The 288,358-nt window shown below is 45.1% G+C and overlaps 1 protein-coding gene across 3 annotated transcripts; it reads left to right on the plus strand.

Annotated features, from left to right (window-relative positions):
• Positions 1 to 107,442: 107,442 nt before the first annotated feature.
• On the plus strand, positions 107,443 to 242,744 carry PRICKLE1 (prickle planar cell polarity protein 1). Of its 3 annotated transcripts, none has more exons than XM_085653055.1 (8): positions 107,443 to 107,759; positions 230,816 to 230,994; positions 235,465 to 235,578; positions 236,103 to 236,240; positions 237,365 to 237,568; positions 238,033 to 238,219; positions 239,074 to 239,949; positions 240,796 to 242,744. In XM_085653055.1, the coding sequence occupies exons 2-8, from the start codon at positions 230,863 to 230,865 to the stop codon at positions 241,659 to 241,661; spliced, it is 2,517 nt and encodes an 838-aa protein (XP_085509181.1). In that variant the 5' UTR covers positions 107,443 to 107,759; positions 230,816 to 230,862; the 3' UTR covers positions 241,662 to 242,744. The 3 variants fall into 3 exon arrangements, with proteins under 3 accessions (XP_085509181.1, XP_085509183.1, XP_085509182.1); XM_085653057.1 differs by lacking the exon at positions 107,443 to 107,759 and adding an exon at positions 108,378 to 108,604; XM_085653056.1 differs by lacking the exon at positions 107,443 to 107,759 and adding an exon at positions 220,555 to 220,778.
• The last annotated feature ends 45,614 nt before the right edge of the window (positions 242,745 to 288,358 follow it).

Here is a 288,358-nt window from a genome sequence, read left to right on the forward strand (position 1 = left end):
TATCTGTAATGAAGATGTAGAGAAGAGGAAAAAAAAGAGGAGTGATGTAATTGCAAGCAAAAAGAATAAGGAAAATGAAGAACAGGTTGTAGGATGTCATTTTGAAAATAGCTCTGGTGTCAACTGCTACGCTAATGTAGTGCTGAATGTTGTATTTTATCTGGAAAGTTTGCAAGAGCAGATAATAGTAAATCAGGGAAAAAGATTCTGTTCAGAGCTCAGTCTCCTTTTTCAAAAGCTGAGTAAAGATAAAACTCAAATAGAAAGTGCTACTGACATTAGAAAACTTTTAGATGTATGTTCAGGACGAACACAGTTTTCTCAAAATGTACAGCAAGACGCACAGGAATTCTTGTTGTTTTTTCTTCAGGTAGTGGAAGAAGAAGGAGTTCCCATTGACATTTTTTTTGGTCTCTCTTATAAATGGGAACATAGTTGTGAAAATTGTTATAATATATGTGGCTCTATTGTTGATAATGAAAGGTTTATTTATTTGACATTGCCAGAGAGTAAAACAGTCACTTTTGCAAAATTAGTTAAAGATGCTAATCATAGCATGAAATGTGGTGAGTGTAATTCTGACATGTTTTCAACATTAATTTTAAGGGAATACGGACAGTATGTAATTTTAATGATGCAACGATGTAGAGCTGATGGTTCAAAATTGGATACTTTAATAAAGAAGTTTACAGGACAGCAATTATCAATTTCAGGAAAAACTTTTGTAACTGTTGCAATAATTTTCCATGATGGACCTACTGTTACTTCTGGACATTACACAGTTTATCTTAAATGTGAAAAAGGCTGGACACTGTGTAATGATTCCCAATTGATTTTCAAACAACGTTTGCCTTTTGATTTAGCAAATTCCTATCTAATCTTTCTGAAACCTAAATTTTAGAGAGACTTGGCAAGATCTGGACAAAATAATTTTACCATTTTACTGGATCACCATTGCAATTTTGTAGAAAAAATATTTTTTAAAATTATCATTTGGCCTAAAGGAAAGATAACCAATTGTAATGTGGACTTTTTAAATTTTTAATGCAATTTTGAAAAACCAATAATTTAGAGATAATCGGTAACTTCTGCACATTTTAAATTTTGGAATGCTATTGGACTGCCATTGGAAATTTTTACAAAAATGATTTAAAAAATTACTATTTGGCCATGTGGAAAAGTAACCAATTCTATTGTGGACTAAATAAATTATTCAAAAAATTTTTGTGAACCAAAATGTTACAGAGAATCGGTGAGATCTGGACAGATTAAACTTTAGAATTTTAATGGATTTCCCTTGGAAATTTATTCCAGGGAAAAAAAAAAAATACAATTTGGCCTAAAGGAAATAAAATCAGATGTATTTTGGAGTTATTTGAGATATAATATTGTGATTATACTCCTGAAACAAAAATATCAGACGGTATTTTAAAGAAAAAAGTATTGTTTTTAGATGATATTTTTTTAGAATAATATGCATTTCTGTAATGATAAGTTTAAGTGAGAAGAGATTCTGGGCTTTTTTAATACAATCTTTGAGATTGTTATTTTTTTTTGCCCGCTGTAAAATGATGAATGCAATTGCTTTCACAATTTATAGTGAAATGCAATATATTCTGAAAACAGCAAAAATAAGGCAAAAATATTTTTTGGTAAAAAATGTAAATATGTGTACTGTATTATAAAATGGTTTAAAAATATTAATACTTTTTTCTTTTTTTTCAGATCGATATAGAAAATTTTCATAAACTACAACCATTTAAAAAACTATTTTTTAAAAAAACAAATGAATAAATATTTTTTTCAGTGAGTATGGTAAGTCAATAGTAATAATTGTAGTCTCTCAAGGACCTTGTAATGTGAAAAATGATTTTTAGTGTTTTTTTTAAAAAATAAAAAAAAAGGTACGCGTACGGTAAAAAAAAAAAAAAAAGTTTTTTAAAAAAAATGTAAAAAAAAGATGAAAGATAAGGTTGGCTCTTAAAAGAACCGTTGTGTTCATGCAGGGACAGAGGAAAGGAACCATGGGAAAATCATTCAAAGCTACAAATGTGCTGATCTATTTTGTTATTCACTAGGGAAACACTGGTCTCCCTATAACAAATTAGAGCTTTACAAAATGTGCAATGAATATCAACCTTCCGAAATCGAGGGTTCATTTCCAGAGGGCCAGCAAAAGGAGATTCTCCCCCCACAGATGAAGGGCTCACCTGAGCTGCAGAAGAAGGAGTAAGCTCTGCAGGTGATGGTCCAGGCTGAGCTGCTGTGGATGTACTGGCTCGTCTTTCTGAAGAGTTACCTCCAAAAAGTTGAGCATGTGTCCTTTTGTGTACATCCTTGAGGTGCCTCATCATGGTGTGATTCCCAAAGGAATACTTCCTGTCAGGATTACCTCTAGAAAGTACACGCTTACACAGCTTGCAAGTAACTAAGGGTGCATTCACCTTTTGCTGGCCTTCTGGAAAAGTAAAATAATCCCAAACATAAGAAGGCTTTACTTTCCTCGCTCTCTGCCTCAAGACAGTGCTGCTGGTGCTAGCCTCACTCTCAGAAGAGCTCTGCTGTTCTGCCATCGTATCCCAAAGACAAACCAGCTCCTTCTCCCAAGGGATCACAAGCAGAAATGAGGGGAATGGGTGTGGTGTAGGAGAGTTCTAGAACTGAAAGTAGTTTCAACCAATCAAAAGTTGTGTTTCATGATCACATGACCTACCGTACGCTTACGGTACGCTTACGGTGCGCTTACGGCAAAAAGTACGCGTGCGCGTAAAAAAGACACGCGCTTGCGCGCATGCGCATAACAGTCATTTCCCGGCACTTCCGCGTAACGTGCGCGTGTTGCGTAAGCGCGCACGCGTCCCACGCGCAGTACGCGCGCTACGCAAAGTACGTAACTATACGCAAGCAGCGTAGATAGATTACGGACGTTGCGTGAACCGTACGCTTACCGTGAGCTTACGGTACGCGTACTATAAAAAAAAAAAAAAAATAATCTAGAAATAAATTTTACTTGTTTATTTTAAAAAATTTATATAAAATAAATATTTAATGATTTTAAAAAATTAAGCATAGTCTTTATAAAAGGTAAAAAATTAAATTAAAAATATGTTTGAAAAAAATGAAGAAAAAAAAAAAATAATTAGCATTTAAAAAACCTTGCAAATTCACTGAAAAAACCATGGGTTTCACACACGTTATAGTTAGGAATTAGCATTTAAAAAACCTTAGAAATTCACTGAAAAAACCATAGGTTTCACACACGTTATAGTTAGGAATTAGCATTTAAAAAACCTTAGAAATTCAGTGAAAAAACCATAGGTTTCACACACGTTATAGTTAGGAATTAGCATTTAAAAAACCTTAGAAATTCAGTGAAAAAACCATAGGTTTCACACATGTTATAGTTAGCTGGACATTTTACTCGTAAAAAACCAATGAAATTGCCCCGTTATAGTTAGTTCAGCTAACTATAACTCGCGCGCCCGCAATGCACTGCTGATGACGTCACATATTACATCACTCATGACATGGTCAGTGACATCACTCATGACATCACTGATGACATCTCAAATGACATCACTGATGACATCACTGATGACATCATCCTTGTGATAGAGAGACAGACCTCCTCTCACCTTAATATAATCTTTGATACACACATTCAAAAATAGAGACTAAAAATTTCAAAACAATGGACATACCAATACCAGTTACAACAACCTCATCAGTAATTCAAAGATCCACATACACATCCACTCATTCACCAACAGTCCTACACAGTCACTCATACATGTACTCACTCATCATATGTACTCATACACCTATACATCCTGTTACACAATGCCACTCATCCGTAGAGTTACTCACACACATAGTCACTCATGCTAATAAAGAATCAAACATCCATTTACTTGCATATACAGTAATACACACACCACCATACTTACTTCTACGGAAACTTACACATACTTAGTCTTTTAAACAATCACTTATAGAAACACATACTTATTCATACAGGAACTCTTTCAATCTCTCCCTCTCATATATACTCACATATATACACCAATACTCACATATACTAGTTTAAAACATATGTAGTTACTCCTGAAGACACTATTGAGACAGTCATTCACTCACTAACACACCCATACACACACTCATCCACCCATACAGTCCTGCACACATGCTGTCTTCAACACATACAAACAGTGAGTCACTCATTCATGCATCTATGCACTACGTAAAACCCCCCACCGTACCATGCAGACACTCAGACTGATACTCAAAAAAACAACTAATAACCTATATAGACACCCATGTAGCTACTCACCAACCCATGCAGCCACTTATACACAAAGTGAGAGATACACTTAATCAGTCAGTTACACAATCAATTTTTCAAAAACAAATCATCCATTTAGACACTTATATACCCATTTATTCTTCCATCGACCTTGAGATATACATATATAAAACATATTTAATTTTCAGAAAAACCCACATTCACTGGATGATGTCATCAGTGATGTCATTTGAGATGTCATCAGTGATGTCATGAGTGATGTCACTGACCATGTCATGAGTGATGTAATATGTGACGTCATCAGCAGTGCATTGCGGGCGCGCGAGTTATAGTTAGCTGAACTAACTATAACGGGGCAATTTCATTGGTTTTTTACGAGTAAAATGTCCAGCTAACTATAACATGTGTGAAACCTATGGTTTTTTCACTGAATATATATATATATATCACTAACTATATATCAGCAGCACAGCACGTATGGACAGGATAAGTGCAAATTAATTTATTTTGTGCAGTATGTCGCCATAACGTTTCGGCTCGTCCGAGCCTTGTTCACATGACAATGTGAATGTATCAGACCACGACTTTTAAAGTGACAGTGCTAATTTTACAAATTAAACCATGTGACTGAGTTTAAGATAGAAATAGAAGACATACTATAGTACCGAATTGAGGACATGTAAGGAGGCATTTTGACAAAATGAACAAACATACCTTCACAATAATATACATTTAGCATATAAATAAATAGGCTTGTAAAATATTACAGTCCAAAAGAATTGTGCAAATATGCAAATTGTGCAAAAATATACATTCTTGTGTATAATGCATTTGGTTGGCTTTCTTTTCTAACCATATCCACCCAGTTGTTAAATGCACAGAGCCTGCAATTCATTTTAATATATGATTTCCATTTCATGATGTTAGACACCACATTTAAAATCTATGCATCTCTGTATTGACTACAGTGCTAATAGGGATATTTGAGAAATAAATTGTATTCCCATTAAGTGCAAAATTAGCTGATGTGAGCTAGCCACATTGTAAACAACAGAGGTGCCCAATCCTTATTATTCTTGTAGTGCCTGCACATAAATACAATAAAGACTGGACTTGAAACACCTAGATATGCTAAAATTATTGGTTTGCACATTTTAGGAATCATAGGATACATCCAGCTATAGATTTAGCGCTTCAGACTGAGCCAGTCCCTGTCAAGAGCTGACTTTGATTTCCTTTCTAATGTTGTAAAACCAATGTTAAGATCCTGGTTTAAATCCCATTTGTGCAAAATATGCAAAAGAAGGAAACATTGATAGTTAGGTTGTACAAGAGATCGCCATTATGTATCCCTCGTTAAATAACATCTATAATCATTTGTCTTGATAAATATTGTCATTTAAATTGTCCTGCTAATCTTACTTAATAAAATACTCCATATACTCAGTATTAACCATTAGCTAAAAATAATTGTTGAATATTTTTTTTAAAAACCCTTGTGCCTAGTGAGAATTAAATACCTATAACATCACTTAATTATACAGAGGTACAGAGTATCTAACCCCTGTATATGGATGCCAAATACCAGTGATATGTGCTCATGTGCTAATAGTTGGTATGAACCTGGATATTAGATTTTTTATTTTTTTGTTTTTTATTTTTGTTGCTCATCATGTAAAAATAATTTTTTCCAGGTTCATAAAACTAACCTATAGCGTAAAGTGAAGACAAGTTGTTAAAAATCTGACGCAACAGGATAAATGGGGCAATGTGTACTAAATTTCATGGATTTTACACCTTAATCTTGTATTCATATATCTGTGTTTTCTTAACACGTAGCAAGACACGAGTTGATCCTAACTGGGGAAGATTCTGGCTAGGCAGATGTGCAGTCCAGAGGAAGATACATGATCTTCTCCAAGATTGTATATATCAAGAAAAAAGATTAAAATAATAAATACATATCAAAAAAAGTAAAACAACCCATAGGAGATCTACTTTCTAAGATAAAAAATTTCCAACCAAGATTCATGGATGTAAATCCTCCGTGTCATTGAGGCCTCCTGGACGCTTAGAGTCCAACTGCAAAATATACTTGGGTGCCGATCACGATCCGGCAAAAAATTTCCCCGTGCGACTCGTATCGGGTCTTTTTACCGTACGAATCGTACAAATGCCGTACGAACTGGCAATCACGATTCGCATGGTAAAAAGTCCATACGACCCGCACCGGGAATCATTCCCCACACGTCCTCGGGTCGGAAAATGTGTCCGACACGTCCTCGGACGATTTACCTTACAAACGTAAAAATCCAAGTCCGACCGAGGAATCACGATCCATCCCGTGCGTCCGAGCCTACAACCGTATGGAAAAAACACCGTCCGCACCGAACACCAATAGCAACCATGGAGACATGTGCCCGCATACGCGCCCAACACTCCCCCCAGCCCCCGTACGTCCGACACATACCCCCCGTATATGTATACCCCCACCCGTCTATGTACACCCCAGTACGTTCCAGTCGTACCCCCACCCCAGTACGTGTCGTACCACCGTCAATGTACCCCCCCCCACCCCAGTACGTGTCGTACCACCGTCAATGTAAACCCCCCCACCCCTGTACGTGTCGTACCACCGTCCATGTACACCCCAGTACGTTCCAGTCGTACCCCCACCCCAGTACGTGTCGTACCACCGTCAATGTACACCCCCCCACCCCTGTACGTGTCGTACCACCGTCCATGTACACCCCAGTACGTTCCAGTCGTACCCCCACCCCAGTACGTTCCTGGCGCACCCCCAACACAACCTCCTAAGTACGGAGCGCACCCCATGCCCCAACATCACAACCGCATGTACGAGTCGTGCAAAGCCACACACAAGGACCAAATCGTACAACCAAATGGCCCATGTACACACCGTACACACGCTCAAAACGCACGTACACAACAAGGACAAAACAAAACAACTCAACAATACACCATTCGAAAGGCACACAGCCACTAAACATGGCCAACAACCACTAAAATAACACAATCACTGACCTGCAACTGTCAAAAACAAACAGAGGCCCAATACACCACCACTCCTTATAACACACCCACCCAAAATTCAAACACTGCCACACCCACCCATGGACCAATAAAAAGGGCCCACACACACAAACCATGAGCCTTTGCAACAGACCCACTGCTGCCAGACACCACAGAACCAGACTACAAGCGACACCACATCTTACACTTGCACACCTTCACACGACCACCCTCACAAACACCCTCTCATCACATTCACACACACACACAACCATCCACACCCCCCCCCAACATCCACACACCCCCCACACCCACACCATCCCCACCCACACCCCTCACCATGCCCACTACCAAGAATCCAAAGTTCAGTCACCGAGAGTTGGAGGTCCTTGTTGATCAAATCCTCAGAGTCGAGCCACAGATCTTTGGAACATTGGTCAGAAGCACCAGCCAGGCAGCCAAAACAGCCATGTGGCAGACCATCGTCGATGCTGTGAATGCTGTTGCGGACACCAGGAGGACCAAGCAGGATTGCCAGAACAGGTGGTACGATCTGCGGAGGAGGGTCAGAGCCAAGAGACAGGAGGAACACGACCAGGCCAACGCCACCGGAGGAGGGCCCTCCCGCAGACCCGTACAGTACCATCCCTGGGAGGAGAGGGTGATGGCCATACTGCCGGTGGAGGCAGTTGAAGGAGTAGAAGGACTCCGAGACCCGGGTGAGTACACAAACAACGCACGTCACATGGGGGGAACTGCAACCACAAACAAAATTACTAACAGGCACGCAACCACCACAAGCCATCGCATTACTCAACCACACTCCATGAGCAGGCACATGCCACTGCTGCCACCATGCCCCATGCACACAGCTGGACAATGTCAAGTCACAGGCCACAGAAGACAACAACACATGACACGGTAACCCGGATGGCGGGAGGCTGGGCACCAAGAATCACATAGTGCGACTCCAAAGCAGACAACAATGCCCTCTGCCCATATGGCCTAGGTCACAGCCAGACAAACACTGTGTCCCAACACAGGAATGACTTGCCAGCAAATGGCGGATGCCTTGCATCAACACATGGGGGTGAAGGCACTGTTTTGCACATGCCAGCAGCTAATGAACAGCCAACAGTGTGAAAGAGTGGCAGCACACACCACCACAGCAGCAGCGCACAGACACACAGCAGACAAAATGGGTGCCTGGAGATCAGAAACAAACTCACATCAACAGGCCAAGGGCCACTCAAAGATCTGCTAACAGTGTGTGCCCAGGAAGCTGGGCCAAGGTGACAGAGGGTGACACACGGAGGGAGGGAGAGGGGGACACAGAGGGAGGGAGAGGGGGACTGAGAGGGAGGGAGACACAGGAAGATGGACAGAGGGAGGAGGCTGACACACAGAGGGAGGGAGAGGGGGACTGAGAGGGAGGGAGACACAGGAAGATGGACAGAGGGAGGAGGCTGACACACAGAGGGAGGGAGAGGGGGACACAGAGGGAGGGAGACACAGGAAGATGGACAGAGGGAGGAGGCTGACACACAGAGGGAGGGAGAGGGGGACACAGAGGGAGGGAGAGGGGGACAGAGAGGGAGGGAGAGGGGGACACAGAGGGAGGGAGAGGGGGACAGAGAGGGAGGGAGAGGGGGACAGAGAGGGAGGGAGAGGGGGACTGAGAGGGAGGGAGACGGACAGAGGGAGGAGGCTGACACACGGAGGGAGGGAGAGGGGGACAGAGAGGGAGGGAGAGGGGATCAGAGAAGGAGGGAGACACAGGGAGAACAAATCAGTCCTTTGGTGTGTGGGAATGTCTGCTCGTCAGCAGGTGGACTGCGTGCATGTAGACAAGGGTGCCCAGTGCCAGAACCCCCCCTCTTCATCATGGCAAAACGCAGGGCCATGTTACAACCTGTACACGAGCACAAGGACAGCCACCTGCATCATATAAGTGTGTGGATCCACTCCATGTGCACATGTACAGTGCTACAAGGAAGGCGCAAACGCATAGCTCGGCACACATGCACACTCCACTGCTGACTGCAGTCACACTTGACGCAGCAAGTAAGACTGTGCCACACATAGTTAAAGGGGACAAATTGGTGCCCAAGGGACACACACATGCACAAGTGCACTGTGAGTGGAATGCAAGACAGATCCTAATTCCAAGAGGAAATGTGCCAACTTTGTAACGGATGCAACATGGATGTTGCATGGATCAAAAGTAACATTGTCTCTCTCACACACAGGTCGACGTCGTGCTGCACCCCCCAACACTGGGGGGGAACACTCACAGGACCCGGATCTGCAGGAGACCGATCCCACCGGCAGCGACCACTCTCAGCACTCTGCGGACGACCCCGACCGACCTGGCCCCTCTGGTGTCCAACCACCTGCAGCACCTGCGTCAGGTACAACCGTGCCAACCACCACCCCCACTCCTGCCACATCCCAGGAGACACCCAGGATCCCTGCCCCAACACCACAATGCAGCCAGGCTCGCCAGGAGGGACACGGTGTCCCGGGCACCCAGGAGGAGGCAGGCGACAACGCCAATGCCACCCCTCAGGGGTCCCGGAGACCCCATGTGCCCACAAGTGCAGGCCAGACGCAAGTGGGCAGGGGTGGTGGGAGTGGAGAGCGGCGGAGGCGCGAGCCTGACCAGTTGGCTGGGGATCCGGTATTTTCACATGTCCGTAACATCCTGGACTCATACCGGCAGGACACCACGGGCATGGCCCAGGTTGTGTCCGTCCTCGAGGGGATCAAGGTCCAGCAGGCCCAGCAACATGCGGAGCTAATAGCCTGTCTACAGCTACACCAACGGAGGATGGAGGACAGACAGGCTGAGCAAGTGACGGCGTCCCAGGGGATTCACGCTGAACTCCGTCGGATGGCCGACACCATGGCCGACCCTCCCTGTGCCAGAAGGCGGAGAACATCACCACCCACAGGGAGGGATCATGAGGAGGAGGAGGAAACATCCGACGGAGCATCCCAGACGTCGTCACGGCCTGCTGCTGAGGTTCCCCGCAGGAAGCCGGGTCGTCCACGGAAAGGACCGTGAGGGTGGCTGCTACATCACCATCTCCCAGGACACCTGGCCTGGCAGCTGGCCCACTGGAGCAACAGCATCACAGCATCAAGAGACATTCTCTGCCACATGGCCCTGCTGGTCACTGGCTGACCAATGTTGACAAAGACTGTGGCATGGACTCTGAGGATTTCCAATGGCAAGGACACCAACTCCCCTACTGAACTTTGGATTCCCTAATCCCGGAAAGGCCCTCACTTGGCCCCCCCCCCCCAATAATAAATCACACTATTAAGAGTAGATGCCTGCTGGTAGCATTATTACCTAACATGTGTCTTGTACAGTCTAAACATGCCTGAGTCATCTGTTCACTTCAACCATCCACACCCTGGGGCCTGAGTCTGGCACAGGACACATGGGTCACAGTTTTCTAGGCAAGACAGACATGGAGCACCATACACACCCGTGATGGTCAGAACCAGCTGAGGGGGTGGCCGAACAACCGTGCTGACAGACACATTGAGTACAGCAACAGTCATGCGCAGAGGTCAGGGATCCTGGCCCGTGTCCTGGGGGGCACCCAGGTACGTGTAGACAGGTGGCAGAACCATGTCCTGCAAGCTTGAGTCCGGTGGATGCAGAGAATGGGGTCATGGATAACGTTGGATGCATGGGGATGGCACATGTCACAATACCCACAAAGTCATGGACATCATGCCCATTACACAGTCTCAGCACACACACACAGCTTGCATCTTGCCACTCGAAACATTGACACATAGCCACAATCAGGGAATACCATGCCAGACATGCAGGATGCACCGTGCCAACACACCAGCATTGACTGAGAAGAGGCACCTTGGAGGCATAGGGACACCTTTAATAGTCATGTGTTTGGGATTGCAGAGGCAACTTGAACACATCATGTGGAGTAACATGTGGCTCCAACACTGGCACCCCCCTTCTGCAGCACAAATGCGTGATAGCCATGGAACTGGCACACAAGTGTCGGATAATAGCTAAATACCCACAGCTGCTCACGGAGAGCCTGCCATACACCATACATCCGCTGATGTGGAAGTCCCACGCCATGTCAAGACAATGTTAACCGGATGTGTCCGAGGGCAGTGTCACACACATTGATGCCTTCATCACAATCCACCATCCCATCACTGATGACTGACAACCAGGCAGCCCATCTATTCAGGTGTACCCAGCTGCATGTCGTGTCCCATGGGGATGCCACATGTCTGCAGAGGACCCAAACCCCGACCGGGGCAGTGTGCACACATCGTGAACAACTGCCACACCCAATACACCCCAGATGCATCCCTTACCCCATGGAGACTTCCAAACGTGTCCGTGCCTGTAACGCTGAGTCAGCCCACGATGCCATGTCCATGAGGAATAGCAGTGCCACAACAATGCAACCAGCAAACGGCATGCGCAGGTACCTGGGGAAGAGAGACACACAAGAAGTCAGCCACAAGAAGCACAGCCACTTGCATGTGCATGTACTCGACACATGTATGTATGACAACATGCTATGTCACAATTATGCCTGGGGAAATACTACCATCACTGCCACCATCACTCCAGTGACACACCCACACACACCTCTGACCCACGTGCCATACATGCAGGTGGAGACACACATCACAACGCATGCCACACGGGGACCAATGCGTGCACACTCAGACCCTGGTACTCACCACTAAGCAAAGAAGTCGCGTATGAGCCGAGTCCGGATGTCCTCTTGCGGCTCCACATCCTCCACATCACTAGCCCCATTGCCAAGCCCTTCGTCCTCCACGGGTGGATGGTCCTCGTCATCTTGATCCAGGATGAGGGGCACAGCTCTTTCAACTGCCATGTTGTGCAGCATGCAGCAGACCATGAAGATCTTGCAGACCTTCGCCGGGGCATATGGGAGTGCGCCGCCGGTCTTGTGGAGGCACCGGAATCTGCTCTTCAGCATGCCAAACGTCCTCTCTATCACTCGCCTTGTCCGGCCATGGGCGGTGTTGTAGCGGAGCTGGGCCGGCGTGATGGGGTTGCGGAGAGGTGTCAGCAGCCAAGGCATGTTGGGATAGCCAGCGTCCCCTAAATGGAAAGCACATGGATATCGTTAGAACAGGCGAAGCGGTAGTGCTGCTCGGCCAAACAGAATACAGGACAGACAGACTGTACCCACCAACAACACATGCACGTTCGTTGCGCAGCTGCATCATCATATCAGGCATCCCGCTACGCCTCATGATGTAGGCATCGTGTGCTGATCCTGGAAAACGAGCACAGACATGTGAAATCACCATGTTGGACAGACACACCACAAGGGCATTGATGGAGTGGTAGTGCTTCCGATTGCGGTACGCCACCTCCCGTGCGTGTGGTGGTACCAAACCTACATGTGTCCCATCTATGGACCCAATGACATGGGGCATCCCTCCCAGGGCATAGAATCCACGCTTGACCTCAGTCATCTGTTCAGGGGTTGGGAACTTGATGAAGTCATCCAGGTGAATCAACATGGCCTCCAAGAAATCATGCAGCACACCGCTGAACATGCTCTGGGACATGCCACCAACATGAGCTATGGTATTTTGGAAGGTACCCGTGGCAAGGAAATGTAGGGCAGCCATTACCTTCAGCTGGGGTGTCAGTGCCGTAGGATACCTGTGCTGCGTTGCAGGTGTGGTGCCAGTCTCGCCGTCAGCTCCAGAATCAACGGTTGGGTGAAGCGGTAGAGCCGGATCCTGTCATTCTCCTGCATGGTGGCCAAGTCTGGAATTCTTCGGGCAACAGGAGGCGCTCTGCAGTAATTTGGAAGTGACAAGGAAGAGTGAGTGCACTACGAGAACAACTCATGTCTACTGAGCACATGTAAATCAGCCAATACACACATGCCACATAGGGAGTCAGGCATGTGCTACATGCCCAGGACACGTATGGATGCAAGGTGACACTCCTTCCAAGACCCAGCCACACACGGTGATTGAGAACCTCCCCATGCCACGCCATGGGAATAGCTGTGTCCCAGTGCAAGTGAACATCCCGACGCAAGACAGAAGTGACATACACCCACACATCAGCAGAAGTGTGATGCTGATTGCAGAGACTGGCAGCGGAACACTTGAGCCACAGGTCACATGACATTACACTAGGCCTGCCCACACACCTTGCCATGAAGGTGCACATGTCATGACTCACCACACATTCCTTGTGAGGATGCTGACATGGCCTTGTCACGCTACTCCGTGTCCCATGCATACATGTGCACCTCACATCTGACACCACATGTGGCATGGTGTGCGGAACAGTGTGCAATGATAATCTACACACAGACACATGTTGGTTGCTGCAACGGCTGCAGCTTTTGAGGGTGCTACAACATCAACCTGATGTAAATCCCGGACACATAAATGACATAGTCACATTGTGCACTGTGGGTAGTGACAAGTCAGGTTTCATGACCCCTGTACCGGCCATCATGGGACACTTCCGTGTGTTGGTGTCCGTGCCATGCCAGTGACGCTCACCCCAAGTGCGCAGTACGACATGCACACATGTCAAAGGAGTCAAGGGCATGCCTGGCACACATTGCACCCTCACACAGTACACCTGTACACATCTCATCATACATCTGGTGCCTTCTCCACTCAGGAGGCATGTTCCACATCACAGCCTGTCACACCTGTGCCCCACACATGTAGTAATGCACAGACGATGCCTAGATGTCCATTCCTGGACAAGTATGTCCATCCATGGACAAGTATGTCCGCCCTATTCCTACCTGTGTGTCGACTATCACCACAGTGATGTGTACAAACCGGCGTACTGCTGCTAAGAGGGCCTGTGTATGTTCCCCAATCACTGTGGGAGTGCTGCCGTATGTGTACCCATCGTGATGGCGAGTGTACAGGCATTTGTACGGTCCGTACCACAACGAGTACGCATACGCGTGCAGACCCATAGTGAGAGGGCCGTACACTCGCATGTACGCTCACTATCACTACGGGTACACAGACCTCCGATTTCTGGATATGTGCGCTTGGCACATACACGGTGGGGTTACGCACACTGCATTAGAGGTGAGGGTACGAGTCTACTGACACTGGTGTGGTGGGGGTACGCTCCGTACGTCCGCGGGTGGGGGTACGGGTCGTACTTACACTGTTGGGCTGGGGGTACGCTCCGTGCGTCCGCGGGTGGGGGTACGGGTCGTACTTACACTGTTGGGCTGGGGGTACGCTCCGTACGTCCGCGGGTGGGGGTACGGGTCGTACTTACACTGTTGGGCTGGGGGTACGCTCCGTGCGTCCGCGGGTGGGGGTACGGGTCGTACTTACACTGTTGGGCTGGGGGTACGCTCCGTGCGTCCGCGGGTGGGGGTACGGGTCGTACTTACACTGTTGGGCTGGGGGTACGCTCCGTACGTCCGCGGGTGGGGGTACGGGTCGTACTTACACTGTTGGGCTGGGGGTACGCTCCGTACGTCCGCGGGTGGGGGTACGGGTCGTACTTACACTGTTGGGCTGGGGGTACGCTCCGTACGTCCGCGGGTGGGGGTACGGGTCGTACTTACACTGTTGGGCTGGGGGTACGCTCCGTACGTCCGCGGGTGGGGGTACGGGTCGTACTTACACTGTTGGGCTGGGGGTACGCTCCGTACGTCCGCGGGTGGGGGTACGGGTCGTACTTACACTGTTGGGCTGGGGGTACGCTCCGTACGTCCGCGGGTGGGGGTACGGGTCGTACTTACACTGTTGGGCTGGGGGTACGCTCCGTGCGTCCGCGGGTGGGGGTACGGGTCGTTCTTACACTGTTGGCATGGGGGGTACGCTCCTTGCATACGCGGGTGGGGGTACGGGTCGTACTTGCACTGTTGGGGTGGGGGGTACGCTCCTTGCATACGGGGTGGGGGTAGGGTCCGTACATATCCGTCCCCACGCTATGTGATGTTTGTGCGGCCCGTACCCAGGCCTTTGCCACGTGGGTGCGATCCGTCCCGCCATTGTTGGGGTGACGTGTGTGGGCGTGGTCCGACTCGTACCCACGCTCTTCAGGCGTGGGTACGGGACGTACCTGTCTGGTTGTGTTGCCGGTTCGCGTGGTGACGGACTTCCGTTGTGGCGGTCGCTGGCTATTCAGGACACGCCCCCACCCCCTCGTGGTGACCAGGGCATGGGAGTCAGGTATGTCCAGGCCATGTGTAGTGTGTCACTCATGTGGTTGTTTTGTGGCCTGCCCTGGTCGTGCCACCCCCACCCCACCCCACTTTCCCCCCTCCCTTAGTTATTCTGACCTTCTGCGGCGTCTGCGTCGTAACCTGTAGAGGAGGTGTACTGCTATGAGGGCAGGGATGACTCGTAGGTTCGGGTCCATGTCTGTCCGTCGCGTACTGGTACTCCTTGCTCGCGTCGTCCTGTCGCGTACGGGTCCTCCTTGATCGCGTCGTCCTGTCGCGTACGGGTCCTCCTTGGTGGCGTCGTCCTGTGTGTCCGTCACGTACTGGTCCTCCTTGTTCGCGTCGCCGTCTGTCCGTCGCGTACTGGTGGTCCTTGTTCGCGTCGTCCTGATTTCCCGGCAGTTTTTGGGTGCCGCAAAATATTGACCGTGCGGGGTGACGTCGGTGCGAATCGTGATTCCTGGGTCGTGAATGGCTGGCTGCGTGCGTCCCGACGTCAGGTCGGCGCTTTCCCGGATCGCATTGGTAGGTGTTTTTTGTTCGGTCGGTCTTTTTTACGATTCGTACGGTAATGGTGTACCCGTGCGAATCGTAATTCCATGTTTGTATATTTTGACGACCGGGTACGCGTCGGACGGAGAATATGCTCCGTCCGACGGTTCGTACCCGGTTTTTGCCGGATCGTGATCGGCACCTTGGTTTCTAATTTACGCAAATTGGACTCACTGTCACCTCCTCGTCTACTTGTGGCTACAGCATCAATAACAAAATACTTGAGGCCCTGATTGTCACAGTTGTGGAACTCTTTAAAATGTCTTGCTACAGGATAAGTTTTGTCTTGATTAACTATTGCCCGGAGATGCTGTAATATGCGCTTATGGACTGCATGCTTTGTACTTCCCACATATTTCAACCCACATGGGCACTGAAGTACATAAATTGCAAATTCGGTCTTGCAAGAAAGTACTTTGTTGATCTGATGATCTTTCTCACTGAAGGCATCCTTGAAACTTTTCATATTGATGCCATGTGTACAAGACTTGCAAGTTGTACATTTGAAAAAGCCTTTGTTAGTTTGCAGCCACAAAGTTTTCTCAATGGTTTCCGGACTGGTGTTACCCAATCGATCTTTCATGGAAGGTGCCCTACTAAAAGTAATGGAGGCTTTCTGAGGTAGGGTAGGGCCTATGATTGGATCGCTTAAGATGATAGGCCAATTACGTTTAATGATTTTGTACAGCTCTGAATGTTTCTTACTGTATCCAGTAATTATTCTAAACGTATTGGGATGGGGATTGATCTGATCAGAAATTACTGAATTAGCAATACTGTTGCAGAGGACTACTGGCTTGTAGGTGTCTAGGAGTTCTTGTCTATTTACTCTCATTGATTTGGCCAGGGCTGTATTAACTACATGTTCGGAATACCCACTTTCCTGAAACCTGCACTTGCTGGCCTGTTGAGCTGATTTTAAATCATGTTCATTGCTTCAGATTTTCCTGAGGCGTAGCATTTCCCCGTACGGAATGCTTGCTATTAAATGTGCTGGATGAGCACTGCCTGCATGTAAAATCGTATTGCCAGCAGTACTTTTCCTGAATAATCTTGTTTCAATTTTGTTGTTACTAATATATACTTCTGTGTCCAGAAATGTAACTATAGACTGGCTCATAGTTGCAGTGAATTGTAGATTAAGCTCATTAGTACTGATTGCTAGACCAAATGCCTCCGCCTGTTCCTTAGTTCCCCTCCATACAACAAATAAATTGTCGATAAAACGAAACCAGACTATCACATTTTCATCAAAAGACTTTTTGTGTTGTACCTCGAGGACCAGTTCCTCCCAAGTGACCATATGAAAACAGGCATAGCTCGGAGAGAAACTGGCCCCCATTGCTACACCTTGCAATTGTCGATAGAGCAAATTGTTATACATAAAAATATTGTTATGTAGACAACATTTCAACATTTGGAGAAGCATGACATTGTGATCTCTAAATTGCTCCGACCTACGTAATAAAAAGTACTCTACTGCTGCTAACCCATCCGTGTGCTTGATGCTTGTATAAAGCGAAACAACATCCAGGGCCAGCATCCAATAGCCCTCCACCCAAGTGACCTGCTGAATTTTTGATAAAAAGTCCCCCATATCTTGTACATAAGAATCCAAGGCACTTACATGACTTTGGAGAAAATAGTCAATATAAACTGAAGATTTCTCCAGCAACCCTCCCCTGGCTGATATAATTGGTCTGCCGGGCGGTTTATCCGGATTTTTATGGACTTTGGGGATAAAATAAATCAGAGGGGTTGTAGGGTTATCAATCTTTAGATATTTGAATTCATCTTTCTGATATTATATATATATATATATATATATTTATTTATATGCAGGGTTTTGTTTTCGAACAGAGCTACAGCCTAAATGTCTGAACTGAATTATACAAAATTTAGATTTTTGTTCCAAAAGCATGTTTTTTGTGATTTGATCTAATCCGTTCATTAGTTTTAGACAAATTAAAGTTCAAAATGTATATATATCTGGACAGTTCAGTTCATGGGATTCCCGCAGGCACATAATTAAAAAAATAGAGCGATTTGATTGGCCATGGAGGCTTCTTTCCCTGGCTGCTGTTTAAAAGCCAAAGGCTCTCGCGAGGGCCATGGTAGCGCTCTCTGTGATTGGCAGGCTGCAACTTGAGCAAAAATGTTGGACCTGCAATATCAGGACTCGGTCCCCATGTCTTGAACATAAAATATATATATTACCTACTGGCGGTCGCCAGTAGGTAGTTATTGTTAGAACCTAGTTTGAATAGGAAAAGCATTTTTTGATTTGCTAATAACTTTGGCGTTGTTTGACGAATCTTTGTGAAATTCTCCCCAAAAAAGTCTATCCAGGTCAGCTCCTATCCTGAAAGTGTAGGGGTGATTTGTCAAGCGGGGGCTGAGAAAAAAGGGGAGTCCCAAAACGCGTTTTCCCCATGTTCATTTCCATAGGAAATTTTGCGACGAGCTACAGCCCGAACTGCTGAACGGAATTACCCCAAATTTGGCAGAAAGGTAGTGCGTGGTTCAGAAAGTGACCTTATGTTTAAATGGTGTAAATCCAGTTAGTAGTTTTTGAGAAATTCAAAAAATAAGATTCAAAAAATCAATTTCCCATAGGAAACTTTGTGCAAGGCTACAGCTGAAACTACTGAACGCAATTACCCCAAATTTGGCCCAAAGGTAGTGCGTGGGTCAGAAAGCGACCTTTTTTTTAAATGGTGTAAATCCGTTCAGTAGTTGCTGAGAATTTAGGGGGAAAAAGTTTTGATATCTGGGCGGAGCCTAAGTGCCGTGCATGAGCTTCATTCACTGTGATTGGCTGCCAACACTCCAAACCAGGAAGTGTTGGCAGCCATCTTGTGACTCGGTAGAAGCGAGTCTCCAGAAAACAGAGAAACAAAGATATAAAACAAGAGAAGGGGGCAGTGTAGAAACACCCTGACCCCCTAGGCGTGCTGAGGGGTCCCAAAAGGACCCCCAGGGCCAAGAAATGCATTTTTAATAAAAAAATAAAATCGGCGCAATTGGCGCTGGGGTCACGGGTTCCCGCGTTTTATTTTAATGAGGTTCCCGGGTGGGTAGGTCCCGGGGCATTTGTGAAAAAATAATAGCGGGGCTTGCTGGGGCTGCGGGGGCCTGCTGTGGTCCCCACAGCCCCGGGGCTTCAGTCATGTTGGGAGGGGTGTTGCGCGGCCTCCCTCTTGGAGCCCTGCATGTGCTTATAACTTTGGCGTCGTTTGACAAAGGTTTACGAAATTATCCAAAAAGTTTCTCTTTTTTGATCAGCTGCTATATTGAAAGTTTGGGGGGTTATTGGTCTAGGGGGGATTGAGAAAAAAGGGGGTCGCAAAACGTGTTTTCTCCATGCAATTTCCTTATGAAACTTTAGAGAAGACTACAGGTGAAACTGCTAAACGGAATTGCGCCAAATTTAGCAGGGAGAAAGGTGATGGTTCAGAAAGCATTCTTTTGTTTAAATGGTGTAAATCCGTTCAGTAGTTTTTGGGAAATATCAAATTTGACAGATATTGACATTTGAGAATTCTGACATCTGATTGGCTGAGGAGTTACGAGCATGAGCTTGAGGCTGTGAACTGTTGAAACTAGGAAGTGTTGGCAGTCATTTTGGGATTCAGTCCGTCAGCTCGCATCTGTCCGTGTAGAAGCCATCGGGTTCATAGTTTTACCTCTACGAGGCAACACTGGTATCTGTGTCTGTGTGAGATACCCCTTTCATGCTGCCTCTCCCTACATCAGCAGGTCACAGCTATGCCTTTACAAGCTAGTGCGTCAGCTCGGAGCTCTGTGAGTCAGTCTGCCGGCACGATCCGCTACAGTATAGAAACACCACTGAACTACCCTAAATCCCAAAACACTATTTCCAGCACGAACCTTCAAACAATACACAAACACACTGCACTACTCTAAATCCTAAAACACTACCCACAGCACAATCCACTACAGTACACAAATACCACTATACTACCCTAAACCATAAAACAGTACCAGTCCGTTGGCTCGCAGCTGTGCGTCTGTGAGCCATCGGGTCCGCAGCTGTACGTGTGCGAGCCAGTCCGTTAGGTCATAGGTGTGTCTCTGCTAGCAGGGCAGTTGGCCCGTTGCTGTCCCTTTGCGAGTTAGACCCGAGCTCTCCCTCTGCGAGCCAGCACGCTGCTGTGGGTTTGCGAGCGGGCGGCCTGTAGCACTCCTTGTGCGAGGCGAGCCCATGGGCCGCAGCTCTCCCTCTGCGAGCCTGCCCGACAGCCCGCAGGTCTCCCTGTTGTAGCCGGATCACAGCTGTCAGTCTGCGAACCGACATTGGGATTATAAGATGGCTCTAAAAAGAGCTCTTGTGTTTATTAATTGGAGCTACACATAAGTGCGGATGCACAGCTTCAGGTTATTCAGAAAAACTCGATTTCCCTGATCTGTGAAGTGTACTCTATCACTTCTGTAGATATGAACCATATCACAACGTATGTTGTTGTCGTAGATGGATCCCATTCTATGGTCTCTGAGGTATGCAGACACAGCTTTGTTCACATTGTTCCTAGATTTTTCAATCTGAGGACAAAATTGGTTTGACCATTTCCACTTCTGTCTTTGGCATATATTAGAATATACAAAGACAGTTTGGGGGAAAAGCAACATCAGTTGTCAAAAGGTGTCCTTTATAAGCATTTTCAAACCTACGCCAGTCAATGTGCCTAGGTCGTTTCCACCACAGTGCACAATCATGAGGTCAAGGTGTTGGAGATACAAACAGGTTTTAACCAAAGGCAACAATTGGTGCCACTTCAATCCTCTCTGTGCAAACCATTTAATGTCCACATTTTGTAAACCTAGGTCTAAGTCAATACGACTCTGTTCTGCATACCTCTTGCACCAGAAAACATAGCTACGTCCTACGATCCACACTAGCATTTTGAAGGTATGGCTAGGAGGTATGGATAGATGTCTGTAGCTCATGCAGTCCATTCGTAGAATAAGTAATATGTTTAAAGATGGGGAACTACTTTTTCCCCCATACAAAACAATAACTGATTGGGAGATGAAAAGCATCGTTTTTTAAAAATAGGGTGCACATTCGTTTTGTGGAACAGCATCTTTGTGATTGGTTAAGAAAAAGCAGTTTAAAGTGGAGTACATATCATAGGATAAAATTTGCTCAACTCAACCACACCTGCTACTTGCATTTGGAAGGCACTGTTCGAACTTAAAACAATCGTGAACTTTTAACCTGCACATGCCGGTAAATGTTCGAGAAAATGTTGCAAAAAAAATGTCGCTAGGTTTTAAAATAATTGATGACCTTTTAACCTGCACGTGTTGTAGAATGTTCTAGAAAGTGTATTGCACTTCTGACTTCTATATGTCCTTGAATATTAAAAAAATCTGTTTATATGGAAAATTCAAAAATAACAAATAGAGAGAAGTTTAGCAATCTAAAAGAATCAAGGAACTATTCTAATTTGTTCTTTACGTGTATTTATGTGTGGAGCAACAAAATTACAGACACAACAGCACCAGGAAGAGGAACAAGCATGGAGTGGGGGGACGGGGGGAGATGGGCACAATGGCACACATGCACAATTAAGTATGAATGAATGAATGAAATAAAATTTATAATGCGCAGAAACTTAGCCCAAAGGGCATCAAGGCGCCTAAATAATAGCAAGGATAGTCCTGCGATGCTAGTGATATGCTTTATTAAAGAACCAGGTCTTAAGGGCTCCCTTAAAAAGGGGCAAAGATGAAATAGCCTTGAGCTCAGAGGGGAGTGCGTTCCATAAACGCGGAGCACTCGATGCAAAGGCTCTTGCTCCCCATCTTGCCTTCTTGATAGCGGGGATAACAAGGAGATTGTGTTGAGCAGATCTAAGACATCTGCCAGGGACATATCTAGACAGCAGAGATCCCAATCCATCAGTCGGTCCTGCCATAAGTGCCTTGTGAACTAGACAAACAATTTTAAAAGAGATACGATGTTCAATGGGCAACCAATGAAGATTCTTCCTAGCCAGAGTGACAGAGGCTGAGATAGGAAGGTCAAGGACAAATCTTGCTGCTGCATTCTGTGTTGCTTGTAGACGCAGCAGCAATCCCTTGTTGATCTGAGTATATAATGCGTTGCAATAATCTAGGCGAGACCCGATCAGTGCAACAGCTGTTTGTTTTCTTGCTTGTGGAGATAAGTAGTGAACTATTCTACGGAGGATTTTTAAAACTCCCCAACAGGTAGATACAGTTCTATTTATCTGCAAGTTCATAGCCAGCTCAGTGTCAAAAAAGTACAGCACAATTACAGACAAACCATGGCCAAACTGAAACACACCAACAAGGAGCACAAATCACTATACCCGCCAACATCACACCACTGAACAAGCACAGAAGTGAAAACCACACTGCCTGAAAGGCAGAAGGGAGAACAAAACCTAACATGAAGAGACATCTCACACACCATGCAGCACACACACATAGGAAGCAGAGCACACCAACATCCAACACTATATTGTCCAAACACAAACATTCGCACAATCGAACACAGGACACAAATGCTCTCGCCTGTGGCGGATAAACGTCCAAAAGCATCAATACGAAACAGGCACATGAGAACGCATAAGTACAAACCCACAGTCCGGATGGGGTGGCAATTCACGTATGGCAGGCAGCCAGAGAGTCCATGATGCACACATTGGCATACAAATGAAGACACAACACATTTGAAGACAAGCGAAAATGTGGAAACTTTATAAAAAAAAGTGTGTGTCAGTACGGCCAAGAGAAGTGCCATGATATGCAGACAAATGCAGCAGCATGCCTGAATAAGGAACGTAGGAAAACATCCATGTTCATCTCGGGGTAGTCCATCACCAACACACGTCAATGTCAAGCAGTGTTGGTTGACCGCGCCTCGAACATGAGTCCGCGCCAATGCAGCCATGTCCACTGTCGTCTTGGGACATGTAACCAGATGCACAACGTGCAATGATGCGGCGGGACACGTGCAATGTGGCACATCGAGTTGTGGTTGCAGGTACCTTGTCACTCGTCTATGAACGCAAGTGCAGCTGCGTAAGCCACTATCTGTAATGAGTGATGGTTGGCCACAATATTTGACATGTCATCGACGTAATCCATCAGCTGACCGGGACAGATGTGCTGACTCCAACCACTGTAACCAATGTGCACCAAAACAGAATCGTGGAGTGGGTCAATTTGCTCACTGCATACTACGACACATGCAATCTCCCAGGCCCAGTTCCCAACATGCATGCCAAACATCCATGCATGCCATAAACGGGCATCACCATGACACTCCTGGTCGTGGGCCAACAGGGGCCACACACATCCGTCGTAATCCATGTCAGCTACCCACACGTTGGAGAGGCACACGTCCATGCACTACTCGGATAGGCACGTGTGACATTGCAAAACAGGTTGAATGTAGGTGACGTCTGCAATGCGGAAGCTCAGCCGGTAAGTGATCCGCAGCACTGCCAAAGGCAGGGCACCCAGGACATGCAGCAGACGTGCAAGGTATAGGTGGACGTGAATGGAGTCGACCATGTGTTCGGGATACCCTGCCATTGCGTCAGTGGCTCTGCTTGTAGCTGCACTGGCTTGCCGTGTGCCAGTCTTGTGGATGAAATGGCACAGCTTGGTGCAATGAGCCGGGTCTGTGTGCAATGGGTGCAGGGCAGGGGTGTGGTGGGAGTACGTGTGAAGGCCATTTCACGCACGCTAACTACGGCAAAGGACTTTTAAGTGTGGGATGTGTACTCGTTCTCAAATCGAGCAGTGCGTAGTGTGGGAGACAGATGCAAATATTATCGTATCTGTCAGGGGGGCTGGCCACTTTCAAGTTCCTTCTCAGAGCAGCAGATGTGCTAGCACAAGATAGCTCAGCCAAAGAACCTTTCATCCCTACAGTAACTTCTTCAGCTGCATTCATACAGGATATGTACAGATGCCGGTCGTGGGTGTTGTGGGATGTCTGCAACCCTGGTCATCATGGATGAGATGCCCAGCACGTGGCACATGGGCGGGTTCACTGTGTGTTACATTGCCAAACAGCTGCTCCTCCCTCCCATGATCCCCCACACTTTTGTGCGCTGCGCCCTTGTATCCCGTGCACTCCTACGGCACACCATTGTAATGCCTATTTGCGCATGTCCTGCGGCATTCCGACCACACCGTGACAATGCCCTTTGGAGGTGGTGCATGCCACTTTACAAAATCCACTGCTGCGACCCTTGTGGCAGCCACACCAGAACACAGAGACACACTTACCACACTTCCTGCACACAGACATGTCCGAGACATCCCGTTCCCCTTGCCGGATAGGCACACCCCTGCGCTGACCTATGTACGCCGGATCAGCACAAGCCGCTTGTGCATGCAGGAGGATGCATGATATCAACACTTGAACATTTACCGTTTGACCAAGAGACACAGTTTCTTGTCACTCTTGACATAGAGTCTTTGTATACTAACATTCCCCAGGACCTAGCCATTGAGTCCGTGGCAGCTCTTTTGGCTAGAGTTCCTGGGGAAAGACCTGATACATTTATTATAGAGTGCCTCCAAATTGTGCTACAACACAATTATTTTGAATTCAAACAGGACTTCTTCCATCAAATTAAAGGCACCAGCATGGGGGCATCATGTGCCCCCAGTGTAGCGAATATCTTTATGGGTGAATACGAGCGGAAACATATTTACAACGAACTTGCACCTTTCTATGAAAACATAACCCAATGGCGAAGATTCATAGATGATATCTTTTTCATTTGGTCAGGAACAGAATCAGATCTACTAGAATTTGTATCATGGCTCAATTTAAGTGACATTAATCTTAAATTTACTTGCAACTTCTCCTCTGAAAAAGGGGAATTCCTAGATATATGGATCATAGGCAGAAATGGGCATCTAGAAGTAAACCTATATCGGAAACCCACTGTCAAAAACACCATTTTGGAACACAGTAGTTTCCATCCACTATGTCAAAGAGACTCCATCCCCTTTGGGGTATTTTTGAGAATCCGGAGGAACTGCACTAACATCAAAGACTTCATGTCACACGCAGAACAACTTAAAAAACGCCTCCTTTTAAGAGGCTACCCAAAAAGACTCATACGTCAATCACTAAAAAGGGCAAAATACTATGACAGGGATACCCTTTTCAATAAAAATTCTAAGACTAATCAAGAAAAACTAGTCTGTGTTGTAGATCACTCTAACATAAATTATAAGATTAAGCAAGTCCTAGATAAGAACTGGAAGATCCTAAATATTAATGATGAAGAAATACCAACACAGAAACCGTTGGTGGCCTTTAGAAGGAACTCTAATCTTAAAGACAAACTAGTACATAGTAGAGACAAACCTTATGTACCCCTGAGACAAACTACCATAGATGGCTTACCTCCTCCAACAGGTAATCACAGTTGTGGCAACTGTCACGCTTGCGCATCAGCCATTACCACACAAACTTGGTCATATAGAGAAAAATCAGGAAACTTGAAATCAATGACAAACTCTAGAAGTTCCAATATCATTTACTTGATACTTTGCCCCTGTGGCCTCGGCTACATAGGCAAAACGTCCAGAGAATTTCGGACTAGGTTTTCTGAACACAAATCTGCCATAAGAACAGGCAAGTTACAAGCAGCTCTAGTAAGAGACTATCAAGAAAATCAACATGCAGAAACAGATTTACGATGGCTTATCCTAGAACGAGTTAACAACATACCAGGCAAAGACCAAACTAAAATACGTAAACAACGAGAAACCTTCTGGATTGTTCTCTTGGATACAGTCAACAATGGCCTGAATGAAGAGATAATATGGCTAGTGACAGCATAAATTATTGATAAGATGGACACATAGACTTCTATGACCACCATCCCATGAACTACTGTAATATCTCATATTTATCAAGTAATATTGACATTTTCAATATAGTCTAGATATTTGCGAATAAAAAAATAAATGTCAATATGCTGAGATCATTCAGACATGAGCATACTGTAGGATCATCACGTATACAACATAGATTGGTCTATCTGACAGAAAGCTAGTCTTCCTGCCATACTATATACTATTTGCTATAGGCGGTTATTCTTTTGATATCCATTGCCTTTTAAACATCAATAGTTGATCATTACACTCTTTGAGCCACTTACGAATCTAAGAGTAAGCTATAATATCTTCTTATTATCACTTGTTTTAATCTTAGATCGTCACATTAGTAAATAAATTATAGCTTGGCTCTTAACCTTAAAGTACTTTAAATGAACTTCGACACTTATGTACTTTCAATTACTGTACTATTATTTTAGTAGACAAGTTTATGTCTCATACATAACAGGGACTCCTCATCCATATTTCTAACATTTAGTATGTTGCTACGATCTTGCGTATTTATTGTAAACTCCTGTCTCTCTCTGTTCCGTTCAAAGATGGCGGCATCTAAAATCAACATAAAACTTTCCAGCATAGAATAGGGGTAATGTGAATAAATACGAGTGAATCAACTATTCGTAATTCTTTTTAATTAAATCCATTATTATTTAGCCTCTTCATTCATATTTTTAACATTTAATATGTTGTTACGCTTTTGCCTATCTATCGTAAACTCTTGTCTCGCTCTGTCCCGTTCAAAGATGGCGGCACCTAAAATCAACAAAAAATCCTTCCGGCATAGAATACGGGTAATGTGAACAAACATGAGTGATCCAACTATCCGTTAATCTTTTCAACTGAATTCATTATAATTTAGAAATAACATTTTCCTATTTAAATTTAAAAAAAATCGTTTTCCTATATGCGATAACTGTGTAACATTAATTCTGGCATTCTTATGCATATATTATCTCAGATATACTATTGCGTTGCTGATCCCTTTAGTCCATCAAATAGGGAAAACTTGGGAATATACCTGTATAAGTATGTTTTCACTAACACACAGATCTATCGCTGTTTCACATTTACCCCTCCAATATGGCGCTGACTTGAACGGAAGAGATTGCAACATAGTTGGAGACACCCTTCCTATATCGCGAGACTAGAATACGATACGTATTCTTAAATAGGTTCACAAACGCGTGAACTTCTACCAACATACAACACTGAAGTCTGACCAGGTTCGAATAGCAAACGGCAACTCAACAAATAACGGTAAGTGAACTCTGCCCTGTGCATTTAGATTTATCGTTAGAATGGGGTCGTTACATTTTTTCCTATAGATCATGACAAAAGAATAGCGTCACCAGGCATATGACCCTTGGCTAGAGTTTACCCTCATATGATAGAAAGCGCCCTTGTCAATCAGGGATAATACAGGAAAAATTCTACCCATATCATATCTAACTTAGGCGTAACACATCTAGCAATCCCAGTTGTATTGAAGTGCCATACACCATCAATAGGAAAGGTAGGGATGACATTGCCTGTTGTGAAAGAACCAATCCGTCAATAGTCTCGTTTTAAACAGGCGAGGGCACTTTTAATGTGATAAACACTAATTGGCATTATTTTCTTGCTGCAAATAAGACGTGCTGCTCTCTATTTTGAGTAGACAGCTATATACATATATATATTTATATATACACTACGTACACTTATTGACTGATAAAAGTCCTTCTTGCCATTTTGAAGAATCTATGAACTGAGGGATGCTAATGATAAGACACTATACTAGAAGATCAGATGTGTGCCCCACTCTAATTGTATTTCCAAACTTTGAATTGGAGGCAAGTAGACTCTCCATAATCTTTGTATAGGTTAGTCAGTTTTAAATCAATAGAATAACCTCATTCCAAAAAGGACATTTTTGAATGCTGGTCTCTTTGTTGAGTATCCAATGCCAACTGGGGACTAGGACATAACTTCTCTTCTATTCCAATGCATCCATATAAAAATAACGAATAATGAGCAAGGGACAACACTTATGGATGCCAGTTATCAAGTCACAGCAGATAATAGCACACAGTCCACAGAGGGTTGGAAACTATAGATGACAATAAATAAACAAAATGGTCGCACACTGCTCCACCCACTAGCGTGTTACCCCGAAGAACTGTGGTCCCTGTAGTCAGCGTCGGCGGGTACGCCTATGCTCAGTGGTGCGTGCAAGTCAGAGTAGCGTTAGCCATCCCTGGACACGTGTTTCGCGGTAGTTGCCGCTCGTCAGCAGGGAGTAGGAAGAGTGTAGGGTTGTATGTGTAGGCTGCTAAAATCAATATCAGGTCTGGTACCTCTCGTAGCAACGCAGGTGCGTAACCTACAGCCCGTCGGCTGTCGGGGCTCAGGGAGCCACTAAATAACTAAACAAAATGGTCGCACACTGCTCCACCCACTAGCGTGTTACCCCGAAGAACTGTGGTCCCTGTAGTCAGCGTCGGCGGGTACGCCTATGCTCAGTGGTGCGTGCAAGTCAGAGTAGCGTTAGCCATCCCTGGACACGTGTTTCGCGGTAGTTGCCGCTCGTCAGCAGGGAGTAGGAAGAGTGTAGGGTTGCATGTGTAGGCTGCTAAAATCAATATCAGGTCTGGTACCTCTCGTAGCAACGCAGGTGCGTAACCTACAGCCCGTCGGCTGTCGGGGCTCAGGGAGCCACTAAATAACTAAACAAAATGGTCGCACACTGCTCCACCCACTAGCGTGTTACCCCGAAGAACTGTGGTCCCTGTAGTCAGCGTCGGCAGGTACGCCTATGCTCAGTGGTGCGTGCAAGTCAGAGTAGCGTTAGCCATCCCTGGACACGTGTTTCGCGGTAGTTGCCGCTCGTCAGCAGGGAGTAGGAAGAGTGTAGGGTTGCATGTGTAGGCTGCTAAAATCAATATCAGGTCTGGTACCTCTCGTAGCAACGCAGGTGCGTAACCTACAGCCCGTCGGCTGTCGGGGCTCAGGGAGCCACTAAATAACTAAACAAAATGGTCGCACACTGCTCCACCCACTAGCGTGTTACCCCGAAGAACTGTGGTCCCTGTAGTCAGCGTCGGCGGGTACGCCTATGCTCAGGGGTGCGTGCAAGTCAGAGTAGCATTAGCCATCCCTGGACACGTGTTTCGCGGTAGTTGCCGCTCGTCAGCAGGGAGTAGGAAGAGTGTAGGCTGCATGTGTAGGCTGCTAAAATCAATATCAGGTCTGGTACCTCTCGTAGCAACGCAGGTGCGTAACCTACAGCCCGTCAGCTGTCGGGGCTCAGGGAGCCACTAAATAACTAAACAAAATGGTCGCACACTGCTCCACCCACTAGCGTGTTACCCTGAAGAACTGTGGTCCCTGTAGCCAGCGTCGGCGGGTACGCCTATGCTCAGTGGTGCGTGCAAGTCAGAGTAGCGTTAGTCATCCCTGGACACGTGTTTCGCGGTAGTTGCCGCTCGTCAGCAGGGAGTAGGAAGAGTGTAGGGTTGCATGTGTAGGCTGCTAAAATCAATATCAGGTCTGGTACCTCTCGTAGCAACGCAGGTGCGTAATCTACAGCCCGTCGGCTGTCGGGGCTCAGGGAGCCACTAAATAACTAAACAAAATGGTCGCACACTGCTCCACCCACTAGCGTGTTACCCCGAAGAACTGTGGTCCCTGTAGTCAGCGTCGGCGGGTACGCCTATGCTCAGTGGTGCGTGCAAGTCAGAGTAGCGTTAGCCATCCCTGGACACGTGTTTCGCGGTAGTTGCCGCTCGTCAGCAGGGAGTAGGAAGAGTGTAGGGTTGCATGTGTAAGCTGCTAAAATCAATAAACAAAATGGTCGCACGTGTCCAGGGATGGCTAACGCTACTCTGACTTGCACGCACCACTGAGCATAGGCGTACCCGCCGACGCTGACTACAGGGACCACAATTCTTCGGGGTAACAAGCTAGTGGGTGGAGCAGTGTGCGACCAACTTGGTGATACATATTTAGTGGCTCTTTGAGCCCCGGAGTCGACGGGCTCATGGTTACGCACCTGCGTTCGCTACGAGAGGTACAGACCTGATATGATTTTAGCAGCCTACACAAGCAACCCTGCACTCTTCCTACTCCCTGCTGACGAGCGGCAACTACCGCGAAACACGTGTCCAGGGATGGCTAACGCTACTCTGACTTGCACGCACCACTGAGCATAGGCGTACCCGCCGACGCAGACTACAGGGACCACAATTCTTCGGGGTAACACGCTAGTGGGTGGAGCAGTGTGCGACCAACTTGGTGATACATATTTAGTGGCTCTCTGAGCCCCGGAGTCGACGGGCTCATGGTTACGCACCTGCGTTCGCTACGAGAGGTACAGACCTGATATGATTTTAGCAGCCTACACAAGCAACCCTGCACTCTTCCTACTCCCTGCTGACGAGCGGCAACTACCGCGAAACACGTGTCCAGGGATGGCTAACGCTACTCTGACTTGCACGCACCACTGAGCATAGGCGTACCCGCCGACGCTGACTACAGGGACCACAATTCTTCGGGGTAACACGCTAGTGGGTGGAGCAGTGTGCGACTAACTTGGTGATACATATTTAGTGGCTCTCTGAGCCCCGGAGTCGACGGGCTCATGGTTACGCACCTGCGTTCGCTACGAGAGGTACAGACCTGATATGATTTTAGCAGCCTACACAAGCAACCCTGCACTCTTCCTACTCCCTGCTGACGAGCGGCAACTACCGCGAAACACGTGTCCAGGGATGGCTAACGCTACTCTGACTTGCACGCACCACTGAGCATAGGCGTACCCGCCGACGCTGACTACAGGGACCACAATTCTTCGGGGTAACACGCTAGTGGGTGGAGCAGTGTACGACCAACTTGGTGATATAGATGACAATAAACACTGAAAGTATAATAAGAAGACAGCTGGATCACTATACCTCTACAATCTACACTATCTGTAATTATGACAAAAATGGGGCCTTTTGGGTTAGACATTATATTGATAATAATGTATTTTACCCTTCTTCATCTGGTTCCTAATCTATTATAATGCCTTCAAATTTCACGAAACGTTAGTTTGACCTAGTAAGAACACCCATCTTTTCTGATATTGTCTCTCACATTGTAGAAGAGTGATAATCACCTATTTATTTGTATAAAAGGCATTCTAATAGATACTATCATATGATAAAAGCTAGGGTAATTTGCTTTTAAGATATTCTAAGTTTTGATCTATAGCTTAATACTTCTAAAGTGAGTAGACCTCTGTTTCCTCTCACAGAAAAGAAATACTGTGTCTTTCTTCCCACTACAGGTATAGCATTACCAAAGAAATAGACGAGCATTTCCTAGCTCTCTTGTGTCTCCATGGCCACATGAAATTATAACAAACAAAAGAAATCATTATTGTGACCTTTTATAGACACTAAGGGTAAGACAGAGCAATACTTTGCCAACTATATCAACCACAGAAAGACATAATAGAGAGAGCAAGCTTAATACAAATATCTTATTTCACTCTTATATTTATTTCCTAATAGATGACACCAATTGTGGACACTTTTACGGTATGATATCAGTTTGATTGGAAACTATAGGGCGATGAGAACATGAAGACCCTAGATGTTTCACCTACAATGTAGGTTATCTTGATAAAAGATCCTTTTACAACGGCCTTGTTGTAACACACAGGGTGATTTAGATGGTACGGGAAGGTCTTAAAAACAACATTGGGCATTGGAATTTTCTAGCCCTTGGTTGGCCAACACGAATGCCCCCCTTTTTTCTTCCCTCGCACCCTTTTTCTCTTTTTTCTCTTGAATAGGTTTTCGAAAAAATTCTTATAACCCTCACATGTCACATAAGGGTGTACTTTAAATTCTCCAAATTACCCCTTTGCACTTTGGGATCTCTTGTTCCTTTCTTTTGCCTTCTTTTATCTTTCTCTCCTTCCTTTGTCTGAGACGTGCATGTTACCAGCAATATTAAAGAAATGTATTAATAATGTTCTTGCCAAGTAATTACAGAGAACATCAATAATTCCCCATATCTTATATGTGTATATATTTATATTCACAGAAGAATCCCCCTTGTAGCACTGAAATAAAACACTGTTTGTTCATTGTTCCTGAAGAAGGTGATACCAAAATACAGTTCACCGAAACGTACGTAGACCAGCTACAACATAACTGGACGCTAAATCCGATAAGGATCGACCAAAACAAGAACAAAGGAGGAAATATATATTTTTGATTTCCTATTGGTCATACTTGATTCTGGGGAAAAAAACTAAACTATATCACAGTTGAACCACTTTATTATACACAAAACTGTTTGACAGTTAAGGTTTTCTTGTTTTTTCTTTTCTTTTCTCTCTCTTTATTGTGCGGTATGACTGTTAGAATGTAAGAACGTCTGTGAGGTGAGAATGGAGAATTCATGATGCTATTTGGGATCTTCTTGTATGTTTAAATAATTGTGACCTAATATCTATGAGTATTATGTTCACATCAATGAATGTATGTACATAATTGTTTTAGGATTTATTGTGAACAACAAGAGAAAATATAGAAATGAAACAATAATGTATTTTGATATCTTTGATAAATAAAAACTGAGAAAATATAGAAATGAAATAATAATGTATTTTGATAAATAAAAACAAAAAACTAAAAGTAAAATGGTCTTGTGTACAATGAGTCTTTTGCCTATGGGGAACTATTGATGTATTCACATTAAGATGTTTTGTTTAACATTTATTGATACTAAAAGAAATATAGGTCGGTTAAGAGGTTACTACTTCATACATGTTTCTTTTCCCCCCTCTTGGACCTACAAATAACCGGGGATAACCTTCCCTTCAATAGTCAATGGATGCGTGCGTAACTACATGCCCAGGCTCACTGCCAACGCTGAAGTGACATGGTAACGTCTGCTGAAGACAGCACACTGTGATGTTGCAGGGCCCGTGCCCATCGTGCTACCACAATGACCACACGGACACACTTGCCCAGATGCCGGTTCGGGGGGCGTTGGCGGTCCTAGGGTTGTTGCGATGAGTGTTGTGGCCCTCATGGGTATCCGTGTATCATGCTCATTGACTCTATGGCACCTGTGGGTGTTCCGGTGTGGCTCTTGGCTGTGTTCCCTTTCATGCTGCAGGTAGTCGTGCTGCTTAACACCACCAGAAAGCAGGTGTAAAATCCCTGGTGCTAACGCGGCTGATCGTCGGAATTTGTTTCGCATCGCAGTTTTTGCCTTTCGTTGTGAAAGTTGTGATGTGGCTTTTTCATGTACAGAAAAATAAAGGAACAGGGCAATGTATCCCGTCAAGATCCAGCACCTGACCCACTTTTCCCAATCAATATAATTACAATGAGATTTCTTCATTGATTTTGTGTGTACACTGTAAATGCTACCAAACAAAAACAGATTGAAAACAAGAGGGTCTTAGGGAATTTTAAAGACCACAATGGATTTATTCCCCAATCATAACTCCAACAAACAGTACGAAATCCATGGGTCTAAACAGATAACTAAGAAAATATGTGCTCAAAAAAGCTACAAACAGATGGGTGTATAATCTATCCAGACAGAATCACAAACTGCACACCTAAGAACGCTAAAGGGTATTTCCCTTGTTAGGACAAAATCCCTCACTCACCACAAAGGTGACATGCTTCATCATGGGGATTCTCCTCTCAAGGATAACCTAGTTCCTTGGAGGGCTACAACCCTCTCAACTAGAGAGAGGAGCTCAGGGATGTTTTGAATATCAAATAGGATATCCTAAATCCTCATGTGAAAAACAAAAGTATGAGTGAAGGCGCAGCGCCAAAAAATATATAAGTGCAACAGTGTTAAATAAAACTGGATAAGGGTTGTACAATAGAGCATTTATTCATATACACCCTTTGCCAGGATTAAAACCAGAGCACCAGCGGTATGGATTTAAAACCGCTCTGGTGACAGTGAAAAAAGTGGTCGACATGTTTCAGCCATACCGCCCAAGCGTGAGTCAGGGTTTCATCAGGACCTATACCAGTTGCTACTGCGAAAAAAGTGAGAACCAGTGCAACAAAAAAGGATACTGAGTATCATTCGTCAATGTATCCACTCACTCTTCAGTCTATCATTTGAATGGAAGAGGAGTATACCTACAATACAAAGAAAACTAATTAAATCAAGAAAATATTAATACATAAAAGGTGTGCCATGTGACTCACTAAATAAAAAATAGTTTTAAATATCTTACCCGCATATGCTGGGTATTCAATCCCACCTCAGCCTGGCAGCCGCTCAGGAAGGGGGCACCGCTCTACAAGGGAACGGTGTAAATTGTAATTAACACAACATGTCCTTCCTCTGCCTATGGGTGAAATCTCACTCCTATAGAAAATCATGGAGGCATGAATATACACTAAATTACAGAACTAAGAAAGCAACAGGGAACTTATCAATGTGGAAGAATCTAAATGAAAAGAATAATATGACCATACGTTATATTCAAAATCAAATCCAAGCACAATTACTGTAAAAGCCCATGATGAATAAAGGGCTGCCATCATGAAGAACATAGATCCCATCAGTGTTCAAGTCAAACTTCTTGTGTAGACAAATACGATGCATGAGATGTTTATATAACATCAGATCTTCAAATATAAACCCCAAGGTCAGGGTGCCAAAGACCACCAGAAGCATAATCGATCCTTACAACAGAACTTGCGCCTTGATGGTTAGAATAGAGAAAGCATGATGTCCATATACAGATCAAAACAGTACAGCTGAAATCCTTACTCAGTGAGGAGCACTAGTGTTGCTAAAGTCACACGAGTGTTAAAGTGATTAAATGCCTCAGTCAAAATGATACGAGGATAAACAGGCAAAACAGGCAAAGACCGGATCCCCTACCAGCTCACCTATCCGTCGGTACTCCGTGCAGTGTAGAGCCGGCGACCAGAGGATTTCAGCTGTACCGTTTTGATCTGTATATGGACATCATGCTTTCTCTATTCTAACCATCAAGGGGCAAGTTCTGTTGTAAGGATCGATGTACCAGCTGCGGGACTATGTAGGATCTCTCTGTACTATAACCTCTAGTTGGTTCCACGCTTTGCCTCATATGATTGGCCAGTTCTAGTCGTATTTTGTCGGTATACCCATTTTGTGTCTTGACCCTCTTTTATTGTCTACGTATTATGGCGATATTGGTCCTGTCTTTGTTATAGTTGTAATTTTTCGCTGTAGTATTATTATTTTTGAATTTGGTTCTTTCTTTTGTTCACCTTATTATCGGGCCTCTTCTTCTTTTTATTTTATTTTGTGTTCTGGCCCTTTTAATTCACTACGGCCTGATCCCCTTTCCTTGGCCATGTCGTGTTTTTGACACGCCCCTGATTTGGTCCTTGCGGGATTGGAGGGTTTAAATAGCTTGACCTCTGCAGGGCTTCCCCTGTTAGTGATCACTTCCCTTGAACATTTTTGCCAAGGCGCCGGTCGATCGTTTTCGACGCTGTTTCTATTTCTCAAGGTACGTTGTCTCTCATATCTTCATGCAACCCTTTCTATGTCCGCTACCTTTGGTTCTTATTCTTTTCTTTATATTAAAAAAAATCTTTTTGAATTTGGTCTTCCTTTGATAGTATTTTTCCCGTTACCGCGGTACTCGCTGTATATGCCTTTTTTAATCACTCAAGTGCTACGCTTTACTGAATATTTTGTTTTTTCCTTTTTCAGCACATGTAATCTTTACTGCTGATCCGATCTGAATTTATACCCGTAAGCTGACAATTTTGCTGTACGTTGTGTTTTGCCTTGATGTCAGGTGAGCCACTTACACACTTTTTGTTTACCTTTTGGATTTATTTGTTATATATGTTGCACTTTGTCGCGAATTCGCGAACTATGGTGCTGTGTTTTATTGGATACTTTGTAACGGCTCCCTCGCTCCTTGTTCTCTTTTGTTCGTTTTTTCTGCACTAGAGTTGAGCCCGCTGGAATGGTCTTTCTCCTAAAAGATTGAACCCTTTTTTTTTTTTTTTAAATTTTTTTTTAAATTTTTTTAAATAATATTTTAAAAACCTTTATTACAGTTTCAGAGACATACAAGTATGGGCCTACAACCAACAGGCAGAGGAGGTCAATAGTAGTAACATGTGCTCCCCGTATCGAAGGGGTAAACAAACCCAGGGAGAAAGAGGGGGGGGGGCAGGCAGAAGAGACCAAATGCACATGTCGCAGGAGCATAGAGGAATGCGCGGGCTAGGGAGACAGAGCAGCATCCATCTCTCGCATCTGGGGCGGGGCGCAAATACCTCCACGATAGGAGTTCCAAGGACCCCACACCTTAATCCACTTCCCAGGCTTGCCTCTCGCCACATACACCGTTTTCTCTCTGAACATACACCAGTCCATGTGTTCCTTCCACGCTGAGACCGTTGGTGGCCTCTGGGAGCCCCACAGTTGTGCAATGTCACGCTTCGCTACCATATAGCCCAGAGTCACCCACTGCGTCTGCATCACATTGTAATCAGTCGGCTCCCAGACATTCAGCAAACATCTCCTTGCCTCCGGCAACAAGGCAACATGCGTGACTTCTTCTAACACCGCATGCACTCTACACCAAAACCGAGTCACCTCCGGACACTCCCACAGGATATGGAGGAAAGTCCCCAGTAGTCCACAGCCACGCTTACACAGACCATCCACCGAATACCCCATACGCATCAAACCAGGCCCCGTGACGTACACTCTATGAAGTATCTTAAGCTGGACAAAACGCAAGCGGGCCGGGATAGCCACCTCTTTCGGGGAGGCCACCACCGACACCCAATCCTCGTCGTCAAGTTCCAAACCGTCGGCAATCCATGTCTCCCGCAATGAGGTCAGCAAACCCATTCGATCATTGATAAGCTTCTTATAAATCAGCTAAATGGTGCTATCCGGCACATAGCCGTCCAATACTCTATCTTCCAACGGGGAGGACTCCGGAATAGCCGCAACGTCCAGGAATACGGAACACAAGGCGTGATGAACCTGAGCGTACCGAAAGTATTCCCTATCGTTCAACTGATATTCGGTTTTCAGCATGTCGAACGTCTTAAATTTCCCTTTCGTCCAGAGATCCCCTACCTTGCTGATACCAATCATATCCCATTTCTCAAAGCCTTTCGTAGTCCACAGATAACCCAAACGCCGGGAAGCGTACAATGGCGTTGCCCGAGTCAAGCGATCCCTCCACCCCATCGCCGCATTGGCTGCATGCCACACCTGCACCGCGACCCGCGTCGGGCCTGTCAATCGCGCATCAAGGGACCCCGAGTATAGCGCTCGATTATAATCCCCGCTTGGCAATAACAATTTGTCCATCTCAAAAGCCGGGTTCAAAGCAGGCCCGTGATTGACAGCAGCCAACTGGGAGGCCCAATAATACCGTTTAATATCAGGGAGAGCGACCCCCCCCATCGTACCACGGTAGGGTTAGTTTGGCAAGAGCGATCCGCGGCCGCCCATCCCAAAACAATCGACGCTGAAGACACTCCACCTCCCGAAAATAGCGGGCCGGCACTACGTCCATAGTGTTCTGTAGGGCGTACAAAAAGCGCGGCAGCGACATCATTTTGAACAACGCCGCCCGGCCGAGCGGCGAGAGCGGCAGCCGCCGCCAACTCACCACATCCGCCCTTAGGCGCTGAAGGGGGGGGAGAAGATTCCGCTCATACCGGGCCACCGGGTCTAGGGTTATAAATATTCCCAAATACTTAAACCCCGACTGCACAACCTGGATAGGGCACCCCCGCGGAAGGGGGGGGCCTCCCCGGAGAGAACGTACACACAAGACTTAGCCCAGTTAATGACCAATCCGGAGTTGCGACCAAAGGAGCTCAACACATCCACCAATACAATGAGCGATTTGCGCGGAGATGCAAGATACAAGAGGATATCGTCCGCATATAGGGAGACACGATCCTCGTACTCCGGCGTCCATCTAAGGCCACGCATCGAAGGGTGCCACCGCAGCCACTCCGCAAGGGGCTCCAAACAAAGCGCAAAGAGAAGAGGCGACAACGGACATCCCTGTCGCGTGCCCCTACCCAAAACAAAAGGAGCCGACACCCGTCCGTTGACCACCACCTGTGCCAGTGGGTTATCATAAAGCAATTTCACCCAACCGATGAACCCCGGGCCGAACCCAAACTTCGCCAATGCTGCCCAAATGTACGGCCATTCCAAGGTGCCAAACGCCATGGTAGCGTCCAGGGACGCCAAAATGGCCGGCTCACGCATGAATGGCGCTCTGGCGAGGACGCCATGCAGTCGCCGCAGGTTCAAAGCGGTATTGCGATGGGGTATAAAACCGGATTGATCCTGATGAATCAGGTCGCCCACGACCCGGATCAGGCGATTGGCCAGTACCTTGGCAAGAATTTTGGGCTCCGCGTTCAACAAAGAGATAGGCCTGTAAGAAGTACACCGATCCCGCGGCTTCCCTTCCTTATGGATAACAACAATAGTAGCAAGACGTTGGTCTGGGGGGAGGGAGCCCGCCGCCCGTGCCTCAAGGAACATGTCCCGGAGATACGGCGCAATCTTATCTGGGCGCAACTTATATAATTCGATGGGAAGGCCATTAGGACCCATGGCCTTGCCAGAAGCAATAGAGCGAATGGCCAAAGCAATCTCATCCAGCGACGGGGCCGCGTCCATCAATAATTTATCCTCATCAGTTAGAGACGGCAAAGCAATGTCTTTAAGCAGCAGGCGGGAGTCTTCCTCCGATCGCTCAGAGACCGGAGAGTAAACCCCGTGAAAATACTCCGCAAAGCAATCAACAATATCACCGGGGTCCGTCACACACACACCATCCACCCTCTCAACTACCGGCACCACTCGACTCGCTCTCTCCTTCTTCTCCAACCAGGCAATCAACTTCCCCGCCTTATCACCCATATCATACAAACGCCCCTGTTGCTCCCTGCTCATACTCTTAGCAGATTCAGTAACCAGCGCCTTGTAGTCGGCCTGTTTAAGCCCCAGCACATGCAGTCTGTCATCCGTAACACCTTGCTCCAAATCGCTCTCTAACTCGGTGATCTCATTTTCTAGTCGAACCACCTCTTTCGCCTCGCATTTTTTGGTATGGGAGATGAGAGACAGGGCCTGGCCCCGGAGCACCGTCTTAAAGGCCTCCCAAAGGGAGACGGCAGAAGACACCGACCCCACGTTGTCGTTAAAATAGTGTTCAAGGGACCTAACCAGGTCTGCACGGATCGTGGGGTTTCGTAGGTACCAGGGGTTGATCGGCGCCACCCTCCCCACCGCCCCCAAGGCGATATCTAAGTGTAGCAAAAGAGGGGAGTGATCAGATATACCGCGGGCCAAATGTCGCACCTCCCCAATCATCCCAGCTTGGGCCGCAGGCACTAGCATATAGTCAAGCCTCGAAAGACTACCGTGGGCCCCGGAGTGGAAGGTATATTGTGCTTGTCCAGGGTGTTTCAACCGCCAACAATCTATCAGTCCCAGGGTATCCAGAAAGCCCCCCAGCCAGTTCTGGGCCCGAGGGAGGTCTCTAGGGGGGTGCCGATCTTCAACTCCGGAAACCACTGCGTTAAAATCCCCCCCCAAGACCAAAACCCCCCCGGAAGCCCAAGTAGCAGGCGCCCCAAATCAGCAAAGGTGGCCGTCTGCAGGCCCGGCGGCACGTAGACAGTAACCAGCGAAATCAGCTTACCCTCCCATCTCCCCACCAGCGCAGTGTAGCGCCCTCTGTCGTCGTGGAGCACCTCATCCACCTCCAACGGGAGAGAGGTCCTAACTAAAATGCCCACTCCCCTCGAGCCAGAGGTGAAACCAGAATGGGCCAGAAGGCGATATCCCTGCGTGTTCATGGCATGGAAAGAGTTCCCTATTAGGTGCGTCTCCTGCAGAAACACAATGTCCGGCGAAATACGTTTCAAGAACTGCAGGACCACCCCCCGCTTTATCCTGTCCCCCAGCCCATTCACATTCCATGAAAGAAGTCTCAACCCCTTACCCCCCATCCCCCCCAGCACAAAATATCCCCCTCCCGGAGAGCACAATCATAATAACACAACAGAAAACATTACCCCGCCTTGTGGTGCAAACAAACAAACCCCAACCCCACCCCATCACATCAGCCCCAACAAAACTCCCCCCTCCCTGCACCCCTGCGTGAGCCCAAACAGCCCCCCCAACGTGCAGTGTGCCTGTCGCCCCAACATGAAACTCACTACAAAGAAGACAAGAAAAACCCCAGAAGGAGGAAAGGGCCCCAGCAAGCCCCCCGCAACCTCCAAATACCAAAGGGCAAAGTGTTACAAACTGGAGTCCAGTGCAGCCACAGGTGCAAAACGTTACCAGTCCGGTCCATATCCAGGATCCCAGTTCTATTCCTACTCCGCCGAGCACTCTCCGCTCTCCGCCATCCGACCTTCCCGACCTCGACCCCTAGGTAGGGCATCCAGCCAATCTCCAACCGCCTCCGGCCAGTCGAAGAAATGCGAGCGACCCTCTAACTCAACCCGCAGCCTGGCCGGGAATAGCATCGCATATTTCAGCTCCATGTCCCTCAAGCGCCGTTTGATGGCCAAAAATCCCAGCCGTTGCTTTTGAACCGCTTGCGTGAAGTCTGGGTAAAAGCTAACATTAGAGTTCTCAAACTTTAATGGCCCAGCCACCCTCGATGCCTGAAGGATAGCATCTCTATCCCGAAAATTAAAAAGTCGGGCAATGATAGGCCGCGGGGGAGCACCCACCTTGGGCGCACCGCCCTGAATCCTGTGGGCCCGTTCCACAGCGAAGAACTTGCTCAGTCCCTTGGGTGCTAGATGAGTCACCACTAGATCCTCCACAAAAAGATCCGCAGCAGACTCCTCCGATCGTTCAGGCACCCCAATAATACGGACATTATTCCGCCTGGCCCTGCTTTCGGAATCCTCAAGGTGACGATCAGTCAGGTCACTGGGGATCCGCAACCTCCGTACCTCCGTCTGCAAAGCGGCCACATCCACAGTTAGGCTCGAGTCAATGAGTCGACCCGGTCATTTGTTTTGGACAGGTCCGCTCTGACCAAATTCACATCAATCAACACCGAGTCCAATTTATTAGCCAGGGTATCAAATTGCTGGTTCACAGTCGCCTTCATCTCCTCAATGGCCCCCATGACATCCAGCAGAGTCAATTCGGACGATGCGCCCGAGGCCTCCTTGGGCCGCTCAGGCGATTTATGTGATCCACTAGGGGATCCCTTTGACAGCGCATAGCGGTCCATGTTGTTGGCCTGGGTATAAGCTCCCCTCCGGGTAGACTTGGGTTTCAGCTTGTCGCCGTCCACTCTCGCCGCCATCATCAGCGACCACCAAGGTCAGCACCCTCCAGCACCTGGAGGAAGGCCAGGCGACCAATGCAGGAGATCCGGGCCACCAACTGAAATAGGCCCGTTTACAGTTCGAGAATCAGGCCATGCACTTCGTCCTCGGCGCTGCTTACCCGAAGTCCCAACATCAGTTTCCGCAGATCAACTCGAAACCGAAAGTGAAAGTACGGGGTACGGGGCAGGCCCAGACTGGCATGCCGCTGTTGTTCACTTCGCACCCAGGCACCTCACCAACTCGAGTTCGGGACCAAGGCCGGAGAAGGCCCCAAACTTCGGATCGCCTCCCAGTCCGGTTCCCGGAGTCCGATTTCGATTTGGAAAACGAGTGGCACCTTAGCGCAAGATCATACACAAAAGCCCGTCTAGAAAACCAGGATTATGACAGGATAAACGTGGGAGGTTGCGGCGGCCCCCGGGAGCCACAAGCCTACGCGGCCATCTTGGTTGCGCGCTAGGCTCCTCCCCCGATTGAACCCTTTTTAAGGTTCTCCTGCTGCTAATTAGCCCTGATGATTTGACCCCTCATGATATTTAGGTAATTCTTTTTTTTCTTCTTTTTTCTTTATGTAGCTGTAGGGCCCTTTTCTAGTAGCGTCTATTTGGACATTCGTCTTTGTTTAATGCTTTTTGCTGTTTATTTATTTTTTTCTTCTTTGATGTATATCCATTTAGATCTCTTATCTTTGATTTTGATTAGAGGGATTTCTTTGCTCTTCGTGGAATTTCATTTCGGAAGTAATTGCGCTGAACAGTCCCTCTTTATCGACGCAGGTAAAGCGCTTCTTTTAGATGTCATTGCTTATAGAGGGTGATATTGTTCTTTCGCAATCATTGACACGGTTTTTGTTTGTTGTTTAGTGGTTTTTGCATGTTTAATGTCCATCTTCTTCTTTTTTCACAGTCTTAACTTTGGCCTCTGGTGCTTACGAATAATAATTGAAAGTTTTATCTTTATTGGTTATGCTTGTGACACTCTGCATGGATAATATATATAACCTGTTCTTTATGTTATATATATATATGTACATGATTCAAACAAGGTTGCCCCCTGGTGAATTACACTCCTCGTCGGTCTCCTTCATCAAGAAAGCGATCTAATGGGTTCTTTGATACAGCCATTTCATGCCTGACGCGTTTCGGGCCTCCGCCCTCATCAGAGGCATCCTGTGGTATAGTTGACAAATGCACTAACGGACATGAGTCCCTCTTTTGTTTCAATAATCCTCAAATGAGTAATTACGGCCAACGCCATGAATTATGGGATCCGTAGTGCAACATATAACACCCAAATGGGCTGTCAACAATCACAGCGAACCAAATTTTCTTTGCTGAAGAATTCCATCAAGAATAACTTTCTTTCAACTGGAGTCCTGTCGTGCCGCATAGCGCCTGCCTCAATAGGCAGACAGCAGCCCCGCTGGAATATCGCGGTGGTGCAATTCGCGACCGGGCCGGCCGCTAATTTGATTCAAACAAGGTTGCCCCCTGGTGAATTGCACTCCTCGTCAGTCTCCTTCATCAAGAAAGCGATCTAATGGGTTCTTTGATACAGCCATTTCATGCCTGACGCGTTTCGGGCCTCCGCCCTCATCAGAGGCATCCTGTGGTATAGTTGACAAATGCACTAACGGACATGAGTCCCTCTTTTGTTTCAATAATCCTCAAATGAGTAATTACGGCCAACGCCATGAATTATGGGATCCGTAGTGCAACATATAACACCCAAATGGGCTGTCAACAATCACAGCGAACCAAATTTTCTTTCCTGAAGAATTCCATCAAGAATAACTTTCTTTCAACTGGAGTCCTGTCGTGCCGCATAGCGCCTGCCTTAATAGGCAGACAGCAGCCCCGCTGGAATATCGCGGTGGTGCAATTCGCGACCGGGCCGGCCGCTAATTTGATTCAAACAAGGTTGCCCCCTGGTGAATTGCACTCCTCGTCGGTCTCCTTCATCAAGAAAGCGATCTAATGGGTTCTTTGATACAGCCATTTCATGCCTGACGCATTTCGGGCCTCCGCCCTCATCAGAGGCATCCTGTGGTATAGTTGACAAATGCACTAACGGACATGAGTCCCTCTTTTGTTTCAATAATCCTCAAATGAGTAATTACGGCCAACGCCATGAATTATGGGATCCGTAGTGCAACATATAACACCCAAATGGGCTGTCAACAATCACAGCGAACCAAATTTTCTTTGCTGAAGAATTCCATCAAGAATAACTTTCTTTCAACTGGAGTCCTGTCGTGCCGCATAGCGCCTGCCTCAATAGGCAGACAGCAGCCCCGCTGGAATATCGCGGTGGTGCAATTCGCGACCGGGCCGGCCGCTAATTTGATTCAAACAAGGTTGCCCCCTGGTGAATTGCACATATACACATATTTTATCTTTTTTCATTTTTGACAGGTCCCGTTCCTATTTGTGCTGTCTGTTACGCCCTGAAGAAGGTGGTACTCCTTATTAGGAGTTGTTTCACCAAAAACGCGCGTCGGCGTTTTGAACAGGGCCCCACTCTTTCTTCTACCCGATTGAACCTTGAAACTGTGCCTCTCAGAAACCCTGGATACCATCTTTATATATATTTATATATCTATCTGAACAATTACAAGGACCCTTTCTGAGGTTTTGTTTTTGGATGGGGCCTATGAGTGTTGTCGGTCCGCACCATGATGAGCAGTGTGGTTGTGTGATGTTGTATGAATGTGTTTTGGATATGAATGAGTGTATGTTTGATTAAGCTCTTTTTCCTGATTGGGAACCTGTCACTCTCTCTTTTTTCCGTCTTCCATTATAATTGTATTTTGCGATTCATTTATTCTTTGCTGTACATAAACTGCATTTGTCTGAATTATTTTTTGATGCGAATTGTGTTTTTGAATTTATTATATGCATAAAATGTGATTTTTATATTTTGATCATATCGGACAGAATTTAATAACAATAATATATAAAAAAAATAAAAAAATAAAAAAACTCATGTGATATCCTTTTCCCTGATCTCTTCTTAATTCTCAAGACGTGTTTACATGTGTGTATATATATTTTGTGTTTGATCCAGCCAGAGTGTCTTTAGCCTATATGATATATGATACTTGTTTAAATATAAAGGGTAGAGTATAGTTTTTGTGCTTAAATTGACTTTCCCCTGACTCTCTACCCACATTAGTTCTCTAGGGGTCCCCTTTGTTTATTGGCCCTTGTGGCAGCAATGCCATAATGAGGATCTGAAGGGCATGGTAGATCCCAGAAACATTTCATGTTAAGCAGAGGGTGCCATCCTTTACGCATCCATCCACAGCATGTCCTCCATGAGCCTCTGCATGTGTGTCAGGTCACAGCATTTAAAAAAACTTTGAAAATCACTGAAAAAAACATAAGTTTCAGACAAGTTATAGTTAGAAATTAGCATTTAAAAAACCTTAGAAATTCACTGAAAAAACCTTAGGTTTCAGACATGTTATAGTTAGAGATTAGCATTTAAAAAACCTTCGAAATTCACTGAAAAAACCATAGGTTTCAGACATGTTATAGTTAGTTAGAAATTTCACTCATACAAAACCATAGAAATTCCCCTGTTATAGTTAGTTCAGCTAACTATAACTCGCACACCCGCAATGCACTGCTGATGAAATCACATACTGCATCATTCATGACATGGTCAGTGACATCACTGATGACATCACTGATGACATCTCAAATGGCATCACTGATGACATCACTGATGACATCATCCACGTGAAAATCTGATGCACCTCCTCACACTGTAATGTAACCTTTGATACATCCACTCTAAAATATAGAGTATCATTTTCAAAACCATCGACACACCAATACCAGTTACTACATACGCACTTACTGATTTCTAGGTCTAGACACATATCCACTCCTTCACCCATACAGTCCCTCATACATGCAGTCACTCATGAATACAACACTATCATATGCACTCATACATCTATACAGATACTCACACACTGCCACTCACCCATGGAGTTATTCACACACCTAGTCAGTCATGCAAAGAACCAAACACCCTCCCATTTACTCACCTATACAGTTATACACACATCATCTTACATATTTATACAGATATTAACACATACTTAGTCTCTAATGTAATCACTGATACAAGTACACACTCATCCATACAGCCACTCTCACAATCACTGACTCTCATGAATAGTTATTTATATACTTCAACTCTCACATACCCTGTATTTGACATATGTAGTTACTTGCTCATGTACCACTGAGACATCCATTCAGTTACCAACAGACTCATACACACACTCACCAACCCATACAGCTGTTTCCACATGCACTTTTCAACCCATACACCCAGTGAATCAACCACTCACACATCTATGCACCTCTCACCCACTCACACACACACTCACTCTCCCATACAAATACTCAGGCAACCAATCAATAACCCATAGAGACACTTATGTAGCTACTGAGCAACACATGCAGACTGATACAGACATTCACACAGTTTAGTCACTAACTCATGCATTCAGTAAGACACATGTAATCACTCATTTATACAGTTAGTCACAAACCTTCTAAATCCTTTATACAGACACTTATACACCCACTCATTCTTCAATACAGCTTGGCATATATATAAAACAAATTTAAACTTTACAGAAACACACAGTCACTGGATTCGCTGTGCATTTAATCCCCTCCTGAGGCGGAAGCCGGGAGGTTGCTGCTTTATTTGTTTGATTATAATTTCGTTTTGCACCTTTTAAAACCTCGCCGTATTTTTAGCTTTTAACTCCACTGCACTTGGCTTGAAAAACGAAGCTTAGCTGCACTGTTTAGTAATTGTGACTGATTTACTCTGTTTGATGTAAAAGTGGCAGAAATTATCCCCCTGCCCCCCGCTTGTTTAACTTAGCACTCACCCTGATACTCGGATCACCCTCAGCCGATTTGGATGCTGAGATAGCCGAGCCTCGGCCAGGTAGAATCGACTTTGGCGGCCATCTTGGTTTGGGGCAGCGTTTCCACGCTCTCTATTGGCCACTATAAAAGGACATCCCCTATCAAGCACTCCTATTCGCTGTGCATTTAATCCCCTCCTGAGGCGGAAGCCGGGAGGTTGCTGCTTTATTTGTTTGATTATAATTTCGTTTTGCACCTTTTAAAACCTCGCCGTATTTTTAGCTTTTAACTCCACTGCACTTGGCTTGAAAAACGAAGCTTAGCTGCACTGTTTAGTAATTGTGACTGATTTACTCTGTTTGATGTAAAAGTGGCAGAAATTATCCCCCTGCCCCCCGCTTGTTTAACTTAGCACTCACCCTGATACTCGGATCACCCTCAGCCGATTTGGATGCTGAGATAGCCGAGCCTCGGCCAGGTAGAATCGACTTTGGCGGCCATCTTGGTTTGGGGCAGCGTTTCCACGCTCTCTATTGGCCACTATAAAAACGGAAGGCAATGCCTCCGCGCAGCGGACGCGTTCAGCGGACGCGCCGAACCTGCGCCGGAGTCGTGCCTGAGTCCTGCCCGTCTGCGCCCGTCCGCGCTGAGGACGGGCTGGACGGCTGGACCACTGGCCATTACAAGGCAGGCGTCCCTGTCCTGAAATACTCTTTAAGGGAAATGCTGCGGCTTAAGCCCGCCCCTGCCCCTTGCTCACATCGCTACAGACCTGAGGATTATTTGACATGTCCTAGCTGTGCGTGCTTTCCGATTGATGCAGATGAGCCTCTGCTTTCTCTTGCCTCTGCTCCTCCGGAGTCTTGCTCTTTATCAACATCTAAAAATCCCAGCGAGTCCTGTCTTCTTCTCAATGCTCGCTCGCTCATTAAAAATAACATTGTATTCAAGGAACTGGTCTTAGATAAAACACCTTCTTGGGTTTTTATTACGGAGACCTGGGCCAAAGACTCCTCGGGTCCTGATCTGGTTGAAGCGGTCCCTGAGGGTTACTGCCTAACTCGATTTGACAGATTAGGCCGTGTTGGCGGTGGTCTGGCTATTTTATATCAGGACAAATTTCACTGCCACACTATACCCCTTTCTGACCCCAAGGACACATTCCAGGTCCTATATTTTTCCCTCTCCGATTCTGCTAATCCAGCATTTAATGGAATCTTGGTCTACCGCCCCCCTGGCCCAAGAGCAGGATTTGGGCTGAAATTGATGCAGGTTCTGGAACCCTATTTTGGCCGACAAAATCTGACCATTCTAGGTGATTTCAATTTCCATCTTGAGCTATTGGAGGCTCACGACACTATTTCCCTGGTAGAAATAATGTCAGCCTGCGGACTCACCCAGCTGGTGAACGGTCCCACCCACCGAGCGGGGCACACGCTCGATGGCATCTTCTCTAACGACCCTAGGCTGACAGCTGCCAGCCCCTTCCATCTCTCCTGGTCGGACCATCTGGCCGTTCCCTTTAATATGATGTATCCCTCACGGGGCTATATTAGAAGGGCCTCGAGCACCATGGAAGTGCGAAGGAACCTCAAAAAGATCAGGGAAGATTCCCTCCATCCATGGACAACCAGTCTGTCCATTCCTCAGGAGGCAGATACCTCCACTGCGGTCTCTATATTTGAAAATACCATTGCTGAGGCCTTAGAGGAACTTGCTCCTGCAAGGTCTTGCTATTCTGCTAGGAAAAGACCCTCAGCTCCCTGGTTCTCCGAACAGCTCCGGCTTCGGAGACAGGAAGTAAGAAGGCAGGAACGCTTATGGCACTCTAGTTGGGCCCCTAAGGATAGAGAAGCCCATAGGGTCCTGCTTAAAAATTACAAACTGGAAGTTATTAAGACCAAGCAGGAATACTTCACGGCACTCACCTCCTCATTGTCATCTCCTAGAGAACTCTTTAGGATTGTCGATTCCCTTACGACCCTTCAGACACCGGATCCTGTGGTTGCCTCTCAGGACCTGTGCAACAAGATAGCCGCCTTTTTCCAGTCAAAAATCGCCGACATCTATGCTGCTCTGGAGGTCCAAAAATCCCTGACCGCCGTTCCTTTGCTGCCTGCTCTCCCTGAGCCCAGTGTTGCTGAATCCTCTCAACATCAGGATTTGATTTCCTTTCCTCCCCTTTCCTGTCAGGATCTTGAAATCCTGCTTGATAAAACTAAATCTGGCTCTCCGTTGGATGTCTGCCCGCTAAAGATCCTCAAGCAGTGCAGAGAATCTCTCCTTCCTCCTCTGGTTGACATCATGAACAGAGCGATGAAGGAAGGCATTTTTCCCCAGCAGTGGAAGAATGCTGTTGTAAAACCTTTGCTTAAAAAGCCTTCTCTGGACCCCGGGGTGTTAAAGAACTTTCGCCCCATTTCACTGCTCCCGGCTCCCGCAAAGATGCTCGAAGCCCATCTAAATAAACATCTGGCTGCATTTGTGGAGAGCTCGGGCTGTTTGGATCTCTCCCAGCATGGTTTCAGGAGGGAACACAGCACTGAGTCTGCCCTCACCATAGTGCTGGATACCATCCGCACTAGAGTTGATGAGGGTCAGACCTCCCTCCTGATCCTTCTAGACCTCACAGCGGCCTTCGATACCCTGTCTCCTGTGGTGTTAACATCTCGCCTGAGGGAGATTGGGGTCCGCGGGCCTGCTCTGGGACTCCTTTCCTCTTTTCTCGACCATAGAGAACAAAGGATAATGTTGGGATCGTTTCTATCTCCATCCCTGTCTGTGCAATGTGGGGTCCCTCAAGGGTCAGCGCTCAGTCCTACCCTTTTTAATATCTATGTGACCCCCCTTGCCAGACTCATTAGATCTTTTGGGATGGAGGTAGTTTCCTACGCGGACGACACCCAGATCTTAGTCTCTCTCTCCCAGCCAGCTACATCAACTGCCGCCAATTTTAGATCTTGCATGGAGGCAGTTGGCCAGTGGATGATCCACAATTCACTAAAACTGAATGGGGAGAAGACGGAGGTGATGGTCTTTGGAGGAAAGGAACCGATCTGGTCGGCGGAGTGGTGGCCGAACTCGCTGGGCGTATGTCCCGAGCCCACCTTGTCAGCAAAAAACCTGGGAGTTATGATCGACCCCAACCTTAGTATGTGCCAACAGGTCAACAGGACTGTTTCGACCTGCTGGGGGATTATCCACATTCTGAGGAAAATCAGGCACTTTTTGTCACCCCAGGCAAGAAAGCAACTTGCTGTCGCTCTTTTGGGTTCGCGACTGGATTACTGCAATGCGCTGTATGCAGGGCTGAACAAGAGTCTTCTACAGCGCTTGCAGGTGGTCCAGAACGCGGCAGCGAGATTTGCTCTTGACCTACCAAAACGTGCCTCTGCCACCGAAGCCCGAAAACAACTGCACTGGCTCCCCGTTGAATACCGGATCCTTTTCAAATCCATGTGCCTGGTGTATAAAGCCTTAGCTAAACCCAGCCCTACAAGCATGGGATCCATTCTTTCTCGGCATAACCCCAGTAGAAATCTTCGCTCCAGTCACAAACTTCTCCTCTCTGTACCCCGTGTCAGAAAAGCAAGATGGGGAGGTAAGGCCTTTTCCTTCCTGGCACCTAAGTGGTGGAATGCCCTCCCTTTGGAAGTAAGATCCAGTCCCTCTCTGCAAACTTTTAGATCCGCGCTTAAGACTCACCTTTTTACACGTGCATTCCCGTAGTGGTGCTTTGTATATTCTGTTTATTGTTTATTGATTTTGATAGGCGCCTTGATACCTTCGGGTTTAGTCTGCGCGTTATAAGTTGCATAATAAATAAATAAATAATGTAATCAGTGATGTCATCAGTGATGTCATTTGAGATGTCATCATTGATGTCATCAGTGATGTCACTGACCATGTCATGAATGATGTAATATGTGACATCATCAGCAGTGCATTGCGGGTGCGCGAGTTATAGTTAGCTGAACTAACTATAACAGGGGAATTTCTATGGTTTTGTACGAGTGAAATATCCAACTAAATATAACGTCTGAAATCTATGTTTTTTTCTGTGAATTTCTAAGGTTTTTTAAATGCTAATTTCTAACTATAATGTGTCTGAAACCTTTTTTTTCAGTGAATTTCTAAGGTTTTTTAAATGCTAATTTCTAACTATAACGTGTCTGAAACATATGGTTTTTTCAGTGAATATATATATCATGTGAACAAGGCTTGGACGAGCCGAAACGTTATGGCGACATACTGCACGAAATAAATTAAATAATTTGCACTTATCATTTGGTCCGTGTCCGTAAGTGCTGTGCTGCTGCTGCTGTTGCTGCTGCTTGACTACGGAATTGGTGATATATATATATATATATATATATATATATATATATATATATATATATATATATATATATATATATATATATATATTCACTGAAAAAACCATAGGTTTCACACATGTTATAGTTAGTGGAAATTTTACTGATAAAAAACCAATGAAATTCCCCCGTTATAGTTAGTGCAGGCAACTATAACTCACGCGACCGCAATCCTCTGCTGATGCTAATACTGTATTTAGACACTTATTTGCCCATGTCTTCTTCCATACATTTTTAGCTATACATATATTACAAATATTTTTTTTTCATAAAGACACATATGTCATCAGCAGAAGATTGCGGTCGCGTGAGTTATAGTTGCCTGCACTAACTATAACGGGGGAATTTCATTGGTTTTTTATCAGTAAAATTTCCACTAACTATAACATGTGTGAAACCTATGGTTTTTTCAGTGAATTTGCAAGGTTTTTTAAATGCTAATTCCTAACTATAACGTGTGTGAAACCTATGGTTTTTTCAGTGAATTTGTACGGTTTTTTAAATGCTAAGTTACTTTACGCCATTCGTGGCGTGCGCGCCCACTTAACGCAGTTCGTTCCGTGCGCGCACGGTGCGCTTCACGCACCGTGCGCGCACAGTGAGCACGCGGTGCGCTTCGCGCACCGCGCGCCCACTTTATGCAGTTAGTGCCGTGCACGCACGGTGGGCACGCGGTGCGATGACAAAGCAAGAAAGCACGTCAACAAATCTGTTTCTGCTTTCCTCCGTGACTATGGTATGGGTGCCATTTACCACAACAACTTGCGTTATGACATGCAAGACATTTATAGAGGAGATGGTGTGCACTTCAATGATGAAGGGAACAGAGTCTTCCTCTTGAACCTTAGACTCTGCATCGGTACTTACTTGTAGGTACCACTAAAAAATCATTTCATAAACACAACGGCTCTTTTTAGAGCCCCCTAATATCTAAACACTTAAATCTGATTTTCATTTTTTTTTTTTTTTTTTTTCTACCGTACGCTTACCGTAAGCTTACCGTACGCGTACCCCGTGATTTTTTTTAAAATCAATAAATGTTTTTTTTGTACTTTTCTGTCCTTCTTTGACCCCCTTACAAATGTTAGGGGGTCTGTAACTCTCCTCATTGCCCCCTTTCCTTGTTTTCACTCTTTTTTTTCAGAGTGAAATACACAAAATGGCGGCCGCCGCTTCCTGGTTTCGGCCGATTCGAATGTTTACTAAGATCTAAGAGCCAATCAGAATCGCGCTCGCGCACGCCACCGTACGCTTACCGTAAGCGTACGGTAAGCGTACCGTAAGCGGGCTCAGATATATATATTGATTTAAAGGCTATTTTCTCAGAATCTACTGAACAGATTTACACCAAACCTACAAAAGGCACTTCCTTGACCTAGGGACTACCTCTGTGCCAAATTTTGAGTAATTCTGTTCAGCCGTTCGGGCTGTAGCTCGTTCTAAAGGTCCTATGGAAAAATGCATGGGAAAAACGCGTTTTGGGACCCCCCTTTTATCTCAGCCCCCGCTTGACGGATCCCCCCGAGACTTTCAGGGTAGGAGCGGAGCGTAGCGCCCCACCTATTTTGAGAAATTCGCGAGGATTCGTCGACCGGCGCCAAAGTTATTCAAAATAGAATGTTGAGGTTTTCCTATGGAAACATGGTCCTAACTATAACTACCTACTGGCGACCGCCAGTAGGTAATATATATATATATATATATATATATATTCACTGAAAAAACCATGGGTTTCACACACGTTATAGTTAGGAATTAGCATTTAAAAAACCTTTGAAATTCACTGAAAAAACCATGGGTTTCACACACGTTATAGTTAGGAATTAGCATTTAAAAAACCTTAGAAATTCAATGAAAAAACCAAAGGTTTCACACATGTTATAGTTAGCTGGACATTTCACTCGTAAAAAAACAATGAAATTCCCCCGTTATAGTTAGTTCAGCTAACTATAACTCGCGCGCCCGCAATGCACTACTGATGACGTCACATATTACATCACTCATGACATGGTCAGTGACATCACTCATGACATCACTGATGACATCTCAAATGACATCACTGATGACATCATCCAGTGAATGTGTGTTTTTCTGAAAATTAAATATGTTTTATATATGTATATCTCAAGGTCGATGGAAGAATAAATGAGTATATAAGTGTCTAAATTGATGATTTGTTTCTGAAAAATTGATTGTACAACTGACTGATTAAGTGTATCTTTTTGAATACATGGCTTAGTGAGTAATGTTTAAATGTGTAAATACCTGTATCAGTCTCTCACTTTGTATATAAGTGGCTGCATGGGTTGGTGAGTAGCTACATGAGTGTCTATATAGGTTAATAGTTGGTTTTTTGAGTATCAGTATGAGTGTCTGAGTGTCTTCATGGTGCGGTGGGGGGTATTACGTAGTGCATAGATGCATGAATGAGTGACTCACTGTTTGTATGTGTTGAAGACAGCATGTGTGCAGGACTGTATGGGTGGATGAGTGTGTGCATGGGTGTGTTAGTGAGTGAATGACTGTCTCAATAGTGTCTTCATAAGTAACTACATATGTTTTAAACTAGTATATGTGACTATTGGTGTTTATAAGTGAGTATATGTGAGAGTGAGAGATTGGAAGAGTTCCTGTATGAATAAGTATGTGTTTCTATAAGTGATTGTTAAAAAGACTAAGTATGTGTAAGTTTCTGTAAAAGTAAGTGTGCTGGTGTGTGTATAACTGTATATGCAAGTAAATGGATGTTTGATTCTTTATTAGCATGAGTGACTATGTGTGTGAGTAACTCTATGGATGAGTGGGATTGTGTTACAGGATGTTTAGGTGTATGAGTACATATGATGTGTGAGTACATGTATGAGTGACTGTATAGGATTGTTCGTGGATGAGTGGATGTGTATGTGGATCTTAGAATTACTGAATAGGTTGTTGTAACTGTTATTGGTATGTCCATTGTTTTGAAAATTTTAGTCTCTATTTTTGAATGTTTGTATCAAAGGTTATATTAGGGTGAGAGGAGGTCTACCACTCTGTCACAAGGATAATGTCATCAGTGATGTCATTTGAGATGTCATCAGTGATGTCATGAGTGATGTCACTGACCATGTCATGAGTGATGTAATATGTGACGTCATCAGTAGTGCATTGCGGGCGCGCGAGTTATAGTTAGCTGAACTAACTATAACGGGGGAATTTCATTGGTTTTTTACGAGTGAAATGTCCAGCTAACTATAACATGTGTGAAACCTTTGGTTTTTTCATTGAATTTCTAAGGTTTTTTAAATGCTAATTCCTAACTATAACGTGTGTGAAACCCATGGTTTTTTCAGTGAATTTCAAAGGTTTTTTAAATGCTAATTCCTAACTATAACGTGTGTGAAACCCATGGTTTTTTCAGTGAATTTGCAAGGTTTTTTAAATGCTATTTTTTTTTTTTCTTCTATTTTTTTTTACATATTTTTATTTTAATTTTCTATCCTTTTTTAAAGACTATGGTTAAATTTTTAAAATTCTACAATATGTTTTTTTAAATATATTTTATAAAATAAACAGGTAAAATTTATTAGCAATACATTTTTTCCTTTTTTTTTTATTTTTTTTTAGTACGCGTACCGTAAGCTTACGGTAAGCGTACGGTTTACGCAATGTCCGTAATTTATCTACGCTGTTTGCGTATAGTTACGCAATTTGCGTAGCCGCGCGTACTCCGCGTGGGGCGCGTACGCGTGTACGCTACACGCGCACGTTACGCGGAAGTGTCGGGGAGTGACTGTTATGCGCATGCGCGCAAGTGCGTGTCTTTTTTACACGCATGCGTACTTTTGCCGTAAGCGTACCGTAAGCGTACGGTAGGTCATGTGATCATGAAACACAACTTTTGATTGGTTGAAACTACTTTCAGTTCTAGAACTCTCCTACACCACACCCATTCCCCTCATTTCTGCTTGTGATCCCTTAGGAGAAGGAGCTGGGTTGTCTTTGTGATACGATGGCAGAACAGCAGAGCTCTTCTGAGAGTGAGGCTAGCAGCACTACCTTGAGGCAGAGAGCGAGGAAACAAAAGACCTCTTACGTATGGGAGTATTTTACTTTTCCAGAAGGCCAGCAAAAGGTAAATGCACCCTTAGTGACTTGCAAGCTGTGTAAGCGTGTACTTTCAAGAGGTAATCCTGACAGGAAGTATTCCTTTGGGAATCACACCATGATGAGACACCTTAAGGATGTACACAGAAGGACACATGCTCGACTTACTGAAGGTAACCCTTCAGTAAATCAACCAAGCACATCCACAGCAGCTCAGCCTGGACCATCATCTGCAGAGCCGAGTCCTTCTTCTGCAGGTCAGGTGAGCCCTTCATCTGTGGGGGGAGCATCTCCTTTTTCTGGTCCTCTGGAAATTAACCCTCGGTTTGTGAGGGTTGAAGTACGGTGCGCCAATTGTCACGATCTAATTACTTATAGGGAGACCAGTATTTCCCTAGTGAACATTAAAATAGATCAGCACACTTGTCGTACCGTCTAATATTCCCAATCTTTCTTTCCTCTGTCCCTGCATGAACACAACGGCTCTTTTAAGAGCCAACCTTACCTTTCATCTATTTTTTATATTTTTTTTTTTAAACTTTTTTTTTTTTTTTTTTACCGTACGCGTACGGTACGCGTAATTTTTTTTTTTTTTTTAAAAACACTAAAAATCAATTATCACATTACAAGGTCCTTGAGAGACTACAATTAAAAACTGCAAATGTGATTGTAGAGAAGTGGAAAAAAGGGACCATGACATTATTGACTTACCATACCCACTCAAAAAAAGATTTATTCATTTAATTTATTTTTAATTGCTTTTAAAATGGTTATAGTTTTCGAAAATTTTCTATCTCAATCTGAAAAAAAAGAAAAAAGTATTAATATTTAATAAAACATTTAATAATACAGTACACATATTTACATATTTTTCAAAAAATATTTTTGCCTTTTTTTTTCTGTTTTCAGAAAATATTGCATTTCACTATAAATTCGAAAGCAATTGCATTCATCATTTAACAGCAGGCAAAAAAAAATTAACAATCTCAAAGATTGTTTTTAAAAAAGCCCAGAATCTCTTTTTTCATAAACATAACTTTAAAGAAATGCATAATATTCTAAAAAAATATCATCTAATATCTATACTTATTTCTTTAAAATACCGTCTGATATTTTTGTTTCAGAAGTATAATCACAATAATATATGTCAAATAACTCCACAATACATCTGGTTCCATTTCCTTTAGGCCAAATAGTAATTTTAAAATTCTTTTTTTGTTTAATTTCCAATGGTAATCCAATAAAAAACAAAAGTTTAAATTGTACAGATGTCACCGTTTCTCTGTAACATTTTGGTTTCCGAAAGATTAATTAATAATTAAATAAGTCCACAATAGAATTGTTTACTTTTCCGCATGGCCAAATAGTAATTTTAAAAATCTTTTTTGAAAAAATTTCCAATGGCAATCCAATAACATTCCAAAATTTAAATTGTGCAGATGTTACCGATTTTTTCTAAATTTTTGGTTTTCCAAAGTTTCCTTAAAAAATGGAAAAATTCCACATTACAATTGGTTACCTTTCCATTAGGCCAAATGATAATTTGTTAAATCTTTTTATTTGTAAATTCCAAATGGTAATCCAATAAAATGGTAAAATTGTTTTCTCCAGATGTTGTCAAATCTCTCTAAAATTTAGGTTTCAGGAAGATTAGATAGGAATTTGCTAAATCAAAAGGCAAACATTGCTTAAAAATCAATTGGGAATCATTACACAGTGTCCAGCCTTTTTCACATTTAAGATAAACTGTGTAATGACCAGAAGTTACAGTAGGTCCATCATGGAAAATTATTGCAACTGTTACAAAAGTTTTTCCTGAAATTGATAATTGCTGTCCTGTAAACTTCTTTATTAAAGTATCCAATTTTGAACCATCAGCTCTACATCGTTGCATCATTAAAATTACATACTGTCTGTATTCCTTTAAAATTAATGTTGAAAACATGTCAGATTTACACTCACTGCATTGCATGCTATGATTAGCATCTTTAACTAATTTAGCAAAAGTGACTGTTTTACTCTTTGGCAATGTTAAATAAATAAACCTTTCAGAATCAACATTAGAGCCACATATATTATAACAGTTTTCACAACTATGTTCCCATTTATAAGAGAGACCAAATAAATTTTCAATGTTAACCCCTTCTTCTTCCAGTACCTGAAGAAAATAAATCAAGAATTCCTGTGCGTCTTGCTGTACATTTTGAGAAAACTGTGTTCGTCCTGAACATACATCTAAAACTTTTCTAATTTCAGTAGCACTTTCTATTTGAGTTTTATCATTACTCAGCTTTTCAAAAAGGAGACTCAGCACAGTACAGAATCTTTTTCCCTGATTTACTATTATCTGCTCTTGCAAACTTTCCAGATAAAATGCAACATTCAGCACTACATTAGCGTAGCAGTTGACACCAGAGCTATTTTCAAAATAACATCCTACAACCTGTTCTTCATTTTCCTTATTCTTTTTGCTTGCAATTACATCACTCCTCTTTTTTTTCCTCCTCTCTACATCTTCATTACAGATATTCTCATTTCTCCTTTTACGAGAAACTACACGTTTCTCCAACACAGGATACTGACCTAAATGAGGAGCATAGCTTCTTCTTAATCTATTATACTCCTTTACACAATTTGTATCAGCACTAACTTTTGAATCATCAAAGTCTATCATGAATAAACCTGATAAAGTTTTCACTCGTGACAAAGCAACATATGCCATACCTTCTTTGAACACAGTTGAACCAATGTTCACAAATGCACAATCTACAGTCAATCCTTGAGACTTGTGAATAGTTACAGCATATGCTAGAGAAAACGGAAACTGCTTCCTACGTACATATAAGTCTTTCACAAGCATGAAACGAACTGTACAACGACAAATATCTTTAACTTCTTCTATCTGATCAAATTTTATTTTTAAACATTCAATTCCATCTTTTTTCTGATAATTAATAAAACCCACAACTCTTCCCATAGCTCCATTAACTAAACCTTTTTCAACATCCAAATTTCTCCTTAAAAATACTCTACAGTTCATGCAAACATATAGATTTTTTTCTAATCCAGCTGTTTTGGAAATCTTCTTCTCTAGTGAATCCAATTTATTTTTCAGTGTGCCTGTTAATGTGACAGTAATTCTTCCATCCTCAATTTTGTCCACTGCTTCCAATTTCCTGATATCTTCCTTTTCCAATTTCAAAAGCTCCTCATTGAATATTGAGCATTCAAGTAGAGTTGGCATTAAGCAGATGACACTTTTGTTTTCTGCAATGTTCTTGTATATCTTCTCTGCAACTATTTCTTCCTTTGGAAATAAATTATGTAGCAGCCGAGTCTGTAATGCTTTTTTGCCAGCTTCTGTGAGTAGTCCAATCCTGATATCTTTCAGAATACTTCCATATTCTTCATCGTTTGCTTGCCTCATATTAGTTGTAAGTTCCTTGTACTCAAAGAAGGACCAAATATTTGTATTACCGATGCTTCCCAATGACTTCTTCGTGTCTTCATGTGTCACAGTATTAAACACTGGTTGTCCTTTAACTGGAGTAAGTTGCAAAAGATCTCCAAAAACTATGACGTGTTTTCCTCCAAATAACACGTCATAGTCTGACTTCAGAATTTGCTGCATTCTTAAATGCACAAAGGCAAGCATTAAGTTTGATACCATGCTCACCTCATCAATAATGAGAACTTGCATCTTCTTCAATACTCTTGAAACTTCCAAGCATGCTTCTCCAGTTAGCTTGTTGTATTGTATTTTGTTCTCATGCTCCACTGGTAACATTAGCAAACGATGTAAAGTGATTCCTTTTATGTTATATGCTGCTAACCCAGTTGGAGCAGTAACCACACAAGACAAAGTAGAATCCGTTTTTTGCTGTAGGTAGCTTCTGATGACTTTTATTAGGAAACTTTTTCCAGTTCCAGCTTGTCCGCTTACATACATCCTGATTGGATGAAATGATGTGCATGAGCAATCTTTTTTTTCATGTAGAAATCCGTGATCAATTTTGTTTCTGATCTCTTCATAAATTTGTTGCTGCTCTTCGTTCAGTTGTCTTTCCAAATTTTGTAAGTCTATAAATTCTCCTTGAGCTTGATTCATAGCCGTTTCCACTTCATTCATGGCTATTGATGCTTCATTTTCAACGATTGGTTGTCCTAGGGGATCTTGACTGAGTGTTCCTGAACTTTGGCTGTCCTGAGAACTGTCTCTAGCTATTTCTGCTGCAATTGTAGTTTCCTGTTCAATTTCTTCATTTAACATTTGCAGATAAGTTGTGAATGTACTGCATTGTATGCTGTCTTTGCAAGCATTAAAAGAATCTTCATAGCTTTGAAATTCTCCCAGTAGTTCATCCTCTGTACGCCATGGTTTAAACAGCTGTAAAAGAGCCAAGTAGTAAAATTCCTTTTTGTCAGTAGTGTCGCAACTCAGCTTCCGGTGATTTATCAAACTTCCTTTTGTTTGCTTCACCAAACATCCTTCCTCACCAATGACTTTATATTTTCCATTGTTGATGTCTTCTGCGGCTTTCCGTGAATAAATGTAGTTCTGCAGCACTTCATAGAGACACATGTTCTCCAGATGATGACTTCTCTTTGGGTAATATGTATCCAACATGTTTGATTTCAAAATATCTGTACTTTCTGGGTCATTCTCGGCCAAATATTCAATTTCTCCAACAGATTTCAGTACCCGATTTCTCATTGCTGCAAGGCCTAAACTTGCCCAAATTATTCTTCTTGATTTCGAGTAGAGACTTGCAGAAGATAACCTATCTGAACATTCGTAGGATCCAATTTCTCGATGCGATAACATCTTCAAACTGAAACTGTACAGCTTCTTACTGACAGTTTTCTCGTGAGAAATCTCTTCCCACATTTCCTTCAATTCTGTTTTTTCTGATTTCGTAATGTAAGACGTTACATATCGAGCAACAGCAATGGAATTGTCAGCTACATACTGTATATCCATGTTAGCGTTCCACATGGATAAAATCACTGGGTTGTAGTCATTTATATTTTTTGATTCTTCTTTTCTTTTAAGGTTGTAGGTATTCTTAGGTGATTTTCTTGTGATAGTATGTCTCACAGATGACATAAAACTGTTAACTCTTCCATTTGAAAGAACAGGTCTAGGAAATCCAAATCGACATTTAGGTGCCGATTACGATCCGGTAAAAAATTTCCCCGTGCGACTCGTATCCGGTCTTTTTACCGTACAAATCGTACAAGTGCCGTACGAACTGGCAATCACGATTCGCATGGTAAAAAGTCCATACGAACCGCATTGGGAATCATTCCCCACACGTCCTCGGGTCGGAAAATGTGTCCGACACGTCCTCGTACGATTTACCGTACAAATGTGAAAGGTGAAGTCCGACCGAGGAATCACGATCCATCCCGTGCGTCCGAGGTCACAACCGGATGGAAAAAACACCGTCCGCATCGAACTCCCATAGCAACCATGGAGACGTGCCCGCATACGCGCCGACCCCCCCCCAGCCCCCGTACGTACGTGCTGACCCCCCCCCAGCCCCCGTACGTACGCGCCAAACCCCCCTGTATGTACACCCGTTTTACGTGTCGAACCCCCGTGTACGTTCGAGTCGAACCCCCCGTGTACGTTCGAGTCGAACCCCCACCCGTGTACGTTCGAGTCGAACCCCCCGTGTACGTTCGAGTCAAACCCCCCCCATGTACGTTCGAGTCGAACCCCCCCGTGTACGTTCGAGTCGAACCCCCACCCGTGTACGTTCGAGTCGAACCCCCCGTGTACGTTCGAGTCGAACCCCCACCCGTGTACGTTCGAGTCGGACCCCCGTGTACGTTCGAGTCGAACCCCCCCGTGTACGTTCGAGTCGACCTTCGAACGTACACGGGGGTACGCACCGTACATACACGGGTGGGGGTACGACTCGAACGTACACGGGGGGGTACGCACCGTACATACACGGGTGGGGGTACGACTCGAACGTACACGGGGGTTCGACTCGAACGTACACGGGGGGTTCGACTCGAACGTACATGGGGGTTCGACTCGAACGTACACGGGGGGGTACGCACCGTACATACACGGGTGGGGGTACGACTCGAACGTACACGGGGGGGTACGCACCGTACATACACGGGTGGGGTACGACTCGAACGTACACGGGGGGTTCGACTCGAACGTACACGGGGGTTCGACTCGAACGTACACGGGGGGTTCGACTCGAACGTACAGGGGGGTATGACACATACACGGGTGTACATACAGGGGGGGTCGGCGCGTACGTACGGGGGCTGGGGGGGGTCGGCGCGTACGTACGGGGGCTGGGGGGGGTCGGCGCGTACCTACGGGGGCTGGGGGGGGTACGGTGCGTACCGGGCCACCTACTCTGGTCGATTCGCGCCGTACTTCACTTTTCCGGCACTTTTTGGGTGCCGTGAAAATATTGCCGTCCGGACTGCTGTCGGTTCGAATCGTAATTCCTGGGTCGTGAAACGCTGCCTGAAAGCGTCCCGACGTCACGTCGCAGCATTCCCGGATCACATTCGTATGTATATTTTCGTCGGTCGGTGTTTTTTACGATTCGTACGGAAATGGTGTTTCCGTGCGAATCGTAATTCCATGTTTGTAAAGTTTTACGACCGGGTACGAGTCGGACGGGGAAAACGCTCCGACCGACGGTTCGTACCCGGTTTTTACCGGATCGTAATCGGCACCTTAGTGTAGTATTTTTCTTTGCTCTTGTATTTCCGTCGACAGTATTTTCCACACCGATGACTTTGGAAACGTAAAACTTGCTCCTTTAACTTTTTCTCTTCTGTGCTTTTTGGTATAGCACATGTTGCATATTCTTCAATGTAAGATAACACTGCTTCATCAGTATCTGTTCCAAACTTTGGGGCATCCTTGATCCACAACAGCATATGAATATGAGGAGCACCTCTTGCCTGGTACTCTTTTCTCCAAAAGAAATCCACTACTTCTCCTAGAGGTTCGATTTTTTTTATTGCAGATGAAGGACATCATAGCCTCAAATCTATGATTGAAATATCTGCAAACATTAACCGGATCCAATGAGCACAGTTCTCCAGCTGTCTTGTATTCAAAGTTTTTAATGTTTGAATTTGCCTCTCGTAGAAAATCCAGTAAATCATCCCAAGCGTACTCGGCACAGCTTAGGGTAAGGAACCATGTTGGAGTTCCTAAATTCCGTAACATGCATTTTAATTCACCATGGCGTCGGTACCAATATTCATTTGTCCCACGCTGACAAGCCATCAGATTGATCAGTTGTGTTTCCAAATGATCATCTCGGTGCTGCACTTTCTCCATAAAATCCTTAGCAGACACATTTTGTAAATGTACTCCACTTTTTAAAATGTGATTTACTGCATAAGACAGTGCAGACAAGTCGCTTTCAAATAAAAGATGGAACAAATAAGGAATACTTTGTCGAAATCTGGGATCTTCAGCATATAGTCTTGTAGTCCGATACTCAGAAGCTGGAATCTGTTCCGGACGTTCATCGTATCCTTTTCCTTTAGGAAACAGCTGGGGAAAACATCGAGCTTCCAAGCTCTCCTCCCATACACTCACGGGAGTTCCTTTTGCTTTCTTCATCTGAAATAGATCAATATTGTCTCCCATAACTTCTTTTGAATGAAGAGGATGTATGCTAAAATGTTCATAAATTTCTTCTTCCTTTGACTTGTCCACTTTTTCAATTTGTCCAGTTGGTGTTTCTGTGTCTTCTTGTAAATCTTCTTCTTCTTCTTCTTCTTCTTCTTCTTCTTCTTCTATATAAATTGATTCATACCATTTGTTATTCCTTTTCAAATACAAATTTGCTCTTTGTACTTTCCGTACATCTACCAGCTCCTGCCAAATCTTCTTATTCTTTGTAGGTACACCATTAACCAGAATAATTAATGGTTCAGTTTCCAAAGTATCCGCATCAATAGTTTCCATATTTTTTTTCAAATCCAAGGGCAAATACACCACTCTACCTTTTAAACCTCTCAGTAAATCTGAAGGAGGTAATTTACCAGTTTTGGGCTCCATACGTACTATGGTCTGGAACGGATGAACACATTGAATGAGTATAGACTCATATGTATTTAATTCAGAAAGTTCAGCAGGAATAGCATCCAATTCTAAATTATTATGTACAGCTCTGGTCGGCATTCTATTTTCCTCTAACTTGTTGTAACAGTATTTACAAATACGCTGAACTTCACCCAATTCAAAACAATTTTCAAGAAATATATAGGTGGCAAAATCCTTCCACTTATAATTATCTTCATTTTCACTCTTTCTGTAGAGATCAACATACCTGGTTTGTTTTCTATAATGAGTTCTGCGGCAACAAATACAAGTAATATTTGGTCTTTCATTAGAGATTATTGCAAATTTTGTTATGTGATCATTAAATGTCTTACTTACAGAGGGTTCTACATTTTCTTCCACTTCTTCCTCATTTACTGTGTCCTTCTCTGCACTGTTTTGTTCAGGACCAAAGTAACAAAACTGAATTTCATCAACAACCTTCTCTACATCTGATACCGTTCCACGGAACAGAGCCCTATTCAATTCATCTAACTTTATTGCTGGACTTTTAGCAAAATACAACCGTCTCACAAACTTTCTCATTTCAGTATGATGAACAGCCAGCATCCTAAAATGATGGAAAACACTATTACACACTTTTCTAGATAGACAAGCCAGAGAATGACCCTGCAAACCAGTATTCTCTCTCACTCTGCATGGATCTAGACTTTGAAGCACCTTAATCTTCTGTTTCACACTTTTTTTGCTATATTCTCTTAGAAACTCACGAAATTTATCAATAGATTCCTGACGCACAGTGCAAATACTACTACAATTCCAAGTGTACACTGGGGCTTTAGGACATCTCCCCATAGCCTCATCCGCCATCACTTGTACCTCAACTCTTGGAACCATTATCTCCTTCTCCATTATGCAACCATTTTTCACTTCATAAGCACGACCTCTGGTGTCAACTGCATGCAGCAAACTATTACTTTGAAAATAACTCTCTTCATTAAAAAAAGGTTCACTACTTGAACTATGCATCCATTTTCCTAAAAACACTTTACAAAAGTTTGTTCTGTTCACTACTCTTTTCCTTTTGCTATGTGATTTCAGTACATTAACCATTTTGTCTAATGTACGCATCCTATTCAAAATTAAACTGAATAGTTTCCTTTTTAATTCTAATGCCTTTGCTGCAATGGCTTCAATTTCTTTTTTTCTCTTATAAAACTTTGCCTTTTGCTTATATTTCTTCACATCCTTTATCAAATTGGACATAACTCTCCTCTGAAACATTTTTCTACGTATCTCTTTAAACGCTGTTTTTCTGTTTAAGTTTATCTTTTTAGTTGCAGAAGGTATATTTGCATTAACTAAATTCTCAATTTTTTCCTGTCCTTTTCGATTGAAATCATTCTTTCCAGTACAGACATTTTGTACATTTTTCCTTTTTTTGAATATGTTCCTTAGAAAATCTTTTGTTTGCTTACCAGAAGATTTTTTCTTCTTCCCAACATGAGCATGTTCAACTAACTTAGGTCCTCCAGTTGTCTTCAAATATAGGTTTTTTTTGCTCTTTTTTTACTCTGGATTTTGTAGGCATCTTAAATTTTGTTCACTGCTCTTCAGCAATACCTGAAAAAAACTAAAAAAAAATTCCTTTATTTTATTTAAATATATTACTACATTTGTTTTCACATTAGTCACAAAACGAAATTTCTTTGCCAATTTGAAAGCACACTTACTGCTCTTTTTTTTGGCAAGTGATAAACACTTTTACAGACTGACACATTATGAATCCACTTTTCAGATTTTTTAAAAAGCACATGTCCAAACTGCTTTTTCAGACCATCACCATTTGTAACCTGGGTGACTGCCTACACTCCAGCAAGGGCAACCAGCCTTAGTGATGCTGAATGTATTTGCATTACTGACTGAAACCTCAAACCCCACTCGCTTGTGAATACTGTGCATGATTCCACATGGTAAGTAGCTGGCTGTGTGCTAAGAGTCTGCTTCTGCACCAAAAAATGGCTCCCCCTTTCCATCTAATGCAACTGTGAAATCACCAGAGCAATACGCAATAAATCTCTGCCTGTAATTCCTATTTGCACACAGAGTCATGTTTTCACATTAGTCACAAAACGAAATTTCTTTGCCAATTTGAAAGCACACTTACTGCTCTTTTTTTGGCAAGTGATAAACACTTTTACAGACTGACACATTATGAATCCACTTTTCAGATTTTTTAAAAAGCACATGTCCAAACTGCTTTTACAGACCAGCACCATTTGTAACCTGGGTGTCTGCCTACACTCCAGCAAGGGCAACCAGCCTTAGTGATGCTGAATGTATTTGCATTACTGACTGAAACCTCAAACCCCACTCGCTTGTGAATACTGTGCATGATTCCACATGGTAAGTAGCTGGCTGTGTGCTAAGAGTCAGCTTCTGCACCAAAAAAAGGCTCCCCCTTTCCTTCTAATGCAACTGTGAAATCACCAGAGCAATACGCAATAAATCTCTGCCTGTAATTCCTATTTGCACACAGAGTCATGTTTTCACATTAGTCACAAAACGAAATTTCTTTGCCAATTTGAAAGCACACTTACTGCTCTTTTTTTTGGCAAGTAATAAACACTTTTACAGACTGACACATTATGAATCCACTTTTCAGATTTTTTAAAAAGCACATGTCCAAACTGCTTTTTCAGACCAGCATCATTTGTAACCTGGGTGTCTGCCTACACTCCAGCAAGGGCAACCAGCCTTAGTGATGCTGAATGTATTTGCATTACTGACTGAAACCTCAAACCCCACTCGCTTGTGAATACTGTGCATGATTCCACATGGTAAGCAGCTACCTGTGTGCTAAAAGTCTGCTTCTGCACCAAAAAATGGCTCCCCCTTTCCATCTAATGCAACTGTGAAATCACCAGAGCAATACGCAATAAATCTCTGCCTGTAATTCCTATTTGCACACAGAGTCATGTTTTCACATTAGTCACAAAACGAAATTTATTTGCCAATTTGAAAGCACACTTACTGCTCTTTTTTTTGGCAAGTAATAAACACTTTTACAGACTGACACATTATGAATCCACTTTTCAGATTTTTTACAAAGCACATGTCCAAACTGCTTTTTCAGACCAGCATCATTTGTAACCTGGGTGTCTGCCTACACTCCAGCAAGGGCAACCAGCCTTAGTGATGCTGAATGTATTTGCATTACTGACTGAAACCTCAAACCCCACTCGCTTGTGAATACTGTGCATGATTCCACATGGTAAGCAGCTACCTGTGTGCTAAGAGTCTGCTTCTGCACCAAAAAATGGCTCCCCCTTTCCATCTAATGCAACTGTGAAATCACCAGAGCAATACGCAATAAATCTCTGCCTGTAATTCCTATTTGCACACAGAGTCATGTTTTCACATTAGTCACAAAACGAAATTTCTTTGCCAATTTGAAAGCACACTTACTGCTCTTTTTTGGCAAGTGATAAACACTTTTACAGACTGACACATTATGAATCCACTTTTCAGATTTTTTAAAAAGCACATGTCCAAACTGCTTTTTCAGACCAGCACCATTTGTAACCTGGGTGTCTGCCTACACTCCAGCAAGGGCAACCAGCCTTAGTGATGCTGAATGTATTTGCATTACTGACTGAAACCTCAAACCCCACTCGCTTGTGAATACTGTGCATGATTCCACATGGTAAGTAGCTGGCTGTGTGCTAAGAGTCTGCTTCTGCACCAAAAAATGGCTCCCCCTTTCCATCTAATGCAACTGTGAAATCACCAGAGCAATACGCAATAAATCTCTGCCTGTAATTCCTATTTGGACACAGAGTCATGTTTTCACATTAGTCACAAAACGAAATTTCTTTGCCAATTTGAAAGCACACTTACTGCTCTTTTTTTTGGCAAGTAATAAACACTTTTACAGACTGACACATTATGAATCCACTTTTCAGATTTTTTACAAAGCACATGTCCAAACTGCTTTTTCAGACCAGCATCATTTGTAACCTGGGTGTCTGCCTACACTCCAGCAAGGGCAACCAGCCTTAGTGATGCTGAATGTATTTGCATTACTGACTGAAACCTCAAACCCCACTCGCTTGTGAATACTGTGCATGATTCCACATGGTAAGCAGCTACCTGTGTGCTAAGAGTCAGCTTCTGCACCAAAAAAAAGCTCCCCCTTTCCTTCTAATGCAACTGTGAAATCACCAGAGCAATACGCAATAAATCTCTGCCTGTAATTCCTATTTGCACACAGAGTCATGTTTTCACATTAGTCACAAAACGAAATTTCTTTGCCAATTTGAAAGCACACTTACTGCTCTTTTTTTTGGCAAGTAATAAACACTTTTACAGACTGACACATTATGAATCCACTTTTCAGATTTTTTACAAAGCACATGTCCAAACTGCTTTTTCAGACCAGCATCATTTGTAACCTGGGTGTCTGCCTACACTCCAGCAAGGGCAACCAGCCTTAGTGATGCTGAATGTATTTGCATTACTGACTGCAACCTCAAACCCCACTCGCTTGTGAATACTGTGCATGATTCCACATGGTAAGCAGCTACCTGTGTGCTAAGAGTCAGCTTCTGCACCAAAAAAAGGCTCCCCCTTTCCATCTAATGCAACTGTGAAATCACTAGAGCAATACGCAATAAATCTCTGCCTGTAATTCCTATTTGCACACAGAGTCATGTTTTCACATTAGTCACAAAACGAAATTTCTTTGCCAATTTGAAAGCACACTTACTGCTCTTTTTTTTGGCAAGTAATAAACACTTTTACAGACTGACACATTATGAATCCACTTTTCAGATTTTTTACAAAGCACATGTCCAAACTGCTTTTTCAGACCAGCATCATTTGTAACCTGGGTGTCTGCCTACACTCCAGCAAGGGCAACCAGCCTTAGTGATGCTGAATGTATTTGCATTACTGACTGAAACCTCAAACCCCACTCGCTTGTGAATACTGTGCATGATTCCACATGGTAAGCAGCTACCTGTGTGCTAAGAGTCTGCTTCTGCACCAAAAAATGGCTCCCCCTTTCCATCTAATGCAACTGTGAAATCACCAGAGCAATACGCAATAAATCTCTGCCTGTAATTCCTATTTGCACACAGAGTCATGTTTTCACATTAGTCACAAAACGAAATTTCTTTGCCAATTTGAAAGCACACTTACTGCTCTTTTTTTTGGCAAGTGATAAACACTTTTACAGACTGACACATTATGAATCCACTTTTCAGATTTTTTAAAAAGCACATGTCCAAACTGCTTTTTCAGACCAGCATCATTTGTAACCTGGGTGTCTGCCTACACTCCAGCAAGGGCAACCAGCCTTAGTGATGCTGAATGTATTTGCATTACTGAGTCCAACCTCAAACCCTTAAACTATTCTTTTATTATACCAGTACACCTTAATTTATTGTGAAAACATAGTCCATATTATTTTACATGTTCCTCACATTTAAATTTCTCCCAAAACAGAAAATAATAAACACAACTTCAACAAAAAGAATTGCATTTCTATTATTCATTTCTTAATTTACCATACACATCCCCTCTCAAACTCTAAACTCACCTTTAAAATTAGTTAGTTGTGAAAGAAATGTGGCACTCAAACAGCAGATTATCAGAGCCAGGATCTCTGTTCTCTACACCTCTCTCCTCTCAGCAGAACCAGATAATGGCAAACTTTCCCTCTCTTTTTCCACACATATACATGTTAGTTTCAAATCTCAGTGCTTGCCCCTTTTTTTCAAATGTAATCACACATTTCTATTGGTTGAAAACCAACCCTTTTCCAAAAGTACCCTTCCCCCAACTTGACTTCTGCCTAGTACCCTTCCCCCAACTTGACTTCTGCCTGCTACCATAGCATCAGCTCATGGAACACTGCTGTGTGGAGTCAGGTCAGAAGTTCGCCAAACAATGTTTCAATTCCACAGAGCAAGAGTGCTTGACTTTTCAAACCTAACAGCAAATCCATAGTACTGTTCTTTGGTAACACATTTTTCTGTACCAATACAAAACATGCTTCTATTAATTTACACATACAGCCTAGTTTTTATTCTAGAATGGTATGAAACAGCCAATCAGTTCTTTTTTTTTAAAAAAAAATATGTATGCCTCCATTTCCAAACTGTCTTTCTTTTCATATTGCCATTCTACTGAAAGACACCTCCTGAGTGCATCCAGTTCTCCTTTGAAGATGTTCACAGTGTGGATTGTAGGGCACAGCTATGTCTTCTGGAGTGAAAAGTATGCAGAGAAAACAGATATGGTGAGAGACCTTGCTTTGCCAAATGTAGACATTAAATGGATTGGTCAGAGAGGGTTAAAGTGGCACCAATTGATGCCATTGGTGAAATCCTTCATGCACATCCAACACCCTGACCTCATAATAGTGCACTGTGGTGGCAATGACCTAGGCACTTTGACTGGGGTAGGTCTGGAAATGCTTATGAAGGAGACCTTTGCACAACTGTTTTCACTTTTCCCTAAAGCTGCCTTTGTGTTTTCTAACATATGCCAAAGGCAAAAATGGAACTGGTCCAATCATTTCTGTCCGCAGATTGACAAAGCAAGAAAGCACGTCAACAAATCTGTTTCTGCTTTCCTCCGTGACTATGGTATGGGTTCCATTTACCACAACAACTTGCGTTATGACATGCAAGACATTTATAGAGGAGATGGTGTACACTTCAATGATGAAGGGAACAGAGTCTTCCTCTTGAACCTTAGACTCTGCATCGGTACTTACTTGTAGGTACCACAAAAAAAATCACTTCATAAACACAACGGCTCTTTTTAGAGCCCCCTAATATCTAAACACTTAAATCTGATTTTCATTTCTTTTTTTCTTTTTTTTTTTACCGTACGCTTACCGTACGCGTACCCCGTGATTTTTTTTAAAATCAATAAATGTTTTCTTTGTACTTTTCTGTCCTTCTTTGACCCCCTTACAAATGTTAGGGGGTCTGTAACTCTCCTCCTTGCCCCCTTTTCTTGTTATCACTCTTTTTTTTCTGAGTGAAACACACGAAATGGCGGCCGCCGCTTCCTGGTTTCGACCGATTCGAATGTTTACTAAGATCTAAGAGCCAATCAGAATCGCGCTCGCGCACGCCACCGTACGCGTACGGTAAGCGTACCGTAAGCGCACCGTAAGCTGGCTCAGATATATATATATTGATTTAAAGGCTATTTTCTCAGAATCTACTGAACAGATTTACACCAAACCTACAAAAGGCACTTCCTTGACCTGAGGACTACCTCTCTGCCAAATTTCTAGTAATTCTGTTCAGACGTTCGGGCTGTAGCCCTGTCTAAAGGTCCTATGGAAAAATGCATTGGAAAAACGCGTTTTGGGACCCCCCTTTTATCTCAGCCCCCGCTTGACGAATCCCCCCGAGACTTTCAGGGAAGGAGCGGAGCGTAGCGACCCACCTATTTTGAAAAATTCGCGAGGATTCGTCGACCGGCGCCAAAGTTATTCAAAATAGAATGTTGCGGATTTCCTATGGAAACGTGGTCCTAACTATAACTACCTACTGGCGACCGCCAGTAGGTAATATTACCTACTGGCGGTCGCCAGTAGGTAGATATAGTTACGACCTATTTTCCATAGGAAATCCGCAACATTCTATTTGGAATAACTTTGGCGCCGATTGACGAATCTTCGCGAAATTTTAAAAACTTTTGGCCAGCTCCGATCCGCTCCTACCCTGAAAGTTTCACAGTGATTCGTCAAGCGGGGACCGAGAAAAAAGGGGGGTCCCAAAACGTATTTTCCCACTGCAATTTCCCATAGGACCTTTAGCCGCAGCTACAGCCCGAACTGCTGAACGGAATTACACCAAATTTGGCAAAGTTGGCATTAGTTCAGACTCGTGCCTTTTGCTTAAATGGTGGAAATCCGTTCAGTAGTTCCAGAGAAAATGACAGTTAAAAGTACATTTATATCTATGGCCTCGGAGGATCTGCGCACACTGAGCGCACCCTCCCGATCACGAGGGGAATTTTAATTGGCTGCCAACACTCTGAATCAGGAAGTGTTGGCAGCCATTTTGTGCCTCGGTAGAACCGAGGCATAAGAAACCCCCCAAAAAAGTTGTAAAACGCGAAAAGGGGGCAGGGTAGAAACACCCTGACCCCATAGGCCTGCTCAGGGGGTCTGCCAACCCCCGGGGCTTGAAAACATTTGGTGTGGGGGGCTCCCAGGCCCCCCAGCCCCAGGGACCGCTACCCCCTGAGGCTCTAACATAATATATGCAGGGGCTCATGGCCCCTCCGCAGCCCCGGGGTTTACCACCCCTCAGGGCTTCTTTAATATGTTTGGTGGGGCTCTCAGGCCACACCAGCCCCGGGGACCGCCACACCCAGGGGCTTGAAAACATTTGGTGTGGGGGGCTCTCAGGCCTCCCAGCCCCGGGGACCGCCACCCCTCGGGGCAACTTCGAAATGTGGGAGGGCTGCGTGGCCCCCCTCCTGGAGCCTTGTATAGGCCCTGGGGACCGCCACCCCCCAGGGCCGGCTCCTGCGGTGTCTCGGGGTGCCCACCCACGGGACACTGTAGTTTGCAATGACAGGGCGGGAGCCTCGTGGCTCCTGCCCTGTCATTGCAAACTGCTTTGCTTCATTGAAGCGAGAGCAGGGAAACCTGCTCTCGCTTCAATGAAGCAAAGCAGATTGCTTTTCCACATGGGGAGCAGCATGTTAGCTGCGCCCCATGTGGAAAAGCAGTGCCGGCTCACGCAGGATGCAGGGAGCTGGCTGGGACCGTGGGGGCATTGGGGACCCCAACGAAGAGGGCCAGCCCCGGGTTATGAAGTGCCCAGGGCTAGTAGAAGCCTGGGAGGGGGGCCACGTGGCCCCCCTTCTTGAAAAATTAATTAAAAAATGACAACAAAAAAAGAAACGGCCTCGGGGGATGGGGTCCCCGGGACCATAAGTGGCCACAGGAGGGGGGCAAGGCAGCCACCCTCCAAAATATTTTTTTTTTAAAAAAGGGCCATGCCCCAGGGGATGGGGTCCCCGGGGAAAATTATGGCCCCGCGGCCCCCTTCCCGATTTTTCTTTCTTTTTTTTAAAAACACATTGGGGGCAGGCCCTGGGGGATGGGGTCCCCAGGGCCAATAAATTAAAAAAAGAAGGGGGCTAAACAGCTCCCCTTCTAAAAAAACAAAAAACAGGATCGGGCCGGAGGCCACACCCCTCCTTGCACCACTCTGCAAACGCGCCCCCTGGCACGTTTGCAGAGGGGGAACTAATTCCCCTTGAATACTGGGGGTCCCTGGGGGCCAACTAGCATGCACCAGGGGGCTGCGTTGCAGGGAGGTGTAATGAGGCCACGCCCCTTTTTACACCTCTCTGCAACGCAGCTCTGTGGCGCTTACTGGAGGTACCTGGTGGGCGAGTTGGCCGCCAGGGGACCTCAGGATTCAAGGGGACTTAATCCCCCAACTTAAAACACTCCACTGGGCGTGTTTGCACAGTGGTGAAGGTAGGGGGCGGGGCCTGAGGTGATATGTGTGCAAACACCCCCTGTGGCGCGTTTTAAGTTGGGGAATTCATTCCTCTTCAAACCAGAGGTCTCCTAGGGGCCAACTAGCCCACCAGGTACCTCAACTAAGCGCAGGGCGTGTTTGCACACATCACCTCAGGTCCCGCCCCCTTCCTTCACCATTGTACAAATATTCCTCAAAAATCAGTTGAACTACGAATTCCGATTTACTCACCTGTTATCAGGAGAGACCCAGCGCTGCATCTTTTAGCCCAGCACTGACCCTGAAAAGTAATTCTAAGCGTACTTACCAGTAACTTGAATTTCCTTCCATAGGAATCCATTGTGTGGTTTTCAGCAGAAAAGTTTCTAAGGGTCGATTTTTGAAACGTACCAATATTCCTCTAAAATCACCCGAACTACGAATTCCGATTTACTCACCTGCTATCAGGAGAGAACCCAGTGCTGCATCTTTTAGCCCAGCATTGACCCTGAAAAGTAATTCTAAGCGTACTTACCAGTAACTTGTATTTCCTTCCATAGGAATCCATTGTGTGGTTTTCAGCAGAAAAGTTTCTAAGTGTTGATTTTTGAAACGTACAAATATTCCTCCAAAATCAGCCGAACTACGAATTCCGATTTACTCACCTGTTATCAGGAGAGAACCCAGTGCTGCATCATTTAGCCCAGCACTGACCCTGAAAAGTAATTCAAAGCGTACTTACCAATAACTTGTATTTCCTTCCATAAGAATCCATTGTGTGGTTTTCAGCAGAAAAGTTTCCAAGTGTCTATTTTCACAAACTAAAAATATTCCTAAAAAATCGTCTCTATGACTTAAACACATTCTTTCAACTGTTTACAGGAGATGCACCAGTGCTGGATCCAGGATCCTTGTCCCTCAAAGACCCTCAGCATCCAAGGGGACTACATCCCCCATTCAGCCACCCAGTAGTGCGCTAGGAAACACGTTTTCAGAGTGGTGAAGAAAGGGGCGTGGCCTCCAGAGACCTCTCAGCAATCCCACTGTGTGGGAATTACTGGAGGTAACAGAAGGGGTTCTTGGATGCCAAGGACCCTCAGTAGCCAAAGGGATGTCATCCCCCAACCAGTAGTGCGTCAGGAGGATCGTTTGCAGAGTGGTGAAGAAAGGGGGCCTGGCCTCCGAAGACCTCTCAGCAATCCCACTGTGTGGGACCTACTGGAGGTAATAAGAGGGCTTGTTGGCCCCCAAGGACCCCCAGAAAGCAAGGGGACCTCATCCCCCAATCAGTAGTGAGCCAGGAGGCGCGTTTGCAGAGTGGTGGTGGAAGGGAGCAGAGCCTCCGGCGACTTGCTAAGCAGCTTAAAAAAAATATTTAGATGTATATTAGGGAAGGGGACATAAGGCCCCCCTTCCCTAGGTCCCACGATCAGGCCTTTTTGGAATGGAAAGGAGGGTGCACGGCACCCCTCCTGGGCCAACATAGGCCCCTGGAAGTCCAACCCCTGGGGCATGGCCTCTATTCTGAGTGCCCTCGTCCCACCCAGGGCACCCAGTTACTTTTGCTGGGGATGGCGGGGGAGCCTCAAGGCCCCCGCAGTCCCTGTCAGCCACCTCTCTGTGCATTGCTTGTACAGAGACGGAGTTCCTAAACATGCAGCTCCCTCTCTTTGCAAGCAGTTCCGTTCCACTTCCAGCAAGCAAGAGCAAATTTAATGCTCTTGCTTGTAGGAAGCGGAGCGTTTGCTGTGGCTTGGCAGGAGCGGTAAAGCCCCTGTCAAGCCACAGCTAGCAGCTATGTCTCAGGGGTTGGTACCCCTGGACATAGCAGGAGCTAACCCTCAGGGTGGTGGTCCATTATTGGCCATTATTGGCTCTGGGGGGGGCATGTGGCCCCCTCCTTTCTTGGATTTTGCCCCGGGGAGTTGGTAATCCCTGGAACTGTGGGGGAGCTATGCACCCTCTGCATTCAATTTAATTAAAGTCCTGTGGAGGTGGCAGTCCCTGGGGCTGTGGGGAGATCTGCGTGCCCCCTGCATTTTTTCCAGAATAGACCTAGGGTGGTGGCGGTCCCAAGGTTGGGGGAGCCCAAGAGGACCCCTCATTTAAAAAGTAAATAAGCCCCAGGAAAGTGGTGGTCCCCGGGGCAGCCTCCCCCGCATTCATTTATAAACAAGTCCCGGGAGCTGGTGGTCCACTATGCATTAATAAGCCCTAGGAGGGGAGCCCATGTGCCCCCCTCTTTTTTCATTAAAATGCCCCTGGGGACCTGGCCCACCCGGAGGCAAAGTTAGTAACGAAGCAGAGAGCCTGTGCTTGCTTTTTAAAAAACATTTTAGTGGAATCCGCAGACCCAACGCACCTATTGCCAAAACTTTTACAAAAAAAATACTTCCTTGGCCCTGCAGGATCACCCCAAAACTTTAAAGATAGTAGCTGAATTGAGCGTTGAACTAGTTTTGTAAATTTCGCAAGGATTCGTCAGAAGACTGCAAAGTTATTGGCAAATCAAAAAACTCTTTTACTATGGAAACTACATCTTAAATATATCTACCTATTGGTGACCACCAGTAGGCCAGTATATAACCTACTGGCGGTATATATTCCTTTTTAGGTCTCGCCTGAGCCAGCGCTTTAGCGCTGCTCTGGCAAGAGCTATAGAAAGCGGGATTTGAAAGTGCAAACTAGTGCTTTTCAGGCCGCCAACTACAGTGCATGTGCGCCGGGCGCGCGCACCATTTGTCAGCCTGCTGATCACTTTCTCGGCCGCTTTGATGTTCTCAGTGAGCCGCGCGCCGCTTTGATGTTCTCAAAGCGGCCGCGAAAGTGATCACCATTTGCCACCTCCTCCCTTATCCCACTTCCTGCTTGTTTTTTTGGGCTTACACTCTCCGCGCCCTCTGGCTCCTTCGTGCTGCTTTACCCTTCCCTCTTAAAGTCATTTTACTAAGCGCCAACGCGAACTGAAGGTATCGGAGCGCTTTACATGAGCACCAGTTGAAGCACCAGTTAATTGTACAAGGATTTAGGCCGGGTAGATTATGTAATTTGCTCAGAATCACATTCTGTTTAACGAGCGCCGGGACTCGAACCTGGCTCCTCAGTTCCAAAAGCCAAAGGCAGCAGTTTTAGTGGTTACGCCACACCCTCACCCCTATGTTAGCCTTGTACATGAGAAGAACGCTTACCCCATTAAGCGTCTAAAACGTTCCACTTCGGCTGATTCAATCCCTATGCTCAGGTAAAAATGTGCATTTAATACAGATTCACCAACGTTTAGGAAGAAGTTGGAAATCCATCCCTCATAAATTGCAGCCCTTGATGTGCTTGCATAGATTAACAGAAATAACCGTCCGTGCGATTGAAAATCTACATTAATTGGGACCCACCCTGACCAAATGTGGTTTGTGCCTTTCATCCTTCAAGTGTCTATTGTGGCTTGTGGGTCTCGGGGAGCCTGCAATCTGATGAAGAAACAGATCGTCCGTTTTTGTGTTTTTATTCAGTGCTTAAAGCCAGTGGTTTCCAAGGGCTTGCAGTTTAGGCAAATAATGGAGATAAGGGGGAAAAACGCGTATTGCTCAGGAGCACACAATTCAGTCAAATGGGACTTATAACCTGTGCTCCTTGTGTCAGAGCGTGCGATGCAATAGATCTCGCATTTACGCGATTTGAGCTATTGCCATTGTAAATGACAATGCCTTTTATTTATGTTTTGGTTTTTAAAAAGAAATAAAAGGCATTGTTATTTACAATGCTAATAGCTTAAACTTTTGCAAATGCGAGACCTATTGCATTGCAAATGCTTGTTTACCTTCTGTCCTGTCTTGCACTGGTTTGATAGAGCATAATTTTGCTCCATCTAAATTGGCTACATATAGGGGGCAGATGATCCGTGATTCACCTCTTGGTTTACTAGTGGCACCATCGTCAGGGTGAAGTGATGGGTCATGAATGTTTCTAATTTTATTTTAGAAACTATCACTCCTAACAAATGACTCTCAATCAGGAGCAGCCAGTCCTTTGGCCTGAGGAGCCATGCCCCTCCACCGTTTGCCCCTCATGAAGAGTGTCTGTCAGGCTGAGCAAAGTTCAGCCTGACTGAAACTGTTTATTTTAAGGTCAGTCAGCCAGGAGCCAGACATGTGCTAAATGCGCAGGATCCTGGCTACCTGAGCTGAACTTTGATGGGCAGAGGAAGTCACAGCTCATGTGGGCGTGACCGTCTCAGCTCAGCAAAGGTCCCTGAGGCTCTACCCCCAGTGACGAGGGGTAGCGTCACTGATTGCCTCGCACCTGGGTGCTTCAGTTTTACGCCCTGAAGTGCCCAGGGTCGAGTGTCAATCAGTGACAGTTCATCACAGAGTGGGGTGGGGTCAGCAGTCTCACTGACCCCATCCCACTTTGTTATGACATTGGGACTGCTGCCTTCCCTCATTGGCTGACCTTAAGCCAATGAGGGAAGGCAGCAGTCCCAAGCCTCCTAGAACCTCTGAGGCAGAGCTGGCTGCAGGTATGCTTTCTTTTAAATTAATGTTTGGTGCGTGCGTGTGTGTATGTATGAATGTGTGGTAGAGAGTTTTGTGAATGGATGTGTTTGTGTGTGCGCGTGTGTGAATGCATGGCTGTGAGTGTTATGTGTATGTGTGTGTCCCGTCCGCCCCCCTCCCTCCAAAACTTACTGGACGCCACTGCTCTCAATGCAGTGATCTGAACCAATGTACTAAAGTGAAAGCCCCCACATTTACTACGAAATACACTTTTTTGAACTTTGAAACTTCCCTATTCTGTGTTTATGTTTGTAGCACGATTTACAAACCAATTATTTTCCTGGCTCAGGTTTTGGAGCCAAGCCTTTCCCCTGCCTCGGTTCTAGCTCCACTCTCCCTAATAATTTGGTGGTTCGTCCAACTCTTTGAGCATTGTATGTGAGCTAAGGAGGGGAATGCCCGAGAGAGGGAGGACCTGTACTTACTACCAGAAACTTCACCCAATGCATTATGGAGGTGACGTGAATGGGGTCTTTGCCAGTACATATGTTAAGCCTTGTTAAAATTATCCTCTGGGGCTTGGTGAGACCTCATTGAGGCTGACTTCTGTAATTTTGTGAAATATATGCGAGTTGTACATGACACGGTGGTGAGATCATTGTTGATGTGACTGTAAATGAAAAAAAAACAATAAAAATAACTTTTTTCAAACCAGCATGCAAAGTATTTTTGGCTAAAATGGCCAACCTGATTGAAGGTGTCGCACTTGACATAGTCAGCTAGATATCGTAATGTGAAAAATTAAAAGAAAAGGGTGAACACCAAATTTTGCCTTCTATATTCCCTCACACATTTAGGTTAATTTGCTTACCATGTGTTTTTAATACTACATTTTTGATTTATTGGAAGATTATTCTTTTTAAATCCCCCATAACTCACAATAGTACTTGAAATAGTTGGCTTGCTTGCTATTTAAACTGCATAATTTATTGTGATCCAGTGAAAAACACTATGAATGTAGGTCTGTATTAGTGAGGAGAGTGCCCTCATGCCTAAATAAAATTATTTAGCCTGCTCACAGTATTTACCATTTTATAGATCACGTGAAGAAAAATGGCAAATGGCTAATTTGGAAGTCTTAATGAAATTATTTTACACATGGTTTGGACACTGCATGAAAAAGTTTGAAACCCATTACATTAGACTGTAGAACGAGGTCCTTTTGCCCCTAAAGGATGGCTCTCTTAGGTCCATCAGATAGCTTTGTGGGGAAAGTACACACTGCCAATTCAATTAACATAAGATATCAGCACTATATGTATGCAGTCCTCGTTAGTAAAAAGTCCTCCCACTTGAGATCAGGGGTGTTCCCATCTTTTACCATCACCTTAATAACACCTCATGCTCCAGGAATCTCTCCAACACACACTAAAGGGCAGTACTTCTCCCTGAAACCACAGATAACTCATACATTGGGACATCTATCTATGTATGCTAAAATACTTGGCTATCTTCACCGCTCAGTTTCTAACACAATTGTGCCCAGAAATCTGCACAGAACACAATTTCCAGGGAGATATATGTGAGCAACATTCAGATTTGGCATTCATAGCACTGAAATCTGTGTGTTTCGCCTCTTTACTACACATTTTCCCTCAATAAATTTCAGCAGGCTCCATCAGTTAAAATATTACAGGGGGAAACAGTGGGGATTCTATAATGATTGCACAACTAGGAATTCTGGGTCTTATGTACAAAGATTCGTAATAAGAAATCGCAAATTGCATCAAATTGCTATTTGCGATTTCTTAGCAGAGATCTACTAAAATGGATTTAGTAGAAGTGGGTGCAATTTGCAGAATGCATTGGTATTTTGTGAACCAACCCATGTATTAATAGGTTGGTTGACTAAACCACAATGGACCACGACCTGCTCCAAAAAAATGTTTTTGTCAGCATTCACAAAGAAGGGTTTCTCGGGGTGCCCTTGCAAATGGTTACCACCAATTTACTTTGGGTGGTGCCATATTAATGTTTTGTAAGCAGATTTGAGGTGCAAAACATTTGTGTATGTTAAGGAATCGGTACATGAAAGGGACATCCTTTGTTCGCCCACACCAAATACTAATTCTGTACTTTCTCTGACACCCAAATTACTATTCAGTAACATGTTATGGAATCTCAATTGTGGTTTTATACATTTAAAAAAGCCAATTTGCAAGCGCAAAGAGTCAAATCGCTTTGTACATCCGGCAATCTGATCCCAGCATTAACTGGCGTTGATCATAATTCCCCTCCACGCTCAGAATCAGGGCCAGAGAGTTTCTCCCGCCAGGGATTTGAATACTTTTGCAGGAGAGCTAAGCTTTCTATATTCTCGTTTTGGAGCACCGAGCATTCAGAAGTTGAAAATAGTAAAAAAAATGTCTCTAGGCTGTGTTGAGTAATTCTGTCATCCTTAAAGCATAGCCATTTTCCATCGGCTGCCTTTCCCTGCCTTCCTGCCGGGTCTCACATGTCCAAGTTTAGCCTCGGTTCCCTCTGGAGATAGCCATCAGTCACCAGCGGTGGCCAATTCCTTCACACAGATTAGACTGCGAATGGCTGTGTCCGCTCCCCGAGCATTGGAGTTCATTCATCAAGGGGATTTTTTTCTAACACCAGTGACACAAGGCACCTGCTGAAATGTCTGCCACGTGAAGCTTTGGGCTATTCTTTTCACAGTTACACATATTTCAGACAAGAGCCGCCCGGCAAATAAATCAGCAGCTACTGAGCAAATACCTTGCAGGCGCAGCTGGAATCATGAATGGGATATTGTCAGAACACAGTTGGCCGAGTCATGTCTTTACGAATTCATTAGCACACATTACATGCAGCAAATGGAGTGTTCCTCCCACCCCTAGAAATTCTCCACCTCGTGGTTGCATCCTATGATGTTCAGTGATATGAACTACCCTTTGTCCATCTCTTCCCACTAGGACGAACAAAGACACAAATGGCTCAAGAAACCAGACACTCTTCTGCATTTTGAAAATATCAAATCGTATTAATGGTACTGCTGTGTCACTGACGTGGACACTATTTCATACTGATTCTGTGCATTCTTGGATTGTGGATTCTGTGCATTCTTGGATTGTGGGTAGTCGATTTGACAGTGAAATGAGTGGTGAGCAGGCGAAATATGTATAATTAAAAAAAAACGATTGCTTATAAACGCTCTCCTCCACTGGAATGCGAAACGCCATGCTCTAAAACTTAAAGTTTGGCAACATGGATAACACTCACTGGTTCTGAATACAAATCCTTGCCTTTCAGTTTGATTTATTTGACTGTTAAATTATCTCTCAGCAATTCCCAAATGAATTACGTGTGACAACTTTATCCGGTTTCTCCTATTTGTGTTGATCTGTGATGCGCTACACATTTCTGTTAGACCCGACAGCCATAGGGTGGTTTTCCTCCAAACTTTTAGCTTTCCTCCTCTATTTTTGCTGATCTCGATTTTGTTGGCCTTAGGACTCTGCGTACTTTATCACTGCTAACCAGTGCTAAAGTGCTTGTGCTCTCTCCTTTAAGCATGGTAAAATTTGCTTACATCCAATTGGCACATTTAATTTACTTGTAAGCCCTTAGTAAAGTGATACTACATGTGCCTGTAAATGAAATGCTACTAGTGGGCCTGCAGAACTAATTGTGCCACCAACTGAAGAGGCCCTTTAAACCTGTCTGTCTCAGGCCTTCCATTGCATACTGTGTGTGCAGTTTTGAAACTGCCATTTTGGCCTGGTAAAATAAACCTTTTGCCAGGCCTAAACATTCCTTTTTAATTCATATAAATCACCACTAGGGTAGGCCGTAAACACCCATAGGGCAAGGTGCAATGTATTTAAAAAGTGGGGCATGTACTTTTAAGTTTTACATGTCCTGGTAGTGAAAAACTCATAAATTAATTTGTCACTACTGCAAGGCCTACCTCTCCCATAGGATAACATTGGGTTAACTTGATACATTTGATAAGTGATAACTTTCAATTGGAAGCAGGTAGGAATGTTGGTGTCTAAAGAACTGAAATTAAAAAAGTCTCTTTATTGGTGAAGTCGGATTTGAGTCACAATTCTGAAAATGCCACTTTTCGATAGTTGGCATCTCCTTGTCCGAACCAGGACCATTTGGTGTCTGCTACCTGTACCCTGGGTCACACGACTAGGTGTAGCTGGACGTTGCTCTTTGTGTGTTGCTCCCAGATAGTGAGACAAAGGGCCAAAGGTGTTGGGAGGATGAGTCATCTCTGACTTGAAGGAGAGGAGATGCCGCCTACCACAGTTGTACATCACAAAGGCTTTGCCTGAGCACACTCACAAAGGGTTTTATACTAGTTTATTGTGATCCAAGACTATCTGGAACCAAGGCAGGGAAGCAGGAATTTCCAAGCAACTCTGCGGGTGGAAACCTACAGAACCTTCTCTTACTTCAGAGTACCAACCAGGTATAAATATTGATCCCTCACACCCAACTCTTCAGTAAACCTCTGGACCTGTAGAAGACGCAGAAGAACTGCTGTGCTGCTCTGCCACAAGGACATGTACTCTGTTCCCTTGCTGTAATGCTGCCTGAGTGAAGGACTAGACCTGCATCTTGGAGCCAGGACCACCAGAGTGGCTCCAGGGCTAGATGGTTGGCCTTCTGACCAGAACTTTAGGAATGGAAGGCTTCAACCATATTGAACACAGGACCTGGACTCAGTCTGCTGTGAGTCCTACCCTCCCACGTAGTGCCATCCCAGTCCTGGACCCTTGGAAGTGGGTCTGAAGGTGGTCTGCCAGCTCAACTGTAGTCTCTATAGAACCAATGCAGTGCGACACATTGCCTCACAAAACTCTACATCGGAAACGATGGGCGACGCATCTCTGATGCAGGACTTTGCATCACAGTCCACAGCCTCATTGGAATCGCCGCTGCCCGAAACATCATCAATGCAGGACTTCGCATCACAAGCCCCTTGTCAACGGCATCCCCAGTGATGACTCAGGACTTCGCATCACAAGCCCCTCATCAGCGGCATCCTTGACGATGACACAGGACCTGACACTATCGCCTCACAGCTTCCTGGAACCACCCCCATGTGACCCATCTCCACACCAGGATCTCGTATCACCTCTGCTGCATGACACAACCTCAACACGGACTCTTGCAAGGCTCCACAACCAGGATTTAAGGTGCTCTTGTTCAGTGGGCTAACTGGGTCCCTGTATGAGGCCAATGCACTGTCACAGATGGCCTGACCATGTAACTTTGTCCCACTCCGTGCAAATAGATAACCACAGTTGCAGCTTAATGCTTCTAGGCACTGTTTTTCTCAAATCTTTAACATTGCAAATTGCCAGTTCTACTGATTGGATTCTTGTCATTTTGGAGTCAAATAATTTATTAAATTTTACTCTATTTGTCTAGATTCATGTGGGAATTTTCTTGTGTTGTGTTTTCACTTTATTACTGTTTGAAGTGCTGCATACATACTTCACCTTGGTAAGGACTGTGGTTGCTGCTTGAGTAGGGTTTCACCCCCTTTCAACCAGTAACCCAATTTCCAACAATATCTTTCTATGCTAAACAATTATGTGACTCAAAGCAGCGCCCTTGGGAGCTACATGTGTGAAAAATGGGCTGTGCAACCTTAATAAATGCTATAATGGGCTGCAATGGCAGTTTCAGGACAGTGACTCTGCAGAAAGAGCAGGTGTAAGAAAATGCCTTTTTTGCATGATCACCCCCATTTTTAGGTCGAGGCTGGGCAGCGAATGCGCTGCTCTGGGAGGCATGCTGTATTCGAGAATGGACTTGAAGTTCCGCCCATTCTACACCCATATTTTTAATTGACTTGTGTCATTGTGCTTTGTAAATAGTGGCTTCTGATTTGTTAATACGCTTGTTAGTCCCTATTTAGTACCCCCTTGTCTTCATTTGTACCCTTCCATGAGGAATGGCCGTTTTACTTCTGTTGTTCCACGGTATGCCTTTTTTAGTCTATAAGCACTATTTTTTTAATGCATTTCTCCTATTGCAGGCATGACATGCTTTCCTGCAACATTCAGCGCACCATGCCCACTTTCACTTTCCAAGCAGCCCAGGACAATGTGTTAATTATCAAAACAGATAAATAAAAGGCATTGCAATTTACAATGCCGATAGCTTAAACTTGTGCATATGCAAGACCTATTGCATTGCAAATGCTTGTTTGGGCTGACGGTGGTGTTTTGACTCTGTGCACAGAGACTTTCCCAATCATGCCCCAGTGCATGTGCTCTGACCCCTCAAACATGTTGAAATTGGCTACACTCCTAACTGATATATTTACCTTACCTATAAGTCCATAGTATATGGCACAAAGTGTACCCAAGTCCTGTAAGTTAAATGTCACCAGTGGACTGCAGCACATATTGTGCCACAACTAAAGTGACAACGCAAAACATAAAAGCAGGCCTGCCACAGTAACCTGGCTGTGCAGATTTAAACAGCAAATTCAACCTATGTAAAAAGCCTCTTTAGACAGGCCTAAACCCTCCTTTTAAATATTAATAAAGGAAATTTACATAAGCCCTAGTGCCCGATAAGACAGGGTGCATGATATGTAAAAGTAGGACATGTAAAAGTTTAATGTAAAACATGTCCTCACAGTAACAAAGCCGCAAAAGCTATCTGCGTTGTAGCTGTTCTATTGGAAAGCATTGAGAGTCATATAAAAATAAATAATGTTATCTTCCCCTAGGAACCAGTTAATAGGTTCATTACTGGACTTTTAAAAATATTCATTACAAATCCAATTCATCGGTAAAGTCAGATTTGTACTAAATATGTTATAAAAGGTACTTTTTAAAAATCATCATTGGCCTGCCTAAAAACTCTAGAAGGCCATTCACATGTGCTCCCAGCTGTCACCCAGAAGCTGAATAGCTCCTTGATGTAATGTAATGTAAGTGCCAATTTGTATCGCGCGGCAATCGCTCCAAGGAGCATCTAGGCGCCCAGAAAGGACCACCAGATGTTAGGTAGTCCCTATGCTTACTTGACCGAGAACCCGAATTACACTAGGCTTCTGGCAGTTATATCTTGGAGATTAAAGATCCAGGTTTTTAGATGTTTACGGAAGTCTATTTCTTTATCCAGTAATCTCAACTGGGGGGGAAGAGTATTCCATGCTTTTGCTCCCAGTACCGCCAGGGATTTGCCCCCTCGAGTTTTGAGTCTGAAACTCGGGACGGTAAGCAGGTTGGCCGTTGAAGAACGCAGTGCTCTGGTTGGACAGTATCTGCTGAATTTTTTCCTCAGATAGGACGGGCCTAGGTTGTGAACAGCTCTAAAAGTAATTAACAGTACTTTAAACAAAACCCTTTTTGTAATGGGCAGCCAATGTAATGCCTTGAGGGCTTTGGTTGCAGATGATCTTTTCGGCCATTTTAGAACCAGCCTCGCTGCTGCATGTTGCACCATCTGAAGTTTGTGTGTGACAACTTTATTTGTACCAGCATAGAGGCTGTTGCAGTAATCGATGCGCGATGTTACAAGTGCAACCGTAACTGTTTTCCTTGCTTCAAGGGGCAAAAGATCAAAGAACGTTCTCAGTCCCTTTATTACCCCAAAGCACATGCCTGCCACTCTAGCTGCTTGTTGTCTAAAAGACAGGTCAGAGTCAAAATGCACCCCCAGATTACGGGCCGAGTTGGTTGTATGAGGTGGTATTTCAGCTTTTTCTGGCCACCATAATCGTGGGGTGAACTCATTTTTTGGGCCTATAGGCATGATCTCTGTTTTACCTGTGTTGCATTTCAGGTGATTTAGGCGCATCCATTCAAAGGTGGCCGTTAGGCAACCTTTGAGCTTATCCTCCCAGGCTTGGTTATCCTTATCCATTACCAGGATAAGTTGTGTGTCATCGGCATAGGCTATAGCGTCTATGCCAAATGACGATATCAGTTTTATCAGGGGTGCAGTATAAACATTAAACAGGGTCGGGCTCAGGCTCGAACCCTGCGGAACTCCCGTCAACAGCGCTTTTTCACTGGAGCAGAATTGATGAGGTGTGAACTTGCTCCTAGAGCTGAGACAAAGGCCTTGGGTGCGGGGAGGTAATCTGTTCCTCTAACAGTATGACCATTACTGCAGTGCCGAGTAACTTAATTATCTTCACATTGGCCTACCCTGTCACAGGCAGATGTAGCTAACACTTAGGGCTGCCCCACCTTTTTCCTTTTATTAGCCAACCAGGCACCAACCCTAGTGGCAGGAGAGCTGCCCCCAGAGAAGGTTTTGAGTGACCACAGAGAAGGGGTTGCTAAATTTCCTTGGCCACACCTCAAGGGTGGGCACAAGAGCTCTGCACAAGGTAAGAAAGGTACTGTCATCTGGGTTGTAGGTAGGTACAGGGAGACACTGCAGACTTGCTTGCGTAAGATGCCCAGAAACTGCTGCAAAAAAGGTAGAGTTCCCCCGTGAACATTTTCCCTATTGGGTAGGAAGGGGCTAGGAGCCACCATGCCCACAAGCTAGTGGCAGGCATAAATGTGCCAACACTAGGCTCCTCTTCGGAACACTACTGGACCTATAGAAGACAGAAGGACTGACCTTGCAGTTGAGACCTGTGAGGAGCACCCTAAGTACTGGACCTGCTCCCACGTGTACCCAGGACATAGAAGTGGACACAAAGAATCAGTTGACTGATCTACTTTAAGCTATATGTACACAAAAGATGCAGGAAGCCCACTTTTCTGAAAAAAGAGAGATGTCCACTCCAAGATTTGCAATAGCAGCGTATTCTTCTTTATTTACTGGTTAACATCACAAGTACAGCACAGTGCAGACAAACCACCCAACATGCTTCGGCGTTCCAGATGTCTTGGTCACAGGTGAAGGGTATTTTCCCTCAACTCCAATAAAAGCTAAGTCACTATAAGTAACATAAAAGAAGGGCTGAAGGACTGTGAAACTGATTGAGCTTTAATTGACATTGAAGGAAAACATCCTTTACCTGTGACCAAGGCATCTGAATGCCTAAGCACATCGGGGGGGTTGTCTGCACCGCGCTGTACTTGTGATGTTAACAAGTAAATAAAGACGACTACACTCTTATTACAAATCTAGGAGTGCATGTCTCTCTTTTGTACCACAGAGTAGTGGTTGGTATTCATACGGGCTCCTCACCCGGACATACACAGCTGCAGTTTGGGCTCCAGCACATGAGGACTATGATGTGAGGATTTGGACATATACAGTGTGTGTGTGTGTGTGTGTGTGTGTGTGTGTAATATTAATTAATTAATTAAATATTAGTGGAATATATGTAATTTACATTATATTAAAATTATGTAATAAAATATTTAACATTGTCTTCTTTAAATTCTATTTCGTTTTTTTTTTTTAAATCGAAAGCTTTGGCTACTTTTTGATAATAGTGTCAACAATAATTTTTTCTAATATTTTTGTACGTACCAATATAAGTATAGGATCACAATATTATGCTAAATGCTTTTTTCCGATATTTTTGACAACAATATTCCTTACAATGCTATTGTGTCAGTGATCCCTCACACAATGCAAGTATGCATAACAGACTCTCAAATGACTGGCAGGCAAAGTGAGCATTCAGACAATGCAACCAACAGCCATCCAGGAGTAGGAAGTGCCAGCCAAATCTTTCCATCTCACTGCCTTCTGGAGAAATCCCCTGCATTGGCAATAAAGCACACATTACCCACAAAAGTAAAACAAATAAGTATATAGGGGGTCATTATGATGGCGGTAGGGTCACGACAGACAGTATGCCAGTGGGGGTCGTACCGCTGACAGAACGTAGGTGTGACTGCTGCATTATGATGCATGTGGTTGGACCATCAGCTGTCAAGGGACAGACCACCTCCTCTGACAGGATCTAAGATCCCTTCGGGCTTTGGCCGTAATCATACCCCTTGAATGGTGCTGGTGCCTGCACAGGCACCGCCGTCGGGATTACAATGCCCCTTTCCCACAGCCTATTCATGGTGGTCTGACCCCGAAGATCAGGCTGTTAGAAATGGACATTGGGGGGCCCAAAACAGGGCCCTATTCCCATTGTAAAGTGGCCCTGGAGGCACATGTAGTGCCACCAATCATGTCCATACACTGTGTGCTAGACACCACATGGTCAACATAATATAAACAATGGTTCCAAAGGGAAACAGTTATTTTCAATAGAATAGATCAAACAGCACAAATCAAAAAGAATCAAGAAACACAGCATTGATAAATCAACCAAACAATCAATATTTCACAATGACTTACAATTCGAAAAACAACAATTTATTCTTTATATTTTCAATTAGATATCAACTCATTTGAATATGAACAAGAAATGAAAGGCTGTATATACAATATTTTTAGAAAAACGACGCAGTGACAAAGTGAATAATGTGACTAAGTGTGATAGTGAAAGTGTAAATATTTACAGTATATGTACGTGATTACCAATAAAATCAGAATATACACAAAATACAAAATTTACAAAAAACTTTTTGTTGTAAATAGTCCCAAATTTCGTTATGGATAAAGAATAAACCTTGTAAGACACATGTCCTATCTTTTCATGTTATACACAAGGAATTCCAATTGGTAGGGGACTGTAGAACCGTCAACGTTTCGACCCTATATCAACCAATCGTTGTAAATAGTCATATCGGGTCTTCTTCAGGACCCAAAGGGTGTATAACAGCCTAAAAATAAATATATATAAAAATGAATATCTAAGCTGTGTTAAAGATTTTGAGAAATGGAGAACAAGAGTTTCCCCATACACTCACCTAGATTGTAGGGGATGAGACTGATGTTCACTCTATTGTCGCAATTGCCACTCGATATCAATCAGAAGGGACTACCTGGTGACATACATGCACATGAATACGCATATAGTAAATGCAAGAAATAATTTAATCATTTATGGCATTGCACCCATAGAAAATTAGTTACCAGGGTCATGGAAGAACTTGACTAGAAGGCAGATACGTCTTGGTCTACTTAGTAAGTCCTTTATTCTGTTTTTTAACGCTTTAATTGGCGAGATCTGTTGTCGAATGCTATGAATGTAAACCCAATTAGGGATAATTAGAATACTATTCTATTGATATGACAAACAATTGGCAGCATTAAAGGTTAGTACTAACCCACTTGATGGCTCACCTGACTTCAAGGTAGAAACTTTACATGTACCGCTGCAGAAGTAGACACAGCCATCAGGACACGAATTCAACTAGAAATGCATAAGGCAAGTCAAATTTAATTCCGCAACTGAGGTCAAGTCTGTTAAAAGTACACTGACCTCGACATTAGGTCATAAAATCCAAATGGCAAACCGTGGTTTAATCCATTTAGCTAGCAAATCAACACCCATACTATCCAGGAGAAAAATGTACTGCCCAAATGATGTGTCATGGTTTCAAATCGATGTATTCACTGCCAAGGATCACCATACAATTCAATACACCCATGAAAAAATACTACGAACAAATTCCTCAATTAGCCGTCAATTTATCGATAGAAAGGCTCAAGGCCTACTCGAGACATTCAACCAACTGCACAATTGTAAAATAAACAATTAATGCGTCTCCTACCTGATGCTTTTGGGTTATTTCTCTTAATCCTGCTTAGTCCACTCAAAACAACCAGCCCGGGAAGCGTGCGTGCAGCAGCTATATTGTTGCTGTCAAAGGACATAGAAACAGGACTGACGTGGGCCGCGTCACCTGATCCCCCCGTACCTGCTAATTGTTCGTGCGCATAAAATATCAAAACACAGTGCAAAATGACTTGTGCTCTTTGTTTTAGCGCAAGGTATCCGAGCCATGCAAATATAAAATATTTTGACAGACGGTGCATTCGATGGCGTTTCAAAACCGGGTCTCTAATACACCTTTCGTTATTTTAAACAGTATACAATCGAATTGCACAAATAACCAACAATAAAATGGGGTATCTTGCTGGAGTCATATCTCAAGGGAATTTGACAGTTCTTCAGAATAGAAACATTAAACCACGGTGTTACAACTCATACAGTTCACAAAGGCAGTAGGAACAAAGCTTTAAACGAATCGTCTAAAGCAAATGCTAGAGTCATATCTCAAAGGAATTTGACAGTACTACATAATAGTGCATACACATTAAACCACAGTGTAATAACTCATATGGTTCACAAAAGGCAGTTTGAGCATTGTTTTACACCGTTCGTATAAAGCAAGGATATATGGAAAGCAGATTCTAACGGGGTGACTGCAAGAGGCTTTCATTGGGCATACAATGTGTGAGCAAACTTCTCTCAGACAGGCAAAGCTCCAAGAAAGCTCTACTTATCTAAAGCATAACAAACCTAGTTGTTTATTGGTCTCCTCATTTTCATTAAGCCCTGTCTTTACAGAGTCCAATGAATGGATCCATCTACACTCCTTATAGTTGAGAATGGAATGGATGTTACCCCCTCTCGGATGCAGCCGCACCCTCTCAATTACTGTCCATCTCATACTGTCAGGTACATGGTTGAAACTAAGAAAATGATCCACCAAAGGAGCCCCTTGTGTTTTGCATTTGATCCTGCTCATATGTTGTAAAATTCTACACTTTATTTTTTGTGTAGTTTGCCCTACATAGACTTTATTGCATGGGCAATAAATTGCATAAATAACGTTGTTACTGTTGCAATTAGTAAATGCTGTTCGTGTATAGCTCTTAGTACCAAAAACAAATACGGGGCCTTCTAACGTGGACACACAGGCTTTACAACTGCCACATTTTTTGTGGCCCAAGATCGGTGGTAGTGATAATTGTGAGCGTAAGTCTGGTTTCAGGGGACTCTGAAGGTAGGCATTAACCACCCCATCTTTTATGCTCTTGCCACGTTTAAAAGCAAACAGTGGTAATTCAGTAGTCCCGATTTCTGTAGCTACCAAATTCCAATATTTGACTATTGTTTTTTTGATTGCTTGGCTGTCTGGCTTAAAGGTGGTAACACATACCATTCTGTCATTCACTTTTTCACTTTTTTTGGTCTCTAATAAAGTCTCTCGTGGACAGCACCACGCTCTCTTTTTGGCCCGTTTCAGAAGAGTACTGGGATAGCCTCTGTTCCTTAATCTTTGTGTTAAAACTGTTGCTTCTGCAAAATAGTCTGTTCTCTGAGTACAGTTACGACGCAGTCTGAGAAACTGCCCATAGGGCAGATTATCACGGAGACTGCGGGGGTGACTGGAATTGTAACTGAGAAGAGCATTTCTCTCAATAGGTTTTCTATAAAGCCCAGTATAGAGCACCCCATCCATCGTTTTTACCATAAGGTCTAGAAAACTTATGGCTTCATTGTTCTCGCTCATTGTGAATTTTATATCGTTGGATCTTTCGTTTAGCCATTCAAAGAACGACCTCAAGGTCGTAGTTGTACCAGTCCAGATCATAAAGACATCGTCGATGTATCTTTTCCACATATCGATGCTGTCTTTATACGGGTTATTCTCATTATACAAAAAATTCCACTCAAAATTGTCCATGTAGAGATTTGCCAGGGACGGCGCATAGCTCGCACCCATAGCAACGCCCTTACACTGGAAAAAGTGTTGATTCTGGAACACAAAATAGTTCTTTGTCATAGCGATGTCCAACATAGCTATTAAGAATTCAGTGGGGACTCTATGAGGAGCAGGTCTTGTATTGAGTACCTCTTGTACCACAGCGAGTGCCTCTTGCTGGGGAATGCTCGTGTACAAGGAGGACACGTCTAAAGTTACTAACAGTTGTCTCTCCTTGTCAAAAGGATAATCCTCTATAAACTGGATCATTTGTGTTGAATCCCGAACATAAGATTTAGTAGCAGTCACAAATGGCTGTAAAAAATAATCAATATATTGATTAAGAGGTTCTAATAAAGAACCACAGCCCGATATTATTGGGCGTCCAGGTGGCTTATCAAGGTTCTTATGGACCTTTGGCAAGGTATAAATTGTGGGGATTCTAGGGTTAGTTTTCAAGAGGAATTTGGACTCTGGAGGACTCAAAAAACCGGATTCTAGGCCATGTGTCAATAGGTAGTCTATCAGAATCTTTATTTCAGATGTGGGGTCCTTTGTGATCGGTTGGTAACTGTCACGGTCATCAAGTTGTCTTCGAATCTCATTGGTATAATCAATACGATTTTGTATTACGATTGAACCCCCTTTATCAGCAGCTTTAATAATTATCTGCTCGTTGTTCTTAAGGGACTGAAGGGCCAGTTTTTCTCCTAATGAGATGTTGTAGGGAACAAATCTAGGTTTGTCCAATATGGACAACACCTCTTGTGCTACAATTTGCTCAAAGGCTACAATTTTTTGGCTCATAGTCTGTATAGAAGGTGTAAAAACAGAGTCAGGTTTAAAAGGTGTTGCTGCAATCGACCGAAGACAAGGTTCTCTTTGGGCAAAAAAGTATTTTAATCTGACCTTTCTGAAGAACTGCATAAGTTCAAGTTTTACCATAAAAGGATCCGTTCTTTGAGTGGGCACAAAAGATAGCCCCTTGGAAAGAATGTTATTTTCTTCTTGTGACAAAATATAGTCGGAAAGATTGATAATGGGGTCACTATCATTCAGAGCCACAGATTCCTTGTCAACATTGTCTCTGGTATCATCAACTCTGGGAGAGTCATTTGTGGATAGTAGCATTATATTGATATTTTCAGAGGGTAAAACATCAGGCGTTACATTTGGTGGGGTAGAGATTACCACCGGTATGTCTGCCGTCTTGTTGAAATTTCCCCATGGTTCCCCTGATCGAAGAATCTCACTTGTTGGTTGCCCCTTTGGGGTGGGGGATTCTGATTTACCCTGTGTGTGTAAGCCTGTTGGTTCCCTCCCCTGCCGCGATTCCATCCTCTCTGTCTGGGGTAACCCCTTCCTCTGTTGGAACTCCATGGTCCGTCCCCTAAAAAAGACTGTTGTTGAGGACCTAGGGATCTCTGTGCTGTACTCGTCGAGGCTTGTTCAATTTCTCCTTCAGAATTACTCCCAAAAGAGGAATTGGACAGAGTAGTGAACCTTCGTGGTCCCTGTCTGCTACGATTGGTATAGAAACCTTGACTATCCTGTTGATATTCTGATTTTATTGGTAATCACGTACATATACTGTAAATATTTACACTTTCACTATCACACTTAGTCACTTTATTCACTTTGTCACTGCGTCGTTTTTCTAAAAATATTGTATATACAGCCTTTCATTTCTTGTTCATATTCAAATGAGTTGATATCTAATTGAAAATATAAAGAATAAATTGTTGTTTTTCGAATTGTAAGTCATTGTGAAATATTGATTGTTTGGTTGATTTATTAATGCTGTGTTTCTTGATTCTTTTTGATTTGTGCTGTTTGATCTATTCTATTGAAAATAACTGTTTCCCTTTGGAACCATTGTTTATATTATGTTGATAAGGCCCAGGTTCCTTGGGTTATAGGGTTACCCCTGTTTATTTAACTTTTAGACACCACATGGTGACTGGCACACGGAGCCTGGATGTGCAGGAAGTGCACTTGAACACTGCGGCTTGTGCTGCGGACCTTTTCCTGGACCACACCATAAGCTGCAATGTTAAAGTGCACTTTGCGACCGCCAACCTGGTGGTCGCATTGTGATAGGGCCGTCGAACCGCCCGCATGCTTGTAAGCAGTCTCCTGACTGCCGCTACTGCGGTTGGCGGTCTGACTGTGGGCCAACATAATCAGGCCAATAGTTTTCATTCACTCACTTCTGATAAGTGACCAACTGGATTATAAGTCTGCACCCAAAAAGATGATAAGTCCATAATAGCATGTTGAATGGTGCATGTGTCATTAGGAGCAGTAAGAAGAAAGTATCTTTCCTGGTACTTTGGTGGTGTTTTACCAAAATGTAGAGTTAGCAATATCGTATTACCATAATATCACTGGAAAGAATATTGTTTCTTAGGGCCTAATTACGAGTTTAGTGGTCCATTGGACCACCAAACTCGCAGCAGAGGTGTGTGGCAGTCAGGGACCCCCGCACCAGCTGTCCAACCGCCGTAATACAAGTACAGCGGTTGAACTGCCAAAGGACCACTGTAACTGCCAGGGATCCGCAATCCCTGATGGCGCCACGGCGGTCTAGAGAGGCAATCGGCACTGCCAAGCATATTACGAGATTCCCCACTGCCAGCCTTTTCAAAGCAGTGAGCCCGCCATGAACATGCTGGCGTGAGGAAACAAAGGGGGCCCTACAGAACCCCCTGTGCATCGGGGCGCATGCTGGTGGGCGCATGTTGTGCCCCTCTGTGTGCATGCACCCCTGTTCCTGCACAGCATACACTGCTCAGTCCATGCCGTGCAGGAACGTGCATAGGCGGTCCCGCTGCAGTGCAGTTCTTAGGATCACATAGGAGCCTTTTAACTTCATCGCTGCGGGATCACCATGCCACTTGCCCACCAGACCACCAAATACCTTGTAATCTGACGGGCAGGCGGCGGTGAGCTTTGGTGATTCTGGAGCGGGCGGTGGCGTGGCGGCCTGCTCCCACACCACCAAATTCATAATCAGGCTCTTAATGTTGTATTTAATATTGATGTTAAAAATGTTGTTGTATATAATGCAGATGCATGTGCTATTGTTTTTTCAATATTATTGTAATATTGTACATTTTATATTTATTGTATATATTATTTTTTGTTTAAATGTTTTAGGAGCTCTATGGTGATTTTAAAAGGGTATGTGGTGGGTTATTATTTTAAATGTTTATAATTTTTGAAATACATTTGTACATTTTAAAACTGAAATTTGTAACGTCATTATTCAATTATTTGCTTATAGTATTTACATTTTTATGATTTGTTTAGTGTGTGAATCTAGAATGTTTTTGGGCTGATTGTTCTATGTGCAATGTAGGGTTTGTAGGAGAACGGGTGGGGAGTGTTCTATAAGCTTTTTAATGACTTAAATTGTTTTAGAAAGGTATTTTTATATAATGTTATTTTCAATATATTTAAATGTATTATTATTTTTAACTGTATTTTTATAATATTTTACATTTTTGGGTATTTATGTATATTTTTACAAAGTTTTTTTACATTTCAATTCGTTTTTATTTTTATTTTAAATTGTTGGAAATGCTTTTTTTCAATTATGTGGTTAAATTTTGTTTATGTAAATAATGTTTGGTTTTAATTTTGATGTTTTATTTTCTAATTTAAAATAAGTAATAAAGTATGTTTTAATGTAAAATATAATTTTACAGTTTCTAAATAAAGGGGCCCATTAGGAAGGCGGGCAGACTAGCAGTGCTGGGACCGGCCGCCAGTGGTACGGCAGTCCCGCACCTGCAATTAGGATGCCACTGACACCGTGGCTGTGGCATCCTCCATTCCCAGCAATATGGTGGGCGGTGCTCACAGCACCGCCCGCCACAATGCTGGGAATGCACTGTGTGCATTGTCATGCACAAGGTGACAGGCACCGCGAGGTACCTGCCACCATGTCCATGACAATGCAGGGGGGTACAATAGGTACCCCCCATGTGCACCCCCACCCCTCTTACCCTGGGGGCCCACAACGGGCCCCCGACAGCAAACCCCGCATGCCTTTCTGTGGTGACGATAGGTCTCCGCTTGCATCCAAATATGGATGGCGGTGTCATGCAGACACCGCCTCCATATTGAGCACCTTTTCCGCCCGGTCGACTAGTTGACCAGCGGAAAACCGGCGGACGGTCTTACCTTCCGCCGGGGTCCCCCCGCCATACTAATATGGCAGGGGAAAATGTGTGGTGGGCGGGGAAGGATGTAGGGCCGATCGCCACCACCATGCGGGCGGTGGCGATCCGCCCTACATCCTAATGGATCCCCAAGTGTTTACAAAATGGAAACACAACAGGATTTTGGGTGGAGTGCTGACACTTTTCAAACACTCACCCCCAGTCAAGAGATCTGGGCTAAATCCATTGTTCTTTTTCTCACCATGCCACTCTAGTTTTTACCCAGGCATCAGTCTTACCCCTGCTCCCCATTGGAACAGTGCAGCCCAAACTGTCAGGCCAGGTCTTCCCTGGATCAGAAGCAAGCATCCTGGGACTGATTTGGGGGTTTCAGCCCTCATCAGCCAGGCTAGCTTGAATCCAGTGGCACAGTGAGCGAGGGACCCACATCTGGGCATACCCTTGGCCACTTAGAGCAAGCAGAGCAAACACAACAGGATGATGGACGGAGGGCTGAAACTTTTCAAACACTCACCCCCAGTCACAGATCTGGGTTAAATCTACTGTTTTTGCTCACCAGGTCACCCCAGTCTAGCCACACCTAGGGCCTAGTGAGTCTACTCGAAAAGCCAGGTCTTCTCCTTCTTGTGGAATTCAAAAAGTGAGGTTGAGACTCTTATGTGTAGCGGCAGGTCGTTCCATGCTTTAGGAGCGATGTAGGAGGAGGTTCGACCATCAGATCCTTTTTTCCATATGCAAGAGATGTGTGCAAGTAGGAGTCCACATGAGTGGAGGTCTCTGGAAGATTTGTTATGGTGGATGCAATTGTTGAGGTTTGCTGGGCTGGTGTTATGTAGTGCCTTGAAAGTGTGGGTGAGAAGTTTGAATTCTGCTCATTTTTGATCACGGATCCAGTGGAGCTCCTTCAAGTGTGATGTGAGTGTGACAGGGGAGGTTGATGGTGATTCTGGCTGTCGAGTTTTGAATGACCTGCAGTCTTCCGATGAGTTTTTGTTGTTCCCAGCATAAATGGAGTTCCTGTAGTGCAGCTTGCTTGTGACTAGGGTGTTTATGGCGGTTTTCTGGGTGCTGACTTGGAGCCATTTGAAAATCTTCCTCAGCATCTTCAGGGTGTGGAAGCATGAGGCGGTGATGGGATTGACTTGGTCAGTCATGTCGGATTTGCTGTCGATTATCATTTCGAGGTTCTTGGTGGGTGCCAGTCCTAGCTCTGTTGGCTACCAGCTGGAGTCCTATGGCAATTTGCTCTTCCCGAAGATCATGATTTTGGTCTTGTCGATGTTCAGCTTTAGACAATTGGTTTTCATCCAGTGGGCAACGTTAATCATGCAGGCATTGAACGTGATCCAAGTACTGGGTGTCTTGTCTGTGAGGAAGAGAATGAGTTGCGTGTCATTGATACTGTGCGAGCCAATGGTGCTGGTTAGAGGGTTCATGTATGCATTGAAGAGGGTCGGGATCAGGGAGAATCCTTGCAGAACTCCGCAGGTGAGGTCTCAAGTGAGCGAGGTGTACGGTGCCAGGCTGACTGACTGGGTCATCCCAGTTAGGAAGGAGCAGATCCATTGCAGTTCGTATCCATGGATTTCAGTGTTGTGTACACGTTGGATGAGGATGGGATGAGAGACTGTGTCAAATGCTGCGGAGAGGTCTGGGAGGATGAGAGAGACTGTTTCTTCTCCATCCAGGGTCATGTGGATGTCATTTACGGAATCAATAAAGGCAGTTTCAGTGCTGTGGTTGGGTCTGAAACCAGACGGAGTGGTATTGAGGGGTTGGTGGTCACTGAGATATTCAGTGAGGTGTCTGTTGAGGATTTTCTCTAAGACTCCAGGAACACTGATTAAACCCTTGTTAAGACCTGCTGCACTGTGTGAATGCATCAAGTATAATTTGGTTACCTTGTGACCGTCAGAACCTCAGTATCGTAAATCTATAGTGCAAAAGGTTCTGTCAGGAGTAGGATAATTACTTTAAATATATCATAAACATGTGTACAAGAACGTAGGACACACCTAGATTGATGAAATCAAAAGGTATTGTATTTAACAACTTAATTAATTTTACATTTTACAGTTTGCTCTGGTAGACATGTAGTCAGGCTGTCACGAATAGCAAAAAAGTAATTAAATAAGGAACAACGCAACATAGATTAATCTGTGATAAGGTGATCTAGTGGTGACAAGGTGCTTTAGGTGAATAAGATATATACAGTGCTGTACAATTGTATTAATACTGTTCATTCAGTAGACATCAATCTACTGACATCAATCCCAATACACTTGAATCTCCAATCCATACACAGTTCTGCTTTTCACGTAGGGTGGAGAGAGTATGGAATCGATTGTATTGGCATGTCGACGTTTCAACCCAGGTGGTGCGTGATTCAAGAGGAGTCACAGCCGGTAATTATCCTACTCCCGACAGAACCTTTTGCACTATAGATGCACTGTGTGAATGCAGCAAGGCAGCACAGCAGACAACTCCTAAAGAAGTGAAATACTGTCCCTGGTGGGAGGAGAGGATGTGTGAAAACAAGAGCATGCACTACATTGTAACTAATGTTTCCCTTCATGGGATTCTTACTTCAAAAACAGGTCATGTATTCATTTAAGATTAAAGTATGAGGATGTTGGAACAGTCCTTGACACCAGAATTTTCCAGCAAATCTGTGCACCCTCCCTAACTCATGTACATCCCATATTATGCTCAAATTTAGCACCACCAGAACGATCCTTAAAAATGAATTCAGTTTTAAAGGATAGAGACTAATTAATCAAGGGAAAAGACAGTGCCCAGCAGAACTCTATTAACCCTAAACTGAGAGCACTTCTGATTATGCAAAATCTTAAAAATACATTTCGTATGGCCTCAAACTGCCTTCTTTGTGAAATAGACACTTATAAACCAATCCCCAGCCAGTCCCAACAAGAAACAGAACATCATCTAGACACATCTTCCTGTCAAGCATCTTTTTTTCACCAGGGAACAGCCCGTACATGTCTGTGGAGACCCCTGTTTAACTGTCCACTGAGGCTTGATGGACATCACCTGTTCCCCAATTAAAGCCATCCAAACTAATGTACACTGTTAACCATTTAAAAGTTAATATTGTTAGAAGTAAAGTATTAGTCGTTAGTAGAAGTTTATGTACTATTACACGATTCTTGAGATAGCTCTACGTTAGATAAAGTAGCATCTTATTCATATTGGAATACATGATCGTCAAAAACAAATAGATTTGTTATCAGGACTGATTTATAAAGGACATTCAAGTTTTGATAGACCCAATGGTAGAGACTCAAAACTCTCTTGTATCAAGTTACATAGTGGAAAGGTTTTCTCTTTTGGGCCATGTGACTTCAGACTTTTAGTGATCATTGACACATGCAGTTTTTAAATTATATGATAGATATGAGTTCATGACTACATCTTCATGCTGAGACTACTTTATGTTATAGAAATCTTTACAATCAAAACTTACAGAATTTGCCCAGACACCAAATGTGATTGGCATAATGAAGTTAAAATAATCTTAATTACACAGGTCAACATAGGCATCATCGACCAATAAAGACCAATACATGGTAGGCTATCTTGAATATAAATTAAGGAAATTACAAGTCTATACCTGACTGTCTTTCTAAAGGCAGGGTTTCTGTTATGTCACTTTTAATGTATTTTTGGGAGGATGAAATGGTGTTAATCTCAATGGGGAGGAAGTGGGATCTGGGTAGATTAGTCCAGTGGTCATGCACTCAAGAGGATTTTGTTTAGGAGAGTCGATAGAATAGTGCATTAATTAAAGATCAGCTCGATATAAGACAATAGGCATACTCCTTGTAATCATCTAATCTCATTAAGTGCAAAGAGAAAGATCTAAATGAGCCCACCCTATTACTAGTCTCAACATTCTAGCCTTTGAAAGTATTGCTTTAATTCAAACGCCGATAAAATATTTGCAGTATTTTCATAATAAGCTGATCTCTTCCCAAATAACCCAACATACAAACTCATCATCATGCCTACATGCTTGAAAGGCTTGTAAGTCTTCGAAGCCAGATAAATCTCCACCCAAATATCAGCATGCCTGTCTTCATCAGATTTTAATTAAACCAGTTTAATCCTATGCTGTCCAATCCGGATCAGCTGTAATCTAACAACGGAAGTCATGGCACCAATTTTTTTCTCTCTTTCTTAACCTATCCTCTTGCCATTTTAAGTTTGGGAATATTTACACTAACCAGACAATTGCTAAACTCCTGTTTGTCAACAGAACAATGCTACAGAAAGGAAGGTGGTGAAGATATCATCACTGGGAAAGTTTATCACTTAGGTACAAAATGGCCTACTTGAAGCTGTGGTTGAAGGTATTTAAGATTTCCACAACCATGGGTGCCCTCCCTTCAATAGGTGAAGAAAACAACACTGAAAAGATGTAGAATCTTACAATTTATGATACAAGTATTATGTTCTGCTACAGAAATGACTGTTACAAATTAAATATTTCTCAAACATTCTGGAAAGCTAGTTTACCACAGGCATAAGAGTTATCTGTGTCGTATTTTCAGTTTATGATTAAGGACAATAGAATAGGATGAGAAATTAGGTGAAGGCATCATAACCCCTCATATGTCAAAGCTATGGTGATGTCCAATGTACATGAAAATTGTATTTCCATAATAGTGTATTGGATTAGATGAAATGTGGATGTTCATAGTGACTTTCTCCTGATCCCCCAGTGTGAGAAGTTAGGTGCTCGAGATAATCCCTTCTCTGATTGGTTGGACTTCATCAATGCTTTTAAATAGCTCTTCAAAGACCTCTCCTTCTCCCTGTCTCATTCTTCTGTCTATTTTCCCTTTAGCAAAGTCCTTGACAAATTATTTTTCAACAAGGTCATTTTCATTTGTAGAGACACCCAGCTGCCTCATTCTCCAGTACTATTTTCCAACCACCTCTAGCTCTTGTTGTGCCCCTTCTCCTAGGCTCCATTCCCTGCATTTCCTAATCTGTCTTCTAATCTAAAACTCCCTTGAGGTCCACAACATGCTGCTGACCTTCCCCTGGCCCCAAGTTCCATAATTTCCTTTTTCTCTGTCCATTGTTCACAATTCAACGCTCGCCTCTTCCCCAAGTCTGGAGGTTTCCTGCACATCCAGTCCACCAAATCAAGTACATTTCTCCCAAGCACATTTACTTCCTCTCTCTCCTTTCTGCTCTAGACATCCTGCCCCTGAAACAAGAAGTCATTGCTCCTTCTTAACAAGCTGTACTTCGAAACTGGCTGTCCAGAAAACGATTGGCTTATTCCCAATCTCATTTTATGCTAGAGTATTAGAGCATCCTGTTTAATCACCATTATGACACTACTTTGAGATTGTCTAAGCAGATGGACATCACAAACATAAATAGGATATTATATCAAACTGTTCATGGCACATTGAAAAATAAACTTCTCCAGTCCCCTACAATGGAACACCAAATGGTTTTCAAGTTACGTTTTTAGGGAGTCCAACGATCTAAAATCTATAATACATACGATCACTTCGCAAGAACCATTGTCAGTGATGCACCACAGTTTATCCTAAATTGATTTGGATAACTTAGCATTACTGACAAAGATTTCTTAAGCAAAGCTGAGAAAGATGGCTGACCATGAAGGAGCTCCCTCTAGAGGCTGCTAGGACCAGGGATTGCCATTGGTGTAAATCCCCAGCAAAGCCCTTCCTTCGCACCCTGGGAATTACAATATACTAGGAGGATCTCTGCCGTTCTCCCAATATGACCGCCAGACCTGATCCACCCGCACCTACCTCACTCCAGAATGGCAGAAGAGCCTGGGCGCCCTCACGGCAGCTGCTGTCACACGCTTACAAGCGTGCGACATGCTGTGCTGGACCTGGAAATTAGGAGAGGGATGCGGCTGTGTCCTTCGAGGTGAGCTTAACTCTGCCCCTTCGCTATCTGTGCTACCCAGTGGCCTGCCTCGCACGACTTGCCTTCACTGCTGCTCTAATCAGAGCTGTGGCACTTTGATCCCAGGGACCTCCGACCTTAGGACTATTGCATTTAGGGGAACTCAACTGATCTCCCTGTGCATTGTGCATGGCATCCTTCCAGTGCGGACCTCTGCATCTCAGGAGTGCTCATGGAAACTGCCTGGTTGGCCCCACTGCCCACATCTCTCAGCCAGTCTCCTGCCATATCGCTCATTTGTCTTCCTGTATTCAGCTGATACTTGTGCTGCTTATGAACTGCTAATTGGCATGATCTGTCGTGAACTGGTAATTACCATGAGCTGACATGATACAAGTAAACTGCCCCCATTTTGGGGTTCATTCCCTCTATCTTGCTTTCCTTCCTCCTGGCAACTATCTTCTTCTCTTATAATCTTCCCCCTGTAGTACTCCCACAAAATAAAAATATGACTTTATCCCCAGTCCAGCCCAGAGCTCAAATCTTAGGTAAACCACAAGAGGTCTATGTACCTAAGACAGCCTTGGAGCCCCACTTTGTGGCTAAAATATGAATGGCGACTCCCCTTGTATAATCCTCTAGAGCCACTAAAGCACAAGCGCTTGAATCAGCTCTCAGGTATCTAATCCTTCCCCCGACCCTTCAGCTACCCCTACTCCTCGAACTCTTCCATCATTATTCTATAACTACCCCTCACCAACCCCACTATGCCCTCACACATCTACATAATTGAAAGATACGGTCCCAACTCACACACCACCATCTTGGAGCGATATGATCCCAACTCCTAATGCATATAATTACCACAAAATCTCACAAAACACGCCACAAAAAACTACAAGCACAAACTCCTCCAGGAACACCCTGAAATACTAATATTTGATGAAGCCAACTTCGCATCTCTCTAACCCTCTCCCCTCCCCACTCATCAAAAATCTCAGGCACATCATCTCCCCTACATGGTCCAAAATCCTTAACTCCTCCCTTTTCAGTGGCTCTATGCCAACCTCCCTTAAACTCTGACAAGTCACCCCCTTCATCAAAAAAAAAGAAATGCGGACCTGAATGACCTTAACAATTACAGTCCAATAACTAACCTCCCTCTCCTTGCCAAAACCATCAAAAATATGAATTCTCTCACAACTTAACAACCACATTGGAAAATTCAACCTGTATGACACCTTTCAATGTGGGTTCAGGAGAGACTGTAGTATGGAGACTGCAATCCTGAACATTAGGGGTGACTGATCTCTAGACAATGAACAGGCATGCATTCTAATCCACGTGGACCTCTCTGCAGCCTTTGATATGCTCAACCACAAAATTCTTCTAAACACCCTCACTCAGCATGCAGGCATCAATGGTACTGTTGTTCAGTGGTTCGCCTCATAACTGAACCAACAATCCCACGTAATCAAACTAAATAATTCTACCTCACCTTCAATTTAAGTCCCACAAGGAGTCCCCCAAGGATCAATCTTATTCCTTGCCCTGTTCAAACTTTATATTGAACCCCTTGCAACAATCTTGAATCAAGTCAAAATTTCCTACTTCCACCTCTATGCAAACGACACCCAACTCTACATTAAAATCTCTTCAACCAAAGACATCCATCACCTAAATCACACCCTCTACATGGTACAATCCTGGCTGACTCACAACCACCTAAAGCTTAACTCCGACAAAACTGATTTCGTCCTCATCCAACCTAAAGGAAAGTCTCTTCCCATCCACAACTGGCTTGACAACCTAACTGCACTAAACTGCAAACTTTCTATCTCTAAATCCATTAAGCCTCTTGGGATTACACTAGAAAAAAGCCTGAACATGAAACACCACATCCATGCCTCAACAAAAAGTGCCTTGTTCTCACTGAAACTCTTAAAAATATCAAACCCTTCATCTCCCTGGAAGATTTAAAGACTGTAGTGCAATCCCTAGTCCTCTCCGAACTAGACTACAGTAATGCAACAATCACGGGCTCCCCAAAAACCCACCTTATTCCTATAAAAGCCACACTCATTGTAGCAGCTAGACTCCTCTTGGGGAGAGACTCTTTGACGACATCACTTCCACTCTCCAAAAACTCAACTGGCTACCAATTGATGCGAGAAGTATATTCAAAACAGCCTGCTTGACCCATAAAGGTTTCTACACTGAAAAACCTATCTACCTTCGCAAATAAACTATCAAAAGCTGGCCAAAAGAGACCTTTGTGAAGCTTTAACACCTTACTCTTAATTCCACCCAAATTCAAGAAAGAAAAATCACTCACTCGTTTGTTCCCTGGGAATGCACCTAGAGTTTAGAATGCCCTGCCACAGGATCTTCCAACCACTTAATCTTTCCTACACTTCAAGAAAATCCTCAAACTACTTCTTCTCAACAAATACCTAACCCCTACCTCCTAAAACATCAACGTCCTTGAATACGCATCTTCCCCGACTCCCAGCGAGCTTGAACATAGCTACCTCTGGATAGAATTGTGTATTTAACCCTCTTGCCCCTGTATGAAACAACAATCACTACCTCTTAACTATTTCATACTTCCACTATACCACCTACTGTATAGTTGCATATTGTACACTGCATCATATTTTTACCCTGTATTCTCTCTTATAAAGCTACTGTGCAAACTCTGTAAAGCACTCTGATACCTTTGGGTGAAGTTCATGCTATATAAAACACTTCAGGAGGGGCTGCGTGTAATACGACTTTGCGATGGCAGCGCAATGGCCTCAAGTAAAGAAATTGGAGGGATTCACGGGAGTGGAGCCACAGGTGTGTGCTCGGACGGCGTAATAACCAATAGTCGATGAATGCGCCTTGCTGCTCAGGGGGTCTGCCATCGCAAAGTCGTATTACATGCAGCCCTAAAGTGCTCCCTGAAGTGCCCCTTGATCCTCGACCGGCCAGTACCGCATATCTGCAATGGCCAGAGCCCCTTCTGAGCCCAGACGTTCCCGCATCTGGTGTTGTCACACCCACAGTCTTGTGGCAGGCCCTTCGGACTCTCCCAATTATCTTAGGCACTTATATACAGGCATGCTAATATAATGTCCTGAAGATGATCCACGCATTGCTCACTTGGATCGAAACGTCGTCGACACCTTAAAACGCCTCATGCACTAAATGTGATGTCATTATTAACTGTGTAGAGACGTTACTTGCGATTTGTTTCTTAAAATTCATACTACTTGTCAAAGCAAACCGTAAGCGTTACCTGAGCCTCGCTTAAATGTTCTCCCTATTTTATGTTTGTATGTTTGTGTAGTAGGATGCAGGCTTGTGTCCCACTTTTCAATATTTGTGTTTAAGATTCAGTCATCTTGCAGCCCCATGTCATGTTTATATCCAAAAAACTTGCTGATAAATTGAATATTGAACCTCTGTCCAGCTGGATAAGTTAACCAATACAGCACTGATTGGGTCTGTATTCATTTGTTACTTCCTATCCCTACCTCCCTAGGTACCATTGTAGCACAAAATAATTGATTCCCTAGGTCCCTGGCTGACTTTACTTGGGTCCCCTTGTTGTTTGAAAAGATGAATCTTAAACATGACACTCATCGTGTTAACTCATAGGAGAGAGCTAGAGCAGTTCCGCCATTGATTACCCTGGTGGTACCATTTAAGTACATACAGTTCAACATTCTGCACCAAAATTGTTTGGCCATCAAACATATTGGCAGGATGTTTTATGGTTTGAAAAACGAATGTGCCAGGTGTGATGTGAATGAAGCCGACTGATATCATAGGGTCTTGGACTTCATGCAGATAAGGGAATACTGGAAAAATATAATATCAACGGTTGCCAAATTAACAGGGAAGGTCATTGCTTGCATACTTGAACCATGTCTCCTAATTAGGTTACCCAGGCCAAAGAAAAACAAAGCCATTAGCAATTTATTTAGCCTGCCTTTTGTTTTGGCATAGGATGAATGGCTAAGTCTTGGAAATAAACTGTAGTTTTGCAACTGTCAGTTTGGTTAAAAGATTTGGTAAAGTAGGTTTAAATTATCAAAATATTCAACCAATCGAAAAAGCAAGCCTGCATAATGTAACACACGGGACGTGATTCTTTAAGCTTTTGCCAGCAAGTCCAATATTTTACCACTGTGATCAGGGGCACAAGTGGGTCTCATAAGTTTTCTCAAAGTTTGCATTCAACTGGCCAAACAAGGGTACATGACCGCTGATATTCACTGTGTTTCACTTTAAATCTACACTTATAGGTTTTGTTATGCCACGGGGCTCACTTGCTTTTGAAGGACATATATGGGGTATGATAGACACAATCTTAGCAGGAACACATATTTGTCAATGTGGACCACTCAAATGTGACGATGAAAAGATCAGTTTAGTGTTACTCCACCTTTAAGACCTGTTAAACCAGATCTACAGGTAACTGTGTAGTGACCACTGCAATAGACAATGTTAATGTGGATTATATTGTTTATGTATTACATTTTGTTTACTAGTTGGCAACAAGATTAGCCAATCTTCAGATAAGTAGCAGAAGATAACTTCATCCAACAAAATGCTTGTGTGACTGTGCTGCTCTGTACCTGTGTAAAACAATCAAGATTCATTTTTTAAAAAATCTCCAGTCTTTTGTTTTCGTTAATGGTGTTGTGTGAAGGCTTTGCAGGGTTTGCTTCGTTAAACACAACACAGAACCCATATTTCATCCCATGGCCAGGGACAATTTCAAAGAAAAGGTATGGTTCGTTCAGGACAAGTGTAACAGTCTGTTAGAGAAGGATCTAGGAGACATCTATTGGGCACTCTTCTTCAAGCTGGGATTCCATTCATAAGCAGCAGTCGCAAGCAAGGGTATGGTGGCCCTCTCTCAGGCTATGAGACCTAATGATGGCGTTTGGGTTGTGTTACCAAGGTCCTTGTATTACTGGAATAAGACTGTCTGACCTGTCTACTGGTCAGTGAGCAACTACAAATGTTGTAGATGATGCACTCTTCAGATGTGGACTGTCCTGCCATACTGAACACATGGTTTGTGTTGGTGTCATATGACTCCTATTTATCCAGCATCACAACATCAATATCTCGTTTAGCTCAGGTGATGACCACAGCTACATATCAATAGGTTCACAGAACAAATGTGAATGTGAAAGCCCCACTACAGACCAATATAGGAAACAAAAGACAGTAAGACTTCTTGCGATTAATAAAAATGTGTTTATCAAAAAAGATTTGTTATTAAAACTTTGATGTTATACTCTAATATCTGTGGGCTGCTCCTCCCCCAACCATATGAAAGTTTATGCGGAGACCAGTGACTTGCACCCAAAAGTATACATCTTGGGTTAAGCACCACCAAAAGTCATGCGTTGACTAAATCACTGCTGCTCATCACAGTTTGATTTATTTCTTCAAGACTGACAATCTACTAGACATCAACTATTTGGCATTTCGCCCAACTTCAAGCCTGAAATTGTTTTTTATGTCTAGCTTTCTTGGTCCTTATATGCTTTCTCACTCTAACAGCATTGTTACTGTTGTCCTAACTGGACTCTCTTATGTATTTGATATGCTCAACTATTCCTACGTTGTCCCCTGATTTTAAGTCTCTAAAATTGGGGCTAGCATTCATTCATGGAATGACTCTTTCCTCTCAAACTTGAGTCAATAGTTTAACCATCCAAGATTCACGCTCCTCTGTAGTGTTGTGCAAGCCTCTTTACTATCTTCCCTCTTGTCTCTTCTTCGGCATCTGTCTCCATCCTCCAGCCTTCGCAATCCACCTCTTCCTTTTCCTCTTCCACTTCTGTGTGACCAGCAGCCGAACCCCCAGAGATATAAGGGCATCCTTGTCCAACTGCACGAAGGCAATTGATTTGCTCACTGATGGAGGGGAATCATCTCAAGTTCAGTGATGACAAGGCGGAATTTGCTGTTTTAAGCCACCAATCAGAGTTATGGAACCCTTCGTCCTGTAGCCAGAGTCTACCTTCCTTTCGCTCCTTTTCCTCTGAGAAAACAAACATAAGATAATGTCTGGATGAGAACCTAGCCTTTGCACCTCTGGGAGACAGACCCTGTTCACACTGGCGTCCTCCTCTTCCTCCTTCAAAGAATAATCCTACTCCACCTCTCTCTACCTATGTTGATGTAGAAAAATCCTTCATGTCCACACCTGGCCTTTCGGGGAAGTTTAAGACCTTGCTGTTCACATTACAGTGTTTAAACATATTCAAGTCATGTTATCATGTAAGCAATGTATTGCCCTGTATATATTTTCCTTCTGTTCGTTTAATGGCATCTTGTCCTTAGCGCCAAGAAAGCAACTGCACTATTTAAGTTTTCAAAATAAATTAAAACAATATGCTGGGACATAAGCACAAACCAGTTCACAAAAAGATGAGAACAAGTAAACTAATTTGAGCAAAATTAAAAATGTTACTATTGGTGTACGCATTATTTTTTATTTTCCATGTCAAAGTGGAATAAAAATGTTAATAACTTCTGAAAGCAGAATTGTCATAACTGCATTTGGTTAGGGCAACAATGCCACACAGAAAAACTGTAAACGTGTGTCCCTTAGAGGACTTTCACTTTCTGCATCAATGAGCGCCAAATGCCAGATAACATTCCTCCTGCTCATTTTCCTCAATACGCTGTTATCTGATTGCACAGAGCATGCACACTAGAATCACACAGGAATCCGCATAGCACGCAGTCTGTAAAAATCTAACCCAGACCCTGAGCTCCCCCTCCCTGGACCGCCTGCAGCACTGGAGCCAATCCCACTTTTCTGCGCCCATTCCAGGTTTTGCGAGCAGGATGGGAATGCCAGCCCTTCTCCCTAATGGGCCAATCAGCCCCGGAGAACGCGCAGATCATTTTACTGCCTTGAAACTAGTCTGAAGCGCAGCGGTGCGGGGGGGAGACTGAGGCCAGACCCGACCCTGTGTGCGTCGCTGCTGCAGGCGGCTTCTTAAATGTAGGTGGACGGGAGGACTGCCTCAGCCCCGCTCCTCGCGCCCAGCTCGAAGACGGGAAATGTCCACAGGCTCCGGCCAGCTGTGAGGGGGCCCGCGAGAGGAACGGAGCCCGCGGCTGCGCGCGGGACCTTTCACGCGCGCGCCTTTAATGTGCCCTCTGTGACCGGGGATTTTGTGCTGCGTCTTTCCTAGCGCTGTCGTTGTAAGGTAAGTGATGGGTTTGTGTAATTATGTGTGTGTATATATATATAGCTAAATATAAAGAAAAAATTGGTGATGGGGTAGGAAAGAGATCCGTCTTGGTCTGCGCTGGTGGAGGGGGTGTGGGGGGAGCAGCGGAATGCAGGGCTCCGTGTGAAGAAAGTCTCATGAGACTTAATTAGTTTAACGGGGGCCAGGAGGCGACGTGTAAATTAACCAGGGAGAGGAGGGGTCGGGTCTGACTTACAGCCCTGCAGGCTCAGCTTTGACAAACTCCCAAAAGGTCAGACAACATTGTAACAACTTTGCGTTGTATCAACAGCAGCTCAGAGTAGCGGAGCTGCTTCGTCTGAGCTGTAGGTGCCGCTTTAAATCTTCTTAAGGGGCTCCCTGAACCCACAGCCACATATCTTTCTATTTTCTGCACCCCATTTCACCAAGTGTTTTATTTATTTATTTATTTATTTTGAGGACCCACGGGTGGGTGAGGGGGATGGATGCACATTAAAGTGGGAGCGGCTCGGTTCCCGGCTGGATTCGGGATTTGCACATGCTATGCTGTTTAACGACCGCCCTCTGCTCCAAGCTGAGCAACAATATAATTGGGTTCGGAGAGATAACTATAACTTGTTGCAGCCGACTCCTAGAGCCGGCGCGAGGGCAGGCAGGGCTGTCCAAGCCCCGCACAGAAAAACTGTGCGGATGGCAATTTTCGTGTGTGCGTGCCTCGAGTGGAGTTGCGGTGCTAAATTTCGACACTTGCACGGAATCCCGCTGCAGCACCTGACCACAAATCGTGTGATTCTGGGAAAAGTTCTGTGCTTTCAAATATGCGTCGTGTAATCTAGGAGGTAAGATATGCGTCATGTAATCTGTAAAGCATGTCTGTCAATGCCATGAAACATACGCGAATATGCACACTTTACAGACTTGCCTCGTGCTGTATTTAGGTTTATTTCTGTGTAAATGTAATTTCCTTTAAAAGTGTGTCGAGGCTTGGTGGCAAGCCGGGGGCTGAGCGACGGGTGAGAGTTGCAGAATGTTTGCCCCATCAGCCTCCAGATGTGTGGGCTCAGCTGTTGCCTGTCACTTGGGTGACAACTGGTCCTTTCCTCGGTGAGCCTGTGCTTTCTTCATTATCCTCGTCTAGGTGTCAGTGTTTCTCTTTCCCCCCCTATTATCCCCAGTGTCCCAAGGACCCGTGGGAGAGGGCAGCCGTGTTTGGCCAGGCTCAGACCTCCACTCTCTGCAGACTTTACTTTTAGCTTCGAGGGCAGCAACTGCGCCCTGAAGGCCCCGCCAGGAGGGACTGCGCTGAAAGGGCCACGCGGTATTTGCAAAGCCTTTTCTGTCAAACAATGTTCTTGCCACCCCGTGTGCTAAGCAGGGAGCCGAGGGCTGAAACTTAAACAACCCACTCTTATTTTTCGGCGCCTCTGGTGGGAGGTACAAGGCCTGGCCCAAGACAGGAATCTGCTCTGAGCCCCAGCTGGGGACTGGTGAAGGAAAACAAGGTGTGCTGTGGGACCAGGGTAGTTCTTAAAGTCACAGATGGGGGAGCCTCAATGCGAGGGGGAGGGGGCTCGTTCTATGCCCTCCACCGGTAACAAGCGCGCAGAGGGCTCGGCCTCGAGGCGCTGGAGTCTGCCAGACATCGAGATCTGCCACGTTCTCACAGCAGAACATCATTCTGCGGGTCCAGACCAATATGTAAATACATAGCAATGGAGAAGATGTAGCCGTATGGTTACAGCTGCCGCCTTTGGAGCTGGGGAACCGGGGTCGAACCTCGGCGTGGACGCGACATCCTCTGAATCTGGGCAAATCACTAATTCTCCCCGCGTGTCCTTGTGTAAGGTTACTGGTGCTCACGTAAAGCGCTCCAATACCTTCACGCTAAATCTGCAAAAATATATATATATATATAGGTGCCAGCACGGGGAGCTGTTGAGGTTAGAATGGGGGCATACTAATGCAACTACACCCCCGCCCCTTTTAAGTAAGGGGTACTTCAGAGGCCTCAGACTAAGGGAAGGGATCTGCCACTGCCCCCTAGCTGGGGGCTGACCTAAGCTAACGGGGTGCTCGCCGGCACGAGGTTATCTGTAATTGTCAGAAACGCATTGGGGTGCGCTTGCAGGTGCACTGTTTACCCCTAGGATTTCCAGGGCAATCGAGCTTTTTCGCCAGATTAAAGCGAAGATGCGGAGGCCGGCTGGCCACGCCCCCATCAGCCCCGGGTACCAGGGGCACGAGACACGGTTGAATGTAGAATGTGTTGACAATTACACTTGTGTCAGTTATCAGGAAAGCCGCTTGCGCCCTGCTCGGTGCCTCGGTTCCAGCAGCGGCAGTCGCCCCGGGTAAATCAATTGCCTCGTAGACCATTTTTCCGCTCAAAGGAGAACGGCAATTCATTCCGCCGGTGACAGATCCAATCAGTTCTGCCAGCAAAAGCCAAGGCTGCGAGAGCAGTTTATCGTGTTTTATATTCAAGGGTCCTGGAGCCGCTGCCGCTCTGAACCACGGAGGGGGCTGGAATGAGCCCCGCGGGGTCACCCGCGTGAAATGCAGTGTCGTCTGGGAGGAAGGAGGGGCGTGCGGGGTTAATAGCTCAACTATTAAAACGGGAGTCAAAGGCGATGGGGGGGGGGGGTCATTTTTTATTCAAAAATAACCCTATGAAGAACTAACCGAAGGAGGCTGCAAACCTATTTGTAAAAGATGAGGGAGGAGGGGTGTATGTGACTTATGACTTAAAGACATGAAATAGCTTTGTCATTTTCTATTTGTATGCTTCCATCAACCCGTGAGAAAAGCGTCATTTTTTTGTTCTGTACACGTAAAATGGGGTTACTTTAGCATGTGATGTCAGTGACGCATCGGCAGATGTTCAAAAACAAGTAAGACAGCGATTGGGGCTGTTTTTACACTGGGCAAACAGCAATAAACCTGTCTTTTAATGAGTTTTTAAGTCAAAACTCAAGGCTTTGTAAAAGCAATAATAGCGTGGCGAGTGTCTGCATTCCACGGAGGCTGCTTATCAGGGCGTCTGGCCCTGGAGCCTGCGAGGCCCTTTTCTTGCAGAAGGACAGAGATTGTATTGATCCCTATTAATAAAGCTTGAGCCCTTTGAGTGGCTCTCGAAGCGTGTGCCTTTTAAAGCCCTGGCGAGCTCAAGTCTGTTTACTGCCGGGTTATCCAGGTTACTCGGCAGTAATGTGTAACCAAAAAAAGGCCCTTAGCAATAACTAACGTCATTCTGAGGCAATGGTTGGCGGGAGATTGGGAACAAGGCACAGCTTCTTTCTTTGCGTTTGGTTGCTTTTTCCGATCGTGAGTTTGTGTGGCTGTGTGCGTGTTTACACCCCTGTGGCGCAAAGCTGAGCATCACTGTCTTAAATCGAAGTGTTATGGACTTGTTCAGTCGAGTATGCGCGATTTGTCTCGGGGTGCGTTGGAGATTGAAATGTTTCGTTTCCCATTTTCCGTGCATTCCAGCCCTGAGCTCGGAGTCCCATGGGGGGCGGCCCGTGACCTCTAAGTATCACCAGACGCAGAGCAAATGCTGCAGAGCCAGGTCGGGGCACCAAACGGAAGGCCCAGCCTTCACGTAAGGCCGGAAATGCGTACGGCGCGCGCATTAGGACATTATTGCTCTCCTCTGAAATGCTGAGATAGGCCTTTCCTGCTCCTAATAGTAATAACAGCTACTGGTAACATAAACGCGCATGCGCTGGATCTTTCAGGGTGTTTTATGCCGTTATTGTGTCTTAGTAACCTAACTCCCAGATATAAGTTACATACATCATCCTTTTTGGCCCCAAACCACAGGGACCCTTTTACCTAAGGAATGCCATCGTTTAGCAAACGCCCGTTTATTCAGATGCGCTTGAAAACTTTGCGAATGTGTGGTGTGATGTGTAAAGTTTTTGTGATAGAATGCTGTTTTTTAACCCTCTTAGTGCTGCAAGTGAGGATTAGCAAAATATAAACATCTGTCCGTTTTACAGGTAGTAAATAATCACCAGGTGTCTGTCAAGGCCGTGTCATGAGTACATGCTGTGAGCATGGCTGTTTTCTGCTTAGTAAATGCTTCTGGTACTCTGAACTGGAGAATGTAGTGTGACATTACTTAACGCAGCAGCAGGATGGGGGCGTTGACTACACATGGTCTTGTTTTGGCACTATTTCCTGGAGTACAGCCTCCCCCCCCCCCCCCCTCCCCCACACCCCTTATGGAAGATGGTCGCATTCAGTTTCTGAAGCTCTGTCAAACCATGGCCTCTCATGAGAGATTGTCCCCATGTGCCTGCATACTCGTTATAAATCAAACCAGGTACCTTTAGGTTGACAACTGGTCAGTACAGTTACTTTTTGTTTCCCGCACACAAAGCGACTGCCACATCCTACCAACTTATCACCCCGCCACTTGGTTTCACTCAAAATAACTGACCATAGGTGAAAGCAATCTTTCAAACAGCTGAAGGTAGGAATTACTTTAGGCCCGTCTATTTACCATAGTGTTTCACATAGAAATTGTGCATTAGAATTCAAACTTAATCCAGTGTGTGTCTCTTATACCCCAGGTTCTTAGCATGTCCTTCAAGGACTATTAACTGTTACTCTCTTGTGATCTGTCTTATTTCACACTGAAGAATAATTTTCACTTATGGATGTAGACGATTGACGCACAAGCCATAAAAACCACTCCAGGAAAAATTAGAATTTCTGGAACTTTTATGATTCATTTGTTCCTTTTGATTTGACACATTTGGTTAGAGCTGCATGGCTCCCTGTGATTGCCGGTCATTCAGATGGGTGGCAAAGAAGCATCAGTTTTCTAATTAAAGCACAAAGGCACCCATGATACGTGCCAGAGTGGTGGCTGCTCCCGATAACTCTCCCTGTTAGCAAGGAAAAGTTGTCTGGTGTTACTAACCTCTGTAGTTAGGTGGTAACATGGCAGTCTCTGAAACGGGCTGATGTCAAGTCTGGCCAAAGTCAAATGGGTTAGAGAACCTGACATGCCTTTTTCTTAGCCTCAACCATAAATACGCTCAGTGCCAATGCAGTGCAGTGCATTGCCCCTCTTGGGGCAGGGACATTAAAGGAGTGTCTGGTCCGTTGCAGTTAGCTACCTAGAAACCTTATGCAAGGTGCAGTTCCTGCCAGTTTGAAACCTTTGAAGCACTTTGGGTACAGCAGTATTAAAACATGATGATGTCCCAATTCAAAAGTGTACCCCCCCCCTACCCCATCTCCCATTTTGTAGGTCTAATGTTTTTTTTTTTTTTTTAAACCTGAGAACAAATCCTGACATCATCAAGTTCTGGTCACGTGATAAACTGACAGAAATGCAAATGTCCATTAGATCCACCAACCTTTGGATTTGGTCGGTCCCGCTACCCTACCTTTCGTCCTGGGTGAGCCACGGACCAGCCTTGAAGCCAGAGGGTTAGGCACTGCAGGCAGCCCTACCTTTTGTCAGTTTCCTTGTAAGAGGAAGATGAACTTCTACACAGTGACCCGCTGGCCTGCAAAGCCTCACCCCTGAGACTGTACTCATTTCCCCCAATGGGAACCTCCAGAGCTTGGAGTTCTAGTGGTAAGTTTTCCTAGGAAGCTCGAGGAAAGTAGCAACATTGGAGATACATCGATAGCACGCGCTCGTGATCCGACAGCACGCGCTCATTATCCAATAGCACACACGTGTGGTGCAAAGCCATTGGGGCTGAGGATGTAAATGTCATTATCTCTGAGTGGTGTGAGATGTTCTGTCTTGCAGAAACCATTGGTGAGCCTCATCCTCCAGATGCAGATTTTCAGTCTGTGATCACAATTGAGAGTGAAACTAGCAGCCAATGCCTGTACCCTCTGTCCCCTGGAATAAAGAAGTGCTTGGCACACATGCACTCGCGTGCCGCTGTCCTCTTCCTGGACTGGTACCCACACAAGGTGGAATCGCACTGCATTGGTTGAAGAGGATATCTATCCCACTGTTCATGGGAAGGCTTGCAATGTGCTCAGACTACTCTCAGGACCAACAGCCCTTTTCTGGTATGCCAGCACATCTTGTGCCAATCGTGGTCCCATTCAGATGAGCGAGGGTTAAGCCCTGTGACTTGTCATTGCACCTGGAGAGGTCGAAATGTACCACTGTCTAATTCTACATACGGCATAACTGAAGTACCTGAAAGTCTGTCTTCCTGGATGCACTAAGCACGCAAATCAAGCATGTTTATAGTAGTCTGAGTATGTTCACTTTGTTGGTTTTCGCTGTTGAAATGCGAGCTGTGCTAGCCTCACTTTTTTGTTGTTGTGCGTCTTGCCACAGTTGTACTCCCCAAGTAAAAATCTGATATCTAGTTCTGTGAATGACCAACTATCTTGTGAAAGTTGTGTTTCTGAGAATTAGCGTAATAACATTATTTTAAATAGTTTTTCATATCTGGACTGTGACAGGACAGCTTTCAAACATACCTTTTTCTAAGAATATTATGTAGCACAGGCTTAGGGCCCACCCCTTTCAACCACTGGCTTTCAACAATTAGCCTCTTTCAGCTATTGGCTTGAGATTTTGTCAGCCAATTGCAGTACTCATCTCTTACTCAATGCTATTGGCTATGTGAGTATATCATTCCACCTCAGCTTGAATGCTTGCATTAAACAGCGTGAGGGACTACTTCCCTGTCAAGCCCTGCTGGCTCCTTCTCATCTTTCTTGATCCAATAAAATAATGCTCTATGCTTTGACACATTAAACCCAGACCTACTGGGTTTGCCAATGCTCGTCTCTCATCTTCATGCTTTTTCTGGCTAGTAGGAAGAGTATCCCTTCCTGTCTGGGCCTATACCAGTGCATTTGGGTTACCCTCTTATCTTATTCCAACTGGCTGTTTACCCCAATACCACACTGCCAGTTCTATGATGGAATAACTCGTGCAAATACCACGCATGTCTTTACAATGCAGCGGTTACAACGCAGTACTGTTAACACGCGTTACCTTTTCCACGCATGTTTTTACAATGAATATGCCTTTACCACACCTGCCTTTACAACTAATTTCGTTGTAAAGGCATGATTGGTAAAGGCATATGCATGTTAAAGGTTACGTGTGGTAATGGTACCAGCTTTGTAACCGCTGGCACCCGCCAAAGCTCCTCCCACACACCAAGCCCTACACACCACCCCCAGCCCTCAAAACCATCCCACTCCCAGCACTGAAACCGGCCTCCCAGGCATAAAACACTCTAGCCTCTCGCCCTGAGCCCTAAAACCCGGCCCCCAGCTATGACAACTTCTCACCAGGTTACATCTCTATCGCTTTGGCGTACCAACAACTTTTTTTTTCTTCAAATCTTCAACACCTCCCATCCCCCGGCCATTCGCTCAGAGTCTAGAGCACTGACTCCCTTTGCCATGCATACGCCTTTACAATGAAAATCGTTGTTAATACATGCGTGGTAACACCAAGCGTGGCAACGGTATGCTTGGTTGGGACCGCATGGTAAATGCTGTCCCCCCCCCCCCCCCCACTGCCATATATCACTTACACATACTGGCTAGGAGGTCAATAATTTATTATGTTATATCTATATCTAGTAGCTGTTTAGTTCCATGTAGAAGTGGCTCAGTACAATCACCCTAGCATGTCTTTTCATGGTATTTTCGTAATTATTCTGAAAAGCACTAACATTATTCTTTTATTGCACATCATATAACTGTGGATCGTTTTTGCTTTTTCCAAATCGTAACCGCATATTTTAATTTGGTGTTGACTTCCACATAATTAGGTCAGGATAGACCCTTTCAGCCAGAGCACTTTTCATAACTGTTCCTTGCACGATTCTTGGTAACCCAATTCGAGTATATGTAAAATTTAGCCCCATTTCTTTCTACTTATTAATACATGAATGGTCATCATCACTGGTACTATGATAATGTATTTGGTTGGATGTTATAGTGCTGTCACCTTTTTAATCTGATCTGTACAGTGTTCTGATGTATCATAGGGTGGGGAGTGGCAGGAATCTAGTTGTCCACAGGGCGCGACCTCCATGAGATATTCCTTACTTGCTGCTATCTAGTCAAAGGCTCAATAATAAGAATTCTCTGAAGAATAAATAGTTGGTTTCTACCCTCCTGTTCAGATTAAGAGCCTTCCCCCCACTTTGGGCCTTGAACCTATAGGGTTTGGCCTCTGTGCTTTGGTGATGGGGCGTCATGTGTCTGACTGGAGAGTCTTGTTTTGAGTGTAGTTAAAGGGATTGAGAGTGGAGCTGTGGGTACCCTGGCATTTCCTCAGTATGCTATAAGTGCCATACGGAGAACTTCAAAGCCAGTGAAGAGTAATAACTGTTTCTGTTATAAAGGGCACACACGCCATTCCATTTGTAGACCTTTTGACAATTGTATTGTACGTGGGAGCAATGATCGCCTCCTTCACTGGAGTGAATGGTTGCATATGTAGTTTTAAGCGCCAAACCAGGAGGGAAGTCCTTGTTTTTGTGCCCCTAACGCACTGGGTGTGGCCACTTTGTATTTCAGGAGTAATTTTTCAGTGATCTGTGAGCTCTTGAGAAGAAATAGTTGGAACCAACAATTTTCACAAGTTATATTACATTCTGGTGATGTCATGGCAAGCCTAACTCTTCCCCCTCCCCCCCCACCCAAAAAAACCTTATCTGATGACTTCCGTATTTGCAAAGACTACACGTTTTCTCAGAAAGCTTAGCTGAGCATGAAAAACGCAGAGCCGTTCCTCCAGGGGTCCCTGATATGCTGTTCTGTGCTCTTTGTGCTGGTTTTGGGAGTGCATTAAAATCACTTATCGCTGGCCCCTCTTGGGCTGTCCAATGATCTTCAAAATAGATTGACATATCTGTTTTTCCTTGTGCTATTTTCTTTTTGGGCAGGAGGGGTTTTTGAAGGCCTGCAGGCACATTTGTAATGTCAGGAGATGGCTGTCCAAGCCAAGAAACACACAGGATGAAGTACTCTGGAGTATCTGTAAGCGAGAAAGTGGTTGTCCCGTTCTTCTTCTTCTTGGCATGAATCCTCTAGTTAAGGGTTGGGGTGAAGGGAGATGTTCCAGCTGACATATAAATCCAAAACCGAGTTTTTTTCATAATGGAATTTGCCCTGTGAAATTTAATAGCGTTCTAGTACTACACAACAAATAAGGAGTAAAAGCGTCTTTGAGTGACAACCCGCAGGGTAAGACATGACCGTGAGTCCATTCCAAGATGGAACCTCGCGCGCAATGATGGTCGCGGGAGGCAAGCTCGAGACACGCACGAGAAACGGACCTTGAAACCAAACGGGCACCACAAGCCGGCACCGCGAGCCGGCGCAGTAAAGTGCTCGTGGTTATTAAGCTATGTTGTCCCGTCTTGGAGGCTCCCTCGAATTGGTGATTTGTGGCACTCCGTCATCCCATATGCTGTATTTGCATCCAGTTTTCTTCTTGGGGAGTAGGGAGGGGGGTGGGGAGGTGGCATTTTCCCGTTGAAGGCCTTCTCAAGATTTGTTGGAAAGGAGATAGTGCGTTTCAAATCGCAGACAGACCCTGGCGCACACCGCGTGCTTCCAGCCGCCATTTCCTTATCTGGGGCACGCATCCCACAGCTCACAATTACGGGCCTCTGACTCCAGCAGCAGTTCTCTTTGAACCGGGTCCAATCGCGCAAATTATTGGCCGCGCAAACCATGTGTTTGCCAAAAAGCATTTCCAAGGGCATTACAAGAATTCGCCTGTGTTCATTTTCATTTCAGTAAAGGCTACTTGGTTACCAGTGGTGTCTTTTTTTTCTTTTTATATCACTGGTGCCATGTTATTTTTTTGTTACAAGTTGGTCTCCGTTTATGAATGAGCCACAGATTCGAGTCCTAGCATTATCAGGCCAGGTTTGGAATCCTTCATGTGTATCGCTGTAAATAAAGAAGCTAATGTGCCCATGGAAGCGCGCCACGCTCTCATGCCAGCTTCTTAAAACGAGTAAAAACACAACATTGTTTTGAAGGACATCTATCTGCAGCGCATGTTGCCTGTCTGGAAGCTAAATAACGAATCCCATGCTGCTGAACTTTCCTTTTAAGCCACACTCTAGAATAAACTTGTTTTAAGAAGGGGCGTGCTAAACCATTTTCCTAGGTAAAACCTAAATCCAGAGAAAATTACAGCTACTGCAGTCAAAATACATTAATCTTCAAAGAAGGGCTGTGCGGGTGAGTGCGCTGCACGGGTCTCCTCCCTGTCGTATGGCGCTGCACCTGCATGGTGCGAGGGCTGACATCTGCCCTAAAGCTTGGTGAGTAGAAGCCTCCTGCCAGGTTTTGCGCGCGCGCTACAAAGAATATATTTGTTTTGCATCTGAAAAATGATGTACCAATGCAAATCCTTAAACCTCCAGACTGCTACAATTTGAGGGGCTTGCATGCATCTGCCATTGATCTATTTTTTGAAGTTATGTTTCTAGGCCTCTCAAAATGTCTATTGTCTCAATAGAGCGTTTTGTGTTTCTCTGCAGCCTCAGTGGATAAGTCTCGCCGATGATGAAGTGTGGTTTCAGGGAGATGTTGCTGTGTGTAGTTTTTTGGGGGTTTTGCATGGCTAGACGAGTATACTGCTCATAAGAGGTTGCTGTTAGTTGCTGCATGACTGTGAGAAATGCTGCTGGTTGTTGCATGGCTGTGTGTGGGGGATGCCTGAGGTAGATGCTTTGTGTTATGTCAGGGTCAGGCCCGCCTGAGAGGGATTAAGGCGACCTGGCCTCAGTGTGGTTCCACCAGCTGAGCCCACCATGCCAGCACCTGCTCTCATTCGTTACCCATTTGTTAAAAAGCACAAGGCTTTTGCGTCTGTAGCTGTGGAACCTTTACACCAGTCTGTCATGCTACATGTAAGCTGCTTCGATTGCAGTGATTGGGTGGGCTTGATTACAACCCAGAAAAGCATTCCGCCATCCTTCCGCTCCTTCAGGGTGCCCAGGGCTAGGGGTCTGTGCTCGCATCCACAGTGCTTTCTTCGTCTGACAGTGAGTACCTTGTTAAGCCGCACATTCAGTTATGATAAAAATAGGGAAAGACATACGTGGCAGAAACATTTTTTGTAATCATTATAATGTCACCCTCCGCCTCGTAAGCCCTACTGGGTTTGCTCTTTGATCTGACTTGGTGTCCATTGGGTGAACAGGCGTGGGGTACTGTAACCTTTCTGAGGTAAAGGCAGGGCCTTAAGTGGAGGCAAACAGTGTGGGGCGGGTCTCTACAAGGGGTGTGGCCTATATAAGTAAGGGTGTGGCTGAAACATGTAAACTAAATGTGTGATTCCTTACAGTGTACCACAGGGCTGGAATCTTGGTGCAAGATTAAGTAAAACGTGAAATATAAAAAGAAAATAGACCACTGGTATGGATTACATTACTGTTTTTATATTACTTGTTCAGAACTCAGTGTTATTTGCCAGTAAAGTTAAGGAAATTGAAAAGGGGTCAGATCGGGACCCGTTTCAATGTCCCTTTTAAATCACTACTGGGACTGAGACCCTGATGACCCGCCCCACTTAAAGCCCTAGGTAGAGGACAGTAGTACTGCAGTACCTTAGGGGCAAAGAACCACGCTACTACAACTGACCTTGGCAGAGGACTATGGTATTGCAACTGGCCTGGAAATGGGGGTGGGGGAGCTGCAATCGGTCTGGGGTAGAGGACTGGATTAATGCAACTGGAGTGGAGTAGAAGCCTGGAGTAGTTTGAGTGGCGTGGGTTAGAAGACTACGGTACTCTACCCAGCCTGGGTAGAGGAGTGGGGTGCTGCACCAAGCCTATGGTGGAATATGAGAGTGCTGAACGCAGGCTGAGGAAGAGAACTGTGGAACTCCAACAAGCCTCAGGTCTCTGCTGCCTTTTTGCTAGGTTCAAGCTTTAGAAACAAAATTGCCAGGGCTCCTTTGGGTTCCCAGTCCGGCCCTGCACCCCAGTTCTCAATTTGTAAAAGAACGAGGGCTGATGCCCAAAATTCTCTTGAGAAGCCTGTAGCAAATGCAATTAAATGTTGGTGAGCCCAATACTGAGGATGTGTAAGCTAGAAATGACTTCATGACTCGTTAATCCATACCAGGCACTCTCTGTCCACGCGTGCAGGTTCCTGCATTCTCTTTTGTGATTAGTTTTTCAAACCTAATTTTCCTCTGTTTTTCTCCTTTGTTTATTTTTCCCCTCGCTTGCTCCTGATAAATGTCTGATGCAGAAAAATAAGTCCCAGTCTCCAAAAATTAGTGTCAGTGGTCCCTCACCAGCTGAAATTAGGCACTGATGCAGCCTATGGGTAGAATGTAGTCTAGCAAACAGTTTGGGATGGAGTACTGGGGTACTGTAGCCAGTCTGGGTAGAGTACTTCGGTACTGTAATAACCCAAGATAAACGATGGGAGGACTGCAACCAGTTTGAAGGCAGAAGTCTGGCTACTGCAAGTAGGTTGGCGTAAAGGACTAGCGTACTGCACCCAACAAGGACTTCGAGGACTGGGTGGGGTTCTGCAGTCAAGCTCTCTTCATCAATATAAGCCACTGAAAATACCAGCCCTTCTGCTTCGTTGGAAGGATTCATAGCAGTAGCGGCTGCTACCAGACGGGGTGGCTGGTGGTGTTAGAGGAATGTATTTTAAAAAAAGGACTTAACTTTAATGGCCTGTCGCAGCCTCTTCTCAGTCTTCATCTTCCTGTCCCGACCTTCAGCACCCAGGCTCCCCTGAGCCAATCACAAGGCTGCAATGCAGCATTGTGATTGGTCTGAACCCTTCGGACTGGAACAAGGGAGAGCCTGTGCATGTTCCTCACCAGGCTGTGTAATGCAGCCTGGTATGAACATGCAAAGTGCGCATTAACTGTTTGGCCGGCCCAAGAGGGCCAGCCAAACAGTTCATGCGCACTTACGGAGTCCACACCACTCCTCCCCCACTCTGGCCAGCCCCGCCCTGCCACTGACTGCAGTAGGGAAAATAAAATGATAATATTGATATGGTATAATTTTATTTTTCCTTTTGATCAGTGGAGCGACACTCCTCCGCCTTAGCGGAGGAGTCGCCACTGATTCATAGGTTGGCATCTACTTGCATACATCACCATTTTATTTATTTTTGCATGTTTTACATAAATGCAGATCTTATAGGTCCTAAAAGGGACATTATTCACTATAGGTTGCTTACCAATCAGACAAGCGTTTGATCATCTTCTGCAAATGTGAATCACATTTCATGGAAAGAGATTCTGGCGAGGAAATGGCAACCACCTTCTTTTTGAACCTTTTCTGCTTAATGGCCATATTGCAAAGTTAATAATAGCCGCCACCCCTGTAGCCAGTAACAGGCTCCCTCCCTGAAGGTAATAACATTGGAGACCCATATCTGCAAACTTGGATATGACGAAATGTTCCAAGTCTGCGCGCCTGGAGGTGAACTGCTGCAAGCAGATGTTTATGTTTCATCATATACAAATCCTTAAGCTCCTTCTATAGAGCTAAACAGCTTGCCAGGCCACAGGCCAACAAAGTGTCCTCCAAGTCTGCCAGGGTTTCACATTCACCAGACATTCCAAACACATTGTACTGGAAACAAACTTGGGACTTGGAAATCTGAAGCTTTATCTCTGCTATGTACCGACCAGCCTCCCTGGCTCCCCGAGATGCAAATCCTCATGAAACGCGTCCGTGCGTTGATGTGCAGAATGCATGGGTGTCCAAATTAGGGCGCCATAGGTGCCACATAAGAGGGAGACCACCTTCAGAAAATGGCGTCCTGTGCAGAGCGCTCATTGTGTTACATCTGTCATCTTCTGTAGCCTGGCAACAGCAATGTCTATGTAGCCAGCAAAAATGTGGCAAAGTATGTGAGTAATGACGTACGGCTGGCTTATGCTGCTGGGTGTGGTGCTGTGGTGATTGGTCGGCTGAATTATTAGGTGCTCGCCGTTTGGGTCAGCAGTGACCTCACCCTGTCTGACCTCCCATCTTCCTCAAGGCTGCTAGTGCAGGATTCCGTATGCGGATCCCTTTGGAGAGTATGGCCTCGACATCTGCGTTACACTACACGCCTGGGCCGGAAGGTTCGTGGTTTTGAACTACACTGCGCCTTTGAAAGGCAGAAACAGCTGCAGCGCTACATGCCACTTTTATGATGCTTCTAATTACCATCTTGTGCAGGGGTGAATGTAATTCCAGAACCTCCTAATGTGACGAAAACATACCTCTGAAAAAGAAGTCCGTGAGATATAATTAACTTGCAAGTATAAATATGTCTGAAAAGAAACCTTGCACTGTTGAACCATAGCTAATTCCAATAAATCAACATAGTTCCCCATTGGTTCTGACACATGTTAGCAGGTTGTCTAAAGCTGGCCGACACTGATGTAAGAATACAAGAGTTGTGAGAGGGCCATTGCTTGTGACCCATCTTTTCGTGCACATTAATTATGTTAGGAAGACCTCTCTAGTGCTATACTACCGTTAGTACCATTTGTAGGACTTTTCAGTCCTCTGGAGGTCATTCGCTAGTCTCAAGGATTCTGCCTGGAGTCTGTTTTCTGATTGTTTGAGTTGGATCAATCAGTAGCGTGGATATGGCCAACAAACAGTTTTCGTGTATGTGTGGTCATGTGAGCCGAAATTCTTAGTGTTGGTGGTGAGTTAGGGTGACCAGATCCTGAGAACTAAAAACTGGGACATTTTGGAAAAATAGAAGAGGGACTAACACTTTTCATCCACGGAATGGCACAGAATGACCGCTCTCACAAATATAGGATCACAGAAGATGCATTAAGAAAATAGATCAAATGTAATTTCTACAAGTAACATCATACCTATTAATTAAATTGCTTACTTATAACAGCTGCCTCTCATTGTTTTCAGTTGACCCCCTCTAAAAACCGGGACATGAGTCAAAATTGCCGAAATCGCCGGGACAGCGCTTGAAAAAATAGAACTGTCCAGGCAAATCCGGGACGTCTGTTCACCCTATGGTGGGTGGAACCAGGGGTCCTTCTGCAACTGTGTCTGGGGTAATTGAGGGTATGGAGTATTTTCTAGGATCAACCTTATGCCTTCAAATCAGACCAGCAGTGGGGTACGCGTGGTTTAGTGTATTAAGTCTTGTTTTATGAAGGTTGGAGTGCTGTTACCAGCCCTGTAAGTTCCACTTCTATGGGGCCTCTAACATGTGTTGAATGTGCGAATTATTCTGACTAATGCGTTCTGTTTGCCACTGTGATAGTGTGTTTTTTTTATGGCTGGTAATGCTATGAACTCAGTAGTACCCTACAATGTGGACTGAATACACTGTGTTTAATGTGTGCTCGGTGTCTAATCTGTTCTATTGACTGTGTCTGTAACCATAATGAAGTGGTTGCCATAGCGCTGGTGTCAGCTGGATCACGCCCATGCTGGTGCCAAAGGCTTTTCAGGGTCCTCCTACTTTGCAGCAGCCCTGCTTGGCAGTCACCGCTTTTGAGCTCTAGACATATTTTGTCCTTTAAGCAAGGTAAACAATCTGTTGTGTTTTATTTATTTATTTTATATAATAATTCTGGGAATCCTAGTTGGATGTAGTTGAATATCTTGGGCATAACAAAGACAAGAGCCCCATTTAACCCATTCCGCTCCCTGCATTCCCTCAATGCTCCTCTTATCCATGAACATCCAGAGACCTCTACCGCCTTCTCAAGGATACCAACACCTACCTTGCTCAGCTTCCTCACCCCCCGTGAAACCTCGAGCGACTCCACTGCATCAGTCTTTACACCCTTGTTTCAGGGAAGAGGGTCCAGCGGGCTGTGCTCCCTCGGAACCTAAAAGCCCTGTCCCCAGCCATGCGTGTCTAGTCCCTAATGGGAAGCCCAGCCTTGCAACAGAATCACAGGCAAATGACAAGGTCTGGCGGTTTTGTCCTCTTTTTCCCAGTGTGTTGGGTGAATTTTCAGACCGTACGCATAATGTAGATTTTTTTTTTTTTTTTAATGCTTGAATTGCAGGATTGCACACTGAAGCCACGTCAGGGCACAGCAGTTTAATTCAGTAGCAGTCCTTCCATAGGCACTAGAGAGACGTATGTTGCACTAGACCGGAGACGGGTCAGCGATGAGCTGGTTATAGCTGCCCAAGTCCCTGGGGATGGAGTGGATCTGCTCACCTGCCTGAACTTCAGCTCTTAACCTGAGGGTGTGTGAGGCTTCCACTCTGCTGACCTCATCAATCTACCTACCAGACAGCGTTCTCCTTGTTATCTAATGGTGAATTTGTTAACATGTGCTATTCTCTTAGGGTAACTGTTTGCAGGCAATAGTAGGGCATGAGCATCGCTAGCCCTCAGGACCTGGGCACAGAGAGCAAACTTCTCTTTTCGCTTGAAACCAGTGGGCTGTTTTAAAGGCTGCTTTATCACAGTCTGTTTTCCTATGGCTGGTTTAATTGAACATTCATGACCGTTTTTTTTTTTTGTTTCTGCAGACATACTAAAGGGGATTACAGACGTCTAGTGTTCTTAATTCTAAGTTTTCCAAATAGTAGGCACTTTGGGTTCAGAGGTGACAGTAGAGGACTTTCCTCAGTTTATATTTTAGAAATGCTCCCCATTGTTAATCTGTTGCTGGAGGGTACTTCAAAGTTACAGAATTTGTTTATTGGGTATGTAATGCTTCTTTGGTGGAGGAAGCAGAAGGGATTGCTTAGAGCAGGTTCTTTCCTTATGAGAATAATCGGTTTATATGGGACACAGGAAGCATTAGTTCTCGGGTCTGATGGACATTCAGATCTCCTTCCTTGATAGGGGAGGTGTCCAGTTACATTATCCATTGCTGTTAGATTCTGGTCATCTGCAGACTCCTGCCATGCAGTCTGAAAGCTCATCCTGTCATTGGCACATGTACGCCCCGAACAGTGCGAGTGTTAACGCAGTCTGTAGTTGCTTTGCGGTGGTGTGATGAAGACATAAAATGTCTGCAGCTATTTGTGCGAGCATATTAAACCACCCATTGTACGGTAGGGACAAAATCGTGTGTTTGGGGGTCGGATGGGGTATTATCAGAGCCACTGGAATTATGCAATGTTGCAACATTTCCCTCCTCCTTATGGATTTACCACATTTGCCACATAATTAATCGTCTGCTGCATAATTTGCAGATTTTGACAAAAAAAAATGTTTCTAGCTCAAATGGATCAAAAGATACCGAAATGCTGTGCAGGGGAAGACCCTTCACAAAGGAGGACTGTTAACCTTTCAGCTACATATTACTGTATTTGGGAGTTAAACTAGTACTAATAAGGTGAAACCTTAGGCCAGACAATGTTGAGGTGTGAAAATGGCAAAATAATGAACTGATACTATCACAAAATGTGCTGCTTTATGCCGCTTAATTTAAATTTTTTTGCTGTATAATTCCGATGGGGCGAGGTATTATATGTAAGAGAAGGAACATCTAGGAGAGGGTGAGCTGGGGGCAGGTAGGCTGCCATAGCTCATTTTCTGATATTTTCTTGGATAGCATAGTCCCTCCTAGGTCACATGCTTAAGGAGGTGGCAAGAGATCATACTAGCTTTCGGAGAAAACTCATCCGCAGTGTATGGCTTGCATGTGGCTCACATACAACCGCACAAGTGCATAAACCTTGAGGCCTACGGCAGTGACAATGGAAAACTCTGACACTGTACATAGTGATATTTTGGCTCTATATGAGAGGCTATCATCTGCATATCCTGTCACTGAATGAATTATCTAACTGACCGGTTGCTAATTGGATGAGAGCAGACTGACTACTTCCTTTGAGAAACGTAGGGCTATCTTCAGGTTGTTTACAAATTCAAAAGAGTCTAATATTTTCAAATATTTATAGTCTGTATTTATTTCATTTATAAGCACCGTTTTATGAACGTTGTGGTTTCCAAAATACACCTGGATAGAAAATGGCCTGCCTTCATAAACCTAATCCTCACATCTCCTGTTGAAGCACATTATTGCTAGCTAGTATTCCTCTTTTTAAAACCAAGGCTGCTGTTGTATCTGTCATCAGTGCTTGGCATTTTCTTGGTGCTTCTCTTGTGAGGAACAGCTAGGTTTCCTTACATGCTGCTCTTAGGCATTCTCGTGTGAACAGGGAGCCCAAGTTTAGTAGTCCAACCTCTAAGGGTATTTTCTATGAATGGGGGGAAAAAATCCTTCCGTTGTTAATTGTAACTACTGTAATCCATTGGCTCATTTTAAGAGCAACTAAACTTCACTTTAGGAATGGGTGAGATCTGCACACAGAGCATCTGACTGCCTCCCTTCACCTCTGCACCCAAAGACATCATATGCGGTGTACCCCAAGGATCATCCCTCAGCCCCACCCTGTTTAACATCTACATGACCCCCATCACAGAAGTCGTCAGATCCCACAGACTCCATATAATCTCATAAGCCAATGACTCTTAACTCATCCTTTCACTCACCAAGGACCCCTTCAATGCCAAAACCAACTTCTGAAACGCCATGACTGATGTAGCTAAATGGATGAGGGATAGCTGCCTCAAACTCAACTCCGACAAAACAGAAATATTGAACACCCACGTCGACAGACCATGCATGCAACCTCAACAGAATCCTCGGCAGCCAAATAACTATGAAATGACAAGTCAACCCAGTTGCCTCCTCTTACTTCCACATCCTTTGCATGCTCTGCAGAATCTTCAGATGGATCCCAATCAACACCAGAAAGACTGTTATACAGTACCTCGTCAACAGCCACCTCGATTATGGCAATGCTCTCTACGCCGGAATCTCCACCCAGCTCCTCAAAAGACTCCAGACCATACAGTCCACTGTGGCTAAACTCATCCTGGACCTTCCTGTGCGGACCTGCATCACGGCCCACCTCAGAAACTTGCACTGGCTACCCATCCAGAAGAGATGTCCGTTTAAGATCCCCACGCATGAATGCAAGGCCCTTTACATCTAAGGATCTTACTAAATCAACCATAGACTGAACTTCCACCTGCCCGCAAGACAGCTGCGATTCACCTCTCACACTCGTGCGCACACACCTGCGTCGTTTGCAACTGCGGCAGGGGCCACTCCTTGTCCTATATTGCGGCCAAGACCTGGAATGCCCTGCCCCTCCACCTCCATACAGATCTTTCCCTGGCAGAATTCAGAAATAAGCTCAAGACCTGGCTTTCAACGGAGACGCAGCACCCTCCATGCTGATTGATTGTAACTCCAGGAGTAGTGTTTCTTTGATGCACGGAACCTCAATACAGTTTGATCTCCAATCTATGCACATTGACTGTCATGCAAGTGTCCAGTTTTTACCTTAGGCCTGGATTATCCTTTACACTTCTGCAGCAAAGCACAACACCAACTCCATGAATACGCTGCTACACACACATCACTTGCGCTACCCCACAGCAGTATTGCATCCACAGCACTGACTGCAACGCTTCAACCCTAATGAGCGGCAACCATGCACAACATGACTATGAAACTACAACTGTTCTACACCAACTCTCGATTATGTAACTGGTATTTGGAAAAGCAAGCTAGCAGTTACCATGCAACATGAATTATTTACAAGACTTTTCAGTTACTAAAGTGATTTTACAACAGGCAATACACTACAACCACTGCATCAAGGCTACAAAAGTACACCATATGCACCTCGAGTCCCAGAGTGATGTGATGCCTGGTGTCCAGTTGCCTTCGTAGGCCTGAAATACACAACAGACTAGAGTGTTGCCCACTAAAAAGCGATATGTTTTGCATTTGTCAAAAGCCTGTTTCAAGTAGCTCTTAATGCCAGCAGTAAGCCTGTTTCAAGCACTCATGGTGTGGGCAGATGTAGAAACTGAGGCGCGGGTGATGGTAATTTACCCAGGGTCAGACAGTGCTGTCAAGTGGGGGAGCAAGGACAAGAGTCTGGGCCTCTAGCATCCATAGTCTGTAATTTAGCCTGTACGCCCCTTCAGATCCAGGAAAAGAGAATGTGAAGAGAATTACACACCAAAAAAGGAAATCTCTGTGCAAGCACATGGCATCCTGAGAGCGTGACAAAGACTTAAGCTCTGACCACATGACATCACATTTATGCATTATTTACTGCGCAAATGTGCAAGATAATTCTGTCTGGTGCACCCTATGTTTGAAAACATTCTCAATTCGTGGTGAACTGCCAAGGCAGTGACCAAGAGCGCTTGCTAACAAGTGTTTACCAAATCCCATCTTTGCATAAAGGAAGCAGCTAGGTCCCACGGGCTAGCCTCCACACACAAGCGCCGCTGGTGTGACATTGAAAGCTGGCCAATGCAGCGGCTCGTCCATACTCTGAGGTAGGTTGCCTTGCCCTGCTACAGCGGGACATCTGCTGCGGCACTCTGGACTCCTCCCAGTCAGAGGCGATCCATCAAGCGCGGTCTTGGCTTTGCATTCTGAAGAGAAGTCTGCGGCAAAAAGCAGATTAAAACCAACTGATTTTCGCTTAACCTTTCACCGGGTAGAAAATTCTTGGTTTGCAGAAGTTAAATGTTGGTCTCCGGGGAATCGGGGTCCAGCCCCAGTCTGTCTGGATCCTGCCTCTCTCTCCTCCCCCCCCCCCCCCCCTTCCATGCGTGTCGCAGTAAGGATGCTGCTCACAGCAGGTTTAAGTGTCTGTTTATAAGATATTGGAAGGAAGCCGCCAAGAGATAGTGGGTGTGGGACGGGGTAACTGGAGTTCTCTGAGAGGGGGAAAAAAGCTTTACAGAATTATTTTAATCCCAGAAGAGCAGTTTGTGCTTTTATCCGTGCGTTTGGAACACTTGGTTTGGAGACTACTTGTATTCATTAAATTATTTCTCTGAGCTTACTGTATGACACCACTATCCTACTTGAGAGAACCATACGCTACAGTAGCTTACCTACTACCCCTGAAGAACAAACTCTGTGATGTAGAGCTGCAGCAGAGTATTGTACTACGCTTGCGGCGGGGGCGGTTGTATGACAGAACAACGCATGCTACTACCACGCATGGCTTTACAACACCGTCAGTACAGCACATGCATCATTACCATATTACAAAGAAAGTTTTTACAACACATATGCTTTTACAACGCATATGCCTTTACCATGAAAATGTAGTTGTAAAGACATGGTTACTAAAGACATATGCGTGGGAAAATCTACTACGCATGTATAAACACCTTATACGCTTAATAGATACCCCCCTAATACTAGTAAACACAATTCCCAATGCATATGCTGACATCTACACTGGCAGATACACCCACACACATATCCACTGGCTTCACATATCCACTGGCTTCACATACTAACTTGCGTTCCTATTTACACTAACAAACCGCAGACATCTATCTTCGCACATATATGCATGTACTAACACAACACCCATCAATCCATAAAATCACGTGCACAGCATGTTAACACACATACCTTTTACTTAATAGCAAACATATGTTGCTAATCACAATAGTTCTATCACCATACACCTTGTAAAATTAACACAAGCACTGACAGCTAAACACACACAACCACGCTTCAACCCACAAGGTAGCCCGGAGCACAGAGGAATGCGACAGCACTTCTAACATAGCAACAATTCAGATATGGCACCCTCTTAGTCGCACCGCAGTACTCCTTCCCTGCATTTACCACCCTATTAGTGGTCCCAAGATGGACTGTAGAAAAGCTCAGTAGGCGGCTTAAGAACTTGTACGCAGGTGTCACCCTTCTGTTACAGTGCGAGCCACGGTGCTCAAGGGGGCAGGATGGAAAGGGGTACAGGAAACCGCAATGTCTGACGTAATTAAAGCCGGGTGGCTTTCCGCAGTCGACGGCGCTGCAGAAGCTGGTTATACTCTATGTATAGATCTGTGTTGTGCTCGGCATCGGCTCAACTGACAAGTCCAGGCAATTGTATTGTACTGACCTTTAAAACTTTTACCATGCATATTCCTTAACCGTTCATGCCTTTTTAGAATGAAATTAGTTGAAAAGTCATGCGTAGTAAAGGCATATTTGTGGTAAAGGTTTTGTGGTAGTGGACATGCATGGTAAATGCATGTAAATTATAAAGGATTTGTGTTAAAGGTAATGCGTAGTTATGACCGCGTTGCAATGGCTGTTTCCCAGCCTGGGCAGTGGGGGCTCAAATCAGCCCCTGTAGTTGGGGCGGGAAGAGGCCTTGTGCAATGCTAACCCTGTTGTGGGCACCTGCAAACCCCAGAATAATCTGTCCTGCAAAATGTGATATTGGAACATTTAACTAGGCCCAAGCACGAATGAACAGCTTTATTTATGTAGCAGTTAAAGCCTTGTGTACACCAGTGCACTTCAGGCCACACTACAGGCAAGGTGCACAAAGGCTTCATAAACCAGGGCAAATGTAAAGGGCACAATTTAGAAACTGAAGAGGCAAATAAGGATAATAACAGACTCGAATCTACTGTGGGAAGAAATGATAAATGAGAAAGCATTAGTAAATATATCTTCAGACCACATTTCATAGCGAAATTACTTTATGAACTGTTCAGAGTAAGGAAGTTAAAGCACACAAGTTGAGTCCCAAAAGATACGTATTTCTTAAAGCTGGCATGGCTATGACCTTATCAGAATGTCAGTAGGGGTTTAAGTGGTTCCTGAAGAGTCTAAGGTGGGGAGGAGAAGGGCTGGCCTTTCATACTGCAGTCAGACCTCGCGGGCCAGAGGCGGTTTCACAACGCCCTCTCTGTGGTCAGTGCGGACATGGCTGTCCACTCCCAAGCGAAGCATACATGAGTCACGAAGACTAGCCGATCAGTTTACCACCACGATGAGCGCATACTGGTGTTGTGCTGAGAGGGGAGATGTTGGAAGCACTCTTGGATATCTCGCTCACCATGGCACACACTTCTACCCATATGACCTCGATTTAAATTTAAGGGTTTCATGACTAACTTTATTTCCTCCTTATTTCATTGAATGAAGGAAGTGTTCACAGTCAAACCATCTACCGCCCCCCTGACTGTCAAAAAGGTGGCAACATGGAAATTCAGAGACCGTGTTTGTTCTGTGTTTAGAAGCTCTCTTGACATGTTGCGGAAGCATTTGGATGCACCAGTGATGTCAGTGTTTGGTTACAGTTCCGTATCCCCCTTTTTCTCACAAGGTTTACACGTTGTCTGCCCTTCAATCAAAGTCGGCTAAGAGGCAGAACGCTTTTCCCTGCTGTCTGCTCACATCTTTTGCTTGCTTTAGTTTACCTACCAAAAAAAGGTGGGCTCATCTGGTTTAAGTCTTTTGAGATTGCCAGGTTCCAGATGATGCTTGTGGTGCCCCCTACATATGCAGGCTATCTCTTGCTGGATTACTCCAAAAGTACTCGATAAGCAATTTCGTGTCTACAGTCACTTCTTTTCAGTATTCCTCACAAATGCTGTGATTTCAATGTTTCCATTCCTTTGAATTGATCTAAATGATGATTCTGTGCAGGCATAAAGGCATATATCCCTGCGAGTGCCAAGAAGTTTCCATTAAACGTCCCCCCACCCCCCATTGCCTCAGTATAACTTGGTGGATGGATGTTGACAGAATGATTAAGTACACATTTAAACTCTGTAAGGGGTGAAATGTCACCCAAATGTGCTGCAGCACTAGGACACAGTGTACCCTTGAATGCAAGCCCTTCAAGGTTTCTGCCATGGCACCTGGCAGGCTCTTGCAGCACCTAGGCCTCATCCTATAGGATTTCACAATTTTCTACTGAGTTCAGTGTCATGGGCTTCAACTAGTTTCAACATCTGTAATCCAATATTTGATGGGCACGCTCCAGAAGAAGCAAGTGCTCTTTTGTCACTATCCAGAAAAACGTTAAATGTTCTGGTAAGGTTTTCTTATGTCCATCTCAGGGATTGGTAAATTACCGTAATAAGGGATCATGTCCCTGCATTGCTCTGTTAGAGTCTGAGTCCGCATTTGCTTCGCTGTGTTGCACACCAAAGTAATGTGCCATTTTGGAATAATGGTGTGGAAGGTATAGCCTGAGTACACCACACAGTGTGTTCCACTGGTTTCTTGGTGATAAAGCGTTAATTCCTTAATTTGATCTACTAGGCTTACTGCACCATAGTCCTGGTCTTCAGTGTTGCAAAGGTTTTTGTCATGCGCATAAAGTGGGTCAAACCTTTAGCTAAACATGCGCCTTGCCCCCAGCTATGGCACATCTGCCGATTTCAAGCATTTTTGGCACTGCTTTGGTGTACTTCATTGCCCCTTCACTTGAGAGGGTGGGGGTGCGAAAGGCTTAGGTACCAATAAGTAACCCTGGGCGGAGTTAGCAGATCTCCGTGAAGTGCATAAAAAAATTCCGCCGCACTACGCGGAGCTCCGCGAAAGGCGGAGTTTCTTTAGATTAATGCAGTTTGTGTTGATTGCCAGTGCCAGGTGCTTGTCCGCACTGTGCAATCATCTCAAACGGCATCATGCACAGTGCAAGCGGGTGCTGCTTCTTTTCAGACGCTCGAGCAGATTTTTACTTGAGCGGCAGCTTTCTCAACGCGAGCAGGCGGTTTCTCAACACGAGCGGTCGCGAGCATACGCGACCACTCGCAATCAGACATCTGACAGTCCGCGTTGAGAAATCTCGCCGGGAGGTTGATTTTCCACGCTCGCCAACTTGATGTTGATGATCACGAACAAGGAAAAATCTGTCCGGGAGGTCGATTTTTTCCTTGCTTACCCTCGCCAACTAGGCGTAACGCAAAAAACTCCACAAACTCCGCGGGCGCAGTGGAGTTCCCCGGCCAGACTTACCAATAAGCCAGTGGGAGTAAAACTATGTTGCACCCTTTGAATTATTGTTTTTAACTGCAAGTTCTGGCTGTGTACATGGCATTGGCAGCAGGTGGATATTGTGCACCCTGCAGGTCACTAGAAGTGAAAATACTGCACAGGAAGTGTAGAGGGCCTGCTGCCCTCCACTAGTTTTGGGTAACGCCTGTTGGACTCTGCTTAAGGACCCCAGGAGAAGATGATAGGTGACTGAGTTGTTAGGTATGGGTAGTTAATGACAGTAAACTAATGTATGAGGTGTGGAACTCGAGGCAAATGTACTTGTGGTCTTACCTACAAGATCAGCCCATGAATGGAAGCATGGATGATTCTGAATGTGAGAGTCTATGACCAGCAGCCGTGCCCTTGCCCCAGGCTAACAAAGTGCTTGTCCTGGCACTTTGAAGGACACTAGTTAGTGTCTTAATGTGGCTAGAGACACTTTTAAGGATCCCACCTTGCCTCTTCATCACAGTAGGCATACACAATACAACTCATGTTGTTGGAGTGTATGAAGGAGAATCCAAGATGTCTCACAGACCCTGTATACTGAGGAGGCCTAGGAGTGCAGGGTCAAAGCCCTGTCGGCAAGGCAAGGGCGAGAACCACTTCTTAACTTTGTGTGGAGGTTAGAAGCAATTTGCTATGCCTTGCTGCATGACTAATGTTGTAACCCTGGATAGATTCTACCTGCAAGTGTGGGTCCTTAGGGCTTTTTACCTACATCCACCTGTTCTGTAATGAACCAGTGTATGTTCCCTCTTGCCTTAATCTTGTGCTTCCTGTTGTCTGCAGTCAACCAAACGGTTCTGTTTTCAGCAGCTGATCAGCAAGTTTTAGTGAAGCCTAAAGTGGGGTTACTCAGGGGTTTCATATCCCAAGACCAGTCACCTGCGTTCCCGACTCTGCTGCTGGCCCGGTACTTGCTTAAGGGTCAGAGCTGTCCCTGTACACCGGAAGGCGCTGGGTTCTCGGGCACCCCGGTGCGGGTCCATCATTATCCACTGTTGCTCACAGTTGTGCCTCGGATGAGAAGTTGCTCTTGAGGCATTTTAAGGAGCAGGAAACGTGTAGTGGGTGGAACAACCACAACCCCAGAGGGTTTTCCTGGGCGTGGGAGGGATCCGGCTGCCTCCTGCCCCATGCTCACTCTTTTCTCTACAGTAGGGCCCTTCGCCCAGCATAGACGCCTATGCACGTGTGTGCTGCAGATCACTGCCCCTGGTCCATCTTACAGGAGTGTTCAGGGCCCCTTGCACCTGGAGAAGTCGGCGTCCCTTGGTGCTGACCGTGCTCTATCCAAGTCACTTTTTAAGCCTGTGTTTGTGTTTCACATCAAGAGCGCGATCCGCAGGGACACGTTGGCATGTGGCAGGGAACCTCACACTGTGAGCGTAATCGCCGGTGCATGATGGTTTCATGGCCAGCTGGCCTGTCACTCCAGCAGCCGAACCCAGCACCCCGATAGCGATCAAACAGTCAATCAGCAAAATTATGTGCAACGAGCTCTAGATTAGCAGAGCGATTTTCTGAATTTTATTTGAGGCACTTGGGGATAAAAGGCTATTTGTCAAATATCACACAGCTTGCCCGGGCTCCATCCCAACGCCTTAAGTGACAAAACCTCACCTCCTGCCGCATGGAAAGGAGTAAGCAAATTTTGTTTTCATGGCAGGGGTGAGAGCCGGGAGTGGCACGATTGGGTGTTTGCAATAAAATACAATGGGACTCCTCTGTCCATAGGTCGAATTTGAGGCATTTTAAACTTTCCATCTGTGCAGTTCATAAAGATTGTGGAATGGGAGTGTTTTTATCTGTTTATATTTTTTACTTCATTATTTCGTTAGCATCCTAAAGAAAAATACCGCATAGAGCTGGAATTTGGCGATTTAATGGCTGGAGTGCTTGCATGGATCCATGGCGCATACGTGCATGCAGCACTTTTGTAGAAATTACGTGTTTTTTTAAAGCACATTTATACGGGGTCTATTTATCTTCATTTAATATTAAATTGTGTTTTCTAATGGAAATAGTTAACACTGTCATTTGCAGTCATATTCGGCCATTTTATTCGTCCATAAGATTGCTTGAATATCTGAATATTGAAACTATGCATTCTAATCCTTGTGGTACCCAATGTGCTGCCCGCTTTACCCCTTGTCTAAGGCATAATGGAGGAGGAAGTGAAGCAGTATTCTGAACCATGTTTACTTTCCAATGTTTTCACTGCTCCTTTCCCTCCCTTTGGCACTACAACAGCTATTTGAGGAATGATTGAGGGGCTAATGACGGGAAAAGAAGTCAACCCTGTGATGTCATAGCCTGCGCAATGTCGCTTCCACTATCCTTTGCAATTTGGTTACTCGACGTCCATTAATCTGATGGTAGAAATTAAGTTAAACTTGTATGGGACCGGTGTCACATGGGTGGATGTGTGGCCTGGCTTCACCCTGTATCACTCATTTTAATGACTAAAGCGGGTTCAAGGGATTAGCTTTGCTAGGCTGGGGCTCATTCCTCTCTCTGCACCTTCTGAAGCTGCAAGCAGCGGTCTCTTAACTCCTTGATCATTTCATAAGTGAGCAAATAGTGTAGGCAATTCACCCTTCACACTCTAGCCGCAGGAGATGCAGCAGACCAAATATATACCAATTTGAGTGGAAATTAAAAACAAATGCTTTGTCCTTACATCTTCATCAATGTATCGAATTACTCGGTTTACCCAGATGTCGTCCTGGGACCTGATATTTTAGATATTAATTTTCAAGAGGCATTAATTTTGTGATATGGGCATCTTTTGTTCATTTTGTAAATGTAATCAGAAAGATCTGTAACTAATAGAAATATGCAAGTTTTCACCCCCTCTCCTATAGTCATCCAAAGCTAGCTCAGAGGGTTAGTGTGCCATCTACGGAGCTCTGTTTGTAACTGTGGGTCACAGGAGAGTATCCTAATTTGGAGATGAAGCTTTCTTTAGTGCACGTAGGAAGGCATACCCTGTGGACCTGCTGGCCTATTTCCTCGGGAGGAACAAGTAGTTGTGCACCAGGGTCCCACGACCCACAGGAGGACATATGTTCCAGCGATCCATGCTATGTTCTGTCGCGGAGTCCTGCACGACGTGGACTTTCCTCTTACGTTTCATACTTTACAGATTTATTAATAGACACCTACTCTGGCTTGATATTACTGCTCTGAGAAGTGTATGGCATGGCACTCTGGAAAAGAGTTCAAGGCTGATCACTGCAGCAAAAAGAGCGAGCTTCTGGCATTCATGTAAAATTACCAGCAACCATTGGAAGCCTACTGTAACCAATTTTTGTTCGAAAGTATATTATTTGGACTTAGATTTGTTGTAGGGTTTTATAAAAGGAAACACTTTTCGCCTGAGACCAACCTGGAAATAAGAGTTTGCAATTTATTCAAATTGCCATGTTGTTGAGCACAAAAATATTTTCTCATAATAAAGCATTATAGCCTTCTGCAGACCGCTGGACCGGTCCTTAAAGGCCCTTTAAAGCCTTTGCCGCAGGCAAGGGTCTGTAAAAAGGTCAGAGGACTGACCTGAAGCAGAAGATCTATGATGTATTAAAACATTCCACCCACTGGAGCCGAGTGTTCTATATTAAAAAGGGATTAACCATAAGACATGCGTTAGAATGTTGGAGCAGGTCTCTAATGTCCATTATTGGCCCTCCACCACTCCATTGTCTTCAATCAAGCTTCCAGTGTTCTGAAATAGAATCTGCCACGTCATCTTCTGAGATGATCTCCAGGGATGTCAGTATAAATATGTCATTCTATTTAATTAACAAATCATGGTTGCTTTGCAGATTCTACTGTGAATGGGAAGTAAAATTTGATTTCAACCTTTTCCAATTTCTCAGATGCCTACAGCAATTCGAATACTACAGTGTCCATGTACAGTGCTGGAGGTGGGCTGTACCACTGTATACCAGGGGCACTACACTGCTAAGGCGGAGAGGCGTCACCCCCTGCTCTCAGATCAGGAAAAATAAATGATAATATCATAGTTATTTTATTTGTCGGATCTACGGGCCTGGGTTGTGGCGGGGTGGGGCTGGTGCCGCAGGGAGAGGAGTGGTTCATGCAGTTAAGCGTGCGGTTTAGCCGTTCCTCTTGAGCTGGCCAAACAGTTATGCTCACTTTACATATTCCCACCAGGCTGTTATGCGCAGCCTGGTGGCGAACATTCACAGGCTCCCTGTCCCCATCTGAGTGCGGAACTATGGTGCTCGGACTAATTGACTTAGGGGAGTCTGTGTGCTTCCTGCTTCCAAGACTCAGGAAGCGAAGCTGAGGAGAGATGATGGATGTGAGAAGGTGAGTGTGTTTTTAAATGTATATTTTGTGCCCCCCCCACCACACATTTTGCCTGCCAGCCAGCACTGCTGTATACATACAGGACAACAAGCATAATCCCTAAAGTTATATGGGCAGAACAAGGGGCTGGAATAGTACAGTGCACCCCGACATTACTACAGGTAGGATACTGCACTGTATGTACAGTACAAGAAGTGAGATATCTTAAGGTGGACTTGCAGAGCAGGCAGAGGGACTCACTGCTGTATATGTACAGTACAAGAAGTAGGCAAACGTGCAGTACAACAAGGTAGGCACACGGCACAAGAGCTGGAATACCTAGATGTGCACATTGGCAACTCTGATGATATCCTACAAGAGTGGGCTACTCTTTGCATACCGAAAATACCAAGTATAGGATATACAAAGGTATACATATAGAATGAGCGGGATACTGCCGTGCACACACACAATACTGTGTGTCTTCACTGCCACAAATGTAGCGCCTAAAGGTAAACTTGCTGTAGAAGGGTTCCACTTCAATGCATGTAGCGTGCAAGAGGTGGGGGACGGCATGTTGCAGTCCTAGGAAGGCGGCTAGGATCCATCCATCCATCCATCCGTTCGTCCGTCCGTCCGTCCGTCCGTCCGTCCATCCGTGCGAGCGGGTGTGGAAGCAGGAGGGAGGCCAGTGGGAAGAGGTTTCACAGACCCCTTGGCTGTGGCATTCTTCTGCTGTGACATTCTGCATTCCCAGCAGACTGAGGTATCTCTCCCCACAGAGGACGACGGGGCACCCCCGTGGAGTCCACCTGCAGTGCCACCACGCGCCGGGTCCCGTCAGGGCCTGGAATCCGCCGAGGATCGGAGATTTTAAAACTGGCACAGCCCGCATTTGTTCCTACCCCCAGCAGGAAGCAGGAATGTCTACAGTGGTGGTCTGGGGACACAGGGAGCACATGCGTGCGTGTGTGCGTATAGTATGGCCGGGCGTGCCCACAGCCTATCCCCCACGTAGGATACACAATGGGAGTGTGGGTTTTGTACCCCTGTGACATGCCATGTGATGTGCTGGTCTATACAACTCCCAACAAACTTTGCATTTCTAATGAAGACCCATTATCACGGGTTAACCTTAAAACAGCGAAAGTGCCAGAGTTCACGTGGAATGTGATCATTTTCCTAACTGTGGACCTTTCTCCTAGTGGTAATTTTGTTGCATATACTGCCTTTAAGGTTCTTGTTTTAAAAAAGGGATGTGCGCTTAGCTTTCTAATTCAGGGGTAAAGGAGCTTAGGGAGCGGGGTGGCGCATTATACTGAGCACGTGAGCTGCAGTTCAACACGGCCTTTTCCACGTCGACGTCCCCCCCCCCCCCCCCCTCCTCGTATCTGCCTTTCTCTCACTGTTACACGATCCACGCCTTGTACTCCGCATGGGGTTGCAATTTTTTAAGAGGGCCTGGAATTTAATTAAGTAGTTAACCAGATGAAGGATAACTTGGGGCTCTCTCCATTAATAAACGTCAAGCCTGATGCGCAGCTAAACTCGGTGACTGCTCCGAGCAGGGCGTGCTGTCCCCTGGTCGGTGATCGATGGCCGGGGAGCAGCGGCGTCCGACGACGCGCTTGCTGCCCGCAACACAAAGCAGACGCTCTCCGCCCGAGAGGCAACCGCGGGGGCGGCGAACACGAGACCACTAGGTGGCGCAATACCCAAAGCAGACAGCCGCTGCGTTACTTTTTAATGCTTTGTGGTGTGTGTGTGCGTATATAGAGTTCGAGTTGCAAAAAGTCAGGTAAAGACGTACACGGACAGAATGTTGTTCATTCAGGTGTAGGAACAACCAATGCTGCTGTACTATCGAATAAAGCACGCTGAAACACCAACATGACCTACATTTTTTATAATCTTCATTTCCCACAGTGGTGGTCATTCGGTGAGAATGGTGTTTGACGTTTCATTACTATAGATTTGGTATATTCAGGGAAAATTGACTTTCGGATCATGCGCTAAAGTGCTTTGCTATCACCTGCGCGTTTCTTTAATTTCTGTTTGGCGAGATGATGTCAGCATAAACTGTTGAAACAGGAGGCTGTGTGGGCTGTATCCGACCGGCACATTTTTTGGTGCTTTGATAACGTGGCCCTCCTGGGTGGGCGGAGGTGTGCCGCAGATCTCGTGTTGAAGTTTATTGAAAAAAGAACAATTGATGGATAGAATGCAGAACAATGTCGTACATTCACCCCAGTACAGAGGTCTGGGCCTAAATCCATATTTTTTTTGCTCGCCATTCCAGTTTGGACCCAGCCATATGCAAATCAGTCTTGACCCTGTACCCAATTGGAACAGTCCAGCCCGAACTGCCAGACCAGATCCTCCCAGGACTGGAAACCAGCATCCTAGCACCGGTTTCGGTTGTTCACCCATCATCAGCCAGGGTAGCTTTACTCCAGTGGCATGGAGAGCACAGAACCCACATCTGGGAATACCTGCCCCACTCGGGGTGACAAATGCAAAAAGAACAATTTATGGACCGAATACAGAACAATGTCATACATTCACCCCAGTACAGAGATCTGGGCCTAAATCCATCTTTTTGTTTATTTTAATTTTTTGGTGCAGAAGTATTTGTACAAGGGAAGACATTGTTTAATAGGGAGGGACCATTTCGCTGTGAACGTGACTCGTATGTTTTGTTCTGCCTAATGCAAGGGTGGGGCTGCTGTACATCTGAGGAGGATCCAACCAGCTGAGGGGGCTGTGGTCCGTGAGCAAGCCACGGAAGACGCCCATCGTGGCCCCATAGTTGGTAATGCTACACGGAGGAGTTGAATGATATTGCGATGCTGAACATTGAAGGATGGTGTACCACTGTACATTCATATTGGTTATACATGACTAGTTTGTGTGTGCCCTTGGACTTCAGTTGAAGGGACATTCTGTGATTAAGATCCAAAAAGCCTGGACGGAAGTGAAGATTTATTTCCCTGCTATGGTTAGCTGGGGGTCCAGAACCTCCACCACCCCATGCTCTGCCCTTGGCTACACAGATGGCTATGATGACTTCAATGAATAGAATAAAAATACGCTTTATTCGATTTTTGATACAATAAAATCATAAAAGCACAGTAAAATAGTAAGGACTACACACATGTTGCTCCATGAATATAACATTGCTCTAAAAATGGACTTTACATTGCATTCCTGTATCTAATCACGGTTCTTAAAAAGGCAGAAATGGCCATAATAATTTGTTCTTTTTCTAGGAGTTGTAGCCATAGAAAGGCTGTTCTACACGGTCTTAAGCCCCAGCTTCTTAGAATTGAGATTAAAAACTTTTTTCTCGGTAAAACATAATATTTGCAAAACAATGTACAATGCATAGTTGATTGCGTTGAAATATCATCGCACTGACATAGAGACAAATTTCTCTACCAATCATTAGTTTGTTGGAAAGTAATCCGCTTAAAAAAGGAACCAACACGGAAACAAATTAAAAGTATACGACAGAAACAACTCTCAACCTGTACGAAATACGGTTGTATTCCTAGACAAGTTGTCATCAGATGGTTCTCCATGACTGTTTGTTTCTCTCTTTCTATGCACCATCGTTTATCCGCTAGGTGATTTAGGTAGCACGTTTTTATCGTTTTTCTAGGTATCGTTTCCATACAAGTTGGGGAGTCAAAGTATTCTGGATGGCCAATCTCATAAATTCTTTTTATATAGCTGATCCATGGAATACTAGCCGCCTTATCCAATTTCATGCAATCTAAAATTACATCCCTGTTAAAACCTGTTTCCAGGGACGCCCACACCTTATGCCACAGTAAAAGGGGATTCATTTTAATTATATCAATAATATAAGTAAGGCCAAGTTCCCTATGGCAGTTGTATGTGGCAGTAAAACTGGGGACCGCCAACACATAGCGGATAAAAGCGTTTTCACAGAGTTGGATATCTTGTGATTCTGCGATATCCCAGATACCTGCCCCGTATATCGCAGTTGAAATACATTTAGATTTATAGATATCCAATAACTCATGGACAGGTCTACAACCTAATTTCTTTGAGAAATTCCTAACTGCTCAAATTGCTCTTGAAAATATAAGTTTCCTTGCTCTAATAGCAGGTTTCCAGGAACCCTTCCTATCAAAATTAATACCAGGTAAGAAAATCTGTCGTGCTTTCGATCTATTTATTATCAATAAAAACATCACAAGTTTTACTGCTCTTACTTCCACAGCTCATGGTATAAGTCTTTGTAATATTGACTTAAGCCCCTTTCTTTCATGTATGTAACAACATTGGTCACTGTTCTTTGTAAACCTGTCCGCGTCCGCGCCATGATAACTGCGTCGTCCGCATGTAATAAACTAGGGACAGGGGAATTCTGAATGATTGGATAATCTGGTCTTTGATCAATCGGAGTTTGTCCTAAGCTATTGATGAATAACGAAAAAAGAAAAGGGGCAAGGATACACCCTTGTCTCACCCCTTTTTTGATGCAAAACTTAGTTGAACACATCCCCTGTCTCCCATATCGAACCCTAGCCCCTGCACCCCTATACAGTTCCTTGATAAACAATAACAGGGGTAGGTCTACGTCCATGTCTTTAACGATGCTCCACAACTTATCATGTTTGACGCAGTCAAACGCTGAACTTAAATCAACAAACGTTAAAAAAAAGTTTGCCCTCCTTTGCTAATGTGTATTTAGCAATTATTAGTGATAAGTTTAGTCCCTGCTCAATCGTACCAAGACCTGTGCAAAATCCATATTGATAAATCGATAGCACACCTTTTTCTTCAGCCCATGTCTGTAATTTATTTAAAATGACCCTCCCTGCAACTTTCATAAAAGCATCCAATAAAGAAATTGTGCGGTAGCAGCTTGGGTCATTTCTGTCTCCTTTTTAGGTCTCGCCTGACGCAGCGCATGCGCTGGTCTGGCGAGACTTATTGAGAGGGCTCCAAAAAGTGCTACCAGGCCAGCCTAGAGCTACAGTGCATCTGCGCGGGCGCACGTGCCGCGCTTGACTGCCATTACTTTCACTTTCGCGGCCGCACGGCCGCTGGGCATAGCCAATAGGTCTCGCTTTTGGGACCTTCTAAATGTTTAGTTATGCAACTGTTGCATGGCTAAACACTTATAAGGTCCCAAAGGCGAGACCTATTGGCTATGCCAATGCTTGTTTAAAAATGGGGATCACAACTGCATCCGTCCAAGTAGGGATGAACCTGTGACGGTTGCAACTATTTAAAACATTCGTTAAGAGCGGGCCCATAGCGCTATATTAGTTTTGTAGACATCCACCGGGACACCATCTGGCCCTGATGCACTCTCAGTAATATCCCTGGTGACCTCCTCAAGGGAGACATCAATATCTAAAGGAAATATACTGGCCTGGACTTTTTCTTCTCGCCCCATTTTGGGTGGAGCGATCTCATCCAAAACAGTGGTCTCATCATTATACAGACCCGCAAAAAATTCCACCCATTTCTGCTCGGTAATTACTATATCCATGATATCGGTCTCCCTATTCATAAAAAATGGAGCGTTAACAGCTTTCCTAAAACCGGTAGTATCTTTCTTTAGGCATGCCTGGTGCAGAGCCTGCCATGCTTCCTTTTTTAATTGTGTTTTCCATTTTTTTTAGGGCTAATCGATATAAGGTTCTTGCCTGTCTTACTTCTTCCTTACATCTAGTTTTACTATGAAGGGCATTTTTCAAATGAGAGTGGGCCTTACTACAATCTCTATCAAACCAACCCTGTGGTTTGTACTCTTCTTGTTGCTGTTCCTTCTTTAATAAATCCCGGGCCTGGTCAATTATCTTGCTAAAGGCATCAAAAATTTCTACGTCATCCCTCGTCTGTGAGGCAAATTTCAGTATCATCTAGTGACCTTTTGACTAATTGTTCAAGAAAGGCCACAGGATCCACTTTTGCCCACCTCAAAGTGTACCCGTTTGTGCTAGCTAGATTAATATAAGTGTAGTCAGTATCATTACTCGTGGTTTTCACTAAGCCTTTCATACTAATATCTATTCGGGTAATGATCACTCATTAGAATATCGAGGGTTTCGCAAGAGGAAACAATATGTGAGTATCTTTTTGACATTATAACAAAGTCAATTATAGAATCCCATCCTCTCCCATTAAAAGTGGGCTCAAAAGGTACAGACAGTCGACAGAGTTCGTTTGCCTATCCCAAATCAAATTGGAAAATTATCTCATTTAGCAGGTCCCCTATGACTGTGTGCGAGAAATGTGTCAATATTTCTTCCTTATAGTTGCCTAGGCCACAGATCCCCTGTTGACTATGTTGGCATAAGAAACAGTTAAAATCACCCACCCATATGATAAACCTGTCCTTGGGCGTTTTTTCATCTATTGTGTTTTGGGAATATTGTTATAAAAATGTATTAACAATACAAACCTTTCTCCCCCTATGCCCATAGTTAGTATCTGATAGTAGTCGGACGCGTCTACAAGTTTCACGTTAGTAAAACCTGCCACATTGGAGACATAAATACAAAGGCCCCCTTTATTCCGCCCCTCCTTACTAATACTAGCTGGTGTTTTAAAAGTTCGGAAGCCATTTATATGATGTTCTCCAGTTACCCAGGTTTCTTGGAGGCAGATTAAAGAAAATTCATCTATAAAAGTTAGCCACTGTGGGTCTTTAATTTTAGTAATTAGTCCCGCAATGTTCCACGTTAGTGTTTTACCCAATTTGATGGTATTTAATTTTGTCAGCCCTCCTCCTGAATCACTAAGGGTAATGTTTCTGCTTTTGCTATCCCCTTGCATGGTTAATGTTTTTATTTTGCTAGGTCCTTCTCCAGTATTGCCTTGTACTATGACATAGTTTTCACATCTTTCCCCTCCCTCTTTATTTCTAAATAGACACAACGTATGTTGTCTTCCTTCATCATACGGAGTGTCAATGACATAGCCCTGTACATACGGGGTCTCGCCCAATGCAGATGTCAGATTTTCCCTCCTGTGACCATCCTTTCCCCCTTGCTTTACTGTTGGTCAATCTAAATCTTCCATTGAGGTTAACAGGTCATAACGGTTTTGCAGTGGGATACACCATGGCTTTGTTAGAGCCGTTTGAAAATCCCTTGCGTAAGTACTAGCAGGGAGCTTTGAAAACAACGTTTTGGCGGTGGTAGAAGGCCCCTAAAGGCAGAACATTGCTTTCATTATGATTGTAGGATGCATTTCCTACTCTAGCAAGGATCACGCACACTAACATGGGTTCACTGAATGTCAAGACTATATAATCCCCATGTAAGGCTTTTTGTTCCTCTCCCAGCCACCTCACCCTTCTTGCCATTTTAAAATGTTTAAACAAAGCATCGCTAAGACCTGATTGTCTTCCTAGCCAGTGTAGGGACTTGTTACGAAGTTCCTCCCACGTTTCAGACTCTAATTTATGTATTATAGGTGCGTTGGCCAGGATTACTACATGGGGTGTAGCTACTGGTGGTAAATCAAGGCGATCACCCACTATGCTTTCTGGATTTAATCTCGACCTAATTGGGGACACTCGTATATTACTATTTGGTCTAATCTTCTCCATTTCTAGCATATCTGTACCATTTATGGCATATGAATCCTTTCTAGGGGGGGTCAGACTTTGTGGTGCTAATCTAGATGCAACATGGGGGATATCTCTATTAAGGGTAGCTCTGGCATTCATTTTAGTAGGCCCATTCGGTTGCCCTGTATGTGTGGTCCATGGTGTATCATTACCTTGCAACTGCACCCCCCCTGCGGTGATGTTATTCATTCCGCTTAAGAGCCCCTCCAGATTTGCTACTCTATCTGTCAAATTCCCCAGGGCTTCCACCATATGGCTGTACACTTCATCTATTCTCTTTGATATTTTTACCAATAGCCTGGTTTGACCCTCAATTTGGGTATTCAGGGAAGATTTAACCGTGCTAACAGAATTTTTACGGGCAAGTTGTTTTAATGGTATTTGTTTACCCGGGGTTTTCCTTTTCTTTGATATCAAATTTTTAGGCCGGCTGACAGGACTCTTCCTTGCCGGATTCACGAGTGCAATGGCCTCTATCTTATCTGGGTTCTTACTTCGCTTCAAGGGAGGTTGGGAATCATCTTGTGAATCGCTCACAACTATACAATCGGAAATCTCTTGGCTGCACCCCTTTTGCACTCCCTGTGCGATCTGGCTCTCACTCAAGTGTATAACAGATTTAATCAGTGCACCATTCTCTTCCGTTTGCATGCCCCGCCTCCCTTTTGTCAATGTTTCTTCTACCGTATTAATTTGCTCTTCAATAGCCCCCATTGCACCAGTCAAATATGTCAGCAAAGATGTTTGTCCAGCTGGTTTTGGATCTGGATTTACCCCAGTAACTATGTGGCCCAACTTTCTTTTAGTCATTTTCCTTGCTTTTGCACCCCCTCAATTGATGGTAAATAGTATATTGTTCTATAGGTGCTTACATGTATATATGTCCCTGTATATCCGTCTCGACTTAAAGGCTTGGAGGGGTGGCCCAGCCCGGCCTCTTGTCGGTCTCTGACCGGCTCAGACGGGCCCGCCCTTGGCCCGGGTATCGCACGGCGCACGCGTCCCGCGTAGTGGTAGCTGCGCTGAGCTTTATGCACCTCCGGGCGCGGGAGAATGGCGGCAGCGCCTCTTGGCGCGAGCGTCCGCAGCAGGGCAGTATGGGAGCGGTAGTCCCCTTAGCAGCAAGTGTCGGCGACAATGACATCACTGACTTAGCAAGCCCACTTGCCCTACACAGAGTCAGATGGCAGGTTTCTGCAGTTTTACTGACGAATAAGTCATGCTCTGGCAAACATTAAAGGCAGAGGTAAGGCCGCAGTACCACTGTCCACTTGTTAATAAGGAGAAAGGAAGCTGCAGTTTTCTGGCAAGTCCTCCACATCCTCACAGGCATTCAAATCAGTGGGATGGCTGGAGTACCATTATCAACATGCAGATGTTGACATTCCAATGTGTGGCCATGAAAGGCTGGTGTAGTTACACTTCACATGAGGCACCCCTTCCTACACACTCAATGTAGTTGTAAGGCCGCAGAGCCATTGACATCCGGATACCCCTACAGATGACGCCAGTGTATGTACGTGGCTGCTGTAGTTCTGCTCTTAATTCATGGATCCCTTCATAGACACGAAGTGCCATTGTTGGCCCGCTGTACCAGTCAACATGGACGATCTACGGGGCAATGATGGTGGTTGCCGCAGTTACACTTATACGCAATACCTACATCTTATTGCAGTCGTATCATGTAGTAAAGGATGCTCTCTTCTCTTATCCCACATATTTGTACGTAAAAGGGCTTTTTGGGGGGCTTAGATGAAGAGTATAAACCCAGAGACCACAGGGCATGACATTTGGACAAGCTATGCAGGTTCTGGGCAAAGGGTACAGAGTGTACCCTACAGTCATGTCTTGCACCCTCTCTGCTTCACTTCATGGCATTCTTTCCCCTAGTGGGCAGTCTTCAGCTGTGCACTCCAGGCTTCATGTAATAGGCATGGCCTTCATCAAACCAAATAAGAAATGTCTGGTGGACCAAGCTTTACATCAGTTCATATTTGTGTTGAAAAGGATCCAATCAGCAGTTTTTACTACGTGGGAGCAAAAATTCCTGTGGAAATCTGAATGGGTAACAAGGCTCATACAAGCACCGCAGTAGCATAAAATAAGTCGTCCTCGTTTCAAATTACAATACAAACTTGAAATGTATGACCTATATCAAACATTTGTGTTGATTTATGAAACAAACATTGGCATATCCAGTAGGTCTAGCCTTTCTGCTTTGCCAATGCCGACCTGTTGGCTTCGCCAATATTTTTTTAAATGCTGTTCAGCATAGGCGGAAAGAAACACTATTGTTTTCAGCACTGGCAAGAACCATAGAGTAATTACTAGTATCTCGAAATGATTCAATAAATCTTTCCTTCACTTTTTTGTATTTTTTTTCTCTTTATTCTGCAATGCTGAGTACATTATCAAAACAATATGAAGATGTACATACAGGTGTGTAATTATGCATGCACATGTATACATGATGCGAGAGAGTTTGTCACCACGCATGTGCTCACATGCTTGGTGAACTGGCCACCAGTTTTTTTTTTTATACAGTTTCAAGATGCCCATCTTGGAGTCGTACATTTAAAAAAAAAAAAAAAAAGTGTGCAAATGCACATTTTAGAAATGAGCAGCATGATAGTAAATTGCAGATACTCGGCACTCCACAAACGTTTTTTTTTTTTTTTTTTTTAAAGGGAGGAGCTGTGGTAGCAAAGGGTTGGAGACTCATGTAAACACTGAGAGGTGGCGTTGTGGGCAGGGTGCAACGATGTGGGGATTATTTAAAAATAATGGTGTCTGGTAGGGTTGGGGTACGCAACAGATGAGCTGAGTGTTGGAAGAGTAACAAGTCAAGTGTGGAGGTGTGGTGGTCTGAAGCGGAAAGTAGCACATTGATGAACGAGCAAAAAAAACACATGCACTCCCACGGAGTGCCAAAAGCAAAATAAAACCAGCATCTGCAATGCAAATAGGTCTCGCATTTGTGAGTTGCAGCTATTGACATTGTAAATGGCAATGTTTTTTACCTACACGTTTTATTTTTGGAGTGAATGTATGTAGTGTGCAAAATTCCTTGGAAAGGTCCTGCACTTCGCAATAAATATATTGAAAAAGACGCAAAGTGTGGATTGTGTCAACAATTGCTTGGCACGTACCTCATGGGTGAAGTGTCACCACACATGCACACTGTGGTGCTTTACTAATGTGCAACTCATTAATAAAAGTAGTGCTTACAGACTAACCAATGCAATCGGGATCGGAGCATGTGAATCCGAATCCCGGCTTCTCTTTCATTTTCTAGACTATGTGACTCACTCTCCTGCGTCTTGGTTATCCCCCAAACACTGGGAGGCAATGAAGTTTGCCAAGGGGGTGGGGGCAGGAGGGCTTCGGGGGTACATGAAAATGTATTCATTGCCTAGTTGTCAAAGGTCGTCCAGTGCTGTTAGTTAAAAGTGTGCAGATTTCATTAAGATATTAAGAGTACTTTACTCGCATCTATGAGAAAATCGACATTAACTAAACAAAGTGCCAGAATGCGTGTCAGTTTTCACAATGTTTTAGACAGTACTGGTTGCTTAGTTTCATTGCATTAATTTTTGTATTTACTCTTTTACACAGCATCCAAAGTAGGTTACCTAAATCCAAATCCCTGAGTTGTTAAATGACCCATAGAAGGGAGTGTTTTACAGTTGAGCAAATGTGTCCAAATGTAATTTTGGTAGTGCCATGGAATGATCAGCCAATGAGGTACTCGATGAGCAGGTATTTAACTACACGTTCAAAACGTACGGTATTGTGGCGGTTTGTTTATACACAACCACCTCTCTGAATGTGTTTATTAACACAGAGCTTAATCTACCAGACAGTGCTCACAGAGTGGCGACTAAAGCACAGAACAAAATGTATTCATTTATCCTGAGTGTGAAGGCACCCGGAAGGCTTCGGTGCATGCCCGGAGAGACTAGGGATCCCAGCGCTTCTATAGACTCTGCTGTGCTCCTCTGCACCAGCAGGGCACAGCTCAGAATCTGCCGCTTCTGCTAAGAATAGGTGAGGGGGATGAGGTTGGGGCATGCAGGAGTTGCCAGAAGATTTCCAGGTTATTGAAAGTGATGATTCTGACGTAAGGCAATGGAGACTGACTTTGTCTGTTTGTCTGCACCAGTCTATTTCTCTACCATCTACCGGACTCACTGTCATGTATCCATTCATCTCTCTTTGTTAGAGGTGCGCAAGCCAATATATTAATTAACAGGTAGAGCCAGCCGGAGACGAGCCAAGCGTGTACGAGCCAGTGGGCGAGCCGTGAAAATGATCAACTTGTTAATCATACAGTAAACGTGATGTAAATGTGCAATAATGTCTCTTCAGAATTCAAAAAAGTGCATTTCTTTAGCTCATCACCTCAGTACACAAGATTATAGCACTGAATTGAGAGGAAGTTAGTAAAAGTGCTCGTTTTAAGCATGAGTTAAAACACTGCCGCTCCTCCCGCTCGACAACAATGCCATTTGTGAACCAAGAGGCGTCAGTTGCCATGCATACCCCGAATGTTGTCTAGAGTCTTATTATATTTAGAGTAACATTAAAATCTAGTTCATTAAACACGAAGTTTTTGTACAGCACGCATCTTGAACTTGCATATTTCAAGGTGGCAATAATAAAGATGAAAACGGAAGTGCCGGCAGGCAAGAAAACATGAACGGGAGTGGGGGGGCGGGGGAGGGTGAGATGTCACAGACTAAGGGAGGGGGCGGTAGGGTGGGGAGACTGGGAAGAAAATAGTGTTAGGAGTAAAGGGGCCAATAGCCGTGGAAGGATACAAATGATGAATGAGGAGGGGCTAACAAGCCTCAATCCAATCGGAAGGCAGCATTTAGGACAAAAGCCAATGGGCAGAGAGTGGGCAGAGCTTCCACAAAGCTTCCACACTACAGTATATACTGCATGTCTCGCAAAGCGATGGCAGCGCATTCGCGCTGCAACGCTAGGCGAGACCTAAAAAATGGTAGTTTACTGAATGTATGCAGTGGGAAGATACTAGTTATCCACTGAAAAGGATGGTAAAGAGACTATGCAAGACCAACACAAGATGGAGGTAAGCCATTGAGTAAGTAGGGTAATAAGGCTGACAAGAAAGCAAGCCAATGAAGAGCAGTGGGCTGATCCAAGGCCAGCTGTAAGTATTGGAATTGTGCCATAAAGCTTCCTGTTAGCGAGAGCTAAGAACGAAGGCTGAGAGGGCAGTCCTTGTATGTGCTGCCTTCGAGTTACCAAGCCCAGTGGTTGTGGTGGTAATTTCCAGATTCTAAGAGTCACAAGTCGAATGCAAATCCTCCCCCCTTAGGACTTCCGGTAATGAAATTGTTAAAGAATTTTGGATGGCAGTTCATGTTGGCAGCAACTTTATCTTTGTTCAGGAATTGTCTTTTTGTTTGTGCAAAAAAATAACTGTCTATGTTTGGACTTTATTGGACGCTTCCGTGGAACAACAGGATGGTTATCCCTCTCACGAGCTATATTTACCCAGAGGCAATATTGTTAGTCACTTTAGTGATTTAATATAGCTGTGTTTGACCTCTAAGAAGGGCAGAGCACCCTACAACAAAGTGTAATAGGATAAGAATTTGTACAGCCATGCAAGTGAAAGATAAATGACATGAATACACCAGTGAAGCAAGTAAGAGCTCTGTACATTTGGGGGTTGGTATCTATATAATCCTATGGAATTTAAGATGTATACATTCTTACTTGGCAGTGATTAAACATACATAGAGAGAACAGCAGTACTTTACTGTATGCATCTGCTAAAATGAATGTTGCCTTGAAGCAACGTCATGGAAGGTGACCCTCTTGGGCTGCCAGGGCTAGCAGACAGGGGGCATGCACAGCTGTCTCTGCTATTGTGTCACACAGAGCCAGGGCAACACATGCCTCTTTCCCCCTGCTGTGTCCAGAGGAAGTGCTCCACACGGGCACTGCTTGGGAGTGCGTTGAAGCGCGTTTGAAGGGTGGTCTGTTGTATTTCTTGGAATTAAATATAACGTGTGAGGGAAATTTGATTTTTCCTTTGCAGCATAGAACAGAAGGCATGGCTTCTCTTTTGTCATTTGCCAGCAGGAAAAATGTGGCTCTGGAGCGAATCCCTACCTTAAACTAAAATCAAACATCAAAAAAGCTTCAGAGAGAAAGGAGAAGGGAGGCCTGGGAAGAGTTGGACATGTGGTGCCTGAGATGCACACACTGGAATGTCCCCCTGCAGCTCCCCTCCTGTTTCAAGTGATGACATTAGCAGGGCTCGAGCAGAGCCCCGCGTGCCTGCCTGCCACCGCCTTCCAGAGAGCCCGGAAGAGGCCCCTGGGGGAATGGAAATAGTGCAACAGGACTAAAGTGCTCTTCCCCTCAATGTGCCTTTCCGCCTGATGTATTGCATTCTAGACTTTAACGCGTTCTTGCTCTATGGGAAAAATGTGTTGAAACCATGTGCTTTGCTCCCTCTACCCCCCTCCCCCCCCCTAAAAAAAAAAAAAGTCTCACCCTCTTTCTCTTCTTTAGACGAAATACGAACAGTAGCATTGGAAGAAAAAGAACAATGCGTAATCATTGAATCCTTGGCTCGAAAAGTAGGGGGTTTTAAGGAACTTTCAAAACGTACCGACTCACTCTAAAGTCTGGACCAAAGTGCACATCTCCCGAGCTCCCGATTGTCCCTCAACTTGTCTTTTATTCTGGTTTAACACGGAGAGATTCCCTACAGTGACCTAGTCTGGGGAAGCGGCAGATAATGTCGTTCTGGGTCTCAGCACTGAATGCAAACAGCCCACGCCATCCATCCCCTTAACTGTGGCGGGTGTCATCTCGCTGTTGTGATAGGCATGCAAAGCATGTTGCTTTGATAAGCAGTACCTCGGCAGTCACTTCCCTTACACACTCTGTTAAGGTCTTCAAAAGGCTGGGGCTGCTTATCCCGTTCTGATCTTGTCTGGCAGCAAAGCACACGCCTGGGGGATAGACCCAGGACGTACAACATTGCAGGCATTGTGAAACTACCCCGAGGGGCCCGGAGCGCTGGTTTAGGATGTGACAGATCTCCCGTTGCAGACCAACAGACTCATTACGAGGAAGCGATACCACCAGGCGGGTTCTGGTGACCCTGCCGGGACTCCATACCCGTGATGTAATCAGAAACCGTCGCGCGCTTTCTGCCTCGTCACAATTTTCCCTTCAGAACCCTGCCGGGTCTTTGCCGGATGCAAGACCCTGGCACGGTTGTTACAGAGGACATTTGGGCCCAGGGTGCGCCTTTCCTAATTTAAAAGCTAAACCGAATCTTTTCTCTGACGGGGCCTCTCTCTAGCGCGGGTTGCTCACAGGGGAAACCAAGAATAATTCTCTAGATGGAAGTGAACTGGCACAGCAGTCCTTATGCCTTTGCTTACTTCTCCAGACACCCCCTTGAGTGGGTATAATAAATGTTTTCCTAAAAGTGCACAAAACCAGGCAACAATTGCAAAAGGGGAAACATTCTAGTAATGATGTATTGCTGCTCATTCAAGAGCTCCCTTTTAGTATGTTCTACATATCTAGAGAGGGGTCCTCCAGGCGACAATGGATAGAACATAAAATATGGCAGCCAGGCTCATGATTGCTCAATGCTACATTACAGTGGTCTTGTGCACACCTTTATCACTTGCATGCCCTCGTTTCCATCCCTGACTTGTGGCCAGAGTTGCCCCACGCCAGTGCCCTTTTTGGAAGGAGATGGTCTGGTACCTCTAATTGCTATTTACCAAAAACCTTTTCTCCATGATCATGGTATTTCCATCTAAAGTAACTGTTATCACCATGCGCTGATGGCACAGAATGCCTAAAGGCATGTTTTAATCTCGTCTTGCAAAGCTCTATAGCTTCTTGTCAACACAGAACTCTTGTATTTTTTTCTTTACCTCCCCTCCATCCTTCTGCCTCCTTTTTAGTTTTGTGTTTTTTTCCATGGCCGCTTTTTAGGTCTCGCCTGACCCAGCGCATGCGCTGGTCTGGCGAGACTTATTGAGAGGGCTCCAAAAAGTGCTACCAGGCCAGCCTAGAGCTACAGTGCATGTGCACGGGCGCGCGCGCCGCGCTTTACCGCAATTACTTTCACTTTCCCGGCCTCACGGCCGCTTTGCACAGCCAATAGGTCCCAAAGGCGAGACCTATTGGCTATGCCAATGCTTGTTTACTTTCAAGTTACTTCTACCAAACTCTTTTGTGGCATTTTTGCTGCCTCACAGAGTTTGGCAACACAATCCTCAACGTTTCCTTCTGCTCTGCACCCAGACCCATTCTCAAACTCCAGCAAGCAGCTCGAGGACTGCATAAGGGAGAAATCCGGGTTATGCAAGAGCACCTATCATTGACATCATTGGTATTCAGTGCCATCTGCTTTTGTGCTAACAGTGTACAGACTCCTAAAGCGGTATACATGAAGCACATAGGAAAGCATCATGTTCTATAGCGTGGGCATGTGCATGCCCTTTGGCATGGTACTCTAAATCCCACCCACCCCTATGAAAGATTATAAGCAGGGCATGCTTATTGGCCACAGCAAGGATTAAGCTGCACATCCTTTACCTCCAGGCTATCCCTCTATTTTGTACTCAAGGTGATGTCAATACCTGTGTGGCTAGTCCACCAATGGTGATCTCAAATATCTCATTGTTTATTTCTACTCAAAACTGAAGAGCACGTTCACTCAGGGGCTGCCTGCACTTGTGGAAGTAGGACCCATTCACGCCTACTTCAAAATCTGCCATATTTACCTGCCTACAGCTGTCTCCTCTGCTCCCGAAGACCTAGCCTTTCACTCGTGAATTCCTACCACTGTTGTTGTGGTCCTCCTCCTTAAGGGCAGTCTCACCAGGCATCAAGGTTAAGTTCTTTCTTTCTAGACTATTCCTGTACTCTGGACTCTCCTAAATATATTATTTTGAGCATACACACGCCTTGCGTTACTAGTAGATAAACTGCTACAACTATCCATTGGCTGCAGAAGGGTTCCCTTTATGTATCGTCTCACGTACCTCAAACAGAAGCTTTTAATACAGCCTCATGTATATCCAAGGAGCCAAGTCCATGTGCCACAGGTAGGCTATACTCCTACATTACTTCCATTGTTCTCCTTTTCAGTCAGCAGTCGATTCACCAGGGCAGTGCTATAGAGCCAAGGGGAATATAGCCATAACTCAAGTGATCACAAGGTTTCAATCCAAATTGATTGCTAAAATCAATGGCTTTGGGCGCACTTTATCTTTGTAGCAAATCCTATCAAGGAATCTGTGCAGGCAATCAAAGAACGTAGAAAAAGTAATTATCTTTTTAGGTTAGAGTAGTTTTCTTTTTTTGTGTGTGTGGCGGACTCTAATAAGCAGCTCCATTAAGTTAAATACACTGAAATCCTCAGCTACATCAAAGGAAGTGGTCCCTGAAACAAGCAAGGTGCTGTGCAAAAGGGGATGTTTACTGCACTTTCCACAAGCCGTGTTGGAATGTTCCTCTAAGGCTATTTAACATGTGGGTTTCTTTCTTTCTTTTTGGGTAAGTTTACCGCTTCAATAAAGTGGCTATAAATCCTGGGAAAACCTTGTGCATGCTTGTTGTAATTGCCATTTCTGTTACAAGTGGTTCTAGAATAGACGATTGTGTTCTTTTATTAGAGAGGAAAAGAACTGCAGGAATGGCACGCATATTGAGATGTCCTTTTATTGATTCTTGTTTGGTATCATGCAGGCTGAAGTGAACACACAACATTATTTACAACACAAGAGGGCCATTGTACCCCTGATTGGTTCCTGCTACAGAGAGACCATTGATTTGCTAGACTTGTCAGCATTTTATCTTCATTGCTACTGTTTAAGAAAGTTACCTGCTCCGAAATGTAGGTTCTCCCTCTGAGGCTGTGGTCATGGAAATGCACCGTCCAGTATATACTTGCAAAGGGAAAGACCTCCGAATGCTTAGTTCAAATTTTTTTTCTTTCTTCTCCAAAGCGAATTTCTTACTGGAGCCTGGGATGTCCTTTTAGACATATCCTGCTGGTTACTACATTGGTGTGGGAACCACACTTCCAGTCCAGGGGCTTTCACCTGAAATAGTTGAGTAAAGCGATAGAAGCATTTCGGAGGTAGACGGGGCATTAGTGGTTATGTGGGAGTCCTCCAGTTCCTCGCGTTTCGGTTAATGGATTCCACCTTGATAATAAAAAGCAGGTCCTTATCCAGGCTGAGGACGAGGTTCAGGCTAATGCTGGGTAAAAATGTGCTGTATTGCAGCCTGAACATACTACTATCCGGACCCACAGTTAGTGCCAAGAAGTTGTCCTCCATGGAACAAGGGGCTTGTTGTAGATGACGGATCTGCAGATCTACTCTGGGCGCTCACCCATAAAACTCACAACTCCCGTAACAGATCCTTAGCTGCTTAAAGATACAGGCAGATCTGCCAATCCATGTCACAATTCAGTGGGATAAAAGTACGTGGGCAATTGTAGGAGGGGGAAGCTTTGGATCCAGGTTTCTCATGGTAACCACATCGAAAAACATTGTTCTCCGTCTTTTCCCTCCTTAAGTTTAGGAATAAAACGGTACTCTCAATGTGCTGGTTTTACTTAAAATCCAGGAGCACCAAAGGCTTTTGAGCTAGGCCTGAATGCCCACCGCGTCCAGCGGTGCGGATAGCCATGTAGCAGATCTGTCTATGGCTTGTCCTTCTGTCTTGCTTAGGAATATAAACGGGGCCCTCCTTGAGATCTACCCTTAGTGGTAGAATCCGACATCGTATAATTAGTCTGTGGATGAATAAACAAATGGTAACACTTGGGTAGCATAACATCCTTGTCACCTGTGTGTGATTTAATGTGCCTATCTAGGAACACTTTACGTTGAGCAGTGGGTATTTAGGTGATGACTCCTGCAAAGTTGGCTTCGTGGGATCCTGACTTAGGTTGTCAGTACTGATTCTTAGGTTGATGTGAAAGAAAAAGCTCTTGGAAGTGATGATTTTATGAAGAGACAAATGGTATCCTCTGTGCGCTGGGCTGACTTCACAGGGAAACACCACTGTGCAAATACCAATGTGGAAACATCAGATTGTATTCTTTAGTATAGAACTGGGAGCCAGCCCAGTCATTATATTTACATTACTCTTTACACCTAGCACCACAGATGACCCTGTATGAAAATGGATCTCAGCAACATAGCAGAATGCCTAAAAAGTGTGGTGTCTGCTTTAGCAATGGCTATTTCATCAGTTGAAGCCCCATGTACACCTTACTTGGCTATTGGAAGAGCGTCCGGTAAGGCAGTAATAGCACCAGAGTGACATTCTCTGCCACTTTGTTCTCAGTGTGACTCCTTCCAACAGCTGAAAGGGAGTGAGCTGGAAAGTGAGGCTGCTGATTGGAGGAATAATGCGAGGGCTTCTTGGAATCCATACGGTTCCAGAAGTCGTGTCTCTGCTCCGCCTGCAATTTTGATTCATGCACGTCGTTTGGCTTCATGGAGTATGCAAAACAGTGTAATGATTGCACCGGAGGCATTTTAATCCCTCCTAGTTGCCACCCTGTCCGCTTTTGGCCCCGCCCACTGGGAATGGATCTTTTACTTGCAGCAGGAGACAGTGTCTCTTAATTAGCCGCTAAGCACATTTGTTTTGCTATTACCGCGTTTATCTTCAACAGTGGCTCTCAGAGGACACCTCAACCCACGAGCTGAAACGCTTGCACTTGCAATGTCTCGGAGAGAGAAGAACTGAAATGAACTGCTGGCAACCCAGCATAAAAGGGGCACAGAAGGCAAACCGTATCAGGTGCGGCGTGCCCTCGAACTGCACGTAAAGAAATGTGAGCGGATGGAACCGGCAGCTGGGGAAGAGTGTTATATAAAAAGGAGACGCGGCACAATGCTTTGTCGTGCATGGAGGCCTTTGAGCGCTAAGCAGGCTGCGTGCCAGCGCCAAGTCACCCTGCATGTGTTCACAGTAGCATTGGAAGTTAAAGCGCCTGGAAGCATGAGGCCTATGGGCTTTGGCATGTAGCAGGCCCATTCATGCATTCAGCATGGTTGGGTTGCTAGCCCTGTCCTCGTGAAAGGAAGGGACAGAGGCCTCCGCCAATCGGACAGGGCCCTGGCCTGTGTTAGACCTCTTGCCATTGTGTAAGGACTGGATAGTGTGGAGGGAACAGCAACATTCATCCATTAGCATTGATTTGTTTGTGAAGGTTGGCATAGGCAGAGCACTGTGAGATTCATCCTTCTGAGCAGTCCTGGCACTCTTGCAGCTAACAGCAACATGCATCCTTTGCATAAGTTCGGCTGGACAGAGACACGCGATGTGGGGGTGTTCATTCCTATAAATCACCCTGGAGTGGGAGGTACTCCAGATTCACTGGAGTACATCTTAATCCACTACCAGCTTGGTTGGGCTTCTGAGAGGAGTGTCTGAATGCCAGTGGTAACGCGCAGGAGTAACGTCACCCTGAACGTCTTCTTCCCACCCTTTACATGGGGTTTACCACTGCATAAGCGTACACGCTCACGGCTTGTGCAAGTTCTCAGTGGCTGCAGTGGTCAGGGGTGGCGAATGGTGTGCGAGAGCCTCCCTTGGCAGTGTGCACCTCAGCAGCGGGCAGGAGATGTTCCCTTGGATGGTGGCACGACGCCTGCCCCAGGGGAATGTCCTGTTCCGTTCTCGGATCTGCCTCCAATGCTGCGCTCCAGTAAAGGCCGAGAGCCGCCCGGCTTTATTAATAATTAATTAATCATCAGGGTGGCAATTGTCCCGGCGAGGGGGCTCTCGGGCACCGGCGCAACGCCTACAGATGTTGGCAGCTGCAACAGTAATCCTCTCTACATATTTTTATGTAGTGCGGGCTGGCGCAGTCGTGTTTTTGCAGCACTATCAATGGCACAGATTGCTTTGTTATATTTGTGTCTTACATAGAGCTTTTCTTATCATATTCTGCCTCATGGTGATTGGTGGGAGGCCTGGAGGGAGCCAGAGAGTGGAAAGGAGGTAGCAAGAAAGTAAATTATGAGTCAGGAAAGATTTCCACTATATTGTGGAAAGAGAGCAACACACCCGTCCTTTGCAGTATATTGTGGGAGGAGAGAGTGGCATAGGGTGAGAGGAAGATAAAGGGGTGGGCAGTTAAGCCTAAAGGAAGGACCAGATCTGTGTGTCTGTCTGTCTGTCTGTCTTTCTGTCTGTCTCTAAGCCCACAGCATTCTTATATTAAAATGCACATACCACTGAATTGACCACTAACGTTGGGTTAAAGTGCTTCGTCCTATTTTCGGGTGTTGGAAGCGCTATATAACAGGCATTAAAAATGCAATAGGTCTCGCCTTTCATTAACTTAAAGCCAATTGTTTTGCTATACAATACCATTAGCAAAGCAAATGGCTTTAACTTAATCAAAGGTGAGACCTATTGCATTTTCAATGCTTGTTTTCAGCTGCTTTCATACACAGTTTTCAAACACTTTTTGCTAGTAAAGGAAGGTTGGACATGGGACACAAGTTGTTAAGGTTTTCTGGTTCAGTTCCCCAGGAAGAAGTTATTAATAGTTAGTTGGCCGTGGCTGTTTCTATTAGTTCCATGGGCTGTTCGGCAAAGATTTTCTCCAGGTGAGTGGTATGTGATGTGAAATATTATGGGATTGTAATCTGATGAATTATTTACTGCAAAAAGACATTCAAATGAAGACGTTCCAGATATGTAGTAGTAGTAATACTTTATTCGATAAAAATGTCATCATAAAAGTATGCAAAACATTACAAATGAAATAAAATCAAGAACCCACCAACCTTAATATACATTCAACATCATATATGTGCAATGATCGTATTAATAAAATGAACATAGAACAGCTAACAACTACCATGGTGCTTCCTACCAAAAGCCGTCTAACCATTAGATAGAATAATCTCTATTTCAGGCTTTTCTGACAAGTGGCTCTTTAGCTAGTGTGTGCAGTCCAGCCTACTATATTTGAAGCTTTTGCTTAGCTGAATTAAAATATGTTTACCAATATTGAAAATTGTATATTAGGGAGTAAGATTTGTGTATTGTCAGAACTCATAAGCTCATTTTATTATTTCGCCACCAAGATACCCTTCAGGGTGAATGTGCTCTTTAAAAATATACTTGTAATGCCTTGTTCTGTTCAAATCTAATATTTGATAAATCATGGGGCAATAAGAAAACCATTCACTTGTTACATTCCAGCTATGGTTGTCATGTCGTGTCCATTAGGAGACATTTCAAATTGATAAAGCCTTTTTAGGTCGAGCTTGCTTGAGCATACGGTAGCGCATGCTCTCGCTTGCAAGATTGTTCTTTTCAGTAAAGGACTTTGATCCCGCCCGCTGCTTACCACAGGTTGACTCCAGTGTCACTATTCTTTGCTGTCTCCTAATTTGTTTGCGCAGCTGATACGTCACTTCAGTTCCTATCTGAGGAGCACGGACCAAGCTCCACTCATTAGAGCCTGTATGCTGCTATTTCTTCTACCCCCCTCCAATGCCCCTTGCCCTCTTTGCCAATGTGTGTATTTTTTGCTTTCACATGAACAAGAGATGAGGAAATTATAAATAATGTATTAATGACACAAAGGCCAAACAGATTTCATCACATTGGAGACTCTGTATGCAATATATGGCGCACATAGGTAAATACATCGAAAGCTACTTCAGTCATCCAAACACATACATGGCTCAATGTAATTTAACTACTTTATATAAGATTGTTAACCTCTCCTGGGAGTCTTCTTAAGTTCTGCCCAGTGTTTTCATGTGCTACAACCTCGAGTTCTTGCATTCCATTCCTGTTGTTTTCCATCGTGCGTAAATGCGTAATGAATAAGCTGAAAACGCCGTTTAAAATACGTGGTGCAGAATTTCCAGTACTACAGTCTGCAGCCCTGGCCATCACGCTACATACTTTTCCCTCTAATGCTAATATATGGAAAAATTCTTGGAGAGGTAACCAGGGGATTGGTGGGGGAAATAAAGGAAAGCAAATCAGAAAAACACTGGGCTATAAAGAGCAACATACATAGCCGAAATAGATGACATACTTAAACAGCAAGAACCTTCTTTCAAAGTGACAGCAAGCAAAGCATAACAGACAGATTCATGCAAGTCAGCTCCCTTATACCATACTGGAGATAAAGAAGGAGACAAGTGTGTATTTAAAAGACGGACACCCGAACGAGTGTACATAGCCAAGTGTAAATTCAGCAAAGCGTAATTAGTACCGGACTATTCTGTGTGGATTCTATGGGGAATCCAGTATCCATACGCCATTTGGGGGCCCTAAAAACAGGAATTTCTATTTATACTTACAGCGGTTGGAACTGCTATAAATCCGGCTCCAATAAAAAGTAGTTGAAGGCAGAAGCGCACCAGCAAAGTTTGGTGTATAAGAGATGTGAAGATTCTCTGTATAGAAGAGGTAAAAAAACAGCGGTACAACGATTTAATACTGCAGTTTCACAGGCACAAGCTGGGTCTATGTGATGGCATAAAAATGCATTTGTCCTACCATAATAAAGACCAATGTGCCAATCGATGATGGACCTCGATAATATTCGGCAAATAGGCTGTCTCAAAATTTCACTGGTTCACCAAGATACGGGCATATGTCTCAATAGAGATCCTGGTAGAAGGAGACATACTCCACATGAGGGGAAGGAAGAGACCTAGAGGGAGCTAAATGTTAGTACACAAGTGTGCACCTGGAAATAAATATAATAGCCCAAGAAATCCCACAAGCATTTTATGTCTGTTAGAGAAAGGCCCTATCCATAAAGGGCAACCAGCTATGGGGGAAAGCTGGAAAACCAAAATTGGTTACGGCCGAAGATTTAGAAAAAGGAGGCTCTCGCCAATCTAGATACTCTCAATCTACCTGGAGTTGCGAGGACCTGCACATGCACACCAGGGACCAATAGAGCTCGCAGAGTAAGGTCCTAGAAAGAGGACGCAAATACTCCCATTAGAAGGTCTGTATGAATAGCTGTCTCGGGGGAGGGAGGATGGTAGGGCAACAAGGCAGGCATTGGGGCATGACTCACCCTCTCAAGCAGAATTGTCTTTTAAAATAGTGGCTTACAAAACCACGTCCAAGACGCCAGTAGAACAACCATTACGGCCCGAGTCTAACCAAATTAGAGGGCTGCCCCTCTCCTAGTCTGAGGGTGATACCTAAAAGATAGGAGGGACTAAGCTCGCTGATTTCCGTGCTACCAGAACCCGCTCCCAAGCATTGATACAGTAAATGCTACTGCCCAAGTGCAACTAAGTACTAAAACCACCCTTCTCCTTACCTGTGCGTGATGTCTAAAAGACACAACTGAATCAACAGACGGGTCTGCGTGGTGGCATCCTCAAGGGGATAATTGAGCCAGATGTCCTGAAAATAAAGGAGACCGAACGTGTGTCTCTTCAATGGCGTAAGAGGGGGCAAGTCAGGAAGGGAATGCAAGTAAACTAGAAATGGATACAGAACAACACTATGGAGTATACAGGCGCCATCTTTTAATTGGTTACACGAGTACCAGTTACATTACTCAAGGACACATTAGTTTTATGTAGGCATTGGGAGATTAAGGGATTTACCCAGAGTCACAGTATGTTCAGCCGCTGCCACTCTGAGTGTATCTTTTGTCGCTAGCTCTGTCTTCTACATTCTTCTTTCCTCTCCTGCCCCAGTCCCTATTTTTTCAAAATTTCCACCCCCCCCCCCCCCCCCCCGACAAAAGGAAACAAAGTGCTATGAAGGAGCCAATGCTTTTATTTACCAGTCCTGTTATGCACCCCCACCTGCTCTACCGTTGACCACCTCTACCCAATCTCCCGTTCACCATCCCCACCCGATTGCCAAAGCCAATAGCTCTCCTATAGGCAAGACCTATTGGCTTTGTCAATGCTTGTTTACATTACTGCTGCCAACCCTGCCTGATGCACTGGAGTGATCGCTACTGAGATTTTCATTGGGGAGGCCTCTGATGTAATCTTGTCTGATATGGCCATTAGTACAACCCTAACCATAGTAGCTCGGAATGATTTTCTTTGAACATAAGTAGCTCTTATTACAGAAATGTTTGGAGGCCCCTGCTTTTATTATTTGCACAGTACAGAAGAGCTGTGGATAATGGCAACTCCTCTGTTTGGTTTTCCTTCCCGGCCATGAAGAATGATCGTAAATCCTCGGGGTAGTAGGAGCTCAAGTACTGATTGGGGGGCGTCAGAGAGACGAGTTTCTGTCTTATTACTACATCCTGTCTGGAGCTAGTCTTCTAGACTGGACCATGTCTGTCTAGAAGACTGTGCTGTGGGTCTACAGTTGTTTAGTTAGTAGTTATGAGGATTTCCAGCTCGAAACGGAAGCAGTGAGAACGTGCTCTTCTTCTTTTTTTTTTTTTTTTTTTTTTTTGTCCAAAATGTTCTGAATGTCCTCATAGCAGTTTCCGAAAATGTGTTCTTCTAGATGCCTGCACACCCCAAATTGAGATCAAAATAAGACCTGCTGATAATTCTGAAAGCAAGTGAAAGCGGTTTTGCATGCAACAAACAAATGTGTACTCTGTAACATAAATGTAACGCCTAGAGTGTTTTTTGTTTGTTCTTGTATTCGAAATCATGTTAATAAACCAAGTTGCACCGGACATGAAAAATAGAACATTGCTCAAAAGAGATGTTCGAAACGACAACTGTTTTTCCAGTTTCGCGATTCTCTGCTCCTCTTTCAGTTCTGTTCTATACCTCCGTGTGATTAGTTGCAAAACTTGCTGTAAGCATGAAATTGAGGGGTTTATAGGTATATATTAAGAAGAGAAGCAATCATAAATCATAAATAGCGTCTACAAACAACAGCTGATCAAAACAGCCTGTTTAAAATAATTGAATGCTGTTGAATTTGGTTAATATTTTTTTTTGTCTGACATGCTTCCTTCCCCGGTCATTCTTTTATGTAGCATATCGTATTTGTTCCCCGGATAATTATAGAGCCCGGTTTCACCATTAAGCAGATGGTTTCTATTAATTCTGAATGAAAGTAAATGATTGCAATTAACTGGATGCCTGGGCCAACGTGAAACCATTTATTCCTATCGCAGTGGAATTCATCTATTGCCTGTATGTAAAAATATGCATGAGGCATGTGTCCCTGTGTGGCACCACCAGGACACACCTGTGATTGGCGTGTAATCGCAGGCACTCCAGCCTTAGAGGTCTCTCTCACAACCTCCTGTATTGGTGATCCCTTTGTGATGCAATGTGTTAGCTTCTTCCTCCATACAGTTTAATTTCTCAATTTCTGTTTTTTAATATGTGAACTTAGATATGTCATGTAAAGGTTTACATGTTTGAGACTCCACCAATGGATCTTTTCTACATCTGTTTTTATAAAATCAGCACTTGGTATGTGTTGCTTCGAAGCTAAGTGCGACATTGGAGTACATTTGAAAAATGCTCGCACAAGCCTCTGAGATCCCAAAGAGAGTTCGTGATTGGTTTAAAGGAATCCCAAAATGGAAATCGTGGTGGGACGCCAGGACTCACTGTTTATCCTGGCAGACTTCTGCCAACAATCTGTCGTTTCTCTATAAAAGTGACGAGGCAAGCTTCAGGGCCTGCAATAGTCTGAGGCTCTTTCAATATTGTCTCATGTTCTCACACAAATATGACATGCCCCCCGTCCTCCCCCCCCAAGCATTTCTCTGATCCTTCAGGCTGTCTCAAGGGGACAAACTAGTACTGGTTTATCAAAAATGTTTACCTTTTGCTGACCGGATAAATGTTCAGACATATCATTTATAGCTATGTGTACTTTAAGGCGGCGTAGATCACGGTATGCATTAGTGTATTTTTCTTCTATTTCTGCATAGCTCGTAGATGTAAGCTACATCAATAAATTATTAATTAATGTTTTCAATTTGAAATGAAAGTTTTGAAATATATTTCAGTGGCTGGAAAAGAGTAGAAAAATAGTGCTTTGTTTATGCTGCATAAATATTTGTATATCTAGATCTCCTTGTGTTTTGGTTTGCTTCCAGCTTGCATGGTTGATTTGATGACTGAAGCTTGCCAATCCATATACCAGAAGTCTCTCATTAAATGGAGAAAAAAAAAGGAATTCTTTACTATACAAAGATCAATTTTTCCACCTTTTGTACACTCGTGGAGGAGATGTAGTTGGCAATTTCTGTTCTCATTGAAAAATGCAAACTGCTATTTGTGAAGCCAGGAAAGAGATGGAGCTACCTTTTTAGGTGATCCAGTGGAGGAGATGCACTCTGCTTTTTTGGCCACAGGTAGAAGATGCATTCTGTTCTATTCTATGCATATTTATAAAGGCAATGGCTACTCTTGGGCATCCCAATGCTGGCAACGCAACATAGAATACACCACTGCACTCAGAGGGGTTTGTCTGTCGAACAACCAATTTTTTTAGATGTTTCAGAAACCTCAGTTCATTGTCAATAGTCGCATTGCATATGCGATTATGTTCTTAGCTTGGCCACGTTGTAGCTTAAGGACCGTCCTCCACTTCTCTAATAGGTGGAACCGTAGCCAAATGGGCGTTGGTGGATTTAAGGGTTCTGCTTGTCGTGTAGGGTGAAATAAGTGGTCGTAGAATTGAAGGGCCTTTTGTTCGAAGTGTCCTATGTGCTGTGCATGGGGCTTTAAATGTAACCCTGTGCTCGACAGGTAGCAAATGAAGAGTGGCCCGGCCCTGCTGGGCAGAGCTGCATCTGAGATCCGCTGCACTCCGCGCGTATCCCCACATTGCTCAGCGTACGAATTGGCGGTCGCCCCTTTCAGGTGCAAGCAGCCCAACTTTGGAACAGTCTCCCGCTGGCACTCAGACTGACACAGGACCTCCTCACTTTTAGGAAGTCACTGAAAACCTGCTAATTCCATCAATAGCTTACTATTTAGCAAGTTTAGAGCCCACAATCCGTCACGCTCGGGTTGTTTAAGTGCCGGGACACTCAATTGAGTAGCCGTGTGCTCTACAAATTCCTAGTAACATAACATTAAGTAAAACTCGGGCTGTGGCGTTCTGCACCACTTGCAGGTTTTTTATATTCCAGCTTTTTGAGCTCCCAGATATAGCGAATTCCCATAGTCCAAGCAGGGAAGAATTAATGCCTAGACCACAAGCCTCCTAGGAAGGAGGAAGAAGCAGTTGTCATGTTCTGCGAAGCATTCTGAGAATGCCATAACCGCTGGCAGAGAGTTTGGTTACCTGGTCTTCCATACCTAATGATTTGTCCAGAAATACACACAAACTTTTAATAAATGTCTTGGGGGCAGGGCACATGCCCAGACAATCTGGCCATCCTAGATCCAGGTGGGGGTTTATGTTGCCTAGTAACACAAGCTCAGTTTTATTCTCATTCAGTTTGAGGCAGGATTTAGCCATCCAACTTGCTGATCTCTCCAGACAAGGTCCCAATGAGGGGGATTGAGGGTCAAGTCCAGGAGTGAGTGAGAAAGCCAGTTGGGTGTCATGGCATAAGATACAATGGAAATCCCATATGACAATACAGTATCTGCCAAAGGGCGCATGCATATATTAAAAAGCGTCTGACTCTGTGACGAACCCTGGGGTACTCCACACTTCAAAGGGAAAATATCCAATGATGGGGATTTATCAGAGACTTGAAAGGTCCTGTCCTACAAAGAAATGACCCATTTCATTGCAGGTGCTGTGGCGCCTGCACTGTTGGTTCTTTTGAGGATATCATGGTTCACTGCATCAAATGCTGTGCTAAGGTCAAGGAGTATGATGGCTGCTATACTTCCTAGGTCAAGCAGCATTTTTGCCTCCTCCACAAATAACAAGAAGGCAGTTCCTGTGCTGTATTTAGGGTGAAACCCCGTCTGGGTGGGGTTCAGGATATTGTTTGTTTCTAAAAAGTCCAAAAGGTGCGGATTTAGATGTTTCTGTAGTACTTTGTCCAGACCAGGGAGTAACAATATGGGTCTATAGTTTCCTGGACAAAGGGAGTCCAGGTTGTTTTTAACTTGCTTTTAAATGATTTTGACCATGGCATGTTTCCATGTGGGGGGAGGGAGCTATTGTCTCCTTCACGAGGGATATTAGCCATTTCTAGCATAAGCTGGAATGTTTTTTTGTAGTCCCACGGAAGAGAAGCACTCAGCTTTTTTGTGCCCCCACGGAGGAGATGCTTTCGGTTTATTTATTTATGTTTGGTCCCTCGTAGAATATGCATTCTGTTTTTGTAGTCCCACAGGCTAGATGCGTTCTACATTTAATGGTCCTATACAGACATCCTGCTGTTTATGGTCCCACTGAAGAAATGTGTAGAGCTTTTTGAGGTCCTATACGGGAGGTGCATTCTACTTAATGTGGTCCAAAGGAAGCATTGCATTTAGATTTTTGTGGTTCCACTGAGGAGATGCATTCTTATTTTTTGGTCTCTCATACAAAATTCATTCTGCATTTTGTAGTCCCACAGAAGAGATGCATTCAGCTTTTTGTGGTCCTATAGAGGAGATTCGTACCCTTGAAGTTATGTGTTAACAGCATTAGTAGTCATCGTCTCTTCCTCCGATTCTCCTTGTTAGCCTGCTCTAGACATTCCAAGTTGGAACTAAACGTTCTAGTGTTTGTTGCATTCTGTGCTTTTCCATAGACTGCAATCGATTTCTGTCTGTTTATGGAATGCTATGATTTACAAAATTCCACTCACTGCTTCCCAAGATAGATTCCACTGTCCTAGTTATAAATGTCCGAGGGTTTTTCTATTTCAGTCTGCTGGTGTTCACAGCCGTCCATTCCAGTGATTATAGCCAATTTATGTGACTTTGATACCATATTGAGTGTATGTAGAATATTTAAACTAAGTGGTTCTTTAATGTATGATCTAGCGCTCTACCGTGCAGTTGACAACGTTTTGCCTACGTGGGCCTTGGTAACATCTTGTGAGCATGAGGGTGCCACAGATCTGCTCTTTGACTTGAAGGGAGAAAATTATATTTGGACAGGACTGAATTAAGTGTTTTGGGGGATGTGAAGTGCCGTTGGTAGTTGGTAGTTGGTAATTGCCAGCTACAAGACCTATTGGAGTTGTGTTGATGTAAAATGGGATTGTGTGACTGGGTGGTATTTCTTACCGAGGGTATTGTTTTGAGCATTGTGACATGAACCTATAAGACATAACTATGCCCAGTTGGATGCTTTGCTTAAAGATGGCTATCCCTGGGTGCAGTCATGAAGTCTATTTAATACTGACTGTGTGGAAAACAAACGTTAACAGTAGGTACAATAATGCTTTTGCAGTTTCTTACCTCCTTGAACCAGAATATATCACTTAACTAGTAAAGAAGAACTTGATTCTTACTAGTTAGTTTATTCTGTCTAAAATACTACTTTAGGGGTGGGTCATGGAAACCTCGGGAGGTAGAATAACGTTTGCTTCAGCTGAGCCCAAGCCGCGATGCTGTGGGAACACACATTAGATTCCAAATGGATAACCACGTTCATCCCTTCACACCCTGACTTACCAAGGGTGCCGAGGGCAAGCCCTGGAGTCCTACTCCGGGTTGTGGAAGAAAGTTTTGAACTCGTATACTGACTAATGTAATTGATCTACCTGGTTTACAAACTATAGGCCTCTTAGTTTAAGGTAGGGTAGTTAAAATAAGAAATGCCACAAAAATCTGAAACTCCTAGCACCTCCGGGGCCGACCTAAGACCCCGACCTTTTTATTGCACGAAGGCGTAAGACTCAACTGTCCAGACAGCAGACACATGGGAGCTTGTGGGGACAGACTTGGTGTGCTCGGCTGACTGTGAAAATCCTCTAGGACAGAAGTACATTACAAAGGCGTGGTTTATGCTGCTTCTCTTCCTCCACATCAGGCCATGATTTACACAGTCTTTATGGCATGTGTATCTTTCAAGATGCTGTTCACACTAAACTTGCCTGTTCTGCGGTGTGTATGTCATGCGCGTGACCAGAATGTCTTGTGTTCCGAGTTCACACGGGGGCTGGAGTTACTAAAATGACATTAAATATAAGAGGCAATCGAATTGCTGATGACCAGTTAGTGATATGCGAAGGCAGATATTCATACAAAATGAAGGCTGTCCCTCAAAGGAAAAAAAATCTTAGACAGCCATGTGTATTCAAATGATCTCTGTGGTTTGTTTTTTGTTGACCGCTCTCCGGTTTCTTTCCTGGGTGCTATACAGCGACCTCCCCCGAAAGACAAAAAAAAACCTTGAAAATTATTTTTTTCCAAAAATCATTTTTCTGGTTACATTTTGTCCAAGTCTTCAAATGAGAAGGCATATTATGCAGAACCAAATAATGTGGGTTTCTGGCTCCAGCAATGCCCTCCTCCGAATAGAAGCCTGCATCTGGCAACGTCCCGGAATCCAATAAACCGCTAGCCCGGCCCGGCCTTCCTGCGGTCTGCTGCTGCAGCGCAGGGACTGCAGACTACTGTGGCTCTTTCATAGAGTCCGGACTGAAGGGCTGCTGTGAGGGCAGGTCTGAGAGCCTCCATCTCGGGCGCTGCCTCCAAGGCATAAGTGTGAGCTTCAGGGATGCACGCGGTCTCCTATATAGTCCTCGTCCTACGAGTACCGTGATCTGAGCGCCTCAAAGCACTTACCTAAACAAGAAAGAGCTGAAACCCTTGTTTAATTCTTCTAAACAGAGTATTGGGTTTTGTTTTCCAACTTCCAAAGTTGTAAGAGGCAGGCAACTGGTGTTTTTTTTTATTACTGATTAGCTTTTATTTCGTCATATTTTCTTCATAAAAATTATTTTTACTTCTCACACTTACATTTTTTTCTAAGGCAAACCAACCACATAGGAGATAATTTTCTTTAGATCACGTGCCATCAGTAATGCAGTAAGCAACACAACAATGTTAAATATTTGATTTAGATATTGTTACCAATGCTTGCATGTTGTGTCCATGTACAGCACCATGGCTCCAACCTCAAGAGAAATAAACGGGATGTTAGGAAGTTTACCCAAGACGAGAAGTAGAATACATAAATGCTATCCAGAAATATGTCTATGCGGTGGAATTAGAAAATGGGAAATGTCTTTTTAAAATTCTTGTTAATTCCTCTAAAATCTCAACACTGAACAATAAGGTAACACTTCATTCACATGAACCTTGCAATTTCAACCAAAAATAGGTGTCCCTTCACTCTAACTTCTTTCCACAACACTTAGACGGATTCAAGCACTTAAGTGGCTTCTCTAGATGTAAAAGTGTATGTGTACCAAAACGGCTTTAGCCTTTAAGTTCTCCATCTAGGAAGTCTGGCAATAACTCTTCAGCTTCTCTGAGTCCTTTTACCTCTTCAATCCGCTCCGGGCACATGGTTTCCATTTTGGTGAGCTCCCAGGCTTTAGGTACTAGTCCTTCAACTTGGACAGAGCCTGTGCAGGCTTTAACCTCTTCAATGCCCATGACGAGCTGGTCTCGTCATGGGCCGCGGTGGCGCTGTGCCCATGACGAGACCAGCTCGTCATAAACCCCGCCCGCTAATGAAACGGCCGGCACAGGGCGGGGAAAGGGGCGGGCCCTGAAGGGGTTAAAAAAGGTAAGCGCAGATTGTAAATGAAGATCGGCACACTCGTGTTGTGGATGAATCTGCCCTCTTGCTATCCTACCCAAATGCCATCTCAAACTTTAGATACCAAGCACTTTGGTCCAAGCCGGTCAATGGGAACTAAATATGCCTCACTCTCTTGTATCAAATTAGTACCCCTGGCTGCTAAGGTCTGCTTACCATATAGATCCTCACTTAAACACGGAAACTACTTCCAGAGACTTTAGCTTATCCTAAATCTTCACCTCCCATGTCTCCCTTTGCCACCTCCTTGGACTACTTTATTGTTAGACTGTCCATAACAAATCATTTGTTGCAAGCCGCAAGTTATGGTTCTTCCAAATCTCTATAGGGGATTTCCTCATCTACTTTAAATCTCCTGATTTTCACAAATCTTATTATCATGGTCCTCAGCCAATTGAGATTCAGCCTTTCTGTTACAAGGCAGTAGTAGAAATGCCCTAAAGCACGTGGGCAATCGGTTTAAAGCCCACATGTTGTTGGGCATCAACCACAGTTGGTGCCCTTCCCTCCAAGTCCGCACACCCTCATTGTGGTCTTTGCTTCCATATGATTCATGCAGAACACATATGTGCCTTGGATTAGTCTTCACACTAATCATTGGGGGGAAAGACAAATGGCTTGCTGTGTTCTAGTCCCTCATTGCCCATTTTGAGCACAGAATTCCCTTGTTGTTTTTTATGCATTGCGCGTTAACCCATGGAAACATGGCGCTGAGGAAGCACTGAACTTATTAAGGTACCAGCAGTGGAATGATGGAGCTATTCTGTTTGTATGAAGGTATTTCAACAGCGTTCTGGCTTTACGCCCATCGTTCAGTCGAATGATGGGAAAAACGGGGACCATAATGCAGAAGCAGTGGATTTCTGATGTTTTTCCAGTCAGATCTAATGAAAGGTTTGCTTTTGGGATTCATTGCAATCCCTGTGATGAGGATGGAATTGTTACTAGCCTGTAACACGGGTTATCAGATGACGGGTATCGTCCTCATTTGTACAACAGTGTAACTATTTCACCAATCTAGATTGGCAAATGATTCATACCAGCAAATATATGTCTATGTGCATACATATAAATAAGATTCCCTACCAGAGATGTTTGAGCCGTGCAGCCTGAAGAGGACTGTTTAATGCCGTTTCTATTAAGGAACTACGAATAAAAGAATGGTGTGTTTTCACCAACTATAAAAGTCGATTTAATTTTTTTTAAATATCTCCCTTGAAGACAAAGTTGTTGCACAACAGGAAACCTAAATTGTATGGGAATTCTGACAGTATGTCCTCCTTTCTGGAACAAAGTTGTGACCCATGGTGTTAGAAGTGCACTCTCGGGCCCTTCTAGGATTGTTATGTGGTGGGCTCTGTTTTATGAAGGTGTATTTTGTGACACAAGAATAGCATGTTATGTTGTTTTTGGCATGCCAGAGATTTTTGGAATCAATTAAACATGTAGCAGGTGATCAGCAGACAAGGCAAGCCAGTGTAGCCAAGTTATGGGTCTGACTTTGAATGGATATGCGTCCTAATGGATGAGATGTGCTGTAGTCGAATAACTACATTGGGAGATCTTTTGAAAATCGAGTAATTTCCATGTTCTTCGCTACTTCATATGCCTAAATTTAGGAACATTATGCATAAAATAATCCTATTATCAATGGGGTCTAATGACAATCTCATGTCCCCGGAAATGTGTAATATACCAAAACAAGTTCTTTGTCTGATCTCAGCCAGAAGACCGCGCATGCACTGTCTGTTGCAGTGTTAGCTTACAATCTGCTTAGAGCCCGCCCTTTGCTTACTATTGGTTGGCTTCATTGTCACTCTCACTTGGTTTACTTTCCTTCCCATGTGTGGGCCTTTCTTCCTCTTTTTGTGACTATCCTGCCTCTGAAGCACGGACACATTACTATATCCCTACACTGCTTGCTTTTCAGATGCAACCCTTTTCTGTGAGTTTAAGTACTCTTTTAAGAGTGCATTCTGTTTCCAGCTGTCTCCTGGTATGCTTCTCTTCCCCTCTCTGTGCTGCTCTCTCACCTGCGTGCTTCTACACCTGCTCAGCTCCAAACGCTCTTGGCGGTGTGCTTTTCTACCTTGCCCTCCATTGCTCTACCTCTCATCTGTTTGCTCCACCCACACCCTCCTTGTTGTGTACTTCCCATGTTGCTTCCAAACCCACCTGTGTTGTTCCTGCAACCGCTTTGCCCCTGCACTGCTTTCACAGATCCCATCCTTGTTTCTCCCTCCCTCCCCTTTCCGAAATTTCTTTTGTCCATTGCTTTTCTTTTTATTTGCTGATCCAAGAAGAATCCGTAAATAAATAGATAAAGTGGTGTGGTCCATATGCCTACAAAAGGACGCACTAGGCTTTTTTTAAATAAATGTATTCATGCTGCACAGCACCTAGAATGCTGTTGGACGTCGCCAAAAACCATTGACAAAGCTAAAAGGTCCCAAATGTGAGACCTATTGGATTTGCCAGTGGTTGTTCCTTCTCCTGCCTGACACGTGCTTCCCAGTTTATCAGCCATAAAGAGCATAAAACTGGAAAATCATACTGAGGAATATTCACCAATTCGACACAGATAACTTAAAACATCAGACGTTGGCCAGTAGAATATTCCATTTTAAATTCTGGCGTTCTCCCCGCCGTTCGGTTCTTAGCTCTGTTTTAGGACTGTGGTGGTTTCTGGCAAGTGAATAAGTCCTCTTAACAAACAGGCATGTATCAACAAATGAGTTTACATACCGGTCATGCTTCTGGGAGCTTCTTTTTCATTAATCATAGGCCTCTTCTAGCATTATTATCTAATAAGCGTGCACGATTTGGGGTTTTCTTCCAACTGTTAAACTTTAAACTTCTGAACACAAGCTAAAATATAAACAATCAGGCGTGCATAAAACACGTGAAGATCTCCTCCTTCACCAGCTTCACATATCACAGTGAAGTGAAGCGTATGGAAGGGTCTGGAGAACTCCATGCAGCATAGCCAGTTTGGCATCAATGCACGTCTTTTAGGTGCACTGGGTCTGGTCACCAACAAGAAGTCCATTACCAAAGCCTATAACCCTATGTGCTAGTACATCACACTGACATACTTTTTTTTAATGTTGCCTGTTTTTCCAATTTTAAAGCCTGCAGAGACCTTGATCCGCCTGTTCCTGGCCTGAATGCTTTGTTTGTTTGTCCACATGAAGAGAGGCGTTAGAGACTTGGCCGCCCAGGACAATCTGCTTTCAGAGAGCCCGTCCCCCCCACAGGTGATGCATTGTAAAAACGCAAGAAATGTACGACCCTCGTAGCTTTCCAAGGGCACTCTAGGAATCCACGTGGATCCCTGCCCGCTGCTCCGAAGGCAGGTGCATCGCTACTGGCGCAGGCTTCTGACTTCGGATCCTAAAGCTTTGTGAACGGGATCCTCGGTGTGCTGTAGGGTGGTCAGACACTACTAGAGGCCCGTAGGATTACCCTACTCCTACAACTGAACGAGGACATATTGGCAGTACTTCGCTATTGCTTTCAATGGAGTTGGGTATGTGCTGGTTGTGCTTCGAACCCTAAACCTTCTCCATCAGTCGCTTCGGAAGGCGGCGTCATGCCAAAGCCCAAGTAAGCACATTTAATGGAGCCATTAACAAACAGTAAATATTTCCTGTAGAACAACTCTGACACACTTATGCTGCGTCTTGTTTCGAGGATTCTAGCTTGTTGAATGTTTTACTGTACATTGGCTCTGGGGCATTCTTTTTGCTGTATATTTGATGCACCTCAGAATCCCCTTGCCAGAAGTGAATTTGACAGATGGATGTCTCCACAATGGGGTCATGAAACTTTAAGCCATGGAGAAGGGGCACCGTGAATGTGACAGCAGGTGGTATGGCCAGGTGAAGGCGTTTTGATTCCATGGGCAGGGATGTTTTACTACTTTACCTCTTTCACTTGCTGTCACCTAGAACATCTTGCTGCAATGCCGCCCTCTGCTGACTAGGATCGGAAGTGGTTGTCTCATTGCCTCTGTGATGGGCCAGGCAACTGCCAGGGTCCTTTTAGACTCGGTAAGTTAAATATCTCAGCAATTTAAGTGTTTGCTAAAGAGCCATGCGTATTCTGCAAGCCGCAGGATCCACACTTGGCTGAAAGCCACTCCGCCCTTCATCCTTTCTAGCGAACGTGTGTGCCATGGGTACATTATTTACACCGATGTGAACCGACAAAGTTGAAGTAGTTTGCCCTATAGAAAGTAAAATCAATACATGTCCTCTTCTTTATACAACATTTTGACATTTACACAGATTTGTATGGAAGAATTTGACTCCAGAGATGCACAGTTTAAATTACAAGACAGGAACAGCATCTGGTGGCTCAGTGAACTAATACACCGTTTCGCTTCACCTATGTTTGGCCTCATGGTCACAACTTCAAATTCCAGTGGGCCCACTTGGCATTTCAGCCTTCCAAAGTGCATTTTATGTGAGTTGCAGCCTTCTAAAGTGCATTTTATGTGATCAGTCTTTAGATTATGGTGGCACGGGTGGTACTTACACCTGGACTGACGACACAGCAGTAAACCAGAAATAACACCCAGTCAAACCACCAATCAAAAAGGCCCATGAATAAAACTGGTTTGAAATAAAGCAAAACCCAAACAAAAAAGCATTTGTGTGTTCTTTCTAACCAGATTACTTGCCCAGCCAAGCCCCTCGTGGGCTCAAGTGGCAGTGTCATACCCCAGCGTGGTTGAGATGTTGGAAACAAAGGCAGCAAAAGCCTTTGTGGCGCAGCCTCAGAATCCGTAGTAGGCTCGCATGTGCATCTTTACACATGGAATACTTTCGTATCCAAAAATGTGTATTGTGGCCTCGCGCCAACCAACGAGCATCGTCGACCCTCGAGTGTGTACTTTGCCTTTTAATAGTTCCACCTCCATGTTTCCGGTCTCCCCTTGTTTTGCAGACTGGAACAGCCTTAAAGAGTTGCTTTGAAGGAAAATATGAGAACTTGTTATCATGTGAATAACTATCCTGATCAGAGACTTGCCTTGACAAAGACCAGACACTTGATGTGACAGAGAATAATGAATTGCGAATTTAGGTGAATAGACGCAATTGTTATGCAGCAGATAATGTGCAAACCTTGAAGAAAGGTCTTCAGTCAAGGTCATAACATCTATAGATCCAGGACGGGAATCAAGGCCAGCTTTCTCTATAAAAGAACTGAGGTTGAGATTGCTGCAGGTGGCTCCGCTCTACTGAGTCAACCTGCGGTGCCTTGAATTTCAGTGAGTTCACAGGAAAGTCAGTCGTGTGGGAGTATTATTAAATCGAAGGTCTGTCGAAGTACCTGCCAATGCCACTGAGGATTCTGCTGCCCAGGACAGACTGATTTGTAAACCATTGTAAGGGCGGCACCTCCATTTGCTATGCAATGTCAGTTGATATAGTTTTGTAAAACAGGGTTGGCATGCCAGTTTCACAGTGTGCACACAACTGCTCTCCCTGTAATTCTGTATCTTTTGGAGCCTAGTAATATGTTTTTTAGGTCGAGCTCTGGCAGCAATCGTGTGCTGCTCTGAGAGGCATGCTGTGTATCCAGCGTATGGGCATGCACTCAGCACACCCATCGCTTTTGATTGTCTCCTTCATGTGATTTTCCAAAATCCTTAGTTTTCACTGTTTTATACCTTGCATTTGTCCCTCCTTTTGCTGGTTTGGTCATGCCCTTGAGACTGCCCCTCTTACATGCACTATTTCACAATAAGCCATATAGGTTAGTGTCATGCACTACTTGTTTTTTAATTTTCTGCATGGCGCAGTGCACCCCCTGCAGTCTTGCTGTAAAGCGCCTTCATGCCTCTGACAAGCTGTTTATTGCCAAAAGGCTGCGCTAATGCGTTGAAGGTGGAGAAGAGTTTTACATCACAGCTTGCAGCGGATGTTCCTTTCTGTTCGCAAACCTCCCTTATCCTTAATCTTGTCCAGGGCGCCCAGTCCGACGCAGCTGCTGGGGTAGGGGAAGCCTCTATCGTCTTTGCTCGCAGGACTCGGATGACATCCTCTTCTGCCTCCTACAAGCTTCTTCTTGGTTTGGGTCCTGGGCCTGTATAATGTCTGCCTCTGTAGGCCGTCCCGGGTCCTAGCATTTGTAGTTCCTCTACGTCTTTTGTGCACTGCTGCTAGCTGCTTCTTTGGTCCCGTCGGTAATTCCTCATTCTAAGTCCTCTACGCAGTGCTGCAGCTGTGTCTCTAGTCACAGTGGTAATTCCCCATTCTAGTCCTCTAGACAGTGCTGCAGCTGCTTCTTTGCTCCTAGTGGTAAATCCTCAATCAAAGTCCTCTAGACAGTGCTGTTAGCTGCTTTTTTGGTATTGTCGGTAATTTCTCATTCTTAGTCCTCTAGATAGTGCTGCATCTGCTTCTCTGGTCCCAGTAGTAACTCTTCCATTCTACATCATTTAGACAGTGCTGCAGCTACGTCTCTGTTCATACATCCACTACACTCCAAACCAAAACACATAGGTAAAAGACGTTATAATTTACAATGCCAATAGATCTAACTCTCAAAAAATGCAAGACTTACTGCATTGCAAATGCTTGTTTTTCTTTCTAGCAAACGGATACCAGAAAGAGAAGGTAGTCTACTAAAGATCAGATTAACACCTGAAAATCATTAATGCTACTTTACTGTGATGTGTCTGCCGTGTGTGTTTTGCAGCATTTTCGCACATCCCTGCCCATAAGGCTCTGTACAGTTTGTAGCACCCAAGTACATTTGGGTGAGAATATCCATTTTTTTTTCTATTTGTGTCCTAGAAAGATTTTCAGAATCTTGTGTTTACTTCTAAAAGTAGCTGTTTGTTTTTGGGGCGCAGTGGGTGTAAGTAACCCGTGCTTACAGAGAGTATCTAACATGGTGGAGGGTGCGTTGCGTTCTGAGCCGAGTCTTGGGTGGAAAGCTCTAGATTGCTCCGCAGTTCCTGGAATGGTTTGTTGGCTGCATTATATGGGGAATTTGTGCAGGCCCTTCATGGTGCTGCTCTTTTGCCATTGCCACAGAAGATGAGTATGGAAGCACTGTTCACAGCCTTGATTTATGATAGTTCTGTGACTTAAGAGAGCAATGTGTATCCTCCTCCCTCAGCAGAGGGCTGTAGGATGGCACAGAGCTGTGTGCAGGTGAATTTCTAGCCACCACCATTTTGCCCACTGGTTCCTGAAATGAGCCTGCTGAAATTAAATACCACAACAAGCTGTGTTTCCATTCTTCTGGTTCCTTCAAGAGTCCATGAAGTTTGATTCACAATATCCTTCTCTCAATAACCGGCAGATCTTAGCAAAGCGCTCTCCGTGACCATCCTGCCCGGAGCAGGCCATGTCCACCGAGACAACTCCTCGCCAAGAGCTCCCTCACCCTGCATTAACAGGGAGGGTCCTGCAAGGGACCCTTCTCTTGGAACCTAAACCACTGCGTGAGTATCTGCACATCATAAAAGCATTTACTTCTTGCTTTGACAATGATGAAACCTCTCTCCGAATCCATGTAGATGCCCTCACATTCTCTGATGGTCCTGGTACTCCCATGCTCTCACTGAGCGCTGCAAACTTTTTAGGCTTTTGAATTAAAATAATAATAATAATAATGATCTACGGTAGAGTATCCTCTTTATGCATTTGTTTTCAGACGCCCCGTGCAAAATTCTCTGCTGCTTGGCACACTGAAGGCAGCTGGGCGGCTTGATTCGGGATGTGCCGGAGCATGCCCCTTGAGGGGATGGGGGGGGGAGGTTGGGGGCATTTCACCAGATAAACTACAACCGCAGAGTGGCCGACGAATGAGCCTCTCGCAGCTCATTTCTGAAATCATTCCGGCCGACAAGGATGCTGGGATAGTGCAGGTACTGTGTGCTTCACACAGTAAAGTAAACAACCACAAGCCCGCCGCAGATGGGCACACGGCTGGATCAAAAAAGCTGGAAGTCTGCCTGGCCAAACACAATTATTTTCGTATTCCGCTTTATAGTGGTGTGCTTTGTCTCTGGGTTTGGCGACTGGCAATATTTGTTTGGATTTGGCTGAGTAACCCCAGCGATCCCATGCATCTGTGTGTCATCCTCTTACAGATGATTGACTGTGCTCCTTTTTAATCTGGAGGGACAAACCGAGGCTGACTTGTATCTAGAAAAGATCTGTACGTGAAGTTTCGTAATAACATATGTGTCTCATTAGTAATCCAATTGAGTTCGTGGGAAGAAAATGGCAGGAAACCCAAGAGGGATGGCAGTAAGTTCCAGGGAGTCCATCTTCGCTTGCCAGTTTCAGTGCATGTGCCACATTTCTCAAAAGGTAACTGATTCCGAAGCACAGGACAGCCCTTGGGTGAGTTAGCCCTCATGAAAATGATTCTTTTACCTACCTAGTTAATTCCGCGTTAATAGCGCCCATCGTTGCAGTCCCAACAGATGGATCCTTGTGTGGGGTGCACTATGTAGCTATATTTAATTATCATTCATGACCGCATTGGTCGTATTCGCACAGTTAACCAGGATTTGGAATCATGGTCTACAATTGTACCACGTTGGGGGAGGGGGGCGGAGGGGGAAAACTCCACCACTGTTGAAGGTCAGTCCATTGCTTACCATTGGTTGACTTTATAATCAATCTCGTTTGCTTGCATCATATTTGATGGTTTTCATTGGTCTTCTGGTCTTTGTCCCTCCCCTGAAGCATAGCTTCGTTACCATCCTTTTGATGAAATGACCTGTATCTTTTCATGGGTCCATAGCCAGAAACTAGATTTTTCTTTTGTTTTCAGCATTCCATAGGAGTGCGTGTGTTTTCTTGGTCTCAGCCTGCTTGCAGCTCTCCTCTCGCATGCCCCATTCCCTGCCGTGTTGCACTGCCTCACGATAAAGCTCATCCTTGGCTCCCACCTCCCATTCCACTACCACTCATAATTGTTTTATTTAGCAATCCCATCTCAACCAAGCTTCTCTTTTACCTCACGCTGCTTGTTCCCTACCATCCTCTCCACTGTTGCTCCACTACCTGCTTCCTCAATGTATTTTTTTAAACTGTATTATTCTTTCTTTTTTGGGGACCCGTCATCTGCATTTGCTGCTAAGCCGCCCCATCTTTAAAAAATGCACTTTGGCATCAGTCCTCATGAAATGCTAAATTAAAATATCAAAATGGCCTCTTTCATGAAGCATGTGCATGCAGTGCGATCAGTGGCGTAATAATAGCCCCTGCAGTTCTGGGTTGGGGGGGGGCAGACTCCAAGGGGCCCCATCTGGCACTGTGCACAAGCGTCGGGCCCCTGGCCTTGAAGCTCCAGACTGGGTCTGGAGCATGGGAGGGGGCCACCCCTCCATGAACTTTTCAGGGGAGCCCCCTCAAGTTTGGTTACTCTACTGATTGAGATTCATGCATGATGAAGCTGGGCCACCGTAGCATCATAAATGCACACATTCTTGATGGTGCATGCAAGAGTATTGGTCATCACATTTTTTTGTTATAGCCATGCTGTTTTGCACCTGCAAACAAGTATACTTTTTTCTTTTTTACCAATATGGAATAACTTTTTCGAAAAGCATTGGCAAAGCCAATAGGTTGGGGAATGCCCTTGACAAGAGCGACAGACCTATTTGCTTTTAAAAAATAACCATTGGCAGTCGAGGCTCATTAACATGCTACAGTTTGAAGATTTCAACACAGATTGTTTAAAGAAGTTTAATGGTGCCTCTTTGGGGTTAAAGGGCATATTATGTCACTTCCTGCAGTTGAAGCAGGACTTAATTAGTGAGACATTATTTACCCCTATTTATATAGTGAAGTGGGGTAACAGGCTATAGTTTCAAGGATTTTAAACGAGCATTTATATTACTTTGCTGATTACTGTATTACATTTTGTAATGTTTGCTGCAGTCATTCTAGTTCTCCAGAAACCCTTCAACAGAGTGCCTATCATTTTAATGTATTTATGCATTTTGTTCTGGAAGTTCATTATGTACATAGCTATAAACTCTTAAGCAGGACCAATTTGTTTTTTATTTTAAAATGTATCCTCAGATCTTTTTTTAAGTAAAGTGTGGTAAACCTTGCTCTGCTTAGAACTTGCCACTGGCTGAGGAACCTATTGCGAGGAGGTCCTGTCCACCTCTAGCAAAGTTTTGTGAAGAGCAGTTTTCTCTCTCCCTTTCTTTTGGCCTTTATTCTGCAGCTTCAGCTTGATTCTGTACACAGAGGAGCTTGCAAAGACTCCCGAGATCCTGCCATCAATGGATGCTGTTTGTAGTTTCTTTCAAGGCCGAAAGAGCTCTTCCAGTCAGTATGTTGGCCTAAGCCCATGGTGATGTAGGGGAACACGGCCAGGGTCCACTGATTAATTGTAATATCTAGTAGATCACATCTCTACTTATGTTCATGGGGCCTAATCATGCTGCTGTGTTGGGGGGTGAGGGGGGTAAATCGAAGGCCTGCACCATACCTGTGCCTTCTGTCAACAGAGATGGTGTCCCTTTTGCAAATATATTGTAACCCTGACTGGCGCAGCAAACTCCGCTAGTGCCATCAATGAAGATACCTGCATTTTTTCCAAGGGCACAGGACTACAAAGTATGACTTGGAATTCGTGAAAGGATTACCGCGCGTTCTTTGTGGAAATCCCTTCCTTGAAGTGGTTTTGCGGTGATAAAGAAATGAAGATCCAAACGAAGTAAGTGCCGAAGAATACGTTTATTCCTAGAAACTTGTGGTAGAGCAGAGAGCCCGTGACCACTCCTCTGGTGTCCTTGGTGCAACTGCTCGAACTGCAGAAGTTCCGCAGAACACCCAGGGACAGAAGAAGGCAGGTCAGACTCAAACACAAGTGTCCCGAGCGGGAGCACGGGACAATAACAAGCTGTCCTTAAAGGGACAAAGGACAACTTGTTTACACAACATCGCCCCCCTTTTTTATAAATAAAGGTTCTACATCAGAATAGACCCCTTTAGTCCAGCAGCAAATGGCTAAACTTGGGTTACGTGAACACAGTACAAATACAGAGTTTGACTCCAATCCCATCTTAAAGACACTTGTAGGAACTTTGTGAATTCCATGTAGATTAAACCGTAGAAGGCTGGGCGGTGGCAGTCCCACAAAAACCACAACACTGGGATAGCTCTCCCCAACCACAGCAAAGTGTAGGCTTTGCTGCTTGGTTGAAAACTGAAGTGGTACATTCTGTTTCGGACACAATTTGTTCTAGGGCAGTGTTCTCTAACCGTAATTGCTGCTGTTGTGTCTCTTAAGGACATGTGGCCCACAGATCATCAGATGTACTGATGGTACGGTTTTGTCTTTTGTTGCCGTTCTGTAACTTCTTCAAAAATGGAATGTGTGGTGTGTAGAATGTAACCAAATTCTGGCTCTGGCCGTGGTTTATCTGAAATCCAAGCATGCCTTTATGCTGCATAGCCCTCCAAATGAATTGTTCAGGCCAGTGAGTTTATGCAAGGTATCGGCGTGGTATAACGTAACTTATTATTTTTGGAACGAACCCTGACTTTTTTTCTTCGACTTAGAGAACCGAAACCAACACTGGCACAGAATGTACCATACACATTTGAAACAGTGCCATGCGAGATGATTGGGTGGCAGCACAAGGGAAGGCAAGGACGTGTTCGTGTTTGACAAATCCCGAAGTTAATTTTACTCGGATTATTGAACAGAAAATGACCAATGCGCTGTAACCGGAAGTTACACCTGCAAGTTAGAACGTTCCAGAGGACCCCGCCTTGTTTCTACAGTGCACCCCAGCATCAAAGCAGGTTCCCCGTCCACTCCCAAGTGTCACTATATACAACATATCCTTAGTCAGTACTTGTTCTGGAGACCAAGGTTCCGGGTCGTAGTTCTATTGAAAAATAATGCATGCAAGTGAGGACAACTGCCCGCAACACCGCTTCCTCTCCTATTACTCCTTGACTTTATGCTTGTCTGTGACAATGTACAGCACTCCGCTATAGAAATCCTTTATACATATATGTATACTTGCAGGCCTACGTACCAATATGTGATGATTCCAGACGTATATCGGCGCTTTAAATGGGCCGGTACTGTGCGGTACGGAGTACCGGCACTTTTTTATTTTGAGGGGGAGAGTACCAGCACTTCTCAAGAGAAATGCAATACATTCAATTGTAGAGTACCGGCACTTCTCAGAAACAAGCAGGTACTCTGCTACAGAGTACCTGCACTTTTATTTTTCAATTTCAAGCACTGACGTATATTGCATACATTTCTTTTTACTAGAAAGTATAGTGTTCAGAATAAATCTCTACCGACATTAATGGATTTAGGTCTTTTCATCCTATCACCTGTGGCCTCTTCTTGAGCAGCTGCACTCCAGAGTCTCTTATTGTTTACTCCCATTGGCCACAGTTTTTAGTTCAGAGTTTTCTAACGTTGGTATAGTATATATGAAAGTAGGTGATCGGTTTCGATTGGTGGCTGCGGGTTTATTATAGCCTTTGTGTCACAGGTGTTTATTCCATCCCATACACCTAACACTTCTGAAGACACACCTAGTGAGTTTGAAAACCTGGGACGCGCAAAGAAGTATTCCAGGCTCACCGTGAGGGGAACGGTTCTGTCTTGAGTTGCTGCCCCTGTTCTCGGTCTGCTCGTGTTGGTGTTTCCAGGGCCACGAAGGGAACAGCATCGGCCGGCTGCACTATCCAGACCACAACCCCCAGAAGGCCTAGCGCACGCAGCGCGATCATCAACAGCTGAGGGGAATCCCTCTTAAACCCAGGACGCTCACCGCAGCGCGGGACGCGCAAAGAAGTATTCCAGGCTCACCGTGAGGGGAACGGTTCTGTCTTGAGTTGCTGCCCCTGTTCTCGGTCTGCTCGTGTTGGTGTTTCCAGGGTCACGAAGGGAACAGCATCGGCCGGCTGCACTATCCAGAAAACCTGGTTAGTCTAATGCAGAGGTCTCCAACATTGTCTGTAATAAGAGCTATTATACTCCATGAAAATCATTCCGCGTTACTAATATTATTAGTGTTGTAATAATGACCACATCAGACAAGATTACCTTGGCGGCTACCCTATGCAAGATTTCTGGCAGGGATCACCTCAGTAAAGGGCTGCCAGCAATGATAACTTCAGTGCATCAGGCAGGGCTGCCAGAAGCAATGTAAACAAGACTCTGTCACTTTGGAATGTCTTTACAGGGATAATACACAGCAGCCGTAGCTACAGCCCCTGGCTCTAAGGTAATAATGTCAATAATAGGATTCAGCCAGTGCCACCTGATTTATCGCATAAATATCAGCATTAAACACAATTTTTCTCTAAATAAGCTTATGCAGTCTAAAAATATGCAATTTTCATCTCCGATGCACACTTTTCAATGTTGGTATACATATAATTAATTCAGCCAAGCAAAAGACTCAAATGTATTAAACTGAACTGCACTCAGTAGAGCTACTTGCAGGTACCTGGAGAGCTACCAGTAGCTCACGAGCTACTCGTTGGAGAAGCCTGGTCTAATGGTTTTGCTCCTTTCTATTCTTTGCCCACCCCCACAATCCCTTCACCCCTAGATTTGTGAAATTGTTCAATTGCCTTCCTTATCTTAATATGGAATATAGCATTTTTGTGCACTGACTTTTTAATTCTCTATCCATATCCTTTTCAATACAGAGATGGCCTTGCGCTGCCATGCAGCTGAGCGAGTGTGTTAAGCATTAGGAATTCTTTGTATGTTCCCAAACATTTCAATTCTTTTGAGTGTCTTGTATGGTCATTGGTGGTTGGCTTCAGCAGTAACTTGCACAGTATCTTGTGATTTTCTTTACACTGCCAACTAAAATTATTATAATTAACATATGTAACACATGAAAACTTTTTAACCAAGAACTATCATGGCTTTTGTATTAATTCTTACTAAATAATTATTTATTAGCTGAAACTTGTTTGCGATGCATTGTTTCGGTAAAGATGTTATTTTGAAATAATGTACAGCTGATACAACTGTTATGCTGAATAGAACACGCAAAGATCAACTCACTTCCTCAACTTCTTAAGGTTGGCTAGACCCACTGTTGAGTTTCACATAATGAATATGAATTATATTTTGAAACCTTAACAACAAATCTTAATGTGGTGTCATTTTCGTGGTGTATAGAAGCAGAGGAGACATTTTTTTTATTGTTGGCACCATTTGACGCACGCAGTCTTCTGTGGAATGTTGTCTTTAAATGTGGAACAATATATTAGGCCTTGTTGCTGTTCTGGAAAACCCGGCAAAAAACACACTGCCAACTTTAAACTTTACCTAGTGGGCTTATTTTGAGATTTCACTTCATTGGATGAGAGTGCTTCTGGACAAGTACATGGAATAGAAACCATTAATTGTGCTCTACAACCTAGGACCCATGTGTTTGTCATTAATGGTACACTGTGCTTACGGTACATATAGGGATACAGTCCACAACCAGAAATGGGACTTGTGGCAGACTGATGGCTTGATCGGGACTCGTGCGTATCCACAGAGTTGTTGCTTCCCGTGGGCACTGTTGTTCATGCAGCTTCAAAAATGAAGTTACCGAAGTGATCTTCTAGGTCCCCCCCCCCCCCCCCCGTGTTCTCATAAATCCTTTACGCACTTCCCTTATACTATGGCCTATGTTTTTACTTACACTTACGCTACAACAGATTATCTTTACAAATTCCAGGGGGGAAAAGTGAATAACACCTAAGGTCAAGAAGGAGATTTGATGTGATATTATTAACGTGCTGTGACCTAATTTTCTGCATCTCTGAGACCCAATCTGACCGGGTTTTAAAAGTGTTGTTTTTGGCTGTTGGACATAGCCGCAGAGAACCTGTTCTCTACTATACCTTTTCATATTGTAAAGAAAAAAAACTTTTTCTCGGGCATTAAATAACTAACTACCAGTCCTCTAGTCTCACTGCTGTACCTTTACAACTTTACAAAACACTATCACAGCTAGGTACGACCCCATTTCATATGTTTGTGCATGGCACAGATGACCACGTTTGCTGCTGTTCAAGAAAATCGACCCAACCCGAGTTCCTGTGCCTCACGCTTCAAAAGGGGCACTGGAACTAAAGGTGTTGCAGGTGCTACAGCAACCCCTGACCTGGACACAGTTCTGAAACAGAGTGGAAAACAATGAGGCCTTTCAATCATTTTTTCACACAGTATAAGTTGTTTGTTCAAAGGCAGTGACATATTAGTGGCAATTGAAGACAACCTAGAGAGCAGCTTTTTGGAAAACACTGCACAATCCTTTGTCACGTAAATCTAGGTTTATGTTATATGTCTTCAAACAGATGCCATTTGCTAACACACTTTTGTCACTCCTCTTATCGGGCCCTATCGTGGCATGTGATATGCCTTCCTATTTAAAAAATGAAAAGAAAAGAAAGCTCCAATTTAACGTTACAAATGTTAAAAAGGAAACTAATTTGGGACTTTTAATTTGGAATGAGATGAAACGCAGGTTTAGAAGTAGGATGAGAAAACAAACCTTTACACCTATATTTCACACTTGTGGCACACCTAGCTAAAACCCCTCTGATTTTTTTAATGTTGTCTTTTAAATAACTTTTTAGAAATAAAAGTTGGCAATTTATACATATATTTAAAAATATTGTCATAATGCTCCATTGGACCACATTTTCATGAAAAATGTCCACTATCATCTCGTCTCACTCCCTCCCTCTCTCACAAACACACTCCCCACTTAATGTTTTGTTGATTTTGCTGGACTCAACTCACTCGTTCGGAAACAGCTGGATTCTTAGTACCTTTTTAATTTGAGTGTCTGATGACTTTAGCCAGCATCTCTAGTCAGAAAATGGTACCAGCACCACTGTGCCTCACATCTTGGTAGCTTATACCAAAGCTCACCTATGCAGCGACAAATTAGCCCAAAGTCCAACAAATGACACATTAATTACCTCTACATCAGTCCATTCTCCCGACACCAGCTCCACTGCCGTCTTCTAAGACACTCTGGTTCAGAGCTAATGTGAATTTTGTGCCCCCACAAAAGACCAGAAAAAGTATACACACTTTGGCTCCCAATAGTGTTCCGTACAGCCATAGTTGTGCTTTCCAAATCTTGTTTTCGATTAGGATTATTGACCTCTGCTTGGTGGTTTGGTGTATCATAACTGTTATATGTACTCTAAATAAAATGCATAATTAAAAGTGTGTGGTGTGCCTGCTCCAACATAATTTGTCATGCAGGGGGCTTCAATGATGACTGGGATAGTGCCCTTGCAGGCAGTGGTGTGGCTTGCCTCATTTAATGCATATACATAGGTTCAGGTACTTGTGTTCAAGCATATGTTTGTCTGTATGTGGTTTTTTTCATAGAACTAAGCTAGCCGAAATTGCATCAGGGTGCTGTACAGAGTCAACGGCAAAGTCCTAATCAAGGTGTGATATGAGAGATTGCTGGTTTGTGAGCTGTTACTGCATCGTAATGTAGTATTCTTTAAGTAGGGGAGATTTAAGGACTTCATAATTTTGGAGTGGGGTTGGGGCAGCCCTGAGGGTTCGAGAATGATGATCCAAGTCTGTGCTTAATTTTTAAAAGAAACCATGCTGGTGCCCAAAGGACTATTCAGGCGCATGCGGCCGATGCAATTTAAAGTTAGCGCACTGAATACCAGGCTGCATGATCCTAAATTCACCCCAGGCCTCTTTAATCCACTCCCAACCACTCACTGCCCGTTTAGCTTATTCTCACATGTTCCTGCTTTCTCCCTTAGTGATGGCTTCCAAGTCTTTCTTCTCCTTAATGTTTCTGCTTTTTGTGTTTTCCCTCTTGTTGGAGGTAAACAGCTGATGTGGAAAAAGAAGTGCCAGTCCCCAAACATGCGTGTCCCTTGTGTTTTTTTTTTTTACTCTTTTGCATTTTTGCATTTCTTCGTCGTTTACAAGGACCCCATATCCTTTCCCCATCTTCACTTGTCCAGTATTGAAGAAGAGTATTGAAAGATCGCATCCACGCTACAGACCTCTCCTCTGCAAAAGCTTTATGGACCACTTATCCACACACCGGTTACATTCTGATGTTCTTGTCTCGGTTTACTTTAGCGTTAAACTTGCTGATCCTGTTTGAAGACCGGTTTCAAAACCACATCATACGCTCATGAAAGTCCCTCAACCATCAGCTTAATCTAAGAGCGGGTCTTTATGTAACCTACATTTCACTGTCTTCCAAAATGAAGGGTTGTTCATTACGAAGCTGGTCTTATTTTGAAATGGCGGGCTACCAAATCACCTTGGAGACAAAAAGCAAGTAAAAAACTGTTTTCAACAAAATCGCCCTCGGTTTTTTTTTTTGTTTCCTCGATGCTAGTAAATGGGACATTGTAAGTAACAACAAGGGAATGCCCAAATATGCTGCGACTAGAACCTGGGCCAATAACAAATAATGGTTCACTGTAGACTTATTTCAGTTAAATACTTGAAACAAATCTTGTGGATTCAGAAGATCTTCAGTGTTACTTTGTTGAATAAGAGAAGAGAAAAATGTATTTTTCTATTCTTTCACAAATCTTTAAATAGTTATATTGAGCATAATTTATTCACACATTCAGTCAAAAATAGAGTGAAAATGTGCTTAACGGTGTGCGCAGGTGCTCATGTGAATAGAACATGAAAATGTGTATCAAAACACGACAAGACGTATGACGATTGATTCCTGGATTAAATTGCATAGATGGGGTCGGGGAGGGTGGGTGTCCGATGTCTTACCGTCCGAGAATCCTGAGCATTGCACACAAACACTGGCTGTCCGGTGGCATAACTGTTTAAAATGTTGTGAAAGTGCTAGAGTAAAAAATCCATAATTTGTCAGTTTAAAAACACACTTTTTGGTATTCTGAGTCTTGGTAGGTCCCGAGGCAATGTTCCTTCAGGAAAAGCTGCATTGCACACCTCCACAGTGTGCGTTTATTTATAGAGCATCTCGAAAAGCAATGCTTCGTTTCAGAAATCTTTATTTCGATCACAGATCATAAAAGATACATAGCAAAATATGGACAATTAAAAAAGTATTAAACATGATGTGATCCAATGAATTAAGACATTAAAATGCATTAAGAGAAAAAAGGAATATGATGTACTGTACTAAAATCTGACAATAAGTCAATTTATGTGAGTCTTTTCAGGACGCTGCTACGGGTAAACCACATGGAAGTTAAGAATTTCGCAACTGCAAAAACGACAATGGGAGAAAGGTCTGACTTTAAGACCCTATAGGCTGGTTGGAAGGATCTGAAGCCCAAGTTCCTAAGTAACGGGACTAACCAGCGTTTCCTGCTCCTCTTGTAGCCCTTGCAGAAAAAAACGGCGTGAACTTCGTCTTCTTTCGGATGAGCACAAACAGGGCAGGTTGCTGTGGTGGAGCATGGAGACCAAGACGCTGTGAAAAAAGCTAGAGGAAGGCATCCATATCTCCATTGAAAGAATAATTTCCTCGTTAGCAGGGGGGAGATCGCATCCAGAGTACTTTCAAGGCAGTAGGCGTCTTTTGCTTTCAGGAATAAGTGGGTCAAGGATCCTTCACGGCTCTCGTTGATGGCTCTTGTGAGCATCAAATTGTAGTATGCTCTTGCGAGTGCCTTCTTTGAGATCTTTACACAGGTTTTGGAAGGATCGGTCCATAGTTCCGGATAGCCCAGATCCTCAAACCTGCCCTTGACATAGGTCAGCCACGGAATCCTCGAGGCGTTCCGCAGCTGTAAGAATTCCTGAAGTTCCTCTCTATAAATTGAGAGCAATGCTTGTCATGGGTTATTTCAAATTACACCTTAAATCCCAGCCTAACTATACCGGTACTTGGGAGAACAGGTGGAAGCATGGCCGTAAAAGACTCTTGCAGCAGATGATTGTCTGTTTGGCCCCAGGAGCTATTGCAATGTGCTCTTCACTGAATTGCAGGACATTTTATGGGCCTTTAGACCCACCAACACCCTACAGCAGGGCCAAAGTGAATTATTTGATTGTGCAGATGTACTGTTTTTCGCCTAGTTATGGATTTGTCACATTTGCTACTTAATCCATCATCTGCTGCTTATTTTTCAGATGGTAGCAAAAAATATTGTTTCTAGTTCAAACGGATCGGAAGTTTAAAAAATGCAGCAACTCTTGCTGCCGTGTACGGGAAGGCACTTCGCAAAGGATGACTGCACCTTCCAGCTACATATTGGTGTATTTGGGTGTTAAACTAGTACTAATAAGGTGAAACCTTTATCCAGACGGTGTTAACGTGTCAAAACGACAAAATAAAGAACGGATACCATCACAAAATATACCGTATCATGCCACGAAATTAGCATTTTCTTGTCTCAAGTTCAGCAAACCCTTCGAACTAAATTTGGTCCTCCCTTGCCACATAGTTTCAGTGGCCTTGGCCCTACGGCCATACACCTCTTGGAAGTAACGTGGGCATAGAGTTGCATGGCTTAAGTATGCAGTGCCATGTCATAGCTGTACATACTTGTCCATCTCTAGGCCCCATGGAGCATTTACATCCCACTTCACTGGGAGACACGGCAAAGGGCTATGTCCCGAAGGTGGGCACCCCGGGACATAGCAGGAGCTGGTCCTGGGGGTGGCGGTCCCCAGGGCCATGTATGGCTCCAGGAGGAGGGGCTGCGTGACCTCCCCTCCTCCTATTTGGATGGGCCGCACCAGGGAGATGGTGGTCCCTGGGGCCAAGAACAGCCCAGAAGAGGGACTACGCAGTGTGTGTGTATATATATATATATATATATATAATCTACTGGCAGTCGCCAGTAGATAGTTATAGTTAGCCGTGTTTCCATAGGAAATCTGAAAATTCTATTTTGAATAACTTTGGCGCCGGTTGACGAATCCTCGCGAAATTTTCAAAACTAATGGGGCGCTCCGCTCAGCTCCTACCCTGAAAGTCTCGGCCGATTCGTCAAGAGGGGGCCGAGAAAAAAGGGGGGTCTATAACGCGTTTTCCCCATGCATTTTCCCATAGGACCTTTAGTCGAAGGTACAGCCCGAACGGCTGAACAGAATTACTTCAAATTTGGCAGAGAGGTACTCCTCAGGTCAGGGAAGTGCCTTTTGCAGGTCTGGTATCAATCTGTTCAGTAGTTCCTGAGAAAATAGCATTTAAAAGCATATAAATATCTATAAGCGCGTACCCTAACGCGCGTGAGCGTAATTCTGATTGGTGGTTACATGTTAGTCAACATTCGAATTGGTCGAAATCGGCACGTGTCGGCCGCCATTTTGTTTGTTTTCAGTGCGAGAGTGAAAAAGGAAGGTGACGAACGTGAAAAGGGGGCAGGGTAGAGAGTTCCTTACCCCCTAGCCTTTGTCAGGTGGTCCCTGAAGGACCTCGAGGGCAGACATTTAAAAAAAAAAAAAAAAAAAAAAATTTTAAATCGCGGTAGTTTATTGAAAAATAAATATATTAAAAAAATACATACATAACTTAGCATTTAAAAAAAAAAGTACAAATTCACTGAAAAAACCATAGGTTTCATACACGTTATAGTTGGAATTAGCATTTAAAAAACCTTGCAAATTCACTTAAAAAACCATAGGTTTCACACATGTTATAGTTAGGTGGATATTTCACTCGTAAAAAAAACAATGAAATTCCCCCGTTATAGTTAGTTCAGATAACTATAACTCGTGCGACTGCCACTCTATCACAAGGATGATGTCATCAGTGATGTCATGAGTGATGCCACTGACCATGTCATGAGTGATGTAATATGTGACGTCATCAGCAGTGCATTGCGGGCGCGCGAGTTATAGTTATCTGAACTACCTATAACGGGGGAATTTCATTGTTTTTTTACGAGTGAAATATCCACATAACTATAACATGTGTGAAACCTATGGTTTTTAAGTGAAAATAAATATACATATATACACACACACACCCCAGGAAGCTGGTGGTCCCCTGGGGCTCAGGGGTCCGCATGGCCCCTATTAGTCAGTTTGTTTATAGCCCCAGGGAGGTAGGTGGTGGTCCCCGGAGCTCAGGGGCAGTCATGCGACCCATCCCATATTATTTAAAAATTGTAGCTCGGTGAAGGGGGGGGGTCCACACCGACCTCTTATTATAATTATTAGCCCCGGTAACGTGGTTGTTCCAGGGGCATTTTGAAGCCCTTGGAGGGGGGCCCAGTGTGCCCCCCTCCATTTTTATATTCATCCCCACCTGGCCCACCCATGGGCTATAATTAAAACCACACCACAAGAACACAAAGAGGGTGAGGGACTATCACTCTTGTTCCCCCTGATTCAATCAATTAAACAACAAAAGAGTGACAAAAGAATAGGGAGCAAAAAAGGCACGGGCAAAAACCAAAAAGATTTGTTAAAAGAACCCTCACTCACCAACCTAGTTGGTGACATGCTTCATCATCGGGTTCCCACCAGAGAGGCCGAATGCCTCTCTGGTGTGCTGCGACGCCTGTGTTACAGCGGAGCTGGTTTCTGATTGTGAAGGGAAGTGAGATTAAAAGGTAAATGATTTTAACCAATGACAAGTTTATTCTTGGCAAATCAAAGACCAATAAAAACGTGAGTTGGGCAAGATCTGGTTGGTAATGATAACCAAAGCTTGACCAATTTATTAGGTCGACATGTTTCTGCTTTTTGCGCCCAGTTGGCTAAGCTTTCATCAGGACCACAAGGGTCTCCACGGCGGTATCCTATCCGGGCCGAGGAGGACAGATCGAGGTTGATCGCGGGAGTGTGCGAGCATGGAAATACTATAGCTCACTACCCCCCTCCCGGACCCATGATGCTAGTAACAACAACAACATAAACATTCTTAGCCCCGGATAAATAGGAGGCTTCTAGGTAAAACCGTGAGTTTTACCATTCGATCTCCACAGGTCAGGGTGCGCCTTAGCGTGTGCATACCGCCGTGGAGACCCTTGTGGTCCTGATGAAAGCTTAGCCAACTGGGCGCAAAAATCAGAAACATGTCGACCTAATAAATTGGTCAAGCTTTGGTTATCATTACCAACCAGATCTTGCCCAACTCACGTTTTTATTGGTCTTTGATTTGCCAAGAATAAACTTGTCATTGGTTAAAATCATTTACCTTTTAATCTCACTTCCCTTCACAATCAGAAACCAGCTCCGCTGTAACACAGGCGTCGCAGCACACCAGAGAGGCATTCGGCCTCTCTGGTGGGAACCCGATGATGAAGCATGTCACCAACTAGGTTGGTGAGTGAGGGTTCTTTTAACAAATCTTTTTGGTTTTTGCCCGTGCCTTTTTTGCTCACTATAATTAAAACCAACACAGGAGCCGGCACCTTTTTATTGGTGGGGGATCACGAATTCGTAGCAATTATTTTTTTTCATATATGCATGCTATGGCAAGGTTCCAGGGGGACCCCAAGACCAAAGTTTGAGTGTCTGGGTATTCTTACCCTGACCCCTTTTTTTCCTTCTTTTTTAAAGTTTTTTTTGTGGGACTCGGCTAAAGCAGAGTCCCAAGATGGCTGCCAACACTTCCTGGTTGAAGTGTTGGCAGCCAATCCGAGCTCTGTATTTCCCTGCACCAGCTTCTTGTTATTCACAAAGTCGTTGCGGCCAGTATATACATTTGGATTTCCTTTAATATCTCCAAAACTACTGAAAGGATTTACACCAGATAACTGAAGGCGTAATGTGCAAAACGAAATGTACCTTCCTGCCAAATATTGTGTAATTCCATCCAGCGGTTAGAGCTGTAGTAGTGTTCATAGCTCCTACAGAAATTAACATGGGAAATCATACTTTTTTTTAATCCCTCCCCCCCCTCTTTTTGTCTGCCCTGCTTGACGGATCACCCCATAACTTTCCATGCACAACAAGACCCAGTATGATACTTTTTGGGGAAAATGTTGTGAAGATTCGTCAAGCGGCGTCAAAGATGTAGGCAAGTCAAAAAAAGGTTTTTCTATGGAAACATGGTCCCAAAGTGCCAGTTGGTAATGTATACTCACAGTTACAAGTGTGTTTGTGTGTGTGTATATGTATATACATATATTTATAAACACATGCAAATGCACATCCATTTACAAGTTATTGCGTGGGCATGCATATAGGTTTTTGCTAGCCTGTGCAATAATCTCACTGACCAGATATAGAAGTAATACTAAAGGCTTTAGTCCTACTTTTATGTCTGGCCTGTAACGGTGTTTGCTTCTCAACATCTGGTCAGCCTAGTGAAAGTCATTTTATGGGCATACAGATCAAACTAAGATTTGAGTTTACATTTAACTTTGCGTTCACCATTGATGTGCATGTAGCCCCAGTGGTCGGTGCTGCCTTCTTACATTGGGATGACCACGCCCCTGCAACTCATGGGTGGACCCTGGATGATGCCAACACCGTCATCTGGCCGTGCGTAGTTAACTGATCGGTAGCTACCAAAACCATTAACATGGCTTCCGAGGTCTACCTAAAATTTTATGTTTTTACAGTTATCATACCCACCTATAGATGCGAGCGTGTTGCAGTCATTGACCATAGATGATTTTTCACCAGCCCAGTGGAAAAATCTACCAGTCCATCTAAATGAAATGACTTGGTTTCTCTCCAGCTTGCGTTTACACACTGGTTGTTGGACAAATCCATTTTCCAAATCGGACTATGCATAAAGGCATGGCGACCGTCTTTTAGTATGGGCAACAGAGGGCACGTCCTGATAACTACTTGACATAAGCCGGCTAAAAAAGTGACCTCACTTTGACCCGAAGGCAAATTTTGTTGAAAAACAATGGCTATGGCTTCGCGGGCCCCGGTGTACCTGCTTCGGCTATTGACCGACTTATGCCGCACTGACTTCTGCACACGTGATGCGTCCGCCCACTCAGCTGTTTTATCTCCTGGCGGATAATGGAGGGGCGCTGCTCCCCTCCACCTCTGACCCAGATACCACTTCCTGTCAGCATGCCCTCAGCGCCTCGGCTGCTTCTGCTGGGGTCATTGTAACCCGCGAAGGGAAACAAGTCGGGGCATGGCAGGCGCGAGAAGAATGGTGTATTTGGGTTGTGATAGTGCCCCTATCTCATGCACGGCGGAAGCCCGGCCCTATTGTTATTCCCGAGTAACACCTCGCAGCTCCTGGTCAACACCGGCCTGATAAGCACAGGTGTGACCTCGGGCCTTTCTGATGCAGAGCAGGGCCTTGGGTCTGCGTCCTGTGGCACCCCGGGCGCCTGCCCCTACCTCGGGGTCCCCAATAACTTGTAAAAAAGTCATACCTTCTGAGCCCTATTCCTGCATTGCAATAAAAGCCCCCGACCGACCCCCGGCCTGGACGTCCATTTAACACCTGTGGTTGCACAGCTTTGATGTCTGGAAGATGAGGCACCGCGCGAGTGCTGCAGCTTGTATTCTGCGTTCACTTATTTACAAATACCCGCATTTATTTACAAGATGCTTTTTGTGCATAAGGACGACAGCAGTGCATAGCTTGATAGGCGGACTATATGTTTAATATACTACGAAGGGGGTGGTTATTCATTGGATGATGATTGTGACGATGCGCAGCAGAATACAAATATTAATTCAAGTTGCGTGTCAGTTTAACAAAAACACCTATTTACAGTGTGCTATAGTAGGCGTCCTTTTCCAAAGATCGGTCATATTGCGTCTAGTCCTGTCTGTTAAGCAACAAGATACAATGGGAGGGGGGCGGGGGAACAACAGCTTTCGTCTCCTCTGCAGCGTGCGGGTGTATCTGTAAACGATGTAACCGTGAATCAACACTCGTGGCAGAATGTATGGCTGTCACAGCCCAAGTCCTTTCATGGACTGGTTCCACAGCCCATGCTGAGATGAAGGCGCCAGACCAGTGCAAGTGGTGCGCATGCGCAGTGGGCCTGTATGCCCGGAGATCCGGCCTGCCTTTCTCGGATCCATGCACGGATGCAGCGGAGCGCTGTGCTGGGGGCCGGGGACCCCCTTTATGTTCTTTTGTGCTGTTTCTCTCGTGCATTCCTGTGCACAGTCACCGTGACCAACCCCGCCATCAGAAGCACCTGGGGTTGATTGGGATTCTTGGAGCACGTGTCCACTGCCATAGGGTCTGCAGCAGCCATGCCCACTGGGCACGGACCCTACAGGAGAAGCCGAAGAAAGACCCCGTGGCACCTCTCCCGCCTGCTCGAATGGAGCCTCGAGAGGGATTTAAGGAATGCGATTACTATTGCTTGAATATTAGAACGGCCAGCGTTTCTACAGCTGAAGCCACAAATTGACTAGTCTTATCTCACTGGAGCAAAAACCATGGTGGAATCCTGCTCGATGGTTCCCGGATGTCTATCCCAGGGGATGGGCCTTGTTTCATGGGCAGGAGATGTAGTCCTTTGACCTCGCCTCCGCCCCCATAGCCCCCGTCCCGAGCATCCCCACTGCACGCAGCGCCGGTGCTGGGCCCTGCAGGTGCTCTTTACAGCTCTTTGAGGGCTGGTGGTGGCAAGCAATAGTACCCATTCTAGGCCCTTTAATGTGCAAGTATGGCAAGGTCGAGGCTGCACCAGTATACTGTAAAGCTATGGGTGAGAGACCGTGGCTTTATAGCTGCCGAATAACATGTGGCCCTCGGAGAACATTAACCCTCATGTGTCGCATAGATACAGTTTTCATCCATACCCTTCCAGGAACCCCTCAGAATATTCCCGAAGGGATGTGTTTTGTCCTCGCTCAGTGTCCTCAATAGAGACCTTGGAACGCCTCAGAGAATTGCTGAGGGGAAGGGGTGCATTTTGGCCTGGCTTCACACAGTCAACGGGGACCTTAGAATTCCAAAGTGAAATCCCATGTGCCATTGTGCGCCTCTTTTGTGCCATTTTATGCTTTCCACGCCAGATCTTTCTCATATAAAGAGCTCAGTTTTTGTTTTGTACAGGCTTTTTTCCCACTGTGACTCCCTGCCCCTCCGCCCCTAAAAAAAAATCCTTCCTCCCCTTTGATAGGCACCAGCCTGCCTGGAAACCGCGTGATTTCTCTTGATTCGCACCTGCACCACAGACCTCATTTTCCTTCTTTCTGAAGCGCCGGGTGCAGGGAGCTGAGGCCCATAGAGTTGCTCCTTTCCCTCAGTGCGCCTCTCACATGGTCGTCATTTGTGGTGACGTGTATTCTCTGAGCCCTCACAGGGCGTAGCTCTACTTTGGTGGAGGGAGAAGAGGGCTGTCGGTAAGCAGATGTGCAATCTGTCTGATTCCCCCAGAATATGGGCCGCCAGCCCTGGAGTGGTGCACGTGTCCTACGCTTCACTTGGAGGGAGGCACTCCCTCCTCAGAGGGCCCGTGATAAACTGATGAGTTCATCTTTCTTCTGCCTTTCATCTTGGCTTTGGCCACTCATGGTTTTGCTTACCACATTTTTTTCTGAGAAAGTATACACTTCAAAGCATGTTTATATTGTGAAACATATTAAAGCAAGGTTGCATGGTTTTAATACTCCTTCCTGCATCAGCAGTTTAGAATCTGCTCATGCAGCTGCTCTGTAGTACGTTGGTTTGGCTTTGTTGGCGCTTTTTCCCTTTGCACGTGCAGCACTCGGTCGTCTGATGCCCTTGGCACTCTTAGAAATGTGGCTTCGGAATTTGCAGACATATGGATACTGAAGTAGTCCTATTGGCTCTGTACTGTGTTGTACTAAATGTTGCCTTTTGTAGAACACAAATGTCATAATCTGTAGCTAATTGGTTTCAGAAGCCCCCTAATGTCCATAAGCCACTGCGAGCCACTGTCTTGAAGAGAGGGGTGGGTGAGTAATTCCTTCAAAAATAGAGTTTCATGTTGAGCAAAGATCTTAGTCACAGTGGCGGCTGGCACGGACCGAGGTGGTGAGGGTGTGTGAAAAAAAAAAACCACTTACCTCTTAGGGCGCTTCTCTTCCTGGCGGGTCCAGGAAGCAGAAGCACACCGGTTCCCCATAGCCAATCCCAACCAGGCGCGCAACGCCCATTGGGCTCAAAGGGCTCCACCACCCCCTCCGTCGTGTGTGGCAGCCCGGGCTGCGACGGCTTCCCAGGCACGCATACAGCTGCACCGGAGAACTTCACAGGTCTTTAAAGACCATTTGTTTGTTAATGAGGCTTTGTTGTTTTTCACCCCTTGTAGAGCCCGTGCATCTCCACTCTGCCTCTTGCTGGAAGAATTAGCTACCCCTCCCGCCCCCCCGAAATTTTTTCTTAGCCCCCACCCCCCAAAATTTGGCTCTAGTTGAGCCTCTGATCACAACGCTGCTGTCACCAGCATGACGAGCGCCGTAACTGGTCTGTGTGCCGTGGTCGGCGCTCAGACAGGGAGTTGGGAGCCTGTGCATTTTTTCCACCCAGGCTGTGCAAATCAGCCAGGTGGAGAACATGCTAAGTGCGCATGACAGTTTGGCTGGCCCCAGACTGCCGGCCAAACTGTCATGCGCACTTGGAGAGTGCTCATAGTCTTCCCCCTGCTCCTAGAACTGAGCAACTATGGAAAAAGAGAATGATAAAAACATTGCATTATTATCAATCATTTCCCCTTTTTTGCACTGCTGAAAAGCAGTGGGTCGACGCTCCTCTGCCTTAGGAGAGGAGCCGCTGCTGCCTGGTCATCCACTGGCAACCCGAGAGATTGCAGGCCATCCGCTGCCCGCGTTTGACTCCACCGTTCTTAAATGAGTCTTAACTGAGAGGTCATAACCACAGAAACTTTATGCAACCTCTATTTATTGCTCAATGAAGCTGCCATGTTTTAAGGCGGGACTTCACTTCTGAATTACAGGCGGAGTCTGTGTATCTGAGAGCAAGGCTAAACTCGCTTCAGGCATCTAAGGCAATGCACATATGTGCGGTCTGCCTCCTTTAAGAAGCCAGTGGGACTGCTGTGCATGGGAAGGTCCGGCTGTCCTCTGCAACAGTTTGTGACTCGACAACAGCAGAACGAGCCAAGCCTTTGACCATAAGTAGCAATGCACCCATACAGGGAGGCAAAGCGATTTTTGATTTTTTTTTTTGTTGTTGAAAGGTGAGTCCCATATGCAGGGTCAGAAAACGATGCTGAAAGAGTCTAAAGGCAGAATTAGCTCGAGCTGAATATGTTGTAAAGTCCCGACAGGTGGGAATTTTCAGCAAAGCATAACCACACATTGAGTGAGATTTTGTGCAGCTGTATTAGGGAAGGCAGCATGCAATGTGTAGATCTTACACTATACAGTAATGTACTGTGCAGGTATATTTGTATTCTAGTCAAGCAGGCCAAATATGATGTCATCCTATCAATCCCAGGACAATGTTATTGGATGATGACCTCACCATATTCGTCTTTATTGGCCCAGCTGAATGCCTCGTGCTGTGCTGGTATGGTGCAACACCAAGCCTCCATTCATGCATGCCGTCCGAGCCTTTGGACTTCAGCAGCCAGCAATAACACGGCCCTCTCACTTTGTTCAAGCGGTATAAATGATATAAACAGTAATTAAAATAGTTGGGTGACTGAGATCAGCCAAGTGTCAGACTCAAGTGCTAACGATCCAGATGTTGAGCCTCGAGCCCAAATAGCCTGCAACAGACCAGCAAATGCTGTACAGTTGTAAAGAAGAAATAGCGATGCTTTTAATATCTGGGGATGCATTGTCAAAGCCATTCGTTCTCAACATTGGGACCTATTGGCTTTGGCTATGCTGTACAACATCGGTAGGATGTTGTGCAGCATGACCCAAAGAAGGAAAACAAACAAAAAAGAGGGTGATGATGCATCTTCAGTGGCTGTATCATTTCTAGGCACCCTCTTGAATCATTATGCATGCTCGCCAAAAATATTGCCAAGGCCTTCCCGGAAGGTCACTGCAGCCTGCTTCACCCATACCCTGCCAATGACAGTACCAACATAACACCTAACCATCGCACTCCTACAAGTGTGACAATTCAGACTATTTCAGGCCACGCAAAGCTATAATAATGGAGTGAGAGGCTAGTATTATTTTTCAAAGTGATCCAACTTAATAAACACAGTTGTTGTGCTCATCTCAAAATTAACTCGACAGCACAACCATGTGGTGAACTGTCATTAGAGCCGGTGCTGCGTGGAGGAGCTGGTGTGGTGAAGCAGTGGGGTGTGGATGAGGGGAGGAGTAAAGCTGCACAAGCGAGAGCAAAATATAGGGTGGAGGGAGAACCACATGAACCAGAAAGTAACACGGAGTGTGGGGGAGGGAGGGAGTTGGCTAGGAGAGAAGCACACGCTTGCAATGCAAGGGAAAAAGCAACATGGAGCACTGGAGCAGAAGAACACCACTCTGGAAAACACATGGACTGCTTAACCTAAAAGAAGAAAATACATCCCTACCATTTATCAGTGGAAGGAGAGAAGCAAGTCAAATAAGAGATAGTAAAGACGCTACGCTCCAGGTGGTGGGCAGGCGGGCAGGCAGGCTGGCCCCCTGGCCAGAGAGTGATAATAAAAACAATCAATGGTTAGCAGAGGGTGGGCAGTAAGCCCACAAGCGTTTGGGGTTTTTTAGCAACTGGGCAGCTTGGGCTGTCTGATAGACTCAACCTAAATGGTTGCCTAAATAAGAACACTACATAAAAAGCATTGGCGACGCCAAAAGTTCTGGGTTTAATGTGCCAACAAATGCAGTGTTGGCACATAAGACCAAGAAAAAGAGAGACAGAGGGGAAAAAAATCACACACGCAGTAGTGCACACACAAGGCTCTAGCTGTAAAGTCCCTCATGTAATTCAGTCCAAGCACGGGTGTGGAGGCAAAAGGATATGGACCCAAACGGCCATTGGCATTAGGTGAAAGAGGAATACTCCATTGGGCTGAGGCAAGATGCGATTGACAAACTATTACGCTGAAAGAGAGCGGCTGAAGACAGTCAACGGTTGAAAGAGGTGAGCCCAAAGACTATGTAAATTGTTAGCGAAAGGCTGGTTAGAAAGCTGAACTGTCAAAATCCAGATCATCTACAAATGGGCATGAGATGAAGAACAATTAAACTCGCAGGTCTTTCTAAATCTATGCCCCACACCCCTAAAAATGATCCTGAACTCCGTGGCAAGACTAATTTTGAACATGAAAAGGACAGGCCATATCTCGCCTGTTCTTAAATCACTAACCTAGCTACTATTTGAGAGACCATCCATACTGAACTGTATTTGCCTCACACCCCAATTTCCCAGCATAGCTAGCAACCAAGTTAAAACTACTAGGTAAAGACTAAAATTCAAAGAAGTGTTCACTCTAGGGATCTCAGTAAACAAAAACAACGCTCTGCCAAACCATCACCAGTGCTGCGCCATGAATCTGTAACCGCACTCCTCCAACACTGAAGAATGCCTTCTTACACATCCAGCAACATAGTGACACAAGAATTCCAATTAAGGGACAAGAGCGACGAACAAAAAGTCTCCACCTTGGGGATTAATATGAAACAATCTGATTTCTCGAATATCTAAGTGTGCATGCTTGTGTCCTTTTTAATGCAATATGTAAAAGGTTGTGATGGAGACAATGAAATAAGTCGCACTATGTAAAAACTCTAATAAATCAACACTGGAACTTCAGATTATAATTTGTCTTGATGTCTCTTGAATTGCCTGCATTTACGTTTCTTCGCCCACTGACTATGGCGAGCTTGAAATTAGGGCATAAAAAAAAAAAAGTCCTTTGTTTCACCCAATGAGGGGACCACTTTCTGTCATCTTTACGATCTCATCGAAAAAAGGACTACCCATTCTATGCAAAACTTGCATTTGATCAGCCTCACTTCTATTCTCTGAACCAAATTTTCTGTGCCTACCTTGTGTCTGAATATGAAACTTGCTTCATCTTGCTCTGACAAACCCATAGGCCACAATAAAATGCCAATTGTTTTAAAAAAAAAAATCCTCTTTTTGTATAATTAAGGACATTTCTAAAAATGTTTGCATGAAGGCCCATGCAGGACATCTAGGTGTTTTGGCTTAACATTTTTAGGGCAATCCACAATGGTGTAGAGAAGATCTGTATGTAGAAGATGACTTTGTGTGCACCACAAAATAATTATAAGATGGGTTCCAGCCGTGGAACTCGTAGCCAGCATCATATGCCCACAGGAATCAAGCTATGTTGACAACCAGCTTCAGGTTCAGACTTAAACAGTAGCCTTATGCAGGGAAAACAATTACTGCGTTTCCACCTCTGGATTATGCCGTCCTGCGCTACCAGTTTAGCAAAACTACAAGAGTGAAAAGTCATCCAACCCATCTAGTTACCTTTCTGTGAATTACTGATAATTCAAGCTTTCCAATGGTGTCCGCACTTTGGAGGGGAGATCCTGTGGAATGGAAAAGGGACATCTTGTTCAAAGGTGGAAGAAAAAAAAAAGGCATTTAAACTTATTCGATCAAAAAACAGTTTTGAAGAAGCATAACTGGCTAATGAAAAGTTGAGTGATCTAATGTTTTTGGTGAGGATGAGTTGATCAGATGTACAGAGAGATGGTGAATCGATAAAATGTTGAGAATGGAGGATACAATTTTTTGCTACATTTGATATACTGAAAGTTACTTTTTGTGGCAGGAAGTAATTGTACTGATCATATAAAATAATCTCATGGTTCAATGAAGTTAGATTAGTGCAGTGGTCTTCAAACTTCCTAATGCTGCGTCCCCCTGTAAACAAAAAACAAATACAATGTATTACAATGATTCTGCTAAATTGGTAATGTTTAAATATGTCTAAACATATTTAAACATTGCAGTTAAGCTCTGTTACCCCTTTTCACACATGCTCCAGTCAGGTACATAAATGACAAAAGTTGTTAGAGATGGTCCATTACAACGTGGCTTACTGCTGCTCCTGTTTTTAACACTTAATTCAAAGCATGATGCTTCTCTTAGCGAGAGACTGGTGCCTCACCCGAGATCACTCAAGGCCCCCCCAGGGGGTGCCGGCCCCAGTTTGAAGACCTCTGGATTAGTGAGCTGGACCAGTGCTTGAAGTGGAAAAATAGAAGTGCAGGTATTCTGTATCAGAGTACCTGCTTTGTTCTGAGAAGTGCCGGTACTCTCCAATTAAAAGTATTATATCTCTCTTGAGAAGTGTAGGTACTCTGCCTCTTAAAATAAAAATGTGCCGGTACTCAGTACTGGCCCGTTTAAAGCACTGAGCTGGACTATTTGTTAACTGTGGTGCCATAGAAACCAGATGGAATAATTTAAGCATGGTCACTTGTGCCTCGATAATCTGTGTAATGTCATAGGAAAAGTTACAACCATTGCTACTAACATCAGAAACTTTTGTCATGTCCTAGAGATGCAACTTTTCTGTTTCAATGCATCGCCCATTTCAGCAATTCAGTTGTTGAGTAAGATATATATCAGTGTATTAGGTGCATAATTGAAACTATGCAATAACCAAAAAAAGTCAAAAACCTGTGTTCCATAATGCCCCATGGTTCTGCAGGTTGGCTGTTAAATATTTCAGTAAAGTCTCTGTTCTTGGTGACACTGACAGTGCCATTTCAGTAGCTTTTGTGCTTGCCTCGTCTTGCTCAGCTGTGCCATGCCAGCCTCAACACATTGTGTCAAGGCAAGAGTTCAGAAATGCTGTTTACATCTACAATAGAGTCTATCTCCTGCTTAATATTCATGTCAGGTGCCGCTGCGTGCCTGGTGAATGCCACGCCAACAGCATGACACTTGACATCCACCGCTGTTCGTTGTGTGCGGCACCACTAATGAATAGCGCGCAGTCGGACAGCGCAGGTGCTCAGCATGTCTGATTTTTCACCCTCACAGCAGGAGAGCACTTAGTTAACATTAATGGAAGGGGTCCTGACCTTCGAACCTAGCATGCAAATGAGAGGGGTTATTAGCATGCAGTGCATATTTGATTAGCGTGCGGTGCATATTTGCTCGATGGGCCTCCATCGTGGAGTATATTCTACACTGGCTGCTTCAAGAACTAAATACTTCTACTTTATTAAAACTCAGTATGGTTGATAAAGATACAACCACTCAGAATCTTACAAGTTGATTTTAGCCCAAAGTTACGTGTGAGCTTGTTGTGTCCAGGCACAAATTCATTGGTTTAAAAAAAAGAAACACAATACTCGCGTATATCTCAGGGACCATATCTCCGTGACGAATCTGCAGGAGTGGGTTTGTTGCATGGCCAAGATGAAACTATGTGCCTTGTTTAATACTGATGTGCAACAGCGCAAATAAAAATGGCTAAATTGCGTGTATCTGTGTCAGAAGGCTGGTGGGAGTTGACATTCAATTCCCCCTTTTGGCTCTTACTGCGGAAGGAGTGTTGGTTTGTATTGGAAGTTGGTTTCAGCAGTATTGAAACACAACCATTTCTTGGCTTGCAGAAGGAGCTTCAAGACAGGAGAATGCTCCAGCAGGCATAGACTCCCGATCCAATTGGAGTCTTGGGTAGGACCAGGCAAAGGGCACAAGGGAAGCCGTATTGGTATCTTGGTAAAATGCAAGGACTGCCAGGTCCATCTAGTTGGCCAATATTCATGTTGGCAGTAACAACTTAAAGTCGACTAACTTACCTGCTCTTACTCTCCTTGCACGATACAGCTAAATAGATATAGATGGCCATGCTCATATAACCTCTTAACTATGTACTCTATACATAGTTGGATCAATCTGTGCTCTCGCATAGTACATAAAAGATATTGGCATGGGTCTGCTAGGTGCCAGCAGGTTGCACTGAGAAGCAGTCCTAACTATGTTCAAAACCCCAACTTCCTCCGCCCCCCCCCCCCACTCCTCATACACAGCCCCTTGTGTTCATCCTAACCACAGTCTTTTTGCATTCCTTTCATTAGATGGGTATTTTGACATTTATTCGCAGAAGGTAAATCCAGGGCTTTATGTACAGTAGAAAGTTTATCGGAAGATCCGCGCACGGTCCATAGCATTAACTCATCCATCCTAAATGGCTGAATTTGCGTTGCGTTGAGACATGTTCCGTGCAGGTGGGAGAAGCCTGAGTGAAAAGGCAATGCCAGCAGGTGTGGAGTGTGTAAAGGGCCAGCTGAACAGTCCTAAAGCCTTTGAGCAGTTCTGCTGGATTGATGATGAGACGGAGATTGTGAGGTTTATTTTTTAAAGAGATCGTCCCTTTGTGACTCTTCACGTATTGTTCGAGGTGCGTCAGTCGGCTCACCTGTATAAGCAGCGTATGATTGAACTGCTTTTATGATTGCATTCTGCCCCATTACCTTGAAAGTGGACTGAAACTTACCTGTTAACTCTGGACTGCTGATGGAACACAGGGGGCTGTTTTAGCACTGGTATACCATAAACACCTACTAGACATGTGCACCCTTCACTTGTTTAAATGTTAACACTACTTTAAATTACATTTTTTTTCCATTTAGATTTTGCACCGTGTTAAAATTGTGCTTGCCAATTCGAATACCTGTCTGATTTTTAAGACCTCGGCATATGGCATCGAATCCATCTTTTTTTACTGTAGTTTGTGTGCATGTATACAATACTTAGAACTCAACAAAGTTGATTGTTGACTCTCTTACACAACTGTAGAAGCCGCACATCTGCTGTCCAGGGCAGACCAGAGTATTTCCTGGGGATTTGCATTGCTTTGCTAAGGCACTACATGGAGGCCTGTGGTCGGACCAAATTCGACACACATCCAAAGGGTCTGTGTACAGCCTGCAGGTCCAGGTGCGAAACCTAAGAGGGTTGCACTAGTCTTTCCTCCTTCCAAAGAGCAACTAACATGGGGCTCCCTGCCACTTGTGTACTCGGGAACAACCATTCCCTTTTTGGTAACCAGTTTTCAGGTCAATAATTGAACAGGTGACTCGCTTTAGCTTCCATAAGTTTCCACAAGAGGTATTGTCTGTTGTATGTAGGTACGGGCAGTTGCTGGTAAGAACACCACAGTTGACAAAGGTTTGTGTTTTTTGATGCAGACTTGTATTTTATTATTTTTATAAACTGCAGCAGAAACTCTCTTTGAACTATTGGTGAGCATCTTGGTAAAAAAAGAAAAAAGCTTTGTGTGTGGTGATTGACTGGGAATACCCATTGATAAGACCAAGTGTGTTCTGAAAAATGAGGATCCTCTCTCTTACTATAGTCTATAGCAAAACTATCTTACATTTATAAGCGTGGAGACGGCTGTCGACGAGAGATGTGGCAATGTTTAGTGTTTTAAAATGTAAGTGAAGTATTTGTCAAAAGGGGGGGAAATAAACCTTAATAAAAAGTATGTGTATATATACACACACGTATATTCTTATTGTAAGGAAGGTATAGCTTTATTGAACTACTTTTTGACCAGGTTTTTCCCCGTAGCCGTTATCCATAGCGCGCGCACATAAAAATTCTTAAAGGACATTTTAACCTTGGATCTTCATCCCTGGCACCAGCCCTATATGTGGCCGATGCATTTACCTCACACATATTGCTTGTCCAGCCACATACACAAGTATAGAGTGGAGCGACACCACCACTTAAAATGGTTTATGTGCCGCAGTATGTGAAATATAAAATATGTCCACTCTCACCCAACAGTATTTTCTCTAGAACCCCCACACACTGCACAGTTCTGCGTGGTACAAATGTTTCGTTTGACCCAAACAGGCCAAACAAAACTACCAAACTACTGTAACTGTATTTCAAATTTTTTTTTTTGGGCTGGTCAGCAATTTTTTTCATCTTCGCTGTAAACAGTGGCTTTAGTGTACGTTCAGTGATCAATGTGCTTTAAGTGCACGAACAGAAATCTAAAACTTGGAAAAAGTATGGGAGGATCTTGGCCAAAACTCACAGCTTTGCCTGCCATGTAAACAGACCTAGCAAAATGCAGGAACTCTTTCTGGCATCCACAGCGGCGAAAAGAAGGCCGCTTGTAATAAGGTGTCTTGTGCTTCTCTGCCAGGAAGTGGACTGTCTTCGCGGCATCATGTAACCATAAAATCTGAGAAGCTAATGGCCACTTTGCCATTGATCTTTCTGCATGCCTTGGGCTTCAGCTGGTCTTCTGGTTATGCACTTTGGTGGATGTACCAGTAGTTAGTTATGGCGGCTCATAAATCTATCAGTAGTTTACTACGGATGTACCTCTATGAATGGAACGAGTTTCGGAGGGCTTCACTTAATCATGACCAGGGTGTCCAACTGGCTTGCAAGCAACCCTGTAGGGAAATTAGCAGAATTTCAAAGATAAATGTGTTTGTATAAAGCTTTGGCTCCCCTTGCAAATCGGATCAGTATTTTTATTCCTGGTCTTTTCCTCGCAGGTGTGATGTGTAAACTTCAGGACTTGTAACTGCAGGTTATTCTGGATCCATTGGAACTTCTCTTGATCCGTTGACAAGGTGAAAATGAGTTGACATTTCTGTACAACCCCCACCCCTGCCACGACCGACACTAGTCACCCATGTGCTGTAAACAGCCTAACATTATTCAACCTCACGTCACTGCACTTTAGCTGCCTGTCTCAGCTCGGTCTACGCTCTACACGTACAGATGATCGGTGTCTAATCAACTTTTTGGACAAAATAGAACCACTGTGCCTTTATCATAGCTATATACTGTAAATGGTATGAAAATGTATGTGTCCAGTCCAGTGGCCCACGTAGGCGGGATCAAAGGGGCACGACGTGACCTTACTTTTTTTAACTTAAGGAAAACATTTCCCCCTACTTCCTATGAAAAGATAACTGACGCTGTATGTTTAATTCTGAGAGCAGATATGCTGCTGTGTAAGTGTGCTGTGAAACCTAGGGAGGGACTGACAGCTAAACAAGCCTTTTCGCCAGGATGCCCGCTTCCCTGAAAGAAATGTGCTCAACAGGTCAATCTGTAAATGTAAAGGAAGTTCTTAAGCCGGTATTGGCTTTGTTTAATGGAATCACTTTACACTTCCTGATTACACAGATGTATTCTGTTTGAGTGGTATTGGACATGAGTTACCAGCTGAGCGGTGAAATGTGTGCTTAAAGGGGCGTAAGTCAGCCCCTGCATGCAGGGGCCTATGTTAGCCCCTAACTATTCTCCACTACTTCAACCAGGATTCAATTATGTGGTGTCTGGTTACAGACTTCTGCAGTGCATTAACTGATGGAGGTTTCATGAAGTACGATAGTGATCTCATGGTGGATTACTCCTGTGGATGCACTACCTAGTAGCACGGACATTATTGGGGTGAATGCTGTACAGAGGTAGCTTATGTGCCGGGGTGATTATTGCAAGATGTCCTGATTTGGCTGGGGGGAGGACTATGGGGGACGGGGATTGACTGCATTGTGTTCTGTGACCTAATAAAGTTTGTTTAAAAAAAAAAAAAAAAAAATGAAGTACGATAGTGAATTTCCCAATAATTAACTTAACTTGCATTTACTTTACATTTAAGCTCTGTTATTGTGTATGTACATGCCCAAAGATCAATGACCGAAAAAAGTTGCAAGATATTTTGTGTTTTTTAGCCATGCCCATGACCCCACCCTCATGCTTACTCACCCCGCCCCCATTGTGCGCAGCATCACAGTTCCAGTACTTTTTTTTTTTTAATACACTTTAACTGAAAGGTCCGGTCAAAGTGCTTCATTCTGGGAAGAGGAAACATAGACAAATGCGTTGAAGTTGGAAAAGAATCATATGAAAATAGTTTTTTGGTAGACAAACAAGAAAGAAAAATGACGAAGTTCTGGGAAATAATATTGGGGTTTGGAAATTATTTATTGTGCACTGAAATCCTACTCCTAAGATTTGAGAGCAGAGAGATCACTTTCTTAAATGCCAACCCATGTTAAGCAACAGTGATGAGACCTATTTTTTCCAACACACCGTGTTGCCTCCTTTGAATGTTTCTTTAATATAAACTTCCTACTCCTTGAGACCACAATAAGGGTATGTCCTTGTGACTCTGCAGCAGCCTTGAGAAGCAGTAGGGAAGGTCGGAGCGATGGGGAGTTGCTTTAAGGCCTCTGGAACAGCTTTTGAAGTTTGGAAGATAACATGGAAGTGAATCGAAACATTGTGTGTTGATGAAGCTCTCTCAACTGGACAAAAAACTCTGCTCACAAACTTTTAATCTTTGAAGAGTGGTTGTCCTGGAAAACTTCAAGGAGACGTTGATCAGGAAAGTCTTTTTTGTTCACAAGGAGTGATCACCATTAACTTTGAAGTCATATGCGCTTTAAAATGTTAAAAGTAGCATAAGGACGGTTTACAGAATAGTTCACAGCATTGAAAGGTGAGGAATTTACACACTGTGAAAGGGAGAAACCCAATATGAATTTAATAGAGTAACAGTTTAAATACCTACTTTTTTTTAATTCAGCATAATGAATGTATAACCAACATAATATAGCCCTTCTGCCTTTGACTATACCGGTTGTTAAAGGCCCTGAACCCAGCGGCTTGGGACTATAACAAGGGAGAGGGCCTTTAACAACCGGTATAGCCCAAGGCATACAGGCTATAAGGTTATTAGAACATTCCACCCACTAAGGGTAGAATGTTCTAAATTTAAAAAGGGAGAAACATGAAGGCAAACATTAGCATGTTGGAGCTCCGGGCTTATACCAGCCGTTATAAGACCGGAGATACTCTAGTGTCTTTAATGGAACTCTCAACGTTCCAATGTTCTATTTATTGTTATTATTTAACAATAGTTAGATAGCTGAAATCCACCTTGAGCATTTGATGCATCATTTATTGTGTCAGATGTTGCCCGTGGCATCCAGGGTACAAGAACAATATGTATACTGTTGCAAAATTTGGTGTTTCAAACTTGGAGGGACACTGGAGTCGATACAAGGGTCTGTGTGACTGTAAGCAGTTCTCCATCAGATGATACCTACTTGTCCACTATCAATCTCCTGCATTCACCACACTGCTTCTCCACAGCAGCCACCTGTGTCTTCCCCATGGGCACCCCATATATGCAAATTCTTCTTGCTTGTGAGGAAACTGAAAGCAACCATGATTTCAATTATTCAGGGATGTGTGAGATGTTCTGGGCTTAAAAAGTAGGGCATGGCCATGTGGCTAGAGTTTTATGGGTAGGGTGAATCAAACAGTTGTATTTTTAAGGTGGATAGCGAGGAGTTATTGAACTGTACATTAAAATAGTTATAGAGGAAAGGCTTCCTTGGATACAAAGGAATTTATTTGTGGCTTGAGGATCCTTATATGCGTAGGATGGGGCTCAAACAAAGTCCCAGGGTGGGTAAGATGTAGTGGGCTACCTTGCCATGAGTATCTCCACCACGGACCGCCATGTTGTGAATTGTCAGCAAGTTGATAAACAATTTAATTTGATTAAATGGGTCCATATTTAGTGGACTATGCCAGGCATCCTGTTGACATCCCAAATATAATCTTGAGTTTTGGGTAATTTAATCTTGTGTGATCGCATCTTACAGTTTGATCACTGTGGTAATGTGGGACTGCTTCTACGGATACCTGACATGCCCACAACCTTTGCTCAAGTGGACTCTAAACTTAACATGTACACGATTTTTAGCCAACAGTTCTCAATGTGCAATGCATGTTCGCAATATGCCGACCCCCGCACAATTGGTTTTAGATTATTGAATATATTGAATGAAGGGAAAAGTACCCATGTGGTCCTTAATAGTGAATTAATAAAGGAGGGAAGTGACCCCAGTGTGTGAGCAAAGACTGAGCTGCAGACCATGCAGTACATGCATGGTGCTGACAAAGACCAGGTGCTCCGGGCCTTCTTTCAGCGTTGTTAGTACACATGTTTTCATATACAGCAAAGGTTACCTTCATCTGCTCAATGAGGAACACCCATCAGATATCTTTAAACCCATCTAGGAATAAACACAAGTAAAGGCTTCTGTTCCACTGCACAGCTTGAACTGGGGAGGGACAGCAAACATGTGCACGGCTGCTTGGATGAGGACGGTGCATGCCCACGCTCCAACTTCAGAAGATATTATTATTTTCAAATCTGACACGGCGCCACAACAAACAGACTTCTGCCAAGTCCATCAAATGACTCTTTGTGAAGAGTGTCCTTGCTAGCTACCCTTTCATGGTTCAATAGCAATTACACAACTCCAGTACAGTAGACACTAGCGGCCAGGAGAGGTAACCCCTGCCAAGTTCAGGATTGTGATCGTCTGGGCCAGTGATGCCAAAATCCCTCAATAGCAATTGTTACTTTTTTTTAATGGATATGATTTTATATATATATATATATATATATATATATATATATATATATTTGTGTTCACCAAATTGATTTATCATAGCAGTGTGTACTTTGGACACTCTAGTGCAGGGCATTTTGGGTCAACATCATCGCGCACCATGTCACACTGAAATGTTGGTTTCCCACCATGTATTTCTTCTCTTGAGATGCCCTGGTGCACCGAACAATTGCAAACCGCTGCTTCTGTGATTTTGCACAGGGCACTACATTCCATTTTTTCTTCATTTTACAGCTGACTCAGCTTATGTGTTTGAGCCCCAGACCTACCCAGGTGCTACAGATGGTACCTTTTATCATGTCAGCTATCTAACCATCCTTTTAGGAAAAAGTAAATATTTGGCAAAGACTAGGGTTGGAAATGGCCCTTGCAATGATTGACTTTTTCTATTGGGGGAGGCTAGAAGGAGACTCGAAATGAAGTAAACACAACAACAGTTTGCATTCCCTTTGTTAGAAGCTACTGCCAGATAGCAAATAACGCAGTGTGGCTTATCTGGGGTAACCCTGTATGCTCTGAAAAGCCCAACATCCAATGGACCTTATATGTAGGCATTAGCGTCTATGTGCACGCCATAACGCTGTGCGTGCACCTTGCATCATGAGGCACGAGGTATAGAGTCCTCGTCATTGCATTTGTGTAGCACAACACCACCACTAATGTGGTCCTGAGGCGATAGTACCTCGCCCTCAGTGGAAAACCGGAGCATGCATCTGTGGCTGAGAAGGCTGTTGGTGGGTGCATGCAGGGTACTGCGGCGGTGACCGCTTGCACTGCTGAGGGATTGTAGAAGCATATCACAGCCGCCCCCTAAATGGAAATCATGCCGCAAGGCTGTGCAGTTGTGATCATCCATTAGCAATGACCTAGCAGGAAGGAGACTGGTGGTGCATGTGAGGAGCAGAGATGTGCTTCAGTCCTTGTTTTTTTAAGCGATAAGGGCATTTATGCCGTGGAGGAACAAAGGATGTGTTCCACTACATGTCATGCCCTGCTGGGGACGACCTTACTGTTTGCAGCATTGGACAAAAACCTGAAGTAACGAATGCAGAGGTGTGTGTAGGGCCCATCGGACTGTTGTGGCCCAATAATGCGCTATCTATAGCAAACCGAATAATGCACAGTCACATATGTATTACCACAGTACAGAGGTCAAATTCCAGGATATTACCCGAGCACAGCCTAACTGGCATGAGAAAACGAAGCTCCTAACTACAAGACCGTCATTGTGAATTTATCTCCATGCATGGATTTTAGCCATGTGTTCTGGTTAAACACATCTCTACACGTGATACAACTGCATGGTGTAAACCATAGATGCAGATGTGCATTGAGTAATTTGCTATTTATTATCTTAGTTATGGGGAGGGTGAGACGTTCCCCCTGCCAGTCAACAATGGTAGTAAATGGTCTATTGCTCTCTGCATCTATGTGTTTCATTGTGTGTATGTAAAGTTATATGTTGCCTAACACAGCTTACAGCTTGCTTTCTCAATAGAAGAGATTGCAATCCTTCCTCGGCACACGACCTTGACCTGTAGCATACATGCCTGCTGCAATAGGCTACGACATCAGAATACGCAAGCTAACAAGTTTTGTGCATAGATGCACTTTCAAAATATAGATGTGTACATTTCAAGCATACATTTGTTATCCAACGTGCTACATTTTATTCCCCCCAATGTCTATCCATTAGATACCAGTGCCTTGCGATCAACCTCTTCAAACATGTTCGTGATGGTCCTGCCCAGGGCGAGAAAGCCAATTTGAATTACTATTATTAAAAAGCGATTATCTTGCTGTCTGCTAATTTATTGTTGCAAAGGTGAGACCTGTCTCTGTGACAGGACTGGTAATGTGCGCATAACGTGCTCAGTGACTCGTTCACTTGTCAAGCGCAGAAAGCCTGCTCCCCCTGCCATTATGTGTATCCTCTACCCCTCTTCCCCCGCCCCTTCACGCCTGGGACCGCTCTTCTGCATAAAAGAGATTATGAAATTAGTTCCAGAGTGGAGGATCACTTTGTTCCTTATGAAAAATGATTGACTGCCCAGCACTTAGAGCTCCCCTTCATAGGATCTCACCATATCACCGAGTTCTAATGCAGCCTGACGCGATGAGCTGTGGAGACAAAAGGAAACCATCTCTGCGCATGCCACCCCCGGGAAAGCTGGTTCTCTGAAGGATCCGCATTCCCCACTGACCCGCGCTCTTGAATGAACTACCTACCTTTCAGTAGCTGAATCCAGAAACCCTTTAAAAATGCATTGTGATCCCCCACAACACTGTCCACAGTGTAGGGTCCAAAGAGGGCAGCGCGGTCTCGCCCACCCAGGACTGGCTCTAGATCAGTGTGAAACCAGCTGGGATGTTGGTGAACTGCCCTGGGCAAGGAGGACTTGAAATACCTAAAATAAAGTGACCGTCTGATAGAGTTCTCCTTTAGCAACGGTGATTGGTTCACTCTGGTACAGAAATAGATGTTCTATTCCCGAAGTATGGTCCAGAAAAGGACCTTGCTGCAGGAGACGTGGACTGGAGGATGCACTGCTGCTCACTGTAGAACCTGAGCTCCAATCGCGGGCAAATTTCCTCCCTCACCTGCGCCTCGGGCCCTGATGCACCTAAATCGACAGGAAAATCCCAGGTATAAGAGTTGCATTAAAATAATCCAGGCAGGATGGGGTTCAGTCTCGCTCCTTATTGCAAGAAGTGGAGGACTAGCTGCCCTGACGGTGAGCAGACTCTACAACTGTAGCGCCAGGAAGCCTGGCGCTGCCTGCAGCCGTCAGACCGGACAGGAGGGAAGGAGGCCTGTAAGTGGTGAAGGGTGACTATGGAGAAATTCTGAGCCCCAGAGGACCATTGAAACGTCGGATCCCTCTCCAAGAAGATATAAAAGACTCCCTTCCAGGGGATGCCCCTTAATCCCACATCATCTGCAGTAGAGCACTATCCAGACCAGCCGGGGGTTCTGAGATAGACTTTTGGGAAGCTGTCGCCTTCCTCTTTCATTCTGTGGCAGTGTCCAAGTCTATCCCAGGAGGACACAGGAAAGGATTTTGATGCTTGCATTTCCGCAGCACGCACCTGCCACTGACGTGGACGCCTACTCTGGTCACTCTGGTCATATGCATTACCCCGTGACCTTGGATAGCTGAAGTGTGGGTTGATGGTCTGCACACCTCATGGGTGTCTGCATGCTGCAGTCTAGCTCAGTTGGATGCTGAGAGCCTGTCCACTCCAACCCCTGCCACGTGCGGGTTGGCATAGGACTTGGCACACTGTTCTGAAAATCAGTAGCCAGCTGCAAGTGAGGCTCCTATGAATTCCTGGCCTCTGAACAGACGGCTGCCCTTAATGTTGTAATCACCTCGCTCCCAGGGGTGTGCGACAGTACAGGCTTCTGTGTGAGTACTGACTCAGGCAGAGTCTGCCTACAACCTCGCGCTGCTTGCAGGAAATAAGAAATTAAGTCACAAGAGCCGCTTCATGCATCCGTGGAACACAAACTGATGCCTCTGTGCATGGCTCTGCAATTCCCGTGCTTCCAGCGGGAGAGGTCAGAGGGTAGGGTTAATGCACCTGCTGAATGTGTGTGTGGGCCACCCACTAGACTCTGCTCTGGATCCTCGTCTCGGCTGGCGGTTGGCCTGGTTTTGGTGCGGTTTCTTGTTCAGGATTTGATGCCTCCTCGAAGCTGCGACTGCAGTGTTGCCTCCACAGTATATAATGAATGGGTTACAGCGCCTCGCATCCCGCCACATCAGAGCAGAAACATTCCTCCCACTAAATAACACGGCATCCTCTGTGCCACAGACACCCTCGCCGATCTGAGAAGTACCCGTGTGTCGTGTCACCCCCATCTTTCTGGGGGGAGAGGCACGCATGCCTGTGTTGTCACACACCATCCTTTGGTTATTTAACAGGCGCAAGAAACACCGGCGTTGGCATCACAAGGCATATGCTTTAGTACATTATAGTATCGGCTGCTTAAGGTGGAGTCCATCCAGTGAGGATGTGAACCTGTGGCCTCGGTGGCCACTGCTTCCCCCCGAGGTCCCTGGAGATCTCGCAGCTCCCCGCTGGCCCGTGCGTTAGATTTGCTGATGGGCAGATGCTGGCAGGGTTGGGTACGGTCAGAGAGTAGAGGCAAGGGCAGAGGGTGGTCTACCAGGAAATCTCCTAATCAGAGACAGACAGACGGCCCCCTCGAGGATACACCCTCTGCCCTTGCCCTGACAGCGGGACGTCACACTTTTAACAAGGAGCATTCGGGCACAATGGAGAACCCCCAGATCAGAGGGGAGACCCGTCAGTAATCCACACTGCGGCCCGGAAGCAGTCTGGGAGGAGGGCGCTTAATACACAGCCCTGCAGGCTCCTGCTCTTGGGATGCAATTCTGGGGATGGTCCCCACCGCCACATCTGCACCTACAGTCTCCTGAATCATTCACATATTTACACTGTTTTTTAAACAAAATTGTGCAACGATAAGACTTTGGATATTTCTCGAACGGGAATCTGCAGGTGGAGTGCGGGATGTGCACAGCCCAGGGGGAGCGGTGAAACACGTCAGCCGCAGGCTAGAGTATTCCAAGGTAAAGACACGAGCATCCCAATGAATCTGAGGTAGATAGATCACAGGTTCAATCACTGGCGGCTTCTGTTCGGCCTTTCATCCTTCAGAGGCCACATGAAGGTTTGTTCCATTGTTAGATTGGTCTCAAATGGACACTCTCGCCCAGGGGCTTGCTGGCGCTACAGTCACTGTAAGCAACTGGGACCTTAGGCTATATGCAATACAACTAAACCTGAAAGGTTTTCAGAATATTGCGAAACCAAAGTTTGCATGATGTGTTGCTAAACTCTGCAGGAAGGCAGCGTTAGGAACCCGACTGTTGGTCAATTCTTCAAATCACGTTTGTTTTGGAAAAAATCTAACGCATCTTGTATACTATTCTACAAAGTCACTGGACTAGTTCAAAAGTGATGTATAAATAAAACGATGGACAAAGCTGATCCGCCTGACCTTAATATGGCAATGCACGCATTCGCATAAGAAGGAGGGGCATAGTAGCAAAGCGGCAAGAGCAAACAGGCTTGTAGATGTAAAGGCGAGAGAGGAATAGTCCACTGGGCTCAGCCAGTGAGTGATTGTATATTAACAGCTGTACCTTCAACCCAGATCCAAACAAGCATTGCCAAAGCCAATAGGTTGGGATTGCATTTTGAGTCCTCCTGACTACAAAATTTAAAAGGCTAACTGCAGCGAAAAGAAGTAGAAAACAATGATGTTCTGCATCTGTGGAATTAAGAATGAAATATATGATGCTTTAGTGTGCTTCCGAGATGTGAAGTGGTCTCTTTTGCATTTCTTACCAAGCACTCTATAAGAGGTGGAATGATACACAAAACTGACACTAGCATGCACGAGTTGACAAAAATACTGCTGGGGTCGGAGCAGCAGTCCAATCTGTGTATATGTATATTTTTACTTGGTAACAATGGGTATAGTACATCTGCGTCGTGGGTATTACACCAACTCCACAGAAAACCGACCTGTTCTGCCCCTGGGCGAGTGGAGTAAAATCCCGCGCTTGGGTGAGATAAGGAATGTTTCTCCCTAGGGCACCTAAGACCCCCGGGGCTTGGCTGACTTGCAAGTGTGGAGCGGCCAAGGCAACAATAGGTATTCACGAAATAAAAAGAAATCGAGTGCCTACGTCTTAAAATCTGCCTTTAGTGGGCTATTTCCATGCACCGTGTGCTAATCGTGTTAGTGGCCATCGGCAAATCCGTGCATCTCGGACAAATGCAAATAAATGTAAGCGTGGCCTCCTGCACAGAATTGTCACTTATGCTTTGAGAGAACTTGCTACCAGCTGAACTACCGGATTGACCCGCAGCTGTCCCTTTAAATGAGCGTGCTTGGCCCCTTTCGCTTCAGGGTTTATTGTACGACAGTTATTTGTAGCGATGGTTTACAGGTGCAAGGGAGGAGGACTAGGGTCTTTTGTTGCTAAATTGTCTGTGGATGTAGAAGGTCTGCATTCCAATCCCGGCTTCCCCGCTTGTCACAAGTGTGTGAATCTGGGCAAATTACGGTCTTCCTGCTCATCAGCTTCCGCGGTCCCATAGCCGGATTCGGCGTTGAACGTGGCATAAAGCCAGGTGCATAAGACCCAACATTAAAATGCTAGGAGGAGAACAAGAACGGAGTGCAAAATGTTTGTAAAACACACTATAAAATGCAAAATAAAAATTCTACAGTGGAAGTTCCCATTTTCAGCGGTGGAGGTAGGGCCATTGCACCCCCGAAGACGTGCGCTTGGTTTGTCCCAAGCACCTGCTGATCAGCAGTCTCCAGGCTGTCTGCCACCTGACTGGCACCGAGGTGCACGCCAGAAGGAGCCCGCCCGCAGGGGACGTGTCTGGGCGTGCTCCCGCCCTGCACCCTGTGATACCCTCGGCGGCGACCTGTCCGGGCACCCTGGGGGTAAATCCTGTATCCTTCCAAGAGTGAGTGTGAAGTGCCCCGGGAAGGATCGGCCACACTTGCCCGGACAATGAGGTTCACCTGCCGCACTGTTAAGCTCTCCACCACATAATGGCATTAAAGCACGAACGATTTGTTCTCCACCGATTTCCCCTTGTGAGTCCTCGAGGGAGGCAGACTGGCTTATAGGGAAGCCTCGGAAGTCCTTGACCAGGCAGAGATAGTGGTCACGTGTCAGACGCAGGCTGACGCCTGCCAGACTCTGCCTACAGAAGAGTTCTGAATAAATTACAAAATTCATAGCAAATCGCACTTCTGTGCACGACGACCCATGACCCTTCTGGGGACGTCTTCAGACAGGGTGGTAAATGCACACCGAGTGTCCCCGCAAGAGGGCGGGTATGCTCTGGTATCTCAGCCCTGCAGACATATTGTTTCTCATCAGTTATGTGACCCGCTTCGGAAACGAGGCCTTATCCCCCGGAAAGGGAGACCAGCCCAGTCCGAGCGGAATGCCAGCGCCTTTGGCCCAGCGATACCGAGTGCCGAGTTATCTTCGTCCGTGGCTTCCCCTGGGAAGTCCTAGTGCATCGGGGATAGGGAAAGGGAAACCTGACCTAGGTGTGCACAGCTACACTCACAGTACAGGGGAGGAAACCGCCGGCCGCCCTTTCAGACCCAACAAAAGCCCACCTCTTAGTCGAGAGGAAAGGCTACACCTTTTAAAGCGGCCTAGGAAGCCAGAGTGACAAAAATGTCACTGTTGCCTCCCATTTTGAACGTTTATTGTCACGGATGGAATCCGCTCTGGCTGCGTGCCAAGCAGGCCTGAATGAGAGTGGCTGTAAATACGCACACTGCTGAACATGGGGCGCACGGTGGCTCGGCAGCGCCTCCTAACGCCCCAAGAAATACCGACTAAAACGGCGTGCCCTCGTCGCCAGCTACGTGTGACTGGGATAAGCAAGCAGCCCGAAGTTTCTTTAGCAAACTGTTTACCTTGGGCAACTATTTGCAGCTGTGTGTTTGTAAATTCATGATTAGAATGGGAGCCATTGTTTGGTGGGGCGTGGGACCACGTGACCTGCACTGGAGACCTGGCCTTTAGCGTCAGCCTGAGACGCACAGAAGCATATTTTAAAGGACATTCAATAAGGGGGAAAAACAACATATGTACCACACACACATGTATACACACTAAGGTGCAGATGGTAATGTGCTATTTTTCGAGTGAAATTTGTGTTTTTTAGAGGCATTTAACCAGAAACCAGGATCTAAGGGGTTACATTTCTGCATTAAGGTAAAATCGGAGTGGTGAAGCCTTGTGGCTATTGGCAGAGTTGTTTTTGTGTATTAACTAATTGTAACGTGATCCGCGAGTCAGTAAAGAGTTTCTCTTATGTTGTTTCACTCTGCTAGCTAATAGACTGAAACTGGCCCTTTGTGTTGTGCAAGTAAATGGGTGAATGTGGGATTACTAGTACAATCTGCTCTAAAGTGTTACTGGGCCACATTTATTTTTGGTACTGGCAAGCTGTCTGTTTGGGGTAATCTATTGTGGGTTTACCAACAACTTGGAGTGTGTTTTTAGTCTCCCCCCCGTTGCCTAGGATTAGTTGGCTTTACTGGCAGGCAATCTCATTTGCTTATTTGATAGCATTCCTAGTCCACCTCTTGTTTGCCCCTCACCTGAAGCTTACCTGCTACCACCCTTTTGATTTGACTGACTAGTGTCCTTTCACTGCTCCCTTTTAAGGAATTGGTGGTACTGGTATCGCTGAATTTAGTCGTTCTTTCGCTCAGCTTGATGTAGACCTGTATGTGGCAAGCTCCTTTGTGAGCAATACAGTCACAGCATTTCCCAGATAGTTGCTCTGTGCCAATGAATGTACAATGTGGCTTTGTGAAGAGGGAAAAGTAGTTCCTTACTGCACAAGCACGCAGCACAGATCTGTTAGAAGCCACTTCTCCTGAGCGGGCGGGGTCATCGCTCTGGAGGCACGCAGCTCCATGTGCTAAACTAGCCACGCCCCCACCTTCTGAAGGCTGCTGGACCCTGGCCACTCTCCGTGGAGTTCTTCACACAGTGCAAGGCAGGTGTGTGGCTTGCCATTGCTTGTTCTTCTTGCTTGCTCTACTTAAGTTTCTCAAACTGCTGAGTGGATGTGCACCAAAACCAATCCAAGAAACTGTGCTGGATGAGTCCTTGCCTTTATTCAAAGCATTGTTTAATTCTCTCCGATAGGTTTTGCAGAGCTGTTCAGCAACTATTCAGCCTTTTACCTATTTCTTTGAAGAAGAAAAAATAGCATTATAGGGCATTATGGTTGAGTTATGACAATGAAAAACTTTAAAAATGGCCAGCTGTGGGTACCAACCACCTCCACTATACACCCTCATCTTCATACATGCCTATTTCCTTAGGAATACAAATTTGGAGGCATTCTGGTTCCAGTGATTGACATGAATGGGCAATTTCAAATGTTTTAAGATTTTAAACGTTCACCAACTGCTGGATTTCCCAGTGTGAGAATACAGTAAAGTAAAGCGGGGATGAGCCTCTCTAAATTAGGGAGAAGCATAACGAGGAAAAAGGACTATTGCTGTTCAAATTGCTTTTAATAAAGGAAGGCATGCGGACAGCTCCCATTAAATATGGAAACAGTCAGAAAACAGTTATGAAGATGTTGCACGGTCTGCAAGAGAAATCTCTGCAGAGGAGCATGGGGTTTAAACCTCCATAGCGGGAAGAGAGAACTGGGTCACGGGATTAAATCCAGGTGCTCCAGTGCTGGCCGTTCCTCGTTAATACATTTTACTACTAGCATTCAGGAGTAACTCTTACGCCAGTAAAGAGTAAGACAAAATTACTCGCAGAATAAATTCCGGGTCAGGCCCATGGGGATTTAGTCCCTTACTTTGTCCCATCTCCAACAGGCTCCTGGTGGCCTGGAGCCCAGAGCCGGCATCTCACCGAGTGACGCTGTAGGGGATATGTAAGCCAGGCAACCACGCTACATCCCATTTCAGACTGTCAGGGAAGTCCACACTGCGAGGAATCCCAAAGCCACCCTGCCTGTAAATACATTTTTTTTTCTGGTCTATTCATTGATTTTACAGTACAACATGGTGTAAAATAACTAACCTGCTCTGGTTACCTTGGTGAACAAATAGATTTACATTATAACATTGTGGTGCTAGTTTAGAGAGTGTTACAGGTTTAAACATTCATGATAAAGTGATTACCACATATTTAACCATGATTTTGGCAGATTACAATTGGGTTTTACTGCAGTACAACTGTGGTAAGGCCACTTTACGGTAACATCACATTCACCCTTGGGTCTCTTGGTGCCAAAATAACAAATGTTTGTTACTCAACTTAAAAGTACTCATTTTAACAACCTCGGAAGCATAAAAGGCCCTCCCCAATTCATCAACTAATTCTAGGCGAACCAGTCAATACCAGCAGGGATTCAAACCGGTTTCCATGAGGTCAAACACAGATGCCTAGAGTAGATGCATTAGTCCACCAGAGCAGGTAATGTTTTTCAATGTAAATAGCTGGATCATAATTCTAAAGAATTAATACTTAAGAATTAATGATACCTAATAAAATCATAGCTCCATACACACAGACCTCTTTCCTTTGCTGGATCAATAGGATGCATCTGTATTCTAATATGCTTACAAAACCAATACAGTAGACATTCTTACATCAATTGAAGTATTTGTTATGTTTAAGAATCTTTAAGTACGCCTACTCCCAAATGTTTCTTAGCACTAAAGAAAGCAACATATTAAGATCGGGCACCTTCAGTTTTCGGTAACTATTCACTAGCCCAGGACTAGTTAAAAATGTACCCAGTAGAATAATATGTTGACAGGAACCCACTTTATAAGGGGTGGACTATCCGGTTTTTTTCTGACTGGAGACTCTAATATTACTTCTCTAGAATAGTGGTGATTGGTTTCTTCTGGTTTTAGTCTCCTCTTCAGTGCCTAGCATGTTTGTCCTGGCGACCCCCGAGCTAACTCTAGGGCATAGCTGTTTCTTCTGGGTTTATTCAGAATGCATAGTCCCTTGTGTGCCCATTAGACGTGCTCGCGGCACCAGTGAGGCGTGTACCTGTTCTCGCGCGCTGCTTCCTGCCTGTTCCGTTGATTGGCAGCAGGGGCAAGGCTTGCATGTGGCCGAAAACAAAGGCATTGGCATCTTTTAGGAGCCCAGCTTGAGATCTGTAACCCCGGTGCAACAAGGAAAACACGACATAGTGTGTTATTGGAGGTGAGCGAAAACGTTTTTTGCTTGGTATACAGAATGCACCTTGCAGGTCGCACTTCTAGGTATCTCGTGTGTATCACTGGCGAGCGCGGTTTCTTGGAGTTGATTGAGGATGCGGGACACTTTTGTGTAAATGTCCTTGACGCGGCCCCAGACGCACCGGGAGGCTTACCTGCTTTGTTGATTTCCTGCCTGGTTTGAAAGACTGGGACGTGGGAGGAAGGGGCGGGGCGGGGCGGGGCAGTGCCGGTGCGCGCCAGGCGGGTCCTGGCTGGCTCGCCTAGAATTAGGTGATGAATTGGGGGAGGGCTCGTATGTTAATCGCTTCCCCGGAGCGTCCGGGACGTGTTAAGTTATGCAGGCCGCGCGGTACCCACTGGCTGACATCATTGTTATGGGCGAGTGAGAGGTGACTTTAAGGGGCCGCCCGTGCATTCTCTCACAGAGTGCCGTGGAGGCTGGGAGGGGCGCTTCGCACACGCTACTGCTCGCGCTTTGGACGGACACGGACTGCTCCTTCCCCGGATGAATCCCGGGCAGCGGATGTGTGCTGAGCACAGAAGGTAAGCGTTCCCTCTGCTGTGGCTGCCCCTGCTGGGTAGGGCAGGACGCTGGAGCGAGCACTCCTTGGAGGATTTGTTAGAACTTTACCCGGGAGAAGAGACCTGCAACTCCAGCCGGGTGGCTCCCAGGGCAGTTGATAAAGTGCAAGGAAGTGGTGAGCACAAGTACAGCTCGTTCCATCCCATCTTTTCTGATGTTATTAATTGGTCTCATCATATTTTTTTAACCTTTCAATGTCTGGAACTCCGCCTTCAGTGTTTTATGGATAGCCCACGTGTTAATATTGTGTAAGCGGTCTTTTCAGTTTTTTTGGGTAGTTTGCGCATCTGAAGTTGGTCAAGCTGTAGTACCTGATGGTGCCCCGGTAATGGGAGAAATGCCCGTTTAACTGTTGAATAACTGTATCTCCCGCCTGTCCGGGCCCCGTGTTGTGGGGGTGCCCCTTGTCTGCAGCACATGTGCATGCGTTCAGGCAGAGGAGCTGGATGCTGCCGTCCAACCTGCGCCGCTCGGTATAGCGCGAGGGAGGCGGATGCTACCGGCATGGAGGCTCCCGCGCGACACATGTCAGTCGCCGTAGGGCGCTCTTCGGTCCTATGAGGGGGCACCGACCGACGCCGCAGTGAGGAGGCATCCACGTAGACCACCCTACATAAAAAGCAGCCAGGCAGCTCCAAGGTGCGGTCGTGTAAGCCCTCGGTCAGTGCAGCATTTAGTGCTGGTTGCTCCTGGTTTATTTCTACGTGAAGCAGAGTATGGTGTCCCCTCGCGCGCTGTACAGGTAAACCCCCGGAAGTGGGCTACGGAGCGCTATATCTACTCTGTGGGTCATGCAAAGAACGGCACAGGCACATCTTTGGTGCGCTGTGGATGGATGTAGAAATGCACTTGCATAAAATGTTGTTTTGAGTACTTTGTAGCGCTTTCACTCTACACACAGTAAGACAAACTAGTGGGTTGAGTGCATGCCGCTGTCATCTTTCTTTAACCTGCAGGGCCCAGATTCAAAAGCCTGCTGATTGGACATTTTCATTTGTTCTGTATAACTTGGGCGTCATTTATTGCCTGCAGTGGGTCCAGTAGCGGGCTAGATAGTTTGCTATGTGATGCCTCCAAAGCGCGACATCTGACAATGTCTTGACCTCTAGGCGCTGATGTTTCATGTACTAATGCATCCGAAAGGGGGGGGGGGGGGGGGGGGGGTAAAACATTCTTGCTACATTGTTTTGAGAGTCTTTTCCTGTTGTGTGTATAAGACGATGCATTAATCCTAGTAAGGGCAGGTGCCCAAATCGCAGGCAGTAGGTAAGGCGGTTGTCCTTAACACGACGGTGCTTCAATCGGAAAGAATCCCGGTTAGACGTAGGTCCCAAATGTCCCTATTTTCATACTTGGAAGTTTTCAAGGACGTGAAGAGAACCGTTTTCTGTGCGTGTCAGCTCAGTGCGGCTCTGGCTGCATGCATTTCTTGTATCCCCAGTTAATATCTGTTCCATGTACAGCTCCAAGCTGGATAACCTTTAGGCCTAAAACTAATAGCAAGCCGGCATTGCACACCATTGTTACTAACTCTCTACTGCTCCCTGTCGCTTAATCCTAAATCCGGGGTTAATTGGACGGTGGCGGCCCGGCGCTGCTGCCAGCCATGAAAGCCCGTCTGTTCCTGGGCGGGGAGTGGGCCATAGCGGGCCTCTGTTCGGCCTGACATGCGAGAGGGCATCGCGCGCGATCCCCCGGGCCCAGCCACGCTGTGGCATTGGTGGGCCCGACATGCGCCCTGCGTTGTCGGACACTGGGCCGGCCGGCGCGCAGGTGGTCCCTGTAAGATTAGACCCGGCTTCAGCCCGCTCCCACTGTGGCTTGGCCCTGGGACAATGGCCTTAAGAGGGCGGCTGTTGGTGGGCCTGGCTGCTACAGCCACCTACTTACCGGCAGGCCCAGCAATAGCCAAGCCCCTCCAAGCCATTCTGCCAAGGAAAAACCTCCCGGAGGCAGACGGTGCCTTAACATTGTTTGGGGCCATTGTTTCCACAGGCCATTTCCTTGTCTGTGCTTTTCTTAAGCCGAGACAATCTTTTCTGATGCCAAGGAACTACTGAAACGAATGTTTCAGGAAATATTGAACTGAATATTTACGACTGGCTTTTTTTTTTTTTTTACCGAAGTCTTCCCCTATCAGGCGTACCTTCCAGAATTCAATCAGCGCAGTGTTTTCTTACAAGCAGCGAGTTGGCCTTTACGTCTATGCCTCTGCGGCTTTTGCATTGATCGGAGGCCATCGCAACTGGGTTATGTGTGGAATTTTGTTTTTACAGCCCAGGTCTTGCGACGTCTCAAAACACGTTGGCGAGAAGTGTTTTTTCTGGAAAGCGTGTTTCAAATGAGCACTGTGGGCCTTTAACAAAGAGGTGTGCTGTTCAGGAGCCAACAGGTGACAGGGTGAAACCCGAGTGTGTGTGTGTGTGTGTGCGCGAGCGAGCATTGGGATAAAGGCCGGCCACTGTTGCCTACAGACCCAGAGAGGGAAAGAAGTCAGCAGGGGGTTGTAAGAAATGTACCGATTTATTTAATCTGGGCACTCTAATTCATTAAGAACTAGCAACATCTCGCGAGAGCAGGTCTTTCTTAGTTTAGTACGTTGCAGGATTCTCCAAATCAAAGACTTTGGTCCACGGGGGCCTGTGTTACGCACCTGGGTCAGGCCAGGCCCATATAGAAGACTGACTTGTTGCCCAGATAGGGCTGGGGAAGGGTCAGTCTCCTAACGGCCTTCCATGGCCTACGACCTGTGAAATCCTCCTTCCATATAGCAGCCGTTTAGGGTTTCATTCCTGTTAGTCTCCCTGTCCATTGTCCCACTTGCCTGTGTTAAACGTCAACAGTTGTGCGACTGCTCCTTTCTACCATAACTGCCCTTGACCCGCGGAATCCCTTTAAAAACCTCTCTAGAAGTGGAAAGGGCTTGGATGAAGGTTGGCCTTAAACATGAATGCAAGATCTTCCCAGGATCCTTAAGGGCGTGTGTCATCTTTAAGATCGTGGGTAGTCCTGAACTGGTCCTACAGAAAGGCCAACTGGTTGGCAGGAGCGACCTGCCAGGGTTAATGCACCTGCGGCGGTAATTCGCCCTCTTGCTGCAGGGACCTGTTCAAAATCTGCAAGTTGACTCGTAAAAGGCACAGCTCAGCCTCTCATCCATGTAAGGTTGATGAAATAAGTGTTGTCTTTGTAATAGCTATTTGGGAAGTCTGCAGACGCCAGAAGCTGTGCATTTTATTAGAACGTGCAGGGGGTCCGTATCTGAGGCTGTCTCTATGCCTGTAGCAGCCGCTTCCTAGATCAGAGGTGGCCGTCATTCCAATGGTGTCATTGAACTGCGCACTGGACAAGTCACAAGTGGACACTCAGGCCGTGGCAAACACACATATGCACGTGTAACTCCCCACCAGAGTCCAAGTCCACAGGCGGCTACAGTCCACTAGATTCGCAGAACCTCTAACATTCTAAAACAAACTACATGGCCATACAAATGGAAGAGATGTTCTGTACAAATACACCGAAAATAACCTTTGGGGTTCAACTAGCCTGAGGCTGGACTCCTGGTTCACCTGCTAGGCGACCAATGAAAACAGCTTAAAATTGCCTCCAGTTCAACCTCGCCTGAAGTACTTCCTCTTCACCACCCTGCCAGTGTTGCGAATCAGGCTGGGTGTGCCCATGTGACGTCAGTTCGTGCACCCTACGTGCCCTGCTAACCGGACGTGTGTAAATGAGAAGTTAACCACTCTGCCCTGCAGGGTGAAGTTTAAAAGGCAGGCATAAGGTGAGAAAATTAATAGGCATATAGACCTGTGCCAGTTGGTCACGTGTGACCAGGGGATTTCCGGCCCACTGGTCACTCGAAGATAAGTGACAATCTCGCGGAGGTACCTGCAATTTTCACTCTGGCTTTCTGCTTCCTAGAAACGGAACAACGTCTATGAAATAGATCAGATTACAACCACAGCATCCTTGGAAAGGATGAACGTCACCGAGAGGGGCAGGTGCTCTCTTTCAGGGCCCCTAGGAGTGGTACTGGCTGCAGTCTTTATTTAGGAGCCGGGAACAGAGAAAGCGCTTGGAGGAGGAGAGCGTGGCGGCCCTTTTGCATCAATATCGCCGATACGAGATACGAAAACATCTTGAACGCGTCCCGCACCTTGAGGCAGATCTGTCATTATGATGCCGCAGTTTAGAAATGTGTTCTTCGGTTTCATTCATCTGAGGGGTGCGATAAACCGTTCCATGTGTCCAGCACTTTACTTTACTTTTTGACAGCTGTGTTGCCTAAGGCCCTAACAGCATGTGTCCGATGCTCAGGCGCCCTAAAAGGAAAAATGTGTGTTTTATTGTGTGGCAAGAACCCACCAGGTCTCTGCTGACCCCGTTCCTCCTTCTGGCAGCCATCTTGAAGCGGCTTTACCACCCGGCATGGATCATTGCCCCACCCGTGCATCATTGAGAAAGGTAATACTCGCAACACCCCGAACCTTAGTTTTTGTTTGGAATTGGCCTTGTGATGTTTGGCTTTGTAGCTTGTCTGCTAAAAGTTTTTAGAATTTAATTTTGTCTGTAATTACTTAGTCCTCTAGATTAACCAGCTGGCAAGCAGTCCGCAGCGTAACTCAATGGCTTCTGGCAAACAGAAAAGGCCAGTGGCAATAATGTGAGGTCAAAGCGGGGACTATGTAGAGACTGGCCATCCAAACTACTACAGTATACCAAAAAGCGAAAGATGAAATACTTGTGCAAAATAACAATGCACTGGCATGCAGCCTGAGTAATTACCAGTAGCTGAGATTAATTGAAGCATGCCATCCACCACTTTTTGTATACTTCAGAGTGGGGTGGGTATGCCCAGGCGTGGGTCCTGTGCACACTGGAGCTATGATATAACTGGCTGATAAGTCCTAATTAGGGCGAAACCCATCCTAAGTTGCTTGTATTCCAATACAGGGAGAACCGGGACTGGCAGTTTAGGATGGATAGTTCCAGTAGGGCAGGGTCAAGACTGATTTGCATGCGTCTGGGTCCAAACTCGGGTGTCATGGTTGCATTCCATCTAACACTTTGTGTATGCTTTAGTGCATCCAGACTACTGGGCACACCGAACTGGCCTTTTGTTGTCTGCTGATGTGTGGCGGTAAACACTCGATGGAGCCTGAGCTGCTCACGCCAAATTTCTGCTAATTAAGCAAGGGCCCTAAAATCTAATGTGGGATAAGCTAAGTTTCCTTTATATGTTATCGCTTCCTCTGAGTATGCTTGGAGAAACTTCAACCTGCCTCCAAAGCCCCCATTTAATTTGGCTGTTTATCTCGTGCAACCAGCATCTCTTAGGGGAGGCTCCATCCACACGTTGATGTAGTGTGATATCAAAATGTCCCAAATCTTGGCATTTATTCTCCGTGCCCAACGGGTTTGTGCAACTGCTGAATGACCTTCTTCCTTTCTATACTGTCCGAGTTGCCGACATGTTGGCTGCATTGCGTCATCATTGTGAGACGTCGAACGGCCTCCACCTCACGTCCCGTTTTAGGCCGCAATAGAGGTCAGGCAGATGCGCATGTGGCATTTAATAAATGTTGGCTGGACAGAGCCCCTATTCAACAAGAGGGCATTTACTTTCAAACTTTAAAATAACCTTTGCGTGTAAGCTGTCGCCTGTCATAAAGCTGGGTAATGGTTAATACCGAGACGCCCAATAAACATGGCACAGAATCATTGTTGCTCCCGAGGGCGATTGTTCTCCGGGGGCCGTGGCCTCCGAAACCAAGTAGCTCTCCCAACCGCTCTGAAAGGGGTCCTTGTAAAGGCCAGTATGCGAGCAATCCGCGCCATTGTATTTATGTATGTAATCATTTGTATACTGTGGGGTGGGAGGACCGCTTTAGGGCCCTATTAAGTGACATGTAGCCCTGGGCTGCATTTAACCTCGAGATTTTCTACAGCTTCGAATGCAAATGACTAGCACCATAGCTGGGGGGTTCACACCATGCTGTGTCTTCAAGAAAGCAGAGTAGAGATTGTATAAACACGAGATTATTTGTTCGCCTTTATTTGGAGAATGTATGGCTTTAATCATCCGGAAGTGTTGGACTTGGAATAGTTGGCAGAGTTTGTTGTCCGAGGCGAATCCAGTGAGCTGGTTCAAACTTTCATCCTTATTAGGATGGTAGAATATGTGCCTTTTGGTTGAGGAACATGTTCACCTCCAGAATGCAGAATGCAATGCACTGCGTCGCTTCTTAGCCTCCTCCCTTGTATCTTTGTAGAATGTCTGGCCCCTTGAACGCACAGCGTCGTGCCACCATTGAAAATGCTGAATGGAAGCGAGGAGGGATTGGCGGCACCTGGGCCGTGTTTGTGCTCCCGTCGAAGTATGCCGTCTGTGTTGTGTACCTTAGCAGGCCTGCTAATCTGTACATGAATTTAACACCGCAGTTGGAGCCATATAAACAGTGCGCAGCCATGTCTTTGTAGGCAGTAGCCGTAAGCATATGGCCCATAAAGGCACACTTCATGGCTGCTTTTTCCCACAGACACAACCTGGCCGTTACCCTGCCGAGTGAATGGCTCCCTTCACGGCCCCAGTCAGTGCCCCCTGTTAGCATTCCTTGGCTGCAGGTCACGTGGGTTATTTTCATTGGTCGATGAACCGAGGATGGCACGCGGCAGCATGCTGGTACCACTCTTTAAACATGCCAGGACATCGCTTCATTCTTTTCACATCATGTTAATCCGATGTCTGCGTGGCTACTGCCCAGGTACTGGTGTAGGGAATGCGGGGCTAGAGTTAGAACACGGGTAGTAAGTGCTGGCTGTCTCGTGCCCATCAAGGGCCCCGCCATATTGCAGTGCCCTGTAAGCTCGTGTGCATGGACTGCTTTGGCTCCTTTCGTGGTTAGTCACACTGTGCCTTCTAGTGGCTTCATGCAGACACTGAAACATCCACTTGCCCCTCTGTGCACCGCCCAAAATGGCGCTTGTAACTGTCATGTCACAATGCAGAGCCTCGGTCAGGGTCCTCCAGCGCGTGCCTGTTACTACTCAGTGAACACAGAACAATATGACATGGGATCTGGGCTCCTTGCAATCTACTTCGCCTGCATTCCTGATAGTGCAAGAAGCAAAGGGAGAAGGCGGTGTTTTCAGTTTTTAAAAGACTTTGCTAGCTCTGCGGGTCGAGCACCTGCTGCTGAGGCCTTTGTACAGCAGCGATTCGCAGGTTTGAATCTCTGTGGTCGGTTCGTCCTTTAATCCCCGCGCGGCCAGTAAGGGCTGGGGTGGTGCAGTCCTTGATTGCAGGCCTGTATGCCGGATAACGCTAGTGCAGCATTATGGCACCACTCTTTTCTCAGAACCAGATCATGGGCATGCGTGGCTAACTAGCCATAGTTGGGGTATACGATCCCAGGGGATAAAATATAATCACCACTTAAAGCACTTGGCAGTGGTCGGAGTATTGGTTAGATTGGCATCGGGGCGTGGTTTCCATTGGTGCAGCAGATGCAGTGGCACCGGTGCCCAGAGGGGCCAATGAACCCTGATTATTGCTGGATTTTTATAATTAAAGCAGGAGTATGTGTTGGGGGTTTATCACCTTTCTAGCACTAGCACACTGGTAACGCACTGATTTCTACTATTAAAATTGTACAGGAAGGGTATCCGTCGAGACTCTTATCTTTTCGGGGTGATTTGCGTTCCATTTCGGGGAGGCCTCGCGCGCTCCCTCTGCTGGCAGGATTGCTGCGCCGCCCGGTTGGTTTTGCAGCCAGCGCAGTCACTCCCTGCAGGCGCGGGCTCCCCGCCGCCACCGACGGCCCTTTCATGCGGCAGTCAATGAAGGCAGCATCGCTGGCCCAGCCCTTGATTCAAGCTCCGGAGACATCAATAAGTTGCACCTGTTCGCAACGAGGGGCTGTTCAAGAGGTCGCAACCTTCAAACGGTGCGCGAGGAAATGAGGTCAGCGTGACTTTTTGTTCGGGGTGAAGTGAAGTCAAATGCCTCTGCTGGGTGGGAGGGGGGAGGGGGGAGGTCTGCTTTCTCTTGGGCGGGCCGGTACTGCAGTCAGCTGGTGCACATGAATGGCCTCCCCGTGTCACTGATGCCCTTGAAAGAGGCTTAGTTGACTTGGCCGATGCAAGGTTATCATACCAGCGAACCCCCAACCCCCCCTCGTCTCCCCCCCCCCCCCCCCCCCCCCTGTGCACCACAAGGGCTGTGCAGGCCTTTGTTACATCCTGGCTAGGACATGGCCTTAAGCCATCTAGTGTTGGCATGGGTACACCTTCCTGGCTGTAGGTCTTTGAGGCTAAATGTATGTCTAGTAGCAATACCAGTGCCTCTGCTTGCCACAGCAGACGCTGTTTATATTCCCATACTCCTGATACGTAGGTGTGTGAATGCGTTTTGGGTTGATTTGCGCTTGTTTCCAAGTGAAGTTTGTTTTGCTTCCGTGGAGGGAGGAATGAGTGGCTGCCCAGTGAGGTGTGGTACCTGCTGCCTTAAGCCCTCTAAAATGCCTAGGTCAATGCCCTTGGATTTGGAATGAGGAGGCACATTTCTAACAAGTTTGGTTACACATGCTCAACCTAAATTGTTGTCTATTGACTCTGAAGTACACAGAGCGACCCCGAATTATACTAAAGACCTTCAGAAGCAGTCTTTAAAAGCACTTCATGAACAAGACCTCTCCTGATGCCCAATGAGTTTGTTTTTCTTTCTATTCTCCTAACCCCACCCCTGAACTTGCTCGCCCATCTATCCAATTGCTTTCCCCTGAGCCTTGAGGTGGGATAGTTCTGGTCTGTTACGTATAATCAGCACACTTTTACAAATACAGCATTGTGGAACCATTCACTTCAAACAACTGAAAAATCGAAAGTTGTGTGGGCTTGTACCTCTTTGTACCCGTTGGCTAGACCTGTGGTGACCATCGCTTGCCCTGCCATCATCAGAGAAATGGCATCGCCTACTCGTTCGAGTATAGAGGGGTCCACTGAACCTCTAGGTTGCCTTCTGCAGCCCTGGAAACTCTTCCTTAAGGCAGCCATTAGGTGCTCATGAGGAAAGGCCGGCCCATCTACCTGGTCATCTTTTCTTAGGAGTCCTGTTACGTTTAGGGTTACTGGGCGACTCTGTCACCTGGGACATTATGTTTCAGACATTTCGTATCACAAATCTTATTATCGACTACTTTAGTCCAAAGGGCCCCGATGACCATCAACCGAATAAAAGTCCAGGACTACAAACCAGTGGTTACTGTGCCACAAAGTCATTTTGTAACCCTATTAATGTGGCTTGAAAGCCTTTATAAGGACATTAACACACTGTTAACCTGACCAGACTCCTGAATAAATTATTATGCAAGATTTGTCCCAACAGGAAAAGGATCTGGGAAAGTTGCATACAGGGTACCCCTGCAGACCTTGAACTGTGATAAACCTGTGGGCGGCTGAGTGCTACTAGGTTTGCAGTTTCTAAGATGTTCCCTGCGATTAAGAATGGAGATGAAACTGCTGATGGTATATTAAAACTGGCTACGTTTAGCTGTTGTCTCTACTGTACCCCATATTTGTTCACTTGTTCCCTAAAAAAACTTGTGGAACTTTACACAAACTAAAAGGCAAGGCTGCACTTTTGGTCTTCGATGAAATTCGTGTTGCAACTAAATGTGATCACGTTTGTACCCTATGTTCATGCATTTGGCGATTGAGTGAGGCTATTGCTTTTCAAATGGACAGAACTAGGCGAATCTTAAATTGGCAGACAATGTCTCGGGTCATGTTGTTGACACCATCGCTCCCTGCTAAGATGAGCTGAGCTGCCAAAGTCCCTGATGTGTAAATACATTGTAAAAGAGTGGGCAGTAACACTGGAAGGACAAGAGATGTATTTCTAAGAGTTGTCTTCATAATTTGAGATGATCCTCACTGGCCATGCTTCTAACCTCGGTCTCTGCTCTGAACACGTGTGTGCTTGCTGTCTTTGCAGACTCCGTGCTTGATGACCTCGGGGTGTTGGTGTTTCTGTGTCTAACGATGCCCTTGGAAATGGAGCAGAAGATCAACAAGCTTGCCTTCGGGTGTCAAAGGAGCTCGACCTCTGATGACGATTCCGGATGTGCCCTGGAAGAGTACACGTGGGTTCCGCCCGGCCTACGGCCAGAGCAGGTAGGTGACGCTGCTGCGCCATGTAGTGTACAGAATAGTGGTGCCCTGGGACTCACTGGAAGCCATGTATAATCATTGGGAAAAGGTGGCGGGTAGGTCATGGCCACCCAATAAAGAATAAATCAAGGAGCAAAAATCGCTTTCCTCAATCAGCCAAACTGTGCATGTTCAACCAAAATAAACGTCAATCCGCTGTCCGTGCAAGCTTGTTTCACAAAGAGGGTATTGGTTACTCCTCATTAAGTCATTAACACCCAACATTTAAGCACATAGTCCCTGGGTATAATTTTACTTAGAGTAAGGTGCCCCTGGGGGGAAAAACAGCACAGTGGGGTGAAGGGAGATTAGTGACAAAAAGTGCACAGCAGAAGTTATAAAACATGGACGTTTGGGCTGTAGAGCTGAGCAATAGGCGAAGCAAGGACGTCATCAAAAAACTCCAGTACATGCATGTGTGAAGTTTGACTCTCACGGCACTGCTGTGCCTCTGTTATTCCCTCTGGTTCCATGATATTTGCAAATACTTTTATAGCTGTTCATGGACAGCAAACCATTGTGTGTTTGCTGGTTAAGCTGGTCTGCACAAAGCCCATAGTCAGACCTGGCGTTCCACGGTTAACCCCTGCGCTCCACACAGATTGAACCACCACCAGATCAGTTGGAATTAACAACTGCTAACTACTACTCTGCTGAGCGAACAGCACGTGTTTTACAATAGTTACCAATAGTAAGTGGCATCCTGTCAAAGTGACCCCTCCAGTCATAACTGAATGTAGCAGCAGGAATTTGTTTCAAAATTGCTCATTATTATAATGGGATATGACTAATGTTGCCATTTAGCCCTGTACAGAAAAACAATCCCGAAGGGAAGCTGCTCTTTCAGTATGTTTTTTTTTTTTAAGTAGATTTCCGATTTTATCCGTTTGTTGTATTTTAAAACCAGGTACAAATTACTGCCGTGTTAATCTTCCTGTTTAAACCAAGAGTGAGCCCAGAACCACCTTAAACAAGGAGTGAGCACAGAACCATACGGATGACAGTAGCTTGCAAGATGTATGTGCAAACATTCCCACCACAACATCCCTACTTGAAATTTGCAAGCTGCAGCTTACAAATCCTAAAATATACAAATACAGCAAAGGAACAAAACTACAGATAATAAATTCTACAATGCCACCCGGGGTATTTTAACTGCTTCTAAATAAACCATGAGTGGCTTTCTTCCTAACTGTAGATATGAAGGCAATCCAGAAAATGCTTCTTTGTGTCTCGTGAAATGCAGGTCTTTTTTCCCGATACTAGTCTTCTTTGCCTAGGGATTGTTTAGAGTTTTAAGTTGGTAAGAGCAAGCTATTAGTTTGCGAACTAAACAAATTGTAAGCATCAGTTACTGTGGGGTGCAGCCCAGAGCCTCCAAGATCTGAATACCACAAGGGGTGATTGTTCCGGATGTGGGAAGCTAAGCTGAAGCAGTGTTTGTTGGAGAAGGCATCTAAAATCTGTAGTTTGTTAGGATTTGGGGTTAAAGGTGATCTGCCAGTGACTTCCTTTTGCTTGGCTCCACAATGTGGGGGCATTAGGTTCCGCCTACAGCCTGATGGTCCATCTCACGACCATTACAGGAAGGAGTAAAAGGTAAAAACGGCAAAATCAGCTTCCTCCTCAAAGCATCTTGAAGCCACCTGTGCCCAAAGGACTGGTCCTGATGCACTTCTGTCCCTACCGTCAATGGTTCAAACAACAGCAAGATAGAAACCTGACTCTGTAGGGGAAGAAGGCTCAATCCTGCCATGTGCACACAAACCACTGGACTGAAGTTGATAAGCTTCATAGGTGCAAATTTGTTTTGATTGAATGGAGTCTGGAGATCTTGAATGTCTTATCCTGGCTTTCCCATTTTACAGGCCTGTGATTCCATGCAAGGCACCCTACTTATTAAGACTCCAGCTTCTTTGATTGGCAAAGATGGGGAGCTCTTGAAAAGGACCGAGGAATATCTAGTAGTCCCAGACATATCGGTAGCTATTTCATCTGAGAACTCCTTCCTAATTAAATATTGCGTGCACACCTATTCCATGGGACTTTGTCTTCTTTTGAATCTCCTGTCTGCTGAGGCATAATTTCCCTCAAAATTGTACTGGCTGTTCTCGGACATTGACCTATTCTTCCTTCTTTAACTGAGCCCACTAAAGCTTCATTACTGAAGATGCCCATTAAATGCTTCCCCTGAGACCAGCTTGAGAGTTCAATGGATTGAAAGTTTGCTGAAATATGTTGGGATGCCAATCACCTGTTTGACCATATAGTTTCCAGTTTTGGTATTGCTTACATGATCCTACTTGCCATTTTTGGTTGTTCACTAAAAGGTCATGCAAATTTCCCCTAAAGAAGCAAGTGCACTGATTTGGGGGAACATGATAAGGACTTGTAGGGCATATAGGACTTTCAAGGTGATGCAGTATTTGTCTACGACGCCTCTTTGCTCCTGTGATCTGGCAGAATGTCATTTAGTTGGGTGAAATTCCTACCTCGTTAGGAATGGTCAAGACGCCAGATTACACAGATTGAAACCATTTCATTGGTTCATCACTTTTTTACCACAATAGTCAACTACTCGAAAAATGACTTGTGCTGTCTAAATCAGCCAAAGATATGTAAGTGGCTGGTCCTGCCCTCATTTCTCCCCTCATCAGAGTTCCACTTCATCAGTGGTGTCCATGGGACCCGATACAGGCCACATTTTCAGAGACACAACTCCTTTTAGAACAAAGTATATCCCTTCTGTGAATTTCCTGGTTGTGTGGCATAAATGCAACCATCCAGAACCTACTCCTAAAATGCATCCCCTCTTTAGGCCTCATCGCCCTTACATTAGTAGATAAAGCAGATCACAGGCTGCCAATTTCAACTTTGTGCCTCATCACAAGACCATGTTGGCCTGGTAGCCTTGCGATGTCACAAGGTGCAAGTGGCACATTTGCTTAAAAATACATTTTCCTGGTGTTAGTCTCAGTGTGGTGTTCCATATATTGTCCAGCGCTGGCCATGAGCTCCCTGCGAATTCACCCCAAGAGCACCTTGCTGTAGTGTATCCTCGGGGGATCCAAACATAAAGTTTAACAGCAGCAGGAAAAATAGTTACTTTTTTTGTCGGTTTAATCCCCAGAAAAGCTTGCAGCTGTCTTATTGACAATGAACTGGCATCTGGTTAAAATGTGGCTCTGGCGCTCTCTTGTTCGTTCCTTACGTGTGAATTAGAGCGCCGGGACTCCTCCAGATTGCTTGCTTACAGTGGAAATGTAACCTTGTCCAAAATAGTTACCTTGCAAGGGTTCTTAAATCCACAGGCAAACCCGTTCCAGCTGCCACCCAGCCCTATTCGGCCTCTTTGAGGCCTTCATGTGCACCAGTCACTTACTGGAGGAGCCTTTGAAAAATCGGTTTGGCCGCTGCTTCGCTGCTTTCATGATGCTGAGGAAAGGATCCTGTTAAAACTGAACAAATATGGCATCAGGCTCTCCGCTGCAACACCAGTGATCGTTGGTAGGCAGTCTCAGTGGAGACCTGCATGCACATCCAGATTAGAGTGCATATTTGTAAGGAACAATGATGAAACTTCTAATGTTGCATCTATCTGTGAACCTGCAGACCCGCCCCCAAAGAACTGAGGTGATTGCGTCCATATGAGAACATGAAAAGTGCGCTTTGCTCGCCCCAGGGAGAGGGGGGTTATCTTTTTTTGTTTTAATTCCCAATAAAAACTTGTAGGGACTTGTTCTCTTTTCTTCAAAGTGAACTTGCATCTGGTTGAAATGTGTCCCCGGCTCCCTCCTCCCTGGAGGACCAGGGCCCTGGGCTCCGGGGCACAGCTCAGATGGAAGCGATGAAAGCTGATGCTCGGTGTGAACCTTAACAGCGGGAGACGAGGGGACGGCCACAAACCCCGCTTTAGTCTCACCAACGTGTAAAACGCGAGGGCAAATTAAATCTCTTTACAGAGGCCCTTCGGAATCGCCCCGCAGGTTATGTGTGGTAATTGTGGGGGGGGGCCTTGGCATTTCAACAGATTTGTTGACTATGCCTGGCAAGGGGGCGGGTGTAATGGCAGCGTTAAATGTGCATAATTTATGGCACCCCCTAATTGACGCTGCAAATTGCATTCCAGGAGAGCAATTCAGCATCTGCGTGTTACTTCTATCAGAGGTGCCCAGTTCTGCTGAGTTAGCTCATGTGGTTGGGCAATAAGGGAAGACAGTAAATCCTGTCACTGCTCTTCTCTGGCAGCCTGAACTCTTTTCAGTAAACCCTGGTCATGGGGGAGGGGTGTGTGATGTGCTAAGAGATGCGCCCGCTGTCTTTCCCTAGGTATGCTTCTTTGGTTCGCTGTCCTTTGTATTTTGTTTGTGGGCTTTGTTGTTGTGTGTTTTCGGTGTCCGCTGGATTATTAAACGCGTTTCCCCCATTCCCTAGGTGCAGCTCTACTTCGCCTGCCTGCCCGAGGAGAAGGTCCCCTATGTTAATAGCCTCGGAGAAAAGAACCGCAGCAAACAGTTGCTGTACCAGCTCCCGCCACACGACAACGAGGTACGTTTCAAGGGGAAACAGGTGGTCGTGCTTCGTGGAAACCTTGTAAGGCCGGTGGGGCAGACATGGCATTTCTCGTCAGTCCGCCGTTAATCTGTGTATGCTCCGCATGGACCGTGCATTGTTGGGTTACCAGTGTTTGCTCGTCCATTTTAGCGGTTGTCTGGGAGGTGTGTTGCTGGTGACGCAGGACGGGTGCAATAAACGGAGGGTACTTTTTACAGTGTTTGCAGCCACCCAGCAGCTATCCGGAAGCTCACACACACCAAGCCTCAGCATTTGAGGGCTTTTGTGTAAGGTCCGATATTTTGAATTTGGCACCCCGTTCTGGACTAGGATTTCTTTCTCTGGGCGGTAGGAAAAAAAAGTATTCTGTGTTGAAATCTATTTGGCCACCCATGCTAAAATCGGATTGCATTGTACCAGGCAAAAGTGGGCAGATGATGGGCACGTGTGATCATCTTGAATAGACAAAGCATGTGAGCAGGGTGGGTTGAATAATCGTTGCTCTCTTCCCTCTGCAGGTGAGGTACTGCCAGTCTTTGAGCGAGGAGGAGAAGAAGGAGCTGCAGATGTTCAGCACTCAGCGCAAGAAGGAGGCGCTGGGCAGAGGCTCCATCCGACTGCTCTCCAGGGCAGCCATGCATGCCATTTGTGAGCAGGTAAGTCCCCCTCGCACATCACGTAACTTCCGGTTCTGCAACCGTGCTTGCTGTACGGTGGGGCCGGCTGTAATCTGAAGTCTTACCCATTGCTGCTAGTGCCAGCTTTTGGGGTGCATCTTTGAGGAAGTGAGGGTTTAAAAAAGCAGTATCACTCAGTATGGTTTTTTGAGCACATAAGCTACAACAGATACCTTTTTATTGTTCGGTAATCAATACTGTTATTCCTTAAAAATGGCCTGGTGGTGGTTTCTCAATAGCATGCTATTCTTCAATAAGGGCAAAGTCAACGTTAGACAAGAACATCTTTTGAGTGTGGGACAAATGTGTCACACGGTTCTTATTTCTTCATACACACTAGGCCATGTGACGACTCCTTGAATCCCTTGCTCGGTTTAATCTTCGCGCAAACTCCTTCTTGCCTCTAAAGCATCTCCCCTCTGCAGTTTATCTGACCTTTCAGTCAATACTGCTCCCAATGTCGCGCTCTACCGCCCCCTGCAGGTTCTTCAGGTGTCTGCCTCGCTCGTTGGCTGCACCTAGCGCTCCTGCAGCCCCAGACTCTGCTTCAGATTAGCCCGTGCTCTAGACACAATATCGAAGCCTGCTCTGAATGTTGTACAGCCCCTCCCTCACCACTCGGCCTCCCGAGAGGTCCCACCCTGGTCTAGTGGGCCAGGCCTGGAGGTGCCCTAGCAGAGTAACGGCGACCGTGGCCCACTGAGCAGTAATCTTTGCTGTACCGCATTATCCTCGCAGGTTGTGGTTACGGCAGTGACGTCTTTAGCAAATGCCTTCCATTCAGCGCGCCACGGATGTATGAAAACCCTAAAACGTTTTCTACATAGGAAATGTGTCCAATCATGGCCAGATGGCTGTAATCATCAAACCACTTCCCAGTAATGAAAGCCAGGTTAAAGCGAGTTCTTTAAAAAGTAAATAATGCACATCAGTCATGTCCGTCCTGGTGAGGGTCGGTTTATGGTTGAGCATTATCAGAATGTTTTACGTGTGACGTTTGCATACAGGGGTATTTTGTCTTGAGTGTAACTGGTAACATATGGGCTGATACTCGTGTAATACAAGTCTTAATTTCATTATTTTTCATTATTTTTCTTTTGTAGTGTGGAAAAAAGATAAATGGAGGTGAAGTGGCCGTGTTTGCGTCGCGGGCTGGGCCAGGCGTGTGCTGGCATCCTTCCTGCTTCGCCTGCTCCACTTGCAATGAACTTCTCGTCGACCTCATCTACTTTTACCAGGACGGAAAAATTCACTGCGGCCGGCACCACGCAGAGCTGCTGAAGCCACGCTGCTCAGCGTGTGACGAGGTAGAGCCCCGCCCCCAGGCGCTTAACAAAGCCATTAGTCCTTTTGTGTGTAGAGCTAGCCTCGTGCATGCTGGCGCTCTGCTTCTTTCATAGTCTGTGGCCAAAAAGTGCAACGCTTGCTGGAATTTGCTACATTTGCCAACTTTCATTCCATCCTGTGTGTGTAGACCACATGTTCACTGTTGCCTAGGTAAAGTTGTATCTAGCCAAAAGTGGAAAGTCAACCACTGCACTTACTGTGGAAAAGAGTGGAACTCTCCCACTGAGAGTACCTGTATGTGTTTAGGTGTCTTACTGCATGTTCGCCTTTCAAAGCGCCTATATCAATTTGCCAAGTTTTACCCAGCTCAAGCGCACTGCCTGGCCTGTCCATCACCCTCCCCTGCCCCTCCCCAAGAGTTGCTCATTTTGGCACCACGGACCTTTTAACTAATGAAAATGTGTGGTTTGTCTTGCTTTTGCAGATCATTTTTTCAGACGAGTGCACAGAGGCTGAAGGCCGCCACTGGCACATGAAGCACTTCTGTTGCTTCGAGTGTGAGACTGTCCTCGGTGGGCAGAGATACATCATGAAGGACGGACGGCCCTTCTGCTGTGGGTGCTTCGAGTCGCTCTATGCCGAGTACTGCGAGTCCTGCGGTGAACATATTGGTAAGGAAACCCTGAGCCTAATGGGGGACTGGCCGCACTCTGCTTCAGAAAACGAGCTGTGTAGACCACCACTGTCAACACTCAACAGAGACCCATGCTCGTAAAAAGTACTTCAGCCAGCCAATCTCCGAGGCACCCTTCCAATGGCCCCTCAGGAGGGCTGATAAAATAATTCTGCTGTCCACTCCGATTTTTCAGGGATCGCTGTGCAAGCACATTTTACATAATGAAGTTTCGGACACGTCCGTTGAAGTTTGTGCGCTTTTAATTATGTCAGGCACCAATACAAATAGCCCTATCTAAAAGGCCATCACTGCAGTCCCTGTGTTGCCTGTTGCTGGGCCTTTAGCCCTGTTCTGTTTTAATGACGGTGGTGTGAGTGTTTGTAGAGTAATCAACTACTGGGTTTCTGAAAGTGTTGGTTTGGACCCCGGTCAAAATGTGGTTATTTGATTTTACAGTGATAATTGGACTAACAACTACAAACACTTTAGTGTGTGCTATAGTCCATGGCTAGTAACATTTTTACATTGATCTGGGCCGTCTTATGCCGTGAGGAAAATATGGAAGTGCTTCAAGTCACTAAACCTATATCTCTTTTTCTAGATAAGCCTGTTTTTCTAGAAGATAGCCGTGTGTTATATTTAGCTCCAGCCGTTTATTGAAATGGTGCCTACTACACTCCCACACATTGTTACGGTCTGAGGGTTTGAACTTAATTTGCTTTCACTGTGCATGATGGATATGACTAAAGTTTGTATCTTGACATGGTGCTCATGTTGCATTACATTGTGTCCCTTTCATTATTACCTAACGTATAACCTTTTTCTCACTCCAATTTTCTCCTATTTTAGGTGTGGATCATGCTCAGATGACCTATGACGGGCAGCATTGGCATGCCACAGAGACTTGCTTTGCTTGTGCACAGTGCAAATCATCCCTTTTGGGGTGCCCCTTTCTCCCTAAACAAGGACGGATTTATTGCTCTAAAACATGTAGTTTAGGAGAAGACGTTCATGCCTCCGACTCTTCTGATTCCGCGTTCCAGTCGGCACGGTCAAGAGAGTCGAGGAGAAGTGTGCGCATGGGGAAAAGCAGCCGGTCTGCTGATCAATGTAGACAGTCCCTCTTGTTGTCTCCTGCACTGAATTACAAGTTTCCAGGTCTTTCCATTTCTGGCAATGCTGACGACACAATCTCCCGTAAGCTCGATGACCTGAGCCTTCAAAGGCAAAGAGGAAGCTTCGACAGTGATTCTTTCTGGAAAGGAAGAGGCGAACAAGATTCACCAGAAGATCATGAAGAATGGGCCGAGCATGAAGACTACATGACACAGCTGTTGCTAAAATTTGGAGACCAGGGTATCTTCCAGCAACCCATTGAAGATCATCGATCCAATGAGCACTGGATCACTGACAACCTAGTCAAAAACAGGCTAGATTTGAAAAAGACCGATAAGAGCCAAAGCCTGGCCAGTAAAAAATATGAGTCCGATATGTACTGGGCTCAGTCTCAAGATGGACTTGGTGATTCGGCTTATGGAAGCCATCCGGGCCCTGCCAGCAGCAGAAAAATTCAAGAACTGGACATTGAGCATGGAAGTGTTGGTTACAAGCATAAGGAGGCCCCGTGGTACGAGGGTTCCCTGGAATGTTTGTCTGAGGATCTGAAGCTTCAAGAGCAAAGTGTCAGAGACTCCCTGGACTCCTTGGCGTTGTCTAATATCACAGGTACTTGAAATGTGTTTGTCTCATCAGCAAAATATTTAGTTGTTTGTTAGAATGATGAACTGAGCTTGTGGATTAGGAAAGTATTTGTGTAGGCAGACAGGGTTACATCCTTGCGTGGGACGCAGAAAAGATGTCAATATATTTGAGGTTTGATTAACTGTGTGCTTAAATCTACTTCCTGCCCTTGCCTGTTCTCTCCAAATAAGGTGCAGCGGAAAATGTCCCAGCCCAACAAATTGCGTAAACTATGGTGGCAGTAGTAACCAGGATTCTTGTTTTTGTAACATATGCTTTATTGGCACAAGTTACAGAGACTGTTACAAGATAAATAGAAATAATACTACTTATTTGAAAATGTGCTAGAAATAAAGGGGGAGGGAATAGCTGCAAAAGTTGGGGAAAAAGGACTAATATTCTCTCACCTCTACACTGCAGAGCAGAAGAGTTCGGTAAGGGAATTCCACAAGCTAAACCTTGCCCTCCAACGGTGCAGTGGTGTGTGGTGCTTAATATATACGCTTGAATCTGGTGAGAAGGAAAGAACAAAAGCCTAATTGATAGAGGGAGCATATCGGACTACTTTAGCTGTATATTCTTTCCAAATAATTATCACTGAAATCGGAACGCGTTTTTTTTTTTTTGTTCGTTGTCAAAGATCTTTATATTCAGCCTGACTTCCAATTAACGCGTTCTAGTTTTTAACATGTCAGATTCGTTGTGAATATGGTGCTCCACAAACGGTTTTCTAATTTTAGTTTTAGTTTGTCTATAAGGTGGCTGTTCCACCACCTAATTTAAGAGTAGAGTTAGAAGGTACAGTTCTGTAATTGTTGTTTCTCGTTTTAGGGGCTTCTGGAGATGTAGAAGGCAAGCAAAGACCGTCCTTGTATTCTCTGCAAAGTTTTCAAGATATGGAGACCGAAGACTGTGAGAAAATGAGCATCATGGGAACAATGAACTCGTCCATGCTTCACAGGAGTGCTGAATCTTTGAAAAGTTTAAGCTCAGAGTTATGTCAAGAAAAGCCTTTGCCAGAAGAAAAACCAATGCATGTGTCTGTTCTGAGGAGATCCAAATCCCAGACAAGACCACAGCAGGTCAAGTTTTCGGACGATGTTATTGACAGTGGGAGTTCTGAGCACGTCCGCCATCCACCAATGAGTGAACGGACTCGCAGACGCGTTTACAATATTGATGAGCGTAGCCATAGGCACAGCCACCATCACAGTCGCCACCGGAGGAGCAGGAAGTCACGTTCTGACAATGCCCTTAACCTAGTCTCCGAGCGAAAGGCCCCTCCAAAGGAGAGACATCGCCATTACACTCCTGATGAATATAATAGACTTTTCCACAATAAAACCCATGAAATTCAGGCGTACATTCAGAATTCTGAGCGTTTTGGACAATATGCGCATGCCTCTTCCAGTTATGGACTACCAAACCAGAACCAAATGGCTAGTAAATTGATGGCACTGTACGGTGAGGATGATGATTCTTGGTGTTCAACTTGCTCATCATCCTCTTCAGATTCTGAAGAGGAAGGCTACTTTCTGGGACAGCCTATTCCACAGCCGCGGCCGCAAAGATATCAGTACTACACAGACGACCTTTCTTGTCCAAAAACTGTCCACCCAAGTTCTCAGATGGGCCAAAGAACCACCAAATCCAAGAAAAAGAAGGGACACAAAGGAAAAAACTGCATCATTTCCTAGCTTTTTGGGCACCTTTTTATATTGACTCGTTAGAAGACTTTGCAGTTACAATCAAAACTACAGTTAATGTATTTATGCAAGTTGATAAGTTAATTCTGAGTGCTTTATCAATGTAACAGATATTCCTAATGGCAATTACAATTTTAAAATGATTGTTTCCTTTTCAAAGCATTTACTACGCGATTGCCAGGTTTTCTTTTTAGGTGTGGTTCTCCATTGCACTGCAGTTGCGTTTAATACAACTTGTTTCCCAAGTTTTGGCATTTTGAGTCCGAAGACAGTGCTAGAGTGCTAAAGAAACATGTCCATTAAATCAATGTAACATACGGTTCCCAAACAACCTGAATGGACAAGAATCCGATTGAAGGAAAAACAGTTCTCATTAAGAAGGGAACTTGGGCGGTTCTGAATGTTTATGGGTTTGCTTTATTAGGGGCATACACATTGTTACTACTCATTTAGAATGCAATATATAGTGCTTTAGATTTCCCCAAAATAGCATGTGATCTTGGAAACAAAGCAGACTCTTGTGTCCTGAAACTCATTAGCCAACTTTTACAACATAGAGTATTACATGAGCTCCAGTGAGAAAAATAAATCCAAATGTTTATATTTATAATGTACCATTTAGTAGAATAAGTGTATTCATAATTTAATAGTGCAAATATTAATGTACATATTGTATAGTTAAAATTTTAAAACCTGATATTTTTATATCCCTGAATTGCAAGAAGTGTGCCACACTTTTAGAATGGCGTGGGAAGTGGGCTTGACAACAGCTTTACAGTGGTTGCTTGTATTTTTGTCAGGGTTTTATAGAGCTTAGCATTTTGGAAATCTGTATTACTTTGTGATGCAAAACCTTTATCTTGTGCCTCTTGGTTTAGCTAGAAAGCCCTGCATGCATGGCCAGGAAGTGTAAATACTTGTAATTGTGCAAGTGTTATTTATGGATCAGACATTGTACACTGTATAAATGTAAAAAAAACAAAACACAAAAACACAAAAAAACCTGGAATATATCGGTACAACAAACATGCAATTTCAATGGCTGTTATTTTATAAAAAACATTCTATATTATATTTGAGTGTCTTGTTTTCATATTGATTTTTACTGAACAAACAGAAGTACACATGCAATACGTTCTTGCAAATCAACCAAAATCAATGTTGGCCATTGCTCTTCCCCTCCTCCCAGAAGGCAATCAGTTCCCAAGCTTAACCCCTCAGCACATCTTTCTCCATGCTCCAGTGCAGGTTCCCCCTCATTGGTAAGGTTACTGAGTCTCATCTCCGGGTGTGTCACCAGGGTCCTCCTCTGGTCCATGACCTCCAGTTCCCCTAAACTTTTTTCAAACTTCTCGGGGAAGCCTCTGCTGTCATAAACGACTCTCTCCACCTCCGTGCATAGATTAATTCCCTCTCGCTACATGGTCCACCCTCCCCTCCCCCAATTTGGCTAGGTCTCTTGGGAACGACAAAGCCCAGCATGCAAAACAGCAATTGTTTCCTTTGTATGTCCACATGGTTGGGTATGCCTAGTATAATCAATTGGGGCACTTGGGAATGCCAACTTTCACCACGTCATCCAAATCATTGACAATTGCTACCCAATATTGTGTTATCCCCGCTAGCCCCCTCTCTGTCCTTCCCATTTTATGGAGGCGGGACCTGTTCTAGTAGGACCTATGGAGGCTGTTGAACTGGATCAGGCGGTGCCAGGCCCAGATGGCAACCTCTCTAGGTTGCATCAGTGCTGCTTACCAGTCCACAACCTCCAGGGCTCCCACATCCGTCTCCCATTTCTCCTGTAATTTTCCCAGGTTATCCAGCGTGCTGTTTATTATAGTGTGATGCAGCCAAGAGATTGCCTTGTGGGTAAATGAGTCGCCCGGAAGCCCGCTCTCCAGCAGAGTATGGTCCGGAAGGTCCATCTCCAGTACTCTGCCCCTCTTCAGGATGTGTCAATTGTAATCTAAACCGTTGTCTTTTGGATAGGGCATATTCCTGCTGCAATGTCTCAAAGGGTATGAAACTGACTTACACAACCATGTCCCCTCGTGTTTCAATCCCAATGAGCTCCCAACCTGGGAGTCAGTGAGTTTCCCTGTTACAGACAGTGCAGTGCCCTTCCAGAGCAGAGGCCCGGGTGAGTCGCCCCTTGCAGCCGCCCCATCTCTTCACCCATAGATATAATGAACATGGGTCAAAACTTTATAGGACAAAATGGCAGTGGTTATAACCTCCGTTTCTATCTTGTCCCAATGTAATGTATAATTCACAATTTTTTGGTGTGCTCAGTGTAAGACACCATGCCATTAACAATGTCCGTCCTATATACAGAAGGGAATTCACCTTTCTATATATACTACAAATGAATATAAATTACAGAGCACAACCATTGATGTATCTTTTAAGCTGACAAAGTAGTCAGTGTAGTTTTAATAGACCCAAATATGAGAAAAGCAGTCCAAATACAAACAATACAAATACCCCAGATGTCAATCACAATAAAAATAGACAAATGTAGAGTTCTTTAAGAGTCTTGATGTTGACGACTCTAAGGGCTGTCTGTTCATCTAAATTGGACTTAGTCGTCAACATACTCGCCAAAAAAGCGCTTAGACGCCTCATCAGGGGTAGTAAGCGCTATATAAATGCAATCGTGTATTGCAGGCTCTCCACTCTCAGGGCCCTCTTGACCTGCAAGAACGAGGTCTGCTTTCGCTGCACCTCTAGTGTGTAGTCTGGGAAGATGGAGACTTTACTGTTATTCAAGATATAAGGGCCGTCCTCGCGCACGCTGTGCAGGAGCAGATCTCTATCCCAGAAATATGTAGGAGTCTGGCCACAACCGGCCAAGGCGGTCTTCCCGGAGCCAACGGTCTGGCCGGCACCCGCTGAGCCCTTTCAAGTGTATAAAAAGTTGACAGACCCTTCGGAGCCACAGTGGTTCTAAGCCATTGTTCCAAGAAGGACACCATGTCGCTGCCCTCTGCCCCTTCCGGAAGGCCCAGAACTCTAATATTGTTTCGTCTGTTGCGCCTACATCTCCTTCACCTTCTTGGATAATTTCTTATGCTCCTCCCGCAATAAGCCTAGGCCCGCTGCCATGGTGCTGATATCTTGGTGAAGGGTAGCTTTTGTGTCACCAATGGCCTCCAAGATCATACTTAACTGCTGCTGCACCAAGTCCTCAGGGGGGTGCCTGAGACTGCTCCTGTGCATTATCGTCTTGGGCGGCCCCCATCAGTCACCCTCTTGGTTTGCCCAATTTTTCAATGGGCCGCGCTGCACCAACAAAGCTCCCAAGGGAGGGGGGTGGGGGGGGGGGGGGGCACACTCCGCTACACACTCACCGCAGTTTCCACCCTTAAGCAGCGGCAGTCAGTTTATCAACCAGTTTCAAAGGCACATGCGCTCCATCCACGGACCAGGACCAATGCTGCTTCACCCTGTGCAGATGCCCAGACCCCTCACTGCTCCACGGGTGAACAGGGTGGCCGCAGCGTTCACCGTTTCACCCCTGCAGCCCTGTTTGATTTTGGGCCCCTTCCGTTGCGCCCCAGGGGGTGGACACAGCAGCCCTGGCTCAGGCAATTCTCAGTGACCAGGGCAGGGCCCGGCCTGTTTCTGGCTCTTTTCTTCCGGTCTGTCTGCCTCTAGCCCCAGCATGGCTGCCAAACAGTATCCACCCTTAGGGATTCCACCTATTGGGTACAGTGCTCTCCACAACGCGCCTGCTTCTTCCAACAAGACCTCCCTCACCGGCCCCTGCACCTGCACCCCGGCCTAGTTTCTCTGAGGCTTTACAGAGGAGGAACCTACCCTCCATATCAAGGTCATGCACGGTGGTCAGGCAAACCTTTGTAGGCCCTCCTCTGCTCTGTCTCAGAGACACTCTGGGAATTCACTGTTGCGAAATACACCGGCTGGAGGGCAGCGGGGGGCCCCCGCTGTTACTTCCGCTCGCCGACCAGCCCTCAAATTTGGCTCAGGTCTCATCAGTCCCCGGGCAGCGTGCCTCACCCCCTGGCCGGCATCTTGCACGCACACGGCCTCGGCCGCCACACAGAGTCCGCCTCGCCATCCGGCAGGATAGGAAGTTGGCAGATTTAGCCTCTCTCGCCTGTGATGTCGCCAGACCCGCGTCGGGGTGTCCTCAGGTCTCGGCATTCAATGTTGTAAGCCGATAAATAGCAGGCAGGCGCACAGCTCCTGGCTCATGCTTCCGCCATCATCGGCTCCCTGGCCACGCCCCATTTGTGAGAACAGTTATGCATCTCCTAGGAAATATGGCTTCATGCATAGCCATAGTACCTCATGCCAGACTAAATATGTGTCCTTGACAACAATGGCTTGTGCAACAATGTCTAAAGCTGAGGGGCATCTAGACGATGTAGTGTTGATCAGCCGTCAAGTTTGCCAATCTCTGCAATGGTGGAACTCCAACAAACTAGTACAGTGACAACCTTTTATAGACCCAATTCCGCAAACAACCATCACAACGGACACATCAATGATAGGTTGGGGAGCACATTATAAGGACATGACTGTGCTAGAGCACTGGACAGTCTCTTCTACACATCAATCAACTAGAACTCTTAGCAATTCATCTGCCGATAAAAGCATTCTTTCCTCACCTAAAAGACGAGGTAGTTTTAATCAAAACAGACAACATGACAACCATGTATTATCTGCAAAAACAAGGGGGGGGGGACCAAATCTCCACAATTGTCTCTGCTAGCACAAAAGATCTGGAAGTTTGCTGTACAGCACAACATTAAGTTGCTACCAAAATACATAACAGGAGTTTACTATCATTTGGCAGATCTTCTCAGCAGAACACGCCAAGTCTAGGAGTGGGAAATAAATATAGAAGTCCTACACCCATTCTTACAACCATGGGGACAACTGGACATTGATCTATTTGCAACACTACAAAATGGAAAATGCCAAAACTTCACCTCCAAATTCCAACATCCACAATCCAAGGGCAATGCACTTTGGATCAATTGGTCAAATATATTTGCTTACTCTTTTCCACCTTTCCCCCTGCTTCCATTTGTCATTTATAAAACAGACATCCCTCGCACTAATGCTAATTGCTCCTACATGGGCCAGAAAACTATGGTACACAACACTGCTTGAGATGGTAGTACCACATCAAATGTTACCCAAACCGACAAGATCTTCTCACGCAGAACAAAGGAGCAATACTGCACCCAAATCCCAGATCTCTCAATCTTGAAATTTAGCTGCTTAAGTCTTAGAGTTTGGATTTCTAAAGTTAGTAAAAGAATGTATGGATATCCTCAAAGAGGCAAGAGGATCCACAACAAGAGCATGCTATGCAGCAAAGTGGAACTGTTTTGTTTATTACTGCCATTCAAAAGACATTAATCCTATACAAGGATCAACTCAAGACATTATAGGTTACATGCTTTATTTACAAAATGCAGGTTTAGCTTTTGCATCTATTAAAATACATCTTACAGCACTAGCTGCATATCTTCAGAATAGAGAACAAACTTCTCTATTTAGGATTCCTGTAATTAAAGCCTTTTTACAAGAACTTAGTTGTTCCACCTCGAGCACCACCTACACCAATGTGGAATTTGAATATTCTTCTAACCAGGGTAATGGGTCCACCATTTGAACCATTGCATACATGCTAATTGCAGTTCCTGTCATGGAAACTCGCTTTTCTGATTGCAATTATTTCACTCAGAAGAGTAGGAGAAATTCAATCATTGACTTTAGAAGAACCATTTTTTCAAGTACATAGAGACAAAGTGGTTTTAAGACCCAACCTTAAATTCTTGCCTATAGTAATATTGCATTTTCACATGGCACAATCCATAGTTGCCTGTATTCTTCCCTCAACCAGAATCAGTTGCTGAAAAAGCGTTACATACATTAGATGTCAAAACAGCATTAATGTTCCATATAGATAGAACACAATCTTTCCGTAAAACACAACTATTTGCGTAATTTTCAAGACCACATAAGGGTAAAGTAATTTCTAAATCGGGTTTGCACGATGGATAATTAAATGTATCCAAACACATTATGCTGAAGCCAAAAGAGCACTTCCTATTCCATTCTACATGCAAAAAAGGGCTTTTATGGCAGTTATAGGGAATATTCCCATAGCTGACATGTAATCAGCTACATGGACTACTCCACAAACATTTTCAAAACAATGTTGTATAGGTGTGATGGCAAGACAACAAGTAAATGTTGGTCAAGCAGTATTACGTACTTTATTTAAAACAAACGCACCAAGCACAAGTTAATCACCGCTTACAAGGAGAAATACATTTTAGTCTTTGCTAAGCATGTGTAACTACAGCCACACATGCCATCAAACAGTGAATGTTACTTACCCAGTAAGCATCTGTTTGTTGCATGTAGTGATGTAAATTCACATGCGTCAAGACTCCTCCCCTCCCCGGTGACTTGTGCTCTTTGTATTTATATACACATCATACATTCACTACATGGTCATCTCTATAGCATACATTATCCTTTCACTCCATCCTCACCCACCAAATGGAAAACAATTTAACAAAGAAGTCGATCACCATGAGCAATGCAAGCAGGAGTCGTCTTCACTACAAGTCATTCCTCAAAGAACTTCTTCCAAGAAAAACAACTTGCACACTAAGCCCAACACTAGATGGCGGGCTTATGCTAAGCATGTGAATATACAGCACTGCATGCCACAAACAGATGCTTACTGGGTAAGTCTCTCCCTCTTCCCCCTCTCCCCCTCCACTTAAAAAAACAAAGGTTAAATTAACGTTATAGTTAGATGTATTTGTTACTGACCGCATTAACGTTTTGAACAAAAAGCAGAAATTCACCAGTTATAGTTATCAGAGCTAACTAGAACTTGCACCCCTCACCATGCACGGCTTATGACCTCTCATATGACATCACTCATGGCATTGTCAGTGACATCACTATCATCAAAGCTTCTATTGTACACATTGTTCTATAAACAGATCTACAATTAGAACTATGAAAGTGAGTGCAAAATAGCTCAGAATAATATGAAGCACCATTACTGCTATTACTGCTATCATATATACAATCCCCATAGCTAAAGCAAGCTTGTGTTAGGTTCAACATTGACCCTTCATGGATGGCAGAGTTCATGTTGACTATGACCCACAGGTGAAAGGGTAACCTATCCTGCACATGTTGTTCAAACTGTATACAACTGTTCGGGGAAAACCAAGTTCCTCAAGATTCTGAAGCCTTGTTACATAATTAATGCCCTACTATGGACAGTCTTAACCTGTATAAAACCCCTGACAGTCGCTGAACCTTGTGCATTAGGAGCACATGAGTTTTGTAAACACTTATACTGATCAGCTGGACACCGTCTGTACAAAATTAGGTATAAAAATAATATGGTAGTTACCTACCTCTATAAACTGTAAAACAAACTAACACTCATTGGATGATGTAACCAGTGATGTCATAGAACATGTCATGAGTGATGTCATATGTGAGGTCATAAACTGCATGGCAGGGGCACAAGTTATTGTTAGCGCTGCTAACCATAACTGGTGACTTTCAGTGTTTTTTTTACTAGCTCAAAATGATAATGTTATCACTGATAAATTCACCTAACTATAACTGTACTTTAACCTTTGTAATTTTTTTCCAGTGAAGTTCGATTGAAATTAGTATTATATAAAGTACTGTTTCATTACCATACGTAAAGCCAATCTCCTTCTTCCATTTGCAGTGGGGGGGGGGGGGGTTGTCTGACCTTGCAGCTAAAGCCCCCACTGCCCCCTCTCCCCCTGTAGCCAATCCCAAACTGCACACAACCTTTTGCCATGCACAGTAGGGGGGTTGGCACAGGGCCTCGACTGCAGCCCACAGGGAGCCACCACTACTAATATAGAAGGGGCGGGCCGAACACGCGTAGCTTGTAGGTGATTTGGCACCTTTTGCATATCGGCAACAATTAAAAGGGACAACAGTATTATCAACAATGATGGCATTTAAGATGTGATTAGTGATGTTCTAAAAGGAGCTGAAGTGGATTAACTTTTTTGGGGAGAGTTTGGTGAATATTCGTCAAACAGGCCTAAGTTATTAGTAGACAAACTCTCTCTCTATAGAAAAACAGAACTAACTATAACTACCTGGTGGTGACTGCCTCTAGGTAATGTATATCCTTCATCACCAGCAGCTCCCTGTAGCCAGGGAGCCTAAGCAGCAGCGGTGCGCATGTCCGTGAGGCAATCATCCACAATACCAATCCTCCACACTGCCTGAATCGGGAGATGCGCACTCCAGTTAGGCAAAAAATGAGACCATTTAATTCAGAAAAGTCCAGATGTTTAATGAGCTACATTTTCTCTGTGGAGCAACAACAAAAAAATACATATATATATAATTTTTTAGCGATTAGGGGTGGGGTTTAGGAGTGGGTGGTTGTAAGGGTAATTTTAGGGGTGGTGATGGTAAGGATAATTTTAAGGTTTAAGGATTAGTAGTAGTATAGGGTGGTATAGGTATTTTAGGGTTTAGGGCTGGGTAGTGATAAAGGCAGGGCCACTTGAATTATGCGGCAGGAAAAAAAACAAATTATGCAGCAAGGTTGACTAAATTATGCGGACCCCCAATGTGGTATCTTTTGGGACATCGTACTGCTACCTCCAGAAGCTTCCACCCTTTGGGCACCATCTTCAGATTCTTTTTTCCTGCCGTTGCGTCTGGATGCTTGCTGAAGGATCTGCCATATGAGCAAGCAGTTAGCCGAAAAGTTCACCGAAATCTCATAACAACACCAACGCACAGATATAAAGGTGGAGAATTTAGGAGATGGGAGTTTAATTGCCTTGACAGATTTAGAGAATGCCCATTCAGGGAGCACCCTGTGCAGCATAATGGAGAACACACTGTTCCAATTCTGCAAGAATTGCCTCCACAAGTTCTCGCAGAAGGACAAACACCTGGTCTGCAACCTCTGGCTGTCCATAGAGCACCGAAGCGAAGACCGCAGCACCTGCTCTGTTCTCACGTTCGTAGACGCTGACTGTGAGAGCGACAGAGACTGGGCCATCACAACATGCAGGGACAACATACGACTCCAACCCTAAGAGACCTGGGTCTCGCAATCGAAGAGGAGGAAAACATCGCCAAGGAAGCAGATGGTGAAACATCTGACGCAGATCTGCGGATCGTCGTAGGCCTGGTGGCAAAAATAGATAGAGATCCGTGGTAAGAGAATCATCGTCCTCGCAGAAGATGCCTGAGTCACAAAAAACGGACTGAAGGGAGCTCGGCACCAAAGCACTCTCTGCCCGCAGGTACACCCTGAGACAAGGAGCCCCTTGGATCCCTCGAAGAGGACACCAGAGGAGGAAAAGCTCCCCAAAAATCCAAGTCATTGAAGAACGGACAAGGAACGGACATTTCAACGTCAAAATCAAATAGGTCGTAAGCAAAACATCGAAGCTCGATGACCGAAACGTCTTTAAAAGACTCTTCAACGCTGAAAAGAGACAGCGAGTCTTGATGCCGAAGAAAGGGTGGCAGAACTCGAGATGAAGAGGAGAAGCCTCGAAGCAGAGATGGCCGCCCTTCTTCAGAAAAAGAAGGAAATCAACGCAAGTCTGAAGGGTTTTCAGATACCACCAAAGACTTCGACGTCAAAGCACCAGAGTGAAAGAAGTCAAGGAAATCGAGCCTCCCATAACACCTTAACCTCAAGAAGAGGAACTCTTCTATGAAAAGGAAGATGAACAGTTGGCAGGAATGTATCTAGGTTCTGAGGAATCCGAATATACAGAGCCTCCGTTGCAAAATCTAGACACAGATCCCCTGAGGAAGGACTGGACAGTTATCTGTTGAGGCCTTTGCCTCCAGATGCCATTGGCATATACGACCGAAGTATAAGAACAGGCTGCTGACAGGTACGGGGTACAGCTGCTGGAAACAGTTGTACAAACACAGGCCAGGCATCAATTCCTACTCATGAGCCCTAGTGTCGTAGACCAGGGAAGAGAGTCCTTCAAGGAACCTGCCACTTGTCGAGCTGCGACTTCAAGGGAAGAGTAAAAATAGAAGTACTTTTCAAAGGATCTAGAATATGTAAAGGGCTTACTCAATTATAACATCAATAGCACACAAAAGGGCCAACATTCCATCTACATCAGGGCCGCCACCAGACAAGGAGAGCACAAGGATGACCTCATGGTTCAAAAGTTTAAAAGCTTGAACGCAGTGAAGCTAACCAGTGGCGCATTGCAATTTCCAGTGCTCTAGTAAACCAACGTTCCCATCAACACTGAGGGGAGATGATAGAACGGATGAAGCACCTCCTTGAACAATACTGAAAAATGGCTGCACACTTGACTGAAAGTGGCAAAACATCGCAACACAAGCTTAAAATCGGCATTGGGATGCAGCAGACACATCAAGCTGCCAAATAATGCTGGGCATCATTCTCAGATGCCATTCTTGGCTGAGAATTTTAAGTTTCAAGCCGGAAGTGCAGGCCAACATTCTCAATACCCCATTTAACGGGTAGCACTTGTTTGGAAGCACGGTGGACAAAACACTCAACCAACTAAAGGACAATGAAAAGGAAAAATCTATCGGAGCCTTGCAGTTTTATGGAGTAATGTGAAGGAGGACAGCACCGTTACGCAGACCTGTAGGGAGAGATAGCTTGCAGGCTGGAACATCCCACCAGAGCTTCCAGCGAGGCAACCAATCAGCCACAACACAACAGAGCTGAAAGTACCAACAGAAAGAATGCCAGTCCTTTCGGGGAAAACCTGAGGAAAGGGACAGCCAAATTGAGGAGGCTCAAACCCCCTCCCCACCAATAAGTGACGAGCAAAAGATCAGCAACCTCTCACGACCACTACCAATGGGAGCCATGAATAAGGATCTAGGACTCCTACACACAACACCAGTAGGAAGCAGAAAAAGAAACGTTCCACAGGAGTGAAGGAAGATAACTTCAGACAAATAGAGACTGAACAAAATACAGTTTGGATATTGCATAGAATTAAACAAAATTCTACCAGGAAGGAGACCAGAATGGAAGGACCATTCCAAAGAAGAAACATCCAGTCTCCTCAAGGAGGTAAAGGAATTGCTGGACAAAAAAGCAATACAAATAGTACCTAGACAAAAAATCTGCAAAGGAAATGACTTAACATATTTTGTAATTTCCAAAGTAGACGGTTCCATACAACCAATTCTAGACATCAGGTTTATAAACAAGTTTATAAAGATGCAAAAATTCAAGATGACAACGTTGCAAGAGGTCATACCACAAATGCAACAAGCATTGGTATAGCCAATAGGTCTCGCCTTTGGGACCTTATAAGTGTTTAGCCATGCAACAGTTGCATAACTAAATACTTATAAGGTCACAAAAGCGAGACCTATTGGCTATGCCAAGCGGCCGCAAAAGTAAAAGTGATCACGATCGCGATCAAACATCAAAGCGGCTGTGAAAGTAATCGCGGTAAAGCGCGGCGCACCCCGCCCGCGCACATGCTCTGTAGCTCTAGGCTGGCCTGGTAGCACTTTTTGGAGCCTTCTCAATAAGTCTCGCCAGACCAGCGCATGCGCTGGGTCAGGCGAGACCTAAAAAGGGGATCACATGGCAATTATAGACTTAAAAGATGCCTTCTTGCACATTCCTATGAATGTACAGCACAAAAATACCTCAGATGTTTGGTGAGCAAGACTCCCTACTAGTTCACAGTACTGGAGTTTGGGATAAAATCTGCAACAAGAGTGTTTACTAGGTGTCTAGCAGCGCACTTCGAAGACAAGGCATACATGTCTATTCTTACCTAGACAACTGGTTAGTAAGAGCAAACTTCTAGATCACTGCAGAGAACATATACAACAGGTAATGAGGACTCTATTTATTTTGGGGTTCTCAGTAAACATGGAGAAGTCCTGTCCAAAACCAGAACAAGAAAAAATATTTCTGGGATCAAGGATAGGCATTTCCCTATGAAAAGAGAACACAAATCGCTATTGATGGAAACTCAGCTGTATGGGAACGGGCAAGCTCTGACAGCGAGGACTGTGGGAAAATGATTAGAGAAGATGGCATCATGCCTCACTTTATTCCCACATGCAAGACTTTATTTATGTATTGGTCTTGTGGTTATTGTACTAATGCTCGCAAGCAACAGGGAGTTGGGAAGATCCAGTGGTTATCATGCAAAGGGTACAGGAGGAGATAGTGTGGTGGAGCAGCTCACATATAACATGGAGAACATTTGCACAACAGCTTCAACTGTGACAATTACAACAGATGCCTCACATATGGGTTGGGGAGATCATATGTCTCATTCAAGGTATGAGGAGTCTGGAAGAAACGGGATGAGGTAAAACATATCAACATACTGGAATTAAAAACAGTTTTCCTAGCCTTAAAGAGCCTTTCAGAAAGAGCTAACCGACAATACAACTACTATGTTTTACATCAATAAACAGGGACTTGCATGTTAATATGCCCCATGGTTTTGAACCTCTGGATGTAGAAATGCAGCCAGGAAAGATAGTGTCGCACCAATACATGTTTTATATACAAGGTTTCTTTCTGTAGGGTAGTTGCAACATTTTTCTAATGCTATAATACTGGTGAGCATTACTCGAGGGTAGAACTATCAAAAGTCAAGCCATCAAAGAGAGAGCACACAACATTACTAAAAGCAGATGCACTTATCTATGGTCAAGTCTGGTCAAACACCCTTGAGGCTTCATCATCCGACCAACAGAATAGCCTTTGAAGGTAGAGGGCACAGATGAGCCAGAACCTTAAGAGTGACAGTGTAATTTCACCCCTGTAAGCAAAACACTGAGGTTATTCCATCACATGTGTGTGCTAATGTCATACCATTTAGTATTACAGACTGTCGGTTGCTGGCTGCTTTTGCATGGACGTGCTTACGTGGAATGAAAATTTCATATAAACATGAAGGAGGACCGTATAACTCTTGTTGGAAGAGGCGCAATGCTGTTCGTCGGGAGCTATTAAAATGTACCAATGCACAAATGTGGACAGAGTATGTATTCTGTATGTTCTCATTCCAAGAAGGACCACACCAATTTCTGATATTAGATCTCAGGCTTAGATACATTGTGAAAAGCAAAGCTCAAATTTGCAGGGTTTCACTCCCTTATGGAATTGGGCGAGTTTCGGACAATTGCCAACTCCATTGATGTGCAACTTCTGATTTGGATATAATTATACTCCATCCAGGAGTGGAGGAGTATCTGAATAGCAGCTGTCCACAGTCCGTGCACCAGTCCTGAGGAAGACCCTCTGTGAATTTCATTATTCACTCGTACCTTTGGGTGAAAATGTCGATGCTTCATTTATCTGTCCAATTACTAAGTATCTCTATCCTTGCACTAAGAGGAAGGCTTTCCAAAGGGTTGTTTGAACTTTCTATTCTGAAACGGAACGGACCTATGGTTTTAACATGTATTTAAGTGACTGCATAAATAAGCAAATCTTTTATCATAACTATTTATCTACAATTGCTTCACTATTGAATTAAAAAACAATTTAAGTACAACACTTGAAAGCCTGAGTTTTTACAATTAATCTTTAATCTACATATACTACCTTCCTTATTTTTTTTTAAAATTTGTTTTTATTAATTTTTAACGAACAGCAACATGTGCAGCATCAGTACCAAAACATCTTGTCCGACACACTATAATTCACGCTGCCCCTCCTAAAACTATCCATCCCCCTCCCCCTTTCCCAACCACCAGTGCGCCTTCGAGGTATATGCAGTGTAATCAATTACATGTTTCCAGGAGCAGTACACTAACGTCATTAAGCAGTAACAGTACAGTACTGGGGGCATTGAGGTCATACGCAATAACTTCTGCTATTTGTCTATAGGTAGTTGGTCAATCTACTCATGTGTGGTAGGTGAGGCCCCCTGTCCCTCTTCGAGTGAACCCTCCTCAGAGTCTGTGTCCGGAATCTGGAGTGCTGCAACTAGGGCCTCCCATGCCCTCGCTGTCTCATGCGCTTTATCATTATTCATGCGTGAGGCTTGTTGCAATCTAAGTATGCCCTCACTCCGCGCCCATTTAAGCAATTCTGCCTGCCATCTCCCCACCCTAGGCCCCTTTCGTGATTTCCAATGCATAGTGAGCTCCCGTTTAGCCAATACAAGCCCCAAGTCTAGGAATTTGATATTCACTTTCGTCTTGGCAGTATGTGGGAACCAATGCAGTAGGCAAGTACCCGGCTCTAATTCTAATGTCCTATCGGTAATATTGCTCAAGAGGTCCAACACCTCCTCCCAATAGGTTCCCAAGTTCATGCACCCCCACATCATATGCAGGAAGTCCGCTCCCTCTAGAGCACATCGCGGGCACTGAGCCGCCGCTGCCTCTAAATACTGATTAAGCTTCGCAGGTGTTAGGTACGCTGTTGTAGTACTATGAAGAATAAGATATAACGTGGGACCCAACGGCCATCCGGACCCCGGAACTCCCTCGCCACAGCTTGTGTGAGCCACTGCAGCTGGGCTGCCAAATAATACCACTCAAAATCTGGTACTGCCATGCCCCCTTCCGCTCTTGGTCTTATCATTGTGGCCATTGCTACTCGTCTCCTGCCTGTCACCCAAAGAAACCCGCTAGTCATAGAGCGGAGCTGCCGGAATACAGAGCTTGGGACCCAAATCGGCAAGGTCCGAAAGTTGTATAGTAAACGCGGTAACGCTACTATCTTCAGGAGCGCTACCCGCCCCGCTACCGATCATGGCAGCGTACTCCAGAACGCCATATTGTCCCTAAGGACTACCTTCCTTATGCATATATAACTTCCATGTATCTATATATTTATTACTTTTCTTCTAATTCAGCATATCCAATGCACTATCCTATTTCTCACCCTATACTACTCGCAACATATCCTCTACCTCAACTCTGACTCATCTCAAACCTCATTCTATTACTCTTTCCCATGCACTACCCTATTTCACACCCTATACCTCTATAAATATATCTTCTACCTCCACTCTCTCATTCATCCCAAACCCCATATCACTAGTATGATCCCCAAAATAACCCCTTCTAGACTCTTCCCTACTCTACCCATCATTGCATCATCTCACACCTCTTTTACTATTCAGATCTCCTAAACAAGCCTTTCTAAACCCTTCCCTCTGACTCTTCCCCACCTACCTCCCTTTCACTCATCCAAAAACTCCTGCTACTGCTATGAGCTCTCCTCCCCCCACATTTCTAAATCCTTCCCTCTTCTATCCCTTTTAATCCAAATAACAAACTAGCATATCCACCACTCACATGAATTTCATATTTCACTATACTAATGTAGCACTAATGCTTTATGGGTTCCGGAGTAGCGTGCTACTCACTGAAAAAGCACGTCAACACTTCATCAGGGGTAGCAAGCGCTATATAAATACAAGCCTTTTCCCTCTTCCATCCCTCCACTATGCTCCTCAATCCAAATAACTGACTAACATACCACCGCTCAAATTACTTTAATATTTCATTATACTAATTCACCAGTGATCCTTTGTGGGTTCTGGAGTAGCTGGCTACTCGCCGAAAAAGCGCTTCAACACTTCATCAGGGGTAGCCAGCGCTATATAAATGCAAACCCTTTTTCCTCTTCCATCCCTCCACCATCCTTTCTCAATCCAAATAACTGACTAACATATCCACCACTCAAATTACTTTCACATTTCACTATACTAATTCACCACTAATCCTTTATGGGTACCGGAGTAGCGCGCTACTCACCGAAAAAGCACTTCGACACCTCATCAGGGATAGTAAGCGTTATAGAAATGCAATACAATACATTTACAATACTTGACTCTTCTTTCACACAGGGAGCCAACGTGGGGGTTTCTCTCGGAGACAGATTTGAAGGAATGTCTCAGGGAAGAGGGGTCTGTGGCTGTACCCAACTCCAGCAATGGTGGCCCTCTTGGTCAACTGTGGTCAGGTGTTAGAAGTGACAGTTGCGTCCTGCAGGTCAAGTTCCTCATGGTGATGTCTTTGAGGCCAGCGTCATCCGATCTGGGCCTTTGAGAGGGCACCCTTTTTTTTTTTCTTCTTTCTTCATCGCCAGCGCTATTGTTCGAGCTCATCGTGGACTGCCAGGCTTCAGTGGAATAGAAAGTCTATTACAACCTTGCTACAGCTCACTCGTGAACTGAGCCCAGAGAACAGAGCAGCACAGGTCAATCCTGGATCACTCTTTTTGGGTCACTAGCTTTCTCTGGGGCTTCTCACATGAGGAACCTGTTGGACTTCTTTCCCAGGACAGTCTCACCTTCTGCAGGGGGCAGGCACTCCCTCACTCTTTGATCAGGCAGGTTTTTAGGCACTTTATGGAAACCTTTACCGCCTCCAGCAAAATGTTCTGACTTGTGGTGATATACCCTCAACTGTGGGACACTGACTGTCAGGCAAATGCTATCCCTGGTTGCACAGCAGCGCTTGGAGTACTTTGTGAAACACCCCATCTTTGGCCAATACGAATTTGGGAGTGGAACAAAGTGGGGTGGTTTGGTTCCCATGTTTATATACATTTTCCAGACAGGGGATCTGAAACCACTGCCTCAGGCTTCAGAATTATTTGGGTTGTTTTTCTTTCAAATGTCATTTTTACACTGATTGCCACACATAGCATTTGTGCTAAGTGATGCCTCATAGCATGTAGCAATGGCTCCAAGCAGGAATATACATAACGAAGTGTGAATTCCCTGATGGCTGTCATCAGCCTTCCTGAAGCCACATCAGAGGTCGACAAAAGGGAAAGGCCTGCCTAGAAACCTCCTCACCTTAAACAACAGAAAATACAGTCCCACCACTCACCAAATGGCTGTGCTCAGGCAGAACTAATCAGCAGTCCATTGCCAACAAGACCCTCACGGGCTTTCTAAAGGCAGTACGGTCTCCACCCTCCTCACTTCAGTATCTGGGACTCCATCCTCCTGCCACAGGAATGCAGGCAATATGCTTCCACAGTCTGCCATGCTAAACTGGGGCATCCAAAATGGATCCCACTGGTGCAAGAATTGAGACTTCCACAATACAGACTCCTACTACCTTTATTTGCCAAAAATGTACTGCACACTTGATGTTAGCGCAAGTTTATGAGAATCATGTTACAGCAGAACCATCCATGAGTAGGTTCAGGAGACCACACTTGCACTGATGCACGAACAAGGTCTCCTAGAGACAAAGCACAGTATGCTGCCGCCGCTTAATGTGGTACACTCAGGGCATGGAGAGTAGTCCACTGACTAGATTAAATTAGCGTGACGCCAGAGTCAAAATTAGTCGGGATACCACTTTTACTTACATTCGGAGACTCAGGGCAAGAGTACACATCCATTTACCATTTGGGGGACATTACTATCACAAGAAGGGGAAACTTATAATTTCCTTGTTCTGCAACAGCAAGAGTGATTACAGAACCAATAGGGTCCTAAAAAAAAGATGAGCGGATCTGAAAAACATTGATTAAAAAACGACAACGAAAGGAAGAGATGGGGAGGAGACAGAAGGAGGGGCTGGCGGCATTTAAAAGGAACTATACTTTTAAACAGAAGAAGAGATTGAAGAGAAGGAGAAAGATGCAGATGAATGAGACTGAGAGGCAGAGCACCTAGAAAGGAGACCTTTCAAGAGACTACGAACATGGATGCACAAGGAGGAACCAGAGGTAACACCAACATCAGAGGGGAGGAAGCATCCAATGAGGACATGTAGACTGAGGAGTGGTGGACTTCACCAGTAGTTATGAGTTTTCCTGCTACAGCCCAGTGGAGTTGTTGCAAGGCCAGGGAGTCATAAAAGTCTGGGAGTGGGGAAAGAAATGGAGGAGCGTGCAAGGTGATTATGAGTTTGCATATGTTTTGGTTATTTGCAGCCATTGACCTAGCGTAGTAATACACTCTATGGGGTGACTATAAATTTGGAAGTTATGGGAGACCAATGGTTATATGTACAATGTGACATGTTAACTTAAGGGCCCAGTGTAAAAAGGGTAGAAGAATTATTTCACCCAATACAATATTGCGAATAGGGAAAGTACATCAACCCCATTTGTTCTCACAATAAGGGGGAGAGGAAATCAAAACCTGGCACTGAGGAAAAAATAGACAAGGAATTTTAGGAAATACAAATGGCAAACCATTGCCGCCTTAAACCCAGATGTACATTAAAACCATTTTTCCCCCATATAATCTATGACACGGTTCCTGCCTCATACTAGAGCAAAGGGTCAGCTAGTAATACAGAACCAGAAATTGGTTTATTATTTCTTATTTAAGCTGATACTTCTCAGGTGTTCTCTTGACTATTCTTTCAAGTGAACCATCAGCTGGACCACCATATCTCCACCCAGAGGAGGAAGAAAAAACACTGGATTATTTCCTGAGAAGAAAGACTTTACTGTTCAAATCTTGAAGCCTGTACCTGAGAGACCGATTGTTATTCTTTGGTTGTGAAAAATAAATCACCATTGCTAAACGCATCAAAACCAAGCATCCTAGACTTTGTTCTTACCCACCCCTTCACAGAGTGGTGTCAGAAGTGGGATCAGGAGATATGGAGGCTTTTATTCTTAAAGTTGCAGAGGTGAGGCAACAATTAGATTGGGCCATGGACTGGTCCACAAATAAGATTGTAACCAGAAACATTGCGGAGACATTATAGAGTGCTCACAATCTCGTGAACAAAATTTAGAAAAAAATATCAAGGAGGTAAGTGCACATAGGGAGGTACAGAGTTACTATACTTAACTCCACATCTATGTACCTTGGAGATGTATATCATCAAGGTACATATGTGGAATTAAGTATAGAAAACCTATACAGACTTACCTTCCGATATTTTGGCCCTTGATAATCTGGTAATGATATTGTGGCCACTCGATATTGCCATCTTAAAAGATAAAGGGAGACAAGAGGAATATTCTAGAGGGGCTCGTCCTCCTGTTGTTGTACATCTTCAAAAACAAAAGTTTTATGCATGCTAACCCTCCACAGGATTGAGCGAAAACTCTAGGTTTTCTTTATAAAAATCCTCACCTACCAAGGTTGCTCCTTGGTGGCTTGCTTCATCATAGGGTCCATATCGTTCCACGGTGGAACGGACCATGCTGCAACCTACAAAATACGCAGGAGCACTTAACTGCCATCCGAGAGTCAAGGCCTGCTGTGAAGATCTGGCTTGGCGAACAGGCCTGGAGAAGCGCTTGCCAGCCGGAAAGCACACGGAGAAGTGACAGCACAGCGAGAAGATTCGGTGGCTGCCACCAGGAAGGAGGATCGCAGGGGAAGAAGAGTCTGCACCCCGGAGTGACGACGAGGCACGGAAGGCAAAGAGGGAGGTCCTGTAACAGGTAGCTGCAGAGGAGAGACCTGACATAGACGCCGCTCATGCGTAGTGCCAGGACTGGACTCGAGCCAAGAAGCAGACGTGTAAGACCAGGCCTGGGAAATAGTGTATAGTCGCCGGTAACTTGGAGGACAACGACTCGCACTTGGGAACTGTGAGCGCCCGCACTGTCTAAGAGCAACGGGAGGCATCAATGCAGGGCTCCGGAGTAGAACTTCACGTGATTGTCCGGGTGTCTGTGACCCTAGGCCCTGTGGGAAAGATCCCTGGTGAATGATGAGGGAGAAATAGAGCTGGCATTAAACGGAAGGTGAGGCCTGTGGCTGTAAATTGGGGCCCCGCACACAGCACACGACTCCCCGTCAGGTGTGCGCTAGACTCGCTGACACCCCCGAGGACCAGGGAGTGAGCCATCTGTGTCGGATGCTAAGCAGAGCTGGAGCCCCATGGCACCGGAGTGTAATATAGACACTGGATGCCCAAAAACCAGTGCCACATGGACTGGCCGGCTGAGACTGCTGTGAGAACATTAAACGTTGATCGGGCTGAGACTTGGGGCCTCATGTAGGTAAATAAATTTTACCGGTTCCTAAATACCGAGCCGTACCGAATCGGTAAATTAGAATCGGTAAGTTATATGTAGCAAACAATTCGGTAACAGTTACCGAATCGGTAACATTCGGTAAATACGAATCGGAAAATACCGAATCGGTAAATACCGAGGTGGTATTTACCGATTCGGAAAATACCGAGGATACTACCACCTTCCCTTCACTAAGGGCCTCATGTAGGTAAATAAATTTTACCGGTTCTTAAATACCGAGCCGTACCGAATCGGTAAATTAGAATCGGTAAGTTATATGTAGGTAAAAATTCGGTAACAGTTACCGATTCGGTAACATTCGGTAAATACGAATCGGAATTCACCGATTCGGTAACTACCGAGGTGATAATTACCGAATCGGAAAATACCGAGGTGGTATCTACCGAATCGGAAAATACCGAGGTGGTATCTACCGAATCGGAAAATACCGAATCGGTATGTACGGATTCGGTAAATAACATCACATGACTTGACGAAACAGCTAATCCTGTGCAACGACAGCCCACCCAACCAGGAACTGCCCACACCCAGGCAGGTGTACACAATTAGCCGAAGTGGCCACACCCAGGCAGGTGTACATAATTAGCCGACCCTGGAGAGGCTTGGAGTGCAGAGGAGAGGCAGGGAGCAGTTGCATGTGCGAGCGGGAAACGAACAGCATGTCCAGCCAGAGAACACAGAAAGACGGAGGGGAAAGGAGGAGGAAGCTCAAATTCAGCCCCAAGGAACTCCAGGTGCTGGTGGAGGAGGTGGTGAAGCAGCACCAGAAGCTGTTTGGGAGGCAATCCCTGCAAGTGCCTGAGGCCGAAAAGCGCAACATATGGCTGGCCATCCAGGCGCAGGTCAATGCTGTGGGAGTGACCCACAGGGACATTGAGGTCCTCAAAAAGCGCTGGTATGACCTGAGGATTGTGACCAAGAGGAAGATGGGCGACATCCAGAAGGAGGCCAGCCAGACCGGAGGTGGAACCAACAGGGCACCTGCCCTCACCGAACTGGAGGAGCTGGTGGCGGCCACAATCGAGCAAGAGAGCGTCGTGGGTCTTGGGGACGCCGACAGCTCTGCCAGAGCCGCAACACACCAAGGTAAGACGAAAGCACAGCAATGTAGCCTCCCCTACCCCTATCCCACATCCCCCATTGTGAAACGAGAATCACACTGCAGTCCACACGTGTCAGTGCAGACAGGCAATGCATTCCGGGAGATGTAGTCAGGGCAACACTAACCATGACGTAAATGTTACAGGGCAACAAGGCATGTCACGCACTCGAGGCACAAGGAGACAGAGGACAGATTGGAATGTGAAATGATTTATTGTGACGCTTGCAATGCAGCCCTTCGGGGACACTGAGCCAATGTTGTTTTTCTGTCCACAGATGTGACATCATGCAGTACAGGGCATGCTGCAGGGGAGACGGCACACCGGCCACAAAAATCACCTCTAGCCAGCACGAGTTCAGACCAGGGAGCAGGCCCACTGGCAGCCGCACCACCAACACAGCCAGCCTCGCCGCACACAGAGCCAGCATCACCTCACCGAGAGCCAGCATCACCACAACCACAGCCAGCATCGCCACTCATGTTCGAATCACCAGCCACATCTCCGCTTGCAGGTGTGAGAATGAGGAGGCGTCCTGCAGCCAGGCTACGAGCCCTCGACACCTCGTCAGACGACAGCATGGGCCCAGAAGACCGCACCGGGCCCCAGGAAGGGAGCCATCCCACTGTGCCACACACCTCACAGGCAGCACAGACGGGAGCAAGAGGGCGCCGCAGGTCGCGTGTCCAGAGTCCACCAGCACCCACTGACGGCCATGGTGTCTTCTTGGGGCTCGAGGGCCAAATGTTGAAGCAACAGCGCCTGCAATCAAAGGCAGTTATGTCAGTCCAGAGGCACATGCGGGTGATGAAGACAAGCTTAGTCAACATGGACACAAACATTGGCGGCATGGCTGCGGGCATTCGGGACATGTCCCAGTCAATCCAGCAGTTGTGCAGCAAATTAGATGCTGACATCGAAGCACGGCGCCGGGAACGCCAGAGAAGGGACACTACCAGCAGGGCACTCAACCGTCTGGCAACTGCGACTTCCCTACTTTGCCGGCGCTCTGTGACGATGCAGGAGGGCCTAACACAGTGCTGCAGCGACCTGTCTCGGGGGATGGTGCAGGTGACAAGTGCACTAGGGGTGCTATTGACTAGTCAGGCGTCGACAACTGCTGCAGGGGATGCTGCGGAGAGCATCGACACCAGCAGCAGCATCACACCCCCCGTCCCCGAAGCACGCAGGAGCAGCAGGCGGCTTGGGGTTGGCTCTAGTGAGGATGCACAGGCCGTGCAATCCACCACTGCAGCGCGTATGCGCAAACATTGATGTGGCCCTGCTTAGCCACTTCCCATTGGGTGACGTAACCCTGGACATACTCCTTGTATAGATGGTATATTGCCAGATTGGCCTGTTCATGTGTTCATGGCGTGGTGCCACATTAAACTACGTCATGACTTCTCACAACTCGCTGTGTCCCCTCACTTACTCAGAAATAGTTGCATGTGATCTCTGCCCGTCTCTCTCTCCCATCGATTGCAGTTGGCACTCTAGCTGCGCTGCCCTCTGGCTGGCCTGACTCATCCTCGTTGTCCTCAAAATATGTTAGTTCCACATCTGTACCTTTTTTCGTGGCAAGGTTGTGCAGCATTGCACAAGTGGCAATAATCTTGCAGCAGGTGATGGGTTTGTACTGGCGTGCGCCTCCGCTCTTGTGGAGGCAGCGGAACCTGCTCTTCAGTAGTCCAAACGTGCGCTCCACCACATTGCGTGTTGTTTTGTGGGCCACGTTGTATCGTCTCTCACTCTGGGTTGCTGGGTGTAGGTAGGGAGTGAGGATGAATGAACGGCATGCATATGCACTGTCGCCTGGATGAGTAATAGGGAACCATCAGTTACATGCCTCTATACACTCTGATTTGCAGGTTTCAAGGGGCGTCACTGTTACTTACCCAGCAGGTATCCCTCTCCGAATTCGCCGGCACTCAGTCGTGTGTAGATCCCACTATTCTGGAAGATGTAAGAGTCGTGGGTGCTCCCAGGAAACTTTGCAACAATATCTGTGATGATGTTCCCTGCATCACAGATCACCTGCACATTGATGGAGTGGGTGGACTTCCTGTTCCTGTAGATGTGCTCTGTATCAGCTGGTGGACAGATTGGGATGTGTGTACCATCAATACAGCCGAGGACATGGGGGAACTGTGCCATGTGATAAAAGTCAGTTTTTGTTTTCTGCAGTGCAGCCTGTGTGTTTGGGAAGCTTATGTAGTGGTGCATTCTCTGCATCATGGCATCCAGGAACTTCCTGAAGAAACGGGACAGGCAACTCTGGGATACACCACCCACCGCAGCTATCACCACCTGATAACTGCCGGATGCCAGTAGATGTAGGCTGCAGAGCACCTGCACATGTGGTGGTATGGCGTGCGCCCTTCTTGTTGGCTGGTCCAGGAGTGGGTGCAGGTCCCTTATCAGGTCCATGATGGTTTCGGGGTGTAGCCTGTACCTCTCATGTATCTCTGCATCAGTCAGCTGTAATAGTGTGATGCGCTGTCTGTAGATTTGTTCCTCCCGTCGCCACACCCTCAGTCCTGCTGCCTGTAGACGTAGGCGCCTTGCAATGACGTACATGGCGGCCATGTTGTCCACGCTGTTGCATTTTGGGATTGCTTATGTGCATTGTTGATGGTTACCACCTGCTTTCAATCCGTGTTAATTACCGACTCTTATTTACCGATTTTCCTGGATTTCTTAATTACCGACTGCTCCTACATGTCATTTTAAATTTTTACCACTTCATATTTACCACTTCATATTTACCGATTCGTTAATTATGTATTCGGTAAATATGAATCGGTATTTTAGAATTCGGTAACTATGAATCGGTATTTACCGCCTCATATTTACCGAAAAGTGGTTTTTGGACTCCTACATCTCACTTGTCTGAATACCGGTCGGTAACGGCATATTTACCGAATATCGGCCGTTACCGACCGGTATTTCGCTACCTACATGAGGCCCTTGGTCTCTTCTTCTCTGGGTCGGTGCAAAAATTGGAGCGGTGCTACAGGTCATGCTGAATATCTGCATAACCTACATAGTCATTCTCTGATATACTGATTGGGCCTGTGAGGCAAAAAGCATCAGCTAGGGAAGCTAGAGTATGCAACCACAGCTATGGGTCGCGCCAAAAGGCACTGGATCCCGAGCCTCCCCGCAAGCCGCAGTCACCGGAACAAACACAGCATACACCACAGCAGTGCCTCCCAGAAGACAGACTGGACGTGATTCTGAACGCCATAGAGAGATCTAGAGAGTCGCTAGAATCCAAAATTGATAAAGTGGCAGTAGACCTGACGCTACTGCATGTGGACCACAGGAAGTTGAAAGACCGGGTCACCTCCGCTGAGCAAGATATAGCAGACCTCAAGCCGGAAACAGATTTAATCGAAAAATAACAAAATGCACACAAGGCTAGAATACGCCACCTTGAGGACCGAGTGGAGGATGCAGAGGACTGCTCCAAATGGAACAATGTCTGCTTGATTGGCCTGCCGGCGGGAGCAAAGGGTCAGGACGCAGTTACTTTCCTGGAACAATGGCTGAAAGACATTCTATCTTCCTCTTCTTTATCCCCATTCTTCACCATAGAGCGGGCACACCGCATCCCCTCTAGAAAACCGGCGCCTGGTATGGGGGCTCGCCCACTCATCTTCAAGTTGCTGCATTTCAGAGACAGAGACATGATATTGCGAGAAACGAGAAAACTCCTTGAAATCAAATTTGAGAATGCAAAAGTCCTGTTCTTCCCGGACTACACATTAAGGGGTATATTCACAAGAAGGCGTACTAAACATCACCAAAAAATGTTAACGCAACTTTACACATCGCAGCCTATTGCAGGAAAATAAGCCTGTGTCAACGTGGAATTCACAACATGGAGGCCCCATGCGATAGTTTGCCGAAACCACGGCCAATGCCCGTGATACAACCACCTTGACGGATATAAAAAGACAAATCCCAACGCAAAAAAACCTGCGATGGGCCAAAGCGCGATGAGGAAATAAGCGATAGGCAGCACCAGGCCTGCAACACACACCTGGCAGGTGGGAAAAATCGCCATAAAAGTAGAAAAAACACCCAAACACAAACTGACCAACACCCAAGCACCATGGAGGCAGCTGGAGCAGGCACAGAGCGCGAGCACAACCCCACAAGCACACCGGACGACCAGCCTGGGACCTCGGGGACAGGGAAGGGCAAGTACAAGAAGAGGAAGACTAAGTTCAGTCCACAGGCGAACAGGATCATAGTCACGGAGGTGATGGAAGACCATTAACAACTGTTCGTCACCTCCAACGTGTCATTGGGCACCAAAAGTGGAATATGGCGGGACATCGTGGACAAGGTGAATGCCGTCGGAGAGCACAAGAGGACAATGGACGAGGTTAAGAGGCAATGGAATGACATCAAGCGAAAGACCAAGGAGAAACTCGCAGCCAACCAGAAGGCAGCAATGCAGACTGGAGGTGGGGGCCCAGCGCCACAGCTCGTGCTGGATGACATGGAGGAGCTGGTGTCGACAGCCATCAGTTTGGATACTGTGGCCGGAGACGGGGGACCGGACAGTGCTCGACAGGACACAACACAACCGCAACAGGGTGAGTGACCACCAGGTACATGGGGTATGGGTGGAGATGGCCACGATGGCACACATGAACAATCAAGCAGAGCACAGTGCACACCCTCAAAGACTCTGGGTCATCGCCCAGACTTATAGACTGTCACAATGTACAATGTCATGCTGTCTGAATGTCAACATGTACCATGCGGCTACATACATGTGGACACAATGCAATACACCATCTCCCCTTCACATTGCAGGGCCACCGTCAACACCCCCTGCAGAGCAGTCCCAGCCACTTTTCACTGATGACGAGGAGGACAACCCCAGCATCAACGCACAAGCCCTCCTAGACATCGTTGACAACATCCACGACTCAACTCCAGGATCAGGGCAGCCCAGTTGCATCGAGGAGACCCCATCCACCACCCAAACCACCCAGCAGGAGGCACCCACAGCCCTGGCAGTCTCCCAAGACCCCCAGGAACAACACACGGCCTTCCAACGCCGTGTGCTGGAGGGCCAGAGGTAAACGGCTGAGCAGGTGCGGGTGGGGTTCGAACTCATGGCTACCAAACTGGACGCCATCCTTGGGTGTCTAGGCCCGCTCCATGGTCTCCAACGAGCCATGACTGACATCGCTGGAGTCATGACGCGGAGAGAAGAACACCTGTCCGCTCAGAGGGGCTCCAGCGATACCAGCCGTGAGCTGGCACACATGCGGAGGCTCATGGTGGACATGGTGCAGATGGAGGCAGAAAGGATGGCAGCCACGGCTGCACACCAGCTAAATGTAGCTGGGATCTACCATGCCCTGCAGATCCTCATCTTGGCATTGCTGCCACAAGGCATGGCGATGATGAATGCTGCTGCCCCCACACCAATCACATCTCCTCCCCCTGGTATGCCATTGCCTCACAGTGCAGCAAACGTATCCACTCCGACACCTGATGTGTCAGTGGCAAACAGTGCCTCAGCCGGTACTGCAACACCCACAGGTGGGGCAGAGCACACATCCGGGGACGAGGACGTGGATAGGTTTGTGATCAGAAGGAGGCACTAGCATTAATTTCCGCCACCTGGCCTGTTTCTGCTTGGTGCTGCACTTGGCCCCATGACCTTCCACTGACCCTCGATACACTCACCTTGGACAGCGACATGGACTGCCATATCCTGCTTGATGACCAATGATATGGCGAGCAGACTGCGGACTGTACCCTTCCTCTCCCGCAGTACTTGTCATCCCCGGATGGACTCTGGCCGGCCCTCCACGGGCACATATTGTGTAGTGTGCTTGGCATTGCCCTGTACCGTTCCAGCTGCAAAACTGCACTGGATGTGCAATAAACATCCAGTAACGCACTGCTGTGTTATGTCTTTCATCATTTATGTATGAATGTGTGGATGAATGTAGGGACAGTGATTTCCCTTGCGTCAATGATGCTCATCCTGTGGGATGCCAGTCAGAGGGTGCTACATTGCCTATTGTGTTCCGGGTGCCGTGGACACTACAACAGGGACACACGCATCAGTCACTTCCATGTCCGGACATGGACTGAACCACGCCCAGAGCCCACGAGTCATTGTTGCAATCCCTGCACTGGTCCGGTGTACAGCAGGCCAGACCACTCCGCTTACGCTCTGAGGGGGGGGCCCTCATTGCTACCCGTCGCAGGCGTACTCGCTGGTGGTGTGCAGGTCACTGGTCTAGTTGTCAGCATGTCACAGCCACTCCCTGAGGGCAGGTTTGCACATACACCACACCCATCCGGCACAGGTGTCACAGGCCATGTGACTCCGCCAAAATGAGGGGCCGACGACGTCTCATTCCCCTCTGACGGTGGTGACTGGATGACGGACCCTCCACGGTTCTCAACCATAAAGGGCCCATGAGTTGTTGCGCACAGGGTTAGTGGCACCCGAGGCCTTGCGGCCGTCACGGGCCTACCACCACGTGGCACTGACTGGGGTTGCACAGGGTTAGTGGCACCTGAGGCCTTGCGGCCGTCACAGGCACCCCGCCACGGGATGGTGACTTTGGGTGCACTGAGGTAGGGGCACCTTAAGTGCTGAGCGGGTGTGCAGCCTGCGATGATGGCCCGTCCCGGCAGTCCGGACAGCTCAGGTTTTGTGTGCCCTGCTGGACCGCAGTGTAGGCCAAAGCAAGCGGGCATGGCGGGCCTACCACCACGTGGCGTCGCTTCTGGGATCACAGAGTTAGTGGCACTTATTGGGCTGAGCGGGTGTGCAGCCTGCGTTGATGCCCTGTGCACTGGTATGTCCTCTGCCATGGCGAAATCAAGACCCAGCATCACATATGAGACCAGGTGGCCTGCGGAACGGGGCTGCATGATGTGGAGTGTGCCATATCTGCGGGACCCGGGCTCGTGGCTTGCAGCAGCACGTGGTGGGACTTCTTGTCTGCACGCCGGTGGCGGAAGGTGAGCAGTGAGGCCTGGGTGTGCATTGGCTGGCATGCTCCGATGGGCTGCGGGAGGGGCTAGGGTGCCTCTGCCTGGGGGTGCATGGGCGGGCATGCTCCGATGGGCGGCGGGAGGGGCTGGGGTGCCTCTGCCTGGGTGTGCATGGGCTGGCAGGCGATGCGGTCTTGTGCAATTGTGTGTACTGTGCCAATCATGTATCTGGACTCTGTTTCAGATGAGGGGTCTGTCTCAGATGTGTGACCTGGTGAACTGCAAAACATAGCGGCAAGTGGTTGGAGACACACTGGTGGCAACAGGTGAGCAGTGTGGCCTGGGTGCGCAGGGGTCTCGGTCTCTCGGTCTCTCGGTCTCTCTCTCTCTCGGTCGGTCTCTCTCTCTCTCTCTCTCTCTCTCTCTCTCTCTCTCTCTCTCTCTCTCTCTCTCTCTCTCTCTCTCTCTCTCTCTCTCTCCTTCGCGCTCTCTCTCTCTCTCTCTCTCTCTCTCTCTCTCTCCTTCGCTCTCTCTCTCTCTCTCTCTCTCTCTCCTTCGCGCTCTCTCTCTCTCTCTCTCTCCTTCGCTCTCTCTCTCTCTCTCTCCTTCGCTCTCTCTCTCTCTCTCTCTCTCTCTCCTTCGCTCTCTCTCTCTCTCTCTCTCCTTCGCTCTCTCTCTGTCCTTTGATGCGCGCAGGACACACCTTCTCATCATGATTTTTTCTTGCAGGCTGTGACCCAGGAATGGTCCCGAGGGGAGCCGCCATGTGTCTTCATTTCAGTTCAGTGTTCATTTTAATAAAGTTTCATTTGTTGCTTCGAAAGTGAATGTGTGATGCTAATTTTTGTGACAACACATGCATGTCACCAGTTGTGATTGTGCGACATCATGCGGATTATTTTGTACATGTTTAGGTGTAGCTGATGTGACATGTCTTTGGTCGGGGGGGGTGATGGGGAGGCGGGGTCCTGGGGTGGTGGCAGCAGGTGTTGTTGCCCTTTCGGCCCTTTGGGCTGCATGTTCAGTTGCCCGGGCGCATCTGTTGTTCTTCAGGTGTGGCTCTGGGCTGGACTCCCTTTTGTGGTGCAGGCTGTCGTCTGACTTTGCACTAGGTCAGAGCAGGTGTTAGTTTCGTGCCTAATTCGCTGTTTTGTGTTCTTATTGCCGATCTGGCTGGTCGTTGAGAATGTTGTGGAGTGGTGTTGTCACGGCTTTTGGCACAGGAACGCCTACTCAGCATCTCATTAGAAATAGTTGCGGGGGTCATCTGTGGCGATGTTTTTTGCGGCTGCTATCGCGGGTACACTGGTGCTGTGGGATGTTAACACCAGCTTGTGATTGGGGCAACGATAAAGTGCTGTTGACTCGGAGATAGATCCATGCGAATATGCCCCTAAGAGTACAGCGTCAAAGAGGCTCTTTTCTACTAGTAAAACAGAAGCTCTGGCAGTTAGACATTCCATACTCATTGTTGTACCCAGCAATGCTCCGAGTGGTGTCAGACGGTAAGACAAGATTTTTTGACACACCGCAAGACACCTGGTACTGGCTAGAAGCTACAGGCCAGTTTTCGGGCTCTCACTCATCAGGCATACCAGGAATTTGGAAAGGTGCAGCAACCGGACCCAGGAATCGTAGCCGACAGAACAAGATACAACCTTCCATCCTAACCGTAGTGGCAGGCCCAGAGAAAATCATGCAAGAGTGATAGGAAGCTGTACTAGTGGCAGAGCGCATAGCTGTAATCTCAGAAGAGGCCAGCAGAGGAGGAACCCCAATCCCCACTTCTGAAGATGAGAGCTCATCGGCGGTAGGCCCATCAGACACTTCCTCACAACATTTACCAGATAGAACACCAAGACATCAGATGACATTATATGATATTGCAATGTTCGGTCCAGCTCAGCGGCCTCCCTGGAGGACTGCGCCACAAAGCAGGTTAGTACTGTAATCCTATTCCGCTGGTAACTTTAAAGGGGGGTATAAGATTTAGTTAATGTATTAAGGAACGTGCAGGACACCTGTGATGTTATTCTCACTCTAAACACGCCAGCACGACACACTACACAGAACTTGGGGGTTTCGTCTATGGCATGCCCAGCAAGGCCCCGCACCCTTTTTCCCTTCTCCCTCACACAGGGAATTAATTGGCTACACGGGAAGTTGCTCTCCCCGCAAAGGTTTGGGCAGCTCCTGTTGTTAATGGGGACTGTTCTTTTAGTATTCCTACATTGCCATGTTGGATCTTTAGTTTCAAATCTTGTTACTTGGGCAATTTTGGGGGGCGTGTGTGGCAACACTGGAGGCAATCAACCTATACATATGTTTGCGTACATGGTCCAGGTAGCACTTCCCTCTTCTACTATCGCAGTGCCATGACAGACCATAAGATTCTTTTTTGGAATGTGTGTGGCATCCGCACACCCTCTCGCCGGTATGCGGTGTATTCATATCTTAAGAGGCACAATATACACATTGCTCTCTTACAAGAAACGCACTTGACTCGGACTGAGCATGCTAGATTGCGTAGGAAGTGAAGGGGCATAGTCTTTGCCACCGATTTTTCCTTATATGCCAGTGGGACCCTTATCTGGATTCGCCCAGACACCCCTTTCCTAGTAGAGGAGGCCATTTCAGATAAAGAAGGCATATATGTGTTTTTAAAGGGTAGGGTAGATGGGTGTCATCTTCTATTGGGTAATGTATATGTCCCAAATACAGACCAGGGATATTTCCTGAGCTCACTGATGCAGATACCGACCAAATAGTGTGACATACCATGGCTGATAGGGGGAGATTTTTATAGCATCATGGAAACAGGGCTAGATAGAGCCTTCTCCCCCTACACTGCACTACTGTATCCGCGAACTCGACTGTACTGAGTGACTGGGTGCATTGCTGGGATCTGGTTGACGTCTGGAGACATTTTAATCCTAGATAGTGAATGTACTCCTTTAATTCCAAACCCCATGACCTTCATGTACGACTGGACAGGTTCTTGAGCTCCCACTCCATGCTTCTATGTGACAGACTCAGAATACCTGGCCCTCACACACTCTGACCACAACCCACATTACGTCACAATTGCCTGGGAAAACAGGGCCCTCGAAATTCCTAAATGGAGGCTACAACGGGCAATGCTGGAAGACTCCACCTTTTGAGAATCACTAGACGAGGCCATCAGAGAGTACTTTATACATTACACAGGCATCGTCTCATCCACCCTGGCAGAATGGGATGCCCTGAAAGTTACGCTGCCTGGGACATGCCTGGGGCTGGGCGGTGGTATGAGGAGACAAATAGACACGGAACTGCAAGAAGTGGAAATAGATCTGTTGGCTTTAGAAACACGAGCGATAACAGAAACCCGCAACTCCACCCCATTGTTAGAAGCAGGCAATAAACATGCAGAGCTCCTAGAATGCCTAAGATGCTTGAACTACATGGCACAATCAGTGAAAATGCATGCTAAGGCGGACTGCTCAGGGCCCCTTCTGGCCTGGTTAATCAAACAAGATCAAACATCAAGTCCTATCAGGGCACTTAGATCCCGAAAGGGTAGGCTAAAATGCACACAACACGAAATCCACAGCGAGCTAACTATACATTTCACACAACTATATTGATCAGCACTGGAAGTACCCGAGACAACATACATACCTTCCTTGACAGCCTTGCCTTCCCCAATCTCACGCCCGAGCAATGCAGGGAACTAGAAGCCCAGCTCACACTAGAGGACGTAAGAGGCACAATGCAAGCCTTACCATCTGGAAAAGCCCCGGGCCCAGATGGTTTTCCACATGAGTTTTACAAAACGTAAGCTGACCTCTTAGGGCCACAGCTACTTTAAGTAGACACTGAGTCACTGCAAACTACATGCCTCCCAGCCACCCTCACAGAAGCCACGTTAATCACCCTTCCCAAACCAGAAACAGACCCCACATACACAGGCGCATACCGACCCCTGGCGTTATTGAACAGGGATTATAAAATAATAGCAGGAGTCCTGGCAGGACGGTTAGCACCAATTATTCCACATGGTGTACATAAGGACCAGAATGTGTTTGTTCCTGCTCGAAATACCTCCCTTAACATATGCAGGTTGTTTCAAGTAATGAGGAATGCCACAGGGGACTGGCCGGAGGCGGGCTGCCTAGTATTAGACTTAGAAAAAGCCTTTGACACTGTTGAATGGCCCTATATGTTTGCGGTACTCTAGAGATTCAGGTTTGGATCTTACTTTCTAAGGCTGGTCCAATTATTATACTAGGCACCTACAGTACGGGTTCGCACGGGAACCTAGTTTTACGGCCCTTCAAGATCGGCAGGAACACCAGGCAGGGATGCTGTCTCTCGCCATAAATCTTCTACCTGGCTATCGAACCACTGTCGATGACCATGCGACATTCGGCAGGCACTGGGGTATCCAGTTAGATATGGAGTTGCATGCTGTTTCACTTTATGTGGATGAGATCCTGCTGTACATCAGGAACCTCAGAAGACACTAAAACCCCTGTTCAAAATGTTAAGGTTTTGGGCAAAGTTCTCTGTAACTAAGAGTATGTTTCAATATGAATCATGTGCTATAACAAGTGACAACATTCATCATGGCTGTATCGTCAAGATACAAAATATTTCAATGTGCAATAAATTGAGAAATTAAGAGTGAAGAGGTAATCACTATATTAGTGAAAATTTATTTAAAAACATATATATAAAAAACAAGAAACATTACAGTTTTCACAAAATTAAAAACGTCTTCTCGTTAGAGAAGTTACAATACATCAATTGTAGATACATTCCATTACTCATACAAAATGAAGAAAACTTACACCAGGAACCTACAGACAATACCATCAGTTATACCGGACACACTTAAACTGTTTGCGAGAATCTCAGGGTTTCGTGTTTCGGGGGGAAATCATGCCTATTCCCCTTTGTCCTCAATGCAGCAGCACCCTCTCTGGTGGTTGACGGCACACCAGTGGCATGGCAACCAGTCATGTTCCGTTATTTGGGAATAAGGATATATCATACAGACCGGGACACATTGGATGGTAACCTAACAAGAGCGGTCACGGCTCTGAGAGCACAGATAGAGTTCTGGAAAACACTCAACCTCTCAGTTGCAGGTAGGGTGGCGCTCATTAAAATGGTGATGCTCCCACGCCTGTTGTACTATTTTACTAACCTCCCACTTTGCCTCCCAGCGTCCTTTTTTCGCTCATTGGAGGGCACACTTAGAGACCTCATATGGTGCAACACACTGTGCAGGGTGGCACTCGCAAAGTTATACTTAACCCAGACTCAGGGGGGACTAGCTCTTCTGAACATGGAACACTACTAAATGGCATCCCAGATACAATGGGTGGAAGGCTGGATGGCGGAACTACATCTAACAGACACGGCGTGGTATGGTCGCCCATACACTATAGATATGCTCTTACATATTTTTCACCCACACACTGGGCAACACAAATCGCTCCTTCTACTGGTGCAGGTAGCTCTGAAATGTTTTTCACAGGCCTTACATCTAAGTAGGCACATCATGCCTTATGCACCAGCCATTCCGTTACTGGGAAGGCCAAGGGGTGGGGGCAGGGTCAGAATGGCAGAACTTGCAGCCTGGCATGAGGCAGGAATTCACACGCTAGCAGACCTTTATACAGACCGAATGCGGCGGACATCTGTAGATATTGTAAACGAAGATGGAGTCCCATCTGGACTTTTCTTAAACCATGCCTCATGGGTGAGCACACTGGGGGGCCATTTAGCAGGAGCCGCAAACACATTTACTGAAGCAATACATACATGTGATGGGCACGGGACGACACCTTATTAAATGGTTTGCGGAGGTGCCCCGTGAACACTCTGCAACTGATCTGGAACCTCTGCGGAGCCGTTGAGCGGTAGATTTGGCCCGCCAGTGCACACCTAAAGAATGGAATATGATGTTGGAAAGCCCCAGACCAATCCCCAGAAATGCCAGGTTACGCCTGATTCAATTTGACATAGTACATCAGGCATACCTATTTCCAGACAGAATTAACAGGTACTTTAATAGGGCAGACACATGATGCCCACGCTGTAAGTTGATTGACGCTGGCTTATTACACATGCTATGGTCGTGCCCCACCATACACAACGATTGGAGGGGAGTGATACAGCTTTTGTCCACAAGCACTGACAGGGGGAGGCCTGTATTACAGGGATATTCGCCAGGGGTAAGAAACACAGAGTCACTTCCAGATTCTTAGATCTAGGTCTGGTGGTAGCCAAGAGGCTTATCACAAGATGCTGGAAAGTGGAAGACCCCCCTCCCCCCTAACACTGAAAGCCTAGTCTCAATCCATGCTGAACTGGGCTAAAGCGGAGGGCACTTCCCTTCAACGGGAAGATGCCCTTGGATTACGCAAATACCCGATCTCGGCTGCCTGGAACGTAATCCATACGACGCTTCAACTAGAACTACCTCCAGGAGATTCCATAGATAGCCCAAACACCGAATGCCCTGAACCATGCACATAATAATACCGCAGCCTCATACAATCTGTCCAGGGCGCACAACAAACACCACATGCAACAAAGTTGAATGCAGGACTACGTCAACAGTATTGACGATTTAAACCACAGTAGTGACAGGGTGGTTACGGATACACGCCCCCTCCATCGGTTAGGCTCACCCCCGTTCTTCTCCCTATTATTTGATGTTGCAAGTTTTGGGGTTATATATAGCTGTTTGATCAATAGCCTTCAGCGATACAGCGCAGTTACAAGGAATCAGTAAGAGCGCCCGCACCAAACACGCACACATACAGGCAGACAACTCCTGCACGTATATCATAATATCCTGTCACCGTTACACACCAGAATTATTGTGCAGGTTCTATTTGATGTCAGACTTAACAGCTGTAAGGGCACAAATTAGCAAATATGTTATCTGTTAACCTGCAACTGTAATGTTTTGTATAACATGCTCCTGAATGTAATTATGCTCCTGTGAGTAACATGTAAGCTTGTAATATGCATCATCTTTCTAAAAAAGGCAGTAAAACAGATCCAACTAAAAATGATAAGGAATAGGAGTAAGAGGGGTTTGTAGTATAGTGGGAGGTTAAAAATACCTGCCTAGTGGGTAAATAAGACTTTAATCTGTCTCTCAGGCGGTATGGTTAAAACACTAGGGGAAGATAGAAAGTATGCGTTGCAATGTTCCTTCCTTTCTACCGGTCTACATGTCTTAAACAAGTCCACATGGCTTTTCTTCAAGACCAAGGATCTGACTCCCTCTCTACTTCTAAAGCTGTACTGTCCCAAAACGACTGCACACACTCTGCATGCTAATAGAAGAGGTTATATCACCTACTTGGTGGAACTGTTTGACAAACTGCAATATATAATGATGAGAGAGTTAGCCTGCTTACATTGGTTACATAGGCTAAGTGCGCTGTATATTTTACTTATAACATTTTAAGAAATCACCTCCATGTAAAAGTTCCTATGAGCTTAAAATAATGTTTTGCTGAGGTGAGAACATTTCATAGAACAGTGATCCATGTGACGTAAAACACAAAAGCACACCGACACATACATACTTAATACAAACACTAAATACAGGAATGAGGCCAAATGGTTGCTTCATAGGTCCCTTGGTGGCAAGGTGAGCCTGTAGTCACACTGTATCAGACAGAAAACACATATATCATGGTCACCATGTTGTGCTTGTGAGAAAAAGCACAATCGGAGAACAAATGCACCACATGGGCACTCCACGGCAAAGCTGTACTGACTACTTCATGGCGTCCCCATGGCCAATTCTCCTAAAGAAATATTACCGGGGCCTGGATATTACAGTCTTAGCCCCAGGCTGCTCTTCATATACTGTATGCTGATGAGTGAGCACTGGGATGAGTGAGCACTTGGGAGGCTGAGACACAACTAGACTGCTAGCTTTCTCAAAATGGCCACCAAGGATGGAACCCTTTCCTGGTTCTGTGGATTACAGACCTCAACACGTGCTAACAGCAAGCTGGTGTCTGTCTATGGTACTGTTGTTGGGCTGAAGGCGTAATAAAATGTGGAAAGAAAGAATACTTGGGTAAAGACGATCATTCAGCGATAGTGAACAAATGTATGGAGATCTATGGGTGTTTGAATAAAGCCTCAATTTCATTTACTTTAATTAAAAAGAATGTATGGAGATAAGGTGTGTGTGTGAATAAAGCCTCATATCCAAATACTTTTGTCAAAAGTTAGATAAATGTGATGTAAGGCATGAACAAATGGGTGGTTCCTTCAAAAACAGGGGGCTCTGTTGTCATTGCAGCCCTGTTGTAAGTATATTTAGGCCCATGTGACCCCTAGGCGTTGCCATAACCAAATGGGGAAAAAAGCCTCAATTTCATTTACTTTAATTAAAAAGAATGTCTGGAGATAAGGCGTGTGCGAATAAAGCCTTATATCCAATTACTTTTGTCAAAAGTTAGATAAATGTGATGTAAGGCATGAACAAATGGGTGGTTCCTTCAAAAATAGGGGACTCTGTTGTCATTGCAGCCCTGTTGTAAGTATATTTAGGTCCATGTGACCCATAGGCGATGCCATAACCAAATGGGGAAGCAAGTGCGCATATTAATGAAAGTCATTATGCCATAAATTTGCCCCAGGTGATGGTGTCATTGAGGTCTTGAGTTTAAACACCATCTTTCGTCTTTCTCGAACAGTCTTGGCTCAGAGTTGACTGTATTGTTCATGTATTCCAGGATTACCCACTGGTAATCTTGGACCGCGTGCTTTTTCTCAATGTAATGGGAGGACATTTTTGTTGTTGCTCATCCACATCTGAGATTGCTGCGGTGTTCACTTATTCTTGTCTTTACTTTCCAGGTGGTCATTCCAATATAATGTAAAATACATGGACAGGTGATCAAGTACACTACTCTTTTTGTATTGGAGTTATTTCGTTTCCTCAGTTCCCACCTAGTGTTGTCATTAACAACTACAGATTTTGTGCCCTTCATAAGGGGGCACACATTACACTCTTCACATGGATACTGGCCAACTATTGAGGGCATGGTAACCCGTGCCTGTCTGATGTTGTCTTACATGTACATGTATGAACTATCAAATCCCTAAGACTTTGTCCTGATCTGTGCGAGAACATGGGTTTTGTTATGTTTAGATGCCACTGTTAACCCCTTCGCTGCTAAGCCTTTGCCCCCCCTGTGCTAAGACTTATTTTGGCTATTTGGGGTAGTTCGCACTTAGGCCCCTGCAACTTTTTGACCACATAAGTCCACGCCAAATTTGGGTCCTATTCGTTCAACATCACTGGAATTCTAAAGGTACCCATGATTTGTGGACTCCCCTGGAGGGGAACCATACATTTTTCAAAATACAGCTAAATTTCTTTTTGGGGGGAAAAATGTGGAAAAGTGCTGCAAATGAAAGCGTCTGTTTTTTTCCCTGCAAATGGTATCAACAAAGGGTTTGTGGGGCTGAAATCATTTTCCCAGCTTTTAGGGACAAGCAGACGTTTGTCAGAAAAACAACATTTTTCACACAGTTTTGGCATTTTACTGGGACAAAGCCTATTTTTGCAATTTTTTGTGCTTTCAACCTTATTCCAGTTAATGGTAGAAATGGGTATGAAAGCAATAATGGATCCTAGAAAGCCGTACATTTTAGAAAAGTAGACAAAATTCTGAATTCAGCAAGGGGTCATTTGTGTAGATCCTTCAAGGTTTCTTTATAGAAACTAACAGTTGAATATAGGAAAAATTGAAAATTTGTTGAAAAAAACAGCCATTTATGCCAATGTTTTCACCTGTAACTTCTTCTAATTATGACAGCTGTTTGAAAGCAATATACCGTTACATCCTCTGGACCTTTCTGGTTGTGGGGATATATAGGACTTGTAGGTTCTTGTAGAACTCTCAAAATGCTCCTTGAATTTTAATAGGGTCGTTTGTAATCTCCCCTGTAGGGACTTGTATCGAAAGTATTTTGTTTGAGGAGACCTGCTGTCTGGTTCGAATAGCTAGTTGGTGACCGATGAGTTCACTACACTCGAAGATTTTTTTCCCGAGCAGAAGCCCATTTTGCAGTGACCTTCTTTGCGAGCTTCAACCCAATTTCGGCTTTGATGGCTACCACTTCAAATTGTGCTGCTTCGATTCCCACCCTCGACTAATTTTTCTTCAGCCTATGCCATTTTATCCTGTAGCTTCAAGATCTGCGCTTTTTCTTGTATGTTTTTTCTAATGGAGTACCGTAAAGTCTCACCTTGGATACAAGCTTTCAATGTGTCCCACACAACCATAGCCTTTCCTATATTTATCTCAAGGAACACCTGGATCCAGTTTCTCATATACGTCTGGTATCCAGTATCATGCAAGAGCGCTCTTTCGAAGCTCCTGTTAGAAATTTCTCCACTGAAGCCCAGCCCTTTCAAGTTTAAGATAAGTGGATTGTGGTCTGACATAAATCGCGGGGCTGTAACAATGGTACAGTCCAGGATCAGAGATGAAGAAACAAAAAAAGAGTCCAACCTTGCGAGAGAAAGGTGCGAGGCTGAGTAATATGTGTAGCCAAGTTGATTCGGTTTTAAAGTAGCCCACACATCACTAAGCCCATGAGTGTGCATTAAATTTGTTAAGGCCTGAAACACTTTTGGCTCTCTGCCAGTATATTTCCACTGATTACTAGCACTCCAATCACAAGGTAGACTAATATTAAAATCGGCGCAGATGATAACTGGGAGAGGCCAGTGGGCTAATTTGCCAGAAATCCAGTCTATTACCCCAAGGTCATCCGCTTTGCTTCCATAAATGGAACATAAAGTAAAGGAGAAACCAGTTGTTAGACCACAATCTATTATGACCCATCTTCCAAGGGCGTCAGATTTCACTCGTGTAGCTTTAAGTGGAGAATTCTTTTGAGCCAAAATCCCTATGCCTTTCACCCGTGCTCCTTGAGATGTCCCTCCCCAGTACTCTATACCCCATTGAGTTAAGAAGTTATCTCTGTGAATCCTCAATATGGGTTTCCTGGAGGGTGACTATGTCAGCTCCCAGCAAACATAGGCCTTGAGCCACCTTCTGCCTCTTCTGAACATCATTCAATCCACAAATATTCACTGATGCTATTCTCAGGTTGGTTATCTTATTGTTCATGCTGATATATAACCATATTTCCAGAGATTAAACAACATCCGGTTTCCATATGCAATACAGTTCAAATAAATCTAGGATATATCAAAAGCAGTCCGCCTTTCTGAGCATGGTATACATCATTATCTTGTTTGTAATACATCAAAGTTTTCTTTTTCCCTTCTCCCACACCAATATATAGGTTTTTTCTTATTTTTCCTTTTTCCCTTTTTTCCTCCTCCCCCGTTACAGTTTTCGCTGCTCTGTTTATCTTTGGATTACCCAAAGTAATCAGTAAGGTCAGCACCAATAGTTTACCCGCCTCTGTCCTATTTGAGAAGTATCCCTCCCCCGCAATGATAGAGCAATCAGGAATCTCCTGAGTGATGGTCGTCAAATATAAATTCCAGCCACCCAACCCAACCCAACCCAACCCAACCAAGCCGTGTTTGTTTACAAAAAAGAAAAGAAAATTATGGCCGGCAGTTATGAGAGGGATATTTCCCCTGGGAAACCTCTCGGGCCCCACCATCTAGTCCATCCCCAGAATCATAAGGTGAGAGAAAAAAAACTGCATATACTAGAGCTGTTAAGCCCAATCAGCTAGGGTGCTGTTTAGCTATTCCCTTTTTTAGCCTCGACTTCCCCAAGAAACTCCTCTGCCTTAATCTCTGAAAGAAAGATGCAAGAAGACCCATTACCTTCAGTCTAGCCGGGTTCATTAAAAAAACCTGGGCACCCTGCTGTTGAAAAGGGGCAATTAGCTGGGGAAGGCGCCACCTCCGCTCCACTGTGGCATGAACGAAATCAGCTTTAGCGCAGAACACCACCCCATTAGAGCCCTTCAGGGAATTGGGACAGGCCTGATCATATACTAACTGCCTAAGCAAAAAGTTCCCGAAAAACACCAGAAAGGCCCTGGGTTAATTCCCGCTATAGCTGCTACCATCATGTTGCTTCCTTAAATTGAAGGAAAAGTGATGTGCCCGTTGAATCTCATGATCCCAGTGTGGTAAATATTTCATTACCGGTACTATTTTTTATGCGGTAAAGTCTAGTAAGAATAACTCAGTAAATATGAGAGACAGAATCCGTGGTATTAGAGGTTCTAAAAGGCTTTATTCCTTTACAAAGGAAATACAATTCGAATTGCAGGCTTCTATTCCATCACCACGAAAGTTCAGGAAGGAAGGGCATACATTATTGACAGATAATCAGTTTTATAGGAAATGCATTACAGTGAAACAGATGCAGGAGGCGTAACAGCTGATAATACAGATAAAATATGCATACGTAACTAATAAGGCGGTCATATAGGCGTAACTTAGATAACGTCATTATACATGATGTCACAAGTGGGTGGATCCATAAGAGAATCCTGCAATGTCAGCAGAAATATTTGGCAGAGATGCGCGCGCAGCCGCATGACGTGTGATTGACGTGCAACTAGAAGGTGAAGGGGACTTGACATTTAGCTCTACATGTGGAGACAGAAGTCTGGGGGGTCATGTCAACCTAATCCCAAATCATATCTAATATCCTATGTTTAAAGAACTGTGTTATCCAAAAGGAAAGGTCTCTAGGATAGAATCTATTCTATACTGACTGTTAGTGCGTGTACAAGCGTCTAAGTGTCTACATGAGATGCGAGGGGGTAGGAATATTCCATGGTAACAGGGGCTATGAATTACTTGCATGAGGACAGCGAGGCCTGGCCCTTTGCACGGTAGCTGGAGGAATGTTTACCTAAACTACTAGACAGGAATGCATCGGATGAGGAGCGGAGCAGATAATATTGAAGGTGAAATACAGTTTTTGGCAGGCAACAGGCTGGATCAGGCACCGTTAGCCGCGCAGGGAGTAGGACAAAGTTCATGGATGCAGATGCAGGCTCAGACTGGAGCTTTCAGAGGCAGAAGGCAGGAAAAGGCTTGATGACAGAATTCTGGGCCTACTCGCCTGAATCTGTAAAATGTGGAAAGTGAACCACATAAAGTCGGTGGCCTTTCATACTTAGGAATGGAATATCTGACCCATTCATGGCGGATCTGAAAGAGGACATGTTGACGGTGGACGCACATATATTTGCGTCTTCAAAACTGGAACTGGAGGGAACATACATGTACTTATAGCATGCACATGGAGCCGTTGGGGTCTTCGATAGGGGACATAACTGATCACAAAATTCATATTTCCTCATTCCCTCCTTGTCCCCTACGGACCCTCAGGAGATATCGATCTTCATCAATCCATCGATCTGTTCATATAGCATCATTTGTTCTTCTTTCTTCTTCCGGGATCTTGAACGAAAACTTGGATGTGGGATACACGATGTGGCACACAGACCACAAATCGCTGGCCCACATTGTAGACATAAGCAGCAACTGAATAGTATGAGAAAGCCAATACCTAGGAAGGATAGGATTCTCCATCCCCAGGCTGACAACACGCTCCAAAACCAACCGGACCAAGTCCAGGTGCCTGGACTCTGGTGTATCTGGCTCATAATCTTATGAAGGCGAGTTATGGCTTTATATACTGACGGCGAATTTTCTGGTATGAAAACACAGCAACTTGATCCGATGACCCTACAAGCTCCGCCCCTATCGGCCAGGATGACGTCAAGGACAAGACGATTTTGAAGCACAACAATCCGCATAGCAGACTGCTCTTCTGTTAAATTGCCTAAGGCGGAAGTAGTCTCGTTCACTACTGCTTCAAGGGTTCTAGTTAATCTACGTATCAGCTTACTATTAGTGACTGTACCTATATAGGGAAAGAAACCTTTATTGAAATCTGTGTATTGCTCCCATGCTGTTTCAGTGTAATCGACAATTGGGAGATCTCTCTGCTGTCTATTGTGTACTAAATGGGTATTTCTGTGATAATCAGGAGGAGCTAGGAAAACAGGTGGCAGAAGGAATGCTATGTAACAGGTACCATCCCAATCTAGAGGTAGACGTATATATGCGGTCTGGCCACATATGAAGTAGGAATGACGGGAAGCTCTAAATGTAGACTTGCCTTGATCACTGAATTTTATTACAGTGGTGCATTTACTATGGCCCATGTGTATGGAACCATTCTTTCTTACACATAATTCCCCTTTTACTGGGAATACTGACATGGCGGGCAAGATTGGTGTAGCTTCAGATTCAACGTTCAGGATCATGAGGTTAAGTGTAAAATTACCTAATCCATATACTTCATTTTCTAGATCAGTTCCTGTTCTTTTGGGAAGTCCCTCCTTGTTAGGGTAGCAGACTTTAAGCAAAACTAGGTTCAGGTTTCCCCATACCCAGTTGTTTTGATAAACTGCGGAGTTTGAATCTAGGGAATTAATCAAACTAAACCATGCTCCACAGGAGCCATTGTGTGTGAACGGATATGGAAAGAGGGGCAAAACTCCCTTATAGTTCTGATAGGGAGGGAGTCGGCCACATATCCAACAATTTGTGGCATTGCTGGTCTGATGGGAATGATGTAACATACTAATGAATGTGTTGTTGCGCAGCGCAAATCTATAGGACAACTCATGCGGAGGTAATTCGCTAAAAGAATGTTCTGCCGTTACATTGTAAGTACGTTTAAAAATAGGGTAATACATGTGCAATAGTATACTGGAAATGATGATCAGAAGACTTAAAAAAACAAAATTAATAATGTTACTGTGCAGTGACTACGAAGTGATTTACAATACGCATGCTTTTTAAGCTGCATCTGTTGATTTCTTTCTCTATTCCGGTCTAGAGGATACATGTCAGAGACAAATTCAACCGATTCACCTTGGAGAGGACTTAAACAATCAAATTGTCTGACTGGCTAGACCTTAATTTCAGTTTATAAAGTTCAGTTTTTGTTGGTTCAACCAAGGGGAGCTTTGAGTCTGTCTGTGAGGGAATGCAGGGTTGAGTATTCACACTGGATGGTAGTCCATAAAATTTCTTGATATGACTCGAGTGCAACCACCCTTTACGTCCCTCGATCTTCACGGCTGTCCTTGTGGTTAGTAGAACAAGCTTTGGCGACTTCCACCTAGGCTCCAGTTGGGTCTTCCGGTCGAAATTCCGGACCAGAACCAGGTCGCCTGGAACCACGTCATGGGGCTTCACCTCAGTATTATCGGGAAAAGCTGCAGCTACCTGTGAACGACAAGATTGTAGTGCAGACATCAAGGAAGCCAGGTAATCTGTCAGCATATTACAGTCAACATCAGTGATTTTGCGAGGTATAGGCGTCCCCCACATATTTGGTGGTCTACCGAAGATCACCTCGTACGGGGATAGCCCTGTTCGAGAATGTGCTACCATTCTCATGTAAAAGAGCGCAACTGGTAAGGCTACTATCCAATCGACACCTTTTTCTCTACATATTTTGGATAATCTAATTTTCAGAGTTTGATTATGGCGTTCCACGAGACCTGCTGCCTCGGGATGTCGGACACAGTGGAATTTCCATTGGTAGCCTAACAAAAGGGAAACGTGTTTCATTAGTTCGGATGAGAATGGCTGGCCGTTATCTGAGTAGACAACACGTGGCAAACCGTACCGTGGGAAGAATTCTCGAACTAACTGTTTGGCAGTAGTCGGGGCAGTGTAATCTGAAACCGGGTAGGCTTCTGTCCAACGGGAAAGAGCACAGACAACTACGAGAACATATTTGAATCCTCGACATCGTTCCATCTGGATATAATCCATCTGGAGGGCTTCAAAAGCATGATCGGGAGGTTGAAATCCACCCTGCTCTACGGGGATGCTTTTACCTGGATTGAACTGACAACATATCATACAGGTACGAACTTTTTGTTTAGCTGCTGCTCGCAAGTGTTTGTTGAACCAAATGTGTTGAATGCTGTCTAGCATAGCTTTTTCTCCTAGGTGCGCTGGACTATGTATTGTGTTAATGATGACTTGAACCATGGAGTCGGGAAGAAACCATATAGATTTTTCCTTCGTCATCCATCCTTGATCCGTTTGGATCCCTCCTAATTCAGTCCATTTCTTTATTTCTTCTGGTGTAGCATGTGTCTGTATGTCAATTACATCAAGGGCGGGATCCTTAACTGTCATGCAATGTGTTGGTGTCGGAACTATTGTCTTTGTCGCGTCAGTTGTGTGAGTCTGGTTCTGAGCAGTCTGTTTAGCTGTTCTGTCAGCTAGGTCATTACCCTGAGAAATGATATCAGTAACTTTTGTATGGGCTTTGCATTTCATAATCGATATTGCAGTAGGTAGATGAATCGCGTCTAATAGGGCTTGAATGAGGGGTCCGTGTTGGATGTGGGCACCGTGAGAAGTTAAATAACCTCTCTCTCGCCACAGTACGCCGAAGTCATGGACGACTCCGAATGCATAACGTGAATCTGTGTATATGTTGACTTTCTTATCTTTGGCTCGAATACAGGCTTGTGTCAGAGCGATGAGCTCTGCGGCTTGAGCTGACAAAGTGTTAATACAATTTGTTTCAATGACTTCAGTGTCTGTTGTAACTGCGTAAGCAGCCACTAACTCTCCTGTACTTGTTCTCATACATGACCCATCTACATACAATGTCAAGTCTGGATCTGACAAAGGGATATCTGTCAAGTCTTGTCTGGGTTTCGTCGTGATAGTAATGACTTCGACACAATCATGTGCCAATGGATCTGTTCCGCCTACTGGCAACAGTGTGGCAGGATTTAACGTATTACAACGTCTGATTTCTATGTGTGGCTGAAACAATGTCAATTCGTAACCAGTGAGTCTCGCTATAGTCAAGTGTTGTGTTTGTGTGCGGTTCAAGAGAACCTCTACTGCGTGTGGTACTTGTACTGTCAATTGGTGTCCTAACACTATGGCATCGCTTTGTCTGATTGCTAAAGCTGTTGCTGCCACCGATTTCAGGCACGCAGGAAGAGCCTGAGCTACTGGATCTAATGTACTAGAAAAATAAGCACATGGTTTGTGTGATCCTGCTTGTTCCTGAGTGAGTACTGACAAGGCAGTACCGTCGCGTTCTGTAACAAAGAGTGTAAACTGTTTACTGTAACATGGTGTTGCTAAAACAGGTGCTTGGCATAAAGCTTTCTTTAAGCTTTCAAAGGCGTGTGTATGTTCTTGAGTCCAAGGGAGGACAGTCGATGTGGCTGCCTCCTCTGTTGTCAACTGGATGAGTGGTTTCGCTAGAAATGCATATTGAGGGATCCACTGCCTACAGTATGAAGTGAGACCTATAAAAGCCCGCACCTCCTTTTGTGTCTTGGGTGGTGGCATGTTAGCGATTAACTGGATACGATCAGGTGTAAGCTGTCTCCCCTCCTTGGACAGCGAGTGCCCAAGGTAAACAACTCGCTGGACACAGAATTGCAGCTTAGAAGGGGACACCTTGTGCCCCTTGTCGGCCAGAAATTTCAAAACCGTCAGTGACGCTGTTTCACATTCAGGTTCGCTTCGGGCGGTGATCAGCAGATCATCGACATATTGAAGCAAGGCAGTGTTAACTGGCATGTGGATACTGTCAAGTTCTCGTTTCAGTGCTTGGCTATAGATGCTGGGGCTTTCTGTAAATCCTTGAGGTGCGCGTGTGAATTTAAAACTTCGTCCATTTAAACTGAATCCGAACAGATATTGACTTTCCGGATCTATTGGGACGCTAAAGAAAGCATTCTTGAGATCAATTACAGTGAAGAACGTTGCTTCTGAGTCAATAGCTGTTAGTAATGAAGAGATATCTGGGACCACAGGGTATTGTGGTACAATACATTTATTTAATTCGCGCAGATCAATAACTAATCGATATACTGGTGGTGCTTTTGGATCCGTTCTTTTAAGAATCGGAATTATCGGGGAATTACATACATTGGAGTCAGTTTCGACAACCACTCCTTGTGCAATGAGCTCGTCAATGATTTGCAGCAAAGCCACAACAGCATCTGGTGGTAACTTGTATTGTCGCATTCGTGGTAGTACTACTCCTGTTTTTAGTGTGACACGATATGGTGTAATGTTCATGCAACCAACATCAGTGGGGCCTTGTGCCCATAAATGTGTAGGTAAATTCTGCAGCCGGTGATCCATGTCTCTGGACACGTAGTGACCTTTAAAGTCACGTAGAAATAGTCGTACTCCTTCCGGAGAACAACATATTATAGCTCCTAGAGCTTTCAATGTTTTTATACCTAACAAGTTTTCTGGACATGATTTAGTAAGCAATAAATCTGTAGTACGTGTCAATGGACCAACCGTGAGTGGAAGAGGTTGTGTTACATCATTAATGATAGGTTTTCCTGAGAATCCAAGGGAAATATTCTGTGAGCCTGAGAGGGGTGCCCCTGGAACTTCACTGCGTCTTATAGTTGTTCTGCTTGCCCCTGTATCAAGTAAAAACTTTCTGTCTTCCCCTAATAGTTCACTATGTACATAGGGTCCCTCTTGGTCTACAGGAACCTCAATAAGG

Source organism: Triturus cristatus, chromosome 4_1, assembly GCF_964204655.1.
Source record: "Triturus cristatus chromosome 4_1, aTriCri1.1, whole genome shotgun sequence".
Taxonomy (NCBI): Eukaryota; Metazoa; Chordata; class Amphibia; order Caudata; family Salamandridae; genus Triturus; species Triturus cristatus.

Coding starts and splice junctions, on each gene's coding strand:
- PRICKLE1 (XM_085653055.1), top strand. CDS start 230,863: ATGCCCTTGGAAATGGAGCAGAAGATCAACAAGCTTGCCTTCGGGTGT. Junction 235,579..236,102: donor TCCCGCCACACGACAACGAG/GTACGTTTCAAG, acceptor TTCCCTCTGCAG/GTGAGGTACTGCCAGTCTTT. Junction 236,241..237,364: donor TGCATGCCATTTGTGAGCAG/GTAAGTCCCCCT, acceptor TTTCTTTTGTAG/TGTGGAAAAAAGATAAATGG.